Source organism: Hyla sarda, chromosome 1 (assembly GCF_029499605.1).
Source record: "Hyla sarda isolate aHylSar1 chromosome 1, aHylSar1.hap1, whole genome shotgun sequence".
NCBI lineage: Eukaryota > Metazoa > Chordata > Amphibia > Anura > Hylidae > Hyla > Hyla sarda.
Genome location: NC_079189.1, coordinates 304525214 through 304813571, shown reverse-complemented (window position 1 = coordinate 304813571; position 288358 = coordinate 304525214). Strand labels below are relative to the sequence as shown.

The window sequence follows — 288358 nt, the reverse complement described above, 5'->3', positions numbered from 1 at the left end:
GCATGTGGGATGAACAACATCCTGTGAGGCACTGAGAAGTGACGTCAGTGTGCTACGCTCCTTATTGGGGTATAAGGGGCATTACTCGTGGGCGACACTTATGTGCCTAGGGAGAAATGGTCTGGTCCTTACAAGTACTGTCGACTGTGTGGTCCAATTCAACTAGAGGGTGTGAGCTAATTGCAAACAGTGCTTTTCCGAGGATGTTTCAGCAACATGAAACACAGCCAAAGAAGAAATGTGATTTGTCCTCTCCAACCTACTGTACCAGTCAACATGTGTCCAAAGAATAACACATATCACACATACTCACGCTACATGGATTATTATGTGAACTAATCTTTTTTTTTATTTTGAACCAAACATGGAAGGTCTTTTTGTAATGTGAAAAAAACTGTACAGTGTAATGTATATACATTACAATATTGATCAGGTTCATGTGTTATCCTTGCCACATATGAAACAAAATTAGAAATCACATATTTAAGTCCAGCAAACAATCGCACGCCAGCTAATTACCTGAGGTTAATTTTAAGCTGAGTTGTGATTGGTTGTGGGAAAAGCCAAGCCTTTTTTTTATCAGACACACTTTAAAAATATGGAATAAGTATAATGTCTGAAAAATGATCCCATATTCATAGGATAAGTGCTAAGTTTGATATATCATGGGGGGGGTGGGGGTATAGCACTGTGGCCCCCTGCGATCTCCTGTTTGTAGTCCCGGGTCTCCTATCCAGCGACGTGTTACAACCTCAGCAGGAAGCGGGAGACGCCACGCACCATCCATATAGCTCTATGGGAGAGTTGTTATGCAATCTTCATCTCTAGCAGACAACTATATAATGGGGGTGTGGTGGGTGCTGCTGTGAAGGAGATCCGTGGCTCAAAACAGGAGATCCTGGGGGCCACAGCGCTCGGGACACACGCTATATAGCAATTATCACCTATCCTACAGATAAGTTTTAGGGATACTTCTTCTTGAAAGTTGCACTTTGCAGATTGATTAAAAAAAACAGTGACCCCAAAAATAACATTTACAAAAGTAAAGACGAAATAAAAAATACATTGGATGATATACCAAAATTAGACATGCTATATAAGTGTTAAGTTTACATTATTTTACATTTAAACAAATAATGAACAAAACTATGATAAAAATGTTATAATTACCTGAACGCTAATGTGACTAGCTCCTATCTAGGACAGGATGTTTTACTGTGCTCTAAAGTGCCTGTAATGTTCTCTCTTCCGCCAAGGTGCAAAAAAAGGCATATCTAAGTGCATGGGGAGTTCGGTTCAGTGTGTGTTCATTAGAAGACAACGCAACACACTTGACGACGCAACACATGCTGACTCTTTTTCTTCTCAAAGGAAAAAATCTGACACAATGGTAAGAGACAGCATTGCCTAATTAACCAACAAAAACAACCCCAAAAAATGCAGGGTCAAACTACGTAACATTATCATGTTAGCGACACACATAGGTACACACAGGGCCGCCATCAGGGGGGTACAGCCAGTACCCCAGTCAGGGGCCTGGGCACCCAGGGGGGCAATGTGAGGGGGGCATTACTTATATGGGGGCAATGTGAGGGGGCATTACTTATATGGGGGCAATGTGAGGGGGCATTACTATATATGGGGGCAATGTGAGGGGGCATTACTATATATGGGGACAATGTGAGGGGGCATTACTATATATGGGGGCAAAGTGAGGGGGGCATTACTTATAAGTAATGCCCTACCTCACATGGCCCCCATATAAGTAATGCCCCCCTCACTTTGCCCCCATATAAGTAATGCCCCCTCACATGTTCCCTATACATAATAAAGCCCCCTCACATGGCCCCCATATATAGTAATGCCCCCATATAAGTAACGCCCCCCTCACATGGCCCCCATATATGGGGCATTGTGAGGGCATTACTATATATATGGGTGGCCATGTGAGGGGGCATTATTATGTATGGGGGCCATGTGAGGGGGCAAAATTATGTATGGGGGCCATGTAAGGAGGCATTACTATATATGGGGGTCATGTGAGGGGGCATTACTATATTTGGGGGTCATGTGAGGGGGCATTACTATATATGGGAGCAATGTGAGGGAGCATTACTATATATGGGGGCCATGTGACGGGGCATTATTATGTGTGGGGCCATGTGAGGGGACATTATAATCTATGGGGGTAATGTAAGGAGACATTATTATATGTGGGGTCAATGTGAGCGGGCATTATTATGTATGTGGGATGTGTATTGGTACATTATTATATATGGGGGCAATGTATGCGGGCATTATATTGTATGGGGCAATGTACAGGGGCATTATATTATATGGGGGCAATGTGGGGGGGCATTATAATGTATCAGAGCAATGTACGGGGGGATTATAATGTATGAGAACAATGTTGGGGCCTAATACTATACAGGAACACAGAAGTGACCACTATATGGGGTAGTGTAATACATATACAGTGGGGATCAAAAGACTACAAGGGGCCCCAAAATTTCTGATGGCAGCCCTGGGTACACAGACTAAGCATTAACATGTTTGGGTACAAAAAATGTAAAGAAAACCATAGCAAAGCATATAGACACATAGGGAGATAATTCTCCAAGCCTGTGTAGAGGAAGAGTAGAGCAGTTGACCCTAGCAAGCAATCATATGGCTTGTTTCATTTTTAACATCACACTTTAAAGATGGCCTAAGAAATCTGATTGGTTGCTAGGGGCAACTGTCAAAGTTTTTCAAAACACAGGTTCACATAAATGGCCATCATAAGGTATAAGGCTGGGTTCACACCACGTTTTGTAACTACAGTTCCCATATACTGCTGGGAGGAGGGGTGGCGGGGCTTAATCGCGGCGCCCGCACTCAGCCATATTCAGGAACTGTATTTAATGTATGTCTATGAGCCGACCGGAGTGAACCACAGCCTCCGGTCGGCTTCGTTTTAGAGAGTATGCGGTTTCCCAACCGCAGGCAAAAACGTGGTCGACCGCGTTTTTGCCTACCGTAGGAGAACGTGGTTTGCAGTCCGCTCACAAAAACAGATAGTGGCCAAAAAAGGAGGCAACTGGATGGGGGCCGGGTCCGGCTGGGGTACGGGAGCATCATGTTTTAACATCTACCAGGTGGATCTGATCATTGTAGGAAAGAATCGTGGTGTGAATGCACCTTCTTGAAGCACATTAAGCCAAAACTATCCTGGTGAAAAATGGCTTTGTTGACCCTAGCAAACAAGACAAGAATTTGTGAAAAAAGTTCACTCAGGACATGTTAAAATCCAAATAAAATAAAAATGTAGTGCTGTTTATACTGTTGAGTTATGAGAATGTTCAATGCATTATAATAGTTACATTTGTAACATTTAAACATTTAACCTAATTTTCAGAATTTGGATTTACTGCCTAGTCTTCTTGCTGAAATAGTAGAACACCACATAAACAGAGAGCAGTAAATAACAAGGTCAAGAAGGCCTAGAAATTTCCGTCAAAGATTGAATTTTGATAATTTTTAAGAAGAGATCCCTCAGCATTTCCGCCTCAACAAACCAGCTGTCTTGGAGCTTCTGCATAAAATTGAAGGAATACTGGAAAATCAAACTAACAGATCAAATGCACTTACTGGGCTGACTAAACTGCTTTCAGTATTATAATTCATGGCCACTGGAATCTACCAGCATTGTGTAGCATCACGTTTTGGCATCAGTCAGCCAAAGTTCAGTAGAAACCAAAGGATAGTATTAGATGCCATGTTAGGGATAGTAAATGTTAGGATCCGGGCTGGTAGCAGGTAGCGGAGGCTGGTGGTGGATCCGCTGTGCCAGAGAGGTGATGACGTGGGCCGTACCAGGGGAATGGAGTCTAAGGAGTTACTGTTTTTTACCAGAGCCTGCCGCAAAGCGGGATAGACTTGCTGCGGCAGGTAACCCCCAGGTCGTTCCTCCCAGTAGCGACTCAACCTCTCTGGCTGCTGAGATAAGGCAAGGTACAAGAGGATGAGGCAAAGGCATAGTCGGACGAAGCAAATGGGGAGGGCAGGCAGCAACGGTTCTCAGGCGGTAGTCCGTAGCAACGGGTCGGCAACAGGCAGGGAACACAGGAACAAAGGATGCTTTCTCTCAGGCACAAGGCAACAAACATCCGGCAGGAGGCTGTGGGAGGAGATGGTATTTATAGGCAGTGCACAGGTGAGGCCTAATTAAGTCCAAGCAGCACTGCCTCTCACAAACCTTAACCCTTAATCAACCACATTGGACCAGGCACCAATCACCGGTGCACTGGCCATTTAGATCTAAGAGTCCCGGGCCCAAGAGAGCGGGGGCGCACACGCTGAGACGCCGAAGTGCTGCCTGGGGACACACGCCACACGCGTTCCGGTCCAGGAGCGGGGACCGGAGCGCTCGGCGTTACAGTACCCCCCCTTTGGTCTCCCCCTCTTCTTGGTACCTAAGAACCCTTCGGGTTTTTTTGAGTGAGCACGGCTCCAGCACCCACAGAGGATGCAGAGAGGATGCGTCTACCTCCAGGAAGAAGGGCTTAGATGGATCGGGCCTGGTAAGGAGCTGAGCGGAGGCAAAGGCTGACTTGAGAGAGTGAAAGGACTCTTCGGCCTGAGGAGGCCAGGACTAGTGTTGAGCGGCATAGGCCATATTCGAATTCGCGAATATTCGCGAATATGTGGATGAATATTCGTCATATTCGCGAATATTCGCATAATCGTAATATTCTCGTTTTATTTTCGCATATGTGAATTTTCGCATGTGCGAAAATTAACATATACGAAAATTTGCATACACAAAAATTAACACGAGCTAAACTTCGCATATGCGAAGATTATCATATACAAATTTCGCATATGCGAAAATTCGCACGCCAGTCTCACACAGTAGTATTACAGCCTTCTTACACCACACAAGCTGGAAGCAGAGAGGGATGATCACTGTGATGTGTACTGTGAAAAAAAAAAAAAATAAAAAAAAAAAAAATACGAATATTCGTCATTACGAATATATAGCGCTATATTCGCGAATATTCGCGAATTCGCAAATATGCGATATTCGCGAATAAAATTCGAATTGCGAATATTCGCGAGCAACACTAGCCAGGATTTAGGATTAGCCCCCTTTTTAGTCAAAGCCACGATGGGTGCCACAAGAGTAGAGTAGTGAGGGATAAATTGTCTATAGTAATTGGTAGTGTTGCTCGCGAATATTCGCAATTCGAATTTTATTCGCGAATATCGCATATCGAATATAGCGCTATATATTCGTAATGACGAATATTCGTATTTTATTTTTTATTTTTATTTTTTCACAGTACACATCACAGTGATCATCCCTCTCTGCTTCCAGCTTGTGTGGTGTAAGAAGGCTGTAATACTACTGTGTGAGACTGGCGTGCGAATTTTCGCATATGCGAAAATTTGCATGTGATAATTTTCGTATATGCGAATTTTAGCTCATGTTAATTTTTGTATATGCAAATTTTCGCATATGTTAATTTTCGCATGGGCGGAAATTCACATATGCGAAAATAAAACGAGAACATTACGAATATGCGAATATTCGCGAATATGACGAATATTCATCCATATATTCGCGAATATTCGCGAATTCGAATATGGCCTATGCCGCTCAACACTAGTAATTGGCAAAACCGAAGAACCTCTGTATGGCCCGTAGACCGGTTGGGACAAGGCCAGTCCAGAACTGCTGAGAGTTTAGCAGGATCCATTTGAAGACCTTTAGCGGAAATGATGTACCCCAGGAAGGGCAGACTGGTTTGATCAAATACACACTTCTCAAATTTGGCATAAAGGCGATTTTCGTCTCAGACGAGAAAGCACTTGGCGGACATGCGCATGGTGTTGTTCCAGATTGGTGGAGAATATAAGGATATCATCCAAATAAACCACCACACACGTGTAGAGCAGGTCTCTGAAAATGTCATTGACAAACTCCTGAAAGAGGGCAGGTGCATTGCAGAGTCCGAAGGGCATTACTAGGTACTCAAAATGCCCATCACGGGTATTGAAGGCAGTCTTCCACTCGTCACCCTCTTGAATCCGGATAAGATTATAGGCCAATCTCAAATCCAGTTTAGTGAAAAACTTGACACCACCTGGGCGATCGAAGAGTTCTGAAATCAGGGGAAGAGGGTAATGGTTTTTGATGGTGATGCTGTTGAGACCACGATAGTCAATGCACGGACGTAGAGTACCATCTTTTTTAGAAACAAAGAAGAAACCTGCACCGGCAGGTGAGGAAGACTTCCTGATGAACCCTCTCTGCAAATTCTCCTGTATGTATTCGGATATGGCTCGAGTCTCTGGAGGAGAAAGAGGGTAGATCCTTCCCCTAGGTGGTGTGGTACCAGGCAGCAAGTCTATTGGGCAATCATACGGCCTGTGTGGAGGCAAGACCTCGGCTTGTTTCTTACAAAATACTTCCGCAAAGTCGACATACTTCAACCACATTGGACCAGGCACCAATCACCGGTGCACTGGCCCTTTAGATCTAAGAGTCCCGGGCCCAAGAGAGCGGGGGCGCACATGCTGAGATGCCGGAGCGCTGCCTGGGGACACACGCCGTACGTGCTCCGGTCCAGGAGCGGGGACCGGAGCGCTCGCGTTACAGTAAACCAATATATCAATTTCCCAACAACAACACAGGAGATTGTACGGTACAAAGAAGAATTTTACAAATATGGGGGAATGCCTAACGTAATCGCACTATTGGATTGCACGCACGTGGCTATAATTCCCCCAGCTAAGAGAGAATTAATTTACCGAAATCGAAAAATATATCGGTCCATCAATGTGAAAATTGCAGTTGGACCATACTTAAATATTACTGATGTCGTGGCTAATTTTCGCGGCTAATGGCATGCTTCGTATGTTTTACAAAATTCAGAATTGTTTACACGATTTGAAAGGGGTGACTTTGGTGACAGCTGTATATTAGGTAAGTATTTTCAATGTAAAATTTACAAAAACCATAGCAAAATCTTATATGGATAAACATTATAAAAATGTTAACATATATGCGTTTAGATATGTGTCCGATGCTGTATTTAAAAAAAAATGTGTGATTTCACATTTCCAAAAGAATAAAAAAACAGGCCAATGGGTGACGTCAGGGCAGAGCTCCGCACTTGTATTATCAAGTATGTACAGGAGAAGGAGCACAAACTTACATGACAATAAAATAATCGCCATGTACTGATTTGTACTTGTCATGTTTGATTTTGTGCTCCTTCTCCTGTATTCCTGGATGATGCTAGGGGCAGAGCATAGTGTGAGCACTGCCGTTAGCTCACACTATGGTGTAGATTTAGCCAAAGCTGTGTAGATTAAGAGTGGCGCAGTTGTCAACAAAGTGTAAATTATATCCAATGTAAAAAAATTAACTTTCTTATCTATATAACGCAGGAGACAATGGTTACTAAGTCGGTGGATGTTAACCCCATTCCTCAATCCTCAAACTCCAGCAGAACACAATTACAATTGGCTGAAGACTTGAGAGAGTAATTTTCAACTGGTGAAAAAAATGCCGTCATGGGAGATAATGATGGTCAAATGTCAAGACAGCAGATAACCGGAAAAAAAAATTCATAAAAAAATATCCAAGTTTTGGATTTCTATTATTTATTAGGTCAGAAGAACAAATTATTTGCAAGTTGGGAGACATCTTTAATTTGAATAAAATTATTTTCAAAAAGTTAAAATTAATATTTGCCCATCTTTTTGGGTAATAAAAAACATGAAACAACTTTTTAAGATAAATAAATGCACATATTTATTTGTTTAAAATTGCAAAATAACATACACATTGAAAATATATGAAATACAAAGTACAATATTTATACTAAAAATGTAAGACACAAAAGACGCAACAAATAAGTAAAAAAAAACATCAGGACACTTGTCTCGACTTTGTCGGGATTTTGGAATCAAGAAATAGACATGCTTTTCTTTGTTCTGATGCAAAAACCGACCAGTTTTTGTAGGTAATATTAGTAAATCAGTCAACCTTTTCTAGAAATGTTGGGTTACGCCCCTTTGAGTTTTTGCCACGCCCATTTGTCGGTTTTTAAAATCCAAAATGTTGTTAGTCGGATTTCATGTCGCAGTCAGACACAAACACTGTCGCAGACAAGATGCGACAAAATTTAGGTGCAAGGCCGAGTAAAAAGAGTAGGAATCAGCTTAGTAAATGTGGCCCAGTGACTTTAGAAGGCTGATGCATTTTAATTGCACACTCTTTTCAGTCCGCTGTTACAAACTGTAGGTATACTGTTTTCCCGATGAATCTCTCCTGTGGATGTGAGTAAAGGCTCTATTCTGCGTACATGGCGCTTTCCGTATGTATTGCTATCATACAGTACTTGTTTGTTTGTTTTTTTGTGGAAAAGCATTGACAATGGCTTGCTAGGCTTTGTGGTACATAATTAGGCTTGTGTAGAAATATACAGGAGGTCCCCCTATGATCAGCCCACACACAGAGGCTGGGAACGATCACTTCTTTGCTGTGGATCCTTGTATAGTCCCTATAGTATTTGTGCACTGCCAATGTTATAGTTAGGCTAAGGTTTCTGGCTCCAGGATAAGGATTGTGGCTCCTGTTCACACACACACTGTCTGTCCTATCTCTGTCTATGTCTCTTGGCCATTGAGCTGGTTGACACTTAAATCAGCAAATCATATGATAACCACCACCCCCTGCTCCTCCTGCTTCCTCAGGGCACCAAAACACCTAGCTTTTCATGTGTTTTCAATCTTATCGGTTTGTGCAAACTGAACTGGGAAAAGTTTGAAAGTTCAATGAGGAAATTCAGGTTGAATCCAGATTCACCGGACTTGGCTTGCTCAACACTTATGATGACCAACCTTGGCAGTATGGAACAGAGGCGGAATAAGCCAGGCCCTTGGAAAACCTGGTAAGGATGGCGAGCTTTATATTTCCTTGCTTGCCCACTGATATTGGCATATTGCATGCTTAAAGGAAAGAGAGGAGTACTGGTTAGCCCCTCTTAGACCATCAGTATGAAGCCAAAATGGGAAAATCTTTTTCACTTTCCAAGAAGGAAGTTTGCCACGGCTTTCAAGCAATAAACACCTGCTGAACGGGGGTCCACTCTCCCCTCCCACTAAGTTCACGCTTCTCTCCCTCTGCCAGCACTACCCCTGCCAGAGACAGGAGCCGCAGGAGCATCTTTGTTGGAGTACAATAGGTAGAGAAAAAACACTTCCGGCACAGCACTCACCCTTTAGTTGCCAACAAAGTGTAGTTTTATTCCGAAAAACATCAGTACAATGGATCGTGGGAGAAGAAAATAGGAAAGTGAACTCCCTTGGGCTCATGCAGCAACAGTGCTGATTCCCGCAGGCAGTGTTATACACAATCTTTGAGGCTTATTTCATTGAAAGTGGAGAACCTGTTTACAGCAAATCACATTTTTTTTGTAAAGTTCGCTCAACTCAAAATTTGAGGCTATATTCACACGGCAGAATGTCCGAGTGGAATTTCATATGAAGTGGAATTTCACATGAATCTTTCGCACGGACGGCAGATAAGAACCATTTGGCCCATCTAATCTGCCCAATACGCAGCATACACTCTTACAAGGTTCCGCAGCAGCAGTTCTATTCATTTCAATGGTACCTTCTCTGGAAGGTACCAACCCTGGGGTGAAGGGAAACCATTTCTGTACAGCATCTAAATGGTAAATGGAGCTTTGTGCTTCAGGTTTTGGAGTAAACAATTAAATTTGCCTGTTTTGCTGGCCTATAGACTATTATGCAATTTATTTACTTAATTTTCTGTTATCAATTGTGACGAGACCAATCTCGCCACATTGCGTTGGAGAAGCCTGGTTGCCCACCTCCTGCCTTTGGACTATGGCCCTGGGAGATTGGGCCCTTTAAAAACAGTATTCAGCCATACCAGAGTGTATGTCACTCATTCTGGCCCTTTAAATACAGTGGGGTCATTCGGTACTTGCCCTGTATGAGCGGTGATACCCCAGATAGCTATGCCATGGAGCCCATTCATATAATGAAAGACTATGGGAAAGACTTTAGCTCCATGGCAATTGAAATGTATGTGTGTGGTCTGAGCACCGTTTGATAATGTGCACTCAGACCTAAGCTATCTGGGTATATGTTGCATGTATATGTTTTATGTAGTAATTGTGGCATTGTGTAGTTTTATGTCTTTTTGCAACCATGTGCTCAATGGAGTCTGCCTCTATCCCTGGGAGATAATTGGATTTCTTCGTCCTGGAAGATAATTGGATTTCTTCCCAGTTGTCTGGGGTAGAGAGAGGAGGGAGGTATGGGTAAAGTGTGAAGGGCTTATGTTGAAGCCACTGCGATTGGCTACTGTCCACTATGTTCTACAGTCTTCCATCAGGTCCCTAGGGGAGTGTCCACCTGGTGGAGACCTGCATAACTACCGGGCAGGTAGCCCATTAACCCCTTAACGACGCAGGACGTATATTTATGTCCTGCGCCAGGCTCCCGCGATATGAAGCGGGATCGCGCCGCGATCCTGCATCATATCGCGTTGGTCCCGGCGCTCATCAACGGCCGGGACCCGCGGCTAATACCACACATCGCCGATCGCGGCGATGTGCAGTATTAACCCTTTAGAAGCGGCGGTCAAAGCTGACCGCCGCTTCTAAAGTGAAACTGAAAGTGACCCGGCTGCTCAGTCGGGCTGTTCGGGACCACCGCCGTGAAATCGTGGCGTCCCGAACAGCTGACCGGACACCGGGAGGGCCCTTACCTGCCTCCTCGGTGTCCGATCGACGAATGACTGCTCCGTGCCTGAGATCCAGGCAGGAGCAGTCAAGCGCCGATAATGCTGATCACAGGCGTGTTAATACACGCCAGTGATCAGCATAGGAGATCAGTGTGTGCAGTGTTATAGGTCCCTATGGGACCTATAACACTGCAAAAAAAATGTAAAAAAAAGTGTAAAACAGTGTAAAAAAAATAAAATAAACATATGTGGTATCGCCGCGTGCGTAAATGTCCAAACTATAAAAATATTTCATTAATTAAACCGCACGGTCAATGGCGTACGCGCAAAAAAATTCCAAATTCCAAAAAAGCGTATTTTGGTCACTTTTTATACCATTAAAAAAATGAATAAAAAGTGATCAAAAAGTCCGATCAAAACAAAAATCATACTGATAAAAACTTCAGATCACGGCGCAAAAAATGAGTCCTCATACCGCTCTGTGCATGGAAAAATAAAAAAGTTATAGGGGTCAGAAGATGACATTTTTAAACGTATACATTTTCCCGCATGTAGTTATGATTTTTTCCAGAAGTGCGACAAAATCAAACCTATATAAGTAGGGTATCATTTTAACCGTATGGACCTACAGAATAATGATAAGGTGTAATTTTACCGAAATATGCACTGCGTAGAAACGGAAGCCCCCAAAAGTTACAAAATGGCGTTTTTTTTCGATTTTGTCGCACAATGATTTTTTTTCCGTTTCGCCGTGCATTTTTGGGTAAAATTACTAATGTCACTGCAAAGTAGAATTGGCGACGCAAAAAATAAGCCATAATATGAATTTTTATGTGGAAAATTGAAAGGGTTATGATTTTTAAAAGGTAAGGAGGAAAAAACTAAAGTGCAAAAACGGAAAAACCCTGAGTCCTTAAGGGGTTAAAGTCAGACCACTGCTTGACCCTCAACACGGAGCCTTGTCTCGTTCTTGGGGGGATTCACTGTATGCTGATAGGGACTGACTTCCAGGAGTGTAAGCCGCTTGGGAGCTTTTCCTGTACGTCTGCTAGCAGCTATTCATGAGGTTCCAGTTCGGGAGTTTGGAGTGCTACCTTATTCCCTTGGATGCAGTTTTGGAGTTTGGTGCATTCACTTATATCCAATTTGTGAGTTTTGGTGATTTTACAGTAGCTGTGCCTGTCTGTGAAAAGGGGATTATCGCCTTTACGGATTTTAACCCCTTGTATGCTGAAACAGTCCATTACATCAATTATTCTGGTATTGATTTGGCAATACATTTACATTGGCATTAAATCAGCAAAAGGAAAAATTCCCTCACCTCCAGCAAGAAGTCTACATTTTATATCATACAGAATATTGTTATTTTATTAGACATGTAATAATATTTCCCTTTGTATTAGGCTGCTCAGCTCCTGGTTAAGACAGCTGGTTAACCTCTTAATGCCTACACACAGAGGCAGCAGTAGGTGGAGAGGGAAGCTGTGGCTGGATTTACCTTCCCAGTATCTCTATCACTAATAGATAGAGACTCCTTAGATTATCCAGCAGTTCTATAATACCCAGGAATCATTCCTATTGCTGCTAGAACAATACTATCCAACAAGAAGTTAGAAATCAGCAGAGATCCTCACACAGTACCTTGATGCACACTCACACTAACTGGCATAGGTGTCTCTCTCAGCTCAGAAGCAGGAAGTCTCACAAAGACTTTTTGAAAGTAATAACTGCTGTATGTGGAGCCTTTAGCCCAAGCAGACTCAACTGTTAAAAGGTCAAAACCTTTATCATTAAATAAGAGCGCATAAACCTTTCACTAACATCTTCACATAAATACCCCTTGAATTGTCACAGACCGGGGGTGCTAAACATTAATGAGACTGGCTTAGTTTCCTTGTATGTATGTAGTTTGCCCTTTTACTGTTGACTGACGTAAATTGTACTGTTTTATTTATTTATTTTTCTATAGAAAGGTAAAATTCCAATAAAACATTCAGCTAATATGGGATTGCTGATCAGTATACGCATAATTTGATCATTTTCTGGGTCTCTTGTGTTACCTGGAAACAGATTATGTTCTCATAGCTATATGGAGCTGGTATATAGTGTATGTTTAGCATATGATTTTCTGTGTATGTGGCTGCCTGATGTTTCGAAAAAAAGCAAAGAAAGTCATTTTTCTTTTTTACTGTGTGGGCAGAATAGAGAAATTACATCCTCTTACTTTAGAAGCTCAGTAATTCTACGTTTTATGTTTGCGGAACAAATGCTCTTTGTCCAACTTGTGATTATATGGCAGGCATTGTGCTGTCTTAGTGCCTTCCTGTTCTGAAATAGCTTATTTCAAAATCTTTGCCCCTTCCCCATGGTTAGAGTAATTACTCATTGTGATTAATTGATGAGCAACTTAGAACTATTCACATTCTGTAAAATCTTCCCATTCACGATTACCATGTAAAAAAGAACACTGTCCTTGCGTCCTTTTGTCTGTAAGTATCAATGAAAAAAGAACTCAAGCTATGATTTTTTTTAAATATAGCTGTAGTGAACGGCAAGATTATAATTCTCTTGTACCTGGTAGATTGGAAGTACTAAATTTTTGTCATCCAAGTGCTAGTGCAAACTACCCTAGCAGCCTGCACTATCCATATAGTTTTATCAAGGATCATTTAAGTGATTGTCCATGAGTAAAAAAATGTTATTGCTATTTTCTGGTGATGTGTCATGTAAGAAGTGCCCCGCTCATGAGTGACTGAGATGTGACATCTCTGTGGCTGGTAATTGGGGAATAGGAAAGTTCCTCTGGGTAAAATAGGTCCCCAGGAAAGAGGAAAAAGTGGTGATATGCAGGCAGCTGCGGGGGATCAGGGTTGGTTAGTACTGCTTTTTATATTATTATTTTTACACTACCTCCAGCCATATATAAGGAGATATTAAAGTTTATAACAAATTTTAAGTGATTCTATAATGGAATTCTTTAATAGAAAGGACATCTGTGCATTTAAAGTAAGACAAAAAATGTATTTTCTCAAAAGTGTCTGAAGAACAGAAATGCTAATTGTGATATGACTTTAACTTGGAAAGATAAAGCATACTGGATAAAATATTAGGTATGGATGTATAGAAGGTGTTCAGTTTCTTATTATCTTTGCTCCTTTTAATTCTTCTTTGGGAAATTAGTATTGCATAATTTTTTATTTGTTAGTTCATATCAAATTTGCCTTGTAGTAAATCCGCTTCCTTATTCTAACTAATTTGTGTGAATTTTTCCGGGCTCTCATAAATTCTCAAGATTGCAGGGGGTTCTCTGCAGTCACAACTCCCTATCTTACACTCATCCCGTGTCTGATGGGGTGAATTTCTTCATGGTCTGAAAGCTTTTGGGGGCTGCTTTCCTTTTGGGCTTTGCTATGTGTCCAGAGATAAATTTATGGTGCATTTTTTCATTTTTTTTATGTATGCTTTACAAAGAAAACTGTCTTTAAAATGACACGTAAGAGAAAAATGTGACAATTTAATTTAGTTTTACCTGTTTTGCATATAGTCCTGTTAAAAATGAGGTCATCCTTCGGATGGTTTCTATGATTCTGACATCTATGATGCTCTGCAAATTTGGCTTGGTGTAGGCAAGCAAATTGTTCTTCAACATTTTTATAACTAATGTTAGTTATAAGTCTCCTAAAGTTTTGAACAAATGGAGATATCTATGTTATTAAAGTTATTATATTGTTAATAAATATTAGCAAATTGTATCTATTTTTAAAGGGGTATCCCAGGATTTTTGTATTTGACTATGCTACAGGGGCTGTTATGTTAGTATAGTTCACAATATAGTGTATGTACCTGTATTTCATGATAGTCCCGCAATTCTTGTGATTTTTGCCTCATTGTTTATTTTTAACAGCATACCAAATGACTGTCGTCTTAGGTTTTTCCAGGTAGCAGTGCAGCTCGAGACATTACATCACTAGTCAGGTGTTCAGAGGAAGCCTTTCTTTGCTTTTGGGTGGGAGAGATCATGCTGCAGTGTATTGTAGTTTTGCAACAACTGGAGACACTCTGGTCAGAAAACTCTGGTCTATTGCATGGAAAGGTTCACAGGTGTGTTTCAATGAGTGGGGTGGCTGATGTGTGGGAGGGAGAAAAGTGACCTCAATCTTACAAACAAGGAACTTGTAGTTTGAGGGCACAAACTCCAACAGAAACTAGCCAGTTCACAAAAAGATAGCCACAGCATTATGGAATTATGGCATTAAGACAAGCACAGATTCTTCCTAAGCATGCCCATTACTGTCTTGCAAGCAAGTACTAAACTCACCTTATGGTAAATAACCCCTTTAATTCTTAATTAAAATACTATATGTAATGAAAAAGCAGTTTAGAATTACCTGAATGTGCAAAACCTATATAAACTTATTCTCCTATAATGTCACATGTACCAGATCTCCATTCTCTGGCACAGTCATTATGACTCAATCTTGCTTGACCATTAATAGGTAAAACATTTCCGCAATGTAACAGGTTAATTGGGGGCATCTATAAGCAGCATATTCCCCTGTGTATTATGTATAGCTTTTCTGTTATGGAACCTTGGTGCTTTAATTAAGGTCATCTCTCTGGAACCAGTAAATAGTTGGAATAGCAGGCAACAAGACTGGAGCTGCAGTTAGGGCTGAATGTCACTTTCACAATCTTTGTAAATATGACATACAGATGGTGCTTCTGAAGGACTTTTTTACCGAGAAGGAGTCACTTAGTGACTCTACGGCAATTCTCTAAGTTTTTTATTGGTGTTGAAGCTTCTGTGTGATTGGTGCCGTGGTGTCTCAGTTCTGTAGTGATTCTGTAGTGTGCATGGATCCTGACTTGTACGTTGTTCATCTGCACCTTCCAAGTGTAATTACTTAGTTACACAGTTCATAAGGTTGAAAAACGACAAGATTCAATCAAGTTTAACTTATAACCCTAATGTGTTGATCCAAAGAAGGGCAAAAAAAAAAAAAACACACATTATGGAGGCAGATTCTAATGCCTTATAAAAGAGAAAAATTTCCTTTCCAACTCCAATATGGCAATCAGAATAAATCCTTGGATCATTGTTCTATCCACATAAATCTAGTATCCATAACCTGTAATATTATATTTTTCCAGAAAAACATCCAGGCTTGAACTTGTTTATTGAGTCAGACATCACATCATCATGTGCCAGATAGTAAAGAATGCCATCTGTGGTGATGGTCAAATTGTGTGATTTATTGTTACTGCTTGTCTATTTGGAATGCTTGTTTGCACCCTGACTGATGTCTTGAGATGTTATTATAATATCTCCACATCATTTTCTCCTCAATATGCCATCTATTTTGTGAAGTGCACCAGTGCCTCCTGCAGCAAAGCACCACCACAAGGTGGTGCTGCTTCCCCCATGTTTCATGCTTGCCCATTTAATCAGACCACAAGACATTTCTCAGAAAAGTAAGATCTTTTTCCCCATATGTAATTGCAAACTGTAACCTGACTTTTTATGACAATTTTGGAGCAGTGCCTTTTTATTTGCTGAGCAGTCTTTCAGGTCATGTTGATATGACACATTTTACTGTTGATATAGGTACTTTTGTACCTAGGAACATAGAATGTGTCGACTGATAAAAATCATTTGGCCCATCTAATCTGAGCTAGTTTTTCTTCTGCCTGCGCTTTAGAAGTTCTTATGACTTGCTTGGCCTCTTTCTGCCTAATCATCTAGATTTCCCTATCTTCATCCATTTATAGCTAGCATTTAGCAATTATAAAACAACCCAGAGCAATGAAGATAGGGAAATCTATACGATTAGCCCGAAAAGGCCAAGCAAGTTATAAGAACTACTAAAGCGCAGGCAGAAGAAAAACTAGCTCAGTCTGTGAAAAAAGGGGATAAGACATTCTTCAGATATATAAATGAAAAAAGGAAATTAAAACAAGGATTAACTAAATTAAAAACAAAGGAAGGAAGGTATGTAGAAGAGAATAAATGGCTAGCCGTCTGCCTTAATGAATATTGTTCAGTTTTTACAGAAGAAAAAGAAGGAAAAGGACCTCCATTAGGGAGGAAGACTAATGAATCATTTGATGCATGTGTCTTTACAGAGGAAGAGGTTCTACGTTTGCTGTCTAAAGTGAAGACAAGTCACAGGGGCCTTAAGGGATACACCCAAAATCATTAAAATAGCTTAGTGGTGAGCTAGCAAAACCGTTAACAGATTTATTTAACCAATCACTGGTAACAATTAGGAAATGTTGTGCCCATTCACAAGAAAGGTAGTAGGGAGAAATCAAGCAACTATAGGCCAGTAAGTCTGACATCAATAGTGGGGAAATTAATGGAAACCCTACTAAAGGATAGGATTGTGGAACATCTAAAATCCCATGGATTGCAAGATGAAAAACAACATGGGTTTACTTCTGGGAGATCATGTCAAACAAATCTTATAGATTTTTTTGACTGGGTGACTAAAATAATAGATGGCGGAGGGGCAGTAGACATTGCATATCTAGATTTTAGTAAGGCTTTTGACACTGTTCCACATAGAAGACATCAATAAACTACAGTCATTGATCTTGGACTCCCATATTGTTGAGTGGATTAGGCAGTGGCTGAGTGACAGACAACAGAGGGTTGTAGTCAATGGAGTATATTCAGAGCAAGGTCTTGTTACCAGTGGGGACCTCAGGGATCTGTACTGGGACCAATTTTGTTTAATATCTTCATTAGTGATATTGTAAAAAGGTCTCGATGGTAAGGTATGTCTTTTAGCTGATGACACATATGTAACAGGGTTGATGTTCCTAGAAGCATACGCCAAATGGAAAAGGATTTAGACAAACTAGAAGAATGGTCAGAACTCTGGCAACTGAAATTTAATGTGGATAAGTGCAAGATAAGGCACCTGGGGCGTAAAAACCCTTGGGCAGAATATAGAATATTTGACACAGTCCTGATCTCAGTATCTGAGGAAAGGAATTTAGGAGTAATTGTTACAGAAGACTTAAAGGTAGGAAGACAATGTAATACAGCAGCAGAGCGCTTGAACGTATAGGGAGAGGTATAAGCAGTAGAAAGAGAGAAGTGCTCATGCCATTGTACAGGTGAGGCCTCACTTGGAGTATTGTGCACAGTACTGGAGACCGTATCTCCGACGCGCATCCCCTGCATCGTTGCTATGCACGGCGCGGCGCACTGACGTCATGCGCCGCGGCATGCAGCGCATAGCAACGACGCCGGGGACGCATGCCGGAGGCCTGCAGCAGCGCGGACCCGACCCAGGTAATTATGCCACCGGGGATGGGGGGGGGCAGCAGCGCCGGCAATGGGTGCCGCTGCCCTTTCTCTCCCCCTGGCTGTCGGCGTCGCTTCTCTCCCCCTGGCTATCGGCGCCGGCACCGATAGTCAGGGGGACAGAACGGGCAGCGGCGCCGATAGCCAGGGGGAGAGAAGGCCCGGCAGCAGCGCTCTAGACCCCAGGAAAGGCAGGGGGAGAGAAGCGGGCAGCGACGGCCTCTCTCCCCCTGCCTTTCCTGGGGGTGTATCGGCGTATAACACGCACATAGACTTTAGGCTAAAAATTTGAGCCTAAAAAGTGCGTGTTATACGCCGATAAATACGGTATATTTTCACAGTTTTTTTTCTGTTTACAGTTTACAGATAGTGTTCTTCATTTGAACAATATTCTGATATTTCTCCTGCATTTGTAATAACTATTAGCACTAGTCTCCAACAATACGTTGCTCTCATTCTCCAGGTTAAAGGGGTACTCCGGTGAAAAACTTTTTTTTTTTTTATCAACTGGTGCCAGAAAGTTAAACAGATTTGTAAATTACTTCTATTAAAAAATCTTAATCCTTCCTGTACTTATTGGCTGCTGAATACTACAGTGGAAATTGTTTTCTGTTTGAAACACAGAGCTGTCTGCTGACATCATGAGCACAGTGCTCTCTGCTGACATCTCTGTCCATTTTAGAAACTGTCCAGGGTAAAAGGAAATCCCCATAGAAAACATATGCTGCCCTGGACACTTCCTAAAATGGACAGAGATGTCAGCAGAGAGCACTGTGCTTATGATGTCAGCAGACAGCTCTGTGTTTCAAAAAGAAAAGAATTTCCGCTGTAGTATTCAGCACTTAATAAGTACAGGAAGAATTAAGATTTTTTAATGGAAGTAATTTACAAATCTTTTTAACTTTCTGGCACCAGTTGATTTAAAAACGTTTTTCACCGGAGTACCCCTGATGGTAAAACCGCTGTGTCCCTATCAGCCGAGAGGACGCAAGGAGGGTCCCTATCTTCCTCCTCGCTGTCCGATCCTAAAGGAGATATCCAGTGCTGAAAAACGTATCCCCTATCCTAAGGATAGGGGAGACATTTCAGATCGCGGGGGGTCCGACCGCTGGGGCCCCCCGCGATCTCCTGTATGTGGCCCCGGCAGCCCGCGGGAAGGGGGCGTGTTAACCACTGCACGAAGCGGTGGCTGACACGCACCCTCAATACAACTCTATGGCAGAGCCACACCCCCATTTCTTTGAGCTACTAGGTTAGGATATCATATAAGAAAAAGGTTATACATCACTCTGTCTAGAAGAAACCTCATGATCTCAAGATGGGCATAAATTCAGATATGTAAAAAAAAGGGGAAAGAGACAGAGAGCGCAAACCTATGTGCCGTTATTCCTTTACTTTAGTATAGAAAGTCAGAAGAAATGGTACGCTCACCTTCCGGTGTTATGCTAAGAGCACAACACCTGTGATCGCCTTAGGACCCATCAGCGTGGAGTCTGGGGTAAAGGTGCAGCCTGGATCAGCCCGTCTTGGGGATCCCGTGGACGTTCTTCGTATAACAGTTGCTGAATGCTTGTAGGAAAATGATCCTTCACGGCGCTCCTTTGTTGTAAGTGGTCATAAACTGATGCGGACAAGGGTTAAAATAAAAATGAAGGACTTTATTCTTAACAGCGCTGCAGACTACGCGTTTCAGGGGGCTTGCTCCCCCCTTCCTCAGGTCCAATGGTGAATGAACAAACATAGTGTGTTTTATACAAAAAAAAAGCCCGGAAAAAAAAAAACAGTTTTTTTTTGTATAAAACACACTATGTTTGTTCATTCACCAGTGGACCTGAGGAAGGGGGGAGCAAGCCCCCTAAAACGCGTAGTCCGTAGCGCTGTTAAGAATAAAGTCCTTCATTTTTATTTTAACCTTTGTCCGCATCGGTTTATGACCACTTACAACAAAGGAGCGCCGTGAAGGATCATTTTCCTACAAGCATTCAGCAACTAATATCTAATCATAGACATATCAATATTAAATGCTAAATACAATCCGCCCCCTTTCTAACCAACTACATATCACATGACTCCATGAATGGGCAAATCCATCTAAGGATATAAACATGGAAGAAATTTGAACTACTTCCGCCCAATTCTGGACTATTTTCACACATGATTTTGGTAAGACTATTAAGACTGATAAATAGCAGAGATATATGATCTCACTAGATTATATTTTGAATGGAATAACTTGAAGCAAGTTTCCTGTGTGGGAAATTTACTTATAACTCTTAGCTTGGTGAAGGATATCTCTATCAATATCTATGAGCACTAATTTAATGCTTTGATAGATTATGGTCCTCATTTACTAAGAGTGTTGGGTTTTTACTAGTGGGAAATGTTGTTTTAGAATTGCAGGATTCCTCAGGAAAATTTTCTAACCAGCTTTTTCTAGGTGGAAATTTCCAGCCATTTATCCACAGGATTTTCTGTGAATTCAATAATAAATAGGTCAGGTTGTGAAACCAGACCCGCCACGCCCCCTCTGCGACAGACCATGCCCCCTTTCGGCTTTTCACAGTGCAATATCGGGTTTATCGGATTTTCCTGGTGCACACTGGCGCAGACTGGTGCAGATGTCTCAGACACTCTGTGCCACAAAAAACCTGACAAAAACTGGTCGGTTTCAGCTTAGTAAATGAGGCCCTTTGAGTCTTGATTCTTCTGTAGTAGAATGAAGTCTCACCTTTTGGATAGGGGATAAGATGTCAAGGAGCGGAGTACCCCTTTAAGCCTCAAGTCAATAAAGTAGACGCAATACAAAACTTGCCATTTTCTCTTATTAAACAACAGTTGAGAGTTTTTTGGGGGGCATTGTAGCTGCCAGTATTGCAGCCACTTTGACTGACCTTGCAAAAGAGAAAAAATCAGTAATGATACAGTGGTCCTCTAAGGCAGGAAAGGCATTTAATGAATTGAAAAGGGTTCTGTGTAGACAGCCAGAGCTGCTAGCACCTGACATTGCATAGAAATTTATATTTCAAACAGATGCCTCAGAGGTTGGACTAGGGGTTGTCCTAGAAATTAATAGGGAAGAGCATCCGGTCATGTACCTGAGCAGGAAACTCAACTCCCACGAAAAGAACTATTCCATTGTGAAGAATCAGTGTCCCAATAAAGTGGGCACAAGATTCCCTCAGGTATTACCTGCTTGGTAGAAACTACAGGCTTGTCTCAGACCATGCCCCATTGAAGTGGAGTCAAAATAAAGAGAATAATGCTATGGTTATATGTTGATTCCTGACATTACAGGACATTTTGTGGTGGAACATAGATCAGGTAAATGTCTGCCCTCTCAAGAGTTTACTGTTTGGCTGGGGTAGATGCCAAGACCCTCAGCTTTGAGTAGAGGGGGAAGGGATATGTAAGCAAACAGCTGGTAATCTGATAGATGTGAGGTATGTATCACTGAGTTTGGGTCCAGGTATTGGGAGTGTCTGAAGGTTCTAAAGATAAAGTCACTCCCATAATCCACTTCTGGTGTGTTAGAGGCCTGAGCTGAACACACAGGTATGTGAGCACTGCCAGAGAGCAGGAGAAAAGGAATTTCTATGAAGCAAGACCAGTGTGTCTGTGAAATATTGGATGCTAATACACTCCACCGAAAATACAGATTTTTTGGGGGGATTGAATCTGCCAAGTGTTGGGTGAGAACCTCAAAAGTTTATGTTAATGTTAAGAACCTGGTGTAAAGGACTTTTAAGTCTCTGCTTTACTGCATGCTGCAAACCTTATTGCTGTATGAGAGCTGATACAATAAACCCAGACTTACTGAACTGTGAACCTGCATGGCTGGTTCTGTTTGGTTAATGGAAAGACTGTTTGAAGGGTCCTGTTCTACAGTGATTACTTATGGTAAATTACAGGTAAGCCTACTGATTTGCTTAGCTTACTTTGTAATGTAATATGATAGCTTTTTAACTCTTGGGATCTGTAGAACACCAACTGGACACGGTAATGCAGGAGGTCACTGTCTGAGGTCAGCCCACTGCTCAATGCTATGCACAGCTTGCTTTCTATTGGAAGTCGTTCTTGTGCACTGTCTGCTCTCTCTCTCAGCTTTCTTTCCAAGATGGAAGCTTCATTGTAGTGTATAGGGTTTTATCAGCCTTTTAAACCAACCCCTATCCTGGTTGGCCTGTTAACTGTTTGTCAAATAATGCAAGGAATGATTTGATAACCTAGGGTTATGTAATATTCCTGCTAGCTGTATTTACTGGGCTTCCCTGACATCATCTCAGTCTTCCCAGTACATCCCACATTCATTCATTCATTCATTCATTCATTTAGTCGCGTTTCTTGTGCGAGCAGAGCCTGACAAGTTCTACAAGCCGAATTTACCCTTAAGTGCTGAGCGAGACCAGGTTTGTTTAGTTCGGCTTACTCATCTCTATAAACAATAGCTTTTTGTTCATATGCTTTGTTAACACTAATTACAATCGATCAGAAATGAGCAAACCATGCTGATAACTGCTATGTTTAAATGAGTCTACAATGGGTGCCTATTTAGACATCAGGGCAATGTGAGGTGAACATGACCCTGACTGCCCCAAGAACATGTATGAACATTCAAAAAGAGTTAAAACTAAAACTGACCAGAAATGAACTAAAAACCGTTGCAACTGTCAAACTAAAATGAATGTTTCTGAAAAAAAAAGTTGCCAGTAACGGAATCTGGTTCACACAAAAGAGACCATTTTACACCGTTGGGTGTTTTCCAGTATAGACCTCCTCTAGTCTCTACAACAATAGGTCTGTGAAACATGGAAGAAAATTTATGATTCAAATGTTTTTCTAAATCCTGTTGGCATAAAGGGGTCACTGTAACTGTAATTGACTTTCACACCTTTCTAGAGTCTCCTTGCTGATTGCATTTTCATCCACTTATGCCTTTATTTCCCAAAGTAATTTGGGCCCCATGGGAGAGATGTACTGCATGAGTAATAGCACAAATCCACATAGGGATTGTATTGATTTTATACTTATAAAATGTCTTGGGGATAAAGTGTGATGTGTGTATTTTTGTGATTTGTGTTTGTCTAATGGATTGTAAAACCTATTTAAAAAAAAATGAAACAGTTTTTGTTTTTTACATGAAGTTTCTGGCTTACAAACTTGAAAAATGAAAGAATCAATTTGATTGGTTGCTCTGCACATCGGGATAACCATTGTTTTCTGTACAGGTCTTAATAAATCTCCCTCCCCATTGTTTAAATCAGGTTTTTAAGGTAAACATTTTTTTAAGAATATTTGTGGTGTTTTATATTTTTCATTTACTGTATGAATTAAAAAATAATTCACAAATCTTGCAGTTTTTATTCTGACCACGAAATGAAAAGAAACACCAGTATATAGTTAAGATAGGATCATGCCATTCACAATAGGTTATGGAAACAGCTCACCTCCTTCCCCACTCCTTGCACAATTTACTCTGCAGGACCCCCGGACGAAGGTCGCAGGAACGAAACACGTGTTGGGGTGGCGACATCCCGAGACTTCTGGTACTTCACTGCTACAGTGTGGTTGGTATTTTTATGACATATATGCGGCATTGGTTTGTCATTTATTGCTGAGGCATTTGCACTTTATTTAGCTCCAAGTTGAGCTTGTTTACAGCCGTAGGTACTTGCTTACATGTACAGTTTGCACATATGTAATTACCTTTGTGGGGGATGCCTATTATTATATTTTCCACACGGATAAAGGATATATTTATTGAGATCGGCATAATCTGTTGTTCCCTCCACTCTAAAGGGGTTTTTGTACATGCGGCTGTATTTTCTAGAGAACAGAGCATGCCTAGAAAACTTTACCTTAGTCAATAGGGTCCCCTCCAGTCATTTTTCCTTTGTCCATTGAGCTTGCTGTGCAGCATATCTCTAAATACTGTTATAGGCAACTCAGGAAAATGGCTACCTCTATACTGTTGAACTAAAAATAATTAATAATGACAATAATAAAATAGGAACAGATTAGAACAAAAAACTCATTTGGCTCTGATGATTAAGTAAAATCTTGGTGATACATTTACTTAAATATGTTAACATGTGATTTACAACATCTGAACATTTCACTATAATGTGTAATGTAGAGATGAATGTAAATATTTGACAATAACATTTAAAAGGGGTACTCCAGTGAAAAACTATTTTTTTAAATCAACTGGTGCCAGAAAGTAAAACAGATTTGTAAATTAATTCTACAGTTGAAACCAGAAATTTACATACAATATATAAAAAGACACATATGCATGTTTTTTTTTTTAATCTGGCATGAAATCAGAATAAACCTTTCCCGTTTTAGGTCAATTGGGATTACCAAAATTATTTATACTTGCCAAATGCCAGAATAATGAGAGAGAGATTTTTTTAAGGCATTTTTTTCATTACTTTCTGCAAAGTCAAAAGTTTACATACATTTCATTAGTATTTGGTAGCATTGCCCTTAAACTGTATAACTTGGGTCAATCATTTTGCTTATCCTTCCACAAACTTCTCACAATAGTTGGTAGGAGTTTTGGCCCATTCCTCCTGACAGATCTGGTATAACTGAGCCATGTTTGTAGGTAGCCTTGCTTGCACCTGCCTTTTTAGCTTTGCCCATACATTTTCAATAGGATTGAGATCAGGGCTTTGTGATGTTCACTCCAAAACATTAAAAAGTACCTGTCACCAAATAAACTGTTGTGAACTAACTCAGACTATGTTTCCTAACTACTCTTAACACCCCTCCATCCTTTAAAAAAAATTCAGAGCTTTAAAAAGCTGTGTATCCTACCTTTCTTCTTGCTCACTTAGTGCAATTTTCCAGCAGAAGAAAGTTGGTGTTTCCAAGCAGGCATGACATCACTGAAGCCTGCTGGGGGACCACTTCCGCCCTCACATGGTTGCAGTGCTGTGATGAATAGAAGACCTCAGGCTCTGTGCATGTTTATGTCTGTGCAGATTTCAGTGAGGTTCTCCTGCAGCTTTCAGTCTGTGCAGCTTTCTGTGAGAATCTGTGGAGCGTTCAAATACTGTGCAACTGTCAATCAAGCTCAGTGCAGAGAAACACTTTCTGAGTTTGGACTCCTGCCTGATCGGGAGGAGACCAAACTCATTGTATTAATTGTGGCAGGGAACAGAACAGAGCCACCTAGTGGCTGTTTTTATATTACATTTTAAACATATTTATGGTGATAATTTTAAAAGCAAGTGAATGGCAAAGTGTCTGCTAATTAGACAAGAAACACTATATTAAAAGTTTTATTTGGTGACAGGTACTCTTTAACTTTGTTATTCTTAAGCCATTTTGTAACCATTTTGGCAGTATGCTTTAGGTCATTGTCCATTTGGAAGACCCATTTCTGCCAAAGCTTTAACTTGAGGACCAAGCCCATTATGACCTTAAGGACCAGAGCATTTTTTGCACATCTGACCACTTTCACTTTAAGCATTAATAACTCTGCAATGCTTTTACTTTTTATTCTGATTCCGAGATAGTTTTTTCGTGACATATTTACTTTATGTTAGTGGTAAATTTTGGTCGATACTTGCATCATTTCTTGGTGAAAAATCCCAAAATGTTATGAAATTTTTTTTTATTTAGCATTTTTCTAACTTTGAAGCTCTCTGCTTGTAAGGAAAATAGACATTCCAAATAAATTATATATTGATTCCCATATAATATATGTCTTCTTTATATTTGCATCATAAAATTGACATGTTTTTACTTTTGGAAGACATCAGAGGGCTTCAAAGTTCAGCAGCAATTTTCAAATTTTTCACAAAATTTTCAAAATCGGAATTTTTCAGGGACCAGCTAATTTTTGAAGTGGATTTGAAGGGCCTTCATATTAGAAATACCCCATAAATGACCCCATTATAGAAACTGCACCCCTCAAAGTATTCAAAATGACATTCAGAAAGCTTGTTAACCCTTTAGGTGCTTCACAGATATAGCAGCAAAGTGAAGGAGAAAATTCAAAATCTTAATTTTTTACACTCGCATGTTCTTGTAGACCCAGTTTTTGAATTTTTACGAGGGGTAATCGAGGGGTAATAGGAGAAAAAGCACTGTAAAATTTGTGACCCCATTTCTCTTGAGTAAGAAAATACCTCATGTGTATGTGAAATGTTCGGCGAGCGCAGTAGAGGGCTCAGAAGGGAAGGAGCGACAATGGGATTTAGGAGAGTGAATTTTGCTGAAATGGTTTTTGGGGGGCATGTCGCATTTAGGAAGCCCCTATGGTGCCAGAACAGCAAAAAACACATGGCCTTCTATTTTGGAAACTACACCCCTCAAGGAATGTAACAAGGGGCACAGTGAGCCTTAACACCCCACAGGTGTTTGACGACTTTTCGTTACAGTCGGATGTGTAAATGAAAACATTTCTTTTTCACTAAAGTGCAGTTTTTTTCCCAAATTTACCATTTTTAAAAAGGGTTATGGGAGTAAATGCCCCCCAAATTTGTAACCCCATCCTTCTGAGTATGGAAATACCCCAGGTTAGGACGTAAAATGCTCTGTGGGCAAACCACAATGCTCAGAAGAGAAGGAGCAATATTTGGCTTCTGGAAAGCAAATTTTGCTGAAATGGTTTTTGGGGGGGGGGGGGGGGGAGCATGTTGCATTTAGGAAGCCCCTATGGTGCCAGAACAGCAAAAAACAAGCAAACAAAAAAAAACACACATGGCCTACTATTTTGGAAACTACACCCCTCAAGGAACGTAACTAGGGGCACAGTGAGCCTTAACACCCCACAGGTGTTTGACGACTTTTGTTAAAGTCGGATGTGTAAATGGAAAAAAAATATTTTTTTTACTAAAATGCTGGTTTTTCCTCAAAATTTACATTTTTTTACAAGGGGTGATAGGAGAAAATGCCCCCCAAAATTTCTGAGTATGGAAATACCCCATGAGTGGACGTTAAGTGCTCTGCAGGCGCACTACAATGCTCAGAAGAGAAGGAGCGCCATTGAGCTTTTGGAGATAGAATTTGTTTGGAATGGAAGTCAGGGGCCATGTGCGTTACAAAGGCCCCCCGTGGTGCCAGAACTGTGGACCCCCCACATGTGACCCCATTTTGGAAACTACACCCCTCACAGAATTTAATAAGGGGTGCAGTGAGCATTTACACCCCACTGGCGTTTGACAGATCTTTGGAACAGTGGGCTGTGCAAATGAAAAATTACATTTTTCATTTTCACGGACCACTGTTCCAAAAATCTGTCAGACATCTGTGGGGCATAAATGCTCACTGCACCCCTTATTACATTACGTGAGGGGTATAGTTTCCAAAATGGGGTCACATGTGGGGGGGTTCATTGTTCTGGCACCATGCAGGCTTTGTAAACACAAGTGGCCTTCAATTCCGGACAAATTTTCTCTCCAAAAGCCCAATGGCGCTCATTCTCTTCTGAGCATTGTAGTCTGCCTGCAGAGCACTTTACATCCACATATGGGGTATGTTCTTACTCAGAAGAAATGGGGTTACAAATTTTGGGGGGCTTTTTTCCTATTTTCCCTTGTGAAAATGAAAAATTTAGGGTGACATTAGCATTTTAGTGAAAACATTTTTCTTTCATCTTCCCATCCAACTTTAACGAAAATTTGTCAAACACCTGTGGAGTGTTAAGGCTCACTATACCCCTTGTTACATTCCGTGAGGGGTGTAGTTTACAAAATGGGGTCACACGTGGGTATTTTTTTTTTGTTTATGTCAGAACCGCTGTAAAATCAGCCACCCCTGTGCAAATCACCAATTTAGGCCTCAAATGTACATAGTGCGCTCTCACTCCTGAGCATCCGCAGAGCATTTTAAGCCCACATATGGGGTATTTCCGTACTCAGGAGGAATTGCATTACAAATTTTGGGGGTCTTTTTTCCCTTTTACCTCCTGTGAAAATAAAAAATATGGGGCAACACTTTTCCTTTTCCTTTTCATAAGTGATAAAAGGAGGAAAAGTCCCCCAAGATTTGTAGTGCAATTTCTCCCGAGTACGGAAATACCCCATCTGTGGCCCTAAACTGTTTCCTTGAAATATGACAGGGCTCCGAAGTGAGAGAGCGCCATGCGCATTTGAGGACTAAATTAGAGATTGCATAGGGATGGACATAGGGGTATTTTATGCCAGTGATTCCCAAACAGTGTGCCTCCAGCTGTTGCTAAACTCCCAGCATGCCTGGACAGTCAGTGGCTGTCTGGAAATGCTGGGAGTTGTTGTTTTGAAACAGCTGGAGGCTCAGTTTTGGAAACACTGCCGTACGATACGTTTTTCATTTTTATTGGGGGGGGGGTGGGGACAGTGTAAGGGGGTGTATATGTAGTGTTTTGCCCTTCATTATGTGTTAGTGTAGTGTAGTGTTTTTAGAGTACATTCACACTGGCAGGGGTTTACGGTGAGTTTCCCGCTAGGAGTTTGCGCTGCGGCAGAAAATTTGCTGCAGCCAAAACTTGAAGCACGAAACTCACTGCAAACCCGCGCATGTGAATGGGGGGGGGGGGGGGGGGGCAAAACCTCCAGCTGTTGCAAAACTATAACTCACAGCATGCACTGACCGACCGTGTATGCTGGGATTTGTACTTTTGCAACAGCTGGAGGCACACTGGCTGGAAAACCTTCAGTTAGATTCGTTTACCTAACTCAGTATGCCTCCAGCTGTTGCAAAACTACAACTCCCAGCATGTACTGATCGCTGAAGGGCATGCTTTGAGATGAAGTTATGCAACAGCTGCAGGTACGCAACTACAACTCCCAGCATGCCAAGACAGCTGTTTGGCCATGCTGGGAGTTGTAGTTTTGGAAAATCTGAAGGGCCACAGTTTAGAGACCACTGCACAGTGATCTCCAAACGATGGCCCTCCAGATGTTGCAATACTACAAATCCCAGCATGCCTAGACAGCAAACTGCTGTGTGGGCATGCTGGGAGTTGTAGTTTTGCAAGATATAGAGGGCCACAGTTTAAAGACCACTGCACAGTGAACTCCAAACTGTAGCCCTCCAACTGTTGCAAAACTGCAAATCCCAGCATGCCCAAACTACAAAGAGCTGTCTGGGCATGATGGGAGTTGTAGTTGTGCAACATCTGGAGGGCTACAGTTGAGAGACCACTGTATAGTGGTCTCAAAACTGTAGCTCTCCAGATGTTGCTAGGCAACTACTCACCGGCTTCCGTAGGATCGTCACACCAGGGTGCCGCATTGCCGTCCTCTATCCCTCGATCACTGATGGTAAGTGGACCTCCGGCGCCGGTCACCGTCGGTTCCCCCGTTCTGCCTGAACTACTGTGGGTGGGCCGAAAGGGGGAACTGAACTTTATCCCCCCGATCTGCTATTGGTCGGTCGCTTCTGACCGACCAATAGCGGGGATAGGAGGGGTGGGACCCCTGCCTCCTCACTCCTATCCCTTCAGGGGGATCGTGGGTGTCTTGGACAACCCCGATCCCCCTTATTTTATGGGTCACCAGAGACCCATATGACCCGGAATTGCTGCAAATCGCCTGTGTGAATTCACCGGCAACTTGCAGTGATTGCCGACATGGGGGGGTCTCAGGACCCCCCTGGGCATTCGTACGGGATGCCTGCTGATAAATATCAGCAGTCATCCCAGTCCGGTCCCCGCCCAATGCGCGGCGGGGAACAAAATTCCCACGGGCGTACAGGTATGCCCTTGGTCCTTAAGTACCAGGGAGCGAAGGCTTACCTGTACGCCCTTGGTCCCTAAGTGGGTAACTTCCTGGCTGATATCTTGAGATGTTGCTTCAGTATTGCCACATAATCTTCTTTTCTCATGATGCCATCTATTTTGGGAAGTGCAACCCTCCTGCAACAAAACAACCCCACAATATGATGCTGCCACCCCCAGGTTTCAAAGTTGGGATGGTGTTCTTAGGCTTCCAAGACTCTCCATTTTTCCTCCAAAGGTAACAATGGTCATAACGGCCAAACAGTTCAATTTCGTCAGACCGCAGGATGTCTCCAAAAATGTTGGTCTTAGTTCCTGTGTGCTATTTGCATAAATTAATCTGGCTTTTATATGTTTTTTTGGAGTAATGGCTTCTTCCTCGCAGAGTGGCCTTTCAGCCCATGTTGATACCATACTTGTTTCATGGTGGATAATGACGCAATCTTATTAGCTTCCGCCAGCACAAGTCTTTTGCTTTTGTTCATGGGTTGATATGCACGTGTCGGTCCAAAGCACGTTCATCTCTGAGACACAGAACCCATCTCCTTCCTGAGCGATATGATGGCTGGACATTCCCATCTTGTTTATACTTGCGTATAATTGTTTGTACAGATGAACGAGGCACCTGCAGGTATCTGGAAATTGCACCCAAGGATGATGCAGACTTGTGCAAGTCCACAATTTTCTTCCTGATATCTTGGCTGATTTCTTTAGACTTTCCCATGATGTTACACACAAAAGCAGTGTGTTTCTGGTGAGCATTAAAATACATCCACAGGTGTGTCTCTAATAACAGTATAAAAAAAAATCTTATACTCCTTTTTCCAAAAGGAGTTTGAGATTTTTTTATACTGTTATTTATTAACTTATGTTTATGACATTTTGATTGGTTACTTTTGGAGACAAAATTGTTGCCATATATGCTATCTTATACCCTATACTGATCTACACTTGCAACGTAGGAAGGGTTATTTCCAAATCAGGCATGGATAGCAATATGGGTGTTATTAGGGACGGACACCTGTACCCTTTCCCCTCCCTGCCTAGCATCTTATAATAGCATTCATAGTGTATCTACATAAGTTGGCTCTACTAAGTGGATTGCTCAATTATACATGTTCACTGTAAATTATGCATATTTATTACACTTGTATACACTTTTTTGTATTTTTTTGTTAATGTAGCAGTAAAAGTTACATTTTATCAGACTGGGCCTAATTGGTGTGTATTTAAGGCTAGGATTCCCCTTGTTTTTTTCCCAGCATTTTTTTCGCTGAAAGAAAAAACGCCAGAAAAAACGCCAGTGCAATTTTCTGCATCAGTCTTTTTTTTCTGGCATTTTTGCATTTGAGTTAAAATAGCATTTTTGGCCCATTTGGCGTTTTTTTTCAAAATGTGTTGGGTACCAAAAGAAAAAAAAAAAGGATGCAGTAGGGATGGGAAAAAATGTATTTAAAATATATTTTTTCTAATGAACTTTTAATAAATTTTTAATAACGTGTGTATGTGTGTTTCACTTTTTTTCTCAATTTTTTTAAAACATTTTTTAGGTAGTATTACTACTCCCATTATGGAACAGACTGTTCCATGATGGGAGTAGTAGTACCTGTACTAATAGACATATCGCCCGATGCGATCGTCCATAATATAGCAGAGATGCGGAGCGGCTCTACACAGCGCTCACATCTCTGCTCTGTACTCCGGCCAGTGATATGAATAGAACATCGCTGATTCATATTTCCCAGATTGGCTGGATGGTTGCAGCCAATCACAGCTCTCAGCGGGAAATATGAATGAGTGATGTTCTATTCATATCACTGGCCGGAGTACAGAGCAGAGATGCGGAGCGCAGGAGAAAGCCGCTCCACATCTCTGCAATAGACAATCGCAGCGGGTGTCAGGAGTGACACCCAGGGCGATATGTCTATTAGTACAGGTACTACTACTCCCATCATGGAACATTCTGTTCCATGCTGGGAGTAGTACTACCTAAAAAATGTTAAAAAAATATTATCTTTCCTTAATTGCATCATGGAGCACACTCTGCTCCATGTTGGGAGCTCTAGTACTTGCAGTTAAAGGACATCTGCAGCGATACAAACACTTATCCCCTATCCTCAAGATAGGGGATAAGTGTTTGATCGCAGAGGGTCTGAACGCTGGGGCCCCCGGCAATCTCCTGTACGGGGCCGCGGCTCTCCCGTGCAGGGGGCATGCCAGCCGCAGCATGACGTTGCGGCCGGCACGCCTCCTCCATACACCTCTATGGGAGAGGCGGGGAGGCAGCATTCGTGCCTCCCCGCATCCCCCATAGAACTGTATGTGGACGGGGAGGAGACGGGGCATCACCGTCGACCTCTAGGTCGACGCTACGTCACCATGGGCGCTAATGGCGGCGCCCCGTTAGGGAGATCGAGGGGGGTCCCAGCGGTCGGACCCCCCGCGATCAAACACTTATCCCCTATCCTGTGGATAGGGATAAGTGTAATTCCGCTGCAGTTTTCCTTTAAGGAAAAATCACAGTGGATGTCACTCCAGATGCGGGCGGCTGCTCTTCTATGGTCCCCTGCACTGATGTATATGTATACCTATTCATATTTCCCACAGAGAGTTGTGATTGGCTGGAACCATCTGGCCAATCACAGCTCTCTGCAGGAAATATGAATAGGTGTATATATACGTCAGTGCAGGGGACCATAAAAGAGCGGCCGGCCGCATCTATAAATGATACAGAAGGATCGCAACGGAACCCGAGGCGATCGGTCAATTAGTACAGGTACTATTACTCCCATCATCGAACAGTGTGTTCCATGCTGGGAGTAGTAGTACCTCTTAAAAAGAAAGAAGAAAAAAAGTGAAAAACACACACACACTACATTTTTATTATTGTTGGCTATATTTTTAGTGCCCTTTCCACCCACATAAATTGATCCCTGTTTAAAAATTAATAAAAATGTTGTTATAAAAAAGATAAATTTCGTTAAATACAATTTTTTCCATCACTGCTGTATCTTTTTTTTTAAATGGTATCCTACAAAATTTTATAAAAAAAAGTATCTCCATCAAGTCCAAAAGAGAATAAAAAAAACCTGAAAAAACGCCAAAGTTAAAACCCACATGGCGCCAAATGCCACAATTTCAGGGAAATAAACGCCATAGGCTCAATATGCTGAAATTTGCAAAACCGCCAAGGAGCTGAAAAATGACAAAAAAGAGGGAAAAAAGGACAAAAGGATTAAAAAACGCCAAGTGGAAAAAGAATTTTGTGATTTCTCATTGATTTACAGCTAACATCTGGCCAGAGCGTTTTTGGCCGAAAAAAACACCATGCGGCAGAATTGCCGTTTTTCTTGGCATTTTTCCCCCAAAAAAAACAAGTGGAATTCCAGCCTTAGTGGTTTTAAGGTTTATGGAAATTATGCTTAGGATCATTTAATTTCAGGTCTTATTGGGTGACCTATATTTATACCCTTTGGTGTACAGTGAAGTTATTTTCAGTCTGATCCCAGTGCTCGCTGCTGACACCTCTGTCTGTATCAGGAACTGTCCAGAGCAGGATAGGTTTGCTATGGGGATTTGCTTGTAATCTGAACAGTTCCTGACATAAACAGAGGTGTCAGCAGAGAGCACAGTGGTCAGACTGAAAAGAACTCCAGAAAGAAATACAACTTCCTCTGTAGTATACAGAAGCTGATAAGTACAGGAAGGGTTAAGATTTTTTAATAGAAATAATCTACAAATCTGTTTAACTTTCTGGCACCAGTTGATTTGAAATTTTTTTTTTCACTGGAGTACCCCTTTAAGGCTATCACATCTTACATTAGTTTTTGCATTCACATCAATTATAGAAAGCCAATCTATATATATAAAACTCAACGTGTGTGTGTGTGTATGTATGTATGTATGTATGTATGTGTGTATGTTCCAGCATCACGTCCAAACAGCTAAAGATATTAACATGAAACTTGACACACGTTACTTATATGTCAACAACAAACATAGGATAGGTGATTTAACCCTTACTCACCCCCATTTGCCAGGGGCGGGGTTTATGTTTAAAGTCCCATACTAGTCTATGGGAAATATATGTTACTGCATAACTTCCAAACGGCTTGAGATATTTCGATAATACTTGGTCACATGTTACTTATATGTCCAGTTAAAATATAGGACAGTTAATTTAACCCTTAAAGAGGTAGTCCAGTGGTGAAAAACTTATCCCCTATCCTAAGGATAGGGGATAAGTTTGAGATCGTGGGGGGTCCGACCGCTGGGGCCCCCGGCGATCTCTCTGTACGGGGCCCTGGCTCTCCGGCCAGATAGCGGGTGTCGACCCCCGCACGAAGTGGCGGCCGACACGCCCCCTCAATATATCTCAATGGCAGAGCCGGAGATTGCCGAAGGCTTCGTGCGGAGGTCGACACGCCGCCTTCCCGTGGGCTGTCGGGGCTCCGTACAGGAGATCACAGGGGGCCCCAGCAGCCGGACCCCCCGCGATCTGCAACTTATCCCCTATCCTTAAGATAGGGGATAAGTTGTTCACCACTGGACTACTCCTTTAACTACCCCCATTTGTGAGGGTCAGGGTTTTTGTTTAAAGTCCCATGCAAATCAATGGGAAATGTATGTTCCCATATAACTTCCGTACGGCTGGAGATATTTCAATAACTGGTATACATATTACGGGTCGGGATAGGAGGACGGGAAAGGAGGATGAGAAAGGAGGTCGAGATATGAGGACGGGAAAGGAGGAAGGGAAAGGAGGAAGGGAAAGGAGGACGGGAAAGGAGGTCGAGATATGAGGACGGGAAAGGAGGACAGGAAAGAAGGACGGAATAGGAGGACGGGATAGGAGGACGGGATAGGAGGACGGGATAGATGGATGGGATAGGAGGACGGCATAGGAGGACGGGAAAGAAGGACGGGAAAGGAGGACGGGAAAGGAGGTTGAGATAGGAGGATGGGAAAGGAGGTCGAGATAGGAGGATGGGAAAGGAGGTCGAGATATGAGGACGGGAAAGGAGGAAGGGAAAGGAGGACGGGAAAGGAGGACGGGATAGGAGGACGGGATAGGAAGATGGGATAGATGGACGGGAAAGGAGGTTGAGATAGGAGGACGGGAAAGGAGGTCGAGATAGGAGGACGGGAAAGGAGGTCGAGATAGGAGGACGGGAAAGGAGGTCGAGATATGAGGACGGGAAAGGAGGCCGGGATAGGAGGCCGGGATAGGAGGACGGGATAGGAGGATGGGATATGAGGATGGGATATGAAGTCAAAAGCTTCCTCCTTTGTTTATTTTCCTCCCACACAAGGATTAGGAAGGAAAAACCGGGCAACGCCGGGTACTCAGCTAGTCTATATATATAAAACTCAACGTGTGTGTGTGTGTGTATGTATGTGTGTATGTTCCACAAAAACTTCCAAACGGCTAAAGATATTAACATGAAACTTGGCACACATGTTACTTATATGTCAACAACAAACATAGGTGATTTAACCCTTACTCACCCCCATTTGTCAGAGGCGGGGTTTATGTTTAAAGTCCTATACAAGTCTGTTGGAAATATATGTTACTGCATAACTTCCAAACGGCTGGAGATATTTCGATAATACTTGGTCACATGTTACTTATATGCCCACTTAAAATATAGGACAGTTAATTTAATGTATGTTCTCACATAACTTCCATACGGCTGGAGATATTTCAATACCTGGTACACATATTACAGGTCGGGATATGAGGACGGGAATGGAGGTCGAGATAGGAGGACGGGATGGTCGGGATAGGAGGTCGAGTTAGGAGGTCGGGATATGAGGACGGGATATGAGGTGGAGATAGGAGGACGGGAAAGGAGGTCGAGATAGTTGGACAAGATAGGAGGACGGGATAGGAGATTGAGATAGGAGGTCGGGATAAGAGGTGGAGATAGGAGGATGGGATAGGGGGTTGAGATAGGAGGACGGGATAGGAGGTCGAGACAGGAGGTCGGGATAGGAGGTCGGGATAGGAGGTCGAGATAGGAGGTCGAGATAGGAGGTCAAAATAGGAGGTCAACATAGGAGGACGGGATAATAGGTCAGGATAGGAGGTCGGGATAGGAGGTTGGGATAGGAGGACGGGATAGGAGGTTGAGATAGGAGGTCGGGATAAGAGGTGGAGATAGGAAGACGGGATAGGGGGTTGAGATAGGAGGACGGGATTGGAGGTTGGGATAGGAGGACGGGATAGGAGGTCGAGATAGGAGGTCGGGATAGGAGGACGGGATAGGAGGTCGAGATAGGAGGTCGGGATAGGAGGTCGAGATAGGCGGTCGGGATAGGAGGTCGAAATAGGAGGTCAACATAGGAGGACGGGATAGGAGGACGGGATAATAGGTCGGGATAGGAGGTCGGGATAGGAGGTCAAGATAGGAGGACGGGATAGGAGGTTGAGATAGGAGGTCGGGATAGGAGGTCGGGATAAGAGGTGGAGATAGGAGGACGGGATAGGGGGTTGAGATAGGAGGTCGGGATGGGAGGACGGGATAGGAGGTCGGGATAGGAGGTCGGGATAGGAGGATGGGATAGGAAGTCGGGATAGGAGGTCAAGATAGGAGGACGGGATAGGAGGTTGAGATAGGAGGTCGGGATAGGAGGTCGGGATAAGAGGTGGAGATAGGAGGACGGGATAGGGGGTTGAGATAGGAGGTCGGGATAGGAGGACGGGATAGGAGGTCGGGATAGGAGGTCGGGATAGGAGGATGGGATAGGAGGACGGGATAGGAGGTCGAGATAGGAAGTCGAGATAGGAGGACATGATAGGAGGTCGGGATAGGAGGATGGGATAGGAGGTTGGGATAAGAGTTCGGGATAGGAGGTCGGGATATGAGGACAAGATGTGAGGATGGGATATGATGACGGGATAGGAGGTCTGGATATGAGGACAGGATATGGGGTTGGGATATGACAACAATATATGAGGACGGGATATGAAGTCAAAAGCTTCCTCCTTTGTTTATTTTCCTCCCCAACAAGGATTAGGAAGGAAAAACCGGGCAACTCCGGGTATTCAGCTAGTTAGTAATATAATACATTTGCTTACTGTTCAAAGTCATATATGTTTAGGGCTAAATTTAGAACATGTTATTTAACTTGTAAACTATTTTCCTGTAGAAGAATTTGATTATTCTAATTGAAGTTGAAAGCCTAACGGCACAAAGGACTGTATAATGTACAATTGTATACATTACACAGGATGCAATAAAGGGATGTATCTAGGATGGAAAACTAAGGCATGCAGGAAAAATAGCAGTGTGCCCAGCAGAAAATTTTAAGGGGTATTCAACTGAAAATTTTTTTTTTTTAATCAACTGGTACCAGAAAGTTAAACAGATTTGTAAATTACTTCTATTAAAAAATCTTAATCCTTCCAGTACTTATCAGCTGCTGCATGCTCCACAGGAAGCTGCATGCTCCACACCTCTGTTCTTTTCTTTTTGAATTTCCTTTGTCTGACCACAGTGCTCTCTGCTGACACCTCTGTACATGTCAAGAACTGTCCAGAGCAGCATAGGTTTTCTATGGTGATTTTCTCCTACTCTGGTCAGTTCCTAAAATGGACAGAGGTGTCAGCAAAGAGCACTGTGGTCAGGCAAAAAGTAAATTCAAAAATAAAAGAACTTCCTATGAATCATATAGCTGCTGATAAGTACTGGAAGGATTAAGATTTTTTAATAGAAGTAATTTACAAATCTGTTTAACTTTCTGGCACCAGTTGATTTAAAAAAAAATGTTTTCTAGTGGAGTACCCCTTTAAAGAAAACCTTGAAAGATTGCAGTGTATTCTCCAGACAGCCTATTATAGTGCAAGGAGGGCGGATCAGCTATACAATCAAATGCAAAAGTTTAGGCACCGATGACAATTTCTATGATTTTCACATAGAAATAATTGGGTGTTTGGATCAGCAATTGATGAAGAGAGAATGTAAAATCTGCATCAAAACCAAAGTAGACTGATTCATTAGAACACACATTTGGTTTGGTGACCTCAGTAAGCATTGAACGTCATAGACAGGTGCATTGAATCATGAGAAAAGGGACTTAAGGTTGCCAATTGCAAGTTGTTGTTCACTGTGGGGAACATAGTGAGGAAATGTAAGGCTATGTTAATATGGCAATGTCCGGATGGAAAAGCTGTTTGCGGACATTGCTCCTGACAGCAAAGCGCTGTTAGGACCGCTTGGGAATGCACTGTCTAATAGACAGCAATGCATTCCGTGCAGAGTCCTCAGAAAGAATAGACATGTCTATTTTTTCTGCAGACACCAAAATATTAATTTCCGCGCCAGATGATTCCAGCACGGAAATTCTGCTATGTGAACAACTCAGCAGAATCCCATTGAATTCAATGGGACTCTGCTGCTGCAGAATTTCCATGCGGAATTCCCCACGGAAATTTTGCCATGTGAACATAGCCTAAGACCACAAGCACCGTTCTTGTTAAGGCCAGAAGTGGCAGGCCAAGTAAAATATCAGAAAGGCTAAGGTAAAGGATGGTGAGAACAGTCTAAAACAGCCCACAGACCACCTCCAAAGACCTACATGGGAAAGTGATGCAGAAGAAGCCTTTTCTGCACACATACCACAAAGTCTCTTGAGATATTCAAACGTACATTTAGACAAGCCAGCTTGATTCTGTGGACCGATGACACAAAGATGGAGTTATTTGGTCTTAAGAACACAGCATTCCAAGACAAATACTTGCTACCCACAGTAAAATTTGGTGGAGATGTCATCATATTTGGTGGAGGTTTTATTATTTTTTTTAAATCAACTGGTGCCAGAAAGTTAAATAGATTTGTAAATTAGTTCTATAAAAAAAAATCTTAATCCTTCCAGTACTTATTAGCTGCTGAATACTACAGAAGATTTTTTTTTCCTTTTTGGAACACAGAGCTCTCTGCTGAGATCACGAGCACAGTACTCTCTGCTGACATCTCTGTCCATTTTAGGAACTGTCCAGAGCAGCATATGTTTGCTATGGGGATTTTCTCCTACTCTGGACAGTTCTTAAAATGGACAAAGATGTCAGCAGAGAACACTGTGGTCATGATGTCAGCAGAGAGCTCTGTGTTCCAAAAAAAAAAAAAAAAAGAATTTCCTCTAATAATAATAATAAACAATAATAATAATAATAATAAATACTGGAAGGATTAAGATTTTTTAATAGAAGTAATTTACAAATCTGTTTAACTTTCTGGCACCAGTTGATTTGAAAAAAAAAAAAAAAAGTTTTCCACCGGAGTACACTTTTAACTCCTTCAGGACGAAGGGTGTACCTGTACGCCCTATGGCCGATCCCGGTGTTTAAAACGGGTCACACCGTGACCCCACAACACACCGTGTCAGTCCTGGCTGCTAACGATAGCCGGCACCCTGGGCTAATAGCGTGCGGCACCAAAGTTGATCACCGCATCTAAAAATGAAAGTAAACACTTCCCGGCAGCTCATTCAGGCTGATCGGGACTATCGTGATAAAATCACGATGTTCCGGTCAGTTAGGACGCGAGCGGAGACCCCCTTACCTTGCTCCGTCGCGTCCGATCGGCTTTTGATTGCTCCAAGCTTGAGCTACAGGCTTGAGCAATCGAGCCCCTATCTCGCTGATCCATGCAAAGCTATGGCTTTGCAGGGATCAGGGTAAAAGATCAGTGTGTGCAGTGTTATAGGTCCCTATGGGAGCTATAGCACTGCAAAAAAAAAAAAAAGTGAAAAAAAAGTTAACAAAGGTCATTTAACCCCTTCCCTAATAAAAGTTTGAATCACCCCCCTTTTCCCATATAAAAAAAACTGTGTAAATAAAAATAAACATGTGGTATCACCGCGTGAGGAAATGTCCGAACTATAAAAATATATCGTTAATTAAACTGCACAGTCAATGGCGCAAAAAAATTCCAAAGTCCAACAAAGTGTATTTTTGGTCACTTTTTATATAATGAAAAAATGAATAAAAAGCGATCAAAAAGTCCGATCAATACAAAAATGGTACCGATAAAAACTTCAGAACACAGTGCAAATTTGTCCTCATACCGGCCGGTACGCAGAAAAATAAAAAAAGTTATAGGGGTTAGAAGATGAGAATTTTTAACATATAAATTTTCCTGCATGTAGTTATGATTTTTTCCCGAAGTACGACAATATCCAACCTATATAAGTAGGGTATCATTTTAACCGTATGGACCTACAGAATAAAGAAAAGGTGTAATTTTTACTGAAAAATGCACTGCGTAGAAACGGAAGCCCCCAAAAATTAAAAATGTTAATTTTCTCTTCAATTTTGTCACACAATGAATTTTTTTTCCGTTTTTCCGTGGATGTTTTGGTAAAATGACTAATGGGACTGCAAAGTAGTGGCACAAAAAATAAGCCATCATATGGATTTTTATGTGCAAAATTGAAAGCGTTATGATTTTTAGAAGGTGGTGAGCAAAAAATGAAAATGCAAAAACGGAAAAACCCTGCGTCCTTAAGGGGTTAAGGCCAAAATGGGCTGTGTCCTTAAGGCGTTAAAGCTGTTTAAAGAGAGGACCAACTGCTTTGCTTACACACAAAATTGAAATTTTGTTCAATAAATGTATTGAGTTTGTATCTAGTTTGTTATTTATGTATATTAGGCAATAATATGACATACAGTAGTAGGTACTAATTTATATGTATTCAAATATAATTCACAAGGAGAGTTTACATTTCATGCTGGATATGCTGAGCTTCTTTTATATAGCTTTGGGCTATTCCTGTTTACACACAAAACTATTGTCTGTTGTCATGATTTGTTAGAAGCTGTATGTTGATTGATGTTCTTCCAAATGACAAAAATGCATTATCCATTCAGTGATAGATGCTAAAAATATTTCCCTCACATGTTTGTATCTAGTTGAGTTTATACCAAAACTGTGTTCAGCAACATTAGTAAAAAATAAAAAAAAAAGTGTCTAATAAATCTTTAGGGCTAGGAACAATCCAACTCAATGTAACTAATCCTGACAAGAGTAATATATGACTGCTGGTTTGTGGCAATAGCCACTAGCAAGGAACTCTCTTGTCAGCAGAATCCTATACTGTACATTCCCAGAAAGAGTTTTTGAAATGTTATTCCTTCTTTAACATGCACTGCACCGGGCACCTAGCCAAAAGAAAAAGCTGCAGTAGGGCTAAAAGGAATTGAAACATAATGTACTGCGGGAAGATCTGATATCTAAATGAATAATAAAAAAAAAGGTTTAGGCCTACATGACCTTTGTTACACTGTATAGCATTGGTAGACAATTGGCGTCTCCATGCCTGTTCTTAAACTCCAACTACTAACATGCAAGCCAAGGCTGAAGGTACTAATTGGGCTGTGCACCAATGCTAGACAGTTTAATTGGAGCTGAACTATTGGATCAAATCTCAAGGCAGAAAATATTGGGTATTTGCACTGCTGTATACAGTGCAGAATTCAAGTGATAGAAATGCCTTGTCACCGAGATTGTATTGTAAAAAAAAAAATTGCAGTGCAGCCATTCCTTCACCTCAATTCATTGCTACAGTGTTAATGATAGCGTCAGTGTTGTGCATGTTGTACTGTGCCAGTGATATCAAACCTGAGTCAATAACCACTATCCTTTGTAGACAAACTGTCCAATTTACTGGGCCTGGTTCCAGCGTCTCCTCCATCTCTAAGTCAGGGCAGCCTGCAGTATGTTTCATTGCTCTTTCATTGTCACTATGTGACTGTGTCATCAGCAGGTGGGAGCACCTGGCCAATCAGCTGTGCTGTCGGAGATCATACCTCCCCATGGCGGAATATTTAAATGGGCAGCTAACTAGCCAAGTTGCCGTGATTGTGGTTAATACCCTTCACCAGCGTTCCTGTTCCCTTAGCCTGTTCCCTAAGTTCTGAAATAATGTGATATGACCTTTGCCTGTATTTTGACTATTCTCTTGCTGATTGTGTACAACGCTACCCTCCTGGTTTGACCCTTGCTTGTTCTGGTTCTTTGTGTACTGCACTGCCCTTTTGGCTATTGACTTTTTGACTTGTCCCTGGTTAACCCCTGGTTTTCTGTTTTTGTACTTTTCCTGTATTGCAGACCTAACCCAAGTACAGGAACTAGGCCTGTGTCCTGGGCATGTAACTGTATATCAAAGAGTACGAAAATGATTAAATGAATAGAGATTGCAGTCTAAAACTTATTTTTTGTAACCACTAGCATGGTACATAGTTACATAGTTTATAAAACTGAAAAAGCTTAGCCTATAGCTATAGTGTTAATCCAGAGGGGGGAAAACTTATGGGGTAATAGCCAATTTTCCTAATTTTAGGTAGACATATTCCTTCCTGACTCTAAATCTGGCAATTACATAAAATCCCTGAATCAATAATCCTTGTTCACAATCTAGTGACTATAGACAGGTGTAATCAGAGAGGACTTAGACAGAAAAGAACAATCTTAACTTCAGAAGCTCATAAGTACTGAAAGGATTAAGATTTTTTAATAGAAGTAATTTACAAATCTGTTTAACTTTCTGGAGCCAGTTGATTTTAAAAAATAGTTTTTCACTGGATAACCCCTTTAACATATTATTATAACATAATATTTAAGAAATAATATTACCACTATTGAAATCACTAGTCAGATCTGACTAGTCAGAATACTGTGTACAAGAAAGATATAGTGGAAATGGAAAGGGTTCAAAGACAGGCAACCAGAGTAATAATGGGGGATGAGAGGACTACAGTACCCAGAAAGATTATCAGAATGATGGTTATGAATGTTTAGAAAAAACAAAATATAACAGAGACAGAACACTGGCGCTATGGATAGAACTGCCCAATAAGCTGATAAGGTACTAACTAATGGCTACCTGTTGTACCATACAATGGTAGAGCCGCCACTGTCCGGGGTAGTCTCCCAGCAAGAGAATCCACACGTGGAATATGAACTCGAACCCCCAAACAGACTTGGGAATATCATGTTTAAATTCAGCCATACGGCACATGGCAATATTACATGTAAACATAAATTAATTCTTCATGTATGAAGCAGGAAATGTCAGCTCACCCAATCCTATCGCACAGCAAGAAAACCTCCAACAAAGATACAGAACAGCAGTAGCCAGTGATAAGTTACTTCACCTTTATTTTCATCCAGATTAAAACATCGACATGGATTCGTCTCAGACACAAAAACAAAAGCGTAAAACTCAGGATACGTCCAGCATGACGCGTTTCAGGTCATGTGACCTTTCATCAGATGCGTGATGGGTAGTGAGGAGATGGAAAAATATATAGAACTAAATGGAACAGGTGTGACAACCTCAGGTGGGGGATTAACCCCATAAGTTCCAGGTTCCAAATATTTCACCACTACAAATCATGGAATCGAACATAATGTAGGATTTTTCGAACAAAGTCGAATCATACAAAAACCACTTGCAAAAAAACCTTTTAACATAAGAAAAAAACATCTAATAATGTAGAATAACATCAGATCTTAGATTAAGACCATATGGCTGGAATGTGTGTAAGGAATAGATCCTTTATTGTGTGTACCATAAAATTGGAAGTCAGACACATCACCCTGATGTACAGTTCTGAAATGTTTTGACACATTTGAAGCATTAGTGTAAGATATACTGTTGACCCCTCTCAAATGTTCTTGAATCCTTTTTTTCAAAGCTCTTGTTGTGCTGCCAATATAGGAAATGTTGCAACTTCTGCAGCAGATTCTATATACTACGTAGGTGGACTGGCAGTTAATGAACTGTTGAATAGGTTTGAGATCATTCATGGCTATAGAAGAAATTTTAAGTGCTTGTTCACACACAACACATCTAGCTTGTCCCCACTTAAAAAATCCTTTTAGATTTAACCATTATGAACAAGTGTTAGATTTGTGTGGAGAAGGAAGCGCATAAGGGAATAACAAATTTGCCAAACTTGGAGCTCGTCTACTGGAAACATTTATGATGGTGTTAAATTCCACACTATATGTTGTAACACATGTGGGCTTGAAGAAGGGTGTTTCAGAATTTTTTATTTTTTGATATTTTGATTTAGCTTTAAGAAGATCATTCCTGGATTTTAACTGGACCTTGCGTTTGGCTATATTGAGAGCCCAGGGCTGATAACCCCTATCACGCAATCGATGACAAACTGTATTGGACTCAGTGTGATATAGTTCTTCAGTTGAACAATTTCTTCGAGCCCGTGTCAACTCACCCACAGGGATGGCTAGCACCGTATGTTTAGGGTGACACGATTCCGCTCGAAGAATAGTGTTGCAGGAAGTGGGTTTTTTGGATCTATTCCTTACACACATTCCAGCCATATGGTCTTAATCTAAGATCTGATGTTATTCTACAATATTAGATTTTTTTTCTTATATATATTTTCTTATGTTAAAAGGTTTTTTCGCAAGTGGTTTTTGTATGATCAGACTTTGTTCAAAAAATCATACATTATGTTCGATTTCATGATTTGTAGTGGTGAAATATTTGGAACCTTGAACTTATGGGGCCCCCACCTAAGGTTGTCACACCTGTTCCATTTAGCTCTGTATGTTTTTCCATCTCCCTACTACCCGTCATGCATCTGATGAAAGATCACATGACCTGAAACGCATCAAGCTGGACGTATCCTGGAGTTTTACGCTATTGTCTTTGTGTCTGAGATGAATCCATGGCGATGTTTTAATCTGGATGAAAATAAAGGTGAAGTAACTCTTATCGCTGACTACTGCTGTTCTGTAAATTAATTCTTCTTTCACGTAATGCTGTCAGTCAAATCAGAAAGTCCCCTGTAGTGCTGGTAGAAAAAAGATGGCTTAGGGACTAACAAATAACTATGTATACATTTATCAGGGACAGTACAAATATCTCTCTCATTACCTATTTATACAAGGAACTGTATCTAGGGCATCCTCTATGTCTAGAAGAAAAGTTTTTTTTCATCAGCACAGATAGGAGTTCTTTACTGTAAGATAAATAAGACTATGGAACTCTCTGCCAGTCCTTAGTCCTAAGTAGTAATTCCCTTTCCATGTCAGTTGTCCCCAGTGACTTCCTATTTAATACATTTTTCCCAGTCTGGATGTTTTTTTTTCTCCCCATGTACATAACCTTATCATTAACATTAACAAATTTAGAAAAAAAAGACATGGCCTCACATCCACATGTTGTACGTTGAGCTGTTGCTTCTCAGCACTAAAAAACTACAACAGGCCCACTTACCACTTCATGGCCACCTGATTGAAGTGGGTCCCTAAATTAGGTCAAGTGGGTTTTTATATTTGTGTTACACTTATCAGTGTTAAACCTCTTCTACCATTTCTCAGCCCAAGCCTCCAACCTATCCAGAATCATTTGTAACAGTGTCCTGTCTTCTATTGTGGTAACCACTCTATACACTTTTATATCATTTGCAAAGATTGACACTTTACTATACAAGCCCACTACAAGGTCATTAATATTAATATATAAGAGAAAGTCCACAGAACTCATGTGAATACATTACAATAAGAAAATGTCCTAATTGCTCCACAGTAGGACAGAAACAAGTGAGGAAAGAAGCTCTCAACTGTCCTCACTTGTCTTACGTAAATTATCTACATAACTACTTTTTATTTATTTATGCTAAGCACCCTATCTGTGTAGCTTCATGTGAAGTTTCTTCTCCTGGAGGTGATGTAGAAAATGTGAAAGCCTGGTGGTAGTGATCTGATTACCTGTATGGGGATCATTAAAAATATATTAAAGAGAATAGGGCCCAAACCTGTTCCCTGTGGTACCCCACTAATACCAGTCACCTGATCAGAGTGTGTGCCAATAATACCCACCACCTGTCTCCTATCACTAAGCCAGTTGCTTACCCACTTACACAGTATCAAATGCTTAGGAAAAATCAAGATATATGACATTCAGCACCAGAGCCAGCCCAAGACATTATGCTGCCTGGGTTAAAAAAAATAAATAAATATGAGGACCGCGGATAAAAAAAAAAAAATTATAAACAAGTGAGATCCTCTGTGGTCGACACAATAAATACCTCTATCATTCGTTAAGATTTGGAAGATAGGAATATCGCTGCACAAATAAGACATCAACAATAAAATATGTCAAAATAGATATACAATTTATTAATTAAAATATAGAAAGATAAAATACGATGGAGTATGCAGATCTATATGATGTCATTATACCATAAGTCACAGTAATACCTAAAATTTGCCCACTAGATGGGAGTTTACTGCCCTAGTTCACAACTGTATTCAAAATTGACCACAAGATGGCAGCATAGATATCAACGGTATATAGCATATACGCAGTTGGTATACTTAAAGGGGTATTCTGGGCAAAAACATCTTATCCCCTATCGAAAGGATAGGGGGATAAGATGTCTGATCGTGGGGGGCCTGCCATTGGGACCCCCCGCAATCTCCCTGTAGCAGCCTGCATTCTATGCATAGCTACGTCTGCAGTTTCGGAAACTGCCAGGCTTCCGAGACGGGGACGTGACATCACGCCCCCTCCATTCATGTCTATGGGAGGGGATGTTGCGGCAGTCAGGAGTGACACTTTCTGTGATCTTTTCTTAACTGCAGGTACTCCATGTTGGGAGCAGTAGTACCTGCAGTTAAGGAAAGATCACAGCGGATGTCACTCCTGACACCCGCTGTGATTCTCCTGTATAATGTATAGATGCGGACGGCCGCTCTTCTATGGTCCCCTGCACTGACGTATATATACACCTATTCATATTTCCCACAGAGAGTTGTGATTGGCTGGAACCATCTGGCCAATCACAGCTCTCTGTGGGAAATATGAATAGGTGTATATATACACGGCAGTGCAGGGGACCATAGAAGAGTGGCCGGCCGCATCTATAAATTATACAGAAGGATCGCAATGGACCAGGGGCCATCTGTCAATTAGTACAGTTACTACTACTCCCATTATGGAACAGTGTGTTCCATGCTGGGAGAAGTAGGACCATCTAAAAAATAAAGACAAAAAAAGTTAAAAACACACACATAAATTCATCTCTGTTTAAAAATTAATAAAAATGTTGTTATAAAAAAGATACATTTCATTAAATACAATTTTTTCCATCACTACTGTATCATTTTTATAATTTTTTTGTTAATGGTACCCTATGAAATTTTATTAAAAAAGGTATCTCCATCACTTTTTTGGATCGCTAAAGTCCAAAAGAGAATAAAGACCGCCTGCAGAAACGCCAAAGTTAAAATCCACATAACGTTTTTCTTGGCATTTTTTTACTCCCATAGACTTCTATGGGGGAAAAACGCAATGATTTCAGTGAAAAAAAGCCAAAATGAAAAATGCTAAGTGGAAAAAGAATTTCGCGATTTCTCATTAATTTACAGCTAACATCTGGCCGCGGCATTTTTTGGCCGAAAAAAAGGCATGCGGCAGAAATGGCGTTTTTGAAAAAAAAAAAAGTGGAATTCCAGCCTTACTAATTCTATAATTTGGGGCTATTTCTTTTGGAAAAAATGAGCCGGGAATCATAAGTATTCCTATGCCGGACCCCAATACCCGGCGTATAAGACGACCCCCGACTTTTCAGAAGAAAATTCGGGGTTAAAAAGTCGTCTTATACGCCGGGATATACGGTAACAGGCCTATAGTTCCCAGGCTCACTTTTTGAATATTGCCACATTTGCTATGTGTTAATCCTGGGAAACAGTCACTACAAAGTCCTTAGATATTAGAAATAAGGGTCTGTCTATCATGTTACTTAAAGGGGTATTCCAGGCAAAACTTTTTTTTTATATATATCAACTGGCTCCGGAAAGTTAAACAGATTTGTAAATTACTTCTATTAAAAAAATCTTAATCCTTCCAATAGTTATCAGCTTCTGAAGTTTTCTGTCTAACTGCTCAATGATGATGTCACGTCCCGGGAGCTCTGCATGATGGGAAAATATCCCCATGGGAGTTGCACAGCTCCCGGGACGTGAGTCATCAGAGAGCAGTTAGACAGAAAACAACAACTCAATTTCAGAAGCTAATAACTATTGGAAGGATTAAGATTTTTTAATAGAAGTAATTTACAAATCTGAATTCGGGTAGAAAAACAGACATGGTGCACATCTACAATCTTGTATAATGATCTGATTGCTTCTCAGCATAATATCAAAGACTAACAGGTTGTTAGTATACATTTTTGATCAAAAAGTACAAGCCCACTCGCCACGTCAAGGCCACCTATTTAGAGTGGGTCCCTAACGTCCCTAGCATAAAATGGCGCAGCACCAGGCGGCGACCACCACCGCCGCGACACCAGTGCCCACAGGGGGGGGGGGGGAACGACCCACTGGCAGAGCGGCCCCAATGCCACTCAAACCAGTCTATGGGCCGCACCTCCCCGCAGACACGGCGCCACGGCAGCAACGGACGCCGCACAGCACCACACCAGTGTGAACAAGGTGTAATAGCTCACTTACCATGCTCTCCCAGTCAGACTGGGAGGCTGCTAGGAAAGAAATGGCCCATGTGTGGATAACTACTACTTATATAGGGTTGAGCTGAGGGGGTGGGGAAGAGTGCAGCACATGTTCAAACAAAAAAAAAAAGGAGGGGATAGAAAACACAGTGTGAATTCGGGTAGAAAAACAGACATGGTGCACATCTACAATCTTGTATAATGATCTGATTGCTTCTCAGCATAATATCAAAAACTAACAGGTTGTTAGTATACATTTTTGATCAAAAAGTACAAGCCCACTCGCCACGTCAAGGCCACCTATTTAGAGTGGGTCCCTAACATCCTTAGCATAAAATGGCGCAGCACCAGGCGGCGACCACCACCGCCACGAAACCAGTGCCCACAGGGGGGGAACGACCCACTGGCAGAGCGGCCCCAATGCCACTCAAACCAGTCTATGGGCCGCACCTCCCTGCAGACACGGCGCCACATGTGCTGCACTCTTCCCCACCCCCTCAGCCCAACCCTATATAAGTAGTAGTTAGCTACACAAGGGCCATTTCTTTCCTAGCAGCCTCCCAGTCTGACTGGGAGAGCATGGTAAGTGAGCCATTACACCTTGTTCACACTGGTGTGGTGCTGTGCGGCGTCCGTTGATGCCGTGGCGCCGTGTCTGCGGGGGGTGCGACCCATAGACTGGTTTGAGTGGCATTGGGGCCGCTCTGCCGGTGGGTCGTTTCCCCCCCGTGGGCACTGGTGTCGCGGCGGTGGTGGTCGCCGCCTGGTGCTGCGCCATTTTATGCTAGGGACGTTAGGGACCCTCTCTAAATAGGTTGCCTTGACGTGGCAAGTGGGCTTGTACTTTTTGATCAAAAATGTATACTAACAACCTGTTAGTTTTGATATTATGCTGAGAAGCAATCAGATCATTATACAAGATTGTAGATGTGCACCATGTCTGTGTTCTACCCTAATTTACAAATCTGTTTAACTTTCCAGAGCCAGTTGATATATATATATAAAAGTTTTGGCCTGGAATACCCCTGGCCTGGAATAACAATATAGATTGGGATAATGTCCTCAAAAATAAGAGTACACACACAAGTGGATGAATTTCAAAAGTATCTTAAATTTTCACTGTGAGGGGTGCATACCTTATGGAAATAAAAGGGTCAGAAACAGGAAAAAGTCAATGTGGTTGAAAAATATGTAAAGAGGGAAAAATAACAAAAATAATTCATTAAAGCTACTAAAACAGTAAAGAGAAAAAGAGAGTGAAATTAACCTCAAAATGTTCTTAAATTATATAAATAGTACAAAGGTTAAAGCTAAAAGGGTTTGACCTTTATAAAGTAATAAGGGAGAAATTGATGAGGAAAAAGTTAATATATTAAACATTTTTTTCTCCACTGTATTTACAGAGGAAAATTAAATGCCAGGTAAAATAAAGCTAGATGAGGAAAACTATCACTCACATGTCACCTATCTAACCCAGAAAGAAGTGTAGTGCTGCTTAAAAAAAAAATTTGAATAGATAAATTACCAGGTCCAGATGGCATTTACCCCCACGTTCTAAGCGAGTTAAAGGGGTATTCCAGGCCAAAACTTTTTTCTATATCAACTGGCTCCGGAAAGTTGCACAGCTCCCGGGATGTGACATCATCAATGAGCAGTTAGACAGAAAACTTCAGAAGCTAATAACTATTGGAAGGATTAAGATTTTTTAATAGAAGTAATTTACAAATCTGTTTAACTTTCCGGAGCCAGTTGATATATAAGTTTTTGCCTGGAATACCCCTTTATTGCATTATAGTTCTCTCTCTCTCTCTCTCTCTCTCTCTCTCTCTCTTCCTCTCTCCCTCTCTCTCTCTCCTATCCCAGTATAGCAAATATCGGTCCCTTTTCATTTGTTGTTTTTTTCAGAGAGGTTACTTCTATAGGGGTGCTTTGTGGCTCTTTGGGCCAGTTGGTGTTGATGGCCTTAGTCACACATGAAAATAGGACACTGGATAGCCATTATTCGTTTTAATTTACCTTTAATTTTTTCCTATTTTAATAAACAATCTGTTGGTAATAACATGCCTGAATAGATACCTGAAAGTGTTAATTCTAATTTAATTCATGTTCGCTGTTTTTATTTTTATATTTTGCTGGCTAATAGTCTGTTTTATTTCAGCAAAATTTGCCTTTTTCCACTCTACAGAACATCTGGAAAAGGACCTCAGTTTGCAGATTAAAAAACATCTTGTGATGACAAGATTTTCTTTTATGTTCTGCTCAGCTCACATGCCATTTATCGGAACACTGCTGCCTACTCGGTGCTTAAAATCCTACATAACTTGACCCTGACACCCTTTAGAGGATACAAATACATTTATTCCCCCGGGGATGGCGTCTCTACATTGTAAAGCTTCTGTGACATACAAAACAGTTCTAAACAGAGTGGGAGAGGGAAAATTCAAGCAGAGACTGGAGACTACTTGTATTAAATATTGTCCCCTGTTCTTCTGAAACACAAAAACATCCTTTTTATTATGGTAAATCACTTGAGACTTAAACATCTAATATTAGCAAATATCATTATCCACTTTAATTAGTTTTAATGAACAGTGATAATTTGCCATTAATATCTTTATGCTAGGTGAACTTCTTGGCCTCATTTTGAGCTGGGTAGGCTATTAAAGTGCACACAAAATCTTGTTTCCAGAAGTGAATATTTAACCGCTTGCCTAATGTGACTGACACCCACCATCAGCAGCCATTATTGGAGATATCTCAGATCCTGGCTGTTTAACCCATTAACACCACTGTCACAATAAACTGTGGCATCTGGTCAGTTAGGTTCTGGATTGAAGAAGTAGCTCAGAATGAAGTCATTCAGCAAATCTTGGTGCAGAGGAAGTTTCCAGAATTCTCCTTTACATAAACAATAGCTTAAAATCAGCCTATGAAAGGCCAGACAGGATGCCAATCTCAGACTTTGTCTCTGCCTGGTCCTCCTGTACCTCAGTGCTCTCCTGTGTAAGATGTGGACGGCCATTATGCCTCTGTATTCTGAGCTAGCTAACATCACCTGGCTGCTTCTAAACCACTCAGCTCTGCAAAAACACCAACTCAGCTCTGCCACATCATGCTTGCTGTGCTATTACCATCTACAGCATCAGCTCACCCCTCCTGCCTATATCCCTGGTGCTTGGCATTAGGGGAATCTGGTCTGCCTGGCCAGCTTCCTCTTAACAGGGACCACTCTTGCAGTAGCTCACTGAAGTTCATCTTCTACATCCTGAAGTGGGTTAAAGGGCTCAAAGTCCAACTGGTAAGTGGCACAGCAGCACCACAGCTGTTGGGGTTATACAATTTTCAGTATATTTCAAAGCAAAAAACCTGTCTCCTCTCAGCAGGAGACAGGGTCTTGCGAAGAACCCACAAGTTACAGTCTCGCCCTTGGCGTTTTTTCTGAGTAAGAATGGCCCCCGCTCCAATAGATGAGGCATCAACTTAAAAAGCAAAGGGCCTCTCCAGATCTAGATTTGTAAGCACAGGAGCAGAGGCAAATGCAGACTTTGAATGGGAGAAGGCCTCTTCAGCCTCTTGAGGCCAAGACCTAGGATTAGAAGTCTTCTTAGTAAGAGCCAGGATTGGAGCAACCAAGGACGTTAGCGAATCCCAGAAAGCGTTGAATAGCGCATAGGCCCAAAGGTCCAATCCAATACTGCAGACAATTTATCTGGATCCATCTGCAGGCCCCGATGAGAAACAATGCAGCCAAGGAATGAAAGACTAGACTTCTCGAACAGGCATTTCTCCAGTTTGGCGTAGAGATGATTCTTACGTATTCGCTGAAGAACTAGATGAACATGAGTACGATGTTCCTCTAAATTGGAAGAGAAGATCAAAATGTCATCTAGGTATACGACAACACAGGTGTAGAGAAGATCACGGAAGATATAATTGACAAACTCTTGAAAAACGTCTGGAGCATTGCAGAGACCAAATGGCATTAGGAGATACTCAAAATGTCCGTCACAAGTATTGAAGGCCGTTTTCCATTCATCTCCCTTGCGGATACGAATGAGGTTATACTCTCCACGTAAGTCCAACTTAGGGAAGACCTTGGCACCACGTAGACAGTCAAAAAGTTCTGAGATAAAAGGTAGTGGGTAACGGTTCTTGACCTTGATTTTGTTAAGTCCCCTTAGTCAATGCATGGACAGAGTGAGACATCCTTCTTCCCTAAAAAGAAGAAACCTGCTCCTGCAGGAGAAGAGGACTTACGGATAAATCCCCTTTGGAGATTCTCCTGGATATACTCAGCCATAGCTTTGGTCTCAGGAATTGATAGAGGGTATATCCTTCCACGAGGAGGAGTGGTACCAGGCAGAAGATCTATAGGGCAGTCGTAAGGACGATGTGGAGGCAGAGACTCAGCCTGTTTCTTGCAGAATACACCAAAGAAATCTTGATAAGGTGGCGGCAGGCCAGGTAAAGGAGGAAGACGAGAAACAACTTTAGACTGAACTGGTTGGAGGCAAAGATTTTCACACGATTGTCCTCAGCGACCATGCGCACACGGCCAGCGTGTGTGGCCTAAGTGCATAACAGAACAACAATTCTGCTGTCTATGTGAGAGAAATCTGGGTAATGGCTAAGAATTTGCTATAACCGATTCTGGACAAGAGGGATTCAAAAGAACTCGAATGGCACCACATGTCCCCAAAGTTTTTTCAGTAAATCAATACATATAAAAGTAGTGAACCTTTACATTTCCTTTGGGCATTGCTGACTTTAGAATATTTTAAAAGTTTTACATTGTATGTATGAAAAGTCACTGTAAAGGGTAACATTGCTAGGCCAGACCAAATAAGTCCAGCTGGATACTTATCAAAAGGCTTGGCTGATGTAACCACACTAGATAAGCAATGCACACAATTGATTTCTTACAGCATCCGTAACAATACCACTCAAAAGTCTGGAAAGTGAATGTATTGAATTTGTTTTTCTTTCTTATAGTTAACATTATCATATGACAAGATATGATAAGCCTCCTTAAACAGCATATAATATGATGCTTAAAGGGATCCTCTCATGATCTTTTTAAATGTTATAAGCCTCCCAGTTCACTGCCCCCATTATGATAAACCACCCCCTGCCTTTATTTTTATTATTTTTTAGTTTTCTACCTTGATATTGCTCTTTATTTTCTGCTCAGTCAGATTCACAGACTGGGAAGGGGCATTACCCAGCAGGCGTGACATCATCTGAAGCCATACAGAGCACTTCGGTATGAGATGAGCTATGATTGGCTAAGGCTGCAGCCCCCCCCCCCCCCCCCCCCCGCACTCGAGACTTCATTTCCGGATTTTGAACTTCTGCCAGGCCAGCAGGAGTCCAATGTCTGTGCAAGAGATGGGGAAAATGTGCTCTGGACAAGTAAAGAAAAACCCAGTGGCAGCCAGCTTTTTTAAACACAAATAAAACATAGAAAACTGATTTTTTTTTTTTTTACAAAGTACATTAGAAAGATTTTTTTATTTACCATAAGGAGTGCAATAGAAAAATTAGTTTTAATGAGAGTGACCATTTGAAGCCACTTCCTCCCAGTGATCTATGGTGCAGCCGCATAGGAGGGAGCAAAACCAGTCAGGCCAGGTACTGCGCATGAAATTCAGTTAATTTCTCTCCATTTCATGTTTACTCAATAAACATGAAATAAGGGGGAAGGGGGGGAATGTGCATATGGGGCGGGGGATCTAAGGGGAATGCAAATGGGGGGAATGGGCATAAGAGGGGGGATGGGCATATGGGGGGGGGGGGAATATAAGGGGAATGAATATATGAAGGAAATGGCTAAATGAATGTCATATAGCCATTGCCCTCATGTGCCCATTCCCCTAATTTTATATGCCCACCCCCCCTCCTATATGTTCATTCCACTCATTTGCATTCCCCTTATATGCCCATTCCCCTTATTTTATATGCCCTTTCTCCCACATATGCCTATTCTTCTCATTTACATTCTCCTTTTATGCCCATTCCCCTCATTTCATATGCCCATTCCCCTCATTTCATATGCCCATTCCCCCCCATATAGCCCATTTTCCTTTAATTTCATATAGCCATTTCACTGATTGTATGAGGGAACTGGCTATATGAAATAAGGGGAATAGCAATGATGAAATGGAAAGCATTGGACAAAAATAAGCGGGATTTCACCATTTGTTTGTTTTATCGCAATCACATATTAATCCCACAAGGACCAAAGGCATACAGATATGCTCTCGCGTCCTGGGACTTAAGGACCAAGGCTGTACCTACATGCCCTTGGCATCTCCGTTCACTGCCAGTAATCTGGCGGTTAACAGAACGGCATGCCTGCTGTCATCGCCCTGGGGGGGGGGGGGGGGGGGGTCCTGAGTCAATTCAGACCGGCGATGTGAGGCAATTCTGGTCATACGGGTCACGTGTGACCCGATGACCCAGAATCAGAAGGTCGCCGCCCCGATCACGTCACCGCCCCAGCAGCGTTGTTATTGGTCGGACAGGGAGGGCTTTAATGTCCCCCTTTCTCTGCTAGCTAAGCCACCTCAGTCGGCAAGCAGAGCAGAGAAAGATTGCCAGGGACCCCCTCAGGGGGGGGGGCACATAATATAACATACGTTATACAGTTTGCACCAAGCACACACACACACACAGGGATGTCGTTTCCAAAATTATGGCACTTGTGGGGGGTCCCACTGTTCTGGCACTATGGTAGCTCTGTAAACGCTCAAGGCCGCCGACACAGATTCCGGCAATATTCCCTCTCCAAAAGCTGAATGGCGCTCCTGCTCTTCTGACACCTGGTATGCACCCGCAGAACAGTTTACATCCAAATATGAGGTATGTCCTTACTCCGAAGAAATTTATTTACAAATTTTTGTGAAAATGAAAAATTTGGGGTAACCCCAGCATTTTTGTGAAAAAAATGAAAATCTTCCTTTTTACATCCCCCTTTAATGAACATTTATCAAACACCTGTGTAGGGTTAAGGCTCACTGTACCCCTTGTTACATTCTTTGAGGGTTTTAGTTTCCAATATAGTATGCCATGTTTTGAGGGGCACTTTCTCCAGCATTTTAGTGGAAAAAAACATTTCATTTACATATCCAACTTTAACGAAAAGTCATTAAACACCTGTGGGTGTTAAGGGGTGTAGTTTCCAAAATAGTATGCCATGTGTGTTTTTTTTTTCCTGCTGTTCTGGCACCATAGGGGCTTCCTAAATGCGACATGCCCCCCAAAAAACCATCTCAGCAAAATTTGCTTTCCAAAAGCCAAATGTGACTCCTTCTCTTCTGAGCATTGTAGTGCGTCCGCAGAGCACTTTGCGTCCACACATGGGGGTATTTCCATCAAACACCTATGGGGTGTTAAAGGAGTACTCTGTGATGGAAAAAGTGTCCTTTTAACTGCCGGCAGTAAGAAAACAAAGAGATACATACCTACCTCCGCTCCCCTGGTGCCTCCGGTAACCCACTCCGGTCTCTGCCGCGATCCTCTTCCTGGTTGCCGGTGGTCGGGGAGTCATACTGCACTCAGCCAATCACCGGCTGCATTGAAGTCCCAACTCTGCTGGCTATAGGCTGAGCGGCAGTGGGAGGTTTTCGGCCCCAGCACCTGCTGACGGGGCCGAAAACCTCACACTTTCGCTCAACCTATCGCTGGCCGAATCAGGTCCGGTGTGGCCGGTGATTGGCTGAGTGCAGTATGACTCACCGACCACCGGCAACCAGGAAGAGGATCGTGGCGGAGACCGGAGTGGGTTACCAGAGGCACCGGGGGAGCGAAGGAATGTATGTATCTCTTTATTTTTTTACTGCTGGAAGTATGGAGGACAATTTTTCCATCCTGAAGTACTCCTTTAAGGTTCCTTGAGGGGTGTAGTTTCCAAAATAGTATGCCATGTGGGTTTTTTTTATTTGCTATTCTGGCATCAAGGGAGCTTCCTAAATGTGACATTCCCCCCAAAAACCATTTCAGAAAAATTCATTCTCCAAAATCCCATTGTCGCTCCTTCCCTTCTGAACCCTCTAGTGCACCCACAGAGCACTTGACATACACATATGAGGTATTTCCTTACTCAAGAGAAATTGGGTTACAAATTTTGGGGTGATTTCTCTCCTTTTACCCCTTGTAAAAATAAAAAATAAATAGCTGTACAAGAAAATGCGAGTGTAAAAAATGAAGAATTTTCTCCTTCACTTTGCTGCTATTCCTGTGAAACACCTAAAGGGTTAACAAACATTCTGAATGTCATTTGAATACATTGAGGGGTGCAGTTTTTATAAGGGGGTAATTTATGGGGTATTTCTAAAATGAAAGCCCCTCAAATCCACTTCAAACTGAACTGGTCCATGAAAAATTATGATTTTGAAATTTTGGTGAAAAATTGTAAAATAGCTGATGAACTTTGAAGCCCTCTGATGTCTTCCAAAAGTTAAAACACGTCAACGTTATGATGCAAATATAAAGCAGGCAGATTGTATATGTGAATAAAAATATAATGTATGTGGGATGTCCACTTTCCTTATAAGCAGAGAGTTACAAAGTTAAAAAAATGCAGAATTTCCAAATTTTTCATGACATTTTGGAATTGTTCACCAAGAAATGATGCAAATATTGCTTCCACTAACATAGTAGAATATGTCACGAAAAAACTTTCTCTTAATCAGAATGAAAGGTAAAAGCATCCCAGAATTATTAATGTTTAAAGTGACAGTGGTCAGATTAGCAAAAAATGCTCTGGTCCTTAAAGGGGTATAAAGTTAAACAGATTTGTAAATTACTTCTATTAAAAAATCTTAATCCTTCCAATAGTTATTAGCTTCTGAAGTTTTCTGTCTAACTGCTCAATGATGAGGTCACGTCACGGGAGCTGTGCATGATGGGAGAATATCCCTTGCATGATGGGAGAATATCCCCATAGGAGCTGGACAGCTCTCGGGACATGAATCATCAGAAAGCAGTCAGACAGAAAACAGCAACTCAACTTCAGTAATTTACAAATCTGTTTAACTTTCTGGAGCCAGTTGATATATAAAAAAAAGTTTTTGCCTGGAATACCCCTTTAAAGTGAAAATGGGCTTGGTCCTTAAGGGGCTAAATCACATATTTTACCATGTGTTAATTATTGTATTGTTAGAAAAGGTATCGGTAATTGGTATCAGTGAGTACTTAATAAAAGTATCGGTAATTGGTATCAGTGAGTACTTAACCCCTTCCCGACCCATGGCATACATGTATGTCATGGGTCGGCTCCCATCCTATAACGTAGGGCCACGGCGTGGCCCCTCGTCATAGCGGGTCGGGCCCAGCACCTAGCAACGGCCAGGACCCGTGGCTAATAGCGCGCGGCAGTGATCGCGGTGCCGCGCGCTATTAACCCTTTAGACGCGGCGTTCAAAGTTGAATGCCACGTCTAAAGTGAAAGTAAACTAATGCCGGTTAGCTCAGGGAGCTGCTCGGGATCGCTGCAGCAAAATCGCGGCATCCCGAACAGCTTATATGACAGCCGGAGGATCCCTACCTGCCTCCTCGCTGTCCGATCGCCGAATGACTGCTCAGTGCCTGAGATCCAGGCATGAGCAGTCATGCGGCAGAATAATCAATCACTGGTTTCCTATGAGAAACCAGTGATCAATGTAAAAGATCAGTGTGTGCAGTGTTATAGGTCCCTATGGGATAACAATGATCAGTGTGTGCAGTGTTATAGGTCCCTATGGGAGCTATAACACTGCAAAAAAAAAAAGTGAATAAAGATCATTTAACCACTTCCCTAATAAAAGTTTGAATCACCCCCCTTTTCCTATTTAAAAAAAAACTGTGTAAATAAAAATAAAAATAAACATATGTGGTATCTTCACGTGCAGAAATGTCCGAATTATAACAATATATCATTAATTAAACCGTACGGTCAATGGCAGACGCGCAAAAAAATTCCAAAGTCCAAAAAAGCGTATTTTTGGTCACTTTTTATATTATGAAAAAATGAATAAAAAGCGATCAAAAAGTCCGATCATTACAAAAATGGTACCGCTAAAAACTTCAGATCATGACGCAAAAAATTAGCCCACATACTGCCCCATATGCAGAAAAATAAAAAAGTTATAGGGGTCAGAAGATGACAATTTTAAATGTATACATTTTCCTGCATGTAGTTATGATTTTTTCCAGAAGTACGACAAAATCAAACCTATATAAGTAGGGGATCATTGTAATCGTATGGACCTACAGAATAAAGATAAGGTGTAATTTTTACCGAAAAATGTACTGTGTAGAAACGGAAGCCCCCAAAATTTACAAAATTGTGTTTTTTCTTCAATTTTGTCGCACAATGAATTTTTTCTAAGTTTCTCTGTAGATTTTTGGATAAAATGACTGATGTCAATACAAAGTAGAATTGGTGGCGCAAAAAATAAGCCCTCATATGGATTTTTAGGTGCAAAATTGAAAGTGTTATGATTTTTTAAAGGTAAGGAGGAAAAAACAAAAGTGCAAAAATGGAAAAACCCTGGGTCATGAAGGGGTTAAAGGGGTATTCCAGGAAAAAACTTTTTTTTTATATATCAACTGGCTCCGGAAAGTTAAACAGATTTGTAAATTACTTCTATTAAAAAATCTTAACCCTTTCAGTACTTATGAGCTTCTGAAGTTAAGGTTGTTCTTCTCTGCTCTCTGATGACACGTGTCTCGGGAAACGCCCAGTTTAGAAGAGGTTTGCTATGGGAATTTGCTTCTAAACTGGGCGGTTCCGAGACACGTGTCATCAGAGAGCACTTAGACAGAAAAGAACAACCTTAACTTCAGAAGCTCATAAGTACTGAAAGGATTAAGATTTTTTAATACAAGTAATTTACAAATCTGTTTAACTTTCTGGAGCCAGTTGATTATATATATATATATATATATATATATATATATATATATATATATATATATATAAAGTTTTTTCCTGGATAACCCCTTTAATAAAAGTATCGGTACTTGTACTTGGTCTTAAAAAAATGGTATCGGGACATCCCTAGTTGGCATGCTAACATATGCCTTAAACATATCCCATGCAGAAAAATCTCCTGCCATTATGTCCGGGGGGGGGGGGACCAGAGTATAAAACAACAAATGGGACCCACCTTCCATCACTCCCTCTGTGTCCCAGGATAGCAGCTCCAGTTCTCCGGTGGTGTCTTTTTCCTGGTTGCCCACGGTCAACGCGTCACACTGCAGCTCAGCAAATCAACGTCTGCAGCAATGTCCTGCCTCGGCCGGTGAGAAGAATAAGCAGTGTGATGCATTGAGCCCCGGCGAACCAGGAAGAAGACACCACTGGAGAAGTGGAGTGGCGATACCAGGACACAGAGGGAGCGGTGGCAGGTATGTCCTGCTTGTTATATCTGGGCCGCCCGGACATAATGGCGTGAGATTTTCTGCCTGGAATATCTTCTTTATGGTGTGTTCACTCGTACGCAGATTTGATGCGCAGGCTTTGATATGCAGGATTTTCTGCTGCAGATGACTGAGCACAGCTTCTAATGGGCAGTTACAAATCCTGCGCAGGATCCTGTATGTGTGAACATACCCTTAATGTCATATTAGGAAAGCAGATGTTTGCCCTTAGTTTAGGGAGTTTTTTTTCCATGTAATCATCTTTATATGTTATGGCCAGGGCTTGAGTCCTGCAGGAACGCATCCTTCACTTTTTCTAGAGGGGAAACACCATCCTTGTTACATTAGTCTTGCAGGACCGACCCTTGAATTATTCTTACCCCCTCCCTTTGCCTCCTTCCCCAGCCTGGACTGCTAGATGCAGGAGTGCAGGACCTGTGATGATGTCACTATCACATGTTGGGGGCGGAGCTTAACTGTGGAGGAGGGGAGAAATTGTGGCTGAAGGACCTGTGTGATGCTGTGGAGGAGGTGGGCTGAGCTGGAGGAGAGGTCAAATTTCCCCCGAGTAGTAAGATAATTACATGAGTAAGAGGTTTGTTACAGTGTGTCACCCCAGTAGTAAGGTAATTATATGAGGAGAAGGTCTGTTACAGTGTGTCACCCCAGTAGTAAGGTAATTATATGAGGAGGAGGTTGGTTACAGTGTGTCACCCCAGTAGTAAGGAGATTACATGAGGAGAAGGTTTGTTACAGTGTGTAACCCCAGTAGTAAGGTAATTACACGAGTAAGAGGTCTATTACAGTGTGTCACCCCAGTAGTAAGGTAATTATATGAGGAGGAGGTTTGTTATAGTGTGTCACCCCAGTAGTAAGGTAATTACATGTGGAGGAGGTTTGTTACAGTGTGTCACCCCAGTAGTAAAGTAATTACATGATTAAGAGGTTTGTTACAGTGTGTCATCTCAGTAGTAAGGAGATTACATGGGGAAGTGGTTTGTTACAGTGTGTCACCTCAGTAGTAAGGAGATTACATGGGGAAGTGGTTTGTTACAGTGTGTCAATCCAGTAGTAAGGTAATTAAAGGAGGAGGTGTGTTACAGTGTGTCACCCCAATAGTAAGGAGATTACATGAGGAGGAGGTTTGTTACATTGTGTCACCTCAGTATTAAGTAATTACGTGAGGAGGGGATATGTTACAATGCGTCACCCCAGTAGTAAGGTAATTACATGAGGAGAAGGTTTTTTACAGTGTTTCACCCCAGTAGTAATGTAATTATATGAGGAGGAGGTTTGTTACAGTGTGTCACCCCAGTAGTAAGGTAATTACATGAATCGGTTGTTACAGTGTATAACCCCAGTAGTAAGGTAATTACATGTGGAGGAGGTTTGTTACAGTGTGTCGCCCCAGTAGTAAGGTAATTATATGAGGAGGAGGTTGGTTACAGTGTATCACCCCAATAGTAAAGTAATAACATGGGGAGGAGGTTTGCTACAGTGTGTCACCCTAGTAGTAAGGTAATTAAATGAGGAAGAGGTTTGTTACAGCGTGTCACCCCAGTAGTAAGGTAATTACATGAGGAGGAGGTTTGCTACAGTGTGTCACCCCAGTAGTAAGGTAATTATATGAGGAGGGGGTCTGTTACCGCGTATCACCCCAGTAGTAAAGTAATTACATGAGGAGGAGGTTTGTTACAGTGTGTCACCCAAGTAGTAAGGAGATTTCATACGAAGGAGGTTTGTTACAGTGTGTCACCTCAGTAGTAAGGTAATTACATGAGGGGGTTTGTTACAGTGTGTCACCCCAGTCATAAAGTAATTACATGAGGAGTAGGTTTGCTACAGTGTGTCACCCCAGTAGTAAGGAGATTATATAGTGAGGAGGTTTGTTGCAGTGTGTCAACCCAGTAGGAAGGTAATTACGTGAAGAGGTGGTTTGTTTAAGTGTGTCACCCCATTAGCAAGGTAATTACATGAGGAGGAGGTTTGTTACAGTGTGTCACCCCAGTAGTAAGGAGATTACATGAGAAGGAGGTTTGTTACAGTGTGTCACCCCAGTAGTAAGGAGATTACATGAGAAGGAGGTTTGTTACAGTGTGTCACCCCAGTAGTAAGGTAATTACATGAGGAGTTTTTTGTTTTTTACAGCGTATCATCCCAGTAGTAAGGAGATTACATGAGGTAATTATATGAGGAGGGGGTTTGTTACAGTGTGTCACTCCAGTAGTAAGGTGATTATATGAGGAGGGGGTTTGTTACACTGTGTCACTCCAGTAGTAAGGTGATTATATGAGGAGGGGGTTTGTTACAGTGTGTCACTCCAGTAGTAAGGTGATTATATGAGGAGGGGGTTTGTTACACTGTGTCACTCCAGTAGAAGGGGCTTTGTTACAGTGTGTCACCCCGGTATTAACCCCTTCCCTACCCATGACAGACATGTACGTCATGCCGCTACTTGCGTCATCCTGCCGCGCCCGGTAAGATGGTGGCTATCACTGATAGCCAGCCATTTTGCCTCAGGACCTAGAGGGGTTTCGTGTCCCCCACCCCCTCACCGCGATCATGGGGATCGGGACACACACACTGCTCTGCTAAATGTCCCCAGTGTCCTGTCCCCCTTCCCCGATGTCCCGTCCCCTTTCCTTGATGTCCCTTACCGGTCCCGTGCTCCCGCAGCTGTGCCCTCCTGCATGCTTCACTTCTGGGTGTAGCGAGTCCAGTAATTATTATTATTTTTTGTAAATGAGCTGTTTATTTGTACAACAGCTTCCCCTAGTGTCCTAAACCTGCTACTGCATCTTGTGCTTGGCACAAGGGGACACTAGGGGGAGCTGTTGTACAGAAGTAAAAAAAAAAAAATTAATATAAATAAATGAATATATATATATATATATATATATATATATATATTTACACACTAAAAAAAATTATTTTGAACTTTCGTAGAAAATTTTAAAAAAATGCTCATATTATTATAAGCCTTCTAATGTTGTAAAAAAGTAAAAGAATGTTTAACAAATGATGCCAGCATAAAGTAGACATGTTGTGGATGTGAATTAATAACTACATTTATTTGGCATGACTATTTCTCTTACAAGTAGAGAGTTTCAAACATAGACAAGTGAAATTTTTTCCAATTTTTCACAATATTTTAGAGTTTTTCACAAAAATCACTTCATGTATCAACAAAACTGTACCACTGATATAAGGTACAATATGTCTCGAAAAAAAAAACAAATCTCTGAATCACTTTGCCAGGTAAAAGCAGTCCAAAGTTATTACCACTTAAAGAGACACATGTCAGATTTGAAAAAATGGACTGGGTCATAAAGGCCAAAACTAGCTGGGTCATAAAGGGGTTAAGGTAATTACATGAGGAGGAGGTTTGTTACAGTGTCACTCCAGTAGTAAGGTGATTATATGAGGAGGAGGTTTGTTACAATGTGTCACCCCAGTAGTAAGGAGATTACATGAGGTTTGTTACAATGTGTCACCCCAGTAGTAAGGAGATTACATGAGGAGAAGGTTTGTTACAGTGTGTCACCCCAGTAGTAAGAAGATTACATGAGAACAAGGTTTGTTACAGTGTGTCACCCCAGTAGTAAGGAGATAACATGAGGAGGAGGTTTGTTACAGTGTGTCACCCCAGTAGTAATTTAATTACATGAGGAGGAGGTTTGTTACAGTGTGTCACCCCAGTAGTAAGGTGATTACATGAGGAGGAGGTTTGTAACAGTGTGTCACTCCAGTAGTAAGGTGATTACATGAGGAGGAAGTTTGTTACAGTGTGTCACCCAAGTAGTAAGGAGATAAGAGGAGGAGGAGGCTTGTTACAGTGTGTCACCCCAGTAGTAAGGTAATTACATGAGGAAGAGGTTTGTTACAGTGTGTCACCCCAGTAGTAATTTAATTACATGAGGAGGAGGTTTGTTACAGTGTGTAACCCCAGTAGTAAGGTGATTATATGAGGAGGTTTGTTACAGTGTGTCACCCCAGTAGTAAGGAGATTACATGAGGAGGAGGTATGTTACAGTGTGTCACCCCAGTAGTAAGGTAATTACATGAGGAGGTTTGTTACAGTGTGTCACCCCAGTAGTAAGGAGATTACATGAGGAGGTTTGTTACAGTGTGTCACCCCAGTAGTAAGTAGATTACATGAGGAGGAGGTATGTTACAGTGTGTCACCCCAGTAGTAAGGTAATTACATGAGGAGGAGGTTTGTTACAGTGTGTCACCCCAGTAGTAAGGTGATTACATGAGGAGGAAGTTTGTTACAGTGTGTCACCCAAGTAGTAAGGAGATAAGAGGAGGAGGAGGCTTGTTACAGTGTGTCACCCCAGTAGTAAGGTAATTACATGAGGAAGAGGTTTGTTACAGTGTGTCACCCCAGTAGTAATTTAATTACATGAGGAGGAGGTTTGTTACAGTGTGTAACCCCAGTAGTAAGGTGATTATATGAGGAGGTTTGTTACAGTGTGTCACCCCAGTAGTAAGGAGATTACATGAGGAGGAGGTATGTTACAGTGTGTCACCCCAGTAGTAAGGTAATTACATGAGGAGGTTTGTTACAGTGTGTCACCCCAGTAGTAAGGAGATTACATGAGGAGGTTTGTTACAGTGTGTCACCCCAGTAGTAAGTAGATTACATGAGGAGGAGGTATGTTACAGTGTGTCACCCCAGTAGTAAGGTAATTACATGAGGAGGAGGTTTGTTACAGTGTGTCACCCCAGTAGTAAGGTGATTACATGAGGAGGAAGTTTGTTACAGTGTGTTATGATGGTAATGATGTGTTTTTTAAAGTGTATTATCAGAGCCGCAATTGGTGTCCTTCTAAGAGATTGGCATCTCCGCAATATGTATGCGGGTCTGATCAGGTCTTCTCACCTGCTTCGTGCAGGTGCCGTCTCCAATCTGCTGATAGAGCTTGCTATGCCAGGCGCTATCAGCAGATTGACGATAACACTTCTGCATAGCATTATTCAGTATAAGCAATCTTAAGATTTCATGTAAAAGTCCCCTATAGTGAGCTAAAAAAACCTGAAAATAAAATAATAAAAAATAATGCTTTTAAAGGAAAACTGTCCGCTTTCTCCCCCCGCACTAACCAGCAGTACTGGCTGGTAGTGCGGGGGACGCTGATCAGTTTGGTCCTTACCGTGCCCGGATCCGCTGCGCCGTTCAGCCGTAATCCTCTATTTTCAGAATATGCAAATGAGGTGCTAACTGCCACAGGGCTAACTGGCACTCTGACGTCGGTGTCGGGCCGCAGCGCCGCCCAGCTCATCAAAATTCGTCCCCTCTATCTTCATTACAGAGTAGGGAGAAGAGGGAGAGGCGGAGGGGAGGAATTTTGATGAGCTGGGCGGTGCTGCGGCCCAGCACTGAGGTCAGGGTGCCAGTTAGCCCGGCTGGTGTCAGTTAGCACCTCATTTGCATATTCTGAAAATAGAAGGTTATGGCCGAACGGCGTGGCAGATCTGGGCACGGTAAGGACCAAACTGATCAGCGTCTCCCGCACTACCAGCCAGTACCGCTGATTAGAGCAGGGGGAGCGGGAGAAAGTTGACAGTTTTCCTTTCAAAACACACATACGCTGCCCTTTTCCCATTTTTCAAATAAAAATAAACTTCACATATCTGGTATTGCTGCATGCGGAAATGTCCGAACTCTTAAAATATAATGTTTATGATCCTGCACCACCACATAAAAAATGCAGCTGCCCCCTACCCCTTTAATGGAGCAGTGGCTGCTGGGAGCAGACCTGCCGCACGCACTCTCTCTGCCTGCGGAAGAGGAACAGTTTGGGATTGCATATAAAAATCTTGGGTGAGAAGCCACACTTTTCTTCCAAGGACTTGACCCCTGCTTATGGCTACAGACAGCTTGTTATAGGGTGACTTGAGAGCACATGCTATGTGGGTCTACCATAGTGGTCCCCAATCTGTGGCTCTCCAGCTGTTGTAAAACTACAACTTCCCCCAACAGTGGTTTTGGGTGGTATTGCCATTCTATAAAGTCCCTGAACCCTCCACTCCCATTAATCCCTCAGTGAACAGCAGGGGGAGACATCGAGTCTCCAAAGTGACTGGAAATAAAGTGAGGAGCGGAAAAAAGGAAGACAATCTAATGGGATGAGGAAGGAAGAACAAAGGAAGAAGGGCATCACTAAAAGGGACTGTGCCAGGGCACCACCGCACCGTGCCGGCTATTGTGCCAGTCTGGAGCACGGTCACACAGCTGCGGTGACTGCCATAGCCGCTCCGGGGACGCTCCGGCTGCAGTCCGTTGATTCGGGGCTTTTCAGTCCGTGTCCCGTGTCTCGGATGGAGGTGACAGGAAAGTGACTGAAAGTTCTTGTGCCCCTCGCGGAGGAGAAGGTGACAGCCCCCGGGCAGCAGCAGCAGCTGTGTCGGCTCTGTCCTGCTCGCTCAGCCCTTTGTGTCTGGAAAGAGAAAGGGCAGGGGGGGTGGCTAGAAAGGAGCTAACGGGTCTGGAAGTGGGGACATTGCCAGGAAATTCGGAGAGCATCCGGCACCGCACACACTCGGGAAGAAGTGACGGCAGAGACATGAGAGACACGGACATGGACAAGGAGAGCGCGTAAGTGACGGCCAATGGACGCGGCAGACAGACAGCCACAAGTGACGGGGACTGCTGCTGTGTGCATGGCGGGCACAGAAATGTACAGGTCATAGGCTACACTGTACAGGCAAGGGAGGGAGCGCACACTATCACCCATCCTTCTATCTATTATCTATCTATCAAATATCTATCTATTATTTATCTATCTATCTCATATCTATCTATCTATCTATCTATTATCTGTCTATCTATTATTTATCTATCTATCTCATATCTATCTATATCTATCTATCTATCTATCTATCTATATCTATCTATCTCATATCTATCTATCTATCTATCTATCTATCTATCTATCTATATCTATCTATCTCATATCTATCTATCTCATATCTATCTATCTATATCTATCTATCTCATATCTATCTATCTCATATCTATCTATCTATCTATATCTATCTATCTATATCTATCTCATATCTATCTATCTCATATCTATCTAATAAACGAAAGGCAACCGCACTCCCATAAGATGCAAAAAAGTTAGGTCTTTATTCACACAAGGGTGAAGGTGGCGACGTTTCGGCTAGCTCACCTAGCCATTATCAAGGCTTGATAATGGCTAGGTGAGCTAGCCGAAACATCGCCACCTTCACGCTTGTGTGAATAAAGACCTAACTTTTTTGCATCTTATGGGAGTGCGGTTGCCTTTCGTTTATTACTTGGGGAGATTCGTGACCGGGATCTGCAGCAACTGAACGCACCCTATCACCATTGCACATATCCTGTGAGTGCTGCTCTCTTGGACTTTTTTCATATCTATCTATCTATCTATCATCTATCTATCTCATATCTATCTATCTCATATCTATCTATCTATCTCATTTCTATCTATCTATCTATCTCCTATCTATCTAACTATCTATATATCTATCTCATATCTATCTTATATCTATCTCATATCTATCTATCTATCTCATATCTATCTATCCATCTATCTCATATCTATCTATCTATCTATCTATCTCATATCTATCTATCTATCTCATATCTATCTATCTATCTCATATCTATCTATCTATCTATCTATCTCATATCTATCTATCTATCTCATATCTATCTATCTATCTCATATCTATCTATCCATCTATCTCATATCTATCTATCTCATATCTATCTATCTATCTATCTCATATCTATCTATATATCTATCTATCTATCTCATATCTATCTATCCATCTATCTCATATCTATCTATCTCATATCTATCTATCTATCTATCTATCTCATATCTATCTATCTCATATCTATCTATCCATCTATCTCATATCTATCTATCTCATATCTATCTATCTATCTATCTAATATCTATCTATCCATCTATCTCATATCTATCTATCTATCTATCTATCTATCTCATATCTATCTATCTATCTCATATCTATCTATCTCATATCTATCTATCTCATATCTATCTATCTATGTATCGCATATCTATCTATCTCATATCTATCTATCTAAAAGTGAAAGACAGATAGATCAGTATTTATCAACCAGGGTGCCTCCAGCTGTTGCAAAACTACAACTTCCAGCATGCCTTTAGCTGTCCAACAGCTGGAGGCACCCTGGTTGAGAAACATTAATCTATCTATCTATCTATCTATCTATCTACACCAAAATAGAAATGCTGCGGCACTCCAAAAAGTACAGTGAAAAAAGAATTTATTGACCTGACATCAGAAGCGATGTTTCAGCTGCCAGATTGCAGCCTTTCTTAATCTGGTTTTGCTGCTCCATTGTTTCTATCTATCTATCATCTACCTACTGTAGTCTGTGCCTGGAGTGACAGAAAGTTGTCGTGTCCTCCAGGGCTGGTTCCTTTACTGTATATACTGCCAGCCATGGTACAGTCTATACAGGATGATATAGTGATGATACAGTCTATACAGGATGATATAGTGATGGTACAGTCTATACAGGATGATATAGTGGTGGTACAGTCTATACAGGATGATATAGTGATGGTACAGTCTATACAGGATGATATAGTGGTGGTACAGTCTATACAGGATGATATAGTGATGGTACAGTCTATACAGGATGATATAGTGATGGTACAGTCTATACAGGATGATATAGTGATGGTACAGTCTATACAGGATGATATAGTGGTGGTACAGTCTATACAGGATGATATAGTGATGGTACAGTCTATACAGGATGATATTGTGATGGTACACTCTATACAGGATGATATAGGGATGGTACAGTCTATACAGGATGATATAGTGGTGGTACAGTCTATACAGGATGATATAGTGATGGTACAGTCTATACAGGATGATATAGTGGTGGTACAGTCTATACAGGATGATATAGTGATGGTACAGTCTATACAGGATGATATAGTGATGGTACAGTCTATACAGGATGATATAGTGATGGTACAGTCTATACAGGATGATATAGTGGTGGTACAGTCTATACAGGATGATATAGTGATGGTACAGTCTATACAGGATGATATAGTGGTGGTACAGTCTATACAGGATGATATAGTGGTGGTACAGTCTATACAGGATGATATAGTGATGGTACAGTCTATACAGGATGATATAGTGGTGGTACAGTCTATACAGGATGATATAGTGATGGTACAGTCTATACAGGATGATATAGTGATGGTACAGTCTATACAGGATGATATAGTGATGGTACAGTCTATACAGGATGATATAGTGGTGGTACAGTCTATACAGGATGATATAGTGATGGTACAGTCTATACAGGATGATATTGTGATGGTACACTCTATACAGGATGATATAGGGATGGTACAGTCTATACAGGATGATATAGTGGTGGTACAGTCTATACAGGATGATATAGTGATGGTACAGTCTATACAGGATGATATAGTGGTGGTACAGTCTATACAGGATGATATAGTGATGGTACAGTCTATACAGGATGATATAGTGATGGTACAGTCTATACAGGATGATATAGTGATGGTACAGTCTATACAGGATGATATAGTGGTGGTACAGTCTATACAGGATGATATAGTGATGGTACAGTCTATACAGGATGATATAGTGGTGGTACAGTCTATACAGGATGATATAGTGGTGGTACAGTCTATACAGGATGATATAGTGATGGTACAGTCTATACAGGATGATATAGTGGTGGTACAGTCTATACAGGATGATATAGTGATGGTACAGTCTATACAGGATGATATAGTGATGGTACAGTCTATACAGGATGATATAGTGATGGTACAGTCTATACAGGATGATATAGTGGTGGTACAGTCTATACAGGATGATATAGTGATGGTACAGTCTATACAGGATGATATTGTGATGGTACACTCTATACAGGATGATATAGGGATGGTACAGTCTATACAGGATGATATAGTGGTGGTACAGTCTATACAGGATGATATAGTGATGGTACAGTCTATACAGGATGATATAGTGGTGGTACAGTCTATACAGGATGATATAGTGATGGTACAGTCTATACAGGATGATATAGTGATGGTACAGTCTATACAGGATGATATAGTGATGGTACAGTCTATACAGGATGATATAGTGGTGGTACAGTCTATACAGGATGATATAGTGATGGTACAGTCTATACAGGATGATATAGTGGTGGTACAGTCTATACAGGATGATATAGTGATGGTACAGTCTATACAGGATGATATAGTGATGGTACAGTCTATACAGGATGATATAGTGATGGTACAGTCTATACAGGATGATATAGTGATGGTACAGTCTATACAGGATGATATAGTGATGGTACAGTCTATACAGGATGATATAGTGGTGGTACAGTCTATACAGGATGATATAGTGATGGTACAGTCTATACAGGATGATATAGTGGTGGTACAGTCTATACAGGATGATATAGTGATGGTACAGTCTATACAGGATGATATTGTGATGGTACACTCTATACAGGATGATATAGGGATGGTACAGTCTATACAGGATGATATAGTGGTTGTACAGTCTATATAGGATGATATAGTGGTGGTACAGTCTTTACAGGATGATATAGTGATGGTACAGTCTATACAGGATGATATAGTGGTGGTACAGTCTATACAGGATGATATAGTGATGGTACAGTCTATACAGGATGATATAGTGATGGTACAGTCTATACAGGATGATATAGTGATGGTACAGTCTATACAGGATGATATAGTGGTGGTACAGTCTATACAGGATGATATAGTGATGGTACAGTCTATACAGGATGATATAGTGGTGGTACAGTCTATACAGGATGATATAGTGGTGGTACAGTCTATACAGGATGATATAGTGATGGTACAGTCTATACAGGATGATATAGTGGTGGTACAGTCTATACAGGATGATATAGTGATGGTACAGTCTATACAGGATGATATAGTGATGGTACAGTCTATACAGGATGATATAGTGATGGTACAGTCTATACAGGATGATATAGTGGTGGTACAGTCTATACAGGATGATATAGTGATGGTACAGTCTATACAGGATGATATTGTGATGGTACACTCTATACAGGATGATATAGGGATGGTACAGTCTATACAGGATGATATAGTGGTGGTACAGTCTATACAGGATGATATAGTGATGGTACAGTCTATACAGGATGATATAGTGGTGGTACAGTCTATACAGGATGATATAGTGATGGTACAGTCTATACAGGATGATATAGTGATGGTACAGTCTATACAGGATGATATAGTGATGGTACAGTCTATACAGGATGATATAGTGGTGGTACAGTCTATACAGGATGATATAGTGATGGTACAGTCTATACAGGATGATATAGTGGTGGTACAGTCTATACAGGATGATATAGTGATGGTACAGTCTATACAGGATGATATAGTGATGGTACAGTCTATACAGGATGATATAGTGATGGTACAGTCTATACAGGATGATATAGTGATGGTACAGTCTATACAGGATGATATAGTGATGGTACAGTCTATACAGGATGATATAGTGGTGGTACAGTCTATACAGGATGATATAGTGATGGTACAGTCTATACAGGATGATATAGTGGTGGTACAGTCTATACAGGATGATATAGTGATGGTACAGTCTATACAGGATGATATTGTGATGGTACACTCTATACAGGATGATATAGGGATGGTACAGTCTATACAGGATGATATAGTGGTTGTACAGTCTATATAGGATGATATAGTGGTGGTACAGTCTTTACAGGATGATATAGTGATGGTACAGTCTATACAGGATGATATAGTGGTGGTACAGTCTATACAGGATGATATAGTGATGGTACAGTCAGTAGAACTGTGATCTCATTGCCTATAATGTTTTGTGCTGTCAGTCCTTTAGTATGAAGTCTTTGTGGATATCTGAGGTCACCTCACTCATTTATGTTGTTAGTCTATTACATGACAAGGAAGCGCCTTTTTGATTTTTAAAGGGCATGGTTGAGGGCAACTTGGTGACGTCCTTATAGAGAAGACCCATGTATCCAATAGACAGCACACCAAGGAACCTAAAGGTAGAAGACATTAAACATAGTCAGCCAGCAATGCCATCATTGATCCCTCTCTGCCACCAGTCAGAAGTGATCCGATGATTCGGTTAGGACTTGGGGCAGGTTTCTTCACAGCGGAAAAGGGATCAATGAAAGCTGCTCTAAGCCTGTGCTCCCCAACCTATGGTACCTTGTAAGCCAGCGTCAACTTGGAGAATAGGAAGATTAGAAACAGGGGGAAGTAGTGAGGATCCTGACATTGTAAACATTTACATATAGTTTACATCGGGAATGGACACCCTGATATACCACACTGGCGCTGTGCAGGAGTTAGGATATAACTAATATTGTCCATGTCTGTATATTTCAGGAAGAGGTATGGTGTATCAAGTGTTTCCTGATTTTCTGAAAGCCTCTTCAGAAAGTGACCAACTTAGATACTTACAGTATATGTAATATTATCACGTAGATGGGACAGTGTTTTCTAGTGTTTTAATTCGTATAAGATGTTATGGCTTTTGTGGGAGGCTGATGGGTTGTTGGGGTAATTTCAGTCAGGACATAAGGTCCCCAAATCTTGTAGGCATGCCCCAGGGCCTAGTAGGATGCATGTCATACAGTAATATTGCAGTGCATTCTATGAACATTCATGCTTAAAGGGAACCAATCATCAGATTTTACCCTATATAACGCTTGGCAAAGCATTATATAGGGTAAAATCTTTATTTTCACCATTCCCGGGGGATGCTCCTGCCCCCAGGGATGGTGAAGATATGAAGTTATAAACTAGTCACCGCCGCCGCCGTAAGTAGTCACCTGGGCGGGGAGCTCTTCTCATCTACTCCTGTTCTTCGTCCGGCAGCAACGCCCCCTTCCGCTTGATTGATGGGCCACGTCATCGCTCTGCTCCGTCTGTTCAGTGAGCGGAACAATGACGCAGCCCATCAATCAAGCGGAGGGGGCGTCGCTCCCGGCCGAAGAACGGGAGTAGATGAGAAGAGCTCCCCGCCCAGGTGACTACTTACGGCGGCGGCGGTAACTAGTTTATAACTTCATATCTTCACCATCCCTGGGGGCAGGAGCATCCCCTGGGAATGGTGAGGACAACAATGTTACCCTTTATAACGCTTTACCAAGCATTATATAGGGTAAAATCTGATGATTGGTTCCCTTTAAGTCCCCAAGTGTCCCTAAAAATATAGAAATGTTTAAATGGTTAAATGGTCGCTGCACTTCAAACAGTTTCCTCCATGTGAGAGCCTGTGTGATTTCTATCACTTTTTTTACCATTAATGATGCCTTACTCCAAAAAGAAAAAACAGTTCTAAAGTCTTGGCCACTAGGTGTCTCATTTCTGTGTGGTTTGCTGTCCATTACCTGTTGTTAGGCTCAGTCCCCATCTAGTAACAAAATGTAAGGTAAAGGAAGTCCATGTATGTGTACTACTGGCATACAGCCCAGAACTTGTACTGCCCCCTGAATTTCAATGTGTAATACTGTGCAGGTCCCAGTCATCTATGTATTGGAGATGCTCTGACCTAGTCAGTTAGCCATCAAAATTTTGACCTTGTCAAAGATACTTACACTTGCCCAGGTTTTCTGCTTCCAGCACATCACATCGTATCATATGTTTAAGAATATTTACTATTTGATTTTTTTTCTCTCCAGAGGAGTATTTTTTTTGTTTTCTATTGCGCACATAGTAGCAGCATCCGGTCACTGAGGGGTACATTTATCAATGCCATAGGATGCCATATTTCCTGACAGAATTTTGCATGTATTTTGTTTTTTTCGCTAACTTGTGCCAAATTTACTATAAAGAGGCACAGCCTTAATAAATATGGCACCTTTTGAATTTTACCTCAGCCTTCGCTGTCTCCAGCCACAATGAAACGTTGAATTTTTGGCTTGTTTAAGTCGATGCACCTTTTTATGCACCCTGTTGCCCAAAGGTGTAAATAAATATTGTCTGCCGCTTCGGAACGTGCCCACAGCTGGATTTCACAGTCAGTTTTAAAAAAGGGCATATATGAAAAAAGCGCAATAAAAAGGCACATTAACAAACGTCATAAAAGCTATAGTAAATATCCCTCTGAGTCTCTCTCTGGTTGAGTTTTGAAGCTAAATGCTTCTGCCTTTTCTGGGCAACAAGCCTCCATGCAGTTCTGCACGTCATGCAGCCTTAAAATGCCACAAGATGTCTTTCTTTTTGGTGTATAATTTATGTTCAAGCAATTTACAGAACATATAATTTGCAGCACAGAGTTCTTGTTCCCTTTAACATGACTTTTATTGTATTTACATCTTTTCCAGTCTTTATAATGTTTCTTCTTTGGCGTTCAGAGAGAACCCTTGTGTGGATAGAATATAATAGCTTGTAGTTTACGAGTGGTGCTCTATAAATGTTGCCACCTTTTTTGCATATGAAACAAACAAATGATACTTGTGTTCAAAACAACTTCAAGGGCTCCGTTTATATGGGAGAAGCTCTGAGGAATCCCAGGCAAAGAAGATGTCTACTGTCCTTTGGAGGCTAGGGCTTTGTTCTTTATATAGAGCACACAGATTCCACAGTTCTCTCAAATTGGTCCCTGTCCCCATTGGGACTCATAATCTAAATTCACCTATCAGTATGTTTTGGAATTTGTGAAGAAAGCTACACAAATGTGGGGAGAACATACAAACTCATTGCAGATGTTGTCTTAAGGACCTCAGCACTGCAATGCAACAGTGCTAACCACTGAGCCACTGTGCTGCCTATATGCTTCACAACTTGTGTGTGTATGACATAAGATCACACTGTTACACTACATCATATTCAAAAAATGTTTATGTGGTTCTGTTGTGACCTACAAGTTACTGCAACACTTCAGCCTGCAGAAGTCCAAACTTGTTGGATTTCCGTGCAACTAAAACTACTAAAATTAGCTGCAATTTTCAATCACCATGTTGCCCTGGCCTCAAATGGGCACTCTCATTTAAACTAATTTTTGCTATTGCACTCCTTATGGCAAATAAAAAAATCTTTCTAATGTACTTTGTTATAAAAAATGAAGTTTCCCTACTTGTCCAGAGCACATTCCCCCCCCCCCCTCCATCTTTTGCAGAGACTTTGGACTCCTGCTGGCCTGGCAGAAGTCCTAAATCAGTAAATGCAATCTGGAGTGCTGAGGGGTGTGTGCAGCCTAATCCAATCATAGCTCATCTCACACAGAACTGCTCTGGGCTGTGTGTAGCAGAGTGAGTGAGGAAGTTCTCCTCTGTATGGCTTCAGATGATGTCACACCTGCTGGGGAACGCCCCTTTCAAGTCTGTGAATCTGACTGAGACTGAGCAGAAAATACAGAGCAATATCAAGGTAGAAAAGTAAAAAATAATACAAATTCAGGCAGGGGGTGGTTTATCATGATGGGGGCAGTGAACTAGGAGGATTATAAAATATAACAAGATCATGACAGGTACTCTTTAAGTGCAGCTTTTTAGCCAGTAACATGATTCACACATCATGTGACTAATTTGGTGCCCTCCACTATAGAGCATTTTATAAAATGAAGGGCTGACCCCACATGTTGTATCTAGGACATGTACCCTGTGCAGTATGTATTTCATAATGGTGAAAGTTGTGGCAGGAGGAAGGGGGACACCATGTGACATTCTTTGCAAGCACTTTCATTACGAAGGATTATGCATTTGCATAAGCATTTTTATTTCTGCTTATGATATAAGCCTTTTACAGTATTTGCCAACTGGATGTGAACAGATACATCACAATGATGCAACATGAACACAAGTATATGACCTTACACAGTGTACTTTATTCTTCTATAGGGAAGACTTCCTTCCTTTTTTAAATGGGAGACCACAACACTCATAAAGCTTCTTTCTAGTATTACGACCTTTTAGGTTACAACGATTCAAACCTCAAAATCATGTCCGCTACTTTTGACTTCATAGTATGTGGGTATTGTTAAAGGAGAAGTATTGTGCACAAAAAGTTATCCCCAATCCAAAGGTCGGACCCCCCGCGGTCTAAAACTTATCCCCGATCTCCAGCATGGGACCCTGGTGTTGAAAGCTGTATTTCCTAGAGATACATGGATGGGGCGTGTCGACCGCCGTGCAGGAGATCGTGGGGGTCCCAGTGGTCGGACCACCTGTGATCTAACACTTATCGCCTATCCTATGGATAGGGGATAAGTTTCTGTGCACTATAGTTGTACTTTAACCCTAAAAGGAAGGCACACTCTGAAATGGTGATCATATAAAGAAAGTTTGTACCTTTTGTTAAAGGGGTACTCCGGCCCTAATACATCTTATCCCCTATCCAAAAGATAGGTGATAAGATGTCTGATTGCGGGGGTCCCGCCGCTGGGGACCCCCGCAATCTGTCATTCTGCACCCAGCTCCCATAGATGGGGCAGGGCTTGACATCACACAGGGGCAGAGTCGTGACGTCACGATATTCCGGCCCCATGATCGTCACGCTTCATACTCTGAGCCTCCAGCGCTGTGGAGAGCTTGCAAAGGTAGTGCAGAATGACAGATTGTGGGGTTCCCCAGCGGCGGGACCTCCATGATCATACATTTTATCCCCTATCCTTTGGATAGGGGATAAGATGCATTAGGGCCGGAGTACCCCTTTAACATTCGGTATCTGTTTATCTTGTCAAGATTTTATTTAAAAAAATGTAAATCTTTTTTTTTTCTCTTTGCTGTTACAGTTTGACACCTGAAAGGGGTTGTTAAAGAGGCTACTTGTTGACAGATCTTGTAGGTTTTATGTCCGGCATTTATCATTGTAGTGTAAGTGAAGCATTTTTCTACACCTTTTTTGTGTGCTGATAATGTGTAGAAACACCAAATTTATTACATGGTCACAGAGTATTTGATACATTTTGTGCAGGTCACATTTTCTGAAATTTCTCTCTTCACAGACACCATGGCCGACATTTATCATTGTCTTTAGACTATTTTTTGTGTCTACAAAAAGCGTAAAAAAAAGGTGGAAGAAGGGTTTATTTGCGCTTTTTTGCGCCTGTTGGTGTACACATTTCTGCTGATTTTGAGGTGCAATCCACTCATTTTTGGCAATACACATGATATGGAAGGGATTTATCAACTGCGCCTTTTTGTAAAAAGGCACAAAGCCACCGAGAAGTCTCTAAACGACACCAGCCCAGACTTAGCTTAGCTTTTTGGTGTATGAAGAGAGAAATTTCAGAAAATGTGACCTGCCCAAAATGTATCAAATGCTCTGTGACCATGTAATAAATTTCATGCTCCTACACATTATCAGCACACAAAAAAAGGTGTAGAAAAATGCTTCACTTACACTACAATGATAAATGCCGTCCCAGAAAGCTAAGCTAAGTCTGGGCTGGTGTAGTTTTAGAGACTTCTCAGTGGTTTTGCGCCTTTTTTGCGCCTTTTCAGAAAAAGGTGCAGTTGATAAAACCCTTCCATATCATGTGTATTGCCAAAATCAGGGGATTGCAACTCAAAATCAGCAGAAACGTGTAAACCAAAAGGCGCTAAAAAGGCGCAAATAAACCCTGCTTGCGCTTTTTTTGCGGCCTTTTCTAGACACAAAAAACTGTCTAAGGACAATGATAAATGTCGGCCAAGGTTATATCATTCAGTATTATATGTGGGTCGGATTGGTTAATCTTCACGCTAAGGTATGTTCACCCAGCAAAATTTCCGCAATTGCAGAATTCCGACAGAATTGCAGCGGAATTTCCATGAAATTTTGCTAAATTAAAGACAGATCTTAAAATTTTGCGCAATGTGACATTTCCGTGACTGAACTGCCACTGCTGAAATTTCGCTATGTGAATGGGACAGCGGAATCTCATTGAAGTCAATGGGCAGTAAATTTTGGTGGAATTTCCAACGTACTTCTTCCACGGAATTCCGAGCATAGATTCTGCCGTGTGAACATAGCCTGACACTTTTGCTGCTCAGCTCTACTTAGGTTGTTAAGAGATTGGCTGCAGGAGTTAAAGGAGTACTCTGGTGGAGAGTATTCCTGCTCCGTCCTGCCCAGGCTGCAAAAAAATGAAAATAAACCATCAATCACCTTCCTGGTTCCCGCGGAGTGCCACTACAGCTGATCGGTCCTCCGGTCCATCATCTTCATACTTCCGTGTGAACGAAGCGTCACATGGCGCTCAGCCTATTATCGGCCGAGGTAGAACATCACAGCGGCCAGCGATAGGCTGAGTGCCATGTGATGCTTCGTTACACACGGAAGTATGAAGAAGATGGACCGGAGGACCGATCAGCTGTAGTGATGCTCCGCGGGAAGAGATAGTTTATTTTCATTTTCATTTATTTTTGCAGCCCGGGCAGGACGGAGCAGGAGTACTCTTCACCAGAGTACTCCTTTAAATGGGTTGTGCGCTGCCCTAATTTTTGGAGCTCCGCTCACAGCGTCACAGTTCATTACTCCGAACGCTGTGTGCGGGTTTCCGTGTTCGCGGCCGCCGGGCGTGACGTCACGCCCGACCCCTCGCCCGCCCCCTCGTGACGTCGCGCCCACCCCCTCGTGACGTCACGCCCGCCTCCTCTACCAAAGTTTATGGGAAGGGGGCGTGACAGCGGTCGCGCCCCCTTCCCATAGACTTTCGTTGAGGGGGCGGGCAAGAGGTCACGAGGGGGCGGGCGAGGCGTCGCGAAGGGCTGCGAACACGGAAGCCCGCACACAGTGTTCGGAGTAATGAACTTCCGGACGCTGTGAGCGGAGCTCCGAAAGTCAGGGCAGCGCACAACCCCTTTAAATGTGTTATTGAGCCAGTCAGACTGACAGCTTATTATAATAGAATGCCACATATGAAGCTTAAACTAAAAAGTTAAGGAAATGGTTAAAAAAAAATTTACTTTTTTTAAGGGAGTAGTCCAGTGGTGACTCAGTGGTGAACAACTTATCCCCTATCTTAAGGATAGGGGATAAGTTGCAGATCGTGGGGGGTCCTACTGCTTGGGCCCCCTGCGATCTCCTGTACGGAGCCCCGACAGCCCGTGGGAAGGGGGCGTGTCGACCTCCGCATGAAGCGGCGGCCGACATGCCCCCTCAATACAGTTCTATGGCAGAGCCGAAGCGCTGCCTTCGGCAATCTCCGGCTCTGCCATTGAGATGTATTAAGGGGGCGTGTCGGCCGCTGCTTCGTGCGGGGGTCGACACCCGCTATCTGGCCGGAGAGCCGGGGCCCATGTACAGAGAGATCGCAGGGGGCCCCAGCGGTCGGACCCCCCGCGATCTCAAACTTATCCCCTATCCTTTGGGTAGGGGATAAGTTTTTTCACCACTGGACTACCCCTTTAATGCTTAAAATGGACAAATATCCTAATATACATAGCCTCTGAATTGGTAACTGGACAACAAAACCCCTCACCTCTTCCGGTAGTCATCCAGAAGCATTGACATGCTGTCTACCCCATAGAACCATGACATCACAAAGGTCACATGATGATAGACCACACATTGCTCTGCAATCACAACAGGAAGTGGTGATGAGTACAGTGTTGGCCGCTTTGGGAATATTGGAAGAAGTTTTTTCCATTTCATGCTGTTTGAAGGCAGTTTTTATGGGATTGGATTTCACATTTGTTCAGCAGTCCCACGGTCAGGACATCTTGTGTGAAACTGGCCTTAGTCTAGGGTTCTAAAAGACACAGATATTAGGAGGCCCTGCTTCCTCCAAGTAAGGAAAACACAACTATTTCCCTTTGCAAAGAAATGCTCCTTTGCTTTAGTTTTGGGCCACATTTGTGAAACAGATGGTACTACTACAGTGCCAGATGAAGAGGACCACAATGTAATTGTTTATGTTCTACATTGGATATTTTCAGCATGATTCATCCTCCTATGCAAACTGATACTGCTCATAGTATTAAGATACAGGGGACTACACACTAAGGGTTACATGTACATACTGGACCAATGTTTGATGCTATTATTGTATATATTTTAGGTATGTTGGTCCACCTATGTTGTAGGTACAGTATATGATATGGAGTTTACAGGGCAGCTGGTTATTGCAGCCGGGTTTCTCACTGGGTTTGTCACAGAAAGAGTATGGCCCTGATTCACTAAGAGTGTTGTGTAGTTTTTTTTAATGTTTTTTCTGCCCTACAAGTATTTTTCTACGGTATTTACTAATGTTTCCTTACATTTTGCACTTTTCCCTACATTTTCCTTTTTTTTTTTTTTACACATGCTCTGATCTGTGGGGTTTTCCAGAGCTCAAATCCACCACATTTTCTGTGGAAACCTTAGTTAATATGTTGAGATACAGATTATAGGCATAGAGGGTTGATCCAGGGATTTATTCTGATGCCATATTTGTAGTCGAAAAGGAATTTATACCTCTAGTATGAGGATTTTTTGCCTTCCTCTGGATCAACTCAACTCAATAGGGACTTATTAGGGTTATAGGTTGAACTTGATGGACTCTGGTCTTTTTTCAACCTTATGAACGATGTTTCTAGATTTTTTAGAAAATGTCAAAGATGCGCCCCTTTTCGATGGGCACGCCCCCTTTTCACCGACGTTCATGCCTCTTTATTGGGTTTTCTCAGTAAAATGGAAAGTTGGTCGGGTTTTTTTCAATTCTGGCACACACAACCCGACAAAGCATGTCGAGTTTACAATAGTAAATCAGGGCCAATGTGTTTTTTGTGAATTCTGCAGCATTCTCATCATAACCTGTTACTAATAAATCCCTGGCTATGTTACTCCTCAATATAATACAGAAGTTTAAAGGGGTACTCCAGTGGAAAACTCATGCCAGAAAGTTAAACATATTTGTAAATGACGTCTATTTAAAAATCCTTCCAGTACTTATGAGCTGCTGTATACTACAGAGGAAGTTCTTTTTTTTCAATTTCTTTTCTGTCTGACCACAATGCTCTCTACTTACACCTCTGTTAATGTCAGGAACTGTCCAGAGTAGGAGAAAATCCCCATAGCAAACCTATCCTGTTCTGGACAGTTCCTGAAATGGACAGAGGTGTAAGCAGAGAGCACTGTGGTCAGACAGAAAAGAAATTCCTGTGGAACATACAGCACCTGATAAGTACTGGAAGATTTTAATTGAAGTAATTTACAAATCTGTTTTAACTTTCTGGCACCAGTTGATTTAAAAAAAAAAAATTAAATAAGAAGTTTCCTTTCAAAGTACTGCTGGATTGTGAGAGGAGGAAAGTGGAGAAAGTGTGCATATGGAACTGAGAAGTAGGGCTGCAACGATGTATTCAATTTTATCAATAAAAATCAATAAAGGGAATGGCCGATAACTATTTCCGGTATCGAATAACTGGTAGTTAGGGTTTGTGGCCTTGGTCATTAGGTGGCGGGGCCTGGAAACATGAAAAGCCTAACTATAGTTACTACTTTCCCTGCCCCTACATGTTCCCCTTCACCTCCCCTTGCTCTCCCCTTCCTCTTTGTGTCTCCCCTTCCTCTCTAATGTCTCCCCTTCCTCTCTGGTGCCTCCCTTTACCCTCCCGTGTGCCTCCTGCGGCCTAGCTCTAGCAGTGAGACCACAGGCTGGAGTGCAGTACAGTGCCGGCGCCGCCTCCTGGTCCTCGCCATCTACGGTCCTGATATGGCTGGAGCCCCCTCGCTCCGGCCAGAAGCTCTGTTCTCCATCTTCCCTGCAGTGACAGATCTTCCTGGTGCGGAGAGGAGGATGCCATCACTAATGTCTGTGTACTGCTCCTTCTCCCCTGCAGCGAGGCTCCGGCTCATAAGTAAAACCTTTAGGTGCTGTCCCCTCTCTCCCCTGTTAACCTTTCAGGTGCTCTCCTCCTCTTTCAGGTGCTGTCTTTTCTCTCTCCTTCCCCCCTGTTAACCCTAATCCCGCGTTTGTTTGTTTTTTGTTGTTTTTTTTTTAAATCTGATTAATCGAATTAAAATTGATTACATTTTTTTTATTTTTTTTTATAATTGTTAGTTGCAGCCCTACTGAGAAGTATTGCTGCACCAATAACTGATCTTTAATGTTACATTACTGGATTGTAGAGTGTCATGTGTAACAAAACCCAAGTGACTGTTGTTAAGTTAGCTTTACATTTACCAGATCCTTTCCATTGAGATTAGTGAAGTTGTTTTCTTTCATCAGATACAGGGAAAGAAATTTCAGCTGACATTTAATACCTGGTCCATGCTCAGACCTTGTGACGTGAGCCTAAACTCACAGCAATCTGATAAGTTTTTCCTTCTTCTCCAGCTACAATCTGGTTTGGATTATGTTAAAACAGTGAGTAGATTTAAACAGTCTTCTTTCAGATGAAAGTAATAAAGCTGAAAACCAAAGGCAGATTTTCATGTGTACACTCGCTAGGACCGTTCAGACCTACAAAGTCACCATTGACGGCAATGCAGTCCGCACACAATTCTGCTGTCCATTCTTTTGTTGGGTACATTTCTGCAGCAGAATTTTCCGCTGTTGAAGTCCTGAAGTTTAAATGGGTCAACTGAAAACCCATTGATAATAATTTTGGATTTGTGCAGTGGAATTTGTGAGCGGAATTCTGTGCAAACAATCTGAAGTGTGAACGTACCATAAATCTACCTACTCTGGTACTTTCTGTCATCAGTCATAGTGACACAGAGGGAGGTCCATCAACACCTGTGCTGAGGAAAAGTTGATCAGTTGCCAATAGCAACCAGATTGCTTTTTTATTATTCAGAGGCTTTTTCGGACAAAAAAGAAGCAATCTGATTGGTTGATATGAGCAACTGGTCAGCTATCCTCAACACGGGTCTTGATCAATCTTCCACATAGTTTGTAAGGCTAAAAAAGGCACTACGGCTGGGCGGTATACCGGTTCATACCGAATAGCAAAATTTTTGTGCTGCACGATATGAATTTTTCCCATACCGCAATACCGGTTGGGCCCCTCCCCCTTGGGAATGAATTATCAGCCCAGCGCTGCTGCGCTGTTCCCACATCGGGGAACTAATCATATGTGACCCGCCAGCGCTGTTCTGCTCCCCCCACCAACTCATGTTACCCGCGAGCACTGTTCTGCTCCCCCCAAATCATGTTACCCGCGAGCGCTGTTCTGCTCCCCCCCAAATCATGTTACCCGCCAGCGCTGTTCTGCTCCCGCCCCCCAATTAATTATCAGCCCTGCGGGGTACTACTCCCATATGTCACCCACAAGCACTGCGCTCCTCCTCTTTGTTGCGGCCGGCACTGGAACTCTATACTGTATGCCAGTGGTCTCCAACCTGCGGACCTCTAGATGTTGCAAAACTGCAACTCCCAGCATGCCCGGACAGCCGACGGCTGTCCGGGCATGCTGGGAGTTGTAGTTTTGCACCAGCTGGAGGACCGCAGGTTTGAGACCACTGCTGTACGCTGTATCCATATGCCCGGGCTACAAAAGATAAACAAAATAAACTTTAACTTACCTACGTCGGCCTCACACTGTTCCTAGGGACTGGAACGTCGGATAGCCGTCAGCCTATCACCGGCTGCAGCGATGTTCCGCCCCAGCCGGTGATAAGCTGAGCCCACTGTCATGTAAGAAGCCGGCTTCTTACATGACAGTGCGTTTAACCTATCACTGGCTGGGGCAGGACATCGCTGCAGCTGGTGATAGGCTGATGGCTGTCCGACGTTCCAGTCCCCAGGAACAGTGTGAGGCCGACGTAGGTAAGTTAAAGTTTATTTTGTTTATCTTTTGTAGCCCGGGCATATGGATACAGCGTACAGCAGTGGTCTCAAACCTGCGGTCCTCCAGCTGGTGCAAAACTACAACTCCCAGCATGCCCGGACAGCCGTCGGCTGTCCGGGCATGCTGGGAGTTGCAGTTTTGCAACATCTAGAGGTCCGCAGGTTGGAGACCACTGGCGTACAGTATAGAGTTCCAGTGCCGGCCGCAACAAAGAGGAGGAGGGCAGTGCTTGTGGGTGACATATGGGAGTAGTACCCCGCAGGGCTGATAATTAATTGGGGGGGGAGCAGAACAGCGCTGGCGGGTAACATGATTTGGGGGGGAGCAGAACAGCGCTCGCAGGTAACATGATTTGATGGGATGGGGGTGAAAGAAATACTGTTATATACCGTGGAACCGCCATAAGTTACAAAAATACCGTGATACACATATTTGGTCATACCGTCCAGCTCTAAAAGGCACACCTCCATCCAGTTCAGCTTATAGCCCTGCTGTGTTGATCCTGAGGAAGGAACTAAAAACCCAAACGGTGAAGGCCAACTTTGTTATTTTAGCTATGTTAGGCTAGGAAGGCTGTAGTGTTTCACAATGAGGGACATTTATCAATCTTTGCTTATATATTATTTTTTTTAGTAATTTTTTCCTTACTTTTGTTTTGCTTATGTGGGACTTATTTATCAACTGGTTTCAGCCTGTTGATAATTTTCTTTCACGTAAGCAATTTTTCCTTTTTTACTTTGGTAGTAGCTTTTCCTGCTCCATGTTTGAGCTGGAGTAAATTTAGTAAATTTTTAACGATGTTGCGACTTTTTTTTGCGCAGTTGCGACTGTCGCAGTTAATAAATACCTGACTACCCGTAGTCCATTTTAAAATTATTACTACATAGTTAATTTTAGGAAAACTTGCTTTTCTCGCTTTCCAGTCAAAATGTCGCACGAAAAATCGTGTAGTCGCAGTTGCGACAATTTTGCAACAATTATAGTAAAGAAAACCTGACTAAACCTGTTGATAAATGTCCATAAATATGATTACAGAATGGAAGTCCATAGAAGTCTATGCCCCAATGAATACTCCACTTTTTACAAATCTGCAGGTCTGAAACATTTTGATTTGTAATAGCAGTACATTTCAGGTAATGTTTAAACTTCCAGTAGTAATATAGCCAAAAGCACTGAATGGACAGTGTATTATAACAATAAAAAAGCACTTGTCTGGCTCTTTAAACTATCCAACACGTCATGTACAAAGATACATGTATGTATTTATAGGTGGTCTCGTGTGACCTCATGTCACTTACTTCTACATTCTTATGGTATCAGAATACCCCTGCTTGGCACTTGTAAAACACTGCTGTCAATATCCCTGGCAAAATGACAGTTTAGGACTTTGCACAGGATGACAAGTCAGATTAATGGCTGTGGTAAAGTGACTCTGCTGTCTGAATACATGGCTTTTCAGGGAGATTACAGATTGCATGATTGCAGCCCTGGATGGTTTTAGTGAAGTAAAGCTCCACATGGATATATTGCTGCTGGTAAATCACTCTGGTATTTTTAGTCCAGTGTAAAATCACACTGTTAGATTTCCCTTTATAACTAGAATTAACTTTGGCTTCTCCTCCACCATGCAGATTTGGCGTTAGCAAGGTCTATGCATTGAATCGATGGAATGTGTAGATGCCAGTTTAATCAGTGGTGTTTATTTCCGTTCTTTAGGGTTGAAGAACAGTATAGTCGGAGGGGAAAGGGGAGATCATGGCAACAGTTTGTGTTGGTGTTCTTATTTTAATAAAAATTTGTGTTTACAGTGTACACACATTTGTGAAAGAATGGGTCTGTGCATTTTAAGTTCTGTGCGAGATGTGCGAAAATGTGTTCCTAAAAGATCTGTACAATAGAGGTTAATCGCCTCTGAAAAGTAAGACCTCTCCTGGACCTTTGAGACCCAAGTAATAAGGAGTGGATCATATAAACGCCATTGGATACTGCTAGGCTGAAACCACATCTTTTATATTAGTAAAACAATATCGCAAACTCCTGATCCTCGATCTCCCTTGATAAATTCTGCATTACCCTAGGAGGACATATTTAGAGAGGACAGGGCCTAAGAAGACTGGTTCCTGAGAGGGCCATACACTTTGGGGCAATTACCATCGAGAGGAAAGGAACCAACAGAACATAGGGCTGAATTGCAGTAAGATTGAATAAGACTTTATGGTTCAAAATTAAATTAATACTTTGTATTTCATAAATGGTCCCTTTATCTAACACAAGCCTTGTTGGGAAACCTATTCTTTGATGGGGTGCATACCTTCCCATTTGTTTTCTCAAACTTTTGACCACATTGTTATTTCTGGTGTTGGTGTTGATGTCCCCATGTTCAGGTTATGAAGATCATAACTCAAGGAAGTAGTCACAGATACTAAACATCATAGTTGGAGAAGGCTGTAACCCCACCTCTATCCATATTATGGTATTTTATCGAAGATGCACTTATAACTGTTACGCTGAGCGCTCCGGGTCCCTGCTCCTCCCCGAAGCGCTCGCGGCGTTTCTCTCCCTGCAGCGCCCCGGTCAGACCCGCTGACCGGGAGCGCTGCACTGTCATTGCCGGCGGGGATGCGATTCGCATAGCGGGACGCGCCCGCTCGCGAATCGCATCCCAAGTCACTTACCTGTCCCGGCCCCCGGCTGTCATGCTCTGGCGCGCGCGGCTCCGCTCTCTAGGGCGCGCGCGCGCCAGCTCTCTGAGATTTAAAGGGCCAGTGCACCAATGATGGTGCCTGGCCCAATCTCCCTAATTAGTTTCCACCTGCTCCCTGGCTATATGATCTCACTTCCCCTGCACTTCCTGGCCGGATCTTGTTGCCTTAGTGCCTAGAGAAAGCTTATTCTGTGTTTACCTTTACTGTGTACCTGACCTCCTGCTATTACCATTGACTACGTACCTTGCCGCCTGCCCCGACCTTCTGCTACGTCTGACCTTGCTCTTGTCTACTCCCTTGTACCGCGCCTATCTCAGCAGTCAGAGAGGTTGAGCCGTTGCCAGTGGATACGACCTGGTTGCTACCGCCGCTGCAAGACCATCCCGCTTTGCGGCGGGCTCTGGTGAATACCAGTATCAACTTAGAACCGGTCCACCGACACGGTCCACGCCAATCCCTCTCTGGCACAGAGGATCCACCTCCAGCCAGCCGAATCGTGACAATAACTATATCAGTATTACTGAAAATGTAGACAAAAGGCGTAAAAGCATGCATATGTACCCATGGGTTGTACTCAGTGTATTTCCTTAAATGTTTGGAAAAGAGTTTACATGTTTTTTACTTCTAGTTTTCTTATTGCTACAGGTTTGTGAAAAGATGGAAGTTTGAAAAAACAAAAACAAAGCAGAAAAAAAACTGACACTCAGACAGTCAGCAGAATAAGGCAGTTCTTGTGGTGCTAATGATGAGATTGTGTCTTTCCTCAGTTCAGCATCAACTTCCCACTTCTCGGAGAAGCTAAGAATTGTACTGTTAGAAAATGGTGCAATATTTAAATGTAGGCAGTGTGAGAGAAAGGTGTGTGTGTGTCCTTGAATGAAGACTTTTGTGCTGACTTTATTCTGCAGTTTATGTTCCAAAAACACTGCAAAACAGACAGCTAACAGGCAGCATCTTTCAGTCCTTTAGTAACTTGGGGGTTGTACTCTATATTTAAAGTGTACCTATTATTTTGAAAGCCGTTGTCACTTTATTTCATTTCTTCAGTTTCGGGGTATGCGGTGGAGGGAGAGGGAGGGTGGACCCGTGCAGGAGGGGGAATGTCAGCTGACGTTCCCCCTCCTACACGGGTCCACCCTCCCTCTCCCTGAAACTGAAGAAATGAAATGAAAACGGCTTTTAACATTATTGGTATGTGCTCCGTTTTTCTCTTTCTGTTTGGATATACACTTATGTTATTCACTTCACTGTTGCAACGTGGGCACTACCATTCCATGCCGAAGGGGTTCAGCATCTAATAAGGTGTGCAGGATCCAGCAGCTCAATTACAGCAAGGGATCTACCTGTGTAGTGGTGCCGATTACTCTCTGTGCTATGCTTTAGTACCTATTATTTTATCAAACTTCATTGTGAAATTTTGATCAGTGAGAGTCAGTATTTTAAGACCCACCAATTGCTAAATTGAAGCACTTGGCTGCACACAGAAAGCTGAAGTAAATGTATATGCTGCATGCTACAACATGCCATGGTGCCTTAAGCAGAAATAAAAGGGCACATACTGTAACATGTAGCCGAGTGCTTCATGTTAGTGATCAGTGAGGGTCTTAGCACCAAGACCTCCTCCAATCCAAACTTTTCACATGTCACTATGACATCTCAGTTGTTTGGTAAAAAGATAGGTATACTTTAAATGTCACAGTGAAAATGCAGTCCAATCTGCAGCCATCATGTTATAGAGCAGGAGTAGCTGAGCAGATTGATAGTTTTATGTGTATAGGTATAATTGTGTATATAGACCTGTCAGTCACTAAGTAGAACCACCCACTTGACTACTTAGCCCAGAATAAACAGAAATGTACTTGAATAAATGACAAGTTATCCTGAAACTTTTGCCAACTATGTAATCAAACTGCTCAGTTCCATCTGCCCTATAACACGATGCCTGCAAACTGGACTGCGTTATTAAGTGTAAAAAGTAAATGTAAAAGTTGTCTCTCATGTGTGCTCACCTGTTTGAAAATCAAAAGTTTTGATTGGTTGGGGTCTAGATGTTCAAACCTCACCTATAGAGCTCTTTACTCGTCAGCTTCCTGCACTCTCCATCCTCCATTTCATATGGTTGGCTCCATTGCTTCGCAGTAGTGGTGCACACATTAAAGCCCACTTACAAGTAGGAAATGGATTCCAATTTAATCAAGGGAGGAAATTCAACCAAGATATCATATTTACTTAGATACAGTTTCCTTGGGAAAAGTTGAATGGTCACTAATCTTTCAAATGTGGCATAAATGAAAAGTACACGTGAATATTAGAAAGTTTGTAAGACCCTGTTTACATCATGTGATTACCTACTATCATATAACTCAGCCAGAAGGCTGGAACAAATATAACTGTAAAGGCATACAGTGGGGTAAGTTGCCTGCTTCCAGAAGGGGAAGCTACAAAGATATAACTGTCCATTGGATGGAATAGACTATGTTATATCATACTTTTATTTGTATTTATTTTTACAATGGATCTCTATGGTTGAAGGATGCCACTGTATTGCAATAGTAATTGTATATATCTGGAAGTTACATATATGGACAGTTATCACTAAAGCATCCTTGGGGAAAAGTTAAAATGTAACCTGAGTAACTCAACAAAAAAAGGCATCAAGATTCAGAGAGCCTGTCCTGGGACCTTCTCACAGTGAGCCATCTTCCTTGTAGAGGTCCACGCTCCTGTTTCCCTAGCCCTCCTCTTTTCTCTTTTTTGGCCTTCAGTTTTGGGTGTCTTATTTGTTGGCTGGTGGAAGGGTTGTATATGTTGGTAAAACTGAAATAATGGGGGAAATATGTGAGCTACAGTGATCCAACCATTCATAGATGGTCACTTACATTACTGGAACATTCCTGGGCAGAGCAGACATGTAGCCTGGAGCAGCAATAAATGTTTAAGAAAAAAAATCTGCATTGTATCTCCTGAAAGCTATGCCCAACTGTTGACAGCTTTCCCTGCTTGTCATTGGAGTGTGTCTCATATTTAGAGCTTTACATTTCAGTTACTTATAAAGGAGGTAGCTGGAAAGGCTGATGGGGAAGGGACTAAGATCTCCATTGGGCTGTTTCTAGCTTGAACAAGAGGAAGCTGGAGAAGGTTTTGAACTGGGCCACAGAGGGTCTAGGTGAGTGTGTGGTGTCATAGAGCAGGTGCCAAAAGGGGCCATATAGGCAGCATGTATACATTGGGATATGTTGCAATTTTGGTGCAGCACTGTGGAGGGCTTTGTGAGAGGGATACATTTGAATTTTAAAGTACATAGGCAACCAGTAAAGTGACTGGCATTTGGCACTGAAAGTCAAATCTGATGATAGTTTGTCCAGTAGAGACAAGGGTGTAGGACCTTGGACTAAACTGTGAGGAACCCCAAGGGAAAGAGGAGGAGAAGTAAAGCCAAACAATTGTACTCTTTAACCCCTTAAGGACGCAGCCCTTTTTCACCTTAAGGACTGAGCCCTTTTTCGCAATTCTGACCACCGTCACTTTACGAATTAATAACGCGAAAACGCTTTTACCGAATATTCTGATTTTGAGTTTGTTTTTTCGTGACATATTCTACTTTATTTTGGTGGTAAATTTTCATCGTTACTTGCATCCTTTTTTGGTGAAAAATCCCAAAATTTCATGAAAATTTTGAAAATTTAGCATTTTTCTAACTTTGAAGCTCTCTACTTGTAAGGAAAATGGATATTCACAATAAATTTTATTTTTCTTCACAAATACAATATGTCCACTTTATGTTGGCATCATAAAATGGACATATTTTTGCTTTTTGAAAAAAAAGTAGAGGGCTTCAAAGTAGAGCAGCAATTTTCTAAAATTTCATGAAAATTGCTAAATCTGAAGGGACAGATGTTACAGAACTACAACTCCCAGCAGGCCTGGGCAGTCGAGGCATGATGAGAGTTGTAGTATGGCAACATCTGGAGCGCTACCGTTTGGGCACCACTGTAACAGTGGTCTCCAGACTGTGACTGGGAGTTGCAGTTTGGCCTTCCTAGTGGTTGCCACAGTAAAGATCGTTTTACTTTCACTTTCAATTCCCCCCCCCCCCCCCACCGTCGATTCCCTACCTGGGCAAGTATCCAGCAGGCTCCAGTGAAGATCCCGGGTCCCCAGGCATCTTCTCCTGCAGGTACGGCCTCCATCTTCTTCCCAGATCCCCTCGACATCCAGGGGCGGGCAGAACCCCCTGTCCTGCGCTGCCATTGGTCAGAACTCCGTTCTGACTAATGGCAGGGGATAGGAGGAGATCGCAGCTCTGCGACCTCACTCCTATCCCTTAGGCTGATCGGGGCTGTTATTACTGACAACTCCGATCAGCCCTATTTTCCGGGTGATCGGGTCACCAGAGACCCGATCAGCCCGGAATTGGAGAAAATCGCATGCCTGAATTGACATGCGATTTTCTCCGATTGCTGACATGGGGGGGGGGGGTCTCAGGACCCCCCTGGGCGATGTGCCGGGGTGCCTGCTGAATGATTTCAGCAGGCATCCGGCTCCGGTCCCCAACCGGCTAGCAGTGGGGACCGGATTTCCCACTGGCGTATGGGCGTCTGTCCTTAAGGACTCGGCATGCAGGGCGTATCATTACGCCCTGTGTCCTAAAGAGGTTAAAAAGGTAGGAAAAAAGTAAGAGAGAGCAGTATCCTTAACCAAGATACTGAGTAGAAGTCCAAAATGGTGCAGATAGGTCCAGAATAATCAATAGAGAACACGCATCTATTAGAAAATTTATGGCAAACCCTGTGAATATGCCATCAATTCTTGAGATGGAAATACACTTATAAATACTTTAGTTACATGAATAATGACAACTGACAGAGACCCTGTATGAAGCTTGAAAGATTGGGGTCATTAAAGGGTGTCTCTCATCAAAAAAACTTTTGATATATCATAGATTAATGTATGCAGAATAACTTTACAATTGCATGTTATTGAAAAATATGCTTCTTTCTATTTAATTTTCCACTTTGAAGAAATGACCACTAGGGGTCTCCCTACCAGTCCTGGCAGCAAGCATTTCAGACTCATGCTGGAGTCCTAAACACTACGAGCTGCCAGTCTGCTTTGTTCACAAAGGAGAACACTCAGAGCTGCCAGCCAGCTTTGTTCACAGCCTGTTTGGCTGTGAACAAAGCAGGCTGGCAGCTCTGAGTGTTTAGGACTCCAGCATGAGTCAGAAATGCTTGCTGACAGGACTGATCGGGAAAAATACAATAGAAAGAAGCATATTTTTCATTAACATGCTATTGCAAACCTGTGTAGAAAAACAGTGGTTTAGATTGCTTCATTCATTTTTAACCTGTTTTAACCTACCTGTATGCCCTGCACCCGCATATCATATTGGGTCGTTCCCGGCACCTAGCAGTGGGACCCGTAGCTAATACCGGACATCACTGATCGCGGTAATGTCCGGTATTAACCTATTAGACGCGGCAATCAACCTAAAATGTAAAAAAATGCTTACTATCAGCTCAGTCGGGCTGATCGGGATTTCCGCGGTAAAACCGCGGTGTCCCGATCAGCTGAGGACACATGAGAAGGGTCCCTACCTTTCTCCTTGGTGTCCGATCGGCGATTGATTGCTCCATGCCTGAGATCCAGGCACGAGCAGTGGAGCACCGATAACACTGATCAATGCTATGCTATGACATAGCATTGATCAGTGTATGCAATCAAGGTATTGCATGTTATAGTCCCCTATGGGGGCTATACAAGTTGTAAGGAACCGTCCTCGGGGATTCACTCTGGGATCGTCCTGGACTACGCCACAGGATGCGTTTCTTCTCAAAAACCATCAAACAAACGTTTATAATGCAAATCTGGAACCTTGCCAGTTTTATTAGACAGGTTGCAGGGAAAAAAATAAACAAAAAGCAGGAACAAAACAAAATCCTAGACCGTCTGGTCACTGACTAAACAGATCAGCTTGTCCTGACTAACAACCGCTGAGCTTCCCTCAAACATATGGTTAAACATATGTCCCCGGTTAAACATATGTTCCGGTTAAACATATGTCCCCTGTAACCTTCTACTCACAATTCATGTCACTCTTTGAGCCACTCATAGCTCGGGCTGTGTACTCCTCAACAGGCTCTGTCTCTTCCCTACAGCCCACTTGCTGTCTCCTAGGAAGAGCCCACATTAGACTGAGTCTCCATCTCATATACACCTCCCTTCCCTCCTGCCTCATTACTTAAGAAGCAGGTGAGAGATACTTCAGGGTGAGCCAAGGAAATACACCCTTTCCTTGTCACCTCATCACAAAGTGTAATAAAAAGTGTAAAAAAATTTTAATAAATGTGATTTAACCCCTTCCCTAATAAAAGTTTGAATCTCCCCCTTTTCCCATTTAAAAAAAAAAACTATGTTAATAAAAATAAATATAAACATGTGGTATCACCACTTTGGAAATGTCCGAACTATAAAAATATATTGTTAATTAAACCGCACAGTCAAAGGTGTACACGTAAAAAAAAATCCAAAATTCAAAATAGCGTTTTTTTGGTCACTTTTTATACCATAAAAAAGTGAATAAAAGACTATTAAAAAGTCCGATCAAAACAAAAATTGTACCGATAAAAATGTCAGATCATGGCGCAAAAAATGAGCCCTCATACATCCCCATATGCGGGAAAATGTAAAGTTATAGGGGTCAGAAGAGGACATTTTTAGATGTATAAATTTTTGTGGATGTAGTTATAATTTTTACCAGAAGTAAAACAAAATCAAACCTATATAAGTAGGGTATCATTTTAATCATATGGCCCTACAGAATAAAGATAAGGGGGGAGATTTATCAAAACCTGTCCAGATGAAAAGTTGCCCATAGCAACCAATCAGATCGCTTCTTTCATTTTTAACAAGGCATCTGCAAAATGAAAGAAACAATCTGATTGGTTCCTATGGGCAACTGGGCAACTTTTCCTTTGCACAGGTTTTGATAAATCTCCCCCAATGTGTACTTTTTATTTAAAAAAATGTAGAAATGGAAGCCCCCAAAAAGTTACAAAATGCGTTTTTTTTTTTTTTTTTTCAGTTTTGTCCCACAAATGATTTAATTGCAAAGTACAATTGGTGGCACAAAAAACAAGCCATCATATGGGCTGTAGGTGCAAAATTGAAAGGGTTAGCATTTTTCAAAGGTGAGGAGGAAAAAGCAAAGGTGCGAAAACAGAAAAACGCTCAGTCCTTAAAGGGGTTATCCACCATGAGGTGATTTTAGCACATAGCTGGCAGGCAGTAATGGACATGCTTAGGAAGGATCTGCGCTTGTCTTGGGGCTAAATGGCTATGTCATGAGATTACCAGAACACTGTGGCTAGCTTTTTGTGAACTGGTATTTCCTGTTTGACTTTTCTTTTTTTGACTACAAATCCCATAATTCCATTTTCCTCCCACCCACACATCAGCCACCCCACCCATTGAAACATAAATGAGCTGCATCCATTCAAAATACCTGTGGTTTTCAATCAGGGTGCCTACAGCTGTTGCATTAGTTGCAGATTGATCTCTCTCCCACCAAGCGATCCCTCCACCCATTGAAGTAGACAGGCTCCCTGTCATCAGCTGACTAGTGAGTCAGGTCTCGGCCGCATTGCAACCTGAGAAAAATCTGAGACAACAGTCATTTTGTATGCTGGTAAAAATAAATATTGGGGTGAAAATCACAGAAGAATTTTGAGAAAACCGTCACACACAGGTACAGACACTATATTATGCACTACACTAACGTTACAGATCCTGTAGCATAGTCAAATTAAAAAAATCCTGGAATACCCCTTTAAAGAGACCTGTGAAAAATGAAAAAAGAAATCTGAAAAGAAATTGGTTGCTAGGGGCAACTGCACCACTCTTCCCCTACAGAGGTTTTGATACATTTCCCCCATGGTGTTTCGAGTCTAGGCTGCTGTAGGAGTAGGGCTTCAGTGTGCCATCACTCTATGACAGAATGTAATGTTCCTGTGTGGTAACATCTCATGACATGTCAACATCTAGCGCTGTAGCTCAAAATTCCAGAACAGCTTTATAGGAGATGTGAGGTTCGATGTAATCAGATTAAGAGAACAGTTCATGTGCTCTATACTTGTACTATACATGGTGCCATTGCAGCACCATGTAATATTATGTTCTGAGAAAAAGTCTGTGCACCCCTGCTAAACAGTGTAAAGATGTGATGTGCAGTGACAAAAGGGCTTGACGTGTTTTCATTTGTAGAAGTAAGGATGCCAGATGGGAAGCTGTGTGGGGGGAAAACTGTGGATTCTGTAAAGCTTTTAATGGACATTGTTCTGAAACGTTTGTCATTATGGAAATGCAGATTTTGGGTGGAGTACTGTGTTTTTAAAAATGAGATATTCATCAAATCTTTTGTAGTCATAGAAGCCGTATACTAAAGCTTCAAATCAGCTTTCTCAGTAAGGAACTGCGTAGCATTGCAGTTTGTTTGCACACCATACATGTGCCTTACATCTAACTTAAAAAGGAAGCCATCAGTTTATCTACCAACTGTATTCTCTTTATGAATTCAGTTGATACTATTTAGCAGACTGTACAAATATGGGCATGCACGTGTATTCTTACATCTATGTGCTTGGATCCTTTTGCTGTTTACCTTTACCTTAACAAAGCTTTACATTCAGAGGCGTAACTTGTAGCTTATATACTTATAATACTGGTCTCTTATAGAGCAGATGTCCCTTTTGGCCCCCTTAGGCACCAGGACCTCTGCACCCCCTATTGTTATGCCCCTGTTTACATTAACATATACATTTTTATGTGACTCTGAAAGCATAGTACCCAGACCACCACTTTTTTTCATCCATCAGCACTATATGAGAAAAGTGTTGGTCTACAGTACCATAGTGGACTAAATGTAGGAAACAGCATTGTGGAAGTTTACAGAAGTAGTCTAGCTTCGGCTCAAAAACTGCTGTGGCATTTTTCCCAAAAAACTGCCAAGTGGAAACCCAGCCTTAGAAGCAGTGCCCTTCAGGAGAATAGGGTGCTGACATACAAGCTTTACAAGGACCAAGTCAGTGACTGATATTCCAGATCTATTCCAGTTTTTTTTGCTAGTCTATCCTCCACAATTCATTTATACTAAGAAAGTCTACATAAACTAGTGTGGTAGCCCAGTACAGGATGGTGTTTCCCCGTACTTCTCCTGCCCTGTCAGACAGAGTCTCTCCATGTCCCAGGGCTGCCTTTATGTATATAAGTTGTGATATTAATAATGTTTCTTTAATTGTTATACCATGTGATTGTTACCCAGGAGGCACTAGTGACCAGGTGACCCCCCCCAAGTGACCTATGGGCTCCTTGCACAGCCCCCCTATATAACCAGGGGAGGGGCTGCAATTGCTCTCTTAGTTCCTGAGGTCCAGTGCAGTCAAGTTGTCTTAATGTGTGTGTCCGGAGCATTGGAGGCCTCGAACCTAAAGTCTGCAGCCACCTGTCAATTGCAAGTAAGCCAAAGTCATCTAATTGTCAGTCAAGTCCACCTTATAGTCACTGTGGTCTGCACCAAAGTCTGTCTAACTACTGCAAGTCCCAGCAAGCCTGCGAGGTCCCCCTGTATCACTGGTCACCTCCTTGGGATATTGGCTGTACTGCATAGACTGTGTCATCTGTCTACCCTCAGTAAAGCTACCGTTTGTCCGTAAATTGGCGTCGGTGTCTTCATTGCCCCCGTGCCTAGCCCAGGACCAGCGGTATTACCTTCGGGTTTTTAAGGCTAAACCATGCCCTGGCATCACGACAAGAAGGGGTTAATAACATCTGCCCCTTGGGTTATAACATCTACCCTGCACCTCACACCCCGACGCCACACTAGGAACTTTCATCTTTCCACAATAACACCATGAATAATAATGTCTATGTTTTGTGACATGTATAACCAAATAAATAAGCGACTGCGTATGAGGTCAGTGGAATAAGACTGTAATAAGCTCTTCATACACTGTCCAATATATGGGAATTGTAAGTTGTTTAGTCACAGTAGCTAACACAGAAGTAGCCCAGCAGCCACAGGGGTAGTCAGTGAGTGAAGAGCAATTCTAATCATCTGCCCGCAGTTTTCTATGTTGTTCCATAACTGAAGTGTTTACAATCTATTGGCTACCATGTCTCCAAGGGAAATGCCTGGTAAGGAACTAATGAATGTTTTATTAGAAGAGGGTTTTTTCCAGCTTGTCTTAGAATCTATGTTTCATGGCTTTGCTTACATCTTATCATATTGCTTTCTCTTTTTATATAACTTACATATACTGCAATTACTTTCTTACATTTATAATTTAAATGTGAAGTAAGCTGGTACAGATTCCCTCAAGGTACTCTGGGTTGTTGTATTTGCTTCCTTTGAAATTGGCCTTAGCATGTGTGCATGCCTGTCGTAGAAAAATTGAACTGTAAGCCTCACTGTGGACAGTGAAGTCTGTGAAAATGTATGTAGACTAGGCAGTACTTATCTTCCCCTACGGTTCTGTTTCAACCATGTTAGCCAGTGATTGGCTAAGTAGGTAATTTTGTATGTCAAGACAGGGACCAGGAAGCCACAATCAGCAGGGACCTGGTGTTGGAATTCTGGCAGCTAGAGGTTAGGCAGATAAGTACTCCTTTTTATCTCCTTTTTTATTCTTACCTAGCCTGGCCCATTAATAAAATACATTAATGCCAGAAAATCTGATTAAATAAGTTGAGAATCTTTGCCCAGCACATATGAACATAATGTCCTAAATTTAAAGTGTGACTATGATCTGCATAAATCTGATATTCATGGACATACTTTCATTAACTGGCTTACTCCTGTTATGGTGCAATCTTCAACCATGAGCAACTGACTGAGCTCACTGAGGGATCAGATTACATCTGCAGCAATGAAGAGTGGGGGGGGGGGCAGCAGCTACAGAAAGAGAGAGTCAGATAAATTGCACTGAGAATTCCACTACTTCACTCTATTGCTGTATTCACAGTTAGGCTGAGTTCATACCCATTTGCCATTTCAGTTTTAGGAACAGGAAATTGAAAAAGAAGACTTGCAAGTTAAGTTACTTATCAGACACCAAGCTTGTGCGACAGACCCCACTGAGCGGGTTTCGTTGTTTGGCTGTTCTTCTGAAAAGTCACATGAAAAGACAGTTAGGGTATGTTCACATGGCAGAATTTCCATGCAGCATAGGGCGCAAAAATTCAGCTCCGAAATCCTGCTACATGAAGTTAACATTGTGGTTAATGGAATTTCTGCTGTCACACTGCAGATTTTCCGCTGCAGAATTTCCTAGATTCTGATTTTTCCACTGCAGAAATTGCATAGTGTGTATGGGGAAAAAGAATCCGATTGAAATCAATTTCCTTTATGGAATTTCCCGTCAGATTCTGCTTGGAAATTCTGTTGTGTGGACATAGTCTAAGGGTGCATGCACATGTACCAGAATTGTTGCACACATTTTTGTGAGTGAAATCAGTTCCATTCATGGAAATGGGATTGTATCAGCAACAGGTGCAAGGATTTCTGCAAACCTCATTCACGTAGGGGGAGATTTATCAAAACATGTGTAGAGAAAGAGTGGTGCAGTTGCCCATGGCAACCAATCAGATCGCTGCTTTCATTTTTCACAGGTCTCTTCAAAAAAAAATGAAAGAAGCAATCTGATTGGTTGCTTTAGAGATTAGCGAACTTCCAGTAATTCGATTCGTCACAAACTTCTCTGCTCGGCAGTTGCTGACTTTATCCTGCATAAATTAGTTCAGCTTTCAGGTGCTCCGGTGGGCTGGAAAAGGTGGATACAGTCCTAGGAGAGCGTGAGTTTTTCTCTATATCACTTTTGAATAGTATTTTATCTAGAATATGATAAAAAAAAAATCCGGCAATTTTGCCCTTTTTTATTTTTTTTCTATTTACACTATTGACCACGCAGGATCAGAAATGTGATAATAAACAACAAATATATAACAAATATGTTTATTTATTGTTTGTTTGTTTTCCATTTGGAAAATGGGAAAAGGGGGGTATTTTAAATGTAAATTTTTTTCACACTATTTTGGAGAAAGTTGACAGCAGTGACGAGTTGACAGCAGTGCAGCAGGAGGAAGGGTGATGACAGTGACAAGAGGTGCAGCAGGAGGGAGGTAAAAGCAGTGATAGCAGGTGCAGCAGGAGGGAGGGTGACAGGAGGTGCTGCAGGAAGGGAGGGTGACAGGAGGTGCAGCAGTAGGGAGGGTGACAGGAGGGGCAGCATAAGGGAGATCAACAGCGGTGACAAGTCTTGCAGCAGGAGCAAAGGTGACAGAAAATGCAAAAGGAAGGAGGGTGACAGGAGGTGCAGCAGGGACATGGGGCTGGCTGGACAGAGTGGTTACATGTGGCAGGCTGGGGCAGGACACCAGACCAGATATAAAGTCCCCCAGGATTCAAGGGGACACATCAGCCATTAGACGTAACCTCTTTACACCGCTGCTTGGGCTGGCAAACACCTAGGCCAAAGGATAGGGGATAAGAATCTAATCATGGGGAATCCAACTGCTGGGACCCCCTGCAATCTCAAACGGCACACACTCCATTTATTCTCTATGAGAGCTTGGATTACCCCTTTGGGAAAGTCTAGCAAAATAAATGCATATATTTACAGACACATGGAAGTTATTTGGGTGATTTGCTATTAACAGATTGGTAGGTATTCACTGTTCAGTAGCTTGGCTTGTGCTTTGCAGCAGAGGGTATGTCATATGTTCACTTGTATTGCTATTAACATAACAAGTTTTATAATGTAGGATTACACTTTGCATCAAAGCAAATATACATTTCCCTTTATATCTTGAGGCAGGAATATTATTACAGGCTGAGGAACGTTTAGGAGCAATTTTTAAACATTTGGCTTCTGCAGCTTCTACATTGTCCCTTCCCAGTTTCCATTATTTTTGCATATTTCTCACACTGGAATGTTGCAGATCGTCCAACTGTAATATTTAAAGGACAACTGTAGTGGAACACTTTTATATATGCCCGTGCCTCAAAAATAAACAAAATAAATTCATACATACCTTCCTGAGCCCACTGTCATGTAAGGAGCTCTGGCCGGCATCTTACATGACAGTGGGCTCAGCCTATCACAGGCCGGGGTGGGACATCGCTGCGGCCGGTGATACGCCGACGGCTCTGCGGCATCCCCGTCCCCAGGAAGTGGAATGAGGTCAGCACTGCCGGACCGTGAGGCCTGTGCCGGACCAATGGGGGCTCGTAGGAAGGTATGTATGAGTTTATTTTGTTTATTTTTTAGGCCCGGGCACAGTTGTCCACTACAGTTGTCCTTTAATGCAGATCATCAAAGTAAACACCAAATGCGGTTTTTTTATGGTTACATTTTTTACTGTTCAGCCCTTCTGTGCCCTAAGTAAAAAAAGGCGATTACCCCCTTATCTACTAAATCAACCAGATAACTAAATTAAACTGACAATTGGTTGAATCCCTCTTTCCATGCATGGGCATTAATTCTATCAGAATCTAAAGATCATTTACATAGAACCTGCCAAGCAATGTGAATCAGCACAATATACCACTTTTTAAAGATATTGTAAACATAATAAAATTACAGACCAAAATGAAGTCACTGAAATTAACCAGTCAGGAGTGGTGTTGTTTTTTCAAGATAGAAGTAAAGTTTTTCCATTACCAATGCGGCCGAGACCTGACTCACTAGTCAGCTGATGACAGGGAGCCTGTCTACTTCAATGGGTGGAGGGATCGCTTGGTGGGAGAGGGATCAATCTCCAACTAATGCAACAGCTGTAGGCGCCATGATTGAAAACCACAGGTCTTTTGATGGATGCAGCTCATTTATGTTTCAATGGGTGGGGTGGCTGATGTGTGGGAGGGAGGAAAATGGAATTATGGAATTTGTAGTCAAAAAAAGAAAAGTCAAACAGGAAATACCAGTTCACAAAAAGCTAGCCACAGTGTTATGGTGATCTCACAACATAGCCATTTAGCCCCAAGACAAGCGCAGATCCTTCCTAAGCATGTCCATTACTGTCTGCCAGGTACGTACTAAAATCACAGTTTTTCTGTTTTTGCACTTTTTCTTCCTCACCTTTGAAAAATCCTAACCTTTTCAATTTTGCACCTCCAGCCCATATGATGGCTTGTTTTTGTACTTTGCAATTAAATCATTTGTGGGACAAAATTGAAAAAAAAAGCAATTTTGTAACTTTTTGGGGACTTCTGTTTCTACACAGTGCATTTTTCGATAAAAAGTACACCTTATCTTTATTCTGTAGGGCCATATGATTAAAATGATGCCCTACTTATATAGGTTTGATTTTGTTTTACTTCTGATAAAAATTATAACTTCATGCATGAAAATTAATACATTTAAAAATGTCCTCTTCTGACCCCTATAACTTTACATAATTGAACAAGCATAAGGAACACGGATATCAGGAACACAGTATGCTTTCACTAGGGCGCAAGGCAACAAAGATCCGTCCGAGAACAATCATATGGAGTGAAAATCATATTGGAGTGAAAATCACACAAGAATTGTGAAAAAAATGTCACACACGGGGGGGGTACTGTAACATCTGCGCTCCGGCCAGACACGCTGGCTGTGAACGCTCTCTTGTCATGGAGGAGCTGATAATAAAAGACAGGGTGCAGTAGTAAACACTTAATTAAATGAGTACTGGCCCTTTAAATGTAAGAGCTCCGATGCACGTGCACCAGGCTGCGAGAACAGGAAGGCGGGCTGAGATTCACATGCGGGCGCGTCCCACGATGCAAATCCCAGCCCCGCCGGCAGCAGGTACATGACAAGAGAGTGCTCATAGCCAGCGTGTCTGGCCGGAGCGCAGATGTTTTAGTACCCCCCCCCTTTGGTCTCCCCCTCTTCTTTGGAACCCAGAAAGTTCCCCACTACATGAGACCAAGGGGTTTCTGGAATGGGCAAAGGCTGTAAGGGACTTGCAGGTTTCTGTCGTGGAGTCTTACGTCTTCTAAGGTGACCAACTGGCAAAGAAGAGTGTCCCCAATTCAAGACTTTACGTCCGAGTTTAATGGGCACAGAAGATATCACAGGAAGAACAATATGCCTTGGCGTGGAGTCCAATCCTGCGATATCGGAGCATCTGGAAAGAGCGTCGGCTCTAAGGCTTTTATTAGCAGGCCTAAGAGGAGGCACAAGACAGTGATCTTGCCAATATAGTCCCCAGCATGTGATTTCACCAGATTTCCTGTCAAGTTGTGGAGAATGATGTTGAAGCCAATGAAGACCAAGAAGAAGCTCCGAAGTACAATGTGGTAGCACATAAAACTAAATTTTTTCCTTTTGCAAATCCCCTTCTTGCATGACAAAGGGTTCAGTGCAGAATTGCACCTTACAGTTCAGATTTTGTCCATTAACAGAAGAAATGTAGAAGGGCTTGATAAGACGCTTCACTGGAAGATGGTGTTTATGGACCTGGGAGGCACCAATGAAGTTGCCAGCAGAACCAGAGTGCAAAAAAGCAGAAGCGATGAAAGATGTCTTGGCAGAGGAAAAAACTTGAACCGGGGTGGTCAAGCAAGGAGAGGTAATATTTACATCAAGGGATGCCACTCCTACTTGTCCAAGATGAGAGCGCTTTCCCGGACGCGGAGGGCGTATAGAACAGTCTTTGAGAAGTGCTCCGGACTGGCACAATATAGGCACAAATTCTCATTGCGTAGACGGGATCTTTCCTGCTGCGTTGAGCGAAAATGGTCCACTTCCGTAGCCTCTTCGGGAGGAGACAAAGAAGAAAGTAGAGGGGGATGTTGAAACAAGGGTGCCAGACGAGGTAATCCCCATGTTCGGGCAGGTTATTTTTCCAAAGGAAATTCTTCCTGCCTCTTGGCAAAACGCACATCAATTTGAGTGGCTAAAAGGATACGTTCGCTCAGGTTAGTCGGAGAATCTCGTGCAGCGGGAGGATCCTTGATTCTAGAGGAAAGTTCTTTTTTAAAGGTAGCGCACAAGGCCTCGTCGTTCCAAGCAAGTCAACAAAGATCCGGCCGAGAACAAAGGGAGGAGATGATATTTAAAGACAGGGTGCATGTGTAAACACTTAATTAAATGAGTACTGGCCCTTTAAATGTAAGAGCTCCGGTGTGCACGCGCGCCAGGGCTACGAGAACAGAAAGACCAGGGAGGTGAGTGATGGGCTGGGATTAGCATGCTGGCGCGTCCCGCGATGCGAATCCCAGCCCCACCGGCAGAAGGTACATAACAAGAGCGCTCACGGCCAGCGTGTCTGGCCAGAGAACAGATGTTACAACAGCATTGAATAGAGATCAAACCTTAGACAAGGTCTGTTAAAAGCAAACAAATGTGTAAAACTTTCAGACATCTTATTCAGACTTTTTGCTACCTTACCAGTGTTTTTCAGTTTGACTATATTTAGTTTTTTTCTCAGTCCATAGTCTATAGTTCATAAATAGACATGAGCAAGCCATGCTAGGCGAACCTGGTCGTGCTCAGAACTTTGGGGTGACAGTGGCTCGCCAAACTTTTGAACAATGCTCGGCTAGCAGCAATAATAGTAGAAGGGATGAGGGACACATGATGTTTTGGTGCCTGAATGAAATGAGCAGGTACTGGGAACACTGAGATGACTTTAGGGAAGCCCAGCATACCTTCTAGCTATCAGAAAGATCACATGACCCAAGGTTATTCAATCATTGCTTGCATTATGTGCAATACAGCTCCCAGGCCACCGAGGACACAGCATAGGGATGGGTTTAAGAGGCTTATAAAGCTCTATGCACTGCAATGTGGCTGCCATTTTGAAGATAGAAAGCTGAGAGAGAACAAGAACTGTTCCTAGAAAGCCTTCACAAATCCAATAGAATTTCAAAGCAAACTGAGCAAAGCATTAATCAGTGGGCTGACCTCAGACAGTGACCTCCTGTCACCTGTAGTGCTATCCCCATCCGTGCAAAGTCAAGCACTGTCATGCTGTATTAAACTGTTAAGCCTGTATGAGAAAAGCCACACAACAAAGAAGTTGCTGCCCTGTTTGAGAAGTTTCACAATGGCTCTTTACTCATAATCTGACAGTGAAAAATGCGGTCGACGTTAACGGCACAAACATCGTAAAAGCGGTGCGTCTAGTTGACATGACACGCTTTTCCTGTATGGCAGATGTGCTTCATTTTGTTGTCAAACTTTTCCTGAGAAATGTTGACAGTCTCAGTGATGTACTGGCTATGTGCAGGAAAGTTTGTATTCAGTTTTGCAATTCTTTTGCTTTTAAATATGCCCTTCTTGATCTACTGTGCCAAAACGGTCTTCCTCAACACTGTCTCTATTTGTGACATTCCCACTTAAGGAAACTCAATATTACACGCAAAGCGGTGACAGACTTCCTAACGCAGCAGATAGTTTTTGAAAGATTTGTCAGCAAGGACAAATTTGGAATTAGTGAAGTTATGTTGCTGGAATTTTGGGAGTTTTTTTTTTTATTATTTGGCTATGCTACAGGGGCTGTAAAGTTAGTGTAGTTCGTAATATAGTGTCTGTACATGTGTGTGACGTGGTCTCGCAATTCATCTGTGATTTTTGCCCCAACATCCTAAAATCACCATATGGTGGATAACACCTTTAAATTGGCACTGTTAGATTCAAAAACTTTTTAGATGTTGTACATCTTGTCAAAACATTAACATTTCTATGGTACTTTGTAAGAAAATGTTATTTCCTTTTTATAGATATCATGGCTTATGAAATCATGGCTTTGTCCAAGCAGAAACACAGGCATGGACAAAGTCCAGTAAGTGAGGGTGGGCTAGCACTCTTCTGTGCTCTCTCTTGTCTGATAGCACTCCTCTGTGCTCTCTCCTGTCTGATAGTACTCCTCTGTGCTCTCTCCTGTCTGATATTACTCCTCTGTGCTCTATCCTGACTGATGGCACTTCTCCGTGCTCTCTCCTGTATGATAGTACTCCTCTGTGCTCTCCCCTGTCTGATAGCACTTCTCTGTGCTCTCTCCTGTCTGATAGGACTCCTCTGGGCTCTCTCCTGTCTGATAGTACTCCTCTGTGCTCTATCCAGTCTGATAGCACTCCTCTTTGCTCTCTCCTATATGATAGTACTCCTTTGTGCTCTCCCCTGTCTGATAGCACTCCTCTGTGCTCTGTCCTGTCTGATAGGACTCCTCTGTGCTCTCTCCTGTCTGATAGCACTCCTCTGTGCTCTCTCCTGTCTGATAGGACTCCTCTGTGCTCTCTCCTGTCTGATAGGACTCCTCTGTGCTCTCTCCTGTCTCATACTACTCCTCTGTGCTCTCTCCTGTCTGATAGCACCCCTCTGTGCTCTCTCCTGTCTGATAGCACTCCGCTGTGCTCTCTCCTGTCTGATAGAACTCCTCCGTGCTCTCTCCTGTCTGATAGCACTCCTCTGTGCTCTCTCCTGTCTGATAGGACTACTCTGTGCTCTATCCTGTCTGATAGCACTCCTCTTTGCTCTCTCCAATATGATAGTACAGTGGTCCCTCAACATACGATGGTAATTCGTTCCAAACGACCCATGTCCTTTGTGCTCTCCCCTGTCTGATAGCACTCCTCTGTGCTCTGTCCTGTCTGATAGGACTCCTCTGTGCTCTCTCCTGTCTGATAGGACTACTCTGTGCTCTATCCTGTCTGATAGCACTCCTCTTTGCTCTCTCCAATATGATAGTACAGTGGTCCCTCAACATACGATGGTAATTCGTTCCAAACGACCCATGTCCTTTGTGCTCTCCCCTGTCTGATAGCACTCCTCTGTGCTCTGTCCTGTCTGATAGGACTCCTCTGTGCTCTCTCCTGTCTGATAGCACTCCTCTGTGCTCTCTCCTGTCTGATAGGACTCCTCTGTGCTCTCTCCTGTCTGATAGGACTCCTCTGTGCTCTCTCCTGTCTCATACTACTCCTCTGTGCTCTCTCCTGTCTGATATTACTCCTCTGTGCTCTATCCTGACTGATAGAACTCCTCCGTGCTCTATCCTGACTGATAGCACTTCTCCGTGCTCTCTCCTGTATGATAGTACTCCTCTGTGCTCTCCCCTGTCTGATAGCACTTCTCTGTGCTCTCTCTGATAGGACTCCTCTGGGCTCTCTCCTGTCTGATAGTACTCCTCTGTGCTCTATCCAGTCTGATAGCACTCCTCTTTGCTCTCTCCTATATGATAGTACTCCTTTGTGCTCTCCCCTGTCTGATAGCACTCCTCTGTGCTCTGTCCTGTCTGATAGGACTCCTCTGTGCTCTCTCCTGTCTTATAGCACTCCTCTGTGCTCTCTCCTGTCTGATAGGACTCCTCTGTGCTCTCTCCTGTCTGATAGGACTCCTCTGTGCTCTCTCCTGTCTCATACTACTCCTCTGTGCTCTCTCCTGTCTGATAGCACCCCTCTGTGTTCTCTCCTGTCTGATAGCACTCCGCTGTGCTCTCTCCTGTCTGATAGAACTCCTCCGTGCTCTCTCCTGTCTGATAGCACTCCTCTGTGCTCTCTCCTGTCTGACAGGACTACTCTGTGCTCTATCCTGTCTGATAGCACTCCTCTTTGCTCTCTCCAATATGATAGTACAGTGGTCCCTCAACATACGATGGTAATTCGTTCCAAACGACCCATCGTTTGTCGAATCCATCGTATGTTGAGGGATCCGTGCAATGTAAAGTATAGGCATCTGTACTCACCTGTCCCCGTCGCTCCGGACCAGGTCCTCACCGCTCCCGCTGCTGTTCCAGGGGCTCCCGATGCTGTCCCGCTGCTCCGGTGTCTTCTTCTCGATCCTCCGGTGTCTTGCGCATCTTCTGCAGGGTCCGGGCCTTGCTTTCCGGTGACATTATTACACTGCTGCGCCGGCGCGGCGTGCGTAGTGACGTAATAACGACGGCGGAAAGCAAGGCCCGGACCCTGGAGAAGATGCGCAAGACACCGGAGGATCGTGAAGTGGACCCGGAGCAGCGGGGATGGGTAAGTGAACCTGCTGGGGCACATTACACTGCTATCCGACAGCAGCTTAAGCATTTTGCGCTGTCGGAAAGCAGTTAATGCGATGGCCCCGACATATAAAAGCATCGTATGTCGATGCTGACATCGACATGCGATGGCCTCTGAGAGGCCATCGTATGTCGATTTTATCATATGTCGGGGCCATCGTAGGTCGGGGGGTTACTGTACTCCTCTGTGCTCTCCCTTGTCTGATAGGACTCCTATGTGCTCTCTCCTATCTGATAGGACTCCTTTGTGCTCTCTCTTGTCTGATGGTACTCCTCTGTGCTCTATCCTGTCTGATAACACTCCTCTGTGCTCTATCCTGTCTGATAACACTCCTCTGTGCTCTACCCTGTCTGATAGGACTCCTATGTGCTCTCTCCTGTCTGATAGGTCTCCTCTGTGCTCTTTTCTGTCTGGTAGGACTCCTCTGTACTCTCTTCTGTCTGATAGCACTCCTTTGTGCTCTCTCCGGTCTGATAGCACTCCTTTGTGTTCTCTCCTGTCTGATAGTACTCCTCTGTGCTCTACCCAGTCTAATAGCACTCCTCTGTGCTCTCTCCTATATGATAGTACTCCTTTGTGCTCTCCCCTGTCTGATAGAACTCCTCTGGGCTCTCTCCTGTCTGATAGGACTCCTCTGTGCTCTCTCTTCTCTGATAGGACTCCTCTGTGCTCTCTCCTGTCTGATAGCACTCCTCTGTGCTCTCTCCTGTCTGATAGCACTCCTCTGTGCTGTCTCCTGTCTGATAGGACTCCTCTGTGCTCTCTCCTGTCTGATAGTACTCCTCTGTGCTCTCTCCTGTCTGATAGGACTCCTCTGTACTCTCTTCTGTCTGATAGCACTCCTCTGTGCTCTCTCCTGTCTGATAGCACTCCTCTGTACTCTCTCCTGTCTGATAGCACTCCTCTGTGCTCTCTCCTGTCTGATAGCACTCCTCTGTGCTCTCTCCTGTCTGATAGGACTACTCTGTGCTCTATCCTGTCTGATAGCACTCCTCTGTGCTCTATCCAATATTATAGTACTCCTCTGTGCTCTCCCCTGTCTGATAGGACTCCTATGTGCTATCTCCTATCTGATAGGACTCCTTTGTGCTCTCTCTTGTCTGATGGTACTCCTCTGTGCTCTATCCTGTCTGATAGCACTTCTCTGTGCTCTATACTGTCTGATAGGTCTCCTCTGTGCTGTCTTCTGTCTGATAGGACTCCTCTGTGCTCTCTTCTGTCTGATAGCACTCCTCTGTGCTCTCTCCTGTCTGATAGCACTCCTCTGTGCTCTCTCCTGTCTGATAGGACTCCTCTGTGCTCTCTCCAATATTATAGTGCTCCTCTGTGCTCTCCCCTGTCTGATAGGACTCCTATGTGCTTTCTCCTATCTGATAGGACTCCTTTGTGCTCTCTCCTGTCTGATGGTACTCCTCTGTGCTCTATCCTGTCTGATAGCACTCCTCTGTGCTCTACCCTGTCTGATAGGACTCCTCTGTGCTCTCTCCTATCTGATAGGTCTCCTCTGTGCTCTCTTCTGTCTGATAGGACTCCTCTGTACTCTATCCTGTCTGATAGCACTCCTCTGTGCTCTACCCTGTCTGATAGAACTCCTCTGTGCTCTCTCCTGTCTGATAGGTCTCCTCTGTGCTCTTTTCTGTCTGGTAGGACTCCTCTGTACTCTCTTCTGTCTGATAGCACTCCTTTGTGCTCTCTCCGGTCTGATAGCACTCCTTTGTGCTCTCTCCTGTCTGATAGTACTCCTCTGTGCTCTACCCAGTCTAATAGCACTCCTCTGTGCTCTCTCCTATATGATAGTACTCCTTTGTGCTCTCCCCTGTCTGATAGAACTCCTCTGGGCTCTCTCCTGTCTGATAGGACTCCTCTGTGCTCTCTCTTCTCTGATAGGACTCCTCTGTGCTCTCTCCTGTCTGATAGCACTCCTCTGTGCTCTCTCCTGTCTGATAGCACTCCTCTGTGCTGTCTCCTGTCTGATAGGACTCCTCTGTGCTCTCTCCTGTCTGATAGTACTCCTCTGTGCTCTCTCCTGTCTGATAGGACTCCTCTGTACTCTCTTCTGTCTGATAGCACTCCTCTGTGCTCTCTCCTGTCTGATAGCACTCCTCTGTACTCTCTCCTGTCTGATAGCACTCCTCTGTGCTCTCTCCTGTCTGATAGCACTCCTCTGTGCTCTCTCCTGTCTGATAGGACTACTCTGTGCTCTATCCTGTCTGATAGCACTCCTCTGTGCTCTATCCAATATTATAGTACTCCTCTGTGCTCTCCCCTGTCTGATAGGACTCCTATGTGCTATCTCCTATCTGATAGGACTCCTTTGTGCTCTCTCTTGTCTGATGGTACTCCTCTGTGCTCTATCCTGTCTGATAGCACTTCTCTGTGCTCTATACTGTCTGATAGGTCTCCTCTGTGCTGTCTTCTGTCTGATAGGACTCCTCTGTGCTCTCTTCTGTCTGATAGCACTCCTCTGTGCTCTCTCCTGTCTGATAGCACTCCTCTGTGCTCTCTCCTGTCTGATAGGACTCCTCTGTGCTCTCTCCAATATTATAGTGCTCCTCTGTGCTCTCCCCTGTCTGATAGGACTCCTATGTGCTTTCTCCTATCTGATAGGACTCCTTTGTGCTCTCTCCTGTCTGATGGTACTCCTCTGTGCTCTATCCTGTCTGATAGCACTCCTCTGTGCTCTACCCTGTCTGATAGGACTCCTCTGTGCTCTCTCCTATCTGATAGGTCTCCTCTGTGCTCTCTTCTGTCTGATAGGACTCCTCTGTACTCTATCCTGTCTGATAGCACTCCTCTGTGCTCTACCCTGTCTGATAGAACTCCTCTGTGCTCTCTCCTGTCTGATAGGTCTCCTCTGTGCTCTTTTCTGTCTGGTAGGACTCCTCTGTACTCTCTTCTATCTGATAGCACTCCTCTGTGCTCTCTCCTGTCTGATAGTATTCCTCTGTGCTCTACCCAGTCTGATAGCACTCCTCTGTGCTCTCTCCAATATGATAGTACTCCTCTGGGCTCTCTCCTGTCTGATAGGACTCCTCTGTGCTCTCTCTTCTCTGATAGGACTCCTCTGTGCTCTCTCCTGTCTGATAGCACTCCTCTGTGCTCTCTTCTGTCTGATAGCACTCCTCTGTGCTGTCTCCTGTCTGATAGGACTCCTCTGTGCTCTCTCCTGTCTGATAGTACTCCTCTGTGCTCTCACCTGTCTGATAGGACTCCTCTGTACTCTCTCTTCTCTGATAGGACTCCTCTGTGCTCTCTCCTGTCTGATAGCACTCCTCTGTACTCTCTCCTGTCTGATAGCACTCCTCTGTGCTCTCTCCTGTCTGATAGCACTCCTCTGTGCTCTCTCCTGTCTGATAGCACTACTCTGTGCCCTCTCCTGTCTGATAGGACTACTCTGTGCTCTATCCTGTCTGATAGCACTCCTCTGTGCTCTCTCCAATATTATAGTGCTCCTCTGTGCTCTCCCCTGTCTGATAGGACTCCTATGTGCTATCTCCTATCTGATAGGACTCCTTTGTGCTCTCTCTTGTCTGATGGTACTCCTCTGTGCTCTATCCTGTCTGATAGCACTCCTGTGTGCTCTACCCTGTCTGATAGGACTCCTCTGTGCTCTATACTGTCTGATAGGTCTCCTCTGTGCTCTCTTCTGTCTGATAGGACTCCTCTGTGCTCTCTTCTGTCTGATAGCACTCCTCTGTGCTCTCTCCTGTCTGATAGCACTCCTCTGTGCTCTCTCCTGTCTGATAGGACTCCTCTGTGCTCTCTCCAATATTATAGTGCTCATCTGTGCTCTCCCCTGTCTGATAGGACTCCTATGTGCTCTCTCCTATCTGATAGGACTCCTTTGTGCTCTCTCCTGTCTGATGGTACTCCTCTGTGCTCTATCCTGTCTGATAGCACTCCTCTGTGCTCTACCCTGTCTGATAGGACTCCTCTGTGCTCTCTCCTATCTGATAGGTCTCCTCTGTGCTCTCTTCTGTCTGATAGGACTCCTCTGTACTCTATCCTGTCTGATAGAACTCCTCTGTGCTCTCTCCTGTCTGATAGGTCTCCTCTGTGCTCTTTTCTGTCTGATAGCACTCCTCTGTGCTCTCTCCTGTCTGATAGGTCTCCTCTGTACTCTCTTCTGTCTGATAGCACTCCTCTGTGCTCTCTTCTGTCTGATAGCACTCCTCTGTGCTTAGACAAAGTTATACATGTGTTTTGAGGCTCATTTCATTGCTGGTTTGTGCAGAACCTGTTAGCCGCGAACTAAACTTTTTCGGAATGTTTGGCGAGCCTTCTAAATAGAACCTTTGAAAATTTCGCTCAACTCTATTCATAAGGTTGAAAAAAGAGAAGGGTTCTTTAAGTTCAAGCTATAACCTTACTGTGTTAATCCAGATGAAGGCAAGAAAAACCCATATGGACTCAGGTGCCAATTCTCCTATACTAGGAGATTTATTTAAAAAACAAAAATACATTACAAATTACATGCCAACATACATGCTGGAATACAGCAGTTTTTTTTGGCTTGTAAATGATCAAAATAAGGCCCCAACACTTCATTTTATGTCCATAGCAATTAGGGATGTAAAAGTAAACTGTTTGTGAACTGTGTCGGAGTCTATTGAGAAAAAATGTGTTTGTTTTTTGTGTTGTAAAATGGCTATTTTTGGAGCGGAATCCCATTTAAAAATTCTGCTTTGAAATTTTGTTGCAGCATGGGATTTTTTTTCAATGGGATTCTACTGCACCATGTACATGGCTGTATTTCCACAGTGGAAACCTCTGCAGAGGGAATTCCGATTCTGGTCTCTGCAAACAAAATTGACATGTCAATTCTTTCTTTGGAATCCGCTTGCATTGCTGTGTATGGAGCAGTCCTAGCTCCGGTATGTTCTGCTGGCACCTCCGTTGTCTGCAGAATGTTAACTGGAAATTTTCTGTGATAAATGAAAGAAGCATAAAAGTTGATATAGTTTAACAAAACCTAATAACAACATAAAAGATTTTTTGCCCAAAATGTGCACGTTTAACTCCTAGAGGATGCAGGGCATACGTGTATGCCCTGCAACAGCTCCCCTTCTATGTTGTGTGCTCAGGAGTGCACATCATAGTGGGATGATCCCAACATCTAAAATGCCAAAAAATGTATCCCAGCTAGCTCAGCAGGCTAATTGGGACCTCCATGGTAAAATTGTGGTGTCCCCATCAGCTGAGAGGATGACGGGAGGGTCTTTACCTGCTTCTTCGTTGTCCGATTAGTGCTCCTTTTCACTAATTACACTAATCCATGCTGCTTTATCGATCTATGAAGTGGGGAAAATCCACTTAAAGGAGTACTATGGTGCTTTTTTTTAAATTAATCCTCCGTGCCAAAATGAAACAAAACCAACTTTAACTCACCTGCATACGTTACCCGGTTGCTCCGATGTCGTTGTCCCGTTCTCCCGTCCCTGACTTCTTCCACTTCCTGTGGGTTGGTGAGTCACGCTGCTCGCAGCATATCACCGGCCGCAGCAATGTCCCGCTGCGGCTGGTAATATGCTGAGAGCAGGTGAGTTAAAGTTTGTTTTGTTTCATTTTACTCATTTAAAGGGGTATTCCAGTAAAAAAAATAAAAAAATTAATATCAACTGGATCCAAAAAGCTAAACATATTTGTAAATGACTTCTATTAAAAAATCTTAATCCTTCCAGTAATTATCAGCTGTTGAAGTTGAGTTGTTCTTTTCTGTCTCACAACAGTGTACTCTGCTGACACCTCTGTCTGTCTCGGGAACTGTCCAGAGCAGGAGAGGTTTGCTATAGGGATTTGCTGCTACTCTGAACAGTTCCTGAGACAGACAGAGGTGTCAGCAGAGAGCACTGTTGTCAGGCAGTAAAAAACAACTAAACTTCAGCAGCTTATAAGTACTGGAAGGATTAAGATTTTTTAATTGAAGCGATTTACAAATCTGTTTAACTTTCTAGAGCCAGTTGATATGAATTTTTTGTTTCATTGAATACCCCTTTAAAGAGTGCCTGTCATATTCCATGAAAAAAAAATTATATGTGACTTAGTACCTAATCATGTGCATATATATTTTTTATATGTCTATCACCTATATTTCTTTCACAAATACCTTCTGTCTGTTGCTTACTTGGTTTGTCATTCTGTGCTTTGGAGGGAGTGTGTTTTCATTCTGCATGAATCAACTTTCTCCCTTACTCTTCTGTACTGTGCCTGGTCATTGCACGCTATGCTGTTTTTTTCACACAATTCTCATACAATGCAATGCATTGCATTTTTGCCCAAACTTTGTCAAGTATGGGAAACAATATACAAAGGACATAGTTATAAATGTTATGATTGGCTGTTATTCCGAGTTAACAGGTCACATGTACCGTTACTTACATACAATAAAGGAATGATAATAATTACATGATTATATTAAAGGGGTATTCCAGGCCAAAACTTTTTTTATATATCAACTGGCTCTGGAAAGTTAAACAGATTTGTAAATTATATATAAAGAATATATAACCAATCCTTCTAGGATTTTACCCCAAAGGGTACACAATGAATTCCAAATTAATAAAGAGATGCTTCAGAAGCTAATAACTATTGGAAGGATTAAGATTTTTTAATAGAAGTGATTTAGAAATCTGTTTAACTTTCCGGAGCCAGTTGATATATATATAAAAAAAGGTTTTGCCTGGAATACCCCTTTAATTATTATTATTATTATTATCATTCTTATTTTGAATGCAAGACACGGTACATGTGACCTGTTAATTTGGAATCACTTCCGATCTTACCCTTTATATTATGTCCATATATATTGTATGCCATGTCTGACAAAGCGGCTGGTTCGGTCAGGAAACATATCACATTGTCTGGGAATTGTGTCAATAAACAGTCCGCGTTTTAACATTACATTGGACTAGTTTACCTCTTCTGGAGAAGCACCAGAGAGAGGTTCATTTTCATTTAAGGGTGTCACGTATGGGCAGAGAACAGTGAAGCCCTAACTCACCCACAGCCACTGTCCCTACCTATTGCCTATCTGCCCTACGTGACGGATCGACAACTATGATGACAAACCCTCCTTGCTAAGTGCTAGGGCAGCATTGTCAAAATAATAAAATACAAAAATAGTAGGAGTCGGAAAACAGCTGGAGGCACATAAACTAACAGAGATACACTAAGGCACACGGTCAAATCATTGTCAGTCTAGCCAAAGACGGTACCAGGAAATAGCGGAGTACAGGAACACTAAGCAGGAGAGTAGTCAAAAAGCTGAGCCAAAGATCGAAACCTGAAGTCAGAAACATTATAAGATTACTGGTACTAAACAAAGTCTTTCACTGGCAAGGACTATAAGCACACTGCAGGTTTAAATAGCCAGCTACACAGGTGCAATCTTAGCATGGTCAGCTGACCAGCCCAGATAGCTAAGGCATAGTCAGCAACCAAACCAAAGTTCAAGAAAGTTTAACCCCTCGGTTCAGACGCGGACGAGTCATTACAGTACCCCTCCCCTTTTACGAGGGCCTCAGGACCATCAACAACCTGAGAGAGCAAAGGAATCGGCTTGTCTACAGATGGACCATCAATCTCCTCATCTGTATCCTTACTGTCACACCACTCATTGGTGTCCTCACAATCCTTCTCAGTAACCTCCTCGCTTTTCACAGATTTAGATGTTACTTGCACAATATCGACTGGATTATTAACACTCCCAGATGGCAAATCAGAACGGACCGTGAATAAATGAATGCCACCCAAATGGATGCTGCCAGGCTTAGATGCTTGTGAGGCGAGACATACCCGTGCACTTGGACACGGACGCTTGACCCAAGACCTGATGAAGTGTGTGTTCTCTCCACAGTAGAAACACAGCCCATTAAGCTGGTGAAATCTGCTGCATTCCTCTGGGGTACAGATATACCATATCTGCATGGGCTTTACCTCGGAAACAGGATGGTGATAAGAAACAGGAGAAGAGTCAAGCAGAAAAGGAGAGGTAGAGAAAGAAGAATACTCCTGTCTGCGTTCACGCAGACGTCTATCCAAGCGCACAGCTAATGCCATAGCTTGGTCAAGAGTGTCAGGATAGGGTAAGTAACCAGCATGTCCTTTAGGTGTCAGGTAATCCCAGTCTGAACTGGAAAATCAAAGCTGGTGTGTTCCATTTAGAGGCCAAACACCACTTTCTGCACCTCTGTCTGCACAGTACTCCTCAACTGGTCTGCGTCCACGTTTTAATGTACATAGGTGAGACTGAGCATATGCATATCAGTCAGTTTCTGCATTCAAGAGACCCAATCCCGCAAACAATGAATCCACAGAGGACAACTCGGGAGAGTCAGGGTCAAGGGAAAATACCGACTCTTGGGGACTCCCTTGCAGAAGGGAAATAATTCCTACTCTCTGGGCCTCAGTACCAGAAAAGTAAGGTCTCAAACGAAAGTATAGCTTACAACTTTCACTAAATTTTTTGAACGCTTTCAGGTTTCCAGAAAAACAATCCGGTAGATTAACCTGCAGTTCCAAAGGAGCTGAAACAGGAACAGATGACAGCAGAGTACTGGCAAAGTCCAGCTCCTGGATTTTGGTTAGGTAACCCTGAAATAGCTGCTCCTGGTCTTGCAGCCTCTGAGCCAAGTTCTGGATTAAATTTATCTGGGACTGAGAAGACTCATGCTGCTGAAGTCTCCCAGCTAAATCCTGGACCAGCTAAATGAGACCCTGCATTTGCTCCACCAGAGCAGACATAGCTTCCATAATGCAGTAGCAAGGCAAATGCAGGTATGTGGGCCTGTGAAAATGTCACGTATAGGCAGGGAACAGTGAAGCCCTAACTCACCCACAGCCACTGTCCCTACCTATTGCCTATCCGCCCCAAATATCGGATCGACAACCACGATGACAAACCCTCCCTGCTAAGTGCTAGGGCAGCGTTGTCAAAATAATAAAATACAAAAACAGTAGAAGTCGGGAACAGCTGAAGACACAAAAACTAACAGATATACATTAAGACACACGGTCAAATCAATGTCAGTTTAGCCTAAGTCGGTACCAGGAAATAGCGGAGTACAGGAACACTAAGCAGGAGAGTAGTCAAAAAGCCAAGCCAAAGATCAAAACCTGAAGTCAGAAACACTATAAGATTGCTGGTTACTAAACAAAGTCTTTCACTGGCAAGGACTAGAAGCACACTGCAGGTTTAACCCCTTAAGGACCCAGCCATTTTACACCTTAGGACCCGGCCATTTTTTGCACATCTGACCACTGTCACTTTAAACATTAATAACTCTGGAATGCTTTTAGTTATCATTCTGATTCCGAGATTTTTTTTTCGTGACATATTCTACTTTAACATGGTGGTAAAATTTTGTGGTAACTTGCATCCTTTCTTGGAGAAAAATCCCAAAATTTGATGAAAAATTTGAAAATGTTGCATTTTTCTAACTTTGAAGCTCTCTGCTTGTAAGGAAAATGGATATTCCAAATAATTTTTTTAAATTCACATATACAATATGTCTACTTTATGTTTGCATCATAAAATTGACGAGTTTTTACTTTTGGAAGACACCAGAGGGCTTCAAAGTTCAGCAGCAATTTTCCAATTTTTCTCAAAATTTCCAAACTCACTATTTTTCAGGGACCAGTTCAGGTTTGAAGTGGATTTGAAGGGTCTTCATCTTAGAAATACCCCACAAATGACCCCATTATAAAAACTGCACCCCCCAAAGTATTCAAAATGAAATTCAGTCAGCATTTTAACCCTTTAGGTGTTTCACAGGAATAGCAGTGAAGGAGAAAATTCACTATCATCATTTTTTACACTCGCATGTTCTTGTAGACCCAACTTTTGAATTTTTACAAGGGGTAAAAGGAGAAAATGTATACTTACTTATACATTTGTTGCCCAATTTCTCTCGAGTAAGCACATACCTCATATGTCTATGTAAAATGTTCGGCGGGCGCGGTAGAGGGCTCAGAAGGGAAGGAGCGACAAGGGGATTTTGGAGAGTACGTTTTTCTGAAATGGTTTTTGGGGGGCATGTTGCTCTTAGGAAGCCCCTATGGTGCCAGAACAGCAAAAAAAAAAAACCCACATGGCATACCATTTTGGAAACAAGAGCCCTTGAAGAATGTAACAAGGAATTAAGTGAGCCTTAATACCCCACAGGTGTTTCACGACTTTTGCATATGTAAAAAAAAAAAAAAAAATTTCACTAAAATGTGTGTTTCCCCCCAAATTTCACATTTTTGCAAGGGTTAATAGCAGAAAATACCCCCCAAAATTTGTAACCTCATCTCTTCTGAGTATGGAGGTACCCCATATAAAATAAAATAAAAAACACATGGCATACCATTTTGGAAACTAGACCCCTTGAGGAACGTAACAAGGGGTACAGTGAGCATTTACCCCCCACTGGTGTCTGTCAGATCTTTGGAACAGTGGGCTGTACAAAATTTGCCCAGCCCACTGTTCCAAAGATCTGTCAGACACCAGTGGGGTGTAAATTCTCACTGCACCCCTCATTACATTCCGTGAGAGGTGTAGTTTCCGAAATGGGGTCACATGTGTTTTTTTGTTTTTTTTTTGCGTTTGTCAAAACCACTGTAACAATCAGCCACCCCTGTGCAAATCACCTCAAATGTACATGGTGCACTCTCACTTCTGGGCCTTGTTGTGCACCCCCAGAGCACTTTGCGCCCACTTATGGGGTATCTCCGTAGTCGGGAGAAATTGCATTACAAATTTTGGGGGGCTTTTTTCCCCTTTTACCTCTTGTCAAAATGAAAAGTATAGGGCAACCCCAGCATGTTAGTGTAAAAAAATTATTTTTTTACAGTAACATGCTGGTGTAGACCCCAATTTCACCTTTTCATAAGGGGTGAAAGGAGAAAAAGCACCCCAAAATTTGTTAGGCAATTTCTCCCGAGTACGGCGATACCCCATATGTGGCCCTAAACTGTTGCCTTGAAATACGACAGGGCTCCAAAGTGAGAGCGCCATATGCATTTGAGGCCTGAATTAGGGATTTGCATAGGGGTGGACATAGGGGTATTCTACGCCAGTGATTCCCAAACAGGGTGCCTCCAGCTGTTGCAAAACTCCCAGCATGCTTGGACAGTCAACGGCTGTCCGGCAATACTGGCAGTTGTTGTTTTGCAACAGCTGGAGGCTCCATTTTGAAAACAGTGGCGTACCAGACGTTTTTCATTTTTATTGGGCAGGGGAGCTGGGCTATGTAGGGGTATGTGTATATGTAGTGTTTTTTACTTTTTATTTTATTTTGTGTTAGTGTAGTGTAGTGTTTTTAGGGTACAGTCACACGGGCGGGGGATTACAGCGAGTTTCCCGCTGCGAGTTCGAACTGCCACGCAAAATTTGCTGCGTCGCAAACTTGCAGCCTGATACTCACTGTAAGCCCCCTGCCCATGTGAATGTACCCTGGGAACCTCCAGCTGTTGCGAAACTACAACTCCCAGCATGCACGGTCTATCAGTGCATGCTGGTAGTTATAGTTTTGCAACAGCTGGAGGCCCACGGGTTGGGAAACACTGAGTTAGGAAACAGACAATGTTTCCCAACCAGTGTGCCTCCAGTTGTTGCAAAACCACAACTCCCAGACAGCCGAAGGGCATATTGGGAGTAGTGGTTACGCAACAGCTGGAGGAGAACAGTTTGGGGACCACTGTGTAGTGGTGTCTAAGCTGTAGCCCTCCAGATGTTGCAAAACTACAACTCCCAGTATGCCAAAACTGTCCAGGCATGCTGGGAGTTGTAGTTCTGCAACATCTGAAGGGCCATATGTTACAGAACTACAACTCCCAGCATGCCTGGACAGTATGGGCATGCTGAGGATGTGTAGTTTTGCAACATCTGGAAGGGCACAGTGGTCTCCAAACTGTGGACCTCCAGATGTTGCAAAACTGCAACTCCCAGCATGCCCAGATGCCAAGGGCTGTCTGGGCATGCTGGGAGTTGTAGTATACAGGGTCCCATTACAGCAATGCATGTCGCTTTACGGCGACGTGCATTGCTGTAAAGGGCTCGACCGCGGCTGAAGAGGAACTCGCCTGTCGCCGCCGCCGCTGTCTTCATTGCCGGGATTCGGGTCTTCAGGGACGAGGTAAGTATCGGGGCCGGTCCCCAGCACTACCCCGTCCCCGCCGCGTCCTCCGATCTTCCTCCTGTCCTCTCCGGACATCCAGGGGCAGGGCGGGAGGAAGTAAACGTCCGCCCCCCCCCCTGCGATTGGTCTGTTAGCTAACCGACGGATCGCAGGGGATAGGAGGTGGCTCCTATACTTTAGCATGGTCCTGGCTGTCTGTGACAACCGGGATCATACAAAATTACCGGGCGGTCGGGTCCCAGAGACCCGATCAGCCCGGTATCACCGCAGATCGCAGGGGATTTCCCTAGCGACCTACATGGCCCCCCTCGGCGTTTGCCCTGGATACCTGCTGAAGCATTTCAGCAGGCACCCGCTTCCGATCTCTGCCCGGGGCGCGGCAGAGACCAGAGAAACACCGTACTAGTACGTCCTGGGTCCTTAAGGGGTTAAATAGCCAGCTAAACAGGTGCGATCTCAGCATGGTCAGCTGACCAGCCCATTTAGCTAGGGCGTAGCCAGTAACCAAATCAAACTAAAGCTAAAGAAAGTTTAACCCTTCAGTCACAAACGGACGAGTTATTACAAAAGGGATCTACCTCACTCCTTTCATATGTTTAAGAACTGGTCTGCTGCTAGTTTTCGGTGGAACCACAAGGCTGCTGACCATACATATTTGCGTTTTGCTTGAAACTCCATTTTGTAAGTGGCCCACTTTTACGCTTGCCTAGCCCATCACATGATTTGTTACGTGTTTCACTAGGTGCATACCATTATATTTTTTGCTTGTATACTCTATAGGGCTAAGTTTTGACACATGATTGTGACGATTTGCCAAATAACATAGATGAGAACGGTCTTTGATGTGGGGAAAAAAAGTTCTGACTTGTATTTGGCATTCTAGTTCTCGCAGCTCATTTTCACCTTAAGGACGCAGCCCTTTTTCGCAATTCTGATCACTGTCACTTTATGCATTAATAACTCTGAGATGCTTCTGATTCTGAGATTGTTTTTTCGTGACATATTCTACTTTATGTTAGTGGTAAATTTTCGTTGTTACTTGCATCCTTTCTTGGTGAAAAATCCCAAAATTTCATGAAAATTTAGAAAATTTAACATTTTTCAAACTTTGAAGCTCTCTGCTTGTAAGGAAAATTGATATTCCAAATAAATGTTATATTGATTCACAAATACAATATGTCTACTTTATGTTGGCATCATAAAATGAACATATTTGTACTTTTTGAAAAAATTAGAGGGCTTCAAAGTATAGCAGCAATTTTCAAAATTTTCATGAAAATTGCAAAATCTGAAGGGACAGATCTGAAGGTTACAGATCTACACCTCCCAGCATGCCTGGGCAGTCTAGGCATGCTGAGAGGTTAGTTTGGCAACATCTGGAGGGCTACCCTTTGGGCACCACTGTGATAATTGTCTCCAAACTGTGACCCTCCAGATGTTGCAAAACTACAACTCCCAGCATGCCCAGACAGCCTTTGGCTGTCTGTGCATACTGGGAGTTGCAGTTTGGCAACCACTAGAAGGGCAGCAGTAAATATCGCTTTACTGACACCTTTCTTTTTCCCCTCACCGTTGCCTCCCTACCTGCGCCGCTGATCTCTGCTGTCTCCACCGATGATCGGCGGTCCCCACGGCATCTTCTTTCCAGGTACCGGCCGCCATCTTCTCCCCCCGTTCTGCCCGACATCCAGGGGTGGGCAGAGCGGGGGGTTTCCATGGCAACCCCCTGTCATGTACTGTCATTGGTCATAACTCATTTCTGACAAATGGTAGGGGATAGGAGGAGATCGCAGCACTGCAACCTCGCTCCTATCCCTCAGGATGATCGGGGCTGTCACTGACCGCTCCAATCATCCCTATTTTCCGTGTGATCGGGTCACCAGAGACCCGATCAGCCCGGAATAGGAGAAAATGGCATGTCTGAATTGACATGCAATTTTCTCCGATCGCCGACATTGGGGGGATGCCTGCTGAATGATTTCAGCAGGCATCTCAGTCCCCAACCGGCTAGCGACGGGGACCAGAATTCCCATGGGCGTATCCATACACCCTACGTCCTTAAGGACTCGGGATGCAGGGCGTATGCATACGTCCTGAACAGGTTAAGGGCATGTTGCAGCTGCAACTTCCATGTAAAAAAAACACTATGTTTCACTTTTAAAATAAAATCTGCCATTAACTTGTATAGGAGAATATGAACTTGCACAAAAAAGTAACAGGTCAGTTTTTTCTGTGCAGTTCCACTCTAAAGCTTCCATTGAAATTAATGGGAGCTTCAGGACAGCTCCCCCCTACTTTGACACTGACCGCAACTCATGTCCTAAAGGTATTCAATAGTCTGAGTTGCAGGCCAGTCACATAGGGTTATCAAAACTATGTAACTTTGTCATCCATAGCAACCAGTTTGAGCACAGCTTTCATTTCCTAAACTGCTTTGTTAAACTGAAATGATTGCTATGGGCATCAAATAGCATTTTTCTTTTAGACAGTTTTGATAGATGAGGCCCAAAACATTGCATTTTGGACGGATTTTGCTGGTTTGCCAGCTTTAAAAAGGAAAGGACCTTCCCATAACTGTCAGAATAAAATATGACATTCTGAAGAATTCTACTTAGCTGTAAAAGACACAGCACGACAAGAAAACACTGATAATTATTCTCTTTGTGGTAAACTTGCATGCCGTGATTTAATAATGTAGTGATAATAAGACATTTGTCTTAAATGGAAAATTTACAATAAATGTGCCATAGAAAATGTACAGCATTCTCCTCCTACAGTCATGGCAGTAACTGTTGGCACTCCTAAAATGTTTCAAGAAAATGAAGTATTTCTCACAGAAAAGGATTGCAGTAACACATGTTTTGCTATACACATGTTTATCCCCTGTGTATGTATTAAAACTAAACCCAAAAAGTGAGGTAAAAAAGCAAATTTGACATAATGTCACACCAAACTCATCAATCAAAATTGTGGATAAATAAGATTGTTTCAAGCATGTGATGCTCCTTTAACCCCTTAAGGACAATGGACGTACTCCTACGCCCCCGTTTCCGAGTCCTTAAGGACCGAGGACGTAGGAGTATGTCCTGTCCATTCCCGGCTCCCCGCCGCTAGCCGGAGGGGAGTCGGTGCCCGATGCCTGCTGAAATCGTTCAGCAGGCATGGCGGCATATCGCCCAGGGGGGTCATGATGACCCCCCATGTCGGCGATGGCCGCAGATTGCTGAAAAATTCAGCCCAGCGATCTGCGGCGGATTCCGGGTCAATCGGGTCTCCAGTGACCCGGAATTACTGGCTGATCGGGGCAGTCTATGAAGGCCCCAAACAGCCATAGCCATCAAGGCACCTGCTGCGGGTGTCACTCCCGCAACCCGCTCCGCCCCTCTTCCGGAGGACGTGAGCGGGTGCAGGAAGAAGACCCCGGGAGCTGGGGACCCCGATCCCTGGCGTCAATGTTGGGATCGGGGCACCAGGAGCGAAGGCGGCGGCAGCGAGGGACTGACCTGCAGCGTGGATCAGCAGTTGGGTGAGTGACAGCCTCCTGCTGTTGCTTAGCAACAGCTCCCAGCATGCAAAAAGGGCATGCTGGGAGCTGTAGTTATGCAACAGCAGGAGGCAGACCACCACAACTCCCAGCATTCCCTTATGGGCATGCTGGGACTTATAGTTCTGCAACAGCTGGAGGCCCATTTTTTCTATGGAAAAGTGTACCTTCAGCTGTTGTAAAACTACAACTCCCAGCTTGCACAATCAGCTAAAGTGCATGCTGGGAGTTGTAGTGGTGCATCTGCTGGTTGCATAACTACAACTCCCAGCATGCCCGTTGGCTGTCGGTGACTGCTGTGAGTTGTAGTTTTGCAACAGCTGAAGGCGCACTGGTTGTGAAACAGTGAGTTAAGTAGCAAACCAGTGTGTCTCCAGCTGTTGCACAACTACAATCCCCAGCCAAAGTAGTATGCCTCCAGTTGTTGGATCACTACAAGTCCCAGCATGCCCTTCCGCTGTCCGTACATGCTGGGGGTTGTAGCTTTTGCAACAGCTGAAGGCACACTGGTTGCAAAACAATGAGTTTGTTACCAAACTAGGTGTTTCACAACCAGTGTGCCTCCGGCTGTTGCAAAACTACAACTCCCAGCATGCACTGATAGACCATACATGCTGGGAGTTGTAGTTTTGCAACAGCTGGATGTTTCTTCCCCCCCCCCCCCCCAATTTGAATGTATAGGGTACACTCACATGGGCGGAGGTTTACAGTAAGTATCCGGCTGCAAGTTTGAGCTGCGGCAAATTTTCTGCTGCCGCTCAAACTGCCAGCGACAAAGTACTGTGAACCCCCGCCCGTGCGACTGTACCCTAAAAACACTACATTACACTACACTAACACAAAATAAAATAAAAAGTAAAAAACACCACATATACACATACCCCTACACAACCCCCCTCCCCAATAAAAATGAAAAATGTCTGGTACGCCACTGTTTCCAAAACGGAGCCTCCAGCTGTTGCAAAACAACTACTCCCAGTATTGCCAGATAGCCACTGACTGTCCAGGCATGCTGGGAGTTTTACAACAGCTGGAGGCACCCTGTTTGGGAATCAATGGCGTAGAATACCCCTATGTCCACCCCTATGCAAATCCCTAATTCAGGCCTCAAATGCACATGGCGCTCTTTCGCATTGGAGCCCTGTTGTATTTCAAGGCAACAGTTTAGGGCCACATATGGGGTATCGCCGTACTCGGGAGAAATTGTTACAAATTTGGGGGGTATTTTCTGCTATTACCCTTTTTAAAAATGTTACATTTTTTGGAAACCAAGCATTTTAGGTAAAAAAAATTTTTTTTTTTTTTTACATATGCAAAAGTCGTGAAACACCTGTGGGGTATAAAGGTTCACATTACCCCTTGTTACGTTCCCCGAGGGGTCTAGTTTCCAAAATGGTATGCCATGTGTTTTTTTTTTTTTTTTGCTGTTCTGGCACCATAGGGGCTTCCTAAATGCCCCCAGAGCAAAATTTGCTTTCAAAAAGCCAAATGTGACTCCTTCTCTTCTGAGACCTGTAGTGCGCTAGCAGAGCACTTTTCCCCCCATATGGGGTGTTTTCTGTATCAGGAGAAATTGGGCTTCAAATTTTGGGGGATATTTTCTGCTATTACCCTTTTTAAAAATGTAACATTTTTGGGAAACCAAGCATTTTAGGTAAAATCTTTTTTTTACATATTCAAAAGTCGTGAATCACCTGTGGGGTATTAAGGTTCACTTTACCCCTTGTTATGTTCCCCGAGGGGTCTAGTTTCCAAAATGGTATGCCATGTGTTTTTTTTTTTTTTTTTTTTTTTTGCTGTCCTGGCACCATAGGGGCTTCCTAAATGTGACATGCCCCCCAAAAACCATTTGTCGCTCCTTCCCTTCTGAGCCCTCTACTGCGTCCACCGAACAATTAACATAGACATATGAGGCATGTGCTTACTCGAGAGAAATTGGGTTTCAAATACAAGTAAAAATTTTCTCCTTTTTACCCCTTGCAAAAATTCTAAAATTGGGTCTACAAGAACATGCGAGTGTAAAAAATGAAGATTTTTAATTTTCTCCTTCACTTTGCTGCTATTCCTATGAAAAACCTAAAGGGTTAAAACACTTACTGAATGTCATTTTGAATACTTTGGGGGGTGCAGTTTTTATATGGGGTCATTTGTGGGGTATTTCTAAGATGAAGACCCTTCAAATCCACTTCAAACCTGAACTGGTCACTGAAAAATAGTGAGTTTGAAAATTTTGTGAAAAATGTCAAGATTGCTGCTGAACTTTGAAGCCCTCTGGTGTCTTCCAAAAGTAAAAACTCATAAATTTTATGATGCAAACATAAAGTAGACATATTGTATATGTGAACCCCAAATTTTTTTATTTTGAATATCCATTTTCCTTACAAGCAGAGTGCTTAAAAGTCAGAAAAATGCAAAATTTTCATTTTTTTCATCAAATTTGGGGATTTTTCACCAAGAAATGATGCAAGTTACCATAAAATTTTACCACTATGTTAAAGTAGAATATGTCACGAAAAAACAATCTCGGAATCAGAATGATAAGTTAAAGCATTACAGAGTTATTAATGTTTAAAGTGACAGTGGTCAGATTTGCAAAAAACGCTCTGGTCCTTAAGGTGTAAAATGGCCTGGTCCTTAAGGGGTTAAACTCGCCTGGGGCAAGTAACAGGTGGGGGCAATATAAAAATCACACCTGAAAGCAGATAAAAAGGAGAGAAGTTCACTTAGTCTTTGCATTGTGTGCCACACTAAGCATGGACAACAGAAAGAGGAGAAGAGAACTGTTTTCCAAAATTGTGGAAAAATATCAACAATCTCAAGGTTACAAGTCCATCTCCAGAGATCTAGATTTGTCTTTGTCCACAGTCCGCAACATTATCAAGAAGTTTGAAACCCATGGCACTGTAGCTGGAAGAGAAAAATTGATGAAAGGTGTCAACGCAGCATAGTCCGGGTGGGGGATAAGCAGCCCCAAACAAGTTCCAAAGATATTCAAGCCGTCCTGCAGTCTCAGGGAGCATCAGTGTCAGCGCAAACTTTCCATCGACATTTAAATGGAATGAAACGCTATGGCAGGAGACCCAGGAGGACCTCACTGCTGACACAGAGACATAAAAAAGCAAGACTACATTTTGCCAAAAGGAACTTGAGTAAGACAAAATCCTTCTGGGAAAACATCTTGTGGACAGATGAGACCAAGATAGAGCTTTTTGGTAAAGCACATCATTCTACTGGTTACCGAAAATGGAATGAGGCCTACAAGGAAAGGAACACAGTACCTACAGTGAAATATGGTGGATGTTCAATTATATTTTGGGGTTGTTTTGCTGCCTCTGGCACTGGGTACCTTGAATGTGTGGGAGGCATCATGAAATCTGAGGATTACCAACGGATTTTGGGTCGCACTGTACAGCCCAGTGTCAGAGACCTGGGTTTGCGTCCGAGATCTTGGGTCATCCAGCAGGACAATGACCCCAAACATATGTCAAAAAGCACCCAGAAATGGATGGCAACAAAGCGCTGGAGAGTTCTGAAGTAGCCAGCAATGAGTGAAGCGACTGATTTCAGTATTTTTTTTCTAACCAAATATTAAGTTAAGAGTGCCAATAATTTTGTCCAGCCCATTTTTGGAGTTCGGTATGACTTATGATTATGACTATGACTTTTGTCTAATTAGCTTTTTTTCCTCCCTTTTTTGGTGTAGTTCCAAAACACACAAAGGTAATAAACATGTGTTACTGCAATCCTTTTCTGTGAGAAATACTTCATTTTCTAGAAAAAATTCAGAGGTGCCAACATTTACGGCCATGACTGTAGCTATTAAAGGGGATTTCTCACACAGCTCCTATTTATTTGCCCTGTTTGGGTATAAGGATGTCCTAGGAGGGGCCCCCATTTGCTAACCCCCTAGGATCAGACCAGCATCTGCTTTGGTAGGCATGTCCCCTGCAGGGAAAAAGGGTCTTGTTCCAGCTGGGCAGGTATAAGGAGCAGGACCCAATTTTTAGGAGTCGGTTGTTATTTTGGGCATCAGGCTTGGTGCTCAGATGGAGCTCCAGAAGCACGCTGAAGTCACTGTTGCAGCTTCCTCACTCGGCCCAATTCGAGCTTGAAGAAGCAACAGCCGTAACATCAGCGTGCTCCTGGAGCGCCGCTCCACTAAGGAGGATATGGGCTGAGTGACATATCGGAGTTATATATCATTAGTATCACCCACACTACCAGCCTGTACAAACAGGTTAGTGTAGGTGACACTGATGACGTTCCATTTATCTTTAAAAAAAAAAAGAGGTCAAATAAATGCATGTCCAATGTACTAAAAGTTCATGAAATCTTTAAATCATATTAAAGAATAGAAGTGAAAACACAATAGAAATTTCCTATGAAAATGAAGAAAAAAACAAACAATTTATTGATGAACGAGGGCTATAGTATTGCAGTCAGTATTTTGGTCAGTATTTTTTGCCAAAACCAGGAGTGGAACTAATATGGAGAAAAACTCTAATGAAAAGACTTGCACCTTTTTCTTCCACTTCCAGATGTGGCTACAAATACTGACCAAAGTACAGTGTGTAAATCCATGGATAGACCAAAAAACATTTGATAGATGCAGTCACACCACTGGAATCTACACCTATCCCATGATCAAGGGCTCCCTGGACCCATCTGGCCTGCTTACAGCAGCCTTAGGTGGGCAGGAAGCAGAAAACAACTGGGCAGGCTGCTCATTTTGTGTAACTTGCACGTTTTCATTTTTGCCCTTTTATTTTTTCCTCCTTGCCTTTTAATAGCCATAACTCAACAATTTTCTCATTTGTACACTCAGATGAGGGCTTATTTTTTGCAGGGTCAATTTTACTTTGTAATGATTTTCTTTCTTTTCACATTATACTCTGAAACAGAAAAAAATAATTAAAAAAGCAATTTTGCCAATTTCAGTGGCTTCTTTTTAACGCCATTCACAGCGTGGTAAATGAGACTTTTTTTTTATCACTTTATATTTCATTTTTCCTAGGATGTGATGTGATTAAAAAAAAAAACTATTGTGAGGTTTAGTATTTTTTTACATTTATGCCATTCATGTTGTATTTAAATATATCAGAAATTTCTGCATGACGCAATACTAAATATGTTTTTTTTTAACCCCTTAAGGACCAGGCCAATTTTCACTGTAGGACCAGAGCGTTTTTTGCACATCTGACCACTTTCACTTTAAGCATTAATAACTCTGGGATGCTTTTACCTTTCATTCTGATTGCGAGATAGTTTTTTCGTGACATATTCTACTTTATGATAGTAGTAAAATTTTGTCTATACTTGCATCATTTCTTGGTGAAAAATTCCAAAATTTGATGAAAAAATTGAACATTTTGCGTTTTTTTTTCTTACTTTGAAGCTCTCTGCTTATAAGGAAAATGGATATTCCAAATAAATTATATATTGATACACATATACAATATGTCTACTTTATGTTTCCATCATAAAGTTGAACTGTTTTTATTTTTGGAAGACATCAGAGGGCTTCAAAGTATAGCAGCAATTTTCCAATTTTTCACAAAATTTTCTAAATCGAAATTTTTCAGGGACCAGTTCTGTTTTGAAGTGGATTTGAAGGGTTTTCTTATTAGAAATACCCCACAAATGACCCCATTATAAAAAACGGCACCCCTCAAAGTATGCAAAATGACATTCAAAAGGTTTGTTAACCCTTTAGGTGTTTCACAGGAATAGCAGCAAATTGAAGGAGAAAATTCTAAATCTTCATTTTTTTACACTGGCATGTTCTTGTAGACCCAGTTATTGAATTTTTGCAAGGGGTAAAAGGCGAGAAATCTTCCTGAAATGTGTAACCCAATTTCTCTTGAGTAAGAAAATTCCTCATATGTGTATGTCAATTGTTCGGCGGGCGCAGTAGAGTGCTCAGAAGGGAAGGAGCGACAGTGGGATTTTGGAGAACGTAACAAGGCACGTAACATGGGGTCCATTGAGCCTTAACACCCCACAGTTGTTTGACGACTTTTTGTTAAAGTTGGATGTGTAAATGATTTTTTTTTTCACTAAAATGCTGGTTTTCCCTCAAATGAAATTTTTTTACAAGGGATAATAGGACAAAATGCCCCATAAAATTTGTAACCCCATCTCTTATGAGTATGGAAATACCCCATGTTAGGATGTAAAATGCTTTGCGGGCGAACTACAATGCTCAGAAGAGAAGGAGTCACATTTGGCTTTTGAAAAGCAAATTTTGCTGAAATGGTTTTTGGGGGGCATGTCCCATTTAGGAAGCCACTATGGTGCCAGGACAGCAAAAAAAAAACACATGGCATACTATTTTGGAAACTACATCCCTCAAGGCATGTAACAAGGGGTCCAGTGAGCCTTAACACCCCACAGGTGTTTGACGACTTTTCGTTAAAGTTGGATGTGTAAATGATTTTTTTTTTCACTAAAATGCTAGTTTTCCCTCAAATTTAAATTTTTTACATGGGGTAATAGGACAGAATTCCCCAAAAAATTTGAAACCCCATCTATTCTGAGTATGGAAATACCCCATGTGTGGACGTCAAGTGCTCTGCTGGCACACTACACTGCTCAGAAGAGAAGGAGCGCCATTGAGCTTTTGGGAAAAAAAAAATGTTTGGAATGGAAATCAGGGGCCATGTGCATTTACAAAGCCCCCCCGTGGTGCCAGAACAGTGGACCCTCCCACATGTGACCCTATTTTGGAAACTACACCCCTCACAGAATTTAATAAGGGGTGCAGTGAGTATTTACACCCCACTGGCATTTGACAGATCTTTGGAACAGTGGGCTGTGCAAATGAAAAAAAAAAATTTTTCATTTTCACGGACCACTGTTCCAAAAATCTGTCAGACACCTGTGAGGCGTAAATGCTCACTGTACCCCTTATTACATTGCGTTATGGGTGTAGTTTCCAAAATGGGGTCACATGTGGGGGTTCCATTGTTCTGGCACTATGGGGGCTTTGTAAACACACGTGGCCTTCAATTCCGGACAAATTTTCTCTTCAAAAGCCCAATGGCGCTCCTTCTCTTCTGAGCATTGTAGTTTGCCTGCAGAGCACTTTACATCCACATATAGGGTTCAAATTTTTTTTAAAACTAGGGGACTATTTATAGCAATCAATAAATTGCAGATACTGAACAGTGCTATGCATAGGCATAACACTGATCAGTATTAGCGGTGATCTTCTCTTGTCTGCCTGATGTCAGACCAGAGGAGAAGACCCCGGGATGACGGCCGGAGCAGGTAAGGGGACCTCCAGCCGCCTTATTGGATGATTGGACCATCCATTCAAACAACCGCATTGCCGCAGATGCCATGATCTGTATTGATCACAGCATCTGAGGGATTAATGGCAGTCATCAGCACGGCGGGTCCCTGGCTGCTGATAGCAGACGGCACCTGCTGTGCATGATGTGAGCACTGCTCTGGTGCTTGCATCATGAACAGGACATAAATGTATGTCCCCGCGATCTCCCGTGCAGGAGACATGTCGGCTGCAGCATGAAGGCGGTAAGTGTCTAAGATTGCAGTACTCCTTTAAATCGGGATGGGAGTACCCTATTATGGGAAAAAATATATCATTTTCATTTTCACAATTTTTCATGTTGTGGACTAGAGCTAAAATAAATAAAATAAAGTTTTCCTTGTAACCTGAGGCCATCGTAAGTTTTACTTGTGGCAAAATGATGCCTTCTGGATAAGTGAATCCAAACTGACATGTCAACACCTGCAGAGGTGATTCTTACTCAATCAAATAGAATTAGGCCATACTAAGACTAAGTCTACTAAAAGCTTTATTTTTATTTTTTTATGGAAGACTATTGTTTGTGCTTTTTTGGATGAATCAAAAGTGAGGCAGATGTTGTTTCCATTTAAAGATCCCCAATGGTACCTGACCAGGGCTGTGGCAGGTACTTTAGTTCACCTAAGTGTTTCATGATTTCTTACCTTCCAGTATGTTGGTAGGTGTTTTCTTGGTTGGACAGGAACAGTCTTCGACAGCAATGACAGCATAGCCTTATCTGAATGCCTCTGAATTGTGAAGGGGGGGGGGCAAGGAAATGTTTAGTTTTCCTTTGTTATAGGAATTCATTATGTTCTTCTTAAAAAAAAAAAAAAACACCCACAGCATGATGCTGCCACCACCAGGCTTCATTGTAGGGATGGTAGTGGGCAGGTTATGAGCAGTGCCTGGTTTCCTCCAGACGTGATGCTTAGAGTTGGGGCTAGAAAGTTCAATTCTGATTTCTTCAGACAAGAGGACCTTGTTTCTCATAGTCTTTTAGGTGTTTTGTTGTGGAAATGTCAGGCAGCTTAAGGGTAGGGTTACACGTGCTGTATTTTGCTGCATATTTTCTGCAGCTAATTTTACTACTCATTGAAGTCAATGGTTAGGAAAATATGCGGCAGCAAATATGCAGCTAAATATGGCACGTGTGACCCTACCTTAATGTGTCTTTTGCTGAGTAGAGTCTTCTCTCTGGACACTTTGCCATAAAGCCTAGATTGGGGAGTGCTGCGTTGACCATCTGGAAGTATCTCCATTTACATACACACAGGATCTTTGGAGCTCGGCCAGTGACTATTGGGCTTTTGGTTACCTCTCTTACCAAGGTCCCTCTCTCCCGATTGCTTAGTTTGGTGTGGTGGACAGATCTAAGAAGAGTCCTGGTTGTTCTAAACATTTTCTATTCTAAGGGGTCTCAATATTTATGTCCATGTGAAAATTTGTTTTTAATTTTTAATAAATTAGCAAAAATTTCAAAAATGCTATTTTCTTTTTATCATTATCGAGTTTTGAGTGTAGAATGCTGGGGGGAAAAAATTTTTGGAGCACAAGGCTGCAAAATGCAAAAAAAAAAAGGGGAAAGGTTTGAACATTTTGTAAATGCACTGTGGCTTCTGTAAGTTTATAATTCTGCTGACCAACATTTTTTAAATGACTAAGGAGGACTTGTAAGAGTATTAAGTGTTCATTTTAAATCCACAAGAAGGGGGGTTTGAGAGGGGTATAACAATGGAAAGTGTGTCACAGATATTTAGTGCCAATTTGTAAGTAAAATTGAAAAAAAAAGATTGTTACCCACTTACAGTTAGAATAATCATTGCTAATTTGTTAGAGCTGTTAGTGAAGGCAGATCGCATCCAGCTTTCTCCTGCAGTTGCCATAGAAGTGTATATTGAACCAGGACTTCAGACATGTACTGATGCATGGTGCTTGGAAATCACTAACACATGACTGTTACCTTTATATGACTGACTTGTGACCACAATGTATACAGCTCAATTTACCTACAGCAGCACATAGTGTCAATACAAATAATAAGTTATCTCTAATGCAGGACAGGAGGGGTCCTATGGGAGACGCTGTTTGTAACTGCTCTCCCATTTGGCTAGTATATGAGGAGTCAGAGGATCATTGATAGGATACCCTTCTATTAACTCAGAATTCCCTAGTAGTTTATATGAAAATGGGTTTTAGAATCTAGACATCTTAAAGGGATACTCCAGTCAGAAAAAAAAAAATCTAATCACATGGTGTCAGAAAGTTGAACAGACTTGTAAATTATTTCTATTAAAAAATCTTAATCTTTCCAGTACTTATCAACTGCTGTATGCTCCACAGGAAGATGATTATTTTATTTTCCAGTCTGACCACAGTGCTCTCTGCTGACACCTCTGTCCATGTTATGAACTGTCCAGAGAAAGAGAGGTTTGCTGTGGGGAATTGCTCCTACTGTGGACATTTCCTGACACGGACAGAGGTATCAGCAGAGAGCACTGTGGTCAAAGAGAAAACTCAACTTCCTCTGGAGCATACAGCAGCTGATAAGTACTGGAAGGATTAAGATTTTTTAATAGAAGTAATTTACAAATCTGTTTAACTTTCTGGAGACAGTTGATATGAAAATAATAATAATAATAATGATAATAATAATAATGTTTTCCACCCCTTTAAAGCGTACCTATCATATCTCACATATCCCACAAAAAAGAAAAGTTATATGTTACTCAGTACCTAATCCTGATCATGTGCATATCATTTTTATGTGTCTAGCACCTATATTTCTCACAAACACCTTCTATCTGTTGCTCACTTTGTTTGTCATTCTGTGCAGTGGAGGGGCATTCTGTGCATTTCCTCATTTTGCATGACTCCTCTTCCTCCTTGAGTGCTGGATCTTTTCATGCACTGCAAGTTGCTCTGTAATCCCCTCCTCTGTTTTTATACTGCTGTCTGATAGGACAGGAGTGGACACAGAGGAGCGCTAGTTCTGCCTGGACTTTGTTCCAGCCTGTGCATCAGCTTGGACAAAGATGATGCTGCAGGCAGACAGGATTATGTTCTGGATAGTATGGGGTGTTTTTTTCTTCAATAAAACATAGACAGACTCCCTTATTCCAATGATGTTTAGTTCACTCTATAACACTGCAGTGTGTTGGAAAATTCATAGTTATAACACCAGCCAGGAATGAAGCTCTGAGTCATTGGATTGATACATCTTTCCCTATATGCAAATACACATAAAGGTGGGAAAATATATGTGGTAAGCCTCTGGGGTAGGGGTAATGTAGTCAGGGTATTGCTTGAGTATATCAGGGGTTAAGGTTAACCCTATAGTTCGTGACGCCAGGCTGAGGGCTAGTATGCTGAGATAATTCTCCGGCCTATCGCCGCCGTTCCCAGTAACGACAAGTGCATATGAATAATCACTGAAGGTCCACAAGATAGTTGAACTTGGATAACTTTACTTAAAGGCTTGTGGTACATCCAATGAACAGTAACAGTCTCATTCAAACAGTCTCTATATAGTTCAGTGACTGACAGTTGTTGCGGACCTTGAATTGTATTATAAGTCTCTGAATTTAGGGTTAATTTTGAAGATCCGTCCGGATTTAGGGGATAGATAAGGTCCGGTGATCTTGCAGAGTGCTTAGGGATTGATACACTCACGATTAAGAAGAGATCAGCCGTCGCCGCAAGGCTAGGGCCTAAATTTACTGATGACAGCAACGCAGATCCTTCCCTGTCAATAGCCCACGAGGAAAGAGACCTAACAATGGCCGCCGCTCCCTTATATGGACAGGGGCGGGGTTGTTCTGATTGGTCCGAATATCTGTCACTCACCGTCACAAAGAATGATGGGTGCAATACGTCACAGGGACCTCCAAAGGTCCTTAACCCCTTAAGGACGCAGGACATAAATGTACGTCCTGGTGCGGTGGTACTTAACGCACCAGGACGTACATTTACGTCTTGTGCATAACCGCGGGCATCGGAGCGATGCCCGTGTCATGCGCGGCTGATCCCGCTGCTGATCACAGCCAGGGACCCGCCGGCAATGGCTGACGCCCGCAATCTCGCGGGCGTCCGCCATTAACCCCTCAGGTGCCGGGATCAATACAGATCCCGGCATCTGCGGCAGTGCGCGATTTGAACGAATGATTGGATCGCCCGCAGCGCTGCTGCGGGGATCCGATCATTCAGAACGCCGCACGGAGGTCCCCTCTCCTTCCTCCGTCCGGCTCCCGGCGTCTCCTGCTCTGGTCTGTGATCGAGCAGACCAGAGCAGAAGATGACCGATAATACTGATCTGTTCTATGTCCTATACATAGAACAGATCAGTATTAGCAAACATGGTATTGCTATGAATAGTCCCCTATGGGGACTATTCAAGTGTAAAAAAATGTAAAAGTAAAAGTAAAAAAAAAGTGAAAAATCCCCCTCCCCCAATAAAAAAGTAAATGTCCGTTTTTTCCTATTTTACCCCCAAAAAGCGTTAAAAAATTTTTTTAGAGACATATTTGGTATCGCCGCATGCGTAAATGTCTGAACTATTAAAATAAAATGTTAATAATCCCGTACGGTGAACGGCGTGAACGAAAAAAAAAAAGTCCAAAATTCCGACTTTTTAAATACATTTTATTAAAAAAAAAATTATAAAAAATTTATTAAAAGTTTTTTATATGCAAATGTGGTATCAAAAAAAAGTACTGATCATGGCGCAAAAAATGAGCCCCCATACCGCCGCTTATACGGAAAAATAAAAAAGTTAGAGGTCATCAAAATAAAGGGATTATAAACGTACTAATTTGGTTTAAAAGTTTGTGATTTTTTTTTAAGCGCAACAATAATAGAAAAGCATGTAATAATGGGTATCATTTTAATCGTATTGACCCTCAGAATAAAGAACACATGTCATTTTTACCGTAAATTGTACGGCGTGAAAACGAAACCTTCCAAAATTAGCAAAATTGCGTTTTTCGTTTTAATTTCCCCACAAAAATAGTGTTTTTTGGTTGCGCCATACATTTTATGATATAATGAGTTATGTCATTACAAAGGACAACTGGTCGCGCAAAAAACAAGCCCTCATACTAGTCTGTGGATGAAAATATAAAAGAGTTATGATTTTTAGAAGGCGAGGAGGAAAAAATGAAAACGTAAAAATAAAATTGTCTGAGTCCTTAAGGCCAAAATGGGCTGAGTCCTTAAGGGGATAAGCAAAAACCATAGAGTTTACCTGATCACGTGACCCCACATATATACTAGTTGTTCCCCTTGAACCATACTCCCTTGGTACTGCTCACAGATTTTCAGCATTGTAAATTTCTGGCATAACCTTCTATGTGAAGCACTATTGAAATCAATGGTGGGCCATTTTCTATATTGCACATGTCTGTAAACTCCAATGTATGTCTCTTTTTTTACGTTTTGCATTGTGTAATGTACATGTTTCACATTTCACACTATTATCACTGCTTCATATTTACACCATTTAATGCCCAGCAGCTTTTTATTTTATTTATTTTGTTCAAATTTTTATGTCTTGGTTCATTTCTATAGCTGCTTTTAGAATGGTGTCCTTGGAAATAGATTGCAGTGTGTCTTGTCTACACTTTGCTGTCAGAGAAGTGACCTAACAGCTGAGCTCTCACTGTGTAAGTGTATTCTGGGAACTTACTCTGAATTTAGCCTTGGGTTATAATAGATAAGAAAACAACTAAATTCAATACAAAATCAGTGAAGGGATTTGTTTAATCAAATTTTTATGTTAACCCCTTAATGACATTGGACATAAATGTACGTCGTATCCAGATACTTAAAGCACCAGGATGTACATTTATGAGTGCAGGAGCTGCGATCGCTTTATGCAAGGTGGGTCCTAGCTGCTATTAACCGGGACCTGCTGGTAATAGTGGACATCAGTGATCACACTGATGTCTGCCATTAACACTTTAGATGCTGTGGTCAATACTGATCACTGCATCTAAAGCATTATGAGCGCTATGTGAGAGTATATATATATATATATATATATATATACAAAAAATATATAATTTAATTATCCCATATGGGATGCATTGCGCAAAGCCAGTTATTAGCAATGGAGGCTAATACAACTGGTATCTCGGAAACTAGACCGTGAATATGGGTAAGTGATACCTTGTTGTTATCCAGTTCACCCACATTATAACCCTGTGTACAGAGTTTTCCTTTAAAGGGGTATTCCAGTGGAAAACTTTTTTTTTTTTAAATGAACTGGTTCCAGAAAAAGTTAAACAGATTTGTAAATTACTTCTATTTAAAAATCTCAATCCTTTCAGTACTTATTTGCAGCTGTATGCTACAGAGGAAATTATTTTCTTTTTAATTTCTTTTTTGTCTTGTACACAGTGCTCTCTGCTGCCACCTCTGTCCATCTCAAGAACTGTCCAGAGCAGCATAGGTTTGCTATGGGTATTTTCTCCTGCTCTGGAAAGTTCCTGATACGGGTATCAGGTGTCAGCAGAGAGCACTGTGGACAAGACAAAAAAGAAATTAAAAAAGAAAATAATTTTCTCTGTAGCATGCTGCTAATAAGTACAGGAAGAATAAAGATTTTTTGATAGAAGTAATTTACAAATCTGTTTAACTTTCTGGCACCAGTTGAGTTAAAGAAAAATGTTTTCCACCGGAGTAGCCCATTAAGGCCAAAATGGGCTTTGTCCTTAAGGGGTTAAAAGGAATCTGACAGCTGGTTCACCTGCACTATACCCCATACATAGGGTTATAGTATGGGTTAACCAGAATAAAATCACGTATTACTCACCCGAATGTCTTGTGAACCTTGTCTTATGTATTGGAAAATAGGTAAAAAAAAGAAAGTATGATTTCTTTATAAGGCTAGGTTTCCACTTGGTTTTTGTTTCTGGCAGTGTTTGGATATCTGCCACTGCAGTTTTTGAGCCAAAGTCAGAAGTGGATCCATAACGGAGGAGAAGTATAAGTCCTTCCTTTATATGTCCCATTTCTTTTGAATACACTTCTGGATTTGGCTCAAAAACTGCAGTGGCAGTTTTCCAAAAACTGCCAGAAAAAATCTAGTGGAAACCTAGCCTAAGGCTAGGTTCACACTGGGGAAATTCTGCTATTCCACTCAAATTCCATTCTGCAAAGCTTACTGTGGATTTTTTTCATTTCGGAATTCGAGCACAATGTCGGCAGAATTTATTTGCGCTGAAAACACATTATTCTGCCAAAATGTATATCCGTATTAAGTACAATGGGATTCCAGCACGGAATTCCACAAAATTAAATACATGTTCATTCTATTTGTGCAATCCGGAATGCAGAATTTCCACAGGGGAAGTTCCGTTGTGCGAATGGGACAGTGGAATCCCAGTTGAAGTTAATAATAAAATTGACAACATATTTTTTTTTTACCTTGGACATTTCGCTTTGTCAACATGGCCTTATTTTTACTAAACCCTGGGCCAAATATAAAACAGTGTGTGCCACCGGCACATATAAATGAAATAGATTTACATATGTGGTTACTCTAAAGTTTATTAATAGGGCCCAGAATCATGGAAGAGCCTCTTATTTCTCAGGATGGTATGTATTTGCCAAAGTCAACAAAAAAAGCATTATTCTAGGGATCCTTTCCATAATATTCATCCTGCCATTATGACAAATGAGAGGAAAGGCATTATAGGGGAGATTTATCAATCAACCTGAAACCTTAGTGTTCTGTTTTTCCCCATAACAACCAATCACAGCTCAAATTTATATCCTAACAAACTCATGTAAAGTGAAAGTCGGGCTGTGATTGGTTGCTATGGGAAAAACCAGACAATTAGGGTTGTAGGCTGATTGATAAATCTGGGCCATTATGTGCATTTCCTATATTTTCTTTAGGTGATGTAATTGTAGCTGAATTTTTTATCAACTCCCCAAGCTGCTTTAGATCTAGGGAATTGTAAAGTCAAAGATGGCTTCTGCTTAAGGGAGCACGTGTCTCAGTTGGAACACTGTTTTCTGCTAGTTTAATGATAAGAAAAGGATTATCTCTGTTTGCAGGAAATCTTTCAGATGAACAGTTACTGGCGGAGCTAGCTAAATTGAGCGTTTCACCTTTCTTCGTTTCTATAACAAAAACATTTTTTACTGTTCTAGATAAACATCAAAAATGGCAAAGTATGATAATGGAAACATCAATTGATGTAACTAAGGTAACTAACAGTCTAGCTGAACTGTGTTGTATCCTGTGTTCTGCTGACAAATCCATGTTGGGAAATCACAGTTTCCCTGAGGATTTGTTTCTACCAGTGGAGTGGTGGATGGATATTAGATGGGTTTGGAAAGTCCTTGGAGAGAGACAGTTCTTTTGTTTTTTCTATTTAATCTCATTAGGAATTATTTATGGATTTGAAACTGCAACAAAATGATCAACTATTGATACTACACAAATTCATTAGCTTACCTATAGATAGGTTATTTCTTTTCTGGGGGTATCTTGTAATATAGCTGACAGGATTGTTTTATTTCCCATTAACAAGTCTAAGTGCAGTTGGAACTTCGTTCGGGAGCTCCGTCACAGATGAAAAAAAAACTGACAATGATGGTCTGACGCACTACGCACACGATCGGGTCGCATTGACATTGAATAGGGTCCATGTGGTGTTCATTGTTTTGCAAGAGTTGAGTAGATAAAAAAAAAAACTGACCTCCAATATTTCTCTCTCCACTTAAGGGTATGTTCCCACGTTAGGAAAATGTGCGGAATGTCCGCCCATGTCCGCACATTTGAAAGCCCAGTGGGCAATAGGACTGCTCGGAAATGCACAGTCTCAGACAGCAATGCATTTCCGAGCGTAGTCCGCAAAAAGAATAGACAAATCTGCATGGACATTCTGCCATGTGAACATAGCCTAACTCTCGTCGTTTGAACAAAATCTGCAAAACAAGCTCCCTTAATGGAGCTCCAACACTGAGGTGAACAAGCCCTTAATAGTTAAATAACAAATTTGGGTCTTCTTCACCACTTGATACCATACGGATTTAACCTGGTGTGGTCTTTTCCCCTTGTCACACAGCATCCACGGAATCCAAGACACCAAAGTTGTAGTAAAAGTTTATTTATATTTTATCTCCCTGTTAAAAAAAAAAAAAAAATGCGCTACCAGGCAACATTTTGGTCTTTATTGACCTTTGTCAATCCAGAAATATATGACCATGCAGTTCTGTGTGGATCATAGCATAAACTCTATGGTATAGCCCAGTCTCACCTTCTCACCATAAACTTAGTATTATTTTTATTTTCTCTTGTACCTTGTTCTAATCGTGTTCCCATTTCTTTACTTTGTTCTTTGGTAAACTTTGTGTAATGTGTGTAATTTGTATTTTTAGATGCTGCTACTTTACTCAGTCTATCTTGTTACAACTAATGTATGTTTGAATTTACTATGCCTTTTGTTCTTGCTAAGTACTAATGCCTTCTTACTATTTCTGCTAAGGAAAATTAGAACAAGGGTTTTTCAAAAAGCATATTTGCAGGGATAGTTACACTTGGTTTGTTGTTAGGTTAGAGTTTAGAGAAAATATCTAGGGAAAGATTAGGGACAGCTAGCTAGGGTCAGCCTTTTTAATTTGCTTCTGTTTCCTTATCTAAAACACAGATGGCATTGGGATCCTCCAGAGGCACAACATTATTACTCAGTCTTTGAAAATCTAGAAAGTCTTCTGGAGCACCACTTTTACCAAAAGCCTGCACAGACTGCACATACACTTTGCAGCCCTGTCCAGGAAGGCAACAACCTTCCTTAATGCAAGGTTGGCAGTCAATATATCTGACCCAGTTGGATAAGCTACAAGACTGTTGCATAACAAAATGCCCCTTTATAAAGGACATAGAATTGAAGGAAGATTCCTGCTATTTTTAACAATTGCATACCCTTGCAATAATCTCTAGCACCGAGCTGTAGTACCAGAATCATTCAGTACTGAAATGAGTAGGTGGGGCGGCACCACCCTTTTAACAAAGCTGAGAGCAGTAGTTCTAAGTGTAGTCTTTACTTAAACTAAGGTGGTCAGTGTTCAGAAGAAACAAGTTACATACAGTCATAGTCGTAAATGTTGTCACCCCTGAAATTTTTCTAGAAAATGAAGTATTTCTCACAGAAAAGGATTGCAGTAACACTTGTTTTGCTATACACATGTTTATTCCCTTTGTGTGTATTGGAACTAAACCAAAAGAGGGAGGAAAAAAGCTAATTGAACCTAATGTCACACCAAACTCCAAAAATGGTCTGGACAAAATTATTGGCACCCTTTCAAGATTGTGGAAAAATAAGATTGTTTCAAGCATGTGATGCTCCTTTAAACTCACCTGGGGCAAGTAACAGGTGTGGGCAATATAAAAATCCCACCTGAAAGCAGATAAAAAGGAGAAAAGGTCACTTAGACTTTCCATTGTGTGTCTGTGTGTGCCACACTAAGCATGGGCAACAGAAAGAGGAGAAGAGAACTGTCTGAGGACTTGAGAACCAAAATTGGGGAAAAATATCAGCAATCTCAGGGTTACAAGTTCATCTCCAGAGATATAGATTTGCCTTTGTCCACAGTGCGCAACATTATCAAGAAGTTTGCAACCCATGGCACTGTAGCTAATCTCTCGGGGCGTGGACGGAAGAGAAAAATTGATGAAAGGTGTCAATGCAGGATAGTCTGGATGGTGGATAAGCAGCCCCAAACAAGTTCCAAAGATATTCAAGCTGTCCTGCAGGCTAAGGGAGCATCAGTGTCAGCACAAACTATCCGTCAACATTTAAATGAAATGAAATGCTATGGCAGGAGACCCAGGAGGAACCCACTGCTGACACAGAGACCTAAAAAAGCAAGACTACATTTTGCCAAAATGAACTTGAGTAAGCCAAAATCCTTCTGGGAAAACGTCTTGTGGACAGATGAGACCAAGATAGAGCTTTTTAGTAAAGTACATCATTCTACTGTTTACCGAAAATGGAATGAGGCATACAGAGAAAAGAACACAGTGAAATATGGTGGAGGTTCAGTGATGTTTTGGGGTTGTTTTGCAGCCTCTGGCACTGGGTGCCTTGAATGTGTGCAAGGCATTATGAAATCTGAGGATTACCAATGGATTTTGGGTTGCACTGTACAGCCCAGTGTCAGAAAGCTGGGTTTGCGTCCGAGATCTTGGGTCTTACAGCAGGACAATGACCCCAAACATACGTCAGAAAGCACCCAGAAATGGATGGCAACAAAGCGCTGGAGAGTTCTGAAGTGGCCATCTATGAATCCAGATCTAAATCCCATTGAACACCTGTGGAGCGATCTTAAAATTGCTGTTGGGAAAAGGCGCCCTTCCAGTAAGAGAGACCTGGAGCAAAGGAAGAGTGGTCCAATATTCCGGCTGAGAGGTGTAAGAAGCTTATTGATGGTTATAGGAAGCGACTGATTTCAGTTATTTTTTCCAAAGGGTGTGCAACCAAATATTAAGTTAAGGCTGCCAATAATTTTGTCCAGCCCATTTTTGGAGTTTGGTTCGACATTATGTCCAATTTACTTTATTTCTTCCCTTTTTTGGTTTAGTTCCAATACACACAAAGGGAATAAACATGTGTATAGCAAAACATGTGTTACTGCAATCCTTATCTGTGAGAAATACTTCATTTTCTTGAAAAATTTCAGGGGTGCCAACATTTATGGCCATGACTGTATAATCCATAGTGTAAAAATTGAAACATCAATAGGCACACGTGCCATTTTGCGTGCCTCCTATGCTTTCTCAAGGGCTCTAGTACTCTAGTACTAGAATGAGCCTTACATAGATGGGCCTTGGCTGGCTACCTTAGTAAAGGACTATGACACCGAGGAAAGTAGTCTGCATGCGTAGCCAACTCTCTGCTTTAGCATAAGCCCCATTGTTCTTAGTGGTGAGGAATATAGATCATAATCTCTCTTTTCTAGTGTTGCTCGCGAATATTCGCAATGCAAATTTTATTCGCGAATATCGCATATTCTTTTTTTTTTTTTTTTTTTTTTTTTTTTACAGTACACATCACAGTGATCATCCCTCTCTGCTTCCAGCTTGTGTGGTGTAAAGAAGGCTCTAATACTACTGTGTGAGACTGGCGTGCAAATTTTTGCATATGCTAATTTTATATGCTAATTTTCGCATATGCAAAAATAAAACGCGAATATTACAAATTTGCAAATTTAGCGAACGTATGACGAATATTCGTCCATATATTCGCGAAATATCGCAAATTCAAATATGGCCTATGCCGCTCAACACTACTCTTTTCGGACAATTTATTTATATTTACTTATACTTTTATAGACCCTTCTGAAGGTTTAGCAAATCCAGCCCACTCATGTATTACATGGTTAGTCAATTGAATGGCCACCAAGATATAGAATAGCAACCACTTCCGGGAAAATACCTGGCCACTTGGTGCTTCTGCCACCAATTGCAGCCAGTCCCTAGGATTAGATCAGTGGGGGTTACACATGGCTTTAGTTCTACTATCCTTTGAGGTAGTATGACAGCCTGTGGTAGATTATTCTAATGAAATATCTCTCGCTATGAAAAAACTGATAAACCCATTATATGTACATAAAGGTGTGTTGAAATGTGTAGATGTATACATTTTCCATTGAAAGAATATGTTCACAAGTAATATATATCGGCAGGTAAAATTTGCATTTCACAAACCAGGTGGGTTCAAGTAAATATTAACCTTACCCCAAATGTATGACCTAAACAACTAATAGCATGTCACATCAATCGGTTGTCCCCAGGATGAAGATAGTCACTATGGCTGACTTTTTCTTTTAGGCATTCATATCTGTCAGCTGGACAAATACATTTTTTACAGTGTGTGAATCACCATTCTTCCTGAGTGCTTTCTGGTAGATAGTGGGTTAAATCCTGAATGGGGTCAGTAACTGGATTTACTCAGAAGTAGTGAAAGAAGGAAGAGTAACTGCACATCAGAGGGAATCATAGCACAGAAGAGCAACCATGCGAGCGGGAACCATCGGGAGGGAGGGGTGAACATCCAATTTTTAAAATCCTGATTTAACCTTTCCTTCACTATATGTATTAAGAATATGTTGCAAGCCCCTCTGGCAAAGCTTGGCTTTGAAGATGTCTCTAGGGACAGAGCAAGTGTGTTCGTTGAGCAGCCTATGTGATACACACTCTTCGGTGAGTGAAAAATGACTTAAGATTCTGGAGAAATGAGAATACAGTATGTGAGTGTATTCTCTCCCCACTGCTAGCACAATATACTGTGCAGAAACACATCCATCTCTATGCGATCAGCGGCGCTGCAGATAGAAAGAGCGCAGAGTAAGAAGCCAGAATGGCAATCCCGTAGCATTAATAATGGATGGGGAAATGTTTGGATACATTCACGCTGGGATACAATTACAGCTTGCTGTTTCTTAACCACACACTCATATCTATGCAGATAAAAAATATTCAGTGTGTATTGTATATTGGGCTATTTTTCTCTTGTTGAGTCCCTGGTATTTCTGTGAAACTTTGATTATGTATATACCAGCCTTTTCTATATAGGTATTTATGCACGCATGTGTATGTATTTCTAAAATGTCGGTATCCACAAAGTTCTTCAGATTTCCATTGGAGTTCATTTTTTGTGCTGACTGTTTAAGGGGCAAGTGCGAAGACTCCCTTTTAGAATACAGAAATCCTTGTTTGTCTATGTATCAGTATCTGAATGTAACATTCTTACCCATAGAAAATTTACTGGGCCAGATGACCAACATCAGCACCATCTGACCTTTTAACCTGACTTTCTTTCTGATGCCTGGTTTATTCAGTTGAGTCTGCACTTTACACATGACATACTTTGGTGCGTATTTTGCTGTGTATTTTCTGCAGCTGATTTTGCTTTCCATTGACTTCAATGGGTAGGAAAATAGGCAGCAGCAAATACGCAGCAAAATATGGCACATGTGACCCTGCCCTTACACTGTTATTTTAGGCTACTTTCATATGGACACGGCAGTGTGACGGCCGTCGGGCCATCTTTTTCTCCCACTACTCCCACTAAAAAATAATGGCGCCTGAAGGACCCCATTATAGTAAATGGGATCTATCTGGACCCGTTATTACCTGTTGTGCACATCCCGATAACGGCCGTTTAAGGCGGGGAAAAAAGAGCCTAACAGCTGTTTAAGGACGGGGCACAATGGCAGTGTGAAAGTAGCCATAGTCTTGTTTGTTGATATTGGCTGGTTCAGTGGAGTAAGAAATACCCTTTTTCTGATGTTTCACCCCTTTATTCGTTGATAATAAGCCTCAGGATAGTGAGCCACAGGATATGGGTCCCACCTCTGGGCCTTCTCTTCAGTAAGCCGAAAACATGCAAACTGGCTGTCTTAAGTGCTTTTTAAAGATAGGTGTGGGTTCCAAATGACATTTATCGCATAAATATATAAATCCCTTGCTTATGCTGCCTACATTTTCCACAGCAGAGATTTGGCCGCTGGTGCTGGAGCTCACCCAGGTGAACTCATTAAATTCATAAGTGGGTTGAGGCCAATTCACAATATGTGCAGTTTGAATGCATTTTTTTTATTCAAAGTAGTTTTTAGAGCAATATTGCCATGAGGCAAAAGTGATTTAGCTTATAATCACAATTGAGGTGTTTTATAAGAGTGTGTAGTCTTTGGGCTGTGTTTGCATGTTGAAATTTTTACTGCATTTTTCACACGTTTTTTTCTGCATTCAGGTAGTTTTTGTGTCAATTTTACAAAATCACTGTAAAATGGCTAAAATTGCTAAAACTGCGTACTGCTTGTAAGGAAAATGTATATGCCAAATAAATTATATATTGATTCACATATACAATGGCCCTCATTTACTAACAGGATCCCGACACTTTTTGTCTGGATTTGCGCCAGAATCTGGCGCACAACCCGACAAAATCAAAATCACTCAGAGTGAAAAAAAAAAACAACAAAAGGGGCGTTTTTCCCGACAAAAGGGGCGTGTTCCCGACAAAAAGAGAAAAAACACTCCGAGTGTGAAGAAAACTCACAGGAAAACCTGTGAATTTTGCTTCACAGAAAACCGACAGCTCAGAGCTGTCAGTAAATTCCTCAAAACTGAGTGAATCCTGATACCCCCAGCATGGAACAGGGTCTGTTCCATGTTGGGGGTAGTAGTAGAGGGGCTGAAGGATTGATCGCATCGGGTCTCACTTCTGAGACCCGATCCGATCAGATGTTATTAAGCAGGGGAGCGGGCGGCATGTTCCGATCCTCTGCGAGGAGCCCTGAATGACCGGAACCAAGGAGCCAATCAGGGCTCCTGGCAGGGTTTTAATATAGAAGCGCTGTGGTGGGCAAAGATGTATAGAATCACTGGGGGGTATATATCTGGCCCCTCCAGCGTTTCAATATATCTTTCCCCCTGCTGCGCTATATCAAACTTAGTGCCCGCTGTGCTTAAATAAATGTACTGCCCCCCCAGCGCTATTATATATCTATACTGACCCCCGCTGCGCATATACTGACCCCCGCTGCGCATATTTATATATATATACTGCCCCCCCAGCTGCGCATATTAATATTCATATTTTCTCCCTCCCCTGGCTGCCAATGAATGAAAACTCTATTAGCGGCGGAGCAGAAGACTGCTGCCTGCTCACGCTGCTAAGAGTTTGTCATTCATAGCGGGCAGCAGCGGCATATCATGCTGTGGGGGTCAGACATATGGATATATGTCTGACCCTCACATCATACATATAGAAATGCCAGATCACCGCTATGAATGACAAGTAAGCTATTAGGAGCAGCAGCGCGAGCCTCCCTGCACTGCTTTACTTGTCAATCATAGCGGGGAGCCGGCATTTGTATATGTATGATGTGAGGGTCAGACATATATCCATATGTCTGACCCCCACAGCATGATATGCAGCTGCTGCCCGCTATGAATGACAATCTCTTAGCAGCGTGAGCGTGCAGAAGCCTTCCGCTCCGCCACTAATAGAGTTTTCATTCATTGGCAGCCAGGGGAGGGAGAAAATATGAATATTAATATGCGCAGCTGGGGGGGGGGTCTGGTCAGTATATATAAATATGCGCAGCGGGGGTCAGTATATGCGCAGCGGGGGGTCAGTATAGATATATAATAGTGTTGGGGGGAGGCAGTACATTTTATTCAAGCACAGCGGGCACTAAGTTTGATATAGCGCAGCAGGGGGAAAGATATATAGAAATGCTGGAGGGGCCAGATATATACCCCCCCAGCGATTCTATACATCTTTGCCCACCACAGCGCTTCTATATTAAAACCCTGCCAGGAGCCCTGATTGGCTCCTCGGTCCCGGCCATTCAGGGCTCCTGGTGGGGAATTTAAAAATGAAAGTTTACTGTACATTGCAAGGGATCGGAACATGCTGCCCGCTCCCATGCTTAATAACATCGGATCGGGTCACAGAAGTGAGACCCGGTACGATCAATCCCTCAGCCCCTCTACTACTACCCCCAACATGAAACAGACCCTGTTCCATGAGTGGGGTAGTAGTACAAGCACTAATGTAGTCAGAATTTGCAGAGATTTTTTTCTGTTGCACAGAATACATTTTGTGCGACAGAAAAACACCCTGAGACAGAAAGAAACGGAAATTGGGCGACAGTCTAGTAAATAGCATCAGAAAAAAAGAGTAAAGGACTTGCAAAAACACAAACTGACACTCCACTCTTAGTAAATGAGGGCCAATATGTCTACTTTATGTTGGCATCATAAAGTTGACATGTTTTTACATTTTGAAGACATTTGAGGGCTTCAAAGTTCAGCAGCAATTTTCCAAATTTTCTAGAAAAATTCTAAATCTAAATTTAGCAGGGACCAGTTCAGTTTTAAGTGGATTTGAGGGGCCTTTCTGTAAGAAATACCCCATAAATGACCCCATTAGAAAAACAGCACTCCTCAAAGTATTCAAAATGACATTCAGGAAGTTTGTTAACCCTTTAGGTGTTTCACAAAAAAAAAGCAGAAAAGTGGAGGAGAAAACTCAAAACATGTTCTTGTAGACCCATTTTTTTATTTTTTTCAAGGGGAAAAAGCCCCCAAAATTTGTAAACCAGTTTCTCTCGAGTAAGGGAAAACCTTAATTGTGTATGTAAAATGTTCTGCGGGTGCACTAAAGGGCTCAGAAGGACAGGAGCGACTGGGCTTTTGGAGAGCGAATTTTGCTAAAATGGTTTTTGTGGGGCATGTCGCATTTAGGAAGCCCCCATGATGTCAGAACAGTAAAACAAAAACACATAGTACCCTATTTGGTAAACTACACCCCCCAAGGAATGTAACAAGGGGTACAGTAAGCCTTAACACCCCACAGGTGTTAGACGAATATTCATTAAAGTTGGATATGAAAATGAAAATTAGAGAAAAATGCCCTGCGATATTCAGAAGAGAAGGAGAAAAATTAGTTTTTTAGAGAGTGAATTTGGCTGGAATTACATTTTTTACTCTAACATGCTGGTGTAGCCCCTAACTTTTACTTTTCATAAGGGATAAAAGGAGAAACATTTGTAACACACCCCATATTTGGCCTATGCAAAGCACTGATCAGTATCTGCAATCTAATGACTGCAATATATTGTCCCCTGTGGGGACTATAAAAGTGAAAAAAAAGTGTATTTTTTTTCTTTTATAAAAGTGAATAAGCCCCTGTATATATATATATATATAATATATTAAAACATTTGAATAAATCAACATATTTGGGTATCGTTTTAATTGCATTGACCAACAAAATAAAGAAAACCTATACAACTCAAAAGTTGTAAAATTGCGGTTCTCTCTTAAATTCCCCTTACAAATAATACTTTTCTTGGCTTTGCCGTACATTTTATGGTAAAATTAAAGGTGTCATTACAAAGTACAATTGGTCACGCAAAAAACAAGCCCTTATATGGGTCTGTACGGGGAAAATAAGTTATGTCAAAATTTGAATTTTCCTGAGTTCCAATGTAAAAATTGGCTGTGTTCTTAAGGGGTTAAAGTAGGGGTGTGGCTTAGAACTTACTTAGGCAAGTTGGGCAGAAGAAGCACCGTTGGCGCCAAGTACCAGCATGATCACCTTATCTCCTCCAGTATTGGCACTTCTGAAGCAGGGCCAGTACGTAACGCGTGCTGCATTTTTCCCACATTGGCCCATAGTTTATAAAGGGGCCAAGGCTGGTTTAGTGTACAAGGTGTGATGTTTATTTTATTATTATTATTAGCATGGAGTTATTCATTTCAGATTATTTAAATTTACAAGTTTATTTGACTAAAATTGAAAAAAATATCAAAAACTATATTAAAAAAGGGCAATGCATTTTCATTTTTGGCTTTCTGCCAAGCAAAACCTAAATTTTCGGTTTTGGACCAAAATTTCCCTTTCTGTGCATCCCTATTACCAGTGTCACCCGCACTACCAGCCTGTACTAACAAGTTAGTGCGGGTGACACTGATGACGGATCATTCACATATGTATACTTTGCTGCAGATTATTTGCAGCTGATTTTGCTAGCCTACTTCAGTGGGTAAGAAAATCAGCAGCAAAATATGCACATGTGAATGCACCCTAAGGGTACGTTCTCACGTGCAGGATCTGCTGCATACTTTTGCTGCTTATTTTCTGCAGCAAATTTTCCTTTCCATTGAAGTTAATGGGTAGCAATATCAGCTGCACAAAATATGCAGCAGATCTTGTACGTGTGAACGTACCCATTAAGAGAACATCTTTTTTTTGCCAGCAAGCTTGCATTACTTGTCACACAAAAGTTCTATCTACTGGTGATCTTCATTAGGGCATGTTCTCTCAACATATTTACATGCAAATTTAAGCACCTATTCTATGACGTAATCCACTTAAAAGCCTGCTTAAAATCTACTGCAGAAAATCTGCAGCAAAATATGCAGGTGTGAACATACAATAAATCCTAATGTACAAATTGGCAATTTAAGATGTGATGTTAGTTTTATGAAGAAATCGCAGGTGAAAAGTTATAAAATGATAACACATTGCTAGAACCTTGTTAACCCCCATTGATCGTGACAGTAAAGTGGACATGAGTGCTGCCCCCCATTTATTCTTATGATCAGTGGAGGTTCCAGAAGTCCTAGCGAAATGCCATCAATTGCCAGGAGAAAACTCCTTGAAGTTTTTAGGACAAAGTTACTTATCAACTGTAAACTATTACCTGATGAACATCTACAGTATATGATTTTTACTGTAAAATGAGAAGGGACCAAATAACCTACTTACCAGCTGGACAGCTGGTCAGATTTTCACACATGGAACTGACAGTCAAGCCCAGCAGTAACAAAATACTTGATGACTATGCTGGTGTGCTGACCTTTGGTCTAACACAACTTCTTTTCGGATTCTCTGAATGATCATTGCAAACAGATAAGAAAGTCTTGGTTTAATATGTAGGTAGATGTCAATAAGCAGTCACATAATCTTAGTCAATTCATTTGTTTATCAAGTATTGTATATAGTAATTATATGCATGTATATATTAATGGATTTACTATCACTGGACCCGAAGAACTAAGCAACCAAATGGAGCCCAATTCATACATGGCGGGTGCTGGCTGTTTACTGCAGCCAATACCTGCCTGTAATGTTTAACCACTTAAAGGGGAGTTCCCATCAAGCATAATGTGAAATTAGACATACTTACAAGATATATTGTAAAATGTCCTGTTTGAGAAATATAGGGAGAGACGTATCAGAACCTGTGCAAAGTAATAGTTGCCCAGTTGCCCATAACAACCAATCGGATTGCTTCTTTAATTTAGCAGAGGCCTTGTTAAAAATTTAAGAAGTGAGATGATTGGTTGCTATGGGAAACTGGGCAACTTTTCCTCTGGACAGGTTTTGATAAATCTCCCCCATAGAGTTACTTATCCACCATGTTAATGTTTTGTTCTGATAACCTGCTGTATTTAGTCATGGCCAAGTTATGGACTTCACTAAACTGGTCACACATGCTCAGTTCAGCAACAATGGCAGTTTGTCCTTAAAGGTTAAGTCTCATGCTCAAAAACGTATCCCCTATCCGATAAGTTTTAGATCGCGGGTGGTCGGAATACTGGGGCCCCTTGCGATCTCCTGTTTGGAGCCCCCGTGCGTTAGCACAGGAGCGCATCATGACCCCCGCCCGATGTGGAGACTGCCACGCCCCCTCCATAAAGTTCTATGGGAGAGCCAAAGGTTGCCGAAACGACTCTCCCGTAGAACTGTATGGAGGGTGCATGGCGGCCTGCGCTTCAGACGGGGGTCGCGACCCACTCCTGTGCTAGCGCACAGAGGCTCAAAACAGATCACGGGGGGGGGGGGGGGGCCCTTCTGATAGGGGGTACATTTTTGAGCATAAGACTTATCCTTTAAAGTATTAGCAGTTAGTCCCCACAAAACATGCAAGCAGAAGGGAACTTTGCTAAGTAAGAAAACCCTTTTTAACGTCACACAGAGGAAGAGGACCCTTTTCAGAAGGACCCCATGTCTACTGCGAGAGATAGGGTATAATAGGATCACAGTCACAGCTTTATACACTGTAATACATTAGTAGTGCAGTGTATTGTACTAGCAACACCCCATCATGTCATTATATGGCATTAAAAAAGTTTAATAAAAAATAATCTGTAGATAGGAAGGAAAAGGCACACAAGGCAGTCTGCAAGGGGATAATCACATAGGCTGTGTACAAGTGTAGAGGGAGAGTAGAGCTTACAGAGCAAACTGTAGACTCCTGAACACACAGGGAGGAATTTATCATTGTTTTTACACATTTTTAAAAAAAATATTTTTGCACAATGGGTGAAAAAGTTGCAAAATGTTTGTGCAAGTCATATAGACTAATTCAATGAATCAATTTGAATACAGTGTGGAATGGTTAGCTTTTTTGCAGTTGTCAGAGATTTATCAACTTTTTTTAATTGTCACAAATTTTAGCGCAACACCACACAGCCCAGACCACACTTGTTTTTTCTACATCTAAGCTACTTTGCTATTTATAAAGAATCAGCCAAAAAAAACAAAGCATAGACAGAATGTATTCAAGGTAAGAAAGAAGTCCAGTGGTGTATAACAAACATAATATAGTACTAGGGATCGACCGATATCGTTTTTTTAGGGCCGATACCGATAATCGGTGGAGGTTAGGGCCGATAGCCGATAACTTATACCGATATTCTGGTATAAGTTATCGGCTATTTATCCCCCCTCGACACCGCTGCAGGTCATTGATTTAAAGCGGGCGCTTTAAATCAATGCACTGCAGTGGCTTTTGCGGTACCATAGGCCGCCGCCACCACCCGCTTCTCTCTCCTACCTGTCAGGGTGGTCCGGGCCATCCATCGTTCCTGTAGTGTCCGGCGGCATTCCGGGTGGAGGGTGAACCGGTCCGGGCTGTCCTTCTCCGGGGGTCCTCTTCTCCACTCCGAGCAGGCTTCGACCTAGTACGCTGCATAGATGCCGCTGCGCAGTGACGCCCGTGCGCAGCGACGCACCTGACGTCACGGCGTAGCGGCGTCTATGCAGCGTACTAGGCCGGAGCCTGCCCGGAGTGGAGAAGAGGACCCCCGGAGAAGGACAGCCTGGACCGGTTCACCCTCCACCCGGAATGGCGCTGGACACTACAGGAAGGATGGATGGCCCGGACCACCCCCATTACGGATAAGTTTATTTATTTATTTTTTTAATTGACTCGGAGGGTGGGGGTGGGGCCCGACCGGTATAGCGGTATGGGCAAAAATCCATACTGGTATACTGCCCAGCACTACAGTGGGGGGTGCGACGCGGTGGGTCGGGGGGGCGGTCGCGGTGTGGCAGGTCGGGGGGGGGGGCTGTCGCGGTGGGGGCGGTGCGGGGGCGGGGCATTATCGGCTTATTGGTAAGGTAATTGCCGATACCGATAATGCCCAAAATCGTGATTATCGGCCGATAATATCGGCCATACCGATAATCGGTCGATCCCTATATAGTACCAACAAGAAAGGCAAACAAGGGTAAAAAGAACTAAGTTTACACAATGAGAAATTCTCCCCATGGAGCTCACATCCAGCTTGTAGTACTATATGAGAGAAGACTTTATCTACAGTCATGGCCATAAATGTTTGCACCCCTGAAATTTTTCAAGAAAATGAAGTATTTCTCACAGAAAAGGATTGCAGTGACACATGTTTTGCTATACACATGTTTATTCCCTTTGTGTGTATTGGAACTAAACCAAAAAAGGGAGGGAAAAAAAGCAAATTGGACATAAAAACCACATATCAAGGGGTCAGTAAAGGAATGAAGATTGCAGAGTGAATCTTAGTGCATCATTTGTAACTCAATGTAACACACACATATTTATGGACATTTATCAACGGGTTTAGTCAGGTTTTCTTTACTATAATTGTCGCAAAATTGTCGCAACTGCGACTACGCGATTTTTTGTGCGACATTTTGACTGGAAAGCGAGAAAAGCAAGTTTTTCAAAACTTAACTATGTAGTAATAATTTTAAAATGAACTACGGGTAGTCAGGTATTTATTAACTGCGACAGTCGCAACTGCGCAAAAAAAAGTCGCAACAGCGTTAAAAATTGACTAAATTTACTCCAGCTCAAACATGGAGCAGAAAAATCTACTACCAAAGTAAAAAAGGAAAAATTGCTTACGTGAAAGAAAATTATCAACAGGCTGAAACCAGTTGATAAATAAGTCACACATAAGCAAAAAAAAAGTAAGGAAAAAATTACTAAAAAAAAGAACACATAAGCAAACATTGATAAATGTCCCTCCTTATTTTTGCTATGAGGTGTCCACAGTCTTTTAGTGCTGCTGGGAGAAGCAGGGAAACCCACTGCGAGTTTGAAACAAGATCCACTTGTGTGAATGAGCCCTAAGATAGTCTTTCTATGCTAGTCCCAGCAGCACTAATAGACTAGGAATACCTTTAACATGGCAAAAAGAATATACACACACACACACACACACACACATATATATATATATATATATATATATATATTAGTGTGTGTGTGTGTGTGTTTGTGTGTATGGGTGTGTTACATTAAGTTACAAATGGTGCACTAACATTTGAAATGAAATCCGCTCATGTAAACACACCCTCAGGCAGCTTGCTGAATCCTCCTTGTGAGTCCTGCTTCCCCACCCAGAGTAACAGACAGCTTTTCCCAGATAGGTACGTACGCAGGTAGAACTAAGAACCATCAACTCACAATGTTTTTACTATTTCTGTCTTCTGAGTTGAACGGAGCCTCCGGGGCAGGTGTGAATGAAGCCTAAATTGTTTGTTCTAGTGCATGGAAAGAAAAAATCAGGAATACAATATTAATGTAGTTATCAGACGTGTTATCTGTACAGAACCATTGACCATTGTATCTTGTACCTGATGTCAGGTTAAAATGATTGTAATGTAATTTTTCATATTTTTAGATTTGTTACACCAAGCTTATACGACCAATATATTTTTTGACATCTTTAGCTTCTTTAAATGCATGTGTATAGATATTAATAGAACACTTGAAGTCTGCCCCAATGTGGATTATGTAAAATAGATAAGTGCGGGTGCCAGGGCTTCTTGCTCTTTTAGCATAGACAAATGACATCTGTTTCCTATCTCTTCAGGAAATGAATAATTTGGGCTCTGAGAAGGCCAGACATTGCCCTTGTGGAGCCTAAGGAAGGAGCTATTGTAACTTATGCTGTGCTCACATCTATCAAGGAAATCGTGACTTCATTCTTATTTTCTTCTTTGTCATTATTTTTCTGAAATCTTTACTTCACAAATGTCTTCTACTACTAACAGGTATGGCTTTCTCTTCAATCCTCCACTCTATCTATACAGCAGTATTGCTCTCTACTAATTCCTTTAATGTGAAATGACATCCTTATAATTTGGTGTTCTTGCTGATGGGGGGGGGGGGGGGGTGTATAATGTTCTTTTGATTCCAAAAACACAGTTTGACATCAAGCAGGCCATTTCCCCAGTGCTGGTCTTTTGGAAGACCTATGAACAAGGGACTGTTTGCTAGAGTAGAGAGAGAAGTGTGGGCCCCTACTCCCCCGTACATGTCTTTTGCTGTCAGGTGGGTACACGTGAGCATTAGGTGTGCAGTCTCTTAAAGAAGGGTGTAAAGGAGTCAAGTACTCCCTCTGACAGATCTCTGCTGTTGTGTCTATTGAGGCAGTTATTAGTATGAAGGAGGGTTGTGCTGATGTTTGTGGTTGTAGAGGGTTTCAATGATGTACTTGTGATGGTATAGTAAGGACTTGGAGTTGACTTTCTCTCTTGATAAGATTGGACAGCAATAGATGTCATCGACACAGTCTTCTGAAATGGAGAGGTCACAAATGCTTTACTAACAGGAGATACTGATTCTTCTCCTTCTGATGACGTCCTTCTCCCCACTCAGGCAGTCACCACATACTGTATTTATCACAGCTCCGCACACATTCTGCATAACAACATTTCTGCTGCTCAAACTGGTGTTCTCTTGCATAGAGCCCTAAAGCTAAATCAGCAGAGCACAGCTTCTCTTATGTTATACACCAGCATTCCGCACAGTTTGTGCAGGAACCCTGTCCTTAAAGGAGAAGTCTCATGCCCGACAGTACAGAAAAACATATCCCCTCTCCGCAGGATAGGGGCTAAGTTTTAGATTGCAGGCGGTCCGAGCGCTGTGGCCCCCTGTGATCGCCGCTACGCACCCTCCATATATTTCTATGTAAGAGCCGAAGATCGCCGAATGGCTCTCCCATAGAGATATATGTAGGGGCGTGGCGACCCCCGCTTCATGTGGGAGAGCCAGGGCTCCGTACATACGATCGCGGCGGGCCACAGCGCTAGGACCCCCCCCGATCTAAAACATATTCCCTATCCTGCGGATACAATGAGACGTCTTCCTTAAATTAAAAGCATAGGTACTCTCTAACAGCAGTCGCATGCTGGCACATGCATCAGTCAGTTCCCGATTAAGAGGCTCTCCATGCTAGTCCCTGCTATCTTTTATTAGCAGCATGCTGCTTGAGGCTGTAATTCCCTAGTACCATGTTGTTTAACAACACATAATACAACACAATGTAAATGTAAAAGCAAGCAATGCACTATACAGTTTACACAGAAAACCACATTTCTTAGCAATAAACATATGTACACAGTATATGTACACAGTGGGCAGTGGGATATCAAAAGACACAAGTTGGGGACCCAGTCTAGTTGGATTTGTGTACTTCTTTACCCATGTCCCTGGGAACAGAAGAAGGACTCTATAAAAGCACTGCTAAGTATTGTACTATTGGGATAGGTGTGGGAAGTGAATGGAAAGCAGAATACCCCTTTACAATCACATCCTATGGTAACATGTGCAGGAAAGACTAGAGGGTCAGGTCACATTGACCAAGGAAGAGTGGTTTGTGACAAAATTAGCGGCAGTGTGCTTTTGGGGTGTGTGGACTCGCTTTGGATGTCATTTTTGCTAATTTTTCCCACTGATTGGGAGGTGAAAGCAAGACTAAGTGAGTGGAGATAAATCAACCCCTTGAAGTCGCACACATGTCACATGTTAGGGAAGTGCCTATATGATTTCCTTGAATACCATTGTTATTTGAAACTTTGTAAAGGAAGCTGTTCCTATGGAAGCATTCAGAACTGCGGTGCAGCAGGCATCCCCTGCACACTGTCTGCTGTTGATGGATCTCATGGCCACTGATGCCACCAGGGAGATCTATCCTATTCCGTCACATGGATATTAATTGAAGCTGTGCATATAGCTGGCAGTTACCTTTTTCTTGTTGTGTCATGCAAAATTCATTAAATAAACTGTCACGTTGTATCAGGTTTTAGGCAAGCAGCAGTGAATTAAGTACATATGCTAAACATGCTTGCAATATCTATTATTGTATAACCCGGGGACTGCAGAGAAAGTTTGTTCCCTCCCTCTTTGTATTCATTGCCTTCTGTCTTAGATAACCATATGAAACAATACAAATTACAGCCTGTGGATGGCTATAATGCAACAAGCAATTTGGCGTTTCAGTTTTCTTTGCTTTACTGCAATATTTAGTTTTGCAATTTACAAGTAGAAAAAGCAATATCTCTCAGTGACCCAGGCTTTATTAACCAGTAGGTGCATCTTACTTGGAAATTCCCCAAGACCCAATTAAGAGAGGCTTTGGTTTGGGTCACATTAATCTGCTGTCACTTCTTCTGGGTCACACAATGCAGATGTATAGTTGTTAGTGGCTTCCCCCCATCCCCCCACCTTCGGGGAGAAGAAAAGGGCTATTAATTGGAAAGGGAGGAATTAGTAAAAGAATATTCTTCCTTAATTAAATAATATCTACTGTGATTCAGCTGATGATGCATTGAGATGTGTTTTACTTTCTTAAATATTTTTCTGCTTTATGAGGCTAAAAATGAATTCACTTAGACTGGTGTTTCACACACCGGTCTTAAGTAAAACAATGCTGTTGGGAGATGTGCAGGATTTATTATAAGCTGCCTGTCTGTTAATATATTGGGTGATACTTTGCCTTTGGACAGAAATCTTCTTCATCTATAAGCTGGCGTAGGTTTTGTCCTGAATTTACACCAATTCTTAGTGTAAATTATAGTAAACTGGCCAGGCCACGGGAGTCCACATCCTCTCTCACCAAGCTTCACTTTTATGAAATCTGGTAAATGTGGAACAAATTGGACAAATGAGGGTCCGAGAAAGGGGTGTGACATACAAGGAAAGGGGTGTTTACAAGGCACATGGCCTAAATGTGATGTTATTTGTCAAAAATGTGCCAAAACTTTGGTGCAAGATTCTGGGGTAAAGAAGCCATCTTATAGTTGGTCTGAACTTAGACTAGATCAATATGTGCCAGCTATGGTGCATGTGAAGACTGTATATTCAGAGTTTACACCCATTATTTGGCATTTAGTATTGCAATTTTGATATATCTTATTTGAGAAAGTGTCATTCTTTTCACTTTTCAGCAGCTTTTGCTCTTTCTTTAGTTGCCATGTTAAATAATAAACTAAATGGAACCCACGGAGGAAAAGGAACATCGGTAGGATCTATTATTGACTTGTGTCCGATTCATGCTGTGTGTGTGTGGGGGTGGTGAATGGCAAACAGCAGGGGACATGACTGATTGGTCTGAGCACTTCACCCAACTCTCCGGCTCCGCGCAACATTATACGGCTTTGATTCTCCTGTCTTCAGTTTTCAGAAATTTATCTTGGTTGTGAACTAACATGCTCTCTGAAGTGAAGAATATGACTTAGACATAATGCCAAGAAGGCAGTCACCATGATGCACATGTATGCTTGATCAAGCAAATGCTAAATTCAGTTCTTATCAGAAATGCAGAGGTGGCCTGATGGGTTAGAAGTTCCAAAGACCCATACATTACATAAACAGATTGAATAGTTATACTGTAAATGACACGGAATGGTGGCTGGTACATATTTTGCACTAGTTCAAGAATGAAAAGCTTGACACTATGCAACTATGTGGGTGCAGCTGCATAAAAAGGAAGTCTGCCAGGGTAGGCAACCTACAGAAAAGTCCCCTTTAAACAGAGGCCTGCTAGAAGTGACATTTTATGTTGTGACATGTTTTTAATACAACATTTTATTTTGTAGTGCTCTGAAATATTGAGTAGTGTAAAAGTAATACATGCATTTAGTATTTCTGTTGTAACTTCAAATTGCAGCCTTTTCATTCTATAAATGTCATTGCTAGGTCTCCCAGCAGTGTTGTCACTGTCTTGTTACCCAGCATGCAGCAATGCTCTTTTAAAATAATAGGGCAGAATGCCACTCAGATTAGAATTTCACAATGACGATTGCCCAGTGGTAGACACTGTCTTGCTGCGACATCCTAATACTGGATTTCCATCAAGAATTACATTGGAATAAAGCTATTTAGTATTCTAGAAACTACATGACAGATTTACCCTATGGAAATGTATAGCCCTGCATTGCTTAGCCACACAACCACATGTGCACTGTTATGCCAAAAAGTAAGTGCCTTTGGCCATTTCAGCTAAACTTTTTGGGTTCATAAAATTTAAGGATACAACAATATCCAGATGTATAATATTTGGAGTGAAATGACTTTTAGTGGTAAGCTCAGTGGCTTTCCATATAGCACTATAGTGTGAGGTGCCATTTTATATGTGTGAAAATAAGTTTCAATGTGGCTGGGTTGCAGTGATAGAAATAGCTTGTTGTTCATAAAGAATCCATACTATCCAAATCAAAAGGGGTATATCAGGTACTTTTTAAATGTTTCTGGGCATGATATGATTAATAAAAAAATAAAAAAAACACATACTCTCCTACCTTGTTATCTTCGGGCTCCCACTGTGACAACTTCCAACTTTTCGCTTGTCGTTCTTATTCCTACTTCCAAAACAAAACCTTCTCAACAGTTACCGCCAGCTCAGCCAATTACCAGCAACATCAGTGCCTTTGCCAAGACAAGGATGCTACAGAAATAGGAAGAAGAGCGACAAGCAGGGAGCTAGAAGACATCACTGGGGGAGTCCTGAGGTGAGAGGTAGGTGAGTATGTGTTCTGTTTATTTTCATAACGGGGCCCAGCGACATTTAAAAATGTAAGTATCCGGAATAACACTTTAAAGTCCCCATACACCTAAATTTCAGCAGGGCTGGCACCTCTACAATGTGTATAGAGCCACCTGACTGTCTCTCGACAGATGATGTTGGGGAAATGAAGAAATGGGTATGTTGAATTTAAACTGCCTGATCCTTTTGTTCTCAGGGATATGAGCCACTGTGACTTACTTCCACCCCTTTATTCAGAACACATGCATACTCTGCTGAGCATTCATGTGGTATAGGGAAATCAGCTGTTTAAGGTGTATGGCACCTTTACTCTTATATTATATGCAAAAGTTAACTTGTAGCTGTGATTGGAACATCATTATTGGCTTTGCATTGGCTTATTGCTTCATTGAAGATCTCCGAGGGTGGGGGCCAGAGGGAGCCAATGATGGGTGAGTAGCAGGACCCTGTCCACGAGATTGTGATCAAGATAGTGATCAGAAACTTATTCTCTATGAGCACCCCTTTAAGACTGTTAACGTTATGCATCTAGACTTTTCAAAGGCATTTATATTGTACCGCATTAAAAGTTGGCACGTAAAATGAGGATTCAAAGACTAGCAGAAAAAGTAAGTAATAAGTTTATTAACTGGCTCAAGAATGGCAGAAGTTAGAGGAATCCACACCCGTGTCTATTTTTTGGTACCTTTGGACATTGGACATGTGACTGTTTCAGCCACTCACTGGCTGTAGCGAGACGAGAAAACAAACGTAAGAGTTTTGCAATGTTTTGAAACGTTTAACTCGATGTAAAACTATGACTGAAAAAAAGACTTTGGGATATTGTTGGACAGTAAACTAAAGGCAAATAAAATAATGGGATGTATCAAGAGAGGTATAGATGACAAGAACATAGTTTTTTCTCTTTACAAATCAATAGTCAGATCATGCATGGAATATTACTTACAGTTTTGGCGCCACATGGCTGAACTGGAGCAGGTGTAGAGCAGCCTATATAAATAAATTGTCCAAAGGCAAAGGATATATCTTTTCTAAAAAGTAAAATACTTTATACCTGCAGTGGGATTACATGTCTTTGCGATTCTTATCCCTTTACTTAACTGTAAAATACAGAAATAATGACAAGTTATACTTTCTGATTGGGCATTTAGGTTGACTACAATTATGACTACAATAATACAACAGAGGTTGACTATAATGATACGACGGACACTGGTGGTGGTTTATGTGTGGGTCTAAAAAGATTTGGGGCACAAGGTTTGCCCCACCCCAAAACACCCTTCCCCCAAAAAATAAAGAAAAGAAAATTTAGGACAGTGATGCTATAAAACAACTTATAAAGCACAGACGTAGATAGACCCCCCTCATCACTGAAAATCCACATCAAAATCAGCACCAAGATCCTCCCAGTGGATTTGTTAACATGGCCTTAGGGGAGTGAGTAGTGGCTTTTAAAAGCTCAAATGAATGGTGTCCTACATCATAGCCTATATACCCATAAAGAGGCATGATCATGGGCAAAACATGATGCGGAGCCTAGTGCTTGATTGTATCTTAAATGTCCGAAGATTGATGGGGTGTACTGCAGGCATTCTGTCAATAAGAATATTCACACAACACACCTAACATCTACAGTTGTGCAAAAAAGTATTTAGTCAGCCACAAATTGCAAGTTCTCCCACTTAAAAAGATGAGAGACATAACGAGAAAAAAAAATCCATAAAATCACATTGTCTGATTTTTAACCCCTTAACGACCACGGACGTAAATGCAAAAAAAGTAAAAAATCCCCTCCCCCAATAAAAATGAAAATTGTCAGTTTTTCACATTTACCCCCAAAAAGCGTAAAAAAATATTTGTTATAAACATATTTGGTATCGCCGCGTTCGTAAATATCCGAACTATCAAAATATAATGTTAATGATCCTGTACGGTGAATAGTGTAAACATAAAAAAATAGAAAAAATCCAAAAATGCTGCTACTTTCAAAAAAATTTTTTTTTTATTTTACATATGCAAATGTAGTATCGATAAAAGTACATATGAGCCCTCATACCGCCCTATATACGGAAAAATGAAAAAGTTATAGGTGGTCAAAATAGGGTGATTTTAGATTACTGATTTTCTATAAAATGTTTTACATTTTTTTTTAAGCGGTACACGGAAGCCCGCACACAGCGTTCGGAGTAATGAACTTGTGAGCGAAGCTCCGAATTGCAGGGCAGCGCACAATCCCTTTAAGGGGTTAAAGAATTTATTTGCAAATTATGGTGGAAAATAAGTATTTGGTCACCTACAAACAAGCAAGATTTTTGGCTCTCACAAACTTGTCATTTCTTATTTAAGAGTGTCCTCTGTCCCCCACTTGTTACCTGTATTCATGGCACCTGTTTAAACTTGTTATCAGTATAAAAGACACCTGTCCACAACCTCAAACAGTCACACTTCAAACTCCACTATGGCCAAGACCAAAGAGCAGTCGAAGGACACAAGAAACAAAATTGTAGACCTGCACCAGGCTGGGAAGACTGAATCTTCAATAGGCAAGCAGCTTGGTGTGAATAAATCAACTGTGGGAGCAATTATTAGAAAATGGAAGACATACAAGACCACTGATAATCTCCCTCGTCTGGGGCTCCACGCAAGATCTCACCCTGTGGTGTCAAAATGATCACAATAATGGTGAGTAAAAATCCCAGAACCACACAGGGGGGGGACCTAGTGAATGACCTGCAGAGAGCTGGGACCAAAGTAACAAAGGCTACCATCAGTAATACACTACGCCGCCAGGGACTCAAATCATGCAGTGCCAGACGTATCCCCCTGCTTAAGCCAGTACATGTCTGGGCCCTTCTGAAGTTTGCTAGTATTGGGAGAATGTCATATGGTCAGATGAAAAAGCTCAACTCGTCGTGTTTAGAGGAGAAAGAATGCTGAGTTGCGTCCAAAGAACACCATACCTTCTGTGAAGCATGGGGTGCAAACATCATGCTTTGGGGCTTTTTTTCTGCTAAGGGACCAGGACGACTGATCCGTGTAAAGGAAAGAATTAATGGATGAGATGCATAATGCATGTATGAGATTTTGAGTGAAAACCTCTTTCCATTAGCAAGGGCATTGAAGATGATGACGTATATAAATTAAACTTTTATTTTTAAAAGGTGTGTGGCAATTTGTACGTAGAAGTCATTTGTTGATTCTATACAGCATTGATCCATTCAGTGTGGAAAATGAAGAGGGGAGTGATCAAAGTAGCTATAAGAATGAGTGCAAAAAACACAGAAATAGCCAGCACAACTACCAAATGCACGGGTACATGCCGCTATGGCAAATAAAAAGAAGTTTGCAGCATCACTCTATATTTAATCACAAAAGTAAACTTGAGGCTCTTAGTGCACTTAACATTTCTCCCATTGTATGTAGGAGCGATTCAATTCAAAAACCTTTTAAATTCAAAGCTGGTTCCTGCAAACCCCCAATTAGAGGCTTTATGCCCAGGTGAGGAGAGTTTGTGTGTTAGCATTCTATCTGAAATGAGGCCACCCCTTATAGGGGATGGGGAGGCATGTTTTTTGTGATAAAATGGTGATGCAAACTTTTTTTGTGCATAGGAATAAGTGGATAGATGTATAATGCAGATTATCATCAGATTTGGGGTTTGCTTAGAGGCAAACTAAGTATAGTTTATGACTGAAGAGATGGAGGTACAAATCTATGAATGGACGGTACAGAGATCTTTCTTATGATTTTTTTCTACATCTAGGCCTGTAACCATAACATGGGGGCTTTTTATGGTTGCACCATCAATGATAGGTGGGGATTCTTTACTGTAAGAGCAGTGGACTGTGATGGCATCATGGTTTATTAATTAAACAGGTGCAAGAAGGGTCTGGATGACATTTTTGATCAAACATGGCATTTATGGTGTAATGGGTTCAAAATAAAAAACAGGATATAATTTTTCAGAATGAGTTCTGTTTTTATAGTGTTATGCACAACACCTTCAGAAAATTATAATAGGTTAGCTGCTGCCATCTGACCCATCCAGACGCTGGAGATAGTGGCTGTAACATTGTCGATACTAAGGTAGAAATTGGGCTTCACGACTTCCTGGCCCTGCCTCGATACACAGGAAGTTTTGCTCAATCACTGGCTGCAGCAGTGAACTATCTAAGCCAGTGACTGGCTGAGCAGACATTTCCTGTCTGTCAAGATAGGACCAGGAAATGGTGATCAGCAGAAACCCAGTGAGTATTGAATCAGCCAAATGGGAAATTGGATAGATGAGTATTGTCAGACCAGTCTGTCAGGTCATATCCGTGATATGAGCTATAGGCGTTGCATTGATGATAGTTAAAATAAATCAGAAATGCCAGTGCTGCACTCCTTTCTGTTCTGATCAACTTTATTTGGTGGGTATACGTGTCCAGTAGGCGGGACCAAGCAGGCTACAGCATCACTCACGTCCTTACTCCCTCAACCTTCCCTCTTATGCTTTAGTGCATTCAGGGCCCATCTTCCAGTGTAGAGGAACATCATTCAAGCAAGAGAGGGAGGGGTTGCGGAGAGAGATGAGTGATGCAGCGCATCCAAACAATTTGGTCCCACCTCCTGTACTGTTGTGCTTCAGTGTTCCCAAGTCGTGCAGCTCTGGTATGTCTTATTTACATTCATTATCATCAGTGATTGGTTTGCTTTCCTCTTTAATAATAGTCATTTGATTGGTGGATACCTTTTTCAATATTTTTATTGAGTTTAAAAAAAGCTATTTTTTATTAGCGTTAAAAAAAAAAGTGACATTCATAGTTGCATGAAACAATACTAATAAATTGTCAAATAATCAAATAAATGGATTCATCAAAATCCCTGTCACAATTTGTGAAAAAAAATTCAGATTTTAGGACATGATGTAGATTTTAAAATTCGTAACACGTCCTGTCTATTGTTGAAATTAGCCACTTTCACCTGTACTTCAATATACACTGCTCAAAAAAATAAAGGGAACACTGAGAACACATCCTAGATCTGAATGAACTAATTGTATGAAATACTTTCATCTTTACATAGCTGAATGTGCTGATAACAAAATCACACAAAAATCGTCAATGGAAATCAAATTTATCAACCCATGGAGGTCTGGAAGTGGAGTCACACCTATAATCAAAGTGGAACAGGCTGATCCGACTTTGATGTGATGTCCTTAAAACAAGTCAAAATGAGGCTCAGTAGTGTGTGTGGCCTCAACATGCCAGTATGACCTCCCTACAATGCCTGGGCATGCTCCTGGTGAGATGGTCTCCTGAGGGATGTCCTCCCAGACCTGGACTAAAGCATCCGCCAACTCCTGGATAGTCTGTGGTGCAACGTGGCGTTGGTGGATGGAGACCTGATGTGCCAGATGTGCTCAATTGGATTCAGGTATAGGGAATGGGCGGGCCAGTCCATAGCATCAATACCTTCCTCTTGCAGGAACTGCTGACACACTCCAGCCACATTAGGTCTAGCATTGTCTTGCATTAGGAGGAACCCAGGGCCAACCGCATCAGTATATGGTCTCACAAGGGGTCTGAGGATCTCATCTCGGTACGTAATGGCAGTCAGGCTACCTCTGGCAAGCACATGGAGGGCTGTGCAGCCCCCCAAAGAAATGCCACCCCACACATTACTGATCCACTGCCAAAACGGCCATGCTGGAGGATGTTGCAGGCAGCAGAACATTCTCCACAGCATCTCCAGACTCGTGCTCAGTGTGAACCTGCTTTCATGAACACATGCACATTTGTGGCCTGTTGGAGGTCATTTTGCAGGGTTCTGGCAGTGCTTCTTCTTCTCCTCCTTGCACAAAGGCGGAAGTAGCAGTCCTGCTGCTGGGTTGTTGCCCTCCTACGGCCTCCTCCACGTCTCCTGGTGTACTGGCCTATCTCCTGGTAGTGCCTCATGCTCTGGACACTATACTGACAGACACAGCAAACCTTCTTGCCACAGCTCACATTGATGTGCCATCCTAGAGCTGCACTACCTGAGCCACTTGTGTGGGTTGTAGACTCCGTCTCATGCTACCACTAGAGTGAAAGCACCGCCAGCATTCAAAAGTGACCAAAACATCAGCCAGGAAGCATAGGGACTGAGAAGTGGTCTGTGGTCACCACCTGAAGAATCACTCATTTATTGGGGTGTCTTGCTAATTGCCTATAATTTCCACCTGTTGTCTGATCCATTTGTACAACAGCATGTGAAATTGATTGACAATCAGTGTTGCTTCCTGAGTGGACAGTGTGATTTCACAGAAGTGTGATTGACTTGGAGTTACATTGTGTTGTTTAACCCCTTAAGGACTCAGCCCATTTTGGCCTTAAGGACTCAGACAATTTAATTTTTACGTTTTCATTTTTTCCTCCTCGCCTTCTAAAAATCATAACTCTTTTATATTTTCATCCACAGACTTGTATGAGGGCTTGTTTTTTGCGCGATCAGTTGTCCTTTGTAATGACATCACTCATTACATCATAAAATGTATGGCGCAACCAAAAAACACTATTTTTGTGGGGAAATTAAAACGAAAAACGCAATTTTGCTAATTTTGGAAGGTTTTGTTTTCACGCCGTACAATTTATGGTAAAAATGACATATGTTCTTTATTCTGAGGGTCAATACGATTAAAATGATACCCATTATTACATACTTTTATATTATTGTTGCGCTTAAAAAAAATCACAAACTTTTTAACCAAATTAGTACGTTTATAATCCTTTATTTTGATGACCTCTAACTTTTATTTTTCCGTATAAGCGGCGGTATGGGGGATCATTTTTTGCGCCATGATCTGTACTTTTTTTTGATACCACATTTGCATATAAAAAACTTTTAATAAATTTTTTATAATTTTTTTTTTAATAAAATGTATTAAAAAAGTAGGAATTTTTGACTTTTTTATTTTTTTTCGTTCACGCCGTTCACCGTACGGGATCATTAACATTTTATTTTAATAGTTCGGACATTTACGCACGCGGCGATACCAAATATGTCTATAAAAAATGTTTTTTACGCTTTTTGGGGGTAAAATAGGAAAAAACGGACGTTTTACTTTTTTATTGGGGGAGGGGATTTTTCACTTTTTTTTTACTTTTACTTTTACATTTTTTTACATTTTTTTTTTACACTTGAATAGTCCCCATAGGGGACTATTCATAGCAATACCATTATTGCTAATACTGATCTGTTCTATGTATAGGACATAGAACAGATCAGTATTATCGGTCATCTCCTGCTCTGGTCTGCTCGATCACAGACCAGAGCAGGAGACGGTGGGAGCCGCACGGAGGAAGGAGAGGGGACCTTCGTGCGGCGTTATGAATGATCGGATCCCCCCAGCAGCGCTGCGGGCGATCCGATCGTTCATTTAAATCGCGAACTGCCGCAGATGCCGGGATCTGTATTGATCCCGGCACCTGAGGGGTTAATGGCGGACGCCCGCGAGATCGCGGGCGTCGGCCATTGCAGGCGGGTCCCTGGCTGTGATCAGCAGCCGGGATCAGCCGCGCATGACACGGGCATCGCTCCGATGCCCGCGGTTATGCTTAGGACGTAAATGTACGTCCTGGTGCGTTAAGTACCACCTCACCAGAACGTACATTTACGTCCTGCGTCCTTAAGGGGTTAAAGGGTAGCTCCCACCATCCTATTTTTTTTTTTTTTTTTTGCTAGCCCGTTTCATCTCCCTTACCTGTCTAGGTTTTCATTATGGCCTGGGTGTACCTCAGCCTACATTAAAGACTGTGAGGAAATGTGATGTCTGCCGGGAGAGTGAAAGGTCTGATAGCCTCTTACAGTACACTTGAAAAGTGCATGAGTAACTCATTTTGATGTCTACAGTTTGTTCGGGTGACTGGTAGGAAGTCACCTGTATGGTCAGGGAACATTAAGGTATAGTTATCACTCTGGCAAGCAAGATTTAGTTTGTATTTTGTGAGCGTGAAGGCTGTATTTTTGTTTCATGCTGATAAATGAAAACAGAACAAGCCCTGTTTTAAACCATACTTCTGTGTCACTGTCTCTGACTGCTGTTTTAAGCTATTTGCTTGGCTTTACAGAGCTAAGCTACCACATTGAGTAGAGTGTAGAAGTTATGATAGGATGAATTCTGAGCTTTTATAAAAGTATGGACTTAAGCAGACATTGTTACATGTTGTCATAGTATATTTTCTTAATTATTAACCATTTCTTTTCTAGGGAACAGCCTATTTTCAGCACCCGAGCCCATGTCTTTCAAATTGATCCTGTAACCAAAAAGAACTGGATTCCAGCCAGCAAACATGCTGCTACTGTATCATACTTCTTTGATGCCACTAGAAATGTGTATCGGATTATTAGTGTTGGTGGCACCAAGGTGAGGCACAGTGCGACATGTATTGGAGAATGCAGAATGGAACAGCTTTTTCCTAAATGTGACCCATTTATTTTACAGGCTATTATCAATAGCACTATTACCCCAAATATGACCTTCACCAAGACTTCACAGAAATTTGGTCAATGGGCTGACAGTCGAGCAAACACAGTATATGGTCTGGGCTTTGCTTCGGAGCAGAACTTGTCCCAGGTAAATAAGAAATACCCAAAACATTCAGGAATGATGCCTTCAAACCACTATGAGAAGACACATAGGCCCACTTTTACTATGTCTACCCAAAATGGGGACACATTGAATGGGCTATACATTTATGTTTGCACCAGAAATAATATTCACTACCCTTAACACTTTTCATTTTCACACACCAAAAGGAACTATGTTTAAAGTGTACCTGCAAAGTCAAACTTCTGCCCGTTCTCCAGATTGTAAGTGGAGTGATGCAGTCTATGCTGGGTAGTTGGGTTGTGTGTGGACAGGTGTAAAATGAGTTCTGTGCACAAGTCCTTGTACTTGACGCTTGTGCACTGAACTCACAGAGTGTCATACAGTAGCCTCAGCAACTTGCACAGCATAAAATGCATCTCTATGTGCCGATCTGAAGAAACGACAGAAGTTTAATTATACAGGTTCCCAAAGACATAATTTCTATAATTTGTGTGTTCCCTGTCATTTGTTGTTAACAATAAATGGTGCTCATATCAGTATCATTAGACTTGCAAGAAGCCACAAAATATGGATATGTCCTAACTCATTGGTGTACTAACAAAATGAGTTATTAAAGTTTTTTTTTACAATAACTGATCTGCAACAAAGTATGTATTTAATGTTTTTTCCTAGCTAAACTCTAGATATCTTCCCTATACAACACACATTTCCCCGAATAGGTTTAGTGTGTTTCTGCACCATAAAACTGTCTGAAGCTATCCACTGCAAACGTTATGCATGATTGCTCAAGTTAGTCACTGCTGGGTCACCTGAGCCGTTCCTCTGTGCTATGGTGTTTTTGAAGCAGATTCCTTGAATATAGACATCCAGTGACCCATTCATAAATACACACTGCACTAAGAGCCTTATTTCTGATGTTAGTTTATCATTTTTATTTTGTTACATTTGTAAAAAAAAAAAAAAATGTCCCCACTTCTACATATCCTACATATTGCTTATTCAGCAAACCTAATGGTTTCTGATCATCTTCAAAATGTACTCTTAGATGTGGAACCGAAGTAAACACATACTGGTGCATTCACTCAGATGCATTTAAGAGCTGCACCATTACATGACTGCAAAAATCTGGGTGAAATTTGTATGTAAGGCCAATTTTAAACAATTGTAATATGGATGCTTCGGCGAGCCTGTTTCTTCTGACATCTTGTAATTTTTACCAACCAATAAAGAAGACCATCTGTTTTGTATACTACCCACAAACCAGCATGGCTTTTAACAATCACCTTTGATGGCCAGCTGATTTTGTGGGTAAAACAGCAGTTTAATTGCAAAATCTTATGTATAACTAGTAACAACCGGTGGCGATTAAATGGGAAGGAGAACAGCTTTGTAAATCAGATTCTCCCGACATGTCAAGTCACGGGGCTGGTGTGTGGGACCCCAAGGACCTGACAGGTTCCCTTCTACAGGGGCAAAAAACATGCCAGGAATAAGCACTTGTCGATGATATAGAAAGTTTTTCATTTACACTGTGAAGTTAATGGGAGGGTTTCGAACAAACAATAGTTTATTCAGACTCCTCCTGTCATAGACTAACCACATATTCCATTTACGTGGGGAAGAATCACAGTGGACTGATATAGAGTAGTCCAGCACTCACTTATATTTTTCTAGAGGTCACAGAAATAGAGAATCACAGAAAAACTAACCTCTGATCTGTACAATGGTATGCAGGTCAGTGATATGTTAGGTGACCCTGCAACCAAACTGATCACCAAAAAAATTATACAATACAAACAACACAGATGAAGAGTAAATTAAAACTCCTACTTGTTGAGACGCACAATTAGGTACATCCAACCATAGGAAATATAGCAGCCAATGTCAAGTATCACCTACCAAATGACAATAGGCAATACAAATGTACTATCTCAAAGGAAATTGTAGGATATCACAGATACAGTATACCTTCTGTACTATCAGTATCGCTTAGTGTCACCTTAAATTGTAGTGTGACACCTATTATAGATAACTTATTCGAAATTCCACAATTCCTTCAGCTCCGATGTGTCCTCCCCGTTTAATATCTACGGGTTCATCAGGGAACCATTTTACCGCAACAGACAGATGAAACATCCAACCCAAAATAAATATATATGATTAAAATGGGTGAGGCAAGATATAAACACGATGTATAGCAATGATGTAAATATGATGATCAACAAATGGATAGAAAATAGCAATAACAATGTGTATTAGGAATACTGTCAGGGTCAAGTGAGCCAATACAGCAAAAATAGATGTGCACATAGAACCAAACAAATATATGATGATATGTAATAACTGAAGAAAAGTTTGTGCCCTATGTGAATTCAGATAGATAACTGAGCATTAATAAGTAGTCCTAGCTTTGGCTACAACTAAAGCAGGGGAGCCGCATTCCAAACAAACTGTTGCCCCATTGGACCCACAATTACAGTAGTTAACAGATAGAACTGACGCAATTGTATTCATAATGAGCAAAGCCCATGTGTCTAATGGAACACTAAGGAGATGCTCATCATTTCAAGCAAAGATAGTCAGTGGATAGATGACACATCCAAGGAGCCGTTGTGTGTATTTGAAAGTAATTGGTCTGGCATTATGCTAGCATTAAGTGTGCATATATGTAGGCAGCGCAATCAAGTATCAAGTTAATGCTAACTTCTCCACTGCCCAATTGGACAGGGGAGATATGCAGTAGGTGTGCGTGTCAGATGCCAAGCTACTGGCCAGAGATGTTCCATCTGCATTCCAATTTGCAGGCGTCATCCGCAGCACCTCCTACATGTGCTTATTGGTTGAGCAGGGCGAGAGTTCTAGAAGACCGCCTCTCATCCCTTTATGCTAGCAGTGCAACTTGAATAGGTTATGATGATAGTACGCTGAGCCAGGAGTTCTCATCTAAAGTGGTACCTTCCAATTTTAGTAGGAGATCTGTCGTTTCCCTTATGTGTGAGGTGGAGAGACAATACAAATGGGAGTAATACCTGATTTAAATACACTCCTACATTCTGGTTGAGGTAATTATCCCAAGGGACTATGGGTCGACATTTCAAGGGCGATAGCTCTTTATGTACTTTAGGTAACCAGTAGAAGGTGGCAACCATGGGAAGAAGAGGATACATAAGTGAGTAGAAAAAAGTAAAGGGTCTCAGCTCACGTGTTTCCAGTAGTGCACGGCAAAGGTCTAGTTCAAAGCAGAAACCAAAAGGGGAGGAGTGGAGCCAGCACTTGAATAAAAATACATTTTATTGAAAAATAATTAGAAATCCATACAGGAGGCAGGAAAGAATGAGCACTAGGACAAAATAATCATAGCAACAGCTGGGAGACACCTCATGGAGCCGAAGCGTTTCAGGTCTATAGACCTTTAATCATGGCATGATTAAAGGTCTATTGACCTGTAACGCGTCGGCTCCATGAGGTGTCACCTAGCTGTTGCTATGATTATTTTGTCCTGGTGCTTGTTTTTTCCTAGTATTTTTCCGAGTATTCATTTTCATAATTAAGACCCTTTGTTTGAGCACTAGTAAGTATGTCAATGGGAGGGTTTTGAACAAACAATTGTTTATTCAGACTCCACCTGTCATAGAGATTTTCTGCTGACATTTATGATTTTAATGTCAACATAAAAGATATGATCAGTCTTGCATGACTGAATATACAATAAAGACCAGGCTTTTTCCATATTCATGAGTGTGCTTACATGTTTACTTGGGGAATGATTGACCATAATACTTTATCCAGAAGCCTTATTTTAACTGCAAGACTTGTTTCACACTACAAAATTACTCCGTTTTAAAGATCCATACGAAGTTCTGTCTGAAAATCAGCTAATAGCTGTTTTAACCAATTATAGCCCGTTATTTTGTGATGGAAGATAGTAATGGGAGAAATAGTGCATGCACTATTTCTCCCGTTATGATCTTCCATCACAAAAGAACAGCTGTTATTAATAACTGGCTATAACGGGTTAAAACGGCTATTAGAAAAATCCCATAGAGTATAATGGGATTATCTAACGGCCGTATAGGATTTTGTAACTGCCGTTTTACAGCTGATTTTCAGACGTAACTTCGTACGGATCTTTAAAACGGAGTAATTGTAGTGCGGTGTGAAAGGGGCCTAAGGGTCAAGGTTGTCCTCTTGTTGACAAGAACCTTTTAAAAACTAAACTAGAAAGATCTTTAGTTCCTCTAGGCTGTGTTCACATTTGGTGGTAATGGCTCAGCATGACGATACTCTACTGTCGATGCATCAATCTGGAAGAACAATCAATCTACTCAAAGGGTCCCAGCAGTGGTCTAGTTAATTAAAAAGGAATTATAGGTTGCTATAGTGGAAAAACCTCTGTTCACACACTTCAATGGAGTGAACAAGCAGGTCTTTGAGCTATTGCGCATGTTACTTTTATAGCAATCCATTCAAAGACAGTAGCATGATATCATTTGACCAATTACACATTAATACATGACGTATGAATAATATTGCTACACATGATGATTATTAGCATATCATTAACTTTACCTCTAGATTCTTATTTCAGACTCCTTGAGAGAAAATAGGGAGGATTATGATTATACTTTATTCCTTTTTATCGACTGACCTTTGACTGTCATACTTTCTACTCAGCTAAAAACTAAACATTGGACTGTCTTAGAAACCAACTATATAATTCAGAAATATGAAATTCAGCACCACAACTTTATCTATTTACTACAAGCACCATTTGAAAAAACTTTTGACATATCCTAGCGACATGTCAAATGTTTTGATTGGCAGGGGTCCGAGTGTTTAGACCTCCTCCCATCAGGAAAACGAGCTGGGAGAAGTCTGTGCTGTGGTGTGCTCCTCTCCTTGCCTCTGTGTCACGTAATCCAGACACACTTGCATTGAGAGTTTGTCTCAATCACGTGACACTTACAGGGGTGTGGAAACTATAAAAAAAAAAACTATGTGTCCAAGGGACTAAAACGGAACACAATCTACTTGTCCCTCATGACGATCCACTTGTCCCTCATGACGATACATAAAATAATTTCAACCAAAATAGTACGTGAATAAGGTCTTTATTAATAGAAACTTAATAGGCAGACCAGCATGTCACCCCATTAAATAGGTAGTCCCTCCTTTAAGTAGGTATGCCCCCTCATCACGTAGACAGGCATGAAGGGCTCCCCTAGTATGTAAATAGGGCCCCAGATATATATATGTCCCCCCAGTTGGTAAAAAGGTAGAGCTACCAGACAGAGCCCCAGATAGAAATGACCCCCATTAGGTAGAGCTCCCCCAGGAAGGCAGGAAGGGCTCCCATTTAAACTTATTGACTAATAACTCAGAGCTTTCTGAACTTTTCATGGTGACGCCCTTACATAGTTTGATAACACACTCCTTTCTATACTGCCAATTGCATGCATCATGTTGCGCGTCGACAATGCACAATGTAGTACCAGTATCAGCATTAGAAAAGCTGCTACCATCCTGTGACCGTTCATTCCCCCTCCCCTTATCACACCCTGTGCCATATCATTCCCCTGTGCCATTATATTCCCCCTTCTGATTCTCCCTGTGCCATTATATTTCAGCCCCTCCTCCCCCTGTGCCATTATATTTCAGTCTCCCCGTGCCATTATATTTCTGCCCCCCATGTGCCATTGTATTTCAGCCCCCCGCCATTATATTTCAGCTCCCCCTGTGCCATTATATTTCAGCCCCCCCGTGTCATTATATTTCAGCCCCCCCATGCCATTATATTACAGTCCCCCCCCTGTGCCATTCTATTACACTCTCTCCTCCTTTGCCACATCTTTCACTGATTCACCAAACCCCCTCCTCCATCCCCATGTGCGCTCTGGCAGGTTCAGGGGGTTGGCGGTTATGTTGCTGGACCACATCCTTGGTCTCATGGAGGTAATGAATGACGTCATCGCACGCACCTACATTGGGCCGCCGACGTCCTGAGCGGCTCGCTATAGGCTGCAGCATACATCTGCAGTCTCTAGGAGTTTAGTGACGGGGCGAGAATGATTGCCCCATTGTATGTGAATTCCTTAGGCATTTAGCCCTGCTTGCCCGAAGCAGGGCTAAATGCCTGAAGAATTCACCTGCCCGGCGCCCGGAACTTCATGTCCCGGGCGTCGGGTGATACAATATCCACAATCCCTGACTCCCTGCCGGGAGAGAACACCCTGACTGCAAACTTCTCCTGGCTTGTTCTCTTGATCTGTGGTGGTCTGAACACTCAGACCCCCCGCCAATCCAAACTTTTGACATGTTGACATGTTGCTTGGACATGTCAAAAGTTTTTCCAAATGACAGTGGCCAGTTAAGCTTAATAATCATGTCTTCTCAGCAGAACAAAATGGTTTCTGGCATAAACACATATGAGTTTTAACAACTTCAATACTACTTTTATGCCACTGAAACTATAGAAAAACCTAATTAATCACAGAAAGTAAGATCACATATACTTAAAGTTACAGAAAAGGCCATACAAGGGCACAGAGTCACAGAGAAGCCACAATGTTTAACAGGGAAGCTATACAGTAGCAAAACATTGATAACAACCATGCTCATGCCTACTATTCATGAAGGAGTGTGACTGCTTAGCATTTTAATGGCACACAGATAAGTCTTCTATAGTCCCATGTGATAGTAGATATAAAGACAGCAGCACTCACCATGAATATTCAAGACACTTTATTGCTTCCGCGTGGGGGACAAGACAACAGACAAATTCAAACAAGCAACATCTGTTTCGCGCCTAAGCAAAAACCACATTAATACAGGCATTGCTTGTGCTACATTCAGTGCTGCTTGTTTGTATTACATTGCTTGTGCTACTCGCTCAGAGCCAAGAATGGTGAGAGGTAAGAACGGCAGCACAGGGGGATTGGGGCAGATGAATATGCTTTATTTTTGGAGTGCCCAGGGTTTCATTTACAAAGTTGAAAGTACATCTAGAAAGTGATTTTGAATCTGTAAAACTATGTAATAGAATCAATAGGGTTTTCTGAATAACGTTTTCCTTTCTTTAGTTTGCAGAAAAGTTCCAGGAAGTAAGAGAGGCTGCCCGACTGGCAAGAGAGAAATCTCAGGATAAAACTGAACTGACAAATCCAGCTCTTAATATCACTGCCCAGCAAGTAAGGCATCTTGAATAGGTCAATTTTAAGTCACCATATAATATATGATCTCCAGAACATTGATTCCAATTGACATTGTTAAAGGGGTACTCCGCTGCTCAGCGTTTGGAACAAACTGTTCCAAACACTGGAGCCAACGCCGGGAGCTTGTGATGTCATAGCACCGCCCTCTCATGACATCACGCCCTGCCCCTGCAATGCAAGACTTGCATTGAGGGGGCGGGATGTTATGAGGGGGCGGGGCTATGACATCACAAGCTCCCGGCGCCGGCTCCAGCGTTCCAAACAGTTTGTTCCAAATGGCGAGCAGCAGAGTACCCCTTTAAAGGAAATGGAAATGCCTTAGTTACCCTATGTGTACATTAAAAAACACTGTTACAGTATATTTTTTTGTATGCACTATACTTTATTGTGTCTGATAGTGCCATTTTATTTCATGAAGGTGGTCTGCTTTATAGCCATGATTGCAGGACTAAAGCAAAGATCTGATTAACACAGAGGGTGGAGGTGGGGGGGCTGGGAATGGAGAATTAAAAACTGTTAAACACTGGTGTGATTTGCCTATAACAACCTATCACAACTTTCAAATCTTAGTCAGCTCTGGTCAAATGAAAGCTGGGCTGTGATTGGTTGTTATGGACAAAACCAGACAGTTTGGGTTTAAGGGTAGATTGATACATTTGGGACATTAAAGATGTGGTACAAGTCATGTCATTTTTTTTAGCTCCATTTGCACCAGATTTTTGATTATTTGATTGTTATGTCAAGCTCACCCTGTGTTTGTGGCGCTGTACCCATCTACTTGCTTATATACAGTATAATGGTCAGCATCTATAGTTTATTTTGAGTTCACAATCTCAGATATGATATTTTTTCCATGTTTCTGTATCTATAATTGTTCTCATTCTATTTCATGTTCAGGTCCGTCTTTTCCCTCTGTTGAATTGTTTCTGCATGTACTTCCCACACCCACCTAAACTGCTTTCTATCACTCTAGTGATGGGCTCGGCAATACCATAGGCTGGCAGTGTGATATCCTGGCTTTCAGGCATCATACACTCTGCCAGACGCTGGAGAAGCCTACTGGATTACCCACTGCCATCTCAGGGCACTGAACAGATGGGAGAAAAACTCTGTTGGTTTTAAACAAGCTGTTGTATGATTATTGCCTTGAAATTGCAGATAAGCATGAAGCTAAATGAAAAGGAAAAATGTTGTATAAATGAACTTTATTTAACCATACAGAATATATGTGTAATACATACATAGCCAATTCAGGAACTCTTCTTTTAAGATTTGCATTTCACAATTAACACAAGGCAATAGTCCACAGGGTGGACTATTTCTGGTTCCTGACATAGTGGCTAGTAAATATCATCTTTCATAACCTAAGAGCATGTCACACTGCTGTAAAAAAGTCAACATGAGACTTGAAGGGAAGGAGGAGAGGCATCCATCTGTTACATATTAAGTTCACACATTGTAAAATGTACTGACATATTTTATTTTACGTGCGTATTTTTGTCCGTAATTGGCAAGCTCTGTGTTTTTTGCAGATTGCCGATAATAATGCTGTTGTAAAGTAAAATACATCAGTAGAATTTTTAAATGTGTGAATTAGGGTAGGTTAACAATTAGGGCTCACATTAGCCGTATCCGTCGACATCCCACCAAAAACATTCTGCTGACATATAATGTTAATGGGAGCAGCGGACCCCAATAATTCTATGGTCGAACTGAGTTACCTAGTGGGCCACATGCCACATGTACTATTTTTAGCAGACTCAAAAGCGCAGCAAACCGTACTTTTGAATTTTCTTAAAATAGCTCATACTGCCTACACTATGGCCCTTATTTACTAAGAGTGGAGTGTAGGTTTTTTTGTGGGTTTTAATTCCCTGCAATTTTTTTCCATGGTATTTACTAAGGTTTCCCTACATTTTCCACATTCCCTACATTTTGCTTTTTTTACACATGCTCTGATCTATGGGGTTTTCCTCAGCTGAAATCCACCACATTTTCTGTAGAAACCTTAGTAAATATGTTTTTGTTTTGTGAAAATGTCGGGAACACGCCCCTTTCTATGCCCACGCCCCTTTTTTCGGGTTTTCTTAGGAAAATGGAGAGTTAGTCGGGCGGTTTTCAATTCTGGAGCAAATTCTGGCGCACAACCCTACAAAGCATGTCGGGTTTGCAATAGTAAATGAGGGCCTATGTGACTGCGTTCAGCCATTAAAATCGATGGGGTCCATTAACAGTATACTTCAGGATCTTATTTTCGGCAGTAAGCCAGGGGATATGACTAATGGGAACACTAAGAACCTAGCCTAAGGCTGCTCTTACACTGTGCAGTCTTTGGCTTATGTGTTGAAACTGCAACCAAACTGCATGCAGTAACCAGCACAAGAGCTTTCTGCTGCTTTCTCATGTGAAGTAACTGCTAAGGCTAGCTTTCAATAAGGTAGTGCACCCATTAGTCGTATCTGTCAGCATTCTGTATACTGTTAACGGGTGCAGTGGACTCCATTGATCTCTATGGCCAAACTGAGTCACCCAGCAACTCCATTCAGGACATATGCAATATTCTCAAATACTGGCTGCTGTGCTTTTGAGTCCACTGTAAATAGTGCATATTTCCTAAACTGAGTCATTAGGTGACTTCTTTTGGCCATAGAAATCAATGGGGTACGCTGCTCCTATTAATAGTATATGCATTTGCTGAAATAGGGATGCCGACAGACATATACTGTTAATATACACTGCTCAAAAAAATTAAGGGAACACTTAAACAAAACCACTCCAAGTCAATCACACTTCTGTGAAATCACACTGTCCACTCAGTAAGCAACACTGATTGACAATCAATTTCATATGCTGTTGTGCCAATGCGAGCTGTGGCAAGAAGGTTTGCTGTGTCTGTCAGCATAGTGTTCAGAGCATGGAGGTGCTACCAGGAGACAGGCCAGTACATCAGAAGACTTGGATAAAGCCGTAGGAGGGCAACAACCCAGCAGCAGGACTGCTACCTCCGCCTTTGGGCAAGGAGGAGCACTGTCAGAGCCCTGCAAAATGACCTCCAGCAGGCCACAAATGTGCATATGTCCACTCAAACGGTCAGAAACAGACTCCATGAGGGTGGTATGAGGGCCCGGTGTCCACAGGTGGGGGTTGTGCTTACAGCCCAACACCGTGCATGACATTTGGCATTTGCCAGAGAACACCAAGATTGGCAAATGCGCCACTGGCGCCCTGTGCTCTTCACAGATGAAAGCAGGTTCACACTGAACACATGTGAAAGACATGACAGAGTCTGGAGACACCGTGGAGAACGTTCTGCTGCCTGCAACTTCCTCCAGCATGACTGGTTTGGTGGTGGGTCAGTAATGGGGTGTGGGGTGGCATTTCTTTGGGGGGCCACACAGCCCTGCATGTGGTTGCCAGAGGTAGCCTGACTGCCATTAGGTACCGAGATAAGACCCCTTGTGAGACCATATGCGGGTGCGGTTGGCCCTGGGTTCCCCCTAATGCAAGAAAATGCTAGACCTCATGTGGCTGGAGTGTGTCAGCAGTTCCTGCAAGAGGAAGTCATTGATGCTATGGACTGGCCCGCCCCTTCCCCAGACCTGAATCCGATTGAGCACACCTGGGACATCATGTCTTGCTCCATCCACCAACTCCACATTGCACCACAGACTGACCAGGAGTTGGCGGATGCTTTAGTCCAGGTCTGGGAGAACAGTCCTCAGGAGACCATCTGCCACCTCATCAGGAGCATGCCCAGGCATTTTAGGGAGGTCATACGGGCATGTGGGGACCACAAACACTACTGAGCCTCATTTTGACTTGTTTTAAGGACATTACATCAAAGTTGGATCAGCCTGTAGTGTGGTTTTCCACTTTAGTTTTGAGTGTGACTCCATTTCCAGACCTCCATGGGTTGATAAATTTGATTTCCATTGATAATTTTTGTGTGATTTTGTTGTCAGCACATTCAACTATGTGGCAAATTGAAGACGTAGGAAAAAAGCTGAACTCACCCACTCTGAGATAGATGCCAAGAATGTCTTTATTTTCAGTGTCCAAACAGCAAAGGCAGTATAAGCTGGAAGTGCGGGGAGCGAGAGCCGCAGCTCTCAGGTGCGGGGAGCGTACCACTTGACAACTAGTTTTGCGTCGGAAGTGACATGATTGACAGAAGTATTGGACCAATATGGGTCCAATACTTCTGTCAATCACGTCACTTCCGACACGAAACTAGTTGTCAATTGGTACGCTCCCCGCACTTCCAGCTTATACTGCCTTTGCCTTTTGGACACTGAAAATAAAGACATTCTTGGCATCTATCTCAGAGTGGGTGCAGCTTTTTTCCTACGTCTTCAATTTGCCTTTTGCTGTATTGCTTCTCCTAAGCTTGCACCCCCACCTTTGTCAACCGGGATTTCCTTGCTGCTGTGGTTGTATATGGTTGCAGTGTCTGATTGCCGTCACCTGTATTGCAATACATTCAACTATGTAAAAACGAAAGTATTTCATACAATTAGTAAATTTTTTCAGATCCAGGATGTGTTATCTTAGTGTTCCCTTTATTTTTTTGAGCAGTGTATATGACCAATTGGTGCACTAACCTGGCATGGCTAGCATAAGATTAGCTGAAGCATGCTACACATTATCTTTTATGTTTTACCATGGCTGCAGTTCTTGAGAGAGATTTTTATTTCGCAATGCCGTACCCAGCAACATGCAGTGTTGTTAAAGCCCGGTCCACACTGCATTTGTCCAATACAGTTATCCATCGGCATCCCATTCCTGGTATAATGTGGCAGGCAGTAGTGGGCACTATTGACCAGGTGCCTGGTGATTCCATTCAAGCCATATACCCTATTGTTAGATAACTCAATAGCATAGTCTGCTGCGCTATTGAGTCCCCTTAAATAAAGTATATGGCCTGAATTGAATCATGATTAAAGTGCAAACGCAGTCCAAGAGTTTGTTTACACTGAGTAAATTAAGCAAGGAATTTCCATGTTTTTTTTATTTTTTTTAAATAATGTCAATGGGAAACTGATGGCATACAGCAGCGTCTGTTTTTAACATCTATTTACATATAACTTTTTTCCAAAAAAACCATGTTGTGACTTCACCCTTACAGCTATGTGAAACTAGCGTGTATACCAGTATATCACACATACACTATTTTACATTTTAATCATTGTATTGCCCTTGCACCCATCAAAAGAAGCCCGGTTGCCATCACTGGATTATTTTTTTAATGCATTATAAGACACAAGTGACCTACATAGGAATATTAAATTCAACCTATTTTATTCTCCATAGATATTACCCTCTCCAATTATCAGTGCCAATGGACCAGGAGATGACAAGTTTTTCAGGAGCCAGAGTGCAGAGATGGAGCTCAATACAGAGCGAGAACGGGTAAAGAAGATGTTGTCAGAAGGGTAAATACATATAGTACCATATTTACTATGTCTGATGTGTTAGAATTTTTGCTCCACATGTGCAACAATTGTGGTGCATAGCAATTGAGACATTTACTATGATGTGTGTGCCAACAAGAACAGGAAAATGCACCTAGCTTGTCAAAGGGGTGTGGGCTACTATAAAAGGGATGTGGCATTGTATAAAAGTCTAAGGCCTAAAATGCCATTTGCCAAAATAATTCACCAACATTTTTGTGCATTACCTTAGCGTAAAGTAGGTCACCCAATAGTTGGTGTAAACTAAAACTCGACAGTCTACAAATGCAGCAGAGCAACTGTGAGAATCTTGTGCATCTGTAGTCTGTCTATCTATGTTTGCACTGTTTAACAGTTAGACAGTTTTAATTGATTTTCCTATTTGTTCAATATACGAAAGAATGGAATGTATAGAATATTGTGCATATGTAGTATGGGTGTTTAGAAAGGAGTAAGACCCCTGGTGAGTCTTCAAATATTTCAGCTTTATACATACTTCATAATGTTGTGCTTGTACTATGATGATTGTAATATCAGCTTGGAGCATTCAGGGCAAACTCCCATATATTCTTCTTTCACTGCACCTGTGATACACCACAGAGGTTATATACTGTAGACAGATATGACCTATATGTACACTGACCACTGACTTATATACCTCCTATTAAATAACATTTCTGGAGAAACATTTCTTAGAACTTTATGTTGCTTTATTCTCATGTTGTATGTACACATTTATGTGCATTTGTGTTGTGTTTTTGTAACATGCATATTCTGTTTTGATTGGTGAGCTCCCATGTCTCTCCATGAGTTCACCAATGAGAACAAAAAATGTTTGTTAAAAACACAACAAAAACACACTGTGTGAACACAGCCTTATTTCTTCTGTAAATATACAAATTAATGAACAACTTAGTATTAAAAAAACACTTAAATTGATGTGATCTAAGGTGATACAAGGTGCTCAACTCCAAGTGCAGTTGTGCACCTACATTGGAGTGGAGAACCCGCACCTATGGATCACAATGTGGTTTCACAACTGTGGTTAATGTAAACAATGACATTAGCTAGCCCTCAAAACTGATGTAAAATTGCGACATTAGCCAGTATATCCTTATATGAAGGACACACTTGAGCCCGCACACCAACGCCAAGGTTTCCCAAATGGTGCGGGATCTATCAACTAACCTACCTGGCCAGATATATAAAACCAGGAACCAAATTACGGCAGCCATAGGCCCGACTTGCAGATTGCTCCTCAGTCACCTCCAGTGTTAATCTAAGCACACATACAATGGGAGGGAGTAGAAAAGCTACAAGCCCCACCCTGGTTGGTTCATTTATAACAACTTGGTATTACCATTTTTCTTGTCAACATGGTGTGCCTCTACACACACACACACACTGGCCCTGATTTACTATTATAAACCTGACATATTTTGTCGGGTTGTGCGCCAGAAATTCTGTCTGTGCCAGAATTTGCACTAGAATAAAAAAAAAACGGCCAACTCTCCATTTTACTGAGAAAACCTGAAAAAGGGGCGTGTCCCAAACATTTTCAAGAAATCCCAACATATTTACTAAGGTTTCCATAGAAAACCCCACAGTATAGAGAAGGTGAAAAAAAAAAAAAAAGCAAAATGGAGGGAAAAGGGCAAAATGTAGGAAAACCTTATATATCTGTTGGGAAACAAAAACCACACAGAAAACTCAACTCAACTCTTAGTAAATCAGGGCCAGTGTGCAGTCAGTGGTAACAAAATGTCAGACTATGTAAATCAAAAACATTCAGTTGTCAATTGAGTCATACATTTCCAGGAGAAATAATAGAGGAACCGAACAATGCACAATTCTGCAAACGGAGGATTCCAAAATGTTAGTTCACTTTGTCTTATATTTTCTGATGAAGAAGAAATGTGTTTTTCTCAAACTTTTACATTAATATTATAATATTGATATCATTATATTATGATTAATGATATTTTCTAGCACCTCCATACTGTTTTTATTTTTATAGTGTTAATTCATAATTTGTGTTATAGTCACATGTGATATATTATATACTGTACTCTTCTAAAGGTAGGCCCTTTATAAGAATGAGAGATATACTGTATACTGTACTTTTCTAAAGGTCCTTTATAAGAATAAGAGTTATGTTAGACAAAAGACTGCGAGCCCAAGCATTGTAATGTCATTTATATTAATTCCTTCAGGGACAGTTTTGCAGAAAGTGGGGGCTGGAGCTATGAATCAGTGCAGTGGTTCTAGGAAAACACACAGGAGAGTTGGCCTACAGTTGGCCTGCACGTGTAAACGCACCCTTACGCAGTATTCAGAGGTGTACTGCATGTACTGGACACTGACCCTACCAGCGTTGGAACATGTCTTGTTATTTTCAGGAAAAACCAAGCTGACAAAATATTTTCCCTCATCTCTATGGAAGAGGCGGAGATACAGTGTTCCTGTATTGCTGTCTCTCCCATAGAGAAACATGGAGGAGGCATGTTGTCCCCTGCCTCATACGGGGGATGATAGTCTTCTTGCACAGAGCACTAGGAGAGCAGGGTGCTGTGCACTAGGAGATCATGCGGGGTCCCGGCGGCAAGACCCCCCTGCGGTCAGACACTTATCCCCTATCCTTTGAATAGGGGATTAGTTGTTCTGCAGCACAAAACTCCTTTAACCCCTTAAGGGGTTTAGTTTTTTCCTCCTTACCTTTCAAAAATCATAACCCTTTCAATTTTGCACCTAAAAATCCATATGATGGCTTATTTTTTGCACCACCAATTCTACTTTGTAATGACATCAATAATTTTACCCAAAAATCGACAGCCAAATGGAAAAAAAAATCCACGCAGTACACTTTTCATAAAAAATGACACCTGATATGTATTCTGTAGGTCCATACAATTAAAATGATACCCTACTTATATAGGTTGGATTTTTTATTACTTCGGAAAAAAATCATAACTACATGCAGGAAAATTTATACATTTAAAATTGTCATCTTCTGACCCCTATTACTTTTTATTGTTCCATGTACAGGGCGGTATTAGGGCTCATTTTTTGTGCGGTGATCTGAAGTTTTTATTGGTGCCATTCTTGTTTTGATTGGACTTTTTGATCGCTTTTTATTCATTTTTTGTTATAAAAAGTGACCAAAAATACGCTATTTTGGATTTAGGAATTTTTTTGCGTGTACGTCATTGACCGTGCAGTTTAATTAACGATATATTTTTATAGTTCGGACATTTACGCACACGGCGATACCACATATGTTTATTTTTTTATGGGAAAAGAGTAGTGATTCAAACTTTTATTAGGGAAGGGGTTAAATGATCTTTATTAACTTTTTTTGTTCACTTTTTTTTTTTCCAGTGTTCTATCTCCCATAGGGGGCTATCAGACTCCACACGCTGATCTTTTACACAGATCACTGCAAAGCCATAGCTTTGCATTGATCAGTGTTATTGGCGGTTGATTGCTCTAGGCTGGATTTCAGGCTTGTAGCAATCAATCACCGTTCGGACGTGCAGGAGGCAGGTAAGGCACCCTCCTGCTTCGTCCTAGCTGATCGGGACACCGCAATTTTATTGCGATGTCCTGATCAGCCCGACTGAGCTGCCGGGGTGCTTTTACTTTCACTTTTAGACTGATAGCAGCCAGACCGTGCGGGTATGATGCGAGCTCAGCTCCTGAGCTCGCTTCATAACCCTCCCGTGCCTCAGCGCCGGGTATACCCGGCGTTCTGTGGCAAGGGGTTGAACTTTAGGAAGGCCAGTTTTCACCAACTAAGAGAGGACCTCATTGACATAGATTGGGACCGTGTCCTCTGTAATAAAAGTACAATGGGACATTTTTAAGAGGATCCTGAATAGATCTTCTGAACGACATATACCCTATGGGAAAAAATATGTTAGAAACAGAAGAAAACCAATTTGGGTTAACCAAAACAGTTAGAGATTTGAGAAAAGCGTTTAGACTACTAAAACAAGAAGGTAGTGAAGTGTTGTTAAAAAAATTATTAACTTTGCAGATGTGGATAAATGTAGGTTATGCACCGTAAAAACAAAATGTACAATAATGTGCTAAATAATAAAAAATTTGGTAAAACTACTACCGAAAAGGACTTAGGCTACTGGTGGACAATGAGCTCAACTTTAGTGATCAGTGCCAGGCAACTGCTGCCAAGGCTAATAACGTTATGGGATGTATCAATAGACGCATAGAGGCTCGTGTATAAATCACTAGTCAGACCACATATGGAGTATTGTGTCCAATTTTGGGCACCTGTATATAAGAAGGACATTGCTGAACTAGAGAGGGTGCAGAGGAGGGTGACAAAGATAGTTAACCCCTTCCTGCAGAATTACTTATGTAAACGTCAGGTTATGCTGGTAGTTCGCGCACCCTGACATATATATGTCATTCAGTTAACCCGGCGATGCGCGGCATCACATGGGTTAACAGGCAGAAGTCCCAATGTTACCAGCGGGCGACAACTTCTGCAAGCCCCCCAGGGGGTTAAAGTTCAGGTGCCCCGCTCTACCCTCCCCTAGAAGTCCGGGTAGAGCGGGGGAAGATGACCCATCCGTTGGGGGGGGGGGGGCGGGGAACATACCGCAGGACCGGCGCAGGCAGCACAGACCGGCGGCAGGCAAGTGGAGGAGGCAGCGTCGGCATCAGTGAAGATTGCAGTAAAGTGATCTTCACTGCTGCTTCTAGCAGTTTCAAGACTACAACTCCCAGCATGCCCAGACAGCCTTCTGACATAAACACAAAAAAAAAAAAAACACGTGACCCCATTTTGGAAACTACACCCCTTAAGAAACGTAACAAAGGGTATAGGAAGCCTTAACTACCCACAGGTGTTTGAAGAATTTTTGTTGAAAATGAAAATATTTTATTTTTTCGCTCAAATGCTGGTGTTATCCCAAATATTTCATTTTCACAAGGCGTAATAGGAAAAAAAAAACTAAAATTTGTAACCCCATTTCTTCTGAGTATATAAATACCCCACATGTGGATGTAAAGTGCTCTGCGGGTGCACTACAGGACTCAGAAGAGGAGGAGCGCCATTGGGGTTTTGGAGAAAGAATTTGGCTGGAATTGAAGGCCATCTGTGTTTACAAAGCCCCCATAGTGCCAGAACAATGGACCCCCCCACATGTGACCCACATTTTGAAAACTTCATGTAATGTAATAAGGGGTGCAGTGAGCATTTACACCCCACAGGTGTCTGACAGATTTTTTGAACAGTGGTCCATGAAAATGAAAAATTAAATTTTTCATTTGCACAGCCCACTGTTCCAAAGATCTGTCAAACGCCAGTGGGGTGTAAGTACTCACTGCACCCCTTATTAAATTCTGTGAGGGGTGTAGATTCCAAAATGGGGTCACGTGTGTGGGGGGGGGGGTCCACTGTTCTGGTAGCATTCTGGTAGTATACCTAATATGAAGACCCCTCAAATCCACTTTAAAACTGAACTGGTCCCTGAAAAATTCAGCTTTTTGAAAATTTGGGGAAAAATTGGAAAATTGCTGCTGAACTTTGAAGCCCTCTGATGTCTTCCAAAAGAAAAAACATGTCAACTTTATGAAGCAAACATGTGAATCAATCTATAAATTATTTGGGATGTCTATTTTCCTCAGAGCTTAAAAGTTAGAAATGCTAAATTTCCGAACTCTTCTAGACTGTGGAACTCTCTGTCACATCATGATGTGATGTCTGACTCAATAAACAATTTCGGGGGGGGGGGGGGATACCAATTTTGTGGATTTGTTCTGGATTTTTTGTTCTGGATTTGTGATCGGTATTGCTCTCTCATTTTGCATCCTTTTTTCAAAGTGCAGTTCAATTTCTTACCTAGAAGACAAATGATCAGCATCAGCGTTTACTGTACAAAAATACAGATGCAATACTGATCCCAATTTAGCTATAATATGTTTGTATTATGGATGTATATCAATATGCTCCAGTGAAACTAGACTTGTACTGTATTTTTGTTGATTCTGCACAAAAATGCACCCGCTACTTGCGGCCAGTCTGCTGCATGTGAATATGCCCTAACAAGTATTTAAGACAACACAGCAGGAAAGCAGAATTATTAATACAAGGTATAGTCCATTTATACTAATGTAAAAAATTAAAATACATAGGATGCCAGAATAATCTTTTAATTTAAAAGTCCTCTACAACCGATGTGGCTTATTTCATATAATCCCATACAACATGTATATTCATAAAGATCTACATGGATGGTGTGAAATGTGCCTTGTAATCTGAATACTGTATGCATATAAGTAATTGTTTTCTATATTACATTTGCATTAGTATAGACCCTAGCACACCTTGCTGTGCACTTGTATTCTTAGCACACTGCAGATTAAAGATCTCTAAAATTATGATCTGTCGATATAATATAAAGTGACTGAGAACGAGTTGGTATAACCCAGATTTCAGGCTTACTTCCCCCTCCATCTGCCACAAGCCAATTAAAGTACAAGCCAGTAATTACAGAGGACTCAGCGACACATTTTGGAGCAATCATATCTTTAGACACTCCGCACATTTTCCTCTGAATATTAACCCGCTTTAAACCTTACAATAGGGACTAATGGTAAAGTAATTCAACTAAGAACTGGCTCCGTAGATTGGGTTGAGAGATCGTACTAGACCTCACGCCTGCTGACTTGCAGGGCCGGATCTTTTGATTACATTGGGAAAGATTAGTGAGCGGAGACCTCGATAAATCACTTGCATTTATGGAAAAGATTAGACGGCCTAATAATTTCAGTTCCTGGGGGCGGTTTATAGCTGGTGATTACCTCCTGCACCTAAATACATAACTGATCAAGAACAAGATTTGTGGTCCTGAACATTGGGGGAGATTTATCAAAACCTGTGCAAAACCAGTTCTTATATTTTTGACAAGGCCTCTGCAAAATGAAAGAAGCGATCTGATTGGTTGCCATGGGCAACTAGGCAACTTTTCCCCTGCACAGGTTTTGATAAATCTCCCCCATTATGATTGCATACCCCTACATTGTTATATCTGGGGCACGGATTTTTTTATAGGCTTTAACAATCTTTAGGCAATATTTAGGCAAAATGAAAATGGTCTGGATATTAAAGCTGCATATTCATATAACCATGTAGCAATGTCAGCTGTAGAAACTAAAATAAGCAACACTTTTAATGAAGACCTATGGCAAGAATAATCAGTAAGCAAGAGAACACCCAAAAAACATGTTTATCTTCTTCTTTATTCAAAGATCCATATAAAACACCATCCAATCTTTTTTTGTGCTCCGGTTTGGAGATTATAAGTGTAGCAGATGACTATGACTGTGCAGACATGTGACATCCCCATTGATTCTAATGCAGTCCCCACAGGATTCTGCTGAAAGAATGAACATGTTTATTCTTTTGGTGACAATTCAACTACGGAAACACATTGACAACCATGGTAGGCTGTTGCAAAGCTGATTCTGCCCCAAATTTATAAGTAGAAATTCCCAGTTTGAACTGGTCCCATGGGTACGTTTTACAAGTACAAATTTTGCAACAGATTTTATACTGTGGATTGCAGAGCATCTGTTGCAGAAAATCCACAACAGGGATAAGCATGTGTGGGCGTACCCTAAAGCTATGTTTACATGGAATAAATTTCTATGTTTCCGTTCAGATTCCGTTCCACTAAGCTGACAGCAGATTATTTGCAGTTTCGTGGAATGTGTACAGAAGTTGTGCTGAATTTCTTGTGTTCAACACAGAGATTCTGGACAGAAGTCAGAGTCACATTGACTTCAATGGGACGCTGCTGCAGAAAAGAAAATATAACATCAAGGCAATGACCTCTATCAACTCACACTGTATTAGACAAAATGGCAGGTAGAGGGGAGCGGTGTAGATTTTACCAGAGCCTCTCTAGTCTACCTGTAATATAGCCAGTGGTGACTGCACAACCGGGACATTTGTATCAGTACCAGTATATGACAGCTAGAGTCTATATATGCCAAATGACTGCAGACAAGTGTGTATATATATATATATATATATATATATATATATATATATATATGCAGTGTATATACAGTTATTATCCTTCACATGAAATCTATCAGCAGTCATATAGAGGCTCTGTTTATAATGGAGAATCCAATAATGGATCCAAATATCATCTATTAGACACTCTTTACTTATAGTTATTGCATTTCTGTGATGCTTTGTGAGTAGTGCTGCATGCTCTGCTGTTCTTGCCAGCAAAACGATGGAACTCCTGACAAAGGTTCTGAATGAAGTCCGAAATGAAGAACAGTTAGTATACAGATCAGAGAGCTTAGGAATATGCACTAGAGTGGTAAAAGTCTATCTTGCAGCTATAAAAATGTTCTTCCACTGCATAAAACTTCAGTAAGGCTCCCACACTTCTGAAATTTGATTTTTATAGTTTACCTTAATGAGGTCTGAGGCAACTGTGGTGCCAACTTTAAACATTGGGAAATGCAGAAATGAACTATTAGATAGAGAACATTCCCTGTCCTGGTTATTGGGGATATTCTCAGAACTACTTTCCACACACGAGTAGTACATTGTAAAATACTTGCAGAGCTTCTTCATTTTACCGCTTTGCCAGTTGCAAGGTATGTTCAGGAGGGGTGGGGTCATCCCGGTGCTCCACTCCTTGCTTCATTGGTATGTAATGTTTGATGGGGTTCCCTTTGCCCTTGTCTGCTGTAAACATATATTGGACTGCAGGGCAGCCATTGATAATATGGTCATATTATGTGATTCCTTGTAGTTCATTCATGAGTATTGTGAGCACGGGATGTTGTCTCTTTTTTCCCCTCCTGTTGTGTGACTCTTCATTTTAATGTCTTTTATCTTTTCTTTGCATTTTTTGGCAATAATATAATGTAAATGTTTAATATACATCTGTGTTAGTGACTCCACTTTCTATATTGGTTTTTGCATATGATAAAAGAAAACATAAAAGCCGTATATTTTATGCGATTTCTGTATCTCGTCGCCAGATCTGTGTGTGAGGTCCAATGGGAAGCTGAGTTTTTCAGTCTTCAGGACAACAACAACAAGTTGGTTGCTGCTTTGCGGGAAGCAAACGCCAATGTGGAGAAGTGGAAAAAGCAGCTGGCTGGATATCAGGAGGAGGCAGAGAAATTACGTCAAAGGGTATAGAAATCAGACGTTTATATTATATACTATGCTGTAAATATATTTTAAATGACTCAGGCTTTTCTTATCTTCCCTTCTGTACTTTCATAAAAGTGGTGACAATTTGTGTAAGTCCATGGTATATATGGATTAAGTGTAGGTGTTGTAAAATACAGCCTGTACCTTCACAAGTGTTCATACGTCAATCAAAATGACAGCACAAAATAGCGGAGCAACTGGTTAATCTGGACTGAGGCAGCAAAATCACTTAGCATTGGACCTATGCAGGACATCATTGAAGCTTTCAATTTTGTTTTCAATGTTGTATTTTAAGAGCTACCTACCACTGTGATTCCAAACAGCTTGTCCCCCATGCTGTCAGTGCTTAACACAAGAGGCCATGAAATGTTATTTTTATACTGAAGAAATGTACTGAGATTTAATATGTATAAAACATAAACCACCCTGCTGGGAAAAGTAGAAATCGCACACGACCCGCAACATTGTCAAATTCAGTGGCTTCAAATTTACAGATGTAAGAACTGGTCTAAATGGGCGCTATAGGATGAGTGATTTACTTACGGCATGCACAGTGTACTGTGTTGGAGCTAAATGTAACGCCTGCCGTTCTCTACAGAATTTACTTGGATACATTTCTGTATAACTCAATTTGGTTATGTGGGAAGGTCATATTTTACTTTTGTTATGTATCTTTTCTCCTAGAATTGAGCATCACAGTCTATACCCTTATTTACTCAATCTTATAAGAAAGTTTTATAAAAGATGTATAACAAGATCTTCTAATTTTACTATTGTGCAGGTGACAGAGCTGGAGACACAGTCTACTACAGTGTCTGCCACAGAACCGGAAAATGAACTGTCTGAGCGACTAAGAGACCTTGAGACTCTACTTAAGAACAAAGAAGAGGTGATGAAAGGGGTTAAATTATTAAATGCTTTGTAGAATTACATTTCATACAGATTTTAATATGTTTAAACATTTCTTTTTTGTTATTTTCTGAAGAACAGACAAGCGCAATTGTCCTCAACCTTATCATTGTGAAAAATAATTTTGTCCATCATTTAAAGAGGGTTTCTGGGCAAACTTAGCTGATGGTCTATCCTTCGGGGAGGCCATCAATATCTGATCTGACACCCCTACTAAGCAGCTGTCTTAGTCAGCCATTGCGTCCAGAAGTAAGTGTGGTGAGCCACGGGGTGCAATGAGGGTGAGGCGTATGGGGCAGATGTTGTAGCCCAGGGGCAGGTGTTATTACCCCTAAATGTTTGTGACACCAGGGCATGGTTTTCCTGGTAACCACCCGATCAGTAGCACCGCTATCCCTAGGTTAGGCAGAGTCCAAGACCAGGTTAGTGTTGATGGTGGCTTTACTGAGGTAGACAGATGGAAATAGTATTTACAGCTAGGCCAAGATCCCAGGGAGGTGGACAGTAACACAGAAGGACCTCTCAGCTTGCTGGGACTTGTAGGGACTTTGAAAGACTTTAGGATAGCCACACTGACTATAATATACTTGACTATAGACTTGACTGTAGGTAGAGACAGCAGACATAGAAGACTTGACTTACTGACATGTGGCTGTAGGTTGGCTTGAGGCCTCCAGATGTGCTGGACACTAGCTCTGAGATGTCTGGTCTTTACTGTGCTTCAGGATCTAAGAGAGAGATTGTAATGGCTGCCCATCTTATAAAGGGGCTGAGCCAGAAGCTCATAGGTCAAGTTGCATGTCACCTGGTTAGCTGGTGCTCTCTGGGTAAAAAACCCATTATATGAACACATTATCATGTGACTAACTCATAGGTCCTTGAAGGTCCGTTATACATAACACACGTAACACTATAAATAATATATATTACTATGGGGAAGACACTGCAGGAGGACACTGCAGGAGAGCCCCTAGGACACAGAGGGACTCAACCGGACAGGGCCTAAGTACTGTACGGGACTATATCCCGTACTGGGACACCACATAAGCACAGGGTACAAAGCCAAAAGCCTAGGCTCCTTAAAGGGGTACTCAGCTGGAAAACTTTTTTTTTAAATCAACTGGTGCCAGAAAGTTAAACAGATTTGTAAATCACTTCTGCTAAAAAATCTTAATCCTACCATTACTTATTAGCTGCTGAATACTACAGAGGAAATTCTTTTCGTTTTGGAACACAGAGCTCTCTGCTGAATCACGAGCACAGTGCTCTCTGCTGACATCTCTGTCCATTTTAAGAACTGCCCAGAGTAGGAGAAAATCCCCATAGCAAATATATGCAGCTCTGGACAGTTCCTAAAATGGACAGAGATGTCAGCAGAGAGCACTGTGTTCCAAAAAGAAAATAATTTCCTCTGTAGTATTCAACAGCTAATAAGTACTGGAAGGATTAAGATTTTTTTAATAGAAGTAATTTACTAATCTGTTTAACTTTCTGGCACCGGTTGATTTAGAAAAAAAAAAAGTTTTCCACCGGAGTACCCCTTTAAATTATGGTGTCCATGCCGTGTTACTGTAGCTCAGCTCCCACTTGAAGTGAATAGGAGTAAATCTGCCGTAACCCAGCATTTCCACAATGTAGATGGAAGCAGAGGCTTCTGGCTCCCTATATTGTGTACATCCAGGTTCTGCAGCTGATTGGTGGGGGTGCCGGATGCGGGCAGATCACATATTGATGGGCAAGAGGGTGGGCTATCAGTTAAGTTTGCCCGGAAAGTCCTTTCAATACAGATGTTATTGTCCATTCACCACATATTATTGAAGCAACAAGAAAACATAGCCGTTATATTAACATACTTACAGGTTTATTTTTTGCTTTGGCCGTAGGAGATTCATCAACTGAAAGGACAGAGACCTGACCTTACTGAGCTGGAGAATGAAAGAGATGAACTAGTAAAGAAATTACAAGTAGGACCATGTTCAGTGATGATGAACATTAATGCTGCATTTGTATGAACGTCATATAGGCAGTTACTAGCCCATTCGTCAACAACAAAAACATAAAGCGCCACTTTATACTATACAGGTGAAACTCCAAAAATTAGAATATTGTGCAAAAGTCCATTGTATTTCAATAATGCAACTTAAAAGGAAAGGAGCATGAAGTGCTCCAAAATCTCCTGGTAGACTCCCTGGACTTAATGAAGCACAGTGACCAACACCAGCAGATGACAGGACTACCCAAATCATAGTAATTGGGGGGGGGGGGGGGTTGGCTTTGGGGTGTTCATGAGCTTTAAGACATAATCATCATATTTATAACAAATCATAGCTTGGACTATCTTGTTTTGCATGTTATGAGGAGTCTCTCTCTTATATTAGTTTCACCTTTTAAGTTGCATTACTGAAATAACTGAACTTTGCACGATATTCTAATTTTTGGAGTTTCACTTGTATAATGGCTTTTAATCAGTGTTTTAAAGGGGTTCTCTGAAATCAGGTAAAAAATGCTTTGGAATCATATAGCATTGCTTACCTGTCTGCCCCAGTTCTGCATGTTATCTTCTTTCTGACTCTGTCCTCTTAATGGTTGAGCAACCACTCAGTACTACAATTCTCATACTGCATTGCTTTCCTTTAGCACTCCATCACAGCCCGCCGACCTTTCCCTCTCCTCTCCCACAGCACTCCTGCCAGTTCCTGCCCAGAACTGCTGCAGAACATTGCTCTACACAGTAGACAATTGCTCTGCAGACAGTAAATCTGCAGCACCTGCTGGATTCATTCCCTGTCTGCTCCTCTGCCTGTGGCATTACTCAGGCAACAAGGCAAAATTGTGTAAGCACACATCATCCCCCCCCCTAAATATTATACATCACTCAGTTTGCCATCTTGGAAGAGCTGACACAACACCACACTGACAATGAAAGGACCAGACAACTTGCTGTCAGGAGTATTTCAAGCAAAAACATGCTGAAACCAGCACAATATGTGACAACATTATATAAGTAAGTTATATATCTTTGGGTAAAAGTTTTATTTAAATACAATTTTCCAATACCAGAATACCACTTTAATGCCAAATAACTCCCACTAGTGTGATAATATACTGTGCTGCACCAGTGAATACCACATTATGAGGACAGTGCACATTCTTCCTTGAAATCTTCCAGAACATGATAACTTTGTATATATACCAATATTTTTTTTTATCTTTTAACCCCACCAGGATGAAGGGCTTACTGGTACGCCCTTGCATCCTGGTATTTAAGGACTGAGGGCGTACCTCTATGCCCTGGTCCCGTTAACAGGGTTTAAACCGTTCTCATGAGCGGAGAATGCTTTAAACACGGTGGGTCCCGGTTGCTACGGGCAGCCAGGATGCACGGTTAATTTCGGGCACCGCCGATCAGGCCGATGCCCTACATCCACCCTTTAGACGCCGCGATCAAAGTTGAGCGTATAAAATGTTGGGTTAACTGTGCAAGTAACTCAGTTGAGCTGATCGGGACATCTGCGGCAACATCGCAGGTCCCGATCAGCTGAGTGGACAGCTGGAGGGCCCTTACCTGCCTCCTCGCCGTCCGATTGGTCGTCTGCTGCTCTTAGCCTGCGGTTTGAGCAGCAGAGCACCGATAACACTGATCAATGCTATGCTATGGCATATCATTGATCAGTATATGCAATCAGAAGATTGAATTAACCCCTTCCCTAATAAAAGTTTGAATCACCCATCTTTTCCTATTTTTTAAATAACATACTAACATAGTTCATAAGGTCCATCAGAGTCCCTCAAGTTCAACCTATATCCCTAATGAGTCCCTACTGAGTTGATCCAGAGGAAGGCAAAAAATAATGTAATAAAAAAAATCATGTGTGATACCACCGCGTGCGTAAATGCCCTAACTATTAAGATATAAGGATAGCTAAACCACACGGTCGATGGCCTACACGTAAAAAAATGCCAGTCCAAAATACCAAATACAAAATAATAGTCCAAAATTGTGCATTTTTGGTCACTTCATATATCAGAAAAAAATGAATAAAAAGCGATCAAAAAGTCCCATCAAAATATGGTACCAATAAAATTTAGTCCTCATATAGCCCCTTATGTGGAAAAATAAAAAAGTTATAGGGGTCAAAAGATGACAATTTGAAACATACTAATTTTGGTGCATGTAGTTATAATTTTTTTAAAGTAGTAAAATAAAATAAAACCTACATAAATTGGGTATCATTGTGACCGTATGTACCTACAGAATAAAGATAAGGTGTAATTTTTACCAAAAAATGCACTGCGTAGAAACGGAAGTCCCCAAAAATTACAAAATGGCGTTTTTTTTTTATTTCACCCCACAAATATATATTTTTTGGTTTTGTGGTAGATTTTGTTATTAAATGATTGACGTCATTACAAAGTACAATTGGTGATGCAAAAAACAATCCTCTTATATGGGTCTGTAGGATCAAAATTGAAAGTGTTTAGTTTTTTCCTCCTCCCCTTCTAAAAATCGTAAGTGCAAAAACTTTAATTGGTCTGGTCCTTAAGGTCAAAATGGGCTTAAAGGGTAAGGCTAAGTTTCTATTAGTTTTTTTGTCCTGCGTTTTTTGGTTTAAAAAAAAACACAAGAAAAAATGCCAGTGCAATTTCCTGTGTCTGGCGTTTTTTCTGGCGTTTTTTCATTTGTGTGGAAATTGCATTTTTGGCCCCTTTGGCGGTATTTTTTTAGTACCAAAAATTTGTTGGGTACCAAAAAAAAAAAAAAGAAAGGATGCAGTAGTGATGGAAAAAATAATGTATTTAACTAAATTTATATTTTTTTATAACAACATTTTTATTAATTTTTAATGAAATGTGTGTTTCACTTTTTTCCCCTTTCTTTTTTGACATTTTATAGGTAGTACTACTACTCCCAGCATGCAACACACTGTTCCATGATGGGAGTAGTAGTACCTGTACTAATAGACATATCGCCCGATGCGATCGTCCATAATATAGCAGAGATGCGGAGCGGCTCTACACAGCACTCACATCTCTGCTCTGTACTCCGGCCAGTGATGTGAAAAGAACATCACTCATTCATATTTCCCGCCCAGAGTGGGGATTGGCTGGATGGTTGTAGCCAATCACAGCTCTCAGAGGGAAATATGAATGAGCGATGTTATATTCACATTACTGGCTGGAGTATAGTGCAGAGATGCGAGCGCAGGAGAAAGCCGCTCCACATCTCTGCAATAGATAGGATGATCACAGCGGGTGTCAGGAGTGATACCTGCTGTGATCTGTCCTTAACTGCAGGTACTACTACTCCCATCATGGAGCACACTCTGTTCTATGTTGGGAGCAGCAGTACCTGCAGTTAAGGAAAGATCACAGTGGATGTCACTCCTGTATAATGTATAGATGCGGACGGCCGCTCTTCTATGGTCCCCTGCACTGACTTATATATACACATATTCCTATTTCCCGCAGAGAGCTGTGATTGGCTGGAACCATCTGGCCAATCACAGCTCTCTGCGGGAAATATGAATTGGTGTATATATACGTGAGTGCAGGGAACCATAGAAGAGCGGCCGGCCACATCTATACATTATACAGGAGGATCGCAACGGGCGATCTGTCAATAAGTACAGGTACTACTACTCCCATCATGGAACAGTGTGTTCCATGCTGGGAGTAGTAGTACCACCTAAAAATAAAGAATAAAAAGTGAAAAACACACACACTACATTTTTATTAATGTTGGCTACATTTTTGTGCCGTGCCCACCCACATAAATTGATCCCGGTTTAAAAATGTATAAAAATGTTGTTATAAAAAAGATAAATTTCGTTAAATATTATTTTTTTCATCACTACTGTATCTTTTTTATAATTTTTTTTTATGTTACCCTACGAAATGTTATTAAAAAAGGTATCTTCATCACTTTTTTGGATCGCTAAAGTCCAAAAGAGAATAAAAACCGCCCGAAAAAAACGCCAAAGTTAAAACCCACATGGCGTTTTTCTTGCCGTTTTTTTTACTCCCATAGACTTCTATGGGAGAAAAATGCCAAGATTTCAGGGAAAAAAAACGCCAGTGGCTCAACATGCTGCGATTTTGCAAAACCACCAAGGAGCTGAAAAAAAGATTGAAAAAACGCCAAAAGGATAAAAAAAAACGCCAAACAAAATGCCAAGTGGAAAAAGAATTTTGCGAGTTCTCATTGATTTACAGCTAACATCTGGCCGCAGCGTTTTTTGGCCGAAAAAACGCCATGCGGCAGAATTGGCATTTTTCTTGGTGTTTTTCCAAGAAAAAAAGAACAAGTAGAAACTTAGCCTAAGGGACTAAAGGGTATTCTAGTTATGTAAACAGTACTTCAGTGTATAAGGAAATGGAAAGATCTCTGCTTGCTGTGACAAATAGCACATTCTGTTTTGCAGCTAGAGGCTGAAAATTTTTCCCAATCATGCCCAAATAACACAATGTACAGTGACCCCTCGACCTACGATGGCCCCGACATATGATAATTTCAACATGCGATGGCCTCTCAGAGGCCATCGCGTGTTGAAGGCAGCATCAACATACGATGCTTTTGTATGTCGGGGCCATCGCATAAACGGCTATCCGGCAGCGCAGACTGCTTCAGCTGCCGCCGGATAGCCGTTTACGGTGCCCCGTGTGGTCCGCTGACGATCACTTACCTGTCCTCGGGGCTCTGGCGCGTCCTCTTCGGGATCCCCTGCATCGTCGGCGCTCTCCATTGTCGTCATCATGTCGCTGCGCACGCCGTCCCGTCATCCAATAGGAGCGGCGTGCATAGCGACGTGATGACTGTGACGGAAAGCGAGGATGCCGGGGAAGCAGAGGCCTTACCGGAGCGTCGGGGACACCCCGGGGATGCGGCGACAGCGATGGATGGCGACATCCAGGGCAGCGGTGACGAGCAGTGACGGTCCGGAGCGGCGGGGACAGGGGAGTACAACTTTCTCTGACAGTGGTCTTCAACCTGCGGACCTCCAGATGTTGCAAAACGACAACTCCCAGCATGCCCGGACAGCCGTTGGCTGTCCGGGCATGCTGGGTGTTGTCGTTTTGCAACATCTGGAGGTCCGCAGGTTGTAGACCACTGTCCTATACTTTACATTGCACTGATCCCTCAACATGCGATGGTTTCAACAAACGATGGTCCGTTTGGAACGGATTACCATCGTATGTTGAGGGACCACAGTATAATTATATATATATAAATATTATGAAAGTTGCATAACTCTTCAATGCACTTTAAACATCTTTTTTTTTTCTTCTTTTTTTTTTTACTTACATTTTTGCTTAAATTTGTGTAATAGAACTGCCACCTGTGAATATATCTTTAAAGTGACATGCCTGTCACTCTGCTGAATACACATGGAGAAGGAAGTAAGCTGCTGATCGGGTATCTTGAATCCAATTGCCTGATCCTTCTCTTCCATACAGAGTCCGAGGGTCACCATGTACAGATCCTGCTAGAATCAACATGTTCAGCCACCATTAATCTAATGAGTAGGACCAGCTTTATCTGTCCAGGTTAATCTGCTGCCTGTGTATAATACGAAGGCTAACCATACACAGTCTGGGTTCAGCACCCACAATAGAACAGACTCCACTAACACATGGACATGTCCACCTCTATGTTTCACTTGATAACACTTCTATCTCGGAGATTCAGAGGGCGGCCGGCACAGACTGAGTTCATTCTTTTGGCTGATGAAGTTCCACAGCAGTAAACTGAAATTCTGTTGTGTGCACGGGGCACACTGTACACTTTTTCCAGCTGGATCCACTTCTTGCTTTGGCTCCAAAAATAGCATCATATCTGCATTGGTGTTTTTCCAGAAAAACCCTGTGTGACTCCATCTTTACCCTTAATGTTCCTGCCCAGATTATTCGGGCCCAGGTAGATGTGCCCTAAGCCACTGTCCTTCCCTGCACTGAGGGCACATGGACTGGTAGAGGCTAGGAAATGTAGCACATTTGTTCTTTTTTATATTATTGAATTAATACATATACACAAACATATCACCCATTATATACTGTATATATCTTTTATGAATCTCCCCGAAAAAAGTCAGTACACGTGTCTAGTACTGCATTCATGTGCATTATATCTACTTTATGTAGTAAGCATTTCATACATGTGGGTATTTTCTAATGTGGATTCTCTTTGTTAGCGTGCTGCAGGTTGCCATGGAAATGCTTCGCCCTGTTGCTTTGTTCAAGGATACCTCGCTGGTTCCGTGTTATTCTAGCTTATTGGAAGCAAAAGTCATTGGGTGATGGGAAGCAGCTTACTGTTTTCTCTCTGTACCATGGTCTCTCTAAGACATTGAAATATGTCTGTGTATTAGATGGAAGCAGGAATATGGAAAAACCAAACTCTTTATCCTCACTGGTATTTGTTACACCGGTCTAAAGTGAAAGTGCACTGGAGCAAGATCTTAAATCCTTTGTTCTGGGTCAGTGCTCAGATACATGAGATTAGACTGATCAGATTGAGTAACCTGCAGTAGAAAGAAGTCCTGTTTGCTCACTTCACGTAGCCTAAGCTCTAACGTTTTCCTTATTTAGCTATACATATTTTGCCTCCTGCCACAGCTTGTGATGCCCGTGACATTACACTCAACTCTTTCCGCCCAGAGTGGGGATTGGCCGGATGGTTGCAGCCAATCACAGCTCTCAGCATTTCTTTATTTCTTATTTATAGAACACTCCAGACAAAACCTCAGTTCTGTGTTATGCTTAGTGCAAACAAAGGAATTCATATACGGCCTTCTTAGGTCCTCCATAGGCATAAAACAATCAGAATACCCCTCTAAGGTTAGGTTTACATCTTCGTCGGAGGCTCCTTTCAGCACCAGCAAATAAAGCAGGCCAGGTCGCTGCATAACGGACGCCTACAGGGTCCAACAGAGTACATGAACTTTAATGGGGGATTTTGACCAAACCAAAAAATACTGCATGCTATGTTCCCCGAGCAGAGCCTCTGACACAGATGTAAACCTAGCCTGATGCAGTATGGCAGAACCTAAGTAAAATTTTGTAAAACCCCAAATAACCAGGCACATCCAGCCTCTTACAGCAGGGGTTCTCAACCCGTGGTACAAGTACCCCTAGGGGTATGCCACGGGTTGTGCGGGGGTACGGTACGGCAATGCGCTGACAAATACTGGCCATGCATTGTCAGCGCAGAGCGGGGAATGGCTGCGGCCGTTCACTGTACATGAGCTGCGTGGTTGCCGGGCCTGACGTTGAGCGGAGATGCCGCACAGCACAGGAGGACGTCACTCGTCAGTGCCGCCCCGCCGAACGGGATATACAGAGATATATAGGCCAGGTAATGTTAAAAATAAAGTGTAAAAACTAAGTGTATGGGAGGGAGGGGTGGGATGAGGGGGAAGGGAGGGACGGGCAAGAAATAATGGCATATGGGCATTAAGATGGAGCGGGGGGGAGGGATAAGGGCAAAAGGGGATCAAGATGTAAGGGGGGGGTACAATGGCAAAAGGGGATCAGAGGGAAGATGGAGGGGGTGGGATAATGGCAAAAGGGGATGAGAGGGAGGGGGGAATAATGGCTCAAGTGGATTAATATGAAGGGGGGGGGTGATGATTATCCCCCCATCTTAATCCCCTTGTGCTATTATTCCCCCCCTCCCTCTGATCCCTCTGTGTCATTATGAAAATAAGTCATTTTATGACTTATTTTGTCAGCAGGTACCCCTGGCACGTAAGTTCCACACAAACTTGTGCGAGAGGTACCCGCGGACATACTTTTACCCTTTGGGGGTACAGTTGCGAAAAAGGTTGAGAACCACTGTCTTACAGCTCTGTTGATTGGAGCAATACTGCTAGATTATTTGCAAGCAATGCTAGCCTGACTTAATTCACCATTGTAATTTCAAGTAGTTTTAACATATATATGATATATAACTGAAGACATACACATTAGTCTTTTGTTTAAATTGATTGAAGTACAATACAACAAAAACAAGGATAACAGCACATACACACACACATTATATATATATATATATATATATATATATATATATAATATATAAGCAAAGATGGCGACCGCAGCACTCCAAGTAAATGTGCAAAAGAATTTATTCCAAGATAAATACAGGCAACGTTTCTGTGGCCTCACACCACCATTTTCCACCAATGGTGGTGTGAGGCCACAGAAACGTTGCCTGTATTTATCTTGGAATAAATTCTTTTGCACATTTACTTGGAGTGCTGCGGTCGCCATCTTTGCTTATATTACCTTTTGGACCCAGGACCAGGGTCCCAGAGACTGACTGCACCCACGCACAGTTGGCTTGGGAGTGCTGCTCTCCAACCTGTATATATATATATATATATATATATATTATAGATGTGTGTTGCTAACATTTTACCAAGTAGGGGGCTTGTTGTTTTGTTGTTTTAAGGGCTGTCCTCTCTTTTAGTTTTTACATTTTTAGATTTAAATGCATATTTAATCTCAATGTATATCTTTAATTAGACATATAGATTTGGTATTGTTATGGTGATCTGTCTACTACAAATTTTGCTGCTAAGTAGACTTATCATGTTTTAACTCCTTAACGACGCAGGACGTAAATGTACGTCCAGATGCGGTGGCACTTAACGCACCAGTACGTACATTTATGTCCTGTACATGACCGCGAGCATAAGAGCGATGCTCGTGTCATGCGCAGCAGTTCCCAGCTGCTGATAGCAGCCAGGGACCCTCCGGTAATGGAGACATCCGCGATCGCGCAGATGTCTGCCATTAACCCCTCAGATGCCGTGATTAATACAGATCACGGCATCTGCAAGAGTGCGGTCAGAAAAATGCATGATCGGATTGCCCGCAGTGATCCGATCATCTGTAATGGCGGACTGAGGTCCCCTCAGCTGCCTCCGTCCGTCTCCCGGCGTTTTCTGCTCTGGTCAGATCGCTGATAATACTGATCAGTGCTATGCCCTATGCATAACATTGAACAGTATTATCAATCAAGTGATTGCCATAAATAGTCCCCTATTTAAGTGTAAAAATAAAAGTAAAAAAAAGTAAAAATTCAAAGTAAAAAAATTTTACTTTTAAAATGATAAAAAAATGTATTTAAAGTTTTATATATCCACAAAAGTACAGATCATGGCGGAAAAAAATAGCCCTCATACCACCGCTTATACGGAAAAATAAAAAAGTTATAGACCAGCAAAATAGAGGAATTTTAAATGCACTAATTTGGTTAAAAAGTTTGGGATTTTTTTAAGCAATACAATAATAGAAAAGTCTGTAATCATGGGTATCATTTTAATATACCCACAGAATAAAGAAAACATGTCTATTTTACCGTAAAGTGTACAGCATGAAAACAAAACCTTCCAAAATTTGCTAAATTGCGGTTTTCTTATCAATTTCCCCACACAAATAGTATTTTTTAGGTTGCGCCATACATTTTATGATATAATGAGTGATGTCATTACAAGGGGCAACTGGTTGTGCAAAAAACAAGCGCTCATACTAGTCTGTGGATGAATATATGAAAGAGTTATAATTTTTAGAAGGCGAGGAGGAAAAAATGAAAACGTAAAAATAAAATTGTCTGGCTGCTCTGACATTTATGGACCTAATATGGCCAATTATGTGATGTCCTGCATATCTTTAACTACAGACATACATGGTTGCGCAAAAAGCAGCAAAGACTAATAGTAGCACCGTATTCAGGATCTTTCAAATTTGTGACTAATACTGCCTAAACAATACACGCATATAAACAAGATTTAATAGAAGAATTGTTGTTAATTAAAGATACCAGCAAACCAGAAATGTTGGTGAACTTTAAGCATTTATTAAATCATTGCATATCATTGTGGCTTAATCAGGCCTGACAAATATACACTGCTCAAAAAAATAAAGGGAACATTAACATAGCACATCCTAGATCTGAATGAATGAACTAATCGCAGGGGTGTGGAAATGTAAAAAAAACTACTTGTCCAAGGGACTAAAGTGGAACACAATCTACTTGTCCCTCAAGAATATCCACTTGTCCTGGTAGATGAAATAATTTCAACCAAAATAGTACGATCCCCCCCACTAGACCACCAGGGATGGATATAAGATCCTTTAGACACTGCTGTAAACTTAGACAGCGGTGATCTAATGGTTTAATAGCGGCCACAGGGATCGCAGCATGCCAGGCTATTAGCGGCAGGAGAGCTGTAGCTCCTTTTACACCCGAGGCAAGCCCCCCCCCCCATCTGACCCCTATAACTCCAATTTTTCCATATACAGGGATGAGGGTAATCTTATGTGCCGTGATCTGTAGTTTTCATTGGAACTTTTATTAGGAAAGGTGCTTATTCACATATATACGCACTTCTTAAAATATTTTAATCACAATTTTTCAGTCTTCTTAGGGACTTATATATGGAGTCTTTTGATTGGATAACAGTGAACAGTGCTGTGTTACTGGGGGGGGGGGGCGTTCTGCTTCTCCAGTTTATGTGGTGCATTTTATTTACTCTAATTATGTCAGAAAATGATGGAAGTTGCATTTAGTTACTAGATGACTACAGCTCCCAGCATGTCCTGATGCAGCCTATGGTTCTGTTGGTGATGCAGCATGTTGCACTGTATAGTAGTATAGTTAAGGTTATTGTGTAACATGCTGGAAGTTGTAGTTTTGGTTTGTGTCGGCTGCAGATCCATAGGCTGTGTCAAGGAATACTGGGAATTACAGTTAGTAACTACAACTCCCAGCATGCCCTGATGCAGCCTATGGTTCTGTTGGTGCTGCAGCATGTTGCACTGTATAGTAGTACAGTTAAGGTTATTGTGTAACATGCTGGGAGTTGTAGTTTTGGTTCGTGTTGGCTGCAGATCCATAGGCTGTGTCAAGGAATACTGGGAATTACAGTTAGTAACTACAACTCCCAGCATGCCCTGATGCAGCCTATGGCTCTGCAGCTGACCCGAACCAAAACTACAACTCCCAGCATGTTGCACTTTATAGTTCTACAGTTTAGGTTACGGTGCAACATGCTGGGAGTTGTAGTTTTGGTTCGGGCGTGTTTGCGTGCATCCGTGGGGCTCCGTGAAGGGGGCGGGATTCTGAGGGTGCAATTTAGTGCGGGTGGCCAGAAGCCACTAAAAATAAATAAAATTAGATAGCACAACTGGCGGCAGCACTTGTCAGTCCGCCCCTGAACAAAACATACATGCATACACATATACCGGCCACTGCCCCCTATATCATACATTACATACATACATCATACACAGACACATCATACATACATCCGCCGCTGCCCCCCATCATACATTACATACACACACACACATCATACACATACACTCATCACACACAGACAGACATCATACACACATAACACATACATACACCCGCTGCTGCCCCCCCATCATACATTACATACACACACACACACACACACATCATACACATACACCGGCCACTGCCCCCTATATCATACATTATATACATACATCATACATAGACACATCATACATACACCTGCCCCCCACATCATACATTACATAAACACATCACACATATACCATACACACATCATATATACACACATACACTCACACCATAAATATACACCATACATATGCACACATTATACATACACCCGCCACTGATCCCCCCAATCATACATTACATTACATACATATACAACCACCCTTCCCGCCGCCTGCAGGCTCGGCCTCCTCATCTGAGCCAGTGTGAGGTGAAATCCCCAGCCCGTGCAGTGCAGTCTCCTCACACACGTCCTCTCCCCGCTCTGTATTTTCCCCCGTGAATACTTGAAACCTTCCCGTGATAAATGAGGTCCTGTGTAGACAGAGCAAGGGGAAGGGAGAGGCTGTGTGTGGGGCAGGGAGGAGCTGTGTCCGTCCTCATCCTCCCCCTGTCGTCTTGTATTATGCAGAGCTGTGCTCCCCATCCTCCGGGAGGGGGGATGAGGGGGCGTGGCTTAATCATCTCCTGCAGACGGCAACCTCGGGCTCTGCCCTCGCTCCTGAGATCCCCTCACACCGGCTGGGGGGGCTCTGAGCAGCTGCCCCCTCAATACACTCTGAGTGGCGGTGTGAGGTGCAGACTTGCATCGGCTCCTGCACCTCACACCGGCATTAAAGAAAAATAAGGGGGAAGTCTGTCTGTCCCTGGTTGCCCGATACAGGGCTAAATCTATTTAAAAATTTACCTGCCCGGCGCCCAAAACTACTTGTCCCAGGCGTCGGGCGATAGGATTTCCACATCCCTGTAATCGTATGAAATACTTTCGTCTTTACATAGATGAATGTGCTGACAACAAAATCACACAAAAATTATCAATGGAAATCAAATGTATTAACCAATGTAGGTCTGGATATGGAGTCATGTTCAAAATCAAAGTGGAAAATCACACTACAGGCTGATCCAACTTTGATGTAATGTCCTTAAAACAAGTCAAAATGAGGCTCAGTAATGTGTGTGGCCTCCACGTGCCCGTGTGACTTCCCTACAATGCCTGGGCATTCTCCTGATGAGGTGGCGGATGGTCTCCTGAGGGATGTCCTTCCAGACCTGGACTAAAGCATCCACCAACTCCTGGACAGTTTGTGGTGCAACATGGCGTTGGTGGATGGAGCGAGACATGGTGTCCCAGATGTGCTCAATCAGATTCAGGTCTGGGGAACAGTCGGGCCAGTCCAAAGCATCAATGCCTTCCTCTTGCAGGAACTGCTGACACACTCCAGCCACTTGAGGTCTAGCATTGTCTTGCATTAGGAGGAACCCAGGGCCAATCGCACCAGCATATGTTCTCACAAGGGGTCTGAGGATCTCATCTCGGTACGTAATGGCAGTCAGGCTACCTCTGGCAAGCACATGGAGGGCTATGCGGCCCCCCCAAAGAGATGCCACCCCACACCATTACTGACCCACTGCCAAACTGGTCGTGCTGGAGGATGTTGCAGGCAGCAGAACGTTCTCCACAGCGTCTCCAGACTCTGTCACTTGTGCTCAGTGTGAACCTGCTTTCATCTGTGAAGAGCACAGGGTGCCAGTGACGAATTTGCAAATCTTGGTGTTCTTTGGCAAATGCCAAACTTCCTGCACGGTGTTGGGCTGTAAGCACAACCCCCACCAGTGGACGTCGGCCCTCATATCACCCTCATGGCGTCTGTCTCTGACTGTTTGAGTGGACACATGCACATTTTTGGCCTGCTGGAGGTCATTTTGCAGGGCTCTGGCAGTGCTCCTCCATGCACGGAGGTAACGATCCTGCTGTTGGGTTGTTGCCCTCATATGGCCTCCTCCATGTCTCCTGGTAGCGCCTCCATGCTCTGGATACTACGTTGACAGACACAGCAAACCTTGCCACAGCTCGCATTGATTTGCCATCCTGGATGAGCTGCACTACTTGAGCCACTTGTGTGGGTTTTAGACTCCGTCTCATGCTACCACTAGAGTGAAAGCACCGCTAGCATTCAAAAGTGACCAAAACATCAGCCAGGAAGCATAGGAACTGAGAAGTGGTCTGTGGTCACCACCTGCAGAACCACTCCTTTATTGGGGGTGTCTTGCTAATTGCCTATAATTTCCACCTGTTGTCTGTTCCATTTGCATAACAGCATGTGAAATTGATTGTCAATCAGTGTTACTTCCTGAGTAGACAGTGTGATTTCACAGAAGTGTGATTGACTTGGAGTTACATTGTCATGTTTAAAGGGGTACTCCGCCCCTAGACATCTTATCCCCTATCCAAAGGATAGGGGATAAGATGTCAGATCGCCGCGGTCCCGCTGCTGGGGACCCCCAGGATCGCTGCTGTGGCACCCCGCTGTCATTACTTCACGGAGCGAGTTCGCTCTGCACGTAATGACAGGCAATACAGGGGCCAGAGCATCGTTACGTCAAGGCTCCTCCCCTCGTGATGTCATGGTCCGCCCCCTCAATACGAGTCTATGGGAGGGGGCATGGCGGTCATCACGCCCTTGCCATAGACTTGCATTAAGGGGGCGGGCCGTGATGTCACAAGGGGCGGAGCCATGACATCACGCTCCTCCGTCCCCTGTGTCGCCCGTCATTACGCACAGAGCGAACTCGCTCTGTGCTGTAATGATAGCGGGGTGCCGCAGCGGCGATACTGCCCCAGCAGCGGGACAGCGGTGATCTGACATCTTATCCCCTATCCTTTGGATAGGGGATAAGATGTCTAGGGACGGGGTACCCCTTTAAGTGTTCCCTATATTTTTTTGAGCAGTGTATCAAACCCCCTAAGAAATGAATGAATGGTACTGGGCAACATCTATAGTATCTGTACACTTTAGATGATCTAGAAATTTTGATCTTCTCTAAATATTGCTGTCCTTGAGGACCTATATATATTTGGAAGCTGTCATTTTGCTGCTGACCTTGAGCTGATGCTAATGAACAGACACAGAAAATGTGATTCGTCCCAGTTCACATGGTTAATAAGCACAGCATTGGCATGAAGAGCAATTCTGCGCCAGCTACTTCTGTGCAGGCATGTCGAGCAGTGTGTGCAGCTTACACAACTGCGACAGAGATATTGTCTCTATGAAGCTGCCATCTTATAGTGACTGTAGCCTAACCATTAGGTTTTTGGGTTACTCAATAAATATCAGACTGTTACAGCACTGCAACATATGCAACATTCCACTGCCATTGTATACATTTGGAGTAAGACACTTGGTTTTTAGGTGAATAACCTTCAGATGGAGGTGACAGCTCTATAACATATGTATTAAGTACAGTGGTTTAATGCATACTCTGTTTTATAAACAATACACTAAGCAGTATTTATCTGGAGCTTAGCTTTTTCTGCTGGCATACTATTTATTCCTATTTTGTTTAACAATAGCATGGACCTCACAATGCCAGTGTTACCCGGTGTGCCTGGCTGTAAATATCTACCTATGATGACAAGCCTTAACCCCTTAAAGGGATACTCTGGCTCTAAGACATCTTATCCCCTATCCTAAGGATAGGGAATAAGATGTCTGATCGCTTGGGACCCCCACAATCTGTCATTCCGCATCCACCTTTGCATTGCCTGATGTCACACGGGGATGGAGTTGTGACGTCACGATACTCCGACCCCCTGGTCATAATGCTTCACACTCGGACCCTCCAGCAAAGCGGAGAGCTAACAAAGGTGGGTGCGCAATGACAGATTGCGGGGGTCCCCAATGGCAGAACCCCCAAGATCAGACATCTTATCCTCTATCCAAAGAATAGAGAATAAGATGTCTAAGGGCTGGAGTACCCCTTTAAAGACGCAGGGTGTAAATGTACGTCCTGGTGCGGTGATACTTACACAATCTAATACTATGGAACCAGTGCTGACAGTACCACGGTATGCCTACGCCCCCCAACCTGTAACACCCAGTTGGCTACTTAGACTTATATTTCTAGTTAGAATAACAGAGGAACAACACAACATTCAAGAATGGATGATCCAGAAGGGTTATTTCATGGAGAAACAAGTACTTAAAAAATAGGCAGGTCAGGAGGAACCCCGTGTCCACTTTAACCCGAGCCTGTATAGAGCACACCACTCCATATTACACACAACTACATTACGTGTACCACCATCTTTATTTTATTCATTTACATAGCACCAGCATATTCTGCATTACTGTACAGAGACCTTTATCATGAAATCTTCCATCTATCCCTGATACCAGTGATTTTACTCTACTATAAGAATACAGCCTGAATACACTTCCTGACATCATAGCATTACCGTGAATAATGTACTTTAAGTTAAGTTGCCTTCAATATACATGAATGTTAAAAACCAGGGTTGAAATATCTTAGGATTTGATGTTATCCTGTCTAGTTTAGATATTGAGCTGTGAACATTTTTAGCAGGTAGAACTAGGCTTGTTTCTCTTCTTCAACCTTCACACAATATCACTGAATCCTCATTTTACTGTGTGATTTGGCAGGAACTGGAGGATCGAAACCAAGAACTGGAGAAAGAGCTGCAGAAGGCGGAGCAGAGTTTGAAAGATACACACTTGGAAAGAGACAGGGTACGGGAAGAAATCAGCAGAGCCGGGGATGAGCTGGATATAAAAATCTGTCAGCTCAATGAATTGCGCTTGGGGCTCTCCCAACTTCTAGAAGGAAACTGAAGGATGGATGGTTGGCCTCTGACTAAACTATTGATTATGATTGTATTACGACTGGGATTGGGGGTGGCAGCTGGACCATACCTTATACCTAGTGAGAGACAGATGAGCCTGGCGTATACCAGTCTCCACTTGTCATTCTATTTACTGGCTTTATGTCTGTAAATACTGTTAGTTGTCTAGTTCAGGCAGCTGTGGAGGTATAAAAACCAGGTCCAAGTCCAGCATACTTTCTAGCCATTACCTATACTTCCGCTGCAAATCTAAATGAATATAGAATTTTTCCTTTTCTCTGCAGTTTGTACCACTTTCTAACTAGGAACAAAAGCCATGAAACAAAACCAAAAGTAACATGTGGACTGTGCACCAGATAAGATGGAGGTCTATGTAATAAAATAACTATTCCCTATGGTGAGAGACATTGACAGAATACATTCACTGTGCATTTCCATGTTATAGACCAGCTTTATCAGGGCAAAAAAACTACATAAAATCCCACAAAAATCTGGGACCAGCTATGTCAATGCCTTAAAAAATATATAACTGGACTGTTATCTTTCCCTGACAACTGAACATGCATAGACACTGGTATTGTATCCTAGACAGTTTCATTAAAGGTACTTATCAAAAGGGTAGAGGATAATAATATTAACTGCATTGTAATCAGACTTGGACACACATCTCAATGGCTTTGGCTTTCAGGGATAATCCTTCTTAGGTATAGCTATAATATGAAATGAATTTAAGAGAATTAAAAATGGCCATACTAACATTATGGTTTCGGGATACTAGCCTAGCACATGCCATCACTTCTGCTCACAGAAATTACTACCCACAGGGTGGTGGTTTCAGATACCTCTGCAAATTAGCATATAAGAATAGAAATCCATATTGTCATCAGCAGTGGGGTCATACAAGATGTACAGTCAGTGTTACATGTACAGAATATCAGCATATCTGGTTATGTGTTGTAACGATAGCAATGCAGAACACTTATCTTCAAATAGGCAAGCATTTTATAGTGAGGTGTGGAAAATACAGGTAAACTGATGTCTCTTTTCTGGCCACTCTGTAAAATATTCATGTCATGCACATTTAAGGACATTTGTCATGGGGCTACAACTCAGTGCCCCGTGTTACCTCCCTACAATATCTGGCCAAAGTACTACTAACCAGAATACATTGTACATTTTATACATAGTTCAGGCACTTTCCGAATATTGTTCTAGATGCAGCTGTCTCACTCCCTCCCCCCCATTTTAGCCACATCTGTGCTGGTATCAGAGCTTGGAGAATGTGTGTTTTATAGCGGTAATAGTCCTTTAGACATTCGATTAATCACCAATGAAGAAAGTGATATGAGAACCAGCCGCTTGTGCCAACATTCTGCCACACATTCAAGTACAGCTTCTCTGCAGTCATTTATTTTCTACTGTACATGCGGCCTTAAACTGTCTTTTTTAAGACTTTGGGGTGAACTTAAGAGTATTCCAGGAAAAAAAATGATGATGATATATTGCAGTGGGCCCATTCACTTTAGAAGATAGCCACTATGTTTGGTTAATTTCCCGATTGTATAGGGTGGGCCATTTATATGGATACACCTTAATAAAATGGGAATGGTTGGTGATATTAACTTCCTGTTTGTGACACATTAGTATATGTGAGGGGGGGGGGGAAACTTTTCAAGATGGGTGGTGACCATGGCAGCCATTTTGAAGTCAGCCATTTTGAATCCAACTTTAGTTTTTTCAATAGGAAGAGGGTCATGTGACACATCAAACTTATTGGGAATTTCACAAGAAAAACAATGATGTGCTTGGTTTTAACGTAACTTTATTCTTTCATGAGTTATTTACAAGTTTCTGACCACTTATAAAATGTGTTCAATGTGCTGCCCATTGTGTTGGATTGTCAATGCAACCCTCTTCTCCCACTCTTCACACACTGATAGCAACACCGCAGGAGAAATGCTAGCACAGGCTTCCAGTATCCGTATACACTGCTATGTACTACTATATACACTGCAGGAGAAATGCTAGCACAGGCTTCTAGTATCCGTAGTTTCAGGTGCTGCACATCTCGTATCTTCACAGCATAGACAATTGCCTTCAGATGACCCCAAAGAGAAAAGTCTAAGGGGGTCAGATCGGGAGACTTTGGGGGCCATTCAACTGGCCCACGACGACCAATCCACTTTCCAGGAAACTGTTCATCTAAGAATTCTGGGACCTGACACCCATAATGTGGTGGTGCACCATCTTGCTGGAAAAACTTGCAGGGAACGTGCCAGCTTCAGTGCATTATGAGGGACACACATCAAGTGGATTGGTCGTCGTAGACCAGTTGAATGGCCTCCAAGGTCTCCTGATCTGACCCCCTTAGACTTTTATCTTAGGGGTCATCTGAAGGCAATTGTCTATGCTGTGAAGATACGAGATGTGCAGCACCTGAAACTACGGATACTGGAAGCCTGTGCTAGCATTCCTCCTGCGGTGTTGCTATCAGTGTGTGAAGAGTGGGAGAAGAGGGTTGCATTGACAATCCAACACAATGGGCAGCACATTGAACACGTTTTATAAGTGGTCAAAAACTTGTAAATAACTCATGAAAGAATAAAGTTATGTTAAAACCAAGCACATCATTGTTTTTCTTGTGAAATTCCCAATAAGTTTGATGTGTCACATGACCCTCTTCCTATTGAAAAAACAAAAGTTGGATTCAAAATGGCCAACTTCAAAATGGCCGCTGTGGTCACCACCCATCTTGAAAAGTTTCCCCCCTCACATATACTAATGTGCCACAAACAGGAAGTTAATATCACCAACCATTCCCATTTTATTAAGGTGTATCCATATAAATGGCCCACCCTGTATACTTGCTTTTGCAGGACTAAATAGCATTGCCTACTGCACTGTTAAATCTATAAGAAAAAATATCTATACCAGCAACATACTGACTAAATGTTATGTGAATCCAACCTAATGCTTATTTTATTGGTTAACTCGGAGCAAAATGAATACTTACCGACAAGTGTCAGTTAAAAATGTTTTTGTATTTAAGTGCATGTATTTTAGACTAAAAAATAATGCTTGTAGTTGGGTTTTAGTTCATGTTTTCTACAGTTTGGGCTCCTATAGCTTCTATGTATTACTGTATAGGAAGCTGCACAATGTACTTCACAGTGAAATCCATCAGAGACTTTGTCTGGGTCTTCATCTCCTGCTGCCTTTTCCTGAGTGATTCCCTAAGCTTAATTATGATGAAAGTTGGTCAACTCATTTATAGACATCTTATCCCCGGGGGCCTAGTGACATCACGCCCCACCCCCTTAATGCAAGTCTTTGGGAGGGGCATGGCAGCAGTCATGCCCCCTTCCATAGACTTGCTTGATCCATGCACCAGATGACAGGGGGTGCTACAGGAGAGAACACGGGGGGTTCAGACATCTTATCTCCTATCATTTGGATAGGGGATAAGATATCTAGGGGCAGAGTACCCCTTTAATCACAATAGGACTTGGAAGCGCACAGCAGTGGCTGGAGATCAAACTGTCAGACAAGGTTGCTGATGGATTTTACTGCGCACGAATTCGGCAGCTTCCTATGTGTAGTGATACACAGAAGCTGTACTAGACAAATGATTGAAAATGCTAATGAAACTCAGTTACAAAAATGTTATTTTTCTAGCCCAATATACATGCATCTGGGTGTAGTTATATCTACAAAGTGTAAGCACACCCTAAAAAAGATATCAATAAATAGCAATATAAGGAGCCTCTTTTTAGCCTGGAAATGGCAAACCCTATTCTATTTCATTTGGGTTAGTTTAACCATTGATGTTTTCTTACAGATGACTTGCATATAAATCTAAAATTGACTAATAATGGCACTAATAAATGTACTGCTAGTAACCCCCAAAAAGTGTAACACAAGCAGGGCAGTTTGGGTAGCCTAGGATGGAGACGACACTGGGTGCCATGATTCAGTATTTTCATGTAAAAAGCTGTTTAAATTCTTCTGGGACCCAGAGAAATGGTGATATTACACAGGTAGACCGGTGTCTCATGTTATTGCCGATCAAGTCGTTTGATGCTTGACTCATGACTTAATTATTATACAAAAGATTGCTGGATTATTCATGAGGCTTTTCACTTCCATCATTTTCGGCTGTACATCCTCTATGACAAAAAGAAGTGCAGATAATGATCAATAGTTTCTAAACCTGCATAAAACATGCAATTGTCTGTTCATCAGCTGACCACAGGCCTATTACACAGGGCGATACCAGCTTGTTTGGTCGCTAATCACTCTGGGTATTTGGGTGTAAAGCCTACGAGCCCTGTCATCCAACCACATAAGAGTGAAAGAAAAGGTGTCCTCATATAAGCGGATATGTGGCAGAGCTGTCAATCACTGTGTGTAGGTGGGGTCAGGAGGATTCACACATTGCCTTTGGGAGTCTTTGCAGTTTAACAGCTTTTTACATAGAAATACTGAAAAACTATAAACAAAAACTATATAGGGCAATAATACACCCAACATTTCCTCCTGCATCTTAAAGTGATTTGTGAGACTGAAGCTGAAAGGGGGAGATCATTCAAAACCTGTGCAGAGGAAAAGTTGCCTAGTTGCCCATGGCAACCAATCATTTCTTTTTTCGTTTTTAACAAGGCTTCTTCAAAATGAAAGTATCAATCTGATTGGTTGCTATAGGCAACTGGGCAACGTTTCCTCTGCACAGGTATTGATAAATCGCCCGCAAAAAGTTTCCCATGAATGACTACGAGAGCATATTAACTCTTGGAACTAGGGCATTTCTTTACTTATTTTTCTTCCACAGCGCCAGATTTTGTGAATTTATATTAGTCATTTGTGAATAGTTACATAGAGACAATGGGGGAAATTTATCAAAGGATTTAGACTGGTTTTTCCCGTCTAAATTTGTCGCACAGAAAGTCGCAGTCTGTGCGACTTTTGCTTTAGAGGATTTTTAGAACATGATGCATTCTGCGCTATTTTAGGAAAAATGCATTGGTGCTGAACTTCTCAATAGCGGTGAAAAGTTGCATTGGCTGAAAGTACGCTGAAATGTCAGACTATGCTGGAGCAGGTTTAAATACAGTCTAAATCATAGATCCCAAAGTCTGTGCGCAGAAATTATTTATTTTGATAAATTAGGTGCACAATGGACCCGCCTTACCCTCTGTAGGTTGGTCTATATTGATGCGGGAAATAGACAACTTTGATAAATCTCCCCTAATGTAACAGGTGGTTGCAGCATTAAATTCCCACCATTACCTTTATAAATAGTTTAGGAAGCCTTTATCACCGAGCACCACAGGTAAATGGAACTACCTGAGAAAAGTCACTCATCACAACACAGGAAATATGTAATCTAATTATTACCTGGAAACCATCAATATGCTGCCATTGGTGAATCATATATCCTTAGTGTATTGTCTAGAGCACTTTTTCTTTTTTTGCACAAGAGCTTTACAAGCCAGCTATTTGTTACACTTAGGTTTCACTATTGATCAATAGTATGTATATTTTTGGGTGTTCTAGTTCATCTGACATCTCTGAATCTGATGGGCCTTCATCTAGTTATGCTGTGCGGCTTTTTTGGGCCACTGATGTGAATAAGTTACATTCGTATGATACTCGTCCCCATTACTTTCTTCTGATGTAGTCATAAATCAAGAACAACATATTTCATATGCACATATATTTATTAAAGTACAACATTAAATTCGTATAGCAACTGGTACGGGGACCTGCAGTATCGCTAGGCAGGGCCATTCGATAGAGACATACCAGTCTTCCCCTGTTCATCCATGATCCCATTTATACTATCTTTCTATGTATATGTAAATACTACTGGCCCGTACCAGTTGCTATACGAATTTAATGTTGTACTTTAATAAATATATTTGCATATGAAATACGTTGTTCTTGATTTATGTGTTGTCTTAACATATTTCCTCTTACCCCAGACGAGTAACGTCTACACAAGTTACGTCTATGCGCTTCTGATGTAGTCAACAAGAACTCGCTATTTGTCTCTGGCAGGGACCCATCCTGCTGACGACAGAAAGAAGCGATGGAAGCGCATAATGACGGATTCAGGAATTTGTCAGATGAACTATAACACCCCATAACTGCGGAAGGGAGGGATTTATGTGATCAGCCCCCCCTAAGGAATCAGACTTGACAAAAGGTGTAATTTACTGTAAAGACCACAGCTTTCATGCTACATTATGTGCCAAAATTGCATCAAAATTTTGGCTTACAGAAGCCAACAAATAGTTTGCCTTAGTCTAAAGATGCTACAGATCTATCAACCAACCTGAGCCGCTGTGAAAAATATGTAACATAATTACTGTCTAGTCTAAGTTTATATTGTAAACCCGCCCTAATATGTTTATATCGTGGAAGAAGGCTTGGCAGGTTCCCTTTACTACAGCCATTGTCCTGCCTATTAACAAACATGAGGTCCTATTATCAGACTATCTAAGCAGAGCAGTAGTGTCATCAGTAAACTAAAGATTAAGCCCTACAATCTGACTAAAGGTATAAACCTGCCTCTTTATGGTTTTCAGTGTACTGTATAACCAGTGTTCATAAATGGTGGAGCTACACACTAGAGGGATCATAATTTACATGCAGCCATTTTTCTTCAATGCCAATCCATTGTATCCTTGTTCAGCATTCCTGCCGTACTACTGGAAAAGCTAAAATGTAGAACCTTGCACTTCTGGTCTCAGCATCTCAGGAATGCAAAGATAAAATAAAAAACCAGGACAGAACAGCCGCTACATACGTTGTTAGGAGTTAGTTACAGTATTACAGGGTTTGTCTTACCTTCACCTGTCAGGAACGATCCTAATCCTATCAGGAGAAAAGGCAAAATATCAACATTGAGCCATCAGTTTACGGTTTTCATTTTTATTTTTTTAGAAGCACAAACTTTGTTTGCAGTTTCCCTTTTTCCTCTCACATAAGTAGAAGACAATAACAATTCTTAAATTTGGAACAATTTGACATTTTGATGCTTTTCTCAATTTTAATAAAGCTTTGCAGCTTTGAATAGAACTTGTTTGCTTTGTGAATTTTTCACCCACTGCCTGCATTTATTTTTTTTAAAACAACGGCGGCTCCAAATGTTGATTTACCAAGAAACTAAAGATTTCATACAAGAGGAGAAACTGGAAAGAAAAAAGCAGAAGACCCAGCAGCACTATATCAGTGTAATAGGTACAACAGACACATTACAGCTCCAGAGTTGGAAGCTTTGTTAAAGGGTACTCCGCCCCCAAGACATCCTATCCAAAGGATAGGGGATAAGATGTCTGATCGCAGGGATCCCGCAATCTCTCCTGCAGCACCCGTCATCTGGTGCACGGAGCGAGCTGTCAATGCAGGGGCCGGAGGATCGTGACGTTATGCCCTGCCCCCTCAATGCAAGTCTATGGGAGGGGCGTGACCGCCACCACACCCCCTCCCAGACTTGCATTAAGGGTGCAGGGCGTGACATCACAAGGGGGCGTGGCAGTGACATCACTATCATCCAGCCCCTGCATCGCCAGTCAGCAGGCACGGTGCGAAGCTCACTCCGTGCACCAGATGACAGGGGTGCTGCAGGAGAGATCCTCTTGGATAGAGGATAAGAGGTCTAGGGGCGGAGTACCCCTTTAAAAGGTGTTATGTTTTAACATATGTACCAAAGTGTAAGCACATCAAGAGAATCTGACAACCGATTCACCCACACTAAACCAATAATTACATAACAGGATGGGGTTATACGTAAACCGATAAACCTTACGGACCAAAACAAGTGGAAAAATAAAAGGAGCCATAAAATTTTACTTTTATTCTCGATAATTAAAACTACACCAAAAATATATATCATCCGCCCTAAAAGAATGTGTGTAAGATAGGAGGAGAAGAATTTATTAATACTCCCCCTGGTATTTGGTATTGTCCGTTATAGCAGGCTATTAATCCTGCTGGGGAGAAGCATATCCATGAATACTTTTATCATGCGATGTTCTATTGCCCTTTTGTGAAGATACCACACACTTCCTTATCCTTTGCTTTTTGAAAAAATACCCCTGATGACGTTCAATCTATTGTATATTTCTGATTGAACAGAAACACGTTGGTTGAATAGCAAGGGGTTAATATACCCATATATGATGTATAGAATAAGAAGTGATCATTGAGTGTAAATGACTGGGGGGGGGGGCTGCATTTAGGGATATCCCCTTTTCTTAAGCGTGTCAAAAAGTGGTACTATCACCAAACAAAAAAATATTTTTGGTGTAGTTTTAATTATCGAGAATAAAAGTTAAATTTTATGGCACCTTTCTTTTATTTTTTCACCCACACTAAACCAAATAAACTGGGTTATAGTGCGGTGAATAGCTGTAAAATGAAGGGTCATTCACTCATTTTTGTGGCTTGTGTGCAAAGTTGTGACAGCTTATTATTTTGGAGGCGGGAAGCCGGCTCGCCGATCTCCCCTTATTAATCTTTAAAGGGGTTCTCCGGTGCTTAGACATCTTATCCCCTATCCAAAGGATAGGGGATAAGATGCCTGACACCGGGAGTCCCACCGCTGGGGACCCCGTGATCTTGCACGCGGCACCCCATTTGTAATCAGTACCCGGAGCGTGTTTGCTCCGGATCTGATTACAGGTGACCACCGGGCCGGCGGCGTGTGACGTCATGCTCCACCCCTCAATGCAAGCATATGGGAGGGGGCGTGACAGCTATCACACACCCTCCCATAGGCGTGCATTGAGGGGCAGAGCGTGACGTCACACGCCGCCGGCCCTGTGGTCGTCGGTAATCAGAACTGGAGCGAACACGCTCCGGGGACTGATTACAAACGGGGTGCCGCGTGCAAGATCACGGGGTCCCCAGCGGCAGGACTCCCGCGGTCAGGCATCTTATCCCTGATCCATTGGATAGGGGATAAGATGTCTAAGCACTGGAGAACCCCTTTAATCCCGAGGGCCTGCCCCCCTCTGATGTGAGAGCTGTGGGGTGGGGTTTAAGATTTATAGAAAATACAGCAAACTAAAAAAGGTCAACTCATTGTTTTATAGCATCATGCCATCACCTAGGCATTTTAGAAAATGCACATATACATTACAGAAAATACATTTTAGAAAATCTATGCAATGCAAAATACAATGCAGCATTAACAGTCAGAGAACTGAGGGTAGCAGTCCCCTTCCAAAAGGAGAATGGTGTGTGGCAAGCTTGAGGTTTGCCATCTTTGGTCTATTATATAAAACACAAAAGGGGAGATTCATCAAAACCTTTGTAGAGACCAGTTGTCCATAGGAACCAATCGTTTTTGTTATTTTTTTTTAAATAAAAAAAAGCAAAGGCCTCAAAAAACAAAAGTAGTAATGAGATTGGTTGCAATGGTCAGCTGGTCAACTTTTGCTCTGCACAGGTTTTGATAAATCTCCCAATAACTTTCAGTCATCACTGGGCAAATATAGCTTAGACACAACTCAGTCTTTTGTAGGAAGCAGATTTCAGGAGAAACGTGGGAAATCTTCCCTAGAACAATAGTGTGATTTTAGTGTCCCGCCCGCTGTTACAAACCTCAGTGCCCACATTTATAGTAATAGTTTATTATAACAAAATTATATAAACACAATAATTCAATAGTCCTCAAAAACGGTTAAAGATAAATAGAAATTTCCAATCATAATTTTCATTTCTACTGCACTAGGTGGAAAATTTATCAAAACTTATGCAGAGGAAAAGTGCATAGCAATAGCAACCAGATTGCTTTTAAAAAGGCCTCTAGAAATTAAAGAGATGCAATCTCATTGGTTGCTATGGGCAACTAGTATACATTTCCTCTGCAGTTCAGTCAGAAATAGACAAGGATTTAGGAAGACATGAGTCAATACAGTTGTACAGGACATCAGAGAATGACAAAGGTAGATGGGTTCTCTCTGAAGAAGTACCGCCACAAAGTAGCTTAAACCAAATAGGGCAGGAAAGTCATTAACAGGGAGATAGAGTCCCAGAACTTTTGATGTATCATCAAATGATATATGAAGGTTAAACATGGCAGGTACTTTTCTAACAGTAATATAGATACATCATTGGCATCATCAAAAAAGTCTGCTCCTGCCTCGCTCTCTTCCATCCTTCATCTGGGGTCTGTCCAGGTAAAGTGAACGCATTGTATTCAGCTACAGATTTAGTCACTGCTCATTTGCGCTTTGGTATTCTTCTTCTCTAGTCGAAGTTGTTTCTTCTTCTGCTTCCTGTGCACTTGAGCATCTTTCTTTTTTTGAATAGATTCCTGAATGTGCGCCTTAAATTTCTTTTTCTGCTTCTTTATTTTCTCAAGCTCTGCTTTCCTTTTTGCCTCCAGATCAGGATCCTTTTAAGAAAATTAAAAAGCAAAAATGAATGAACCATTTTTAACAAATATTTACAGTTACAGCAGAAAGCAGCTGATGCACAGTGCCAGAAGTGTAAGGGGTTTTATTGTTAAGCAGCTGCTCCGCCTGACACTAACACTTATCCTTAGGATGGATACGTTTTTCCATCCTTCCATCCCGGTGTTCTTTAAATATTGTGTCCCCTCAAAATAACTCAACACAGCCATTAATGTCTAAAACCTTGGCAACAAAAGTGAGTTCACCCATAAGAAGAAATGTCCAAATTGGTCCCAGTTAGCCATTTGCCCTCCCCAATGTCATGTTACTTGTTAGTGTGACAAGGTCTGAGGTGGGACTGAGGAGCAGGTGTCTTAAATTTGGTGTTATCGCTCTTAAACTCTCTAATACTGGTTACTGGAAGTTCAACAAGGCACCTCATGGAAAACAACTCTGAGGATCTGAAAAAAAAAATTGTTGCTCTACATAAATATGGCCTATGCAATAAGAAGATTATCAAGACCCTGAAACTGAGCAAAGCCATATAGAGGTTTTACAGGATAGGTTCAACTCAGAACAAACCTAACCATGGTCAGCTGAAGAAGTTGAGTGCACATTCTCAGCATCACATCAAGAGGTTGTCTTTTGTTAAATAGATGGTAAAGGGGGAGGTCTAGCCTGCTCGTATTTACACCATATGTTGCACACTGAATAAAATTGGTCTGCATGCCTGTCATGCCAAAAGGAAGCCTCTTCTAAAGATGATGCATGAGAAAGCCGGCAAACAGTTTGAAGAAGACAAGCAGACTAAGGACATGGATTATTGGAATGATGTCTAGTGGTCCAATGGGACCAAGGTAAATTATATGGTTCAAATGGTGTCAAGAGTGTTTGGCGACAACCAGGTGAGGAGTACAAAGCCAAGTGTGTCTTGCCTACACTCAAGCATGGTGGTGGGAGCGTAATGGTCTGAGCCTACATGAGAACAGCTGGCACAGGAGAGCTACAGTTTATTGAGGGAACCATGAATGCCAACATTTATTGTGACATACCGAAGCAAAGCATGACCCCCTTCCCATCGGAAACTAGGTCACAAGGCAGTAGTCCAACATAAAACATCCATGGTAATGGAATGCAATGTCCGACAAGCTTATATATATGCAATGCTCAGGTGTCTGCAAACTTTTGGTCATATTTTGGTATATGTATTAGGCTCTGTTCAAATTAGCATTCTGGGTTTGGTTTCTACAGTATATATGATGAAACAATGGTTTCTAATTGATCCTACAGACTTATAATGGGCCCATGATTTTTCTCTTTTACTCAAAGACATACGTGATCCTCCAGTTAAAGGAGTAGTCCGGCGCGCACTTTTCCCATTTTATCCCGTCCGGGCTGCAAAATAAAAGAAAACACACTTTCTCTTACCTGCCAAGGAGCCCCCGGTGCTCTGGTTCACTCCGGTACAGGTGTTCGGTCCCTGGGCTGTATTCTTCTTACTTCCTGTTAGCCCGGCACGTCACACAGAGCTTCAGCCAATCACTGGCCGAGGCGGGACATTGTTGCGGCGGATGATAGGCTGAAGCTCCGTGTGACGTGCCGGGCTAACAGGAAGTAAGAAGAATACAGCCCGGGGACCGAACACTTGTACCGGAGCACCGGGGGCTCCTTGGCAGGTAAGAGAAAGTGTGTTTTCTTTTATTTCGCAGCCCGGACGGGATAAAATGAAAAAAGTGCGCGCCGGAGTACTCCTTTAAGTATGTGCATGTAAAGCACCATTATATATGGCTTTCATTGTCACTAAACAGGAAATTGCATGCTGACATATGCAAGATATTCTCAGCCTGTTAATGCTATTCAGTAGAAGAAGCATCATAATACTGTAGTGCATTTTGTTAATTCCTAATAATTCTACCTTATATCAGTAATGAAGAAGCATGCCAAACCTATATTAACACTGCAGTTGGTGCACAGCAGTGTGACGGCCGTCGGGAGAGCCGGGCAGAATAGTGGGAGAAAAATTACTGCTTTTGCTGTCTTTTTCTCCTGATATTTATAACGGCGCCCAGAAGCCCCCATAATAGTAAATGGGAGCCACCAGGATCAGTTGTTGCCTGTTGCTTCCTGTCATGAGAATGGCCATTAAAGTCAGAAAAAAAAAAAGACTGACTGCCGACGGAGAGCAACAGCAGTGTGAAAGGGGCCTAATCCAGAAGAAATGCTTTCCCTGCAGTCACTGTTCATAGCTTTGTTTTAATGGAGCAGAACTAAATTGTAGTTACTAAAAAAAGTAAATAGCAAATATAGAATAGGATATCATTTGAAGTCCAGAACTGGTCATCTGGTTTAGATTTACAGGGAAGAAAAAAACAAAAAAACAAAAATGGAGTGTTATTGAGCCCTCTACACTATTTTATCTTACCTTCCCCTCTAAAATAAGCTGTTTTCTCTTGTTAATTTCCTTCTTCTCATCAAAGTCTGTACACTCAAGTTTCTAGAAGTAAAAAAAAGAAAGCATATAAATACCTACTAACACATTATCTGTAAACAGCTGAAAAATACTGTACATTTCCAAGGTTTCTATGATATTAGGAACTTACAATTTCACATTCCCGTCTGGTGACATTCACTTGGGTGAGAATATTTAGGACTTCACCTTCTTTCACCTTATATTCTTCTAGTTTCATATCTGCCCAATGAGAAATATAGAATAATTACAGTGAAGGTTTACTATAAACCCCCTGGCAACATCTGCAATGTACAGCAGATGGGCATAGGGCAATGAGGCGTGGGCTTAGGAGCCAAGTCAAGCTCCATATACAGCTGGCACCCGCCTATGAATAGGGAATAAGTTAACAGTGGGACAACCAACTTTTAAGAGGTTAAAGATAAATTATATGTTATCCTGCGCGTGGGCAAGAATCCCAAATATTTATAAGAATGAAGTAGCAACATCAATTGTTGCTTGAAAGCTATGGATCTATGTCCAGAATGTCAGCAAATGTTATAGGAAATCCTATAAACACGGTTCAGGATGACAAAGCTAAAAGCGGCACATGTCCTCAGGTTATTGTTTGTTAAAGGTCCCAGCCCAAATGATTAGACAGACAAAACAGAGCTCAAAAGATTATATAGAACACCCCCTATATGATTTACTTTATGTAAAATAATGCAAAAACATGCCGGGCACTCACTGATCTGTTCTTCTATAGCATGCACCAGATGAATGTCATACTGGGTCACCAATGTTATTGCCGTGCCATTGCGCCCTAAAAGGAAAAAAAAAATCAATATAAAAGAAGACAGCATAACTAGTTCACCAACTCCTCAATTTAAGGTGAGGACAGTCTTGTTAGCAGAATGCAGTAGTCTATATACAGATGCTAGTCATGGGGTATCCATCCATTAAACATGCAGTTATTCCTCCTAATATAAACACTTTCTGCCTTATTACCAGTTAACATTAGCAACTTATTCATCCGAGGGCCATGGTATTCAACCATCAGAAAGACAGGCAAGCTTCCATGATCAATACGGAAGTCATCCTGCTGCCCATCACCTCCCAGCAGGAAGGGTGGCACCAGCTGCTCATGTGATGCTATGCTGAGGCATCATGGGAATGATAGAAAAACACAAAAGGAAACAAGGATGACCTGTAACAGACAGGAGGCTGAAATGCAAAGAAACAAGTCAAATATAGATTAGGCCAGTTTTACACGACATCTGTCAGTTCAGATCATTAGACCCATGCTCAGGCCAGGACCTGCATCTGTAATATCAATGCACAAACGTGCATGAAATATCTTTGTGTGAAACCGGCCTAAAAAGATTTCGTTAGTTAGATTTGGTGAGGGATGTTTGGATAAAAAGTAGATGTACATCTACTGGAGATCTTTCTTAAATGTGTTATCTTATTAGAACAACCCCTCTCCCTTTTCCCTATTATGCTGTGTAAGAGCAGTTCCTGTTCTGGCAGAATCCAGGTGTCCAAGTGTTGTATGGATGGTCATCGGATGGAGAAAGGAATAGGCAGGGAAGGGGGTGCTAGGGACATAGATCATCCTTGACACATCACAGGGAATCAGGATGAAATCTAATATTCAGGACTGACACCTGTCCTGTAGTGAAAAGGAAATACTAACGATACCTCAGACTTCTTTCCTGTCTCAGTGTTTCATTAGAAGTGTTCAGAAAAAATAATGCACTGTATAATAAAGGCTAATCTAAGAACAGAAACACAATGGGAAAAGTACATACTATAACAGGAAGGGCTGTAAAGTAAATAGGAAAATCATTGCCCTGAGCATTTTAGTAAATAATAGGGATCGACCGATATCTATTTTTTTAGGGCCGATAACGATAATATGTGGAGGTTAGGGTCGATAGCCGATAACTTATATCGATATTCCGGTATAAGTTATCAGCTATTTCTCCACAAAACCCCCCCACCCCCACGAAGAAGCTGCTGCAGATCATTGATTTAAAGTGGGCGCTTTAAATCAAATCAATGAACTGCAGCGGCTTTTGCGGTGCCAGAGACCACCGCCGCCACCCGCTTCTCTCCCCCTGCCTGTCCTGGGGTCCTCCTGAGTCCTACCACCACCACCGCCCCAGCAAGAGACGGCCGCCGCCGCTGCCCCATTGCCTCCCCCATTCCCAGTTTTATAATTACCTGTGCTCGGGGCCCGCGCTACTTCTGGCTCCGGCGGCATCCTCCTGAGCTGTCACTGTGCGCACTGACTGTGAAGTCGTGTTGAGGACGTCACTCGTCATTGCGCAGTGCACAGCGTAACACAGGACGCCGCAGGAGCCAGAAGTAGCACAGACCCCGGGCACAGGTAATTATAAAACGGGGATGGGGAGGCAATCTGGCAGGGGCGGCGGTGTATTATCGGATTATCGGCAGGGTAATTGCCGATACCGATTACATAAAAAATCATTAATATCGGCAGATAATATCGGCCAAACCGTTAATCGGTCGATCCCTAGTAAATAATCTTAAATAAAAAAAGTCATCCTGGTAATAAATCAAACAGGATATTACAGCTGGGAGCAGAAAGAATCCTACCTGCTCTTGCTGTTCGGCCCACACGATGGATGTAGATCTTTGGCAGACCTGGGGTATTGTGATTGATGACAACTTGAACAGTCGGAATATCCAGCCCCCTGGAGAGGTAAATGATAAGCAAAGAGTTAATCCAATGCTATTCCCTGCTATCTCTAGGATTAAGAAGCTATTGCTTTCTGCAGGGCAGCTGTCTTCTTGGGCCTCTATGGACTTCAGAGACACTGTCTAGCCATTGTAGTATAAGAGATGACAAGATCTGGCACTGTGCAGTGAGCGGTCTAAGCTTCAGCACTAATAAGCCTGTTGATTCCTAGACATCAGAGGGGACTACCAGGCTCTATTCTGTTCTAGTTCTCTTACATTAAATGTGCAGAATAATGAACATAGAGGATTGCAAATGAGGAAAGCACAGATTCTCTATCAAAGGAGGCCACATGGTGGAGGTTCTTTACATTCCACTACACAACTAAAACCTGAATAAATTGCACTGTAAGAGACTGCAAGTCCAATTGTTAGACAACATTCAGTCTTGTCTTCAACTTTTATACATATAAAATAAGTGTAAATATTACTACACAGAAATCACTACATCAATTCTGTTCACAAATTCTTTGTTTTTATAAAGCATATTAAGGTCCTCTGCAAGCACTTGATGTCTGCTCAACAACAACTCTTCATAAAGTCAAATAGTCAATTAGAAAGGCACCCTAACCCCTTTTATGCCAGTGTAAAAAGGTGAAACAATGAAATGGGGCCACACATCTCACCTGGCCGCCACGTCTGTCGCAATAAGAATCTTGTAAACACTGGATTTGAATTTTGCTAGGGTAGCAAATCTTTCCTTCTATGGAGAAAAATACAAAGATGTTAAAAATCTATCGTCCAATGTTTAGCTCTAGAACTTATTGATAAGAGTTATTGTGATATATTACAACACATAAGAGATGGTCATTTTTATGTGGGTTAAGCAGACTATACACATTAGACGTGTTGGTTGCACCTGCCAAATTCAGCTCAACTGAAAAATAAATGGTACTCATGACCATTAGAGAATCAAAAAATAAGACTATTAAAAAGCAGTTTGCAGAAAGAGCATGACAAGATACAAATAGTAAATGGCACAAAAACAAGTGACTCAAACACTTACTGTATGAAGTATAACCTGAGAAAACCATGCAAAAATACATTATACCAACAAAAAAGGAGATTTTTATGCTTCCTGTAAAATCTCTCTCGAAGGATCCATTGGGGGACAGACCATGGGTATATGCTGTTGTCTCTAGGAGGCTAGACACTGGCCCTCATTTACTATTCTAAACCCGACCTCTTTTGTCGGGTTTTTTTGTCGCATCTTTGTCTGCGCCATGTCGCAGACATGGTGTGCCAGTCTGCGACACGATGCGACATTTTTTCCCGATGGACCCGATGTGGATTCTCCCAAATCCGAAAAAGGGGCGTAACCCGACATTTCTGAGCTTTCCCACGTATTTATAAAGGTTTCCAACCCGAATTTGTTGAATTGTTGTGGATTTTTTCCCGACAGCTCAGAGGAGTTGGAAACCAAAACCAACAAAACGCACGTGCGACAAACAAGATGCGATATAATAATAAATACCAGGGGAAAAAAGCAGTCGGGTAAGAAATCAAGATAGACTTACAACCCGATTTTCTAAGTAAATGAGGGCCACTATGTCAACAAGAAAAGTCGGCTCCTCCCAGCAGGGTGCCCACCCACAGGCATCTAAGCTAATCAGTTTTCGTCCCAGAGCAATAGGGGAAGACCAACAGGTCAAGAAAAAAACCACAAACTGTCCGAGAAACTAGAAGAAAAAGTAACTGAACACACCCTCGGACAGATAACTTAAATAGGAACACAAGAAAAAGGGTGGGAGCTGTGTCCCCCCAATGGATCCTTCGAGAAAGAGATTTTACGGTAAGCATAAAAATCTCCTTTTCCAAACACCCTGAACCGTCCGGTCCCTTAAAACACCTTCCTAGCTCGACAGACTGGCATCTGTCGTGACAAATTGCCAGTGGAGGGGCAGGAAGAAGCGCCCCTGAAAAGCAAAGCCACCATAGAAGGGACTGACGAGACCGTCGAGTGAGAACGATCTTGCGGTCGAGAGACAGTGGAGACCTGTCCCATCTGGAGACAATCGCCAGTTGAAGAGGATGGTAATGAAACTGGGAAAAGGACACTGCTTCCATGGCCGCCACCATCCGACCCAGGACTTCCATGCAAAAGCGAATGGAAACTGGGGCAGGGTACCTAAGTAATCGGACTCCTGACAAGAGAGAGTTAGCCGCTTGTCCGGCGGGAGTCGAATGCAGGCAGCGGCCGTGTCGAACTGGAGCCCCAGGAAAACCAGTGACTGGGTAGGAGAGAGGTTGTCCTGGTCTTGACTGACCATCCAACTGAAACAAGGCCTGAAGGGTTAGACCAAGACTCTCCAGATTCTGAGCCCTGGTTGGAGCTTTGATCAGGAGGTCGTCCAAGTAAGGAATCACTGACACACTCTTTGTCCGTAAATGGGCTATCACAGGCGCCAGGACCTTGGTAAAGACCGAAGGGGAGAGCTACAAACTGAAAATGGCCTTCCGCAACTGCAAAGCGGAGGTACCGCTGATGACCGGGGAATATTGGAATGTGGAGGTAGGCATCCTAATAGTCCACCGGGGAAAGAAACTCCCCTTGATCCATGGATGCCACTACTGAACGGAGAGACTCCATTCGGAAATGGCGGAGTAGAAGATGCTGGTTGAGACGCTTGAGATCCAAGATTGGGCACACAGAACCGCCTTTCTTGGGGACCACGAAGAGGTTGAAGTATAAACCTAGAAAACATTCCCTGGGAAGAACCGGGACAGTTACTCCCTGGATGAGAAGGGACTGGAGTGCGCCCCGAAATGCTTTTGCTAGCGAGGGGAACCGGGGGGCCCGGGAAAGAAAAAAGCGATCCCTTGGAAGGGAGGCAAATTCGATCTTGTAACCCAGGAGTCCTGAATGTGCGTGGTCCAGGCATCTCGGAAGAGTAAGAGACGACCTCCCACCCGAGAAAAATCCGTGGGTGGGGGCGTCCCTTCAGGCCAAGGTAGGTTTGCGGGTGCCCGATTTGGCCGCAAAACAGCCGGAACGGTTAGCCGATTTCCAGGAGGGACAGGTCTGGAAGGAGGGAGCCTTCTTGTCCCGCGAAGGTGCCTGCCTGGCCCCATTATTGGCACCAAAAGTCCGAAAGAACCGGAAAGAGGACTTCCGACGGGAAGTAGTGCTGCGAGCCTTATTTTGAGGTAATAAGGAACTCTTTCCGCCCGTCGCCTCTGAGATAATCTCATCTAGGCGCTTTCCAAAAAGCCGACAACCAGCAAAGTGAAGTTCAGTTAGAGACTACTAGGAGGTGGCGCCCGCATCCCAGGCTTTAAGCCACATGGAGCGACGGAGAGCTACTAGGTTGCCTGTGGCAAAGGCAGCACGGCAGGCCGACTGCATGGAAGCAGAACACAGAAAATCTCCAGCATTGGAGAGCTAGGTCATATAATTCTTCCGGGGCGGAGTTGGAAAGACCTGGCGGAGTTGGAAAGACCAGACAGAGGGCTTTTGACACCCAGGCACCCTGGCAAATTTTGCCAAGGTCTCCACCTTCTTGTCCGCCGGATCCTTGAAGGCAGCCGCATCAGCCAATGGCAGGGTAGTCGCCTTAGAGAGGTGGGAGACCGGTGGATCCACAGTTGGGGAGTAAGTCCACCGATCAATGAGGTCCTTGGTGAAGGGATATTGCGCTTGAACCTTCTTTGTTTCCTGATACTTCTTGTCAGGGTGCCTCCAGGCGGACTCCAGCAAGGTGTCAAATTCAGTGTGAGAGCTGAAAATCTTGGGGGCTGGTCGGGCACGATGAAAGGAAACTTCTGGAGCTACGTCCAAAGTTCCTGGGTCCTCTAGGTGGAAGGTGTCCCTTATGACCGAAACCAATGAGTCCACTGCGTCAGACAGATCTGTGCGGTCCTCAGAGTGAGAGGCCGAATCAGAAGCCTCATCTACAAGTTCTCCAGGTGAGTGGGAACAAGTGGAGGAAGCCCTGGAAGAGGGAGATACTGACCTGGTACCCGGTTCTGGGGAGCCAGAGTGGCGACCAGGGGAGCCTCCTCGAGGGGAGCGATGTTAGCGGCAAACTGGAGCAGAGGGGCGATGCCTGTGAGGGGAGAGCCTGTGTCTGCTAGAAGACTCAGGAGATGAGTCGGATGATATACCCCTATTAAGCTTGCGAGAGCAGTTAGTATAGGGAGAAGGAGAGCAGGTCTCTCTGGAGGGTCGACGTAGGGAGGACCTCTCCAAGGCAATAACCACAGAATGGGAGACCTGAGCCAAGTCGGAGATAGACTGGGAGAGGGAGGATACCCAGACTGGAGGGATAGCCAAAACCACAGGGTCTGGAAAGGCATCCTGAGTAGAAATAACCGGGGGGTCAGTGGTGACGCCAGAACAAGTGGGTTCAGCGGAACCAGACATTTTTGTGTTACAGCCCTTGCAGGTATAATAGGTCACAAGGGTCCCAGTTAACTGCTTAGAGGGAGGGAACAGGTCTGGGCTCAGACATAGTAAAATGAAACACCCGGTGTCCGTGTCCCCTGAGGGCAGCTGCTGTGAGAACTTAGTGCAGCCGAGAGAGGGAGAGAGAGAGGGGAGGGGCTAAGAATGACGGACCAATGAAAAGAGGGGGCCGTGATAAAACAAGGGCATCTCTGATTGGGCCTGAGAACCCAGCATAGTGCTAATTGGTGGCTAATTCGCACGCTTTGACTAAATACATGCTGGCCACAGGTGGGCGGAGCTAAACGTCTGTGCAGAGTCTAGTCTAAAGTCTAGTGTAAATGATCCCATACAGTGGACGGCATAAATGTAAAAAAAATTTATAATAAAATGCGATCAAAGTCACATAGTTGTACCAAAAAAAAAAAAAAAAAAAAAAAAAAAAAAAAAAGAGCTCTCCTACAGCCGCGTATACGGAAAAATGGGAAGGCTATAGGTGGTCAAAATAGGGCAATTTGAAACATACTTTTTGTGTGAAAAGCAGTACAATAGATAAGTACGTGAATCACCGGCCACAGCAATGTCCCACCTTGGCCAGTGATAGACTGAGTGGCAGTGTGATGTATTGGGCCCCGACACCAGGAAGCAGACCAGGGGCTGGTTCCAATAGGTCACACTGCCGCTCAGCCTATAACTGGCCAAGGCGGGACACTACTGTGGCCGTCAATTAGCTGAGCTGAAGTGTGACGAGTCAATCACAAGAAGCAGGAAGAGGACCGCAGCAGAGAATGGAGTGCAGCAAGAGGTAAGTCTTGTTTTTTATAAAAAAAATTTATGCAAGCATTCTGGGCAGGTTACAAAAGTGTTCCATCCTGGAGTATCCCCTTTAAAGTGTACCTGTCAACAAAAACTTGCTATATTGTACATAATACCATTATATGTATATCTGATTAAAAAATGTGTATATTTATGGGTGGAAAAATGTTGTCCCTGCTGCTATTGCCTGTGTGTCTCTGTAAGGAGACCAAATACAGGGCTCTGTGCAGGCTCCTGGCTTGTCAATCATACGGATGTGTGAGCCAGGGCCGTGTGCAGAGCCCTGCTTGTTCACCCACACTTCCTGTATTTGGACTCCTCAGAGACACACAAACAATAGCTGTAGGGACAAAAATATACACCTATATTACAACTATACATATAATGGTTTTATGTACATTATATAAAAAGTACACTAAGTGGTCAGAGAACAACTTTAAAAAAGGTGAAAAAAAAGTACCTGCTTCATCATGGAATGTAAAGCTACAGAAGGGAAACTGAACTCGCGAAGCATCATGTTGAGAATTTGGCAGTTCCTAAAATATTAAAGAGAACAAATCAGGTTGTGCTTCTATAGATGTCAAGACTGAGCACAGAAAGATTTTGCGTTTTCTCTTAAGGCTCTGCACAAGAGCTGTAATGCAGCCATGTGTCTATAGCAGTACGCTCAGTGTATTCAATAGCATATAGGTAGCTTTTTCCATTCATGTATAACATGTATCCTATTCTGCATCAAATCTTACTTGCAAGTGTTGGTGAAGACCATAATAGACCAATCTTCATGCTCATCCTGGAACTTCTGGATCAAATGCACCAAATAGGCATCTTTTACTTTCTCAGGCACCAAAATATATCTCTGGTCTAACTGCTCCACTGTGCGCACCCTGGAGTAAAACAAAATGTTGCAGACTGTGTGTCCAGCCAAGTTTCTAGTAAACATATAAAACAGAATAGAATATCTGCAAGTCAGCCCCTCAACTGAAGATATCTAATAGTAGCTTTTTTCATCACTGCAAAAAATAAAAGTAATATTCTAAAATGAGGATATTAATTTCCAATAATTACCTTTGTAAGTAATAGAACCTTAACTGGGGTAATCCCCCCAAGACATCTTATCCCCTTACCCCAGCGGCAGGATCCCCGCGGTCTCTCTGCTGCACCTGGCGTTCGTTTAGAGAGTCGGTTGAGCGGAGGCTCGTGACATCAGGCCCCCACCATAGACTTGCATTGAAGGGGGCTTGGCCGTGACATCACAAATGGGCTCCCCATCGCCAGTCATACGGCACTGGATGTCTGAGGTGCCGCAGTCGAGATTGCGTGAGTCTTCAATGGTGGGACCCCCACAATCAGACATCTTATCCCCTATCCTTTGGATAGGGGATAAGATGTCTAGGGGCGGAGTACCCCTTTAACCCCTTAAGGACTCAGGGTTTTTCCGTGTTTGCACTTTTGTTTTTTCCTCCTTACCTTTTAAAAATCATAACCCTCTCAATTTTCCACCTAAAAATCCATATTAAGGCTTATTTTTTGCATCACCAATTCTACTTTCCAGTCATTTTACCCAAAAATTCACGGCGAAACAGAAAAAAAAATAATTGTGCGACAAAATGGAAGAAAAAACGCCATTTTGTAACTTTTAGGGGCTTCCGTTTCTACGCAGTGCATATTTCGGTAAAAATGACAAATTATTCTGTAGGTCCATACAGTTAAAATGATACCCTACTTATATAGGTTTGATTTTGTCGTACTTCTGCAAAAAATCATAACTACATGCAGGAAAATTTATACGTTTAAAAATGTCATCTTCTGACCCCTATAACTTTATTTTTCCACGTACAGGGCGGTATGAGGGCTCATTTTTTGCGCCGTGATCTGAAGTTTTTAACGGTACAATTTTTGTTTTGATCGGACTTTTTGATCACTTTTTATTCATTTTTTAATGGTATAAAAAGTGAGCAAAATACGTTTTTTAGGACTTTGGAATTTTTTTGCGCGTACACCATTGACCGTGCGGTTTAATTAATTATATATTTTTATAGTTCGGACATTTACGCACGCGGCGATACCACATATGTTAATTTTTTTTTATTTGCACTTTTTTTTTATGGGAAAAGGGGGGTGATTCAAACTTATTAGGGAAGGGGTTAAATGACCTTTATTAACACTTTTTTTTTTTACTCTTTTTTTTTTGCAGTGTTATAGGTCCCATAGGGACCTAACACTGATCTCCTATGCTGATCACTGGCGTGTATTAACACGCCTGTGATTAGAGTTATCAGCGCTTGACTGCTCCTGCCTGGATCTCAGGCACGGAGCAGTCATTCATCGATCGGACACCGAGGAGACAGGTAAAGGCCCTCCCGGTGTCCTGTAAGCTGTTCGGGACGTCGCAATTTCACCGCGGCGGTCGCAAACAGCCCGAGTGACTAGTCGGGATACTTTCACTTTCGCTTTAGAAGTGGCGTTCAGCTTTGACCACCCCTTCTAAAGGGTTAATACCGTACATTGTCGCGATCGGTGATGTGTGGTATTAGCCGCGGGTCCCGGCCGTTTAAGCTATCTGATGTGAAGCTGCTTTACTAGAGGAATGGCATCATATCATACTGTTCAATGCACAGTAAATTTTCTACTTACATTGTGTGTCAAAACCCACATCACACTAGTTTCAATGGCAAATTATAATCTGCATCAAGAAAAGTCAATGCCAAGTCTTGATGAGACTTTTCTCATTAAAGTCAAAATCCATGTCAAAGAAATGTGTCATAACCGCATTGTTTAAACCCCCTCACCTAAAATCCACTTAGATATTCTTACAAACCTACCTGCAATTTTACTTAACTCTTAAAAAAAAAAAAAATTTCATATATAGACTACTTGTAGTACTATAGGAGGGGGTGCAAGAGGAGACATGATACAAACATTAATTAAAAGCTAAGTTTTAAAAGAAGATATTTTTTGCATTTTATTTGGATTTTTGGTTCTCTCTACAAAAATGTTAGCTTCTTACTCTGAAGTAGATTCCCAGAAGAAAGGCTTGTTCATTGCAATGGATTTCAGCTCCTGTAGGGTGTCAGTCAAGGTGGCACTGAACAGAAGAGTCTGTCTCTGAACAGGAACTGCCCCAAGGATCACCTGCAAATCTTGGGTAAAATCAGTACAGCCTTGTTCCAAGAGACGATCCGCCTCATCCAGAACCTGGAGGAAAGAATTTAAAGTCCTGTGACCCACTGCGATTGCAAGTTATAAGCCAGTGAAGTGCGCCCCAGTGCTCTTCGCTCCCTGGCCAACTGTCCATCCAAAAACTGACTCATTCACTCCATAGACTAATGCAGCTATAAAAACATACAGTGGTCCCTCAAGTTACAAAATTAATTGGTTCCAGGATGACCATTGTATGTTGAGACCATAACTATGGAAACCTGGTAATTAGTTCTGAAGCCCCCAAAATGTAATCCAAACATAAGAAAAAGTGAGGATTAAAGAAAAATAAGTAGATAATTAATACAGATAAAGCAAGTCCTTACATATAAAAGTAAGAAAGATCTGCTGGGAGCTGTAAATCACTGTCTATGTAGAGGACAGGAGCTTCTTCAGGGTTCTGTACAGTACGTGCAATGTCCTAAAAAAGTAAAATGGAGCTGCTCTTACTTTGTGTCCAAAGGAGCAGCTAACTGTGGCAAAGGTTAAGAGTACAGAACATGTAATACCTCCCTGTACTGTAGACAGGAATTCAGTGCATACACTTCAGTAATACAGGGGTTTTACCAGTAAAAAGGAGATTTTTCATGCTTACCGTAAAATCTCTTTCTTGAAGGATCCATTGGGGGACACAGACCATGGGTGTATGCTGCTGTCACTAGGAGCCTCGACACTATGGCAACAAGAGAAGTCGGGTCCTCCCAGCAGGGTATACCCGCCCACAGGCACCTGAGGTAATCAGTTTTAGTCCCAGAGCAATAGGAGAAGACCAACAGGTCAAGAGAAAACCACAAACTGTCCAAGCAATCAGAAGAAAAGGCAACTGAACACACCTTTGGACAGATAACTGAAATAGAAACACCAGAAAAAAGGGTGGGAGCTGTGTCCCCCAATGGATCCGTGTCCCCCAATGGTAAGCATAAATAAAAAAAATCTCCTTTTCTCTACCGGCTCCATTGGGGGACACAGACCATGGGACGTACCAAATCCGTCCCTTGGGTGGGTAAGGAATCAGACAGGTGGACGGTTGGACCACCGCTGTCTGCAACATCTTACAGCCCAGAGTAGCATCAACTGATGCGAAAATATGAATCTGGTAGGACCTTGTGAAAGTGTGCAAAGACGACCACGTGGACCCTTTACAGAACTGCGAGGCCGAAGCCACGTAGCGGAGGGCCCAGGATGCCCCGAAAAACGGGTGGAATATTCCCCTTGCAGCGGTAAGCTCCCAAAAAGAGCAGACCGGATCCACCGAAAAATGGTGGTCGTAGAAGCAGGTTGTCCTATACAACGACCTTCCTGAAAAACAAAAAAGGGGTCACACTGCCGAAAGGAAAGAGTGACAGAGATAAGTCGGAACAGCCCTCACCACAACCAGGTTGTGGAACAAACGCTTCCAGGGATGAGAACGGGCCGGACAAGAGGACGGTAGGACAATGTTCTCATTGAGATGAAAAAGTCAAAAACCATCTCGGGTAAGAAGGACGGACCTGGACGGAAAACAAACAACTTGTCCTGGTATACCACCAGGAAGGGAGAACGGCAGGAAAGAGCTATCAGCTCTGACACCCTCCTAACAGAGGTAAGAGTAATAAGGAACGCCACCTTCCGGGGATGGAGGCGAAGAGAAATGTGCCTGAGAGGGTCAAAAGGGGCGTCTTGCAGAGCACCTAAGACCAAGCGTAAGTCCCAAGGGAAAAAAGGGAACTCATAAGGAGGGGCAGCTTGTGCCACTCCCTGAACTAGGTTCGGACATGATAATTGAACGCCAAAGAACGTTGAAAAAGAATGGAAACGGCCGAACCTTTGACCCCTAAGGGAGCTGAAAGCCAACCACGACCAGAGAAAAAGGCTGAGTTTCACACCAACAGAAATAAGACCGCCAGGTATGGTGGTAAATCTTTGCAGAGGAAGGCTTGTGAGCCCTCAGCATGGTGTGAACCCTCAGAACCGATGTCTCAACCGCCATGGCGTCAAAAGCAGAGATGGTAAATAGGGGTGGCACAGGAGACCTGATATGGGAGGTCAGGACGATAGAGAAGGTGCAGAGGTAAGTAGTACAGGAGCCTGACCACAACGACGTACCACGCCCGCCAGGGCCAGTCTGGGCCACGAGAATGGCGGGAACGCCCTCTGCTGTGAGTTTCCTCAGGACCCCGAAAAGAGAGGAAGGGGAGGAAACAGATAAGGTAAGGCAAAGCCCGACCAAGAAAGAGGAACGCTTGGTTGTGGCGGGACGTGCAGAGGACCACGTCTGGAGTGCCCCAGAGATTGCAGACCACTGCAAACCCCTCCGGATGTAGGGACCACTCGCCTTGGACGGCTGAGAAAGACCATATCCCAGAAACGCCCGGAATGAAAAGCTCTGAGATGGCCGGAAACCTGACTTCCGCCCAGAAGGGAATTTCCCAAGAAGCAAGCAAAGAAAGGATTGCCCTAGGCCCCAACATGTTGAAGGGGAAAAGGGCTTCTCGAGGGACAAGGCCCCAGACCAGCTGGTCCTTGAAAACACCTCCCCAGCCCGACAGATTGGCAGGGAGGGTCAGGAAGGAGCGCCCCCGAAAAAGCAGGGGGGAAACGAAGCCACCATAGAAGGGACCGACAAGACTGTCGAGTGACAATGGAGACTTGTCCCACCGGAAGAGAATCACCAATTGAAGAGGTCGGTGATGAAACCGGGCAAATGGCATGGCCTCCACGGCCGCCGCTAACTGACCCAGAACATCCATGCCAAAGCGAATGGAAACTGGAGCAGGGTGCCGAAGTAATCGGACTCTTGATAAGAAAGTCAGCCGATTGGTCGGCAGAGTTGAAAGCGGGCAGAGGCCGTGTCGAACTGGAGCCCCAGGAAAACGGATGGACTTGTCCCGATTGACCATCCAACCAAAGAGAGAGAAGGTCTGGAGGTTTAGACTAAGACTCTCCAGGATCTGGGCTCTGGCTGGAGCTCTGATCAGAAGGTCGTCCAAGTAAGGAATCACAGAAACTGTTGTCCATAAAAGGGGGTATCACAGGCGCCAGGACTTTGTTGAAAGGTCCGCAGAGAAGTGGTCAGACCGAAATGGAGAGCCACAATAGAAAAATGACCGTCCGGAACTGCAAAGCGGAGGTACCGCTGATGACCGGAACAATGGAGGTATCCTTGATGTCCACTGAGGAACGAAAATTCCCCCTGAACCAGGGACGCCAACAACGAACAGAGAGACTGCATTCGGGATGGGAAGCAGAAGATGCTACCATGAGAACCAAGATTGGGCGAACAAAAACGCCTTTCTTGAGGACCACAAAGAGGTTGGAATAAACCTCGAAAACGTTCCCCTGAAGGAACCAGGACAATGAATGTGTGTGGTCCTGGCATCCCGGAAGAGTAAGAGGCGACCAACCACCCGAGAAAGGTCGGCGGGTGGGGGCGACCCATGAGATCGAGGAAGGCCTACGGGTGCCTGATGGGGCCGCAAAACGGACTGAACGGATAGTCGACCTCCGGGAGGGACAGATGCGGAAGGAGGGAGCCCTCTTCCCGTGAAGGCGCCCAGCTGGACCCTTTGTTGGTACCCTGTGGTGCACCAAAGGTCCGCAGAACCCCAAGGAGGACTTACGACGGAAAGCGGTTCTGTGAGCCGTATCCAGAGGTAATAAAGAACTCTTTTTCCGCCCGACGCCTCACTTCATGAAGGCGGCGTCCACATTCCAGACTTTAAGCCACATGGCCGAAGCAAAAGCAGGAAGATCCTGCCGTCTCAAAGGCAAAGTTTGCCAAAGTCTCCACCTTCATGTCGGCTGGATCCTTGAAGGCAGCCGCATCAGCCAAAGGCACGGTAGGCGCCTTAGAGAGGCGGGAGACCGGCAGATTCACAGTTGGAGAGGAGGTCCACCGAGCAATGAGGTCCTTGGCGAAGGGATATCGCGCTTAAACCTTCTAGGTTTCCTGAAACTTCTTGTCAGGGTGCCTCCACGCGGATACCAGCAGGGCGTAAAATTCAGCATGAGAGCTGAAGGTCTTGGGTCAGGCACGAAGAAAAGGAGACTTCTGGAGCCACATCCGAAGTTCCTGGGTCCTTTAGATGGAAGGTGTCTCTTATGGCCGAAACCAATGAGAACACCACATCAGGCATCCGTGCGTTCCTTTAAGTCGGAGGCCGAATCAGAAACCTCATCCGCAAGTTCTCCAGGTGAATGGGAACGAGGTGAGGAAGCCCTGGAAGAGGTCGGGCACGATGAGAGGAAACTTCTGGACCATGTCCGAAGTTCCTGGGTCCTTAGCTGGAAGGTGTCTCTTATGACCGAATCCAATGAGAACACCACATCAGGCATCCGTGCGTTCCTTTAAAGGGAACCAATCATCAGATTTTACCCTATATAACGCTTGGTAAAGCGTTATATAGGGTAAAATCTTTATTTTCGCCATTCCCAGGGGATGCTGCTGCCCCCAGGGATGGTGAAGATAGGAAGTTATAAACTAGTCACCGCCGCCGCCGTAAGTAGTCACCTGGGCGGGGAGCTCTTCTCATCTACTTCCGTTCTTCGGTCGGCTGCGATGCCCCCTCCGCTTGATTGATGGGCAGCGTTATCGCTCTGCTCCGTCTGTTCAGTGAGCAGAACGATGACGCGGCCCATCAATCAAGCGGAGGGGGCGTAGCTGCCGGCCGAAGAACGGGAATAGATGAGAAGAGCTCCCCGCCCAGGTGACTACTTACGGCAGCGGCAGTGACTAGTTTATAACTTCATATCTTCACCATCCCTGGGGGCAGCAGCATCCCCCGGGAATGGCGAAAATAAAGATTTTACCCTATATAACGCTTTGCCAAGCGTTATATAGGGTAAAATCTGATGATTGGTTTCCTTTAAGTCGGAGGCCGAATCAGAAACCTCATCCACAAGTTCTCCGGGTGAATGGGAACGAGGTGAGGCAGCCCTGGAGGTTGGGCATGATTAAAGGAAACTTCTGGAGCCACGTCCGAAGTTCCTGGGTCCTCTAGATTGAAGGTGTCTCTTGTGGCCGAGACCAATGAGTGCACCATGTCTGACATATCCGTGTGGTCCTCTGAATCAGAGGCCGAATAGGAAACTTCATCCACAAGTTCTCCAGGTGAATGGGAACGTGTGGGGTGGCCCTGAAAGAGGGGGAGACTGACCAGGTACGCAGGTATGGAGAGCCAGAGTGGCGACCATGTGAGCGTCCTCTAGGGGAGCGACGCTTGCTACAGGGCGGAGTAACGGAGCGATGCCTGTGAGCGGAGCGCCCGTGCCTGCCAGAAGACTCGGATGAGTCAGATGAAAAACACCCCTATTACGCTGCAAGAGCATCAGTAAAGGGGGAGAGCGGGACCCTCTGGAGGGCCTCTCCAATGCAGTCACCACATAACGGGAGACCTGAGCCAAGTCGGATATAGACTGGGGGAGGGAGAGAACCCCGGCTGGAGGGGCGGCCGAACCCATCGGGTCTGGTAGACAACTGGGGTAGAATAGCAGGGGGGTCTGGGGGAGCAGTGGAGCAGGCAGAACAAGTGGATCAGCAGAACCAGACATTTTTGAGATACAGCTTTTACAGATGTAATGAGTGGCTAACACTCCAGTTAACTGTTTAGAGGGAGCAAATGGGTTCAGCAGAACCAGGCATTTTGGAATTACAGCTTTTACAGACAAAATGATGAACTAACGCTCCAGTTGTCTGTGCAGCCGCTGTGAGGAGAACTCCGTTTTAGTGTAGATAAAGAAGGTAGAAATGCAGGCCAATAGCAAAAGAGGGGCGGACCAGGAGCAGGGGCACTGCTGATTGGCCCCTGCCTCTCACAACGCGCGCACAGCGCTGATTGGAGGCTAATTTGCGCCTCTTAGAAGCCCCAACAGAGGGGGCGGAGCTATAGTGCCCTCAGCTTCTGACAAGAAGGTCAGTAATGGCACCCACGCCCGCTCCTCCCCGAGCGCACATGTCATCCGCATATGCACTTGCGGGGAAGCGAGCGAGCGAGACGCCGCCGGCAGCTGACTGCTGCCGAAAGCGAAAGTAAGCCGACGCTTCATGCGCCCGCATAGTAAAAACGCCGCGGCTGTCAGCCGCTTAAAGAAACACACACACCACACACACATATCGTTCAGGAAAGTGAAAAGTATAGTGCCCTCTGAATAAAGCTGTGCCCCAGGCCAAAAATGCTCCTGCTCACCCCAGCAATAAATATAGAAGAAAAAAACCCTGTCCCGGCTAGCCCCTGAGAAAAAGTGGGCAAAAAGTGAGGGTCTCCAGAGGTTGCAAGGCTGTACCTAAGGGGAAAGGGAATATACTCACCTCAGTCAGAAGAACTTACCTAATGGAGTCTTCTCTATGAGGTCTTCAGTCAGCTTTCAGTCACCTGCATCACGCCGAGCTTCCATGTGCGAGCGAGGCGAGCAGGGAAATAGGGGGACCTGGACCCATGAGGTACAACCCCAGGCACTGACCGTTGGCGAGAGGAGGTTAACAGCGCATATACCCAAAGTCTGTGCCCCCTCAATCGCAATGGGGAGACAGTGAGCTGCAGTTCCTGAATCCCCACCTGAAAACATGAAAGAAAAAGGAATAAAAAACTAACACATCCCTAACTAGGAAAATAATAAAACATAAGACCTGGTCTGGAGAATTCCAGACCATGTCCACCTCCTTCAGACACTAAGCTAAAGCTGATTACCTCAGGTGCCTGTGGGCGGGTATACCCTGCTGGGAGGAGCCGACTTCTCTTGTTGCCATAGTGTCAAGCCTCCTAGTGACAGCAGCATACACCCATGGTCTGTGTCCCCCAATGGAGCCGATAGAGAAATGCTCATTCTAACTGGTTGGTTCTTCCAGCCATTGACACGTTTCACAGATCTGGACTGTCCGTAGCATTGTATGTGGAGTCTGGTTTCAAGTTAAAATGATTGTATGTTGACAATATTGTTACCTGAGGCCATTGTAAGTTGAGGGATCACTGTATTCAATTGACAGCTGGGGATTGAGGCTTCTTTTTTTATTACCATTTTTATTTATTTTCCATGTGTGGCTTCTTACCAAGAACCTAATCTTTTTCATGCTGAAAGTGTTTGAACTGCGAATGTGGTCAGCCAGACGGCCCGGTGTAGCTATGACAACGTGGGGCTTTCTGGATAGCTCCAAAGCTTGTGCAACCATATCTGCAAAAAAAGAGAAAGTGTAAGCATCAATTAAAAGTAATATACACATCCAACTGGAATTTACATAGTCATAGACCCCAAAAGAGGAAATACATACTCATTCCACCAACAATTATACAGTCTTTCAGACCCAGCGGCTTGCCGAGGACTCGAAACTGCTCAGCAACCTGATATGCCAGTTCACTGTAGACAACAGGAGAAACATGGTTGTCATGTATGTGTCATGGTAATACTTATAATCACTGCAATGTATGATCACAGACTTAATATGGCAGGAATATTTAGAGCATGCCTAACTGCTATAAGATGCCGGTACTTATAAATGAACTAAAACTGGATATCGCCCTGCATTTCTCCAAATCCAATGTCAAAAAGTAGAACAGTGTGAACAAGTCCAACGTGACAAATATTTGTACAGTACATGAAGTGATCAATGATTTAGCTGTAGGTGAAAAGTTCTAGTTAAAGGGGGGTACTCCAGCGGAAAATATATATATTTTTTTCAAATCAACTGGTTCCAAAAAGTTAGATAGATTTGTAAATTACTTCTATATAAAAATCTTAATCTTTCCAGTACTTATCAACTGCTGTATGCTCCAGAGGTTGTGTAGTTCTTTCCCGTCTGGCGACAACAGTGCTCTCTGCTGACACCTCTGGCCATGTCAGGAACTGTCAGGAGCAGGAGAGGTTTGCTATAAGGGATTTGCTCCTACTCCGGACCATCGGACTATCAGTATAGGTGTCCCCCAATGAAGAGCGATCAAAAAAAAAATTTTTTTTCCACCGGAGTACCCCTTTAATAACAAAAACAAACAATCTTACCGGGTGGGTGTAAGCACCAAGCAAAATATTCCAAAAGGATCCTCAGACAGCTTCTGGAGTATAGGCAGAACAAATGCAGCAGTCTTGCCACTACCAGTTTTAGCGCAACCCATGCAGTCACGACCTACAGAAATATAAAAGCAGTTTAATGTGTCACCACACGTGAAAGCATCATTTATGTAAAGAAATTACCACACAGTACTTTCAAGGAAGTCTGTCACCAGTGTCACCTGCACTAACCCGTTGGTACCGACAGACAGTGCAGGTGACACTGATGACAACGGTACTTACCTTGTCCCGTTCTGTGGCGGGGATCTTCGGTAATTTCCTCCGTTAGCTCCAGTCCCGGCAGCTGGCTTGGAGCATGGGCGAAGCTTAGTGAAATCACCACTGCTGCTCCCTGCTGGGTCTTGCTGTGAGAGAACAGCAACGGCGATGTCACTAAGCTCCGCCCGTTCCCCAAGCCGGGTGCGGGAAGTGGAGGAGATTACCGAAGATCCCAGCCACGGAACGGGACAAGGTGAGTACCGGTATCATCAGTGTCACCTGCACTGTCGGTACCAACAGGTTAGTGCAGGTGACACTAGTGACAGATTTCCTTTAAGTACATATCAAACATAAAAGAACGGCTACAAGTCTACATAAACAATACGTTTTTAATATTTAAGAACTGGAAGCAATGGAACACAAAAATATGCAATGCCCTCTAAATAGGAAGGAATGTTTGATATAAAGACTAGACACTTATGCATCAGATAAAACCCATATACCATAAAATGGAGTGCAGCAAATTTTACATTGTTATGAATATATTCACATACAGTTCATACAGGTCCAGCATATATATATATATATATATATATATATATAGCTCTGATATACTATATGTGTATGAGGTGGCAATGCACAAGACGCTTATGCTGGAAATATAACCAAAATTACATGTAATATTGTACAGTATTCTCATCAGACCGATGTGCTTCAAGCAGGTGCTTGCTGCGGATCTCCTTCTGCCCCCTGGCAATCATGCCAGTTTGGCCGTTTTATTTATTTTTAACAGTTAATTTGACCACCACCACCTGGCCTGACGCATGTGCTATTATCCAGTGTAATATGGAGGGATGCTGAACTAGTATGGATATTTTTTTAATTTTTATTCTATATTTGGTTCTTTTACATTAAAAGCTTCGCTCACTCTACAGGTTTAGAGGGTGGTTATTGTTTATATACTGTATAGTTATAGTCTTTCTGTACTATTGCAGGGGTGTGGAAATTTTATAAAAAACTACTTGTCCACGGGACTAAAATGAAGCAAAATCTATTTGTCCCTCATGACGATCCACTTGTCTGGGCCAATTTTCGCTTTTACGCTCTTTTCGATTTTCCTCCTCGCCCTATAATAGCCATATCTACCTACTATTATGATACCTTTACATTTCTCCATAACATATTCTTTGAACCAAAAAATAAAATAAAATTTATATATAATTTAGTGAAGTGAAATTGAAATAGTAAAAGATAATTTTGCAGATTTGGTGTTTTTTCTTTTCTACGCCATTTACCTTGTGGTTGAGGTAACGTTAGTTTTATACTTTAGGCGCCTGATTACAGCAATACCAGATTTGTATCGTTTACGTCATGTTTTACTAATTCTGGACTTTTTCAAAAAATTTTAATTGCCATTTTTTAACCCCTGTAGCTTTATTTTTTTTTCCACATACCAGGCTGTATGAGGGCTCATTTTTTGCGCAATAATCTGTTTTTTGTATCGGTACCATTTTGGTATTGATCTGACTTTTTAATCGCTTTTTAACATTTTTTTCTGGGATATTATAAAAATTGCAAATCTGTGGTTTAGTATTTTTTTACATTTACCGTACGGGATACATAATGTTATATTTTAATAGGTTGTACAATTACGCACGGAGCGATACCAAATATGTTTTTTTATTATGTTTACATGTTTTTATATAGGAAAAGGGGGTGATTTGAACTTTTAACATGGAAGGGGTCGCGCTGCAGGGGGGGCGATCCACCCCACTAGCCCACCAGGGAGCATTCCCATGTCCCTATAGACGCCGCTGTCAGCTTTGACAGCGGCGATATAAAGGGTTAATAGCCAGCCGCAGCAATCGCCGCATGCTGACTATTAGCGGCAGCCCCCGGCTACTGAGAACAGCCAGGGGCTGCAGAGTATGGAGCGGGCAGGAATCCCGAGCCTGGTCCATACATACTGCAGAGCGCCGCATGCATCTCCCCGTGCAGACGTGTCTCCTCCCCTCAGCTCTCCGAAGTTACAGCTGGGGGGAGTGAAGGCAGAGGACGCAGGTCTGCACGGGGAGCAAGAAGCCACGCCCCCTCATCTCCCCCCGCACGTCTGCAGAGCAGGAGAGAGAATACATACACAGCTTCTCATCTCCCCTGCTCTGCTTCGGAGGACACAGGCTGCAGAGTATGGAGCGGGCAGGAGTCAGCAGCCCGCTCAATACAAACTGCAGACGTCCGGGGGACTTGTCAGGTCCGGCCCTGCTTGCCCGAAGCCGGGCTAAGGGCCGGACAAATTCACCTGCTCGGCGCCCGGAACTGCTTGACCCGGGCGTCGGGCGATAGGAATTCCACATTCCTGGAACAGATGCTTGACCATCCCCACACACAGGTGCTTGACCAGTACCCTCTGCCTGTAGAATGTACCATAGCATGTGTGTGGTTCAGCTATCCCATTCTCATGTTCTTCCTGATTTGTTGAATGGTGTTACAGCACTTATGGATGTTCAGCTGTGCCAAATGTTCCTGCATATGTGGAGATCAGGAGAGATAGCGGGCAGATAAAAGGATGTGCGACCAACAGCTAACTAAGGCATATGACCACCTTGAGTATATTTCAGTATACTTATTAGGGATCGACCGATACCGATAATCTGTGAAGGTTAGGGGCGATAGCCGATCGTTATCGGCTATTTATCCCCCCCCCCGGCGACACCACTGCAGGTCATTGATTTAAAGCGGGCATTTTAAATCATTGAACTGCAGCGGCTTTTGGACCGCCACTCGCTTCTCTCCCCCTGCCTGTCCTGAGTCCTATCACGGCGACCCCCTCCCCCCGCACCGCACCCCCCCCCCGAGACCGCCGCTGCCCCATTGCCTCCCCCATTTCCAGTTTTATAATTACCTGTTCCCGGGGTCCACGCTTCTTCTGGCTCCTGCGGCGTCCTCCTGAGCTATCACTGTGAGCACTGACGGTGAAGTCGCGTTGATGACGTCACTCGTCATTGCGCTGTGCAGCGCACAGCGTAACACAAAACGGTGCAGGAGCCAGAAATAGTGCGGAGCCCGGGAAAAGGAAATTATAAAACCGGGAACGGGGGAGGCAATGGGGCAGCGGCGGAGGCAGTCTCTGGCCGGGGTGGTGCGGCGCGGTGCAGTGCATTGTCAGCAAGGTAATTGTCGATACCTATAACGTCCAAAATCGTGAATATCGGCCAAACCAATAATCAGTCGTTCCCTACTTATTATTATAATACCTGTCACTATGCCATAGGTTGTCTTTACACACAGACAGCCTTGGGATCCTTTCTAGGTCCACAAACAAAACGATGTAGTCCAGCAAGGTGCAATTAAATGGGAAATGTATTCTGACATGAAGATACAAGCCGCACAACGGCACTGCATAGTGTGAACAGGAACCAATGCATTTCAACCACGACACGTCTGTATCTTTATGTTTGGATAAATTGGGGTTGGAGTGCTGCATGTGTTTTTGATACTCCCTGCATTGGTTCTCTGGCAGCCCCCTGCACAATAGTATATGTTAGTATCCAGGGTACACAGGGCACCAACACACACTACACAGGGTAGGAAGTACATGGAGACAGACAGTCGCTCATATTGCCATGCTCTACAGAAACAGCATGCATGTACAGTTTAAGCATATGTGCGTGCATGTATGTATGTATGTATGTATAAGCCAGGATGTACATATGTGACTCTGCTCATGTGGCACTGAGACACCCAACACTCAGGAATAGTCATTAGTTGTAAGGCAAGGTGAAGTGTCTTATGCCTGCGCATGATGGGGGTTGTAGTTTCTCTTCTACAGAGTGCCAGGCACGTACCCTCCAGGATGGGCGGGATGCAGTTCTCCTGTACCGGGCTCGGTTTGCGGATACCCAGCTGCATACACTGCTCCATGAGCCACGATGAAAGCCCCAACTTCACGAACCCGTCCATCTTTCCCAAACACACGTGAATCCTGACAGCACTTCCGGTACACACCACACAGCTGTGCGCCGCAGCTCCTATTGGATGTTTGATACGTGCTTCCTGCGGCTGCGTGCGCATGCGTGAAGTGGGGACTGCGCACAGGCGGAAGTGGGGAACTGCGCACAGGCGGAAGTGGGGACGAGTGGTCCGGGTGACGTGTCCGGTGAAGAGATGGCTGCGCAGGGAGACGTAGATGAGCTGTTCGATGTCAAGAACTGGTTCTATATTGGCAGCTACCAACAGAGCATCAATGAGGCGCAGAAAGTAAAGGTGAGGAGCGGGCCTGTCGGCCATGACTGTTTATAAGGTGACTATTGATGGGAAGAAGATGAGGCAGTATTGTATGGCTGCTCACAGCAGTGCAGAGGGTTTCAGGGGGCTCACGCTCATCATGCTGGAAGAGTCAGTAACACAATAGCAGAAATTTGCAAAGTTCTAAAACATTTTATGAATCAATCTGAAAAGCAATGAATGAATCCACTACTGCCCTGTTTCCTATGGAAGACACGAGCGGCTAATACAGTACATTACCTAATACAGTTAAAGGGGTACTCCACACCTAGACATCTTATCTCCTGTCCAAAGGATTGGGGATAAGATGTCTGATTGCAGAAGTCGTCCCAGGCACCCCCAGGTGATCTCTGTGTAGTACCCTGCATTCTAAACAGTATGTTTAGAAAATGTTTAGAACGCTGGGTTCCAGCAGTGGGAGACGTGAGGTCCATTCATGTCTATGTCCCAGCGGCGGGGCCCCCGTGATCAGACATCCCCTATCCTTTGAATAAGGGATAAGATGTCTTGGGATGGATTACCCCTTTAAGGGTGTATGCACAGTACAGTGGTCCCTCAACATACGATGGTAATCCGTTCCAAACGGACCATCGTTTGTTGAAACCATCGCATGTTGAGGGATCCGTGCAATGTGAAGTATAGGACAGTGGTCTACAACCTGCGGACCTCCAGATGTTGCAAAACTACAACACCCAGCATGCTGGGAGTTGTAGTTTTGCAACATCTGGAGGTCCGCAGGTTGAAGACCACTGTTAGAGGAAGTTGTACTCGCTTGTCCCCGCCGCTCCGGACCGTCACCGCTCGTCACCGCTGCCCGGGATGTCGCCTTCCATCGCTGTCGCCGCGTCCCCGGGGTGTCCCTGACGCTCCGGCAAGGCCTCTGCTTCCCTGGCATGCTCGCACTCCGTCACCGCCATCACGTTGCTACGCACGCCGCTCCTATTGGATGACGGGACGGCGTGCGCAGCGACGTGATGACATAGAAGGAGAGCGATGGCAATGCAGGGGATCCTGAAGAGGACTCGCCGGAGCCCCGAGGATAGGTAAGTGATCGTCAGCAGACCACACGGGGCACAGTAAACGGCTATCCGGTGGCAGCTGAAGCAGTCAGCGCTGCCGGATAGCCGTTTATGCGATGGCCCCGACATACAAAACCATCCTATGTTGATGCTGCCTTCAACATGCGATGGCCTCTGAGAGGCCATCGCATGTTGAAATTATCGTATGTCGGGGCCATCGTAGGTCGAGGGGTCACTGTATCCTGCGCATACTTGATGCACAGGATTTAAAGGTGTAGATATGAAGCTTTGTTCAGTCACTTAGTTTACATTGAAATCTACACCATAAAATCTGCAGCTTAAGGACCCAGGACGTACCTGTACTTCCTGAGTCCCCTCCCGTTCTATAATGCGGAGCCACGGTGTGTCCCCACGTCATATTGGGTTGGGCCCGGCCTCTAACAATGGCTGGGACCCGTGGCTAACCGCGATCAGTGCCGAGCGCTATTAACCCTTTAGACACGGCGTTCAAAGTTGATCACCGCATATAAAGTGAAACTAAACTAATGCCGGTTAGCTCGGGGCTGTTTGGGACCGCCGCGGTGAAAGTGCGGCATCCCGAACAGCTGTAGGACACGAGGAGGGTCCCCTTACCTGTCTCCTGGTGTCCGATCACAGAATGATTGCTCAGTGCCTGAGATCCAGGCATGAGCAGTCAAGCGGCAGAATCATTGATCAATGGTTTTTTTTATGAGAAACCATTGATCAATGTAAAAGATCAAAAAGTAAATCAAAAGCGATCAATAAGTCTGATCAATACAAAAATGGTACGGCTAAAAACTTCAGATCAAAACATGAGCCCTCATACCGCCCCGTACGTGGAGAAATAAAGTTATAGGGGTCAGAAGATGACAATTTTAAAGGTATAAATTTTCCTGACTGTAGTTATGATTTTTTTTCAGAAGTGCGACAAAATCAAACCTATATAAGTAGGGTATCATTTTAACCGTATGGACCTATAGAATAAAGAGAAGGTGTCATTATATTAACAAAAAAAATGTACTGTGTAGAAACGGAAGCCCCCAAAAGTTACAAAATGGCGTTTTTTCCTCAATTTTGTCGCACAATGATTTTTTTTTTCAATTTCACCGTAGATTTTTGGGTAAAATGACTGACGTCATTACAAAGTAGAATTGGTGGCGCAAGAAATAAGCCATCCTATGGATTTTTAGGTGCAAAATTGGAAACATTTCTTAGAGGTAAGAAGGAAAAAACTAAAGTGCAAAAATGGAAAAACCCCGGGTCCTTAAGGGGTTAAAATCCTGTGCGTCAGATATGTGCAGGATACTGCACGTGTGATGTGCATTTTTGACGGGCAGGATTTGAAACGGCAAAATTCAGTGTAAACTAAATGACTGAACACAGCTTCAAATCCTGCACGTTAAAATGCCACTGTCATTAAAACAAATTTTTGCTTTTTTTTACTCCTCATGGTAAATAAAAAATCTTTCTTATGTACTTTGTTTAAAAAAAATGAAGTTTCTCTACTTGTCTAGAGCACATTTCCCCCATCTCTTCCACAGACTTTGGACTCCTGCTGGCCTGGCAGAAGTCCAAAATCAGGAAATGCAATCTGGAGTGCTGAGGGGTGTGTGCAGCCTTATCCAATCATAGCTCATCTCACACAGAACTGCTCTGGGCTGTGTGTAGCAGAGTGAGTGAGGAAGTTCTCCCCTTTATGGCTTCAGATGATGTCACGCGTGCTGAGGAACGCCCCTTCCCAGTCTGTGAATCTGACTGAGACTGAGCAGAAAATACAGAGCAATATCAAGGTAGAAAAGTAAAAAATAATACAAATTCAGGCAGGGGGTGGTTTATCATGATGGGGCAGTGAACTAGGAGGATTATAAAATATAACAAGATCATGACAGGCACTCTTTAAATATGTGCTTGATACTATATGTGTGAATTTACTCTAAGGGTCTATTCACACGTACAGTATTCTGCGCAGATTTGATGTGCAGGATTTCAAGCTGTGTTCAGTTTACATTGAAGTCTGCAGCACAAAATCCTGCGCATCAAATCTGCACAGAATACTGTACATGTGACTAGACCATAAAGGTGTATGCTGGGATGTCATGCATGTATAAAATCTAAAACTATAAGATAGATACTTACCCCTGTGCTCCTGAGCTGTATCTACGACCATGAGATGGGATACTGCTGTGACCGGATCCTGCTCCAACACCTGTTCTCAGAAGCAGCTACAAGTGGGGTGGGGGGTCAGATCTGGGGGTGAGAATACTTCTTTAACTTGCTTCATATATGAATGTGCCTTGGATAGGGAAATTAGACAGGACCACTGGGGGCAGCTGTCAACTCTGTACATTGCTATAGAACATGGTGCTATATAAGCTACAGGAAACAAGGAAAGTCCTATACATTTATATTAGAGATGAGCCAATTTACAGTAAATTCGATTAGTCACAAACTTCTTGGCTCGGCAGTTGATAACTTATCCTGCATAAATTAGTTCAGCCTTCAGGTGCTCCCGTGGGCTGGAAAAGGTGGATACAGTCCTAGGAGACTCTTTCCTAGGACTGTATCCACCTTTTCCAGCCCACCGGAGCACCGGAAAGCTGAACTAATTTATGCAGGAAAAGTCAGCAACTGCCGAGCCGAGAAGTTCGTGACAAATCGAATTTACTGTAAATTCGCTCATCTCTAATTTTTATGTATTATCAGTAAATCCAAATGTGCCTTTCGGACGTGACAGACTATGCTGATCATAGAGAGGAGATCTGCACATCCCCCAAAGTCCAGGCCTGTAGTCCCTGATGGGAGAATAGGGGCCACAAAGGGCGAATTTCCCTAACCCTTTGGGCTTCCTGACATAACCAGTGCCACATGTGATTGGTTCTCAGTCACCTCCTTTCTCCTTCGATTCAAATGTACCATTTTGCTCAGTATTTTTATCTAAAACCAGGAGTGGAGCCAACACAGAAAAAAAAGAATGAAAAGATTAGCACCATTATCTGTGTGCGTTCCACTCCTAGTTTTGGTTAACAATATTGACCAAAATTCTGAGTGTGAACTCAGCCTTAGAAATAAGATGGTGCGGGAGTCCAGGTAGGTGGCAGTTGGAGGAACAATCCTGGGGGTCATCTGTATGCTAGATCTATGGCCACATTTAAGACTTTCAGGTAATAATATACACTGAAGTCTTGTCGATACACCCTAGGGCAGTGGTCTCCAACCTGCGGACCTCCAGATGTTGCAAAACTACAACTCCCAGCATGCCCGGACAGCCATTGGCTGTCCGGGCATGCTGGGAGTTGTAGTTTTGCAACATCTGGAGGTCCGCAGGTTGGAGACCACTGCCCTAGGGTCTCCTGTTGGATTTTCACAGTAGTCACTGCCTTTTTTTTTTACTTTTTACTTATTTTTAATCTTTTGTAGACTTCAAGTCCAGAGAAAGAGGTGGAAAGGGATGTGTTCCTTTATCGAGCATATATAGCACAGGTAACATGATCACCTCGGTTCCCTTCTCTGCAGTCACTAGACATGTTATTATGTCCTCAATAATATCCTTCTTCTTTCTTGGTGACAGAGAAAGTATGGGGTGGTTTTGGATGAAATTCGCCCAAATTCCAGTCCTGAGCTGCAGGCTGTTCGCATGTTTGCAGAGTATCTATCCAGTGAAAGTCGCAGGTACGCGGATTACCTTCTAAAAGCATTATTGGATGTGTTTGCTCCAGTTGAACCAAATTGTTTTCTTTTTAATCCCTTTTAAAGGGGTTGTCCAGTTATATAAAACCTATTCCCTATCCACAGCATAGGGGAGAAGTGTCTGATTGTAACGGGGCCTGTTTCGTACCTCGGAGCACTTTGGTTCTCACCTTCCAAAACAAACTGGTCTTGATGGGAGTGACATTCCTGAGGCAGGTGATTGGCAGAGTTTGCTGTCATTCCTGAGACCAGTTAGTCTCGGAAGTTAGAGGTTGCCACACTGCAAGGTAAGAGATGGTCTCCGTTCTGGATATCCCAGCGGTCAGACCCTTGTGAGTAGACACTAGTCTAAGTTTCTATAAAGGGGTACTCCGGTGGAAAAAAAAGTTTTCAAATCAACTGGTGCCACAAAGTTAAACAAATTTGTAAATTCTATTAAAAAAATCTTAATTCTTCCAATACTTATCAGCTGCTGTGTGCTCCACAGGAAGTTGTATTATTTTCTGGAGTTCTTTTCTGTCTGACCACAGTGCTCTCTGCTGACACCTCTGTTCGTTTTAGGAACTGTCCAGAGCAGGAGAGGTTTGCTATGGGGATTTGCTTGTACACTGGACAGTTCCTGACATGGACAGAGGTGTCAGCAGAGAGCACTGTGGTCAGACAGAAAAGAATTCCAGAAAGAAATACAACTTCCTATGTAGTATACAGCAGCTGATAAATACTGGAAGGATTAAAATTATTATTTTTTTTAATAGAAGTCATTTACAAATCTGTTTAAAATTCTTTCACCAGTTGATTTGAAAAAAAAATTAGTTTTTCACTGGAGTACCCCTTTAAGACCAGGACCTTTTGTGAGCCTTAAAGAGTCTGACTAGGTTTATTCTGCCCTATCTGAGGGCATCCAAAATTAGTAACGAAAACTTATTACAGAGATTTACTTACATCTAGTCTCTTTCTAATCCTTAGATATCTTTGCAGATATTGATAACACGGAGCACAGGGGAAGTAGTCCTACACATTATGAATGTGCGCTTGGTATTCATAAGCACCTGCTCTGTGCACTCACCAATGATAGCTTTCTTCCAATATCGTGTATAGTCAGACAAATGTCTCCTGTATATTAGAAGATTGGCTGCATTATATAATATAGTTACATTTTTCATTCTTGCTCCTCTACATTTCAGCAGTTATAACCTTTCTCATTTCTTCATTGATGTGGCTGTATGAGGCTATGTTTTATACAGTAGACATTGGCCCTCATTTACTAAGAAAATCGGGTTGTAAGTCTATGTTGCTTTCTTACCCGACTGCTTTTTTCCCCTGATATTTATTATTATGTCGCATCCTGTTTGTCGCACGTGGGTTTTGTAGGTTTTGGTTTCCAACTCCTCTGAGCTGTCGGGAAAAAATCCACAACAATTCAACAAATTCGGGTTGGAAACCTTAATAAATACATGGGAAAGCTCAGAAATGTCGGGTAACGCCCCTTTTTCGGGTTTGGGAGAATCCACATCGGGTCCGTCGGGAAAAAATGTCGCATAGTGTCGCAGACTGGCGCAGGATGTCTGCGACATGGCGCAGACAAAGATGCGCCAAAAAAACCCGACAAAAGAGGTCGGGTTTAGAATAGTAAATGAGGGCCATTGTGTTTTTGTGCAGGGAGTGTTAATAATAGTTCATACCAATTTTAGAAGATATATCATGCAGAAAAACTTATAGCCCATCTTAAGGTTAGGGGATAAGTTTTAGATCACTGGGGGTCCAATCGCCAGGACCCCTCGTGATTATTAGGAGCAGTAAGTAACATTTTGTTTTTAGAGCAAATGCGAACAGTTGAACCACTCGCCCACTTCTACTACACTGACTCCAAAAGATGAGGACCTGCACTGCACACCTTCAAAAGACAGGCATTTGTTAAGGGGGTTAACAATTCCAAGACAAGGCACAGTTTAGCATTTTCTCACATGCAGGTTTGAAAACTCTAACTTTTTTTTCCCTGGTTATTCAAACAATTCTTGCACCATTTGTACATTGGGCCTGATTCTTAAAAGGGTACTCCGGTGGAAAACTTTTTTTTTTTTTTTTTTTTTTTTTAATCAACTGGTGCCAGAAATTTAAACAGATTTGTAAATTACTTCTATAAAAAAACTTAATCCTTCCAGTACTTATTAGCTGCTGAATACTACAGAGGAAATTATTTTCTTTTTGGAACCTATGCTCTCTGCTGACATCTCTGTCCATTTTAGGAACTGTTCAGAGCAGCATATGTTTGCTATGGGATTTTCTCTTCTCTCAACAGTTCTTAAAATGGACAGAGGTGTCAGCAGAGAGCACTGTGCTCGGGATTCAGCAGAGAGCTCTGTGTTCCAGAAAGAAAATAATTTCCTCTGTAGTATTCAGCAGGTAAGAAGTACTGGAAGGATTAAGATTTTTTAAAAGAAGTAATTTACAAATCTGTTTTACTTTCTGGCACCAGTTGATTAAAAAAAATTCATTTCAATGAGCCGGCCGGAGTGAATCGTTCGGTCCGGTCGACTCATTTTTGCGCCATTTTCCCCGTAATTAAAACTGTGGTCAACCACGGTTTTAGGTCCGGTTGTAAAAGCGCATACGGCGTAAAAATGAGCCGACTGGACCTAACAGTTCACTCCGGCCTGCTCATTGAAATGAATTACATACGGGAGCGCAAGGTTTTAGCTCCCCCCTGCCGTATGCGCTCCCGTATGGGAGAAAACATGATGTGAACCCAGCCATATTCTATTCTGGTATTTCCACTATCTGTATGTTTTACTGTATTGTGTTTTTATCTAGGGATGCTATTGTCTCTGAGCTCGATAAAAAGATGGCTAAAAGTGTTGATGTCACCAACACAACTTTCCTATTAATGGCAGCTGCAGTTTATTTCCATGATGGAAATACAGATGCTGCTTTACGTACTCTTCACCAAGGAGACAGCCTGGAATGGTAAGTGGCCGACCCTTTATGTGACATGTCATATTTTTTACTGGTGTGACAGGTTAAATATCCAGATTCTGCCTAAGGCTGGGTCCACACTACGTTTTGTCCCATACGGGAGCGCATACGGCAGGGGGGAGCTAAAAGCTCGCGCTCCCGTATGTTACCGTATGCGCTCCCGTATGTCATTCATTTCAATGAGCCGGCCGGAGTGAAACGTTCGGTCCGGTCGGCTCATTTTTGCGCCGTATGCGCTTTTACAACCGGACCTAAAACCGTGGTTGACCACAGTTTTAGGTCCGGTTGTAAAAGCGCATACGGCGCAAAAATGAGCCGACCGGACCGAACGTTTCACTCCGGTCGGCTCATTGAAATGAATGACATACGGGAGCGCATACGGTAACATACGGGAGCGCGAGCTTTTAGCTCCCCCCTGCCGTATGCGCTCCCGTATGGGACAAAACGTAGTGTGGACCCAGCCTAAACTAAGGGGAAGCGCTCAACCAAATAGCTTGTTCTTTGTTATACACCTTGACAGTACACCTGAAAAACACAGCATCTCCAATGTTTTTTTCCTGTCACTGTAAGATAGTAAGCAGACTGGAGAGATGCTGGGAGCTCCTGGCAATGTCCCAATGTGTTGCTTTTGCATTCCTTTTTGCAGTTCAGCAGGACTGTCTGCTCCCTACTGTGGGTGTCCGGGGAACTGCAGGACAGCACTTCCTAGTAAATATCCTAATATCAGCAAACCAAGGAAGGTTTCCATCCGAAATGTACCCGTTAAAAAAAAAAAAAAAAAAAAATTATAATTTTAATGGAAGAAGTTTGCACCCTGGTGCAAAACATATTGGTTCAGTCTGGAAACCCCTAATGTACCCATAAGGGATAGATATAGGTCCTTCTCCTTTGTATTCTGAAGTTACAGGAGGAAGAACTTAGCGCTGTATACAATACAAAACTATTAAGTCAGCTGGAGACCTTGAGGCTCGTTAAAAAAAAAACCTGAGACCTAAGATTTAAAATAAAAACTTAATTCCCTCTTGAAATCTCACCTGGATTTGCTCAGATTTATCAGGTTTTTCTTCCCTTTAAACCCTTAGACTTCAATTTAATCAGACTCCTGGTATGAAAACTGTATTTCTCTATCGGCTCCATTGGGGGGCACAGACCGTGGGTGTATGCTGCTGTCTCTAGGAGGTGTGACACTATGGTAATAAAAAAAGTCAGCTCCTCCCAGCAGGATATACCCGCCTCCAGGCTCTGAGCTAGTCAGTTTAAGCTTAGTGTCTGAAGGAGGTGGACATGGTCTGGATTCTCCAGACCAGGTCTTCTGATTTTTTATTTTCCTAGTATAGGGACGTGTTAGTTTTTTTATTCCTTGTTCTTTTCTGTTTTCAGGTGGGGGCTCAGGGACTCCGGTTCCCTGTTTCCCCATTGCGAGTAAGGGGGCACAGACATTGCGTATATGCGCTGTTCAACCCCACTCGCCAATGGTCAGCGTCTGGGTTGGTACCTCTTGGGTCCGGGTCCCCCTATTTCTCTGCTCGCCTCGCTCGCGCATAGCAGATAGGCGTGATGCAGGGACAAAAAGCTGACTGAAGACTTTACTGAAGACTCCATTAGGTAAGTTCTTCTGACTGAGGTAAGTACCCCTTTTTCTCCATAGGTGCGGACTCGCAACCTCTGGAAACCCACTTTTTTTGCCCACCTTCACGTTATGGGGCTGGCTTATAGAAGGGCTGCACTTTATTCTGGGGGAGCTGTGGCACCTGAGGGGGCATGTATTATGGGGCACTTTACTTTATGGGGCATGTATTATGGGGCACATGGGTGTGTGTGTTTGGTGCAACTACGTCCAGCGCCTTATATGTGGCTGTCAGCCGCGGCGCTGCTACGAGCCGGGCACTTCAGCGCCGGCTTACTTTCAATTTCGGCGGCCGTCTCTGCCGGCGTTTAGGCCACCCGCTCTATTCCCCCGAGCGCATATGCGGCTAGACATGGCGCTCGGGACAAGGAGCGGGCGCCATGACAGTTCTTCTCGGCCGGTCTGTAGCTCCGCCCAAGAATTTACCTCCATACTTGGCAGTCTTATTTTCGTTGGTGTGAAGCTCAGGACTTCTTCCCGGTAACCTTCTCGGTTCCCCGTCTTCTCTCCTTTTTGCAGTCGGGGTTGGAACTGGGGTTGTCTCTCAGTGTCCTTAAAGGTCAGGTTTCGGCCCTTGCTGTTCTTTTCCAACGGCCCTTGGCTTCTAATTCTCGTGTCCGGACCTTCCTGCAAGGAGTGGCGCACGGTGTTCCTCCTTATCTGTCACCCTCTCCCCCTTGGGACTTGAATTTGGTTCTGAGGGCCCTCCAGGGTGCACCCTTTCTGTCTGCCATTTCGGAAGCCTATCGCTGTAAGGGGAAGATTCCTCCTTTCAGAGTTGTGGCTCATTCTACCCGTTCTGTTGGGGCATCCTGGGCTCTCCAGAATAGAGCCTCGGCTTCGCAGATTTGCAAGGCGGCTACCGTTAAGTAAACAAAAATCTCCTTTTCTATTAGCTATTACTTCTGCTCACAGGGTTGGTGGATTAAATGCTTTGTCCATGAACATACTCATCTTTATGAACATTATTTAGGTCCATAAAGCCCTTTCTGTCTTTTGGGTGAAGAGGGCCTCCACTTTTATCAAGCTGATATGCAAATCTGCTTGTGGTGTAAGGCAGGGCCGACAACAACACTGCCCACCATTCTTCATTTATTCTTCATGTGTATTTTTACCAGTCCCTATCAGGGGGAGGTTCAGGTGTGCTGCCATGGAGATTTTCATATGAATAAATTTGCACTTAAATTTCCCATTTTAAAAGACAGGAACAGTATTGCATTACTGTCATACTTGTTCCACTTTCCAACTGAAATATATATATATATATATATATATATATATATATTTATTGGGAGATTAGCATCATATGGCCAGGCAAATAATTGCATATTCAGGCACGAAATATAAAATAAATATAAAAATATATAGAAATGAAAGCCCCTACTACCAACCTGCTTTTCATTCCAGGAATTTCAGACTATCTTGGATTTCCCATATATCATGCATCATCTAATAATAATTAATAATAATAAAAAAAATTATTTCATTGTTTTTATTTTCTGATGTATATTATTTCTTTCTTAACATGATTGAGTCAGTCATCTTTCACTGATCTTTGAACGGCAGCTCTAGAGAGTGCTTTCTTGCAGGCAGTTGTGTTGTAGAGTACTGTGAGCATGCTCAGCATCATGGGCTGTGGGCATTGTGCAGTGAGGTGGAGAAGTAACTTCATTGGATTGTGCAATGACTTTATCCTCCATAGAGCAATAAGAAAATGTCCTTAATATAGCACATACATGCAGTTGTTATAACTCTAGGTGGGGGCTGTTACAAATTTATGTGTTGCTCCAACTTATAATGCCAGACACTACCTGTGCTGGAAATGCATAACCGATGCATGAAACACAGAGCTTTTTTTGTAATCAAGTTAAAATGTTTAATCCTACACACCACAAGTCCCATTACATGCAGTGCTAATTTGGCTTACTATATTAAAACAATAAATCAGATGATTATATAATAATTATCGTACGCCTGTTCTGCCACAGTGGCAACAATGATATCTGGTGATGATCTCAGGACAGCAGTGATTCACAGATAAACTGCTGGCTTTATTAAACTCCTATTCTGTGAGTTCAGTTTTGGTTTGTAATATTTTAATTGCCAGAATAAACTATACATATAAACTGCAAATGCAGAGTAAAGTGTTGTCTTTAAAGAGGTACTCCAGCCCTAAGACATTTTATCCTCTATCCAAAGGATAGGGGATAAGATGTCTGATTGCGGGGGCAGCCTCTGGGAACTGCACACAGCGCTTCAGCCTCCAAGTCTGCCGGGTCACGACTATGGGGCCGGAGTATCATGACTCCCCCTCCTATAGACATGCATTGCAGGGGCGGGGCGTGATGTCATGATACTCCGGCCCCGTAGTAGTGACTTGGCAGACTCGGAGGCTGCAGCACTGTGTGCAGCTCTCACAGGTGGGTGCTGCCTGCAAGATTGTGGGCATCCCCAGCGGCAGGACCCCTGCAATCAGACATCTTATCCCCTATGCTTTGGATAGGGGATAAGATGTCTTAGGGCTGGAGTACCCCTTTAAATAAATGTTAACTCCAGGTAAAAGCAAACAGATAGGTAAGAGATGTCACAATGTTTATTAAGTGTACTATAAGAGATGGAGAACTAAGCTCTAGTACATAATGGGGTGCTATTCGATGCAATAAAAGATTGCACCATAAACAATGCACACCCAAATAGTGCAAAAATATGATAAAGTTTATTAGAGCAACAAGAAAAAAGGAACATCACTTATAAAAACACTTTAGTTAAAAAAAAAAAGAGCCTACTTACAACCTGAGGGTACCAATGTGGATCACCCCTGGACAAGCCATACAAAATGTATGACAGTATGACTATAGCTACATCCTCCAATATAAGCACTACTCCTGTGATAAAGGAAGTACAGTAGAGTGTTCACTGTTTTAGAAGTAAAGTGCTAGTGCAAAAAAGGAAAACAAAGCATGTACAAAATAGCATTGAAAAAAGGTCAAATACTAGATAATAAAGCCGATGCACACTCAAGCAGTTATAGCAAATACAGACAAAGAGTAAGAGGGTAAAAAGCATGGTAGAGAGCTGTTAAACTTGTTAAAGGTGAACTTTAAAAAAATTATCAGCCGATAAAAATTCTATTAAATAGCTATTTCACCTTGTATTTATGCTGCTTTCACACTGTTACAAATGGACGTTAATATCTTTTTTTTTTTTTTTTAAACTTTGCGAGCCATTAACGTCCACTATTGTAACGGAGGATAACGGGACTTATAACGGGCGAAGAGGATCCCATTCACTTGAATGGGATTCCTCTAACGTCCATTATAATTCCTGTTATAGCGGCCGAAGATAGCGGGAGAAAAAGACGGCGCAAGAACAAATTTTTCTCCCGCTATCTTCATAAGTCTTCATACAACTGGGACTAAACGGTAGCGTGAAAGGAGCCTTATCTAGCAATGAATGGAATTGTCACCTGTTATGATATTGTATTAGTAATGATAAGAAAGTTAACAAAATATCTTGCCCATTACAGCATGGCAACAATTATCCAGATCCTTCTGAAAATAGACAGACTTGATTTAGCTCGGTAAGTATGCTTTTAATTGTACATTTTATTCTTTGCGTTTTATGATTATGCCAAAGCATAGTGTCAATAGTAGGGCTGTAACAAGTAATTGATAATGAAACTATTTTCATAATCGATTAATCGGTTGGTCAATTAGTTGTTCAGCCAATTTGTAAAGTTTACATACACTTAGCGATTATCACTGGGGTAAATTTATCAAGGGATTTAGAGCTCTTTTTTTTTCTTACAAAAGTCGCACAAAAAGTTGCATGTGTGCCTATGCAATTACAGAAGAGCCTACAATAGTAAATTTCAGTCTTCACTCTGCAATGGTCAGGGACTTATCAAATGTGAAAGTCGCACAAAAAGTCGCAACCGCCTCCAAAGCAGCATATAAATGTAAGCCAGCATGAACCTGGCTTACAAAACTTGCTTTAGAGAGCGGTATTTCATATAAATATGAAATCACAGCTGCATAAAGGAGCCCGGGCCCCCGCCACCACAAAACATCTCGCCTTGCTGCCGCTCATCATGATATTATGTCCAATTTGCTTTTTTCCTCGCTTTTTTTGGTTTAGTTTCAATACACACAAAGGGAATAAACAAGTGTATAACAAAACATGTGTTACTGCAATCCTTTTCTGTGAGAAATACTTCATTCTCTTAAAAAATGTCAGGTGCCAACATTTACGACCATGACTGTATACCATTCCATGTATAATCCACTCACAAGTCCCCAGATGTAGGCAGTAACCTGTAAAGAAGAAATAACGCCATTCAGAATCCCACATGTACATAGTTTGCCTGCAAAGGCAAATGCTCTATTAAGAGCTTACTCACTGTTCGACGTTCCTGCACGTTTTATACCGGCAGCTCGCTCCGCAGTGGCTGGATGGTCGGCCATGTACGCCTGACCTGCGCACTGCTGGGAAAGACGGCGTCTGATCTCATATCCCGTACCGGTGCCGTGTCACTTCCGGACACGCCCCCTGGCCTCCTATTAGCGGCGCGTCACAAGCCTGTCTGCTAGTAAGCAGACATGGATCGGAGGTTAAAGGAGATCTGTAGTGCAATATAACTTATCCCCTATCCTAAGGATAGGGGATAAGTTATAGATCACGGGGGGGTCCGAGCGCTGGGGCCCCCTGGGATCTCCTGGATGGGGCCGCAGCAGTATGCTGGAAAGGGGGTGTTCTGTCCCCGCATGACGTGGCAGCCGACACACCCCCCCTCCATATACCCCATAGAGATACATGGAGGGGCGTGTCTGCCGCAGACTTTCTACTGGGGACGAAACTTTACTTCCTGCAGACTGCCGTGGCCCCATCCAGGAGATCCCGGGGGGCCCCAGCGCTCGGACCCCCCGCAATCTTTAACTTATCCCCTATCCTTTGGATAGGGGATAAATTATTTTGCGCTGGAATACTCCTTTAACTATGTGTTGCCCGCCGAGATCATGCAGATAGCAATAGTGGTGGTCTCGCAATAGTGTATTCCAGCTGTTTCTAATAATAATACCGGGCAATAGCAGCTGCTAGCTTATTACTACTCAGTCCTCTACTCCTCTCCAAATGATACAGGTAACTTGTCAGGTACTGAATATCAGAGGGGAGCATATCAGACACATAACTGATATCGCCCCTATCCATATAGGAAACATGGCTAGTTATAAATCATGCCTTACCACACACGTTGTTGTATACTATTATGATAAGGCTAAACATGAGAATAATTCCATATAATAAACGACGGAGAGTCTCACACATTGAAATGATTACCATTATCGTATAATATTGTTTTAGATCTTATCAAACAGACATACAAAAATACGACCCCTGGTGTGACTAGGGGAACCCTGCAGTATTGCATAAGGGAGGGGGAAGGGGGTCTGATGTGGGGCTAAGGACCTATATAGCCCAATTATGCCCTATCACATATCCCTATGCCTAGGCGGCTTTACCAGCTACGGTGGCCCCACTCAGTATACATATAGGGTGTATAAGAGATATCCTAACAGCTTTTTGGAGGTCTAGAAGAAAGACCAACTACGGTCCACACTACCTACCGGCCTCCTTCAACCTTTGTACACCAGTCGCGAGTCACGATCATCTATAGAAAACATGAAAAGTTAACTTGCTCGTTAAGCTCCTTTGAGGCACACAAATCCAGCCTGTGTATCCACCGACATTCACGTTGTAGGAGGTGAGGGGTGTATCCTCTCGATTCCCCTAAATCTAAGCACATTAGGGTCACCTCCATGGTATCGGTTTATATGTGTTGCCACCAGCGTGTCCCTTTTATTTCTTACATCCCCAATGTGCTAAAGGATGCGCTTCCTGAGTTCCCTAATTGTCTTGCACACATAAAGAAGTGGGCAGGGACACCGGGCCTCATACAATCATGGCCGTAAATGTTGGCACCCCTGAAATTTTTCAAGAAAATGGATTGCAGTAACACATGTTTTGCTATACGCATGTTTATTCCCTTTGTGTGTATTGGAACTAAATCAAAAAAGGGAGGAAAAAAAGCAAATTGGACATAATGTCATACCAAACTCCAAAAATGGTCTGGACAAAATTATTGGAACCCTTTCAAAATTGTGGATAAATAAGAAGATAGTTTCAAGCATGTGATGCTCCTTTAAACTCACCTGGGGCAAGTAACAGGTGTGGGCAATATAAAAATCACACCTGAAAGCAGATAAAAAGGAGAGAAGTGCACTTAGTCTTTGCATTGTGTGTCTGTGTGTGCCACACTAAGCATGGATAACAGAAAGAGAAGAGAACTGTCTGAGGACTTGAGAACCAAAATTGTGGAAAAATATCAACAATCTCAAGGTTACAAGTCCATCTCCAGGGATCTAGATTTTCCTTTGTCCACAGTGCGCAACATTATCAAGAAGTTTGCAACCCATGACACTGTAGCTCATCTCCCTGGATGTGGATGGAAGAGAAAAATTGATTAAAGGTGTCAATGCAGAATAGTCTGGTGGATAAGCAGCCCCAAACAAGTTCCAAAGATATTCAAGCTGTCTTACAGGCTCAGGGAGCATCAGCGTCAGTGCGAACTGTCCGTCAACATTTAAATGAAATGAAACACCATGGCAGGAGACCCAGGAGGAACCCACTGCTGACACAGACATAAAAAGCAAGACTACATTTTGCCAAAATGAACTTGAGTAAGCCCAAATCCTTCTGGGAAAATGTCTTGTGGACAGATGAGACCAAGATAGAGCTTTTTGGTAAAGCACATCATTCTACTGTTTACCAAAAACAGAATGATGCCTACAAAGAAAAGATCACAGTACCTACAGTGAAGTATGGTGGAGGTTCGATGATGTTTTGGGGTTGTTTTGCTGCCTCTGGCACTGGCTGCCTTGGATCTTGGGTCTTCCAGCAGGACAATGACCCCAAACATATGTCAAAAAGTACCAGAAATGGATGGCAACAAAGCGCTGGAGAGCTCTGAAGTGGCCAGCAATGAGTCCAGATATAAATCCCATTGAACATCTGTGGAGAGATCATAAAATTGCTGTTGGGAAAAGGCGCCTTCCAATAAGAGAGACCTGGAGCAGTTTGCAAAAGAAGAGAGGTCCAACATTCCCGCTAAGAGGTGTAAGAAGCTTATTGATGGTTATAGGAAGAGGCTGATTCCAGTAATTGTTTTCCAAAGGGTGTGCATCCAAATATTAGGTTAAGGGTGCCAATAATTTTTGGAGTTTGGTGTGACATTATGTCCAATTAGTTTTTTTTTTCCTCCCGTTTTTTGGCTTAGTTCCAACACACACAAAGGGAATAAACAGGTGTATAGCAAAACAGGTGTTACTGCAATCCTTTTCTATGAGAAATACTGCATTTTCTTGAAAAATGTCAAGGGTGCCAACAATTACGGCCATGACTGTATATGACACCCTTCGTGCTGCAGTTAATGAAATCCCTGATCCGGAACCTGTTTTCATGGTTTTCTTCCAGAACCCAGATAGCCTTATCTAGATAACTGCAGGCCTTACAGTTTCCGCATTTGACAGCCCTCTTGTTGTAGGATGTTCCTCAGCCATGTGGCCCTGGCCCGTATATCCGGTGTAAGATTACTTTTTACCACCAGGTCTAATATGCTGGGTTCCCATCCCCACCACCCCCACAAGTTCACGATCCAACTTTAATACATCCCAATGTCTGTTCAGGATTTCTCTCACTTGTGGGGCCATCCTGTCAAATGTTTCAATTATACGTATCACACCCACCTGCTCGGGTGTCCTTTCTTTTGGTCTCAGGAGGAGATCCCGTGAGGTAGCTCGTACATTATTGTATGCCCGCCTTAGCACGTAATCAGGGTACCCCTGCTCTTGAATGTCCTCCTAAGATCATCCGCCTGTCTCAGGAATTCTTTCATGTCTGAACAATTTCTCCTTAGGCGTAAATATTGTCCCTTTGGGATGCCCCTCTTTAGGGGACCTGGGTGACAACTTCCCCATCCAAGAAGACTGTTAGCTGCAGTCTGCTTCCTATAAATGGTAGTATACAGATTACCTCCCACATTTCTATAGATCTTAACATCCAAAAAAGCCAGTTCCTGTTTTTGTACCTCAAATGTAAACCGCAACCCAATTATAGTGTCTTTTGAGCAATTTAACAAATTCTGAGAACTCACTGTCATTGCCGTCCCACAGTATAAAAATGTTGTAGACGACATCTTATCCAGGAATCTCTCTCTGATGAACACTTGGGTGGCCTCCCACCAACCCAGGAGCAAGTTGGCATATGTGGGGGCACAAGGGCTCCCCATCGCTATTCCCCACCTTATCCAAAGGCTTAACAACCAAGTCAGGGTTTTTATTGGGGGTTTTATACAATTGGTTGTTAAGCCTTCTATGCTAAAGGCCAGATTCACAATAGCTGCAGGAAGTGAAGGATTGTGTGCTGCCCCCCTCTTCACTGAATGGGCTGCTGGGGCATGTAGGATCGACAACCAGGGAATGTGCTGCCCCTCCTATCTGGCCACACAACTCCCTCCCTAATCTAACTCACTTCTCCACTATGGTTATTTTTATCCCATTAGTCGATGAATCGAAACAATAATTGTCCAATTAATCCATTATGAGAATAATCGTTAGTTGTAGCCCTAGTCAATAGTAATACACCGTGGGGGAGATTTATCAAAACCTGTCCAGAGGAAAAGTTACCCATAGCAACCAATCAGCTTGCTTCTTTCATTTTTAACAAGGCCTCTGCAAAATGAAGGAAGCAATCTGATTGGTTGCTCTGGGCAACTTTTTTCTTCTGGACAGGTTTTGATAAATCTCCCCCTGTATGTATGGATGTATATAGCACAGTTTCATAGCATTATAGCTTGGTAAACGCTTTTCAGTCTCAGAACATAAAGCAGCAACACATGCGTTTTCTTAGAACTCCAGGTTATCTCTTGTCAGAACTCTTAGAATAGCTCAGGTTTGGAATCCAGCTCTGTACTTGTATGTCAATAAAGTGGCACATATGCTGTCCCCTTCTTTCAGAGATATATTCTAGACAGGAGGGGTAGATCAAGTGCATTGTGAACAGAGCCTTACTCCCAAAAACTAAGGCAATTGCACATTGTTATATATAGCAGCGCCCAGGTGGGGAATGTAATGTATAAGATATTTAGAATCCATAAAGATGGTTATGGTTAACTGCCTTTTAATTTTAATTCTGATTTACAATAAATAGTAAAAGTTATATTGCTGTACCTGGCTGTAGAATCACCAGGCGCTGAAGTGGGGGAGGTAGTACATGCAGCTGTGTCATGATTACCTAGCGGTATGTCTGGACAAGTAATATGGCAGCAGGTTTTTATACCGTATCTTACGTTTTGGCATCCTGTTAAAAAGGGATGTCAACATATACCATGACATTAAGGTCATTTCCCTTAAATGGTCACTGTTGTTTCTAACAGCTGCTCTTCATGTGATAGCCTTACATTTTTGTATATCACTTAATTTGCAAAAAAAAATGACTGCTTACCCCAGAAAAACAGCTCTAAAGTCTTGGACACTAGGCATCTCCCTTCCCTGCAGTCTGCTGTCCACTGCCTGTTGTTAGGGGAAATCTGTCTCTAGTAACAGCCACAGCAAGACTGATTACAGGAAGTAAGGAAAGGGCTTAGCCACTGCTCTGTGCAGGAGAGGTAGAGATATGTGTACCTGCATCAGTAAGTGTCCAGAGGATCTGCACTGTCAATGCAATGTAACTCAATACTTCCCTCATGTTTTAGCAGCAGTAGTACTAATACCTTTTTGCTCATATCACCTTGCAAACCACAGTAACTACCTTCCACCACCCCCACACGCCATCTATTATAGTGTACTGTGTAAATTATCTGCTAGCACAGTGCCAGTCTGTTCAGTGCTTAGGGTAGCCCTTCTTGTTGTCCTGCTGGTTTATTCATGTCTTTTCACATAGCACCTTGCAAATACCTACTGCGTCAGTAACCTCTTCTTCCTGTACATACCGTCTATAGTGCTGTACTGTATAAAGCCAGTTCAGTACACTTTTACCAGCACAATGTCATGGCATAGCAGGGAGTGTGATTGACTAGAGTAGTAAGGGAAGTAGTACTTGCGTATACTGCTGGCAAATGGCTCAGCTCTTGTCCTACCCTCTGAAATGCATAGTAATCTGAATGGTTAATCTAATATTTAGTGCCCTGGTATTCTAATACGTTGACATTAGTTGACTACATTTTGAGCATTAAAGTGAACGGGGCCGCTGCCTGTACCTTATGGTATACATTGGCATCCTTTTTTGACAGGATGCTGACATATACCCTGAATGTAAGGGGAAAACATAATGTAAAAAAAAACCACAGAGCACTATGAATACTTATTCTAAGCAAATGATGAAATTAGACTCATGAAAACATGAAGTAGGAACTTGACACTCAGATTACAGAAGTAATATGTATTAGGGGAATAGTAAACTTTACATTATTTCCTATTCTCATTCTAGGAAGGAGCTGAAGAAAATGGTGGATACAGATGAGGATGCAACACTGACACAGCTGTCGACAGCATGGGTTAATATTGCCATGGTCAGTATGTAGACAGGAAATGTTTTAAATAGGTTGTTGAAGACCATCCCTGTTCATATGCCATATTAGGATATATGAATGTCATAGAGGGGTTCCCTGCTTGGAAGTCCCCTGATAAGCTGAAATGTTCTATGTTCTATTCTGGCAGACCTTCACCATCCTGTTATTGAATGATTGCTTTGCAATAATATATACTCAATAATAATATATCCCATTGAATAATAATATATATTACATTGAATAATATTTCCCATTGAATAAGAATATATGCCATTGTAGGGGAAATAACTGATTGCTTGCGCCAAACCCCTAGAAAATATGATCAGTTAGCATGTAACGTAGGAGGAAAGGTAACCAATACCTGCTGTACTTGGTATGCATCCATGTATGGTAGTGTTATGACCTTTCCAACCCTCTTACCTTATTGTGTCTTCTCAAAATTGTCTCATGACATGGAAGCATGAACCTTTATTTTAGCATGTAATCACTTATATCAGTTATATCACTTTAACCTGTAAGCAGACTCTTAGGAAAATAGCCTTTTCTCCCTCACCCCCACCTTTGGCAGGTACCCTTTACTTCTGTGCGTCTCACATAACTGTGGACACTGTGTATGTATACCAAGATAGTGTGATTAGTCATGAATATTTCATAGATCAAGGTACCTTTTTACTCTTTGTGTTGTATCTGTTGCTGCTGTATCTCTGTGCTCAGTTTTCTTATACTTGAGTCTTCATCCAATAGGGCGGGGATAAACTGCAGGATGCCTTCTACATCTTCCAAGAGATGTCTGACAAGTACTCTTCTACCGTCCTGCTGTTAAATGGGCAAGCTGCTTGTTACATGGGACAGGGCAAGTGGGAGGATGCTGAAGGAGTCCTACAGGAGGCTTTAGACAAGGTACTCGTCTTCCTTGAATCTAACTGTTGTGATCGATCACTATCACCTTTTGTGTACAAGGACTTTAACCCCTGTACTGCCTCAAAAATGGCATAAAAAATATAAAGACTGCATGTATCTAAAAAATGGTACCAAAAAGTACTGTTTAAAAAGAAAATCCCTTTTTATTGTGCATTGGCAATCATCATGATCATTCCAACCTGTAGTATGAAGAAAGCATTTCATTTATACCGGAAGGTTAACATCATGAAAAAATAAATAAGTTAATTACAGTATTACTAATTTTTTCATCTGGCCTCCCCAAAAAATATATTGAAAACAGATCAAAGTCATATGTATGCCATAATGTTACAATTAATCTTGTAGGCTAAACAGGTAGTCTGGTTTAGAAACCCCTCTCTATCTCCTGCACAGTGCTTCAGCTGTTTTTGTACATTGAGTAACACATTTTTGGGGTGCTTATGAAATTTTGAGCCAAAAATTAATTTTACTTGAATAAAGCAAAATTTTCATGGCCTCATGGTAAAAGCTTTTTTCCAACAACTGTGTGGTCCAAATGCTCACCACACCGCTAGATGAATTCTTTGAGGGTTTCTGCTGTACTGGTACCATGGGGGTAACTGCAAATGCACAGTAAAGTATCAGTCTTCGGAGATGATACTAAGTTGGGTTAAGTGGATAACACAATAGATGACAGGACACCATCACAAATGGATCTGGAAGGGTTGGAGGTTTGGGGTGGGAAGTGGCACATGAGGTTCAACACTGATAAATGTAAGGTTTATTCTAGAAACCAACGTCAATCAGCTACTGCCAAGGCAAGTAAAATTTTGGGGTGGATTAAAAGGGGCAAAGATGCCCATGACAAGGAAATAATTCTGCTGTACAAATAACTAGTCACACATAGAATACTGTGTACAGTACTGGGCACCAGTGTAAAAGAAAGATATTGTGGAGCTGAAGAGGGTTCAAAGACTGGCAACCAGAGTAATATGGGGAATGGGAGGACTACAGTACCCAGAAAGATTATCAGAATTAGGGATATTTAATTTAGAAAAAATCCTGTTTAGGAGATACCTAAAAATCATGTATAAATATATCAGGGACAGTACAGAGATCTCTCCCATGACCTATTTATACCCAGGACTGTATCTATAACAAGGGGGCATCTTCTACGTCTAGAGGAAGAAAGGTTTCTACATCAGCACAGACGAGGGTTCTTTACTGTAATTCACCTTTATGGGGACAAAAAAAAAGCCCTAAAAAAAGAAGGCCACAAAATTCACAGGGCCATCCTTTTATATCTGAGGCTTGTGTTTGAGCACGCTTGGGCCAAAAATGTTTTGAATTCTTTGAGGGTGCAGTTTTTAAAATGGGGTGATCCAGGCCTCTCAATTAGACTTCAGAAATGAGAAAAGAACTGACCGCTCGTCATAGCGGGGTGGTCCTGGCGGCAATCAACGTCCGGGACCCGTGTCTAATGCTAGACATCACTGATCGCAGTAATGCCCGGCATTAATCCCCTTAGACGCCGCGATCAAAGTTGATCGCCGCGTCTAAAATGAAAAAAAAAAATTCACGGCAACTCAGCGGAGTTGATCAAGACCACCGCGGTGAAACCGATCAGCTTAACGGACGGCGGGAGGGCCCTTACCTGCCTACTCTCCATCTGATCTCTTCTGTGATGCTCTAGCCTAGTTCAGCAGGCTGAAGCAATTGAGCACAGATAACACTGATCAGTGCTATGCTATGGCATAGCATTGAACAGTGTATGCGATAGAACTTTACATTACAGAAGATTGCATGAAAAAGTCTCCTATTGGGACTAAAAAATGGTTTAAAAAAATTAACATATAAAAAATGTGAATTAACCACTAACATACTAAAAGTTTAAATCGCCGCCCTTTTCCCAAATTCCATAAAAATGTAAACATAATAAAAATGAACATGTGGTATCGCCATGTGCGTAAATGTCCAAACTATAAAAATATGTTAATTTAACCACCCTGTCAATGGCGTATACGTAAAAAAGTTCAATCAAAACAAAAATGATAGCGCTAAAAACTACAGACCACAGCGCTAAAAAAAATGAGCCCTCATACCACCCTGTATGCTGAAAAATAAAAAAGTTATAGGGGTCAGAAGATGACAATTTTAAACATGTTGGTGCATGTAGTTATAATTTTGGTCCTAAAATAAAACCTATATAAATCTTTGTAACCGTATGGACCTACAGAATAAATATAAGGTGTCATTTTTACCGAAAAGTAATAATATAAATGACAGTATTGGTATACATGATAACTATTGCTGTACGCCTTTTTCTTGATTTAATAAGAGGTTTTATATGACACAAGACTGTGTCTCCTTGGCTTACAGGACAGCAGCCATCCAGAAACTCTGATTAATTTCATTGTATTAACTCAACACATTGGAAAGCCCCCAGAGGTAAGAGTGGGATCACTTTCTCTGCGGATTACATTTTCTGTTTGTTATCCACAGTTAGGCTTATTTTACTATGGAAAAATCTGTCTCAACATGTGTAGAAAGTGAAATTCATGGCATTTCTACAGGAATTATGTAAAAGCTATTGTTAATACTGTGTAAGTCCAGACTGACGTATTGTATCTTGCTGCTGAATTAGCACCAAAAATCTGCTATATGTGAATCTTTGCTCACTTTTCTGGCCTTTTGATTATCTAGTATAGATACAGTGTATTTACCATATAAATTAATGTGAGCATTTCATATAATAGCAGAGAGCAGGAACAGAGATGTCAGATTCCCTCAGCTTCTAGCAGGTATAAGAATCTGTGAAACATTATGCTAGAAAGATCGAATGTATCACAGTGAGCCAGATCCACATGTCTGATATAGTGCACAGATTTGATGTCCAGCTGATCAATACGCCATAATAATCAGTAGAAACAATACAGCACCTCCATTAAAATATAGCTTTTATTCCAAGGAATCCAAAAGCACCACCCATTAACCCGCATTCAAATGCAGCATCACAACATGTAGTAAAATGTAGAGCAACAGCTCAGCTTTAAACCACACCTATTCTTTCACAGAAAAAAGACAGATAAAGACAACTGATGGTGAGTTAGTTTTGACAAGGACATATAAGTGGTTTACAGAGGAAGAAGGCTTCTTCTTTCCTGATGTATTCCCCCTCCACATACACTCCAAGGGAGGGGGGACCAACTCCATCTTTATGCCTATAGATTTAGATGGGGATGTTCTAATAGCTCCTATAGCTATACTGTTTAGGGGTCCCAATATTTTGTCCGTACAGTATAGCTCCTGGATGGCAGGGTTTTTTGCTTAAAAAAAAAAAAAAAAAAAAAAAAAAAGCACACTGAGCCAATAGTAGAATCAATACATTTGGTATGGGAGGTTGTACTTTTTAGCACATTAACACTTTTCTTAAAGGAAAACTGTGACAAAAAATTTTTCATTTCCCCTGTGCCCGGGCTGCAAAAAGTAAAAAAAAAATAAACAAAAAAAAACTTTTACTCACCTTCCCATGTTCCTCCGTTCCACCGATATCTGCATCCCGATACATGTCACTGTCCTGTAAGGAGCCTGGGCCCGCCTTCTCCCTGCTGCCCGGGCTTCTTACATGACAGTGCGCTCAGCCTATCACCGGCTGAGGCGGGACATTGCTGTGGCTGGCCATACGCAGAGCGCAGTATAAGTCACCAAACCCAGGAACCAGGAAGAAGACCAGTACCGGAGGACCGGGACACTGATATCAGCGCAACGGGGGAATGTAGGAAGGAGAGTTAAAGTAATTTATTTTATTTTATTTTTTTGCAGCCCAGGCACAGAGGAAAGGAAAAATGATTTGTCACTGTTCTCCTTTAAATCAATAGGGCAGTGGATTTATAGAAAGTAATGTAAGTATTGAAAGTATTTGCATTATTCTATGCAGTGTGATATTTGCAACTACCAGGGAGCTTTCTCCTGGTAAATTGAGGTCCACTACCAATTGCAACTGCTGTTCTGTCTCTTGCAACTAATGTTGTGAGACGGTATACAGGAAATTATGTCAGGGACCTCTTGGCTACGTGTGCACTCCTTCACATAGCAGAGAGGTCCCTGACCTTACAGGAAGACACAACCTAGCACACAGTTAAGACAGCACATGCAGTAGCAGTAACCAGAGTGCAGTGAGGCAAACACAGCTTACTATGTCAGAGATTAGTCCCTTTAGTGCACCTCTAATGTCACATCATCTGAGAGGCTTTAGAAAGAACAGTAAGTATCACACCACTTGGGCTATTTTTATGATTTTTTTTTTTAATCATCCCTTTCTTAAGGTCACAAACCGCTATCTCTCTCAGTTGAAAGACGGACATCGAAATCACCCATTTATTAAGGAATTTCAAGCAAAGGTAACAACAAAGCATACATTTTTGACTAAATGTCTGTTTAAAGTAGAGTTCACACGTAGCGCATCCGCAGCGTATTAGGCACTGCGTATGCGATACTGACCATACCTACAGAATGCCTCCAGCTGTGCCTGTGCGTCCTGCTTTGTCTTCTCCTAGCTACAGTACCCACTACGAGCAGACACACAGTGATCTGTGAGTCACCAAGCGCATGCGCAGTGCATTCACAGACATCGCGGTTGCTCCCTAAGCTAGGCCTAGTGTGGCTGCAATGTCTGTGAGTACGCTGGGCATGCGTACGGCGACTCGCAGATCATTGTGTGTCTGCTCGTTGGACACACGGGCAGTGCAGGAGGCACACTCTAGGGATGCTCGCTAACACATCTGCTTCATCAAATACTCTGTGAAAGCACTATGTGTGACTTTACCCGTAAAAGGAAACTACAGCTGCAAAATCATAGGAATTATATATGCTTTCTACATCTGCTCCCTTCTAGAAACCTTTTGCGCTGTTCGGTGCTTAAAAGGAGATTTACCTGGGATTAAAGCACAGTTTTTTGGTTTGTTTGTTTTTTCATATAGTCTAACCCCTTATTTGTTAATCAAATTATCTTGGTTTATAAGGCAGAGCCGCCAACAAATCTGTTCTTATGGTTCCTGTCTTAATATAGGATAAAAAAAAATAGTTTTGATGCCCAGGTCTAGGAGACTAGTGGATCCAGAGATGTCTCGCAGCCCCCTGTCTCCTACACTGAGGTCAAATCAAATGTATACGTGTGTTGGTATTGTGGCTGATGGCTTCTGACTAAATGGTGAAGGGCTATGACATTTTTATTGCTGTCTTAAATGTTATGGGCAGCTGCAGACACCTTTTGGATCACTGTTAAGTATAAAAGTAAACTGTCTTTTTTTCCAGAGCTGATGGTGGTTGTCAAACATTAAAAAAATGAAATTCTCAGCCAAGTGTGAAGGAGTGGAGCCGCACTGCTCAAGTGATCAGCCTGCCATGCCTCCTGACTTGCACTCACCTTCCACACCTTGATTAATGTATCAAGCTTGGCTTACAATCAAGAAGAAGCCAGGATTTGAGAGCAAGTGAGGAGATGTGCCAGGCTGTGGCACTTGAGCAGCTCATCCTACTTGACACGAGGCTGAGAAATAAAAAGATGCAAAATACGAAAAACCGCAGGTCAGCTCCCCACTAGTCTGAGTGAAAATGTATCCTGGGACATAATATAAGGTTGAAGAGCATGGGCAGCAGTGGGACACTTCCTATGTAGATAGCAGAATATAAAAAACAGTACATTTTGTTCCCTGGAAAATGGTATAAAAAGCTAAACTTTAGTAAGACATATTAAAAAAACCTTATTAGTAAAACATGTCATTAAAACAAGTGAAACTTGTTAAAGGTGCCAGCAGGAAAAGTGGTGTAAATAAGCCTATGTATAAATAGAGCTAGTCATTATGATTCCAATAGTCCTCTCCATCAGTGAGATATAAGCAAATAAGTGACATGGCAAGAGCCCAGACAAGTCTAGCCTATGTCCTCAAAAGCACCACCCATTAACCCGCTTGCATCTGCCTACCTTGTTTACCTGACAGCCATTAGAACCAAGAAAAGGAAAAAACCACTTAAAAACAGACCATATGTAAAATAAAATAAATTTTATTTAGGATAATTCCAAAACATATAAAACACAAACACAGCGTGGACAAACAAAGGTGGGAACAGGGAGCAGGGGGAGACAATGAAGGGGGTAAAGAAATAGTCCAGGTGTGCTAAGCAATATTACAAAGAGACAAGTATGTCAAAATGAAATAAAAAAAAATCATATACACATAAGGCACATACAAGGGCAACGTTGCCTCATTAATAAATAAATGTGTACGTATCAAATACAATACAAATCACATAAATGAAGTGCCAAAAGTGTACAAAATAAATTGAAAAGACAAAGTAATTAAAAAGCACACAAACTGGATCACAAGAAGATGAAGACCACATGTAATGGTGGCATGAATCAATGGAACTCCCTCCGCTCCCCAGTTACCCACCAGACCTCCAACGCGTTTCACCCAGCGGGGCTTTTCACCCAGTTACCCAAACTTGTTATGTGCAATACCTACTGATGTGCAATAGTTACCTATATGTATTGTAGATGTGCTTTATGCCATCCTTTTTATATGCATATACTCTTTATACGCATATACATGTTTTTTATTGATGCATTGTCTTTTCTTCTACGGAAATGATAAAATTTGTGCTTATTTGGCACATATCTTCCTATAAAATGACTCTGTAGGTGCTCTCTTGGTTTTTTGAAGTATTTAAAAAAAAAAAAGAAAAATTTTTTTAAAAATACCCTCCCCCAATAAGGAAGTAAATCGTCTGTTTTTTTCCATTTTACCCCCAAAAAAGCATTTAAAAAATAATTAACATATTTGGTATCACTGCATGCATAAATGTCTGAACTATCAAAATATAATGTTATTGATCCTGTATGGTGAATGGCTTTCTTGTCACATAATATAGAATAAAATTAAGTTAAAAAAATTAATTAAAAGGTTAATATATGCAAATGAGGTATCAATAAAAAGTAAAGATCGCTGTGCAAAAAATTTGCCCTACTACTGCCGCTTATACGGAAAAATGGTCATCAAAATAGAGGGATTTTAAACACACTAATTTTGTTAAAAAGTTTTGAGATTTGTTTTAAAGCAGTACAATAATAGAAAAGTGTGTAATCATGGGTATCATTTTATTCGTATTAACACGAATAAGAATAAGAAAAACATGTCATTTTTACCATAAATTGTACAGCGTTAAAATGAAACCTTCCAAAATTTGCTAAATTGCTGTTTTCTTTTCAATTTCCCCACACAAATAGTATTTTAATTTATTTCGCCATACATTATATGGTAAAGCGAGTGATGTCATTACAAAGGACAACTGGTCGCACAAAAAATAAGCCCTCATATTAATCTGTGGGTGAAAATATAAGAGTTATGATTTTTAGAAAGCGGGGAGGAAAAAACGAAAACGCGAAAATAAAATTGGCGGTGTTCTTAAGGGGTTAAAGGGCTGCTACTGTCATGTGTATCTTGTACCTTTTTATAAATGTCTGAAGGGTCTTGGCTTTGGAGACACTGACGTAAAGTAGAGATCATGGGGGTACACGTTTTCTGGACTGCATGTCACCCTTTTTATTGATGAATACAGTGGTCCCTCAACATACGATGGTAATCTGTTCCAAATGAACCATCGTTTGTTGAAACCATCGTATGTTGAGGGATCCGTGCAATGGAAAGTATAGGAAGCTGTACTCACCTGTCCCCGCCACTCCAGACCCGTCACCGCTGCCCTGGATGTCGCCCTCCATCACTATCACCATGTCCCCGATGCTCCGGACCGTCTCTGCTTCCCCGGGATCCTTGCTCTCTGTCACCGTCATCACGTCACTATGCACGCACGCCGCTCCAATTGGATGACGGGAGGGCGTAAGTGCGACGTGATGACGTTGAAGAAGAGCGCCGGCGATGGAGGGGATCGTGAAGATGACGCTCCGGAGCCCCGAGGACAGGTAGGAGACCATCACCGGAGCACACGGGGCACCGTAAAAGGCTATCTGGCAGCAGCTGAAGCAGTCAGCGCTGCCGGATAGTCGTTTATGCGATGGCCCCGACATACAAAAGCATTGCATGTTGATGCTGCCTTCAACATGCGATGGCCTCTGAGAGGCAATTGCATGTTGAAATTATCTTATGTCAGGGCCATCGTAGGTCGGGGGTCACTGTACTTTGTCACTACCCAGAATGGAATGAATGCATACTCCATAGCGCAGCCAATAGAGATAAGGAAGACTATGCCAATCTATAAAACAGCAGTTGTGAACAATAAAGAGGAATGCTCCTTTACCCTGTAGATGTTATTGTTAAATTTTAGGAAATAAAATCACAGGTGACCACACGCTTTCTTCTTGGACCTTGGTAAGGAACATGTAAAATAAAAAACATAAAAACGTCATAATTAAGCTAGGTGTTTCTGGACAAATACCTGCTGATCTATAATGCTCAAGGGGTTATTATTTAATATCCCTGGTCATCTACGGTGGTTCTGGGTTTAAATATGTGTTTTTTGTTGTTTTGGATGATGGCTGAGTTAATGGTTTGTCTGCAGTGGTCAAGGGCAGCAAAGGAGTTAAAATGTACATATAATTTAAATTAGTCCTGCTTTCCTTTAAGCAACTATACATGGTTTACATGATAATCTACTGCAGCCACCGCTAGGGGGAGCTCACTGCATAGAAATTACCATTGAACTCTATGTGAACTGTATAGTGAGTTCAGTGGGTTAAAGAAAACTAAAACTTTTCATGTTGGTGACACACTTTTTTAGACATGCATAGTTTTGTGACATACAAAACATTTTTTTTCACTAGCAAACAGGAGGTTAAACTGACATGTTAATAAGAGAATCAGATACATTTATAAATTGTAATAATAAAATGTATGGGGGGTACCACCTATTGCACATATCGCGTTATGCGTCCTGCTGGGCTGAGGGAGGGACCAACAGTAAGGGAGCTTGACAAGGCCACAATAGTAGATCACGTATATAACATCTTAAATATCAGTATCAGCACTACAAAGGTGGCTTCATCATCCCCTTGTGCCATTTTACTTTGACACAGGGAATAAATTGGGGGGGGGGGGGGTAAACAAAATCCCCCCTCCCCTCCCTTGTGCCATTTTATTACCCCCCCCCCCTCTCTTGTGCCATTTACTTACCCCTCCATTGTGCCATTTCATTAATCCCCCCTCCCTTGTGCCATTTCATTACCCCCTTTTGTGCCATTTCATTACCCCCAACCCACATCCCCCCCGCCTTTTCATTACCCCTCAAGGTGCCTCCACCATTTCATAACCTCCCGTGCCATTGGCACGGCGGATTGAAATGGCATGGAGGTGACTGAAATGTCCCCAAACCTTGCCCCAGAACCTCCTTTTTCTCTCCATTTGCTTCACGGTAGGCCCCGGTGCGACAAGGGACTTTCTCATGTTCCGTTTCTCGGGCACAACATCAAGGGGCATCACTCATCATTCCTGACAGCCATCACTTCTCACTGACTTAAAGTGGGAGCACCACTGGCTGCCAGTTGAAGATCAGGCAACATGGGCCGTGGCCACATAAAAGCATTGATTGGAAAGTTCTGCCATAGGGTTTATAATTCTGAAAGTGATATTGACAAACATTGCTGCTACTCTCCTATATCTGTTTGTTATTTTATTAACATGTTCACTGTAAAGAGGTAATTTTGTTCCTTTTTTTGTTTGGCATTTCTTTTTTTATTTGTGTCTGACAAATATTTATTCCCAGTTGTATGCTACATTGTAAATGGCCAATGACTGTGTCATGTATGTTAGACAGGATTTTTTTTGTAATGGCATGTATAATATTTCTTGGATAACATAGGTTTAGGAAAATGAATGTATACTCTCTACGAGGTAATCCCTGTCAGATGGGAAATAATGTCTCTCTTTGTACGAATTGCTCCTTTCAGCACATTAACAATTCTCTTCTGTTTCTTCCAGGAGAATGAGTTTGACCGCCTCGTGCTGCAGTACGCTCCCAGCGCATGACCTGGACCTGATTAATTTATATTTTACTCTATGAACACAAGTTAAAGCTCTTACAATGAAAATACATATGTTTCAACTTGGGCACATTGCCAGATCCGACAAGTGAAGCTAATGCTGGAGCTGGGGGAGGGGAAACTCCCCTACTCCAGTGTTTGTATTGGAATATTATATACAGTTTTTTCTGTGAGCCTTGGATTGCCAGTTTACCATCTGCATTTTTCATTATACTATATTAACATATTTACAACTTGAGTTCATTTTGTTTAACATGGACATTCCTAATAAAACACTTTTTTTCCTTTCTTTACATTTATCTCTGCCTTGGATATACCTAGTACTGGAAGCTTTTAAATTTGATACTCAATCTTCCAGTACATAAATGTATCTGTTACCAAACTAAACTTTTAATATATTGTTCCTTATGTAGTTATAAGACACTTTGCTATTTACTTGCTGTTAAAATTGTCAACATTTATATGTTTTTATTGTGATTGCAAAAACGGCCACTAGGTGGCTCTGTTATGTTTTTTCCCCTACCAAGCAGTTAGTTTGGTCTCCTCCCAGCCTGGCAGGAGACCAAATTAAGGAAGTGCATGCGGGGAATGGCGAGGCACAGCTCACGCAGGCTTCAGTGACGTCACGTCTACTTCGAAATGCCCACTTTCTCCTGCTGGGAGCTCACACAATGTAAGCAAGGGAAAGGTATGATTCAGAGCTTTTAAAAGCTCTGAGCATTTTTTTAAGGACAGGAGGGGTGTTAAGAATAATTAGGGAATGTATTCTGAGTTAGTTTAGAAATTATGGTTTGATGACAGTTATTCTTTAACCCCTTAAGGACTCAGCCCATTTTGGCCTTATTTTTACGTTTTCGTCTTTTCCTCCTCTCCTTCAAAAAATTATAACTCTTTTATATTTTTGTCCACAGACTAGTATGAGGGCTTGTTTTCTGCGCAACCAGTTGTCCGTTGTAATGCCATCACTCCCTTTTACCATAAAATGTATGGCGCAACCAAAAAAAATACTATTTGTTAGGGATGTAAGAAAAAATCGATTCTCGTGATAATCGCGATTTTTTTCATTTGCCGATACTGAATCGATTCAAAATATTTTTGAATCGATTCTTTTAGGGATGTGGAATTTTTATCTCCTGACGCCCGGAACAGCATGTCCTGGGCATCAGGAGATAAAAGTTCCACATTTGTGGAGCCGGGCAGGCCGGATCTGACACGGCGTCGCTCTGGGTGTATGTAGCGGGCTCCGACTCGTGCCCGCTCCGTACTATGCGACCCCCGGCTGATTTCAGTAGCCGGGGGCCGCCGCTAATAGCCAGCATGCGGCGATCGCCGCGGCTGGCTATTAAAGGAGTACTCCGGTGCACACTTTTCTCATGTTATGCAAAATAAAAGAAGACGCACTTTATCTTACCTGCCAACGAGCCCCCGGAGCTCCGGTACAGGTGTTCGGTCCCCGGGCTGTATTCTTCTTACTTCCTGTTAGCCCGGCACGTCACACGAAGCTTCAGCCTATCACTGGCCGCAGCGATGTCCCGCCTCTGCTGGTGATAGGCTGAAGCTCCATGTGACGTGCCGGGCTAACAGGAAGTAAGAAGAATACAGCCCGGGGACTGAATACCTGTACCGGAGCTCCGGGGGCTCGTTGGCAGGTAAGATAAAGTGCGTTTTCTTTTATTTTGCAGCCCGGACGGGATAAAATGAGAAAAGTGAGCACCGGAGTACTAGATCGCCGCTGTCAAAGCTGACAGCGGCGTCTATTGGGATCTATGAATGCTCCCAGGTGGGTGATGTATCGGGATATATCGCGATGTATCGTCACCTAGACGGTATTGCGATATATCGGGATATATCGAATCGCCACACTGGTATCGCGATTCGTATCGAATCGCCAAATTCTTGGCAATTCACACCCCTACTATTTGTGGTCAGGGCTCCACACATGACCGACAAGATTTGCCTACGCCAGCAGATAATACTCCTTCGGTGGTTCCTGTAAAGAAACTAATAACACATATGCATGACACTATATAGTAAAGTGGTTGAACTGTGCCCAAAAACCGCGACAGAAGGTTAGCCTTTAGAGGGCAAAAACACATAACCGTGCAGGAATAAAATAATTTATTGGAAGAACCATACCAAGTATCGGAAGACATCAGCCATTTTGTTGTGAAGATTTGGAACATAATTAGCATAGCAGCTTGACTTCCTTCTAAATAACGTGCAGAGGAAAACCTTGTGTCATGATGCTGCCCCAATGCGAAAAGAGTGACCTGATAATAGCTGATGATTACCTCCCAAAGTGGTGATCAATGACCTTGTGTGAGAAACAAACTGACGTGGACCGAGCAACTTCCCCTCGTATTCAAGTCACAAACGTTCTATGTACTTAACTGAAAGTTAAACCTAACAGTGGCTGAACTGTTCCCAAATCCGTGACCAAAGGTAGGCCTTTAAAGAGCAAAACACCTGACCCAGTAGGTTAATTAGTAGGATGCCTAAATCTCGTAATGAGCCCCCTCCCTCCCCCTGAAACCCCTAATACAGACCCTATAACAGTAGAACCAACCAACTAATTATGAACGGATGCTATATCTAGTGATGGATAGCTATATCCACTGTACCTACTCAGAAGAATATGCCAGCACTCTAGACCACGTTAGCGTATAAGCTAAACACACTGACATCTGTCATTGATCGAGAGAAACTGACAACTTCCTGCCAGGCCTAGCTACGCTATCCGATCCCTATTTTAGAGGCCAAACCCAAACTGTTTACACGCAAGTAACCTACCCCCATGACAGACCTGGACAATGATATGCATGTTCACCTGTACCCAGAACTAAACTCGAGAAACTTGCCTGAAGACTACCCGAACTGTACTGACATACCATGAACTACCCACCATCTGTACTCCGAAGTATTGGCCTGCTGCGGGTAGATGAACCTTGCATTGCCATTGTACCCGTATGTGGCCAAGACTATGCGTAGCCAATGTGCCTATCCACCTGAGAGGTCTAACGTGCCCTCGACTGCACCCAAAGAACCCTGACCCAACCTTGAACCGCTGAACTTCTGCCTCAAAACTGAACTCCGGGGTAACGTCCTGCCGCAATTGACAGCTTCATATGGATCACGCCTGTTACGGTTACAGTGCTTTGCACAGTCCTCGAACCTGTATTTCAATTTGTGAACCACCATGCCTGCACCTCTACCAGGTCTCATCGAAACCTCCATGTCTGTAGACGTGAGAGGTCCCTTTTCTAGCACCGTACCAGCCGACGTGACAGTTCTCTACGCAAGCCACATGCTCATACACAACAGGTCTGGCATAACCATCGCTTTTTTTTAATGACATGAAACTATAACTCAGAAAGCGGGTTAGTGGCAATAACAACACCATGTATCCCACTTCAGGTGTGGCAGGTATGAAGGGGCTACCACCCTTATGCGCTATGCCATTGTTGCTCTGAAGCGAGTCATTAACAACAACTCTGTAGTGCATCCTCCTCCAGCCGTGTTATGTATACTGAATATCCCGCCACCTGTATGTCATGATGTTGTTGCGCTGAAAACATGTCAGTGACAACTGCTCATTGTATACCTCTGCACATGTGGCAGGTATGATGTGTATGCCATCTATGTCTACTGAATCGAGATGTTGACGCTTTGAAAACGTATTGATAATCAACAAACTATGCGGTGCATGCCCTGGAGACGTGGCAGGGGAAATGGGAATCCCACCCCCTATGTGTTGTGATGTTAATGTACTAAGACGAAATCATAACAACAATTGCTCAGTGAAATACCCTGCAGCTGAGTCACGTATGATCGGTGTACAACCGCCTATGTGCCATGATGATGTTGCTCTGAAAACGTGTCAGTAACAACAACTATGCAATGGATCCCCCTCCAGACGTGGCAGATATAATGGGTATACCACCGCCTATGTGCCGTGATGTTGTTGCTCTGAAAACGTGTCAGTAACAACAACTATGCAATGGATCCCCCTGCAGACGTGGCAGGTATAATGGGTATACCACCGCCTATATGTCGTGAAGTTGACGCTCTGAAGACGTGTAACAACAACTGCCCAGTGCAACCCCCTACAGACGTGGCAGGTATAAAGGGAATACAACCACATATGTGTCATGATATTGTTGCCCTGAAGATGTGTCAGTACAAACGACTATGTAATGTAACCCCCTGCCGAAGTGGCAGGTACAAAGGATACACCACCACCTAAGTGTCAAGATGTTGTTGCTCTTAATACGTGTCAGTAACAACAACTGTGCAGTGCATCCCCCTGCAGACGTGGCAGGTATAATGGGTCTACAACCGCCTATGTGTCGTGATGCTGTCACTCTGGAAACGTGTCAGTAACAACAACTATGCAATGAATCCCTCTGCAGTCATGGCAGGTATGAGGGGTACACACCACCTATGTGTCTTGATGCTGTTGCACTGAATATATGTCAGAAACGAAAACCATGTTGTATGACCCGAAGTAGGCGGTATGATGGGAAAACAACCGCAATACCTTGGGCGTATAAAACTGTATAATGTCATGCGCAATATAAATGCCCTGAGTGTGTGAAACCAACGCACAAGCGTATGTGCAGCATAAGCACCATGAGTGTACATACCGCATGACTGCTATGAGTGTATGAACAACAAGAGCGTATGAACAGTGTGAATACCCTGCTCGCAAGACCGTCTGACCATCACAAATGTAACCGTACAAATGCCATGTGTATCTGACCAGTAATTGCTGTGACTGTATAAACAGTATGATGCTACGAGCGTGTGAACAATATCGTGTAACAGAATGAGTACCGTGATTGTATGATCTGTATAATTACCAAGCGCATGAGGGCATTATAAATGCCACGAGTGTGTGGAAAGTGAAACGCCATGAATGTATAAACAGTATAAAATACTATGAGTGTTTGAAACGCAGATCCTGAGCATGTGAATCGTGTAAATACCAAAATTGCATGAACAATATAACTGCCTTGAGCGTATGAACAGTATCAATGCCACGAGCATGTAATAACCACTACCATGAGCTGGTGAACAATAATAATGTGGGCTAATGAACAGTATAAATGCCATAAACATGTAATGCCATGAGAGTTTGAAAAATATAAATGTAATGAGCCTAAAACAGTATAACCACCACAAGCGTATGAACAGTATAGCGGCCCCGACCGAATGAATAGTATAAATGCCATGAGCGTATGAAAAGTATACATGCCATAACGTATGAACAGTATGAATATTTAAAGCGTATGGACAGTATGACTGCCCTGAGCATGTGAACATTATGAACAGGCGCGTGAACAGTACGAACGCCAAAAGCGTATGCACAGTATAACACTATGAGCGTGTAAACAGTATGAATGTCATGAATGTATGCACAAAGAAGCCCCTTGCGTATCAAAATATAGATGCCATGAGAGTATAAACCATATAAATCACCTATGTCATTGATAGCTCTATTATAGGCTCAGTACCTATACCCACAGAAATGCTAAGATTACACACTACCAATGCTATGCACGAATGCGTACGCAACGACCACAACAGACGTATAATCACTAAAGTAAGAACGTGTGTGCCCCAATGCTACGCATATACATGCACTGCAATACAATAATATATCTGCAAATGCACTGCAATACAATGAAACTTACGCACTGTAAATGCTGCCACGAAGAAACACCTTATGACAGCTATAAGGCTAGGTTCAGACTACGGAATCTCCGGGCAGAAAATTTCCGCCCGGAGATTCCGAGTGCGGACCGCGCGGACACTGCAGTTTCCAATAGACTGCAATATGTTCACGGATTTCCGCCTGAAGAAAGCAACACTATTCTTCAGGCAGAAATTTGTGAATTTGTGAACGGAAACCCATTCACTACACTATACATTTTAGCAAGCGGAATTTCTGCCTGCAATTTCAAAGCGGAATTGCGGGTGGAAATTCCGTAGTCTGAACCTAGCTTTATAGTTATGCCACGTAGTTCAACACCTATAAATGACCTAATGTACTGCAATTAACTACAATACTGTATTTGCCACATGTACTGTTATACCCATATGGACCGTATGAATTGCTATGAACGTGTGTACTGAATGTATACCTATAACCGTACACTCTACATATCATACTATGAGCATGTACTGTATACAACACTATACCTGCAAACACTGTGATAGTATAACTTGCGTACCCGCTGCACATGCCAACAGTATAATTACCGTATACAAACTATGACTGTACGTACTGCCCATAACACAGAATGACTGTACTGGGAAAGAAAACTATAACTATGCAATGTATGATATTGCGAGTGAATGTACCGTATAAGACCTACTGACCATGGCACTAACACCTGACCTAGACCAGTATCTCTATAACAGACCAGGACCAATGCATACATATACCTCTCTGAACACCTGCTAACCCAAAACTGCTAACGCCACTTACCACCTCCCCTTTTTTTATTTTTTTATTTAATATATAAATATATATATATATATATATATATATTTATTTATTAAGACATCTTCCCTGCCAAAACACCATGCGCACGTAGTGCCACCTAGTGACGGTGTCCCTGCACTGCAGGTGGCCACATGATTCCCAGAGGCGCTTGCCAGGCTTGTAGAGTACCCTACCTGCCAACAATGCCGGGACATACTGCATAATCACTCATAACGACCATATGCTTTGATACTATGCGCAGGCAACGCCACCTGGCTACAGCGTACCTGCACTACAGGCATCCGCGTGAAAAGCAGATGGACATTGCCGGGACCCGTAACCCCCCTTTTCCCGGGAACCTGAACCTACTGCTGACCCGGTAAGTTCGGAAAACACCACTAGGGCCCCCAAGTTTAACAGTCTGATCCCCACAATGCCCTAACAACGACCTGGTGAGGGCGCTGGGAATTTTTTTTTATAAAAAGTGATCAAAAAGACCCATAAAAACAAGAATGGTACTGATTAAAACTACAAATCACAATGCAGAAGATCAGCCCTCAATCAGCCCCATATACCAAACAATGAAAGTGTTAGAGGTGTTAAAGGGGTACTCCAGTGAAAACCTTTTTTCTTTTAAATCAACTGGTGGCAGAAAGTTAAACATATTTGTAAATTACTTCTATTAAAAAATCTTAATCCTTCCTGTACTTATTAGCTGCTGAATACTACAGAGGAAATTCTTTTCTTTTTGGAATGCTCTCTGATGACATCACGAGCACAGTTCTCTCTGCTGACATTATTATAATAATAATAAAGCTTTATTTATTGTTGTCCTTAGTGGGATTTGAACCCAAGTCCCCAGCACTGCAAGGCAGCAGTGCTAACCACTGAGCCACCATGCTGCCCTTACCTTACATCTGCTATGCATCTGCTATGCATGGTTGCTAAAATGGACAGAGATGTCAGCAGAGAGCACTGTGCTCGTGATGTCATCAGTGTTCCAAAAGAAAGGAATTTCCTCTGTAGCATTCAGCAGCTAATAAGTACTGGAAGGATTAAGATTTTTTAATAGAAGTAATTTACAAATATGTTTAACTTTCTGCCACCAGTTGATTTAAAAGAAAAAAGGTTTTCACCGGGGTACCCCTTTAATTTGTATGGTAGCACATTCGCCCATTTTTGAAATTACACTTCAGTACACCACTTTGTTTGGTTCCTCTACTGTGACTTTGAGTATGATTTATGTAAGCCAGGTCCGTCAGTTTCTGCAATACAGTTCCCGTATGAGGTTCTTGATGAAAAACGGATTCCTCAAAACCGGACTAAACTGTATTAAAATGTGTGTACAAATTTAAACCCATATACGATTGAAAACCATATACGGTTTTAAAAAAATTATGTCTGGTTGCATCCGTTTTGAGAAAAAAAAACGCATACGTTTTTAACTTTTCACTCCATTATGAATCAAGTTTCACTTTTTTGATTGAAATTCCCCCCCCCCAAAAAAACTTTCAGTGTCAAAAACAGTATGGTGCAAACCAGATGGAACCATACGCACATACGGATCTGTACGGTTCCCATTGACTCCCATGTTAAAAAACAAACGTATACAGTATCCATACAGTTTTCACCCAAAAACGTGGGTACAGGAAAAAAATTTACAAAACTGTACAAGATGCAAAACGGACACAACCGGATGCATCGTTTGGCATATGGTTTTCAATGGAGTTTTTTAATGCATACGGTTTTCAATATGGTCCCATACGGTTTTCACATTGAAACCGTATACGGGAACTGTTTTCAAAAATGTGGTGTGAACCCAGCCTGGTATAGATTTGTGACAAATTAAGGGCTGTGCAACAAATCAAGTGGGCTTTGCACCCCATATAGAAGTCTCATATCCCCATTCCCTGGATATCACTGGCATCCATATGTCCTGCTCTCATTAAAACCAGCCTTATATGCAGATATTGGCCCTCATTTACTTAGAAAATCGGGTTGTAAGTCTATCTTGCTTTCTTACCCGACTGCTTTTTTCCCCTGGTATTTATTATTATGTCGCATCCTGTTTGTCGCACGTGGGTTTTGTTGGTTTTGGTTTCCAACTCCTCTGAGTTGTCGGGAAAAAATCCACAACAATTCAACAAATTCGGGTTGGAAACCTTTATAAATACGTGGGAAAGCTCAGAAATGTCGGGTTACGCCCCTTTTTCGGGTTTGGGAGAATCCACATCGGGTCCATCGGGAAAAAATGTTGCATCGTGTCGCAGACTGGCGCACGATGTCTGCGACATGTCCCAGACAAAGATGCGCCAAAAAAAAACAACAAAACAAGTCGGGTTTAGAATAGTAAATGAGGGCCATTGTGTTCTTATTCATCTCTACCCTCTGAATGTGTTCCTGGCTCTCCTCTTCAGATTTGCTCAGGTCAGCAACTTCAAATTAAACTATTCAAAAACGTAGATTGTGAATATCACCCTACAACCTGAACTTGGCCGTCATCTTCAGTCCCGATTTTCTTTTAAACGGCAGACTAGGGCTCTTTGGTACCTAGGGGTTTGGATCCCTGCTAAACTTTCTGACCTTTTTACCCTTTAACTCCCCACCCCTTCTGCACCATATTATTGCAGATATTTGCTCATTCCCTAGATTGAAACTCATTATCACATTATCCCATGTTATGAACTTGTTTTTAAGCCTTACAAGTTTAGCTTTCTGGTACCTACCAAACACAGTTGTGTGTGGATGTCAGCAAGTTTGCCTGGGGATCCCTGAGACTATGGCTTAAGCTCACCTGCCCAAAGTCCATCAGTGGTGCTGCCTCTCTAATGGATCGCTGTACCACAAGGTTTCTATACTTTTGCACCTAGTGGACTGGTGTCATGTCTGTCCTGGTCTGTGTTCACACACAGTTATTGGATTTGGTGTGTGTGAACAGTTTTATGTTCTCTGATCAGGTAATAGTCAATGTCTCTGGCTTTTTCAGCCTCAGCCTCTGTTGTCCAATAGCCTTTAGGGTGTGTCTATTTAAAGTCAGCCCAGCCTAGCCGCAGTGCTGGTGATTTACTTCATTTCATCCTGACTTGCTAGCATGCTGGATATGCTGCTGGGAGCTCTTGGTGATACTTCATTACATCTTGCTTTGGCCATGCTGCTAATGGAGGCTTTGTGTGAAATTCTTCTTATTTGAGCTTTTAATCTACTTTCTCTGTTTTAGCATGCACTTTGTATTTTCTGGTTTTAGCAATGTTAGGTGGCTTGCTCTTAGTGGATTTTAAGCTGTGTTTCTTTAGTCGGTTTTACAATTTGTTTCTCCTTTCTACTATGTGTCTGTTCACACTGTTTTCTCTTGTATGCGTTTATATGAAGTTCTGTGTTTTATATTTGTTTTCCTAGTGGGCCAGCATCCTGACGTCATGGTGAAGTGTGCCGCTGGTGAGTAGTTTATTTGGATTTATTATTTATGGCTACTCCTGTAGTGTAGTGTCCAGTCTGTGTGTTCAGTGTGAACAATGTTCTATAAATATATCCTGTGTATCTAGGCATCCCTATTACCTGTCCATGGGGACTTTGTGTCTACTGGAGGTTTGCATAGGGAATGCAAACATTCCTGATTAGCGATAGATCCCTGTTTCTTGTCCATGGGGACTTGGTGTCTACTGGATGTTCTGGGGGATTATGCTATATTCCTGTCTGTTCCTAAAGTCTGTTGAGTTATCTGTTTTCCTGTCTGATGTTTTGAACTCTATATGTTTATAAGTTCTTTATTCAGATCTCTGGAGTTCTGTACATGACTACTGATCTATAGTGTCCTCTGTTCATGTCCGCTGATCCATCGTGTCTCCTGTGCTGCTCACTGATCTGTGTCCTCTGAACTTAATCTTTTATAGAGTTCTATGTTCCTGTTATGTTTCTGACCGACTATTTATTAGTATATGTTTTTATTAGGCCCCTGCACTTTAGCTCAGGAAGGGACTGGCGCCCAGTTGTGATCCACCGGTTAGGGTGGATGGGCAAGTAGGCAGGGAGAGCGGTTTTAGGGTCAGTTTAGGGCTCACTCTTCCTGTCCCCAGGTCGGTCCTAGACAACTGGTTTCACAATTCTCTACATAAGAAATGGGTGGGCCTGGAAACCGAGTTTATCTCTTCCCACCAGCAATTGGTAGGAACACTTCTTTAGCAAAGTCAGTCTCTTATGGTGCCAAGATTACCCAGATTCTTGTGAGCACCTCACCCCTACCCCTAGTCCTGCTTGGGGAAATCCTTGTCTTGGTTTGAATACGCCCAGTTGAAGGCCTTTCACCATCTATGGTACTCTTAGGGAATCCTGTCCTCCACACCTACCAACCTGGAATTTATTCTATATCAATCTTCCCTGCCCTCCAGAGTCATCTCCCAGCTATACCTGGGAAAAAACACAGATAAAATCCTAAATTACAGGCAAGCATGGTATTAAGATTTGAGTATGACAGTATCTAGATCTGACTGGCAAAAAAATCTTTATTTTTACCCATAAAATGTTGTCACTATGTGTCAGCCATTGCTGTGACTCCTACACCAAGCATTGCACTATTTTCTCTTCTTCCAGATCTTTGAAAGTGACCAAGCAGGGCCTGTTACAGCATTTCTTGACTGGAACAGGACTATTCCTTGACACTGGAAATCCACCGAGGTTCCTACTGCTGGAAATGTGCTACGGAGCTTGACTTTCTGCACCGTATGGTGTCCCTTATGGCAGATTACTATGTACAGACCACCAAGGTCTTGCAGACCTGGCTCGAATGGACTTCCTATATAGATCAGGCCCCTCCTTTGTGCAGTGATTGTGTTTAGGTTGCTCTCTTTATCCTCATTCTTGTTCCTTGCTGTATTCACCCCCACCCCCCTTTTTCTTCTTCCCTCTTCTTTTCTCTGCTCTTTTTTCCTATGCCTCTTTTCTTTCTTATAAATGCACAGTTTAAAGTGCACTCTGGTAACATACCTATTCTTATGCCTGCTGTAACAATAAGGCACACTTGAAAGAAAAGATGGCATGGCACCACTCCTAGTAATCACCCAAAACTTGTACCTCAAAAGAACCCATATGATTAATGTTGGAAGTAGAGATGAGCGAACTTACAGTAAATTCGATTCGTCACAAACTTCTCGGCTCGGCAGTTGATGACTTATCCTGCGTAAATTAGTTCAGCCTTCAGGTGCTCCGGTGGGCTGGAAAAGGTAGATACATTCCTAGGAAAGAGTCTCCTAGGACTGTATCCACCTTTTCCAGCCCACCGGAGCACCTGAAAGCTGAACTAATTTATGCAGGATAAGTCTTCAACTGCCGAGCCGAGAAGTTCGTGACGAATCGAATTTACTGTAAGTTCGCTCATCTCTAGTTGTAAGTAAAACCAATGGCTATATAGGGGTGCCCAATAATAGAAAAAAAGGATGCAAATAATGAAATAAATAGAAAAAGGTTAGTAACTCTCACCTATTAAAATTTAGGTCAGGCCAGAGGAAGTGAGAGACCACAAAACGGCACCATAATCAGCACCAGCTGATGCATTCTGTTCGAACTGCTGGGGGGCAGCTGGGCAAGATAAATTTATGATTTTTTTCTATGACCTTTTTCTATTTATTCCTTGTGTTTAAATGTAATTTTAGTGACCCTGTGACTTAGCTCTTCTTCTTTGGACACAAATGCCTGCTACCAGAGATGTACCTTTTCTGTGCATTTTATTATTTGCATTTAACCCCTTCCCGACCTATGACATACCTGTACGTCATGGGTGGCAAGGTGTTCCCGACCCATGTCATACAGGTACGTCATGGACATTACTGCCGCTACTCGCAGCATCCCGCAGCGCCCGGAAAGATGGTGGCTATCACTGATAGCCAGCCATCTTACCGTGCGACCACGGGGGGTTTCGTCCCCCATCCCCCCCAGCGATCGCTGCTATCAACTGGTCAAATCTGACTAGCTGATAGCAGCGTTTCGCTATGAGAATACTTAGCAGCGCGGTGTGTGAGTCCCGATCACGGGGATCGGGACACACACCGCTCTGCTAAGTGTCCCTGACCCGTCCCCCGGCGTCACTTACCCGTCCGAGCGGTGTCCCGAGCGGTCCCGGCGTCCTCCATGCGGTCCCGGCGGCGCTGCGTCCCGGAGGTGAGTTTCCGGCAGCAGTGCGGCATCTTCATTGGCAGCAGTGAGATCGCCGTAAAGCGATCTCACTGCTGCCTCTGAGAGTTTCAAAACTGCAACTCCCAGCATGCCCAGACAGCCTTTGGCTTTCTGGGCATGCTGGGAGTTGTAGTTTTGCAACATCTGGAGGTCCACAGTTTGGAGACCACTGTATAATGGTCTCCAATCTGTGCTCTTCCAGATGTTGCAAAACTACAAATCTCAGCATGCTCAGTCTGTCCAGGCATGCTGGGAGTTGTAGTTCTCTAACATCTGAAAGAGCACAGATTGGAGACCATTATACAGTGGTCTCCAAACTGTGGACCTCCAGATGTTGCAAAACTACAACTCCCAGCATGCCCAGACTGCCCAAGCATGCTGGAAGTTGTAGTTCGGCAACATCTGATCCTTCAGATATTGCCGAACTACAACTTCCAGCATGCCTTGGCAGTCTGGGCATGCTGTGAGTTGTAGTTTTGCAACAACTGGAGGCACACTAGTTGGGAAACATTGTCCGTTTCCTACCTCAGTGCCTCCAGCTGTTGCAATTGTTGCAAAACTATAACTCCCAGCATGCACTGACAGACCGTGCATGCTGGGAGTTGTAGTTTTGCAACAGCTGGAGGCACACTGGTTTGGAAACACTAAGTTTGGTTGCAAAACACTTGAAAGTTTATTACTTAACTTAGTGTTTCCAAACCAGTGTTCCTCCAGCTGTTGCAAAACTACAACTCTCAGCATGCACGGACAGCCAAAGGGCATGCTCGGAGTTTGCAACAGCTGGATGTTTGCCCCCTCCCCCCAATGTGAATGTACAGGGTACACTCACATGGGCGGAGGTTTACAGTGAGTGCTGCAAGT

The 288358-nt window shown here is 42.5% G+C and overlaps 3 protein-coding genes across 6 annotated transcripts; 2 read left to right on the top strand and 1 right to left on the bottom strand.

The window, feature by feature from the left end:
- The first annotated feature begins 65751 nt into the window (after positions 1-65751).
- Positions 65752-209041, top strand: HOMER3 (homer scaffold protein 3). Of its 4 annotated transcripts, XM_056518179.1 has the most exons (11): positions 79368-79534; positions 81956-82093; positions 152906-153086; positions 166091-166247; positions 166326-166457; positions 173513-173620; positions 178955-179076; positions 188131-188287; positions 189090-189197; positions 191101-191181; positions 207215-209041. In XM_056518179.1, exons 3-11 carry the CDS (start codon positions 153067-153069, stop codon positions 207401-207403), a joined length of 1074 nt encoding a protein of 357 aa, XP_056374154.1. In that variant the 5' UTR covers positions 79368-79534; positions 81956-82093; positions 152906-153066; the 3' UTR covers positions 207404-209041. The 4 variants fall into 4 exon arrangements, with proteins under 4 accessions (XP_056374153.1, XP_056374152.1, XP_056374155.1 ...); XM_056518178.1 differs by lacking the exons at positions 79368-79534; positions 81956-82093 and adding an exon at positions 65752-66287; XM_056518180.1 differs by lacking the exon at positions 152906-153086 and having other exon boundaries at positions 79366-79534.
- Positions 209042-216488: 7447 nt separating this feature from the next.
- On the bottom strand, positions 216489-243730 carry DDX49 (DEAD-box helicase 49). The gene is made up of 13 exons (XM_056518175.1): positions 243505-243730; positions 239393-239516; positions 238668-238753; positions 238449-238570; positions 231234-231421; positions 228970-229110; positions 228687-228762; positions 223653-223729; positions 222886-222983; positions 221012-221086; positions 220418-220506; positions 220240-220311; positions 216489-217819 (listed from the first exon to the last, which is right to left on the bottom strand). The coding sequence occupies exons 1-13, from the start codon at positions 243728-243730 to the stop codon at positions 217634-217636; spliced, it is 1560 nt and encodes a 519-aa protein (XP_056374150.1). The 3' UTR covers positions 216489-217633.
- A 25-nt stretch (positions 243731-243755) lies between these two features.
- Positions 243756-275071, top strand: COPE (COPI coat complex subunit epsilon). The gene is made up of 10 exons (XM_056518176.1): positions 243756-243922; positions 248401-248463; positions 248552-248652; positions 251482-251634; positions 256797-256850; positions 263813-263894; positions 264639-264794; positions 267174-267242; positions 269120-269194; positions 274784-275071. Exons 1-10 carry the CDS (start codon positions 243824-243826, stop codon positions 274829-274831), a joined length of 900 nt encoding a protein of 299 aa, XP_056374151.1. The 5' UTR covers positions 243756-243823; the 3' UTR covers positions 274832-275071.
- The last annotated feature ends 13287 nt before the right edge of the window (positions 275072-288358 follow it).

What these genes read in the sequence shown, in the direction of transcription:
- HOMER3 (XM_056518177.1), top strand. Translation starts at nt 66,256, where the DNA reads ATGAGAGACACGGACATGGACAAGGAGAGCGC. An exon ending in TTAGTGTTGGTGGCACCAAG is followed by an intron (nt 166,248 to 166,325) that starts GTGAGGCACAGT and finishes TTTATTTTACAG; the next exon opens with GCTATTATCAATAGCACTAT. An exon ending in AACTAGTAAAGAAATTACAA is followed by an intron (nt 191,182 to 207,214) that starts GTAGGACCATGT and finishes GTGATTTGGCAG; the next exon opens with GAACTGGAGGATCGAAACCA.
- DDX49 (XM_056518175.1), bottom strand. Translation starts at nt 243,730, where the DNA reads ATGCGCACGCAGCCGCAGGAAGCACGTATCAAACATCCAATAGGAGCT. An exon ending in TATAATTGTTGGTGGAATGA is followed by an intron (nt 238,571 to 238,667) that starts GTATGTATTTCC and finishes CTTTTTTTGCAG; the next exon opens with ATATGGTTGCACAAGCTTTG. An exon ending in AGCTTATTTTAGAGGGGAAG is followed by an intron (nt 217,820 to 220,239) that starts GTAAGATAAAAT and finishes TTTTCTTAAAAG; the next exon opens with GATCCTGATCTGGAGGCAAA.
- COPE (XM_056518176.1), top strand. Translation starts at nt 243,824, where the DNA reads ATGGCTGCGCAGGGAGACGTAGATGAGCTGTTCGATGTCAAGAACTGG. An exon ending in GACAGACTTGATTTAGCTCG is followed by an intron (nt 256,851 to 263,812) that starts GTAAGTATGCTT and finishes TTCTCATTCTAG; the next exon opens with GAAGGAGCTGAAGAAAATGG. An exon ending in TTAAGGAATTTCAAGCAAAG is followed by an intron (nt 269,195 to 274,783) that starts GTAACAACAAAG and finishes TGTTTCTTCCAG; the next exon opens with GAGAATGAGTTTGACCGCCT.